At 45.1% G+C, this 281,907-nt stretch overlaps 1 protein-coding gene across 6 annotated transcripts; it reads right to left on the bottom strand.

The window, feature by feature from the left end:
- Positions 1 to 51,475: 51,475 nt before the first annotated feature.
- celf2 (cugbp, Elav-like family member 2) lies at positions 51,476 to 257,667 on the bottom strand. 6 transcript variants are annotated; one of them, XM_084573498.1, is made up of 14 exons: positions 257,509 to 257,667; positions 212,903 to 212,938; positions 134,357 to 134,553; positions 120,238 to 120,320; positions 102,170 to 102,218; positions 96,919 to 97,053; positions 90,189 to 90,268; positions 79,484 to 79,720; positions 77,770 to 77,833; positions 68,801 to 68,926; positions 63,989 to 64,168; positions 61,378 to 61,521; positions 58,825 to 58,997; positions 51,476 to 56,722 (listed from the first exon to the last, which is right to left on the bottom strand). In XM_084573498.1, exons 1-13 carry the CDS (start codon positions 257,559 to 257,561, stop codon positions 58,870 to 58,872), a joined length of 1,512 nt encoding a protein of 503 aa, XP_084429624.1. In that variant the 5' UTR covers positions 257,562 to 257,667; the 3' UTR covers positions 51,476 to 56,722; positions 58,825 to 58,869. The 6 variants fall into 6 exon arrangements, with proteins under 6 accessions (XP_084429624.1, XP_084429625.1, XP_084429627.1 ...); XM_084573499.1 differs by having other exon boundaries at positions 68,813 to 68,926; XM_084573501.1 differs by having other exon boundaries at positions 79,559 to 79,720.
- Between the last annotated feature and the right edge of the window lie 24,240 nt (positions 257,668 to 281,907).

Below are 281,907 nucleotides of genomic sequence, written 5' to 3'. Positions count from 1 at the left end.
AACAAGGACTAAAAGCAAAAAGAGAAAATGACCAGCAGGCGTCAGACTTATTTAAAAGTAAGAGGAAAGTTCGGTCGTGTGGCCTCGTGACACGAAGCCATGTGTTTTCACTGCGACTGAAGTGGCAGCATCATAAGACAAATGCAAAAAAAAAAACTAAACCTCCACCCAACACAGCCAAATATAAATATGCTTGTGACAAAAGGAGGGAATACACTGGGTCATCTCATTCCTAGAAAAGTTTCCCACTTGTTTAAAAGGATAACGAGATCGGCGAAACTGATCCTTCAGACAAATTTACATTTAAGTGTTTGTACGTGACTGGAAAAGAAAACAAGCTGCATTCCAAAAACGCTTGCTTTTCAAGATGAAACTTCCTTACAGCCTGTTAGAGCTTTGACTTGGCCTTCAACTTTGAAAAACACTAGCTGCACTCACTGGTGAATACGGTTTGTGTTTTAAAAGATACAAAGAAAATACCACCTGTTTGTTTCTGGTTTAGTTTTTTTTTTTTTTTTTTTTTTTTTTTTTTATAAATGGTTTGCTCAGTTTTCAGTAAATTACCATGTTAACCATCGTAGCCAATACAGGAAGTGCAACAAACTGCAGTTTCTCATATGACTCCAAAAGTGAATCAATCCCCTTAGACTTCCATATTAAAACATCTAACTTTACAGCAGAAATAAATAACATGCTTTCAAGTAAATTTTCTGGAATAAGCTCGGAGTTAGCAATTGCCAACATGGCGGCGGCCGGAGACGCCATGTTGAGCTTCAAAACGGATGCAGGGTTCCTGTATCTTTATTTACAGTCAGTAGTGATCCACAATAAACACAAACGCAGTCGTTTAGTTTTTGCAGGACTCGTATTTTTTACTCAATTTGACATTTTCATTTTGCACTCACCAACTCTGCTGCACGTCCCATAAAAACAAATATTAATCAATATAAAAAAGTGTCTGTCAGCGTGCGAAACAGCACCCTGGAAGATAATTAGACGCAGGCGCATTGTTCAAATAGTCTAAATGTGTGTACAGATCAGAGGCGGCGAGAGCTAAATAAAGATGCGTCAACTCGTCCCTGGAGATAATTTCTTACTTCTTGTGTTCATTTTAACTTGTTTTCTGTCATTTACTCGTCGTTTCCCGCATGACAGGAGCAAATCAAAGGTTAGACGATGCGTGAAGCTCCACTCACAGAAAGTAAATAAAAGCACAGTTCCTTATTAGCTCCGTCCAACTTCCTCCTCGGTTAGAGTCGGAAGTCATTTCCTTGTTTCTCTGGCATGCCAACCACGCACACGCTTAATTCTACTGCCACTACACTACTACGAAAGTTGACTTCTTTGAGTATTATCAGCATTTCATCAACCCACGATATTTAAACCCTGTCCAAACAGACGACTGAGGCTGATTTAAAGGCTCTATCCCACCACGCGGGCTTAATTAGCTGTCATCGTCTCACAGTCGGCATGTACGGATGACAAACGGCTGCAGAGATGCTTCTGTGGTTTGAAGAATTCACACTAGCTTGAATTATGAGAGCGAACCGTGGACATCAAAGCTGCGTGGTTTCCTGATCGCTGCCAGGAGAGAGGAAGCAAAAAAAAGGCTGACCACAATTATTTATTTAAACAAGAAAAACAACAAAAAAAAAGGAATAAATGATTTTAATCTGCAGTGAGTAATGCATTTCCGCAGACGGGAGACTCATACTCAAAACATGCAGAGAACGTGATGAAGCCACAACTTTAATTCAGACCAGTTTGTCGTCAACACGTCGGGACAAGTTGGGACGGGTGAAAAACAACCGTTAGTAGATCTGAGATCAGATTCCCGTGACTGTGAAGCTCGAATGATGCCTTGTTTTGTCTGTTTTTTGTCTGTTTTTTGTTGCAGCTTAAACATCTTGAGTGACTTTTATTTTCTATATTTATCAAAGAAACCACAGTAACCACTTAGATAATCTAATGAGGATTAAACGCACAATAAAATGCACGATAAAGATCATAAAGATTCAGGCACACGTATCTGAGTACACACATTTTATTCTCAACTAAATTCACGTCAGATTTGAAGCTCAGTGTTTGATGTCTCTGGCCTGTCTGACTCGTAGCTGCATAACTTTAGGCCTTGATATATAAAAGATAAACTGTACACGAGTCGTTTTCTTCAACTGATGAAACAGGGCTAAAAAAACAAAGCAAAAAGGTCGAAACGCCGTCACACAAGCAGCGAAAACTCTACAACAAGCCAGGACGCTGAGATGAAGCCACTGCAGACTAAACTCTGCTCCGTTCTGCCATGAAAGCCGTCAGCAGCGGTATGAAGCGTACCGCAGCTTTGCCCTTTAGGGAGGATGGACAGTCAATTAGCCCGGCCGCTACAGCGTGGATGTCAGCGGGCGGCCTCAGCCCCAACACCCGCTGGGTCTGGACTGTCTGCCGGTCCCCTCCTTAACCAACCGGCATGCGGTTTTTTCTTTCAAGCTCCAGTCCGCACTTAAATATAAACACACACACACGTCTGCGAAGCCACAGAAAGGCCACAGATGGTTCACAAGTTGGTTTGTAAAACACTGAGAAGTTGTTTGAAGCTCTTGACGCAGCGTTTGATTTTTTTTTCTACTGCTAAGATGTCACAGAGGAGAGAGAGAGCGAGAACGAGAAGAAGAGATGAAGAGAGAGAGCATCAGGGTTGCTGAATAATGCAGTGAGATTCTGAGCAGCTGGTGGTGATGATGAGGAGAAGGCTGCAGTTCAGCCTCAGAGTCCTGCTTTAGATCTGTTATAAACCCAAACTGCTCTGGTTTGTCCTGCAGCTGATAAATGTTGCTGCAGAAGAAAACTCAAGTGTTACCTGCAGTGTTTTAGAAAAAGTGTAGTGTTTATATAGACACGTTTATATAGACAATACGTTGCCAACCCTGATCAATGGCTGTGATCAGAGAGTCCACCTTTACTGTTTCCATGGAAGCCAGATCAAATGAAATCAATCACTACAGAACTTTACTGAAGTGGTCCTGATGATGAGGAGCATCAAATCTGCTGGAAATAGAATAAATAGAGGAGGAGGAGGAGAAGAAGAAGAAGGAGGAGAGGAAGAAGAGAGGGTGGAAGATAAGGGACCAGAAGAAGAAGGAGACGACAAGTTTCTTCACAAAGTGGTTGTGATGCTGTGGAGTGTCAAATAGGAGAAGAAGAAGAAGAAGAAGAAGAAGAAGTGTTTTCCTCCAACATTTAGTCCTGAATGTCTAGAGCAGAAGACGACGACGACCAAGACGTCTCCACGTCTCCAACGCTGCTGTCCTATTGGACTCCAGCTTGGTTCATCATTTCAAACACTTGTTGTTTTTCTACCTCCTGATGTTTTTACCCCACGTGGAGCAGACAAGCTCAGAGAGATTTATTCCAACCAGAGAGAAACCAGCACATCAAGAGTTCACATGGCTGTTAGGAGATCAGACTATTAAAGGCTTATTATTTGAGAAGAAGACTGTTTTTTGCAGCTTTTCATACATGATTCATTTCCTGCAAGTTATTACATCATTAGTTCTTACTTATGAGTTATATATGTTCTCATTTCATTGTGTGGGGTACACTCTGCACTGCACTTTAACATCATACTAACGGATGGGGATTAGATGAGTCAGGCAACCCTGAAAAACCTTTACTGGCATAAGCATCTCAGTGGTTTGATGTTCTCAGTCGCTCCGTGCCATTTACCGTTTCTTCAGGGTTGAGACTCATAGAAGCTGCAGCTGCAGTCATTACTCAGTGCTTCGACTGTATTCGGGGCTCAGATTTGTCAAGCTGCCCAGCTCGAGCCTCGGAACGTTTCGCCCGTATCTGGAGATAATCCCTAAATCGCACACTGAAAAAAGGGCAAGAGTTTGTTTGTTCCGTGTGAATGTGCCTCACAAAACGTGGACACGCCGGGAACGTTCCTACATCGTTAACAAGGTCCCCAAGTAATTCTGCTCTGGTGTGAACCGGGCAAACGGCTTTAAATGAGGGTCGAGGTCGAGGCCGCTGGGCTCCTGTTGGGCTGGTGTAGCTGAGATGTAAATGAATACGCTGGACAGACAAGAGAAACAACTGTAATACGTTCTCTAACGATTTCCGGCCTTGTAACGTTATTCCCTTACCTCCAGAATATACCAACGTTTTCAGTGCACGACACAAAAAGCAGATATTCTCCTAAAGGGTCTAAGAAATTGAACACGCAACCTTCTGCTAACACGCCATAAAGGTTCAAATATGTATGAAAAATCAACTAAAAATACCAAAACCATTTAAGAATATAAATAATCATAGATGAAGACATGTTATACAAAATATATATTATATTAGCTTATACGGGCTTCCCAATAAATCCTAATAAATTTTGCTTCTAAAAGCCGAAACAATGATGGGTTTCACTGCTTATTGAATACAAAGGTTTTCCAACATAGAAGTTACTGACTGCGTTTACATGGTCTTTAGTATCCCGGCTTTGAGGCTTATCTCGGCTTTGAGCATATCCGGGATATGGTGTTTACATGGAACACAGAGAAACCCGGTTATTCATATCCCCGTATACCCGTTTTCTGATCACTGCATCCTATCTGCGCATGCGTGTTTTACGTCTTTTTCAATGTTTTCCAACGCGACCTAACTTGTTCAACGGAGCGAGGTGGAAAACCAGCGACACGTAGCTTTTCCGCAACAGATTTGAATACATCAGCATTTCGGTGTTTTCTGCATCTAAACACGTCGTTATGTTTAGTTCTTTCATTACTTTAAGGGAAAATTCAGTCTCTTCGTCGCTCCAAAAGTGAGAAGTTCTCGTTGCCGCCATGTTGTTTGTATATCTAGTGCGTCACTTGGCGTCACTCGCGCCTGCGCAGACAGTGGGCAGCCGTCAGAGATCGGGATAAGGTGTATACATGCTCCAGTATCCCGGCTTCTATCGGAGTACTCCAGGTAGCAAAACCGGGTTTCTTGAAATCAGGAAATGGGCATATCCCGATTTCTGAATTCGGGATATGGTGTTTACATGGACAAACACGAAAACGGGATACTTCAAAAACCCGATCAAAACCGGGATACTAAAGACCATGTAAATATGGTCATTGATATGGTCTTAAAGCAAAAAGAATCTCAGCTTTAATCTGATGGCGTCCACATCCAAGGAAAGAGGTAGGAATTATACAAAGTCCAGTCCCATATTTGTGGTTGGACTCTGGACTTAAAAGCCGTTTCATGGGATATTACTTCAACAACTCTTCAAGCATGAAGCAGGTAAAAGGCCTGGAGTTAATTCCAGTTAAGTGTGCTTTCGGAAAATAGCTCTCAACTTAGGCTGCAAGTACAAGTAGGAGCAATAGGAGAGACAAAATCAGTGTAGAGAAAGCCTGGATGATCTCAGAATCCTATCCAGTGGACTGAAGTGGACAGTAATGCTGGAGACGTGGAGACATCTCGGTCATTTTTTTCCTAATGAATAGGTTTGTCAATAAGGTTGACGTTCCTCAGTGCCACTTTGTCAAAAAGTAAGTGGTTTGACACCCTGTGAGTACAAACTGCAATAATCATGTTGGGTGTAATGAAGGAATACGTCACTCAGTGTGTTTTAGTGAGTTTACATTACGTGCTAATGAGACAAACACCTTTCTCTCATTCTCTTACAGACATTACGTACTCAGCCTCAACATCCGCTAGCACCTTGCTGCTCCCAGTCATAACACCATCGCGTCACCGCAGCGGATGTGCATGTGTGTGTCCTGTATCTGCTGGGAGGCCATCATCTCTAAATCTGCCCGCATTGATCCAGGCTGAGAGAAGAGCCGAGGCGAATTCCTCTGCAGGGCTGATGGACGGAGATAAGGAGGACAGCCAAATAGAAAAGTGTGAATTTGTTCCAGGGCAGTCGGGAAAAATCTACACGTTCAAAAGTCCCAGATCACTCAAGATAAAGTAGCTCTAATTAGATAAATGAAGGAGACGGGAGGTGATGATGCTATTTAAGAGGGTTCAATAAAATGAATGCTACAACATTTATCAATAGCAGGACCTCTGGACCGAATCATTAAAGCGATCACAGAGTAGCCCAGAGTTCAGGTTAAGAGGTTAAGATGTTATTTTGCTGTGGCGTTGAACTATGTGGATTATTGGTCCCTTGTGAAACCAAGAGACAAATCTAACACCTCCATCTATGATTTACCCGGCAGTCATTCAGGAGAAAAAACTATTTCTACCCAAAATATTGACTTCCCAATGGACGCCAAGCTGCAGCGGTTTAATTGGCCCTCCATGAGTGCACTACAGGGGTTAGTTGGTGAATTAACCCTTTAACACCTAAGCCTCGGTCTTTTTTTGCTTATTTTGACTATAAAAATGTCAGAAAATGTCCTGTGAGACAGTGCTTTTCCCCCATTTATACAGAATACCTGGATAACTTTCGATATCTGACAGCTATGTACAAGTAACCATCTGGGACGGGCGCACGTGAGATTACCGTAATGATACCATATTGGCCGTAGGGTGCGACATCTCAGCTTTCAGAAATCGTTGTAATTTTTAAGATAGAGCAAACTGTGACGTGATAACTGTAATCCAAAGTGCGATCTAAGTTTTACACTACTTTTATACGACTTTGGCTAAATATGCTGGGATCTGGCGCCACGTCTAACGGACTGCTTCACAACACAAAGGGAACTGCTTTATGGTACAAATTAGGAGTTTGTGTTGCTTGTTGACTTGACCTTGTTGTTAAAACACGGGAAGTCGTTGGAAATTGTTGATTGTTGTCTAAAAGCCACCAACACTTTAGCGAGCTAACGACCAGGTAATTTAATAAAGCCATGATAAAAGGATGGAGACACTGGGAAACATTATCTTCAGTCATAGACACTCATGAAGAAGACTAAATCACAACGTATTAAATTACCATCCACTACCATTTTTGAATATGTTAGCAACTACGTCTCAATTTATTGAAATTTTCTACTGACCAGAAGAGGGCGCTGTTCATATAGACTTTTCTAATGAACCCCATCTGGAGGCAGCATATGTATGAGCTGAGAATATAAAGAAGCACGGCCACAGGAACACACAGGCCTAAGAAATATGACTGAAAATTACCATAAATTATCATCAGCATCCTGATTAATGTGCATTTTAGGAGAAACCTGCAAGACGCACCAACTTACCTGCCCTTCAACCCGTCGCTTCATGTAAATTGCCCTCCTCCTATGGCAGAGACAATAAAATTTGGTACTAGTGTAGATCACACATCGCACAGTGACTGATCAAAAAAAAAAACAAAGAAGACGGGACAAGGGATCAAGGGTCACAGAGTGTTCCATTACCCCAAGCGACACGCTTCATTATTCATTGCTCACCAGACAAACGCAGCCGTGGGACACCCTCGCATCCACATACGTCCCACAGCAACAGGGCTATTACAGAGGCAGCTCCGGGGGGAACGTCCCGCCACTTCAGACTAACGACACATGGCACAGCAAAAATAAAATAAATAAATAAATAAAAGTTTGACCTCATCCACAAGGACAGTCGGTGCGTAACAATTAAGAACGAACTAACAATTTCCTCATCAAAGAATCAAATGAGAATCAAAATGAGGGGCACATGTACACAACACATCATCCCTCTGGGTTCTCCTAAAGAGGTTTGGACCACCCAGACTATTCTTCGACAGGTGTTTTGACAGGTGACGTTGGATCCAAGCCACAGCAACCACTAAGGGTGATAAAGCATGCTCCTGTTCCCATAACGCCTCAAGTTTCTTTCGTAAAGGGTTATTGTCTCGAGAAGAAAATGGACGAGACTTTGTACCTGTGAAACCTTTTAAGGACACAACTGCTGATCTGACTGATAAATATTTATGAGCCTAGTGAGGAAAACGCTCAAGATGGAGACACCAACATGAAACGACAAATAAAAACCTGCCTGCCTACTAATGAAGCTGTCTCAGGTGGTTTAATAGCTTCTGACAGGACGTCGAGGCAGCGTTCAGGCAGACAATCACAAATAATGAAACGGCTTCATCACATCAGAGACAACTAGAGGTGTCCTGATCAAGTTTTTATGAACCCCAATCAGATAACGATCTTTTAACATCCAGTATCAGACGATTCTAGTCTAGAGCCGATCTTAAATGTCCTAAAGTTCTTCCCCTGTAGCTTCCTAAAGTCTTTCCTTGTCTTCCTTGTCTTCTCCTACAGTCGACTGGATTCAGTCCAATAAATCTTTCAGTCAAAGTTAATGTAGTGTGGAGAGGGTAGCTGGTACCTTGTGTTCTCTACTCCAGAAATGTTCTGGTCATCCAACGCTGCCATAAACTCCCTAACCCTCTCTGGAAGATGTTTCTCCTTGACGCTGTCTCCAGGAAACTTTTCTTTTCTTTTAAACGCAGCGTTCAGTGTTTGTTGTTTCGGTGAAGTCTCTTTACTTTTTCTTACATTTTTTGTAACAACCGCCGTTGAAACAGAAGAGGACGAAGCGGTTTTGAAGCTACAATGACGTGGTTTTGGTTTATGGCACACCTAAGATAAATAACCACAAAAGATCAGGCTAGGCTGATACCAAAACAGATTCATTCCGATCATTTTAAAAATGCCTGGCTGGACTGCGATACCGATCAGGACATCCGCAGATAAAACATAACTAGCCAATAATCAGTTTGAATAACACTCTGTCCTGTATATTTGTCTAACGCTAGCGACTTCATGTGTCGTTACATGAGCAAAACAAAAACAATTCACTGTGCACACACACACACACACACACACACACACACCTCCGAATCTGGCCGCTGCCCTGCGTCTGGACGGCGACACCAGCTCCTTGACAATCTGTAGGACCTGCATGCTCACGGGGAGGTGGAGGTGGAGGCGGCGGCGGCGGAGGTGGAGGTGGAGGCAGTCGGAGGTGCCACAGGGCAGTGGCAGCCCATTCTTGCCCTCTCACCCACCAGAACCTCATCCCTCCTCATCTCCGTATCCACATCATGACTCCCAGCTCCTTGGGATCTTTCAGAACCCCTCAGGGATGCAAAAAAATAATAAAAAATAAAAAATACGTTCCTGTCCCAGGATCTGGTGCTCGGAAAAAACAGCCTTGTTCTTTCTCCAGATTTCAAGGCATGCTTAGAAAACTCTTGAGTACTCAAATGTCCTCAGATACTCTTTCGCAGTATTCTGATGTACAGCAGCAGAAAACACACACACACTATCTGAAGCTCAAACCTGCTTTGAATACCGTCTCAGGTCCACATGAAACCGCCTATAAATCCCAACTCTACTCCTGCCAGCTCCTGAAAGTAGCGGTGGATGTTTGCCGGCGGCACAGACTCTGCAAACTGAATTTGGTTTTCATCTGGCGTGTGATGAGTGCGTTGTGTCGCTCAGCTGGAGTGCTCTCACACACACTCTCATTTCACAGGTTGGCATCAAGAAAAGCAGAACAGAGCGATCCTCTTCTTTCAGATCCCCCCCCCCACCCCCCCAACACCCCCTCGTGTCTCCTCCCGGGCTCCGGCAGACGACCACCTGGCTGCCGTGGATCAGTAGCTGCACAGCTGACCGGCGGTGACGCCTCTCGACTGCCCAACTCTCTCATCTCATTTTCAAACTCGGTCTCTTTTCTTCACGTCCGTCGTCTCCCTTTTATTCTCACCCTCTCCTCCCCTCAGGTCCCACCAACGCCGGCCGGCCGACTCTTCACATCCTTTAAATTCAAATTAAACGAGCGCTTCCACTCGCTCGACCCACAGCATCTCCCTTCCCTCCCGTTCTCTCTCTCTCTCTCTCTCTCCTCCTGCTGCTTCCCTGCACTCCTCCCTCCTCTCCATCGTTCCCCATTCTCATTGTGTCGCTCTCTGTTTCTGTCCCCCCCCCCCTCCCCCCTTTTTTCCTCATGTACATCTACAGTGAAGCTGTGAAACATGAGCAGAATGTAAAGGACAGAGATGTACAGTATTTCTACGTGCTGTGTATGTGGAGTGATGATTTGTACCCAGCAGCAACACTTTCATCCGGAGGTTACACCCTCTCATTATTTTCAAACTGTCATTGTCCCCCCCGCCCCGTCTTTGTCTTTGTCTTCCCTCCCCCAGCTTGTCTGTCATCGTAATGAGGATATTTTTAAAAAGCTTTTTAGCAGATTACCAGTGAATTTCAAGGGATGATATACTGTAAGAAGAGAATATTTTATGAGCTATTCGTGCAGACAAAATTACAACCTCATCAAGGGACATTTGGACACCACCGTCCTTCTTTTTCTATGTATTTGGCGTTAAAGATTTAGCTCCTAGCTCTGCCTTTATGACAGGAAGTAGTTCATATGTTGCGTCTATGTCCGTTAGGGATGTCCTGATCGGTACCGGGAGATTGGTGCAGACGGCGATCCCGGCGTTTTTTTGTTTAAAAGAAAAGTTTCCTGGAGACAGCGTCAAGGAGAAACATCTTCCAGAGAGGGTTAGGGAGTTTATGGCAGCAGTTGGATGACCGGAACATTTCTGGAGTAGAGAACACAAGGTACCAGCTACCCTCTCCACACTACATTAACTTTGACAGAAAGATTTCACCTGACAGAGACAGAAATCGTCAGTTTGTCATTTTCCTCACACAGCGTTCCACAGGGATCATTTGTCGGGCCTTTTATCTTTTCCTAAAACGTTGCGTCTTTTTGACCCGTATGAGGTTCGTAATTACCTGATTGTGGTTTATAAACAGACCTGAGATGTGTCAGGTCACACGTGTTTATTTCACTGTAACATAACAAAACTCCAGTGGTGATCAATCAGCATCGGATTCATCCCTAAAAATCCATCTGTAAGGCACCAACACTGATAACATTACTTATAAATGACACATAATTCGATATCCTTCCCTTACTGACAAATCCTTTTACAGAAATCCATACTTTCAGGGCTCAAGCATAGAAAGATGGCTGATAAGAGATGTTTTTTTTATTTCCTCTGAGAGCCCTTCTTCTTTAATGAGATTATGTCCAGTGTTTCTAGTGCAGATAATAATATTTGGTAACGCTCCAGCTCTCTCGTTAGCTGCGAGTACATCATTCCTTCTCTTCCTCGCTCTACTCGTCTGTCCATTATTCTGTCTCTAATCTGTCCACATACTGCACATCCTCCCTGGTTCTCGCTCTAACTGTATCATCTCGCCGTAATAAATCCATTTAAGCTTCCCGTTTGGGTGAAGCATCCCTCGTGATCTCATTTATTTCGTTTAGGTTATGTTTATGCCAGTTCCAGTTTTCCACGCGTGTTACACTTATGTTGACCTTTCATTTAACGTGATATCCAGACAGTGTTACTGAATTCTGACAAGATTATAGCTTTGTAATACAATATATGTACTGAGTATAGAAAGGAAGCTGGGGAGCAGGGTTAGGATCAAGGGTGAAATGACAAATCGGAAATGAATCTAATGAAATATGCTATAAATAAAATTTAAGCTCAATGGATTAAAATAATAAAAACAATTATCGAAAATGTGTGCAGAAATTAAAAAAATAAAAACAAAAAAATAAAAACAAATAAAAATAATTTAAAAATAAGTGGAGAAATAAATAATTAAGTCAATAAATTTAATAATAACAAATAAATGCAGAAATTAAGGAAAAAGTAGAAAAAAAAGAATGTATAAAATAAAAAAAAATTATAAAACAATTATATATTAAAATATTGTATATAAAAAGGAAGTGCAAATAAATTATCATATTAAGAAACAAGGAAATAAAGAATAAAAATAAAATATTAAAGCAAATTTATAAAAATATATGCAAAACAAAATACTGAACAAAGTATATATATATATATTTTAATTTTTAGGTTATTCTGATTTATAAAAAAAAATAAAAGAAATTCAACGGTGAAAATGGAATTTGATATCCACAGGGAAACGATAACATTTCCCATCAGCCCGGTTGATGAGTAATGTTCTTCCACGTCTATATGAGAAGATGAGTGGCCCAGATGTGACCTTGAGCAGCGACACTTCACACACCTTCAAGGTACATGACCATACCACGGCGTTGGTGCTCAGAGCCACGTTGAATGGGCCGATACGAGGTCTCATGCATATTGCACCGACCCAAGGACAGAGCGGCATGCAGACATGAGAGGCAGAATAACCGCAACACCAGCAACCAGGTCCATTTGTTACACTAATGGAGTCGCTATAAAACACTCTGTTCAAATGAATGGCACACTTTCTCCCCCTCACAAACACACACACAATCCCTTTCCTCTAATGGCAACACATGCGCTCGCTCATGCACGCCGTCGCACACAAAGCAGTGCGCCGCGTGTCCTTGTGATGAAGTGTGCCGGTATTTGTTAGTGTGCCGATCCTCCAGAAAGTCCAATTACCGCATAGCTGGACTGACTCTGCGGCTGCTGTTGCTATGCCTCAGACCCGCCGTTGCTAGGCTGTGACCCCGCCACGTGAAGCCATAAGTGTGTCCTTTTTTTTTGCAAACACAATCGTGACCTCCTTTCATCTGCAAACACCTGCTTCTGACAGATCAGTCTCACTAAACATTACACATCACACCAATTCAACCACGTGTTTTAGGTTTCCTGCCGGAGGTTGCGCTTTAAGATCAGGCACAACATTACGACCACCTTCCTAATATTGTGTAGGTCGCTCTGGTGCAACACAAAAAACATGAACTTTCGGTTGCCAGACACCACAGGACACCCTCAGAAGGCCCGTGTCCATTCTCTGATGAGTCACATCATGTTTTGGAGACCTACACAATATTAGGAGGGTGGTCATAATGTTACGGCCTGATCTGTGTATATATATGTCATCGTGTGGGCTGTTTTAATTTCAAGTGAGCACTTTAATAAATCCCCACAATGATGATGATCAGGTTGAGGCTTTTTCGGTCATTTTCAGCATCGAGCCTTTCATCAGAAGCTTTCCTCCCTAATTGGAGACATGATGACGCATTTCACGCAAAACAATTACAATATTTCTGGCTTTTTTTTTAATTAATGCCCTCTATTTGATGGTTATTGGTGGAAACTGACAGGAAGTAATGGGCTGAGAGAGAAGGGATGCGATCGTCGCAGGCTACTGCCTCCAAACATCTCTATCACTTCCCAGCAGTTCGTTTATTCATTTTGTAGAATCCACAGCTTCCGTTCGTTCATTTATCGTCGGCTCTGATGTGAAAGAATTAAGTCGATCCAACTGACTGAGCAACAGCAGCTCTGGTAATTACAAGAACACGTGTTTCCTTTTATTTTGTTCTGTTCAGGCATCACGGGGGGATAAAGAACAAACTTATATGTGAGCCATGATCGTGTGTGTGTGTGCGCGCTTCTACAAATCTCAGCTATACGTGGATAGATTAAAATAAAAAGAAACACCTTGTTAGAAGTAAGCTCCGCAATCCAATTCAGCAGCTCCAGTTCACGTACACCGTTTGTTTACTGTGCGCTACTGGATTTTGGAATTACCTTCGACTTTATCCTCACCTTTCAAGAATCAATATGCAATCTTTGAAAAGTTGCTTCACATTCTGCTTTTCTAGACGGATTATCAAAGGAGTAACGTATGTGAAATAAAGATTAACTCAGGTGAGCGCCCGGAGGGATGGAGCACCTGCAGAGATATGGATTCTAGCAGGAAGGTATTGACGGAGGACTTCAAACAGCACCCATAGGTGCAGTCATACGGGGGGCACAGAATCAATAGGCCTTCCTCTAGTCTGGCTTAACACCTACAGATACTGTAAGTCTGGACCAGTGGCTGAAACATCCCCTCTTTAATCTACAGGTCTGATAAGAGCTCGGCCTGGTGGCAGCCGTCTTCACTCAAACTGGCGACCGACACCCTGTCGATGCCAGGATTGGCTCGTCGATCTTGGACGTCGGAAACAAAGAGACGCTGCACGGAGGTTGAAAAAAAAAAACGAAGCAGCGACAACTATGGAGATCAGGGATGATTTGAAACAGGCTGGTGGTAAGATCGATACGGAAACCAATAGAGGAATCTTTGTGGGGCTATCAAGTCTTTAAACATTTTCTTGTCCTTGACGAGGAAAAGACTAATTGGCCAATTAGAAATGTTGAATGACAGGGATAGAATCACTTTTCTTTCTTACGACAAAAATCTTTTTTTTTCTGATTTGTAAAAATTGCAGGACATTATCTTGTTATTTTTGTTAATCAGTGGTTTAAACTTCATCTGTATCCCAAAATAAAATGACACATACCAAGATAGAGCCTTTATCACCTACAGAGTTACTACTATGGTTAAAGACCTCTGGATGAAACGTCTTCAAGAAACCCTTCAAGTCCTGTGGCTATTGTTTCAGCTTCTGGATATACCATGACCCGGATGACTGAGAAGCTTCACAGACATCTTGGCCCACCACTCAGACCAGAGAGGAAGAGAAACAGACATCAGATGGCTACCGGCAACAAAGCACAAGGACTGTGGGGGTGTGAGACTACAGCCAACATCCAACTGGTACATGCAATCTGCACCTGAGTGAGAGGAAATAACTCTTCCTACCAGCAGGTGGCACTGAGTTGTATTCGTAATTCAAAAGGGGAAACAGGAAGAGCTGATATTAGCAGAGAGGCTATGAAGCTAGGAAGAGCTATGGTTAGCTGGGAGGCTAGGAAGCTAGGAAGAGCTATGGTTAGCTGGGAGGCTAGGAAGCTAGGAAGAACTAGCATATGCTGGGAGGCTAGGAAGCTAGGAAGAGCTATGGTTAGCTGGGAGGCTAGGAAGCTAGGAAGAGCTATTGTTAGCTGGGAGGCTAGGAAGCTAGGAAGAACTAGCATATGCTGGAAGGCTAAGAAGCTAGGAAGAGCAACTATTAGCTCTGAGGCTAAGAAGCTAGGAAGAGCTACCATTAGCTGGGAGGCTAGGAAGCTAGTAAGAGCTAGTATAAGCTAGGAAAGGCTAGGAAGAGGTACCATTAGCTGAGAGGCTAAGAAGCCAGGAAGAACTAGCATATGCTGGAAGGCTAAGAAGCTAGGAAGAGCAACTATTAGCTCTGAGGCTAAGAAGCTAGGAAGAGCTACCATTAGCTGGGAGGCTAGGAAGCTAGTAAGAGCTAGTATAAGCTAGGAAAGGCTAGGAAGAGGTACCATTAGCTGAGAGGCTAAGAAGCCAGGAAGAACTAGCATATGCTGGAAGGCTAAGAAGCTAGGAAGAGCAACTATTAGCTCTGAGGCTAAGAAGCCAGGAAGAGCTACCATTAGCTGGGAGGCTAGGAAGAGCTACTATTAGCTGGGAGGCTAAGAAGCTAGGTAGAGGTACTATTAGCTGGGAGGCTAGGAAGAGCTACTATTAGCTGGAAGGCTAAGAAGCTAGGAGGAAGTAGCATATGCTGGAAGGCTAAGAAGCTAGGAAGAGCAACTATTAGCTCTGAGGCTAAGAAGCTAGGAAGAGCTACCATTAGCTGGGAGGCTAGGAAGAGCTACCATTAGCTGGGAGGCTAAGAAGCTAGGTAGAGGTACTATTAGCTGGTTGGCTAAGAAGCTAGGAAGAGCAACTATTAGCTCTGAGGCTAAGAAGCTAGGAAGAGCTACCATTAGCTGGGAGGCTAAGAAGCTAGGATAAGCAACTATTAGCTCTGAGGCTACGAAGCTAGGAAGAGCAACTGTTAGCTCTGAGGCTAAGAAGCTAGGAAGAGCTACCATTAGCTGGGAGGTTAAGAAGCTAGGAAGAGCAACTATTAGCTCTGAGGCTAAGAAGCTAGGAAGAGCTACCATTAGCTGGGAGGCTAGGAAGAGCTACCATTAGCTGGGAGGCTAAGAAGCTAGGTAGAGGTACTATTAGCTGGTTGGCTAAGAAGCTAGGAAGAGCAACTATTAGCTCTGAGGCTAAGAAGCTAGGAAGAGCTACCATTAGCTGGGAGGCTAAGAAGCTAGGATAAGCAACTATTAGCTCTGAGGCTACGAAGCTAGGAAGAGCAACTGTTAGCTCTGAGGCTAAGAAGCTAGGTAGAGCTACTATTAGCTGGTAGGCTAGGGAGCTAGGAAGAGCCAGATTTCATATTTCTTTCTGTTCTCTCTCTCGTCCAATCAGAATGAGGTCTCTGACAGACTTGTACAACAACAAGCAAGGTGCGTCTCTACTATAACCGCACCACTATCTGCTTCCTCTCCCCCCCCCCCCCCCCAAAGAGGTTTGTTTTGGGTCGGCTGCCACCCAAGCCAATCACGTCACGCCGGTGTGGACACACATACGCATCTGTCGTCCTAATGGCAGCATTCTGTCGGACGGAAGGATTGGATTAAGCTGGGTGCTGATTGCTGGGCACATTGATTAATGCCCCCCCCCGCTGCGCTTCACTGCGTCACAGAACTCCTGCTGCTGAATGCCAACGAGACGCAGTAATGAAGACGACCAACTAATCACGCCGCGCGTCGGCTTGTGAATGAGCTCGTACTTAAACTATAGCCAGAGAACGTCTAATATGGGGAGAAGTTCCACTCTCACTGAACTTCCGGGTTCTGAACTGTTGCAGTTCCACTCTGATTCCATATGAGGGCGCTCTCAGGACGAGTGCAGAATGAATGGCGGTCTATGGAGCAGTACCCCTCAAAATCCACTTTTCTCAGGATATAATTTTTTGTGCAGTAATTTGAATATTGAATTTGAAAGGAGATGCAAAGAAATTACACATTGCTGGGTGTTAGATTTTTTAGAGTCACTTATTTTGCTTTAAAAAGTATTTTAAAATGTCAATGACGTCATACACATCGTACGACCAGATACTGCTTTACGGCAATCCTTCAGTCACTGCTTTGGTGCTTTCGCGCTCTGCACTTTCTTTTCTCTCGAGGCATGGACAACACAGCTGACACGGGTAAATAATCGTGCTAGAAGAGTTTCTGTTTCGTTGTTTTAAAAGACCGGGCCGAAAAAAATAAAACTTGGGCGAAAAAGTCCGTCTTAACATTCTGGTCCCGCTTCGGATGCCACGATGCCGTCAAGCGGGATCTGGTCGTAATCAGTCATTCACTGACCAATCAGCGTTCATTAGCACAATGCTAGCGTGTTATGGGCAACAACAACTCAACCTGTAAGAAAACGAAAGGACATAAGTTCTCGTTCATTCAACTTTTGACCTATAACCCATGTTGAACTTGCAAAACCTACAATCAAATCTGAGATTTCTCAACGACAATCGGGTGAAAGAGACACATTTAGCCGTTTAGCTCCATAGAGTCCCATTCATGTTGCACTCATGGCGATCGCCCCCAGTGGAAATCTGGTGGAACTGCAACCAAAATTAGTTACAATGGGACTTAATAGAGAGTGGGAAGGCTCTCCGTAGACGGGCTCTGCTATAGCTAACTCGTTGTTGCGCTCGCCAGCCGGTCGCCAACTCTGGCTGCATTCGGCGCTCGGCAGGCGACTGGAAACGGCAGGAAATGAGGTTCAGCTGCGAGGATGAATCAAAACTTTAAAGATTAAGAGTGTCAGTGCACACGCAGAGCTGCAGGATCAAGCTCAAACACTTCAATGTGACACATTTTCTTCCCTCATCTGTCTTTTAATCTGAAATAATGACTCAATGAGGAAGCAGCCCGGCTCTGAATAATCATCTAGGTACGCCTCCAGCAGACATGTTTCTGCAGCAGAGAGCGTCACTTAATATTGCTAAACGTTTTCCATGTCGACAACAGTGGTGGGTTAAAAAAAAAAAAATAACCATGAACTATGTGTCAATAACAGACAGCCTCAAAAACAAATGTATCTGGACTCAAACCCAGAGGTCACGGGTCCAAACGCTCCCTGGAGACAATGGAATATATTTTGAGTCAGCTTTTTGAAAAGCTTGAGACCCGTTCACTACAGTGTAATGTTTGTGGATGAAGGGGGAGAAGGGTGACAAGAGGAGCGGGGGGGGGTGGGAATTCCCCAAAATGCCCTCCTCTCTCCCGACTTTCTCACTCCCTTTCCTCCCTCCTTCCTCTCTCGGCCTGGCGTCGTGCCACGGCGAGCGAGGGAACATGAACGGACGGGAAAGAAAACACGCTGGAACAACACTACAGCTCGGCCTTGTGCTTCCTGTTTGCCCTCCCCGTGTCATTTCCTGTTTGAAGTGTGCAGATTTTTTTTTTCCTCGAACCAATCGGTGTCCTTCGTGCTGTCAGATTTTCCAGCAGCACCTGTACTGCTCTATTTACGACACTCGGTCTGAACATGATATTTTAATATAATCTGTACCGAATCACAGTCGCTGCGTCCACTCTGAGCCATGCCGCTTTTATTTTAATTTCCAGCATTTTTTTTTCCCCTATGTGGTTTGTCGGCCTTTGTGCCGCCTCATAAAATAAAAACCACAGTTTGTAAACAACAGTCACACAACTCATAAGTGGCATTCTCATGTGGGCTCACACATAAGATTGAGTTTCACTCCTGCAACCATTACAGCTTTAAATTTACACTTCACTTTGATCCAGTATCTGTTTGTCATTATTGAAACACCACTACAGCCACCACTCTGTGAATGCAACAGGAGTGCAGCTCGTTCTTTTCTTCACCAGTCTGCTCAGGAGACATTTCTGTTGCGTTTCATTCCCACGTGGAGCCGATTTCAGTCCAAAGTCAATATTTGTCTCGAAATATCCATAAAAGTTCAACTCAGAATTAAGTGTGTGAAAGGGTTTGAGGTCAAGACGATTTAATCTGAAATCCCAAAAACCACAAATCTGCCTCAGAGGCTTTTATTTTTATTATTATTATTATTATTACAATTTTGCGCCACACACCAACTTTTACCCAAAGATTGTTTACTAGAAGGAAAAGAAAGTAAGTGAACTAAATATGAGCGCCATAAACCGATCAGCCACAACATTAAAACCACTGACATGACATAACAGTTCAGTGTTCTGCTGGGAAACTTATAACTGGACCTGTCATTCATTGGTGTGGATGTTACTTAGACCTGTAGCACCCACCTAGACCAGACCAGACCAGGCACCCCCACCTCATAGATCCCAAACTGATCAAGTATCTGTGGGATGATCCACAGAGGCCCCTCCCCTCAAAGGCCCCCCCACTAACAACATCCTGTAGCCAGACACCACAGGACACCCTCAGAAGGCCCATGTCCATTCTCTGATGAGTCACAACTGTTTTGGAGGCTACACAACATCAGGAAGGTGGTCATAATGTTATGCCTGATTGGTGCATATTAAACATTGTTTAGTGTCTCTAGAGAAACCACAGCACTGAGACGTGTGTCGCCCGAGTAAACAACACGACCCACACATGAATAAACAAAGCGGCAGCGAGCGGCGGTTTGATGAAAGCAGGCAGCAGAAGATCTACGGCGGCGATACGGCGTGGGAGTCTACAGCCGTTACCCACAATGCTCCACTCCAGCTCCACTCCAGCCCCCCCCCCCTTCGCCGTGCCTCTCCTTCTCCGTCACTCACGCGCGGACACGTTCATACATCACGCAGTCGATCAGGTGTATCCCGCTTGACATTGGTCGATAGGGTGTGTGTCGTTTATCACGGGTCGACAGGCGGCGAGGCGTTTGTCACCGGGTGGAGGGGTTCAGTGAGTGTGTGTGTGTGTGTGTGTGTGTGTGTGGCTTCTTTACTGTAAGACGGCTGCTCATTGTGGGAGGGTTGTAACTGTGGCTTCTTGAGGCCTGATAAGACATTCTGAGAGTCGTGCATCATGAGCAGCTTTGTCCCATTCTGAACTGATTTGTAATTATTGCGACTGTTTCGTAGCGTTTCCGTCCTTCGGACGTTCAGTGGTGCAAAGATTCACCCTGAACTGTTTGGACACACTCGCGTCAGCTTGGCACGCCCTTTCAACCAAATAGTTTGTGTAATTACAGTCTGTGTGTGTGTGTCATCGCTGCAAGTGAAACATTAGTAAGACAACGAGCTTCTGCTTTTGCAATGAGGAACACATTCGTAGTATCGTTTAGAAACTCGCTGGAGAACAGGAAAAGCAGAATGGTTCTTAGCGTGGGAGATGCCCTACTTGACCTCAGATACAGTGGCCTTCAGTCTGTACAGCTAGCTCACCCACAATACAAAATTATAGCTCTTAAGCTTCTATTTATAGTTAATGCATTTTCTAACCTAAATGTTTTCTTTCTGGTTTGTTGAAAATACATCAAGAAATGGCTTTGGCAGGTCTTCGCCTGCTAACTGTTAGCTAAAACATGCTAATCTGGTAAATTCAACTAAGCTTTTGGGAGGACGACACACTGCTACGACTGCTAATGCTAATGTAGCCGCTAACGCTGACATCTACAGCATGGTTTTCACTTTTTTAACTTTACGACCGATGAGACACGTGAATAAGGAAAGGAATTTTGATCCAGTCGTAGCCATTGACGTTTATTTATATTTGTAAATAAGGCGTAGAAGTGAAGCACGACTTAAAACCGAGATCAACAGCTCTAGATAACAAGTTCAAACTCGGTGTTAAGATGCGTCTCGGGTGACCCCAATGTGAACACATCTGAGGTGGTCTGAGCAGCTTGTGGCCTTTCAAACTAAAGTGTGTCCTGACCATCAATCCAATCCAACTGGACGGCAGGAATGAGGACAACAACAAAGTGGACAGAGTGGCATACGAGTGAAATCTGGGTGATTTCACATCCTGTCCCCAAAGAGCAGACACATATTTTTAACACACAGCAAAGCTTTCTTCGTCGCAAACAAGATCCCATCTGTCTGACGTCTAGACATTAACTATTGACGGGGCTAAACTTTCTGAGCGGGAGGGCCGCCGATGAAAAACAGAAGCGCTGCTCGGCTCACCATGGCAACTAAAGGCAGGGAGGCCACGGAGAGCTTGTGGCGAGGCAACATCATATCTGTGTGCGTGTCTGTGAAGGATAAAGCCAAAGAGAGTGTGTGTTGGTATCAACAGTTTCTGGTGCCATCATCTTGTTGGAAAAAAAGGTTCCTCTGCCTTCTCCAAATGTTTGACAACTGGAGTCAGCACAGAGAAGCATCTGTCATAAATCTTTGCTTTATCATCTTCTGGAAAAAGTTAGTACTCATTATGGCTTAGCAATATGTATTTATTTATAAAGCAGTCCAACAGGTTGAATATTTAAAATACAGCTGCAGCAACTGTCACAGCTCTTTGTATCTTAAGATCCGTACCTATGAGTCAAATCGTTTGTAAAGAACATCAGGAATAAAGGACAAATGAAGGCCACACCAACTATTCACAAATCCAGAGGTCTGATTTGAGCTGTATAAAAAATCCCCTCAGCAGCAGTGAGATAACCAGATGGAAGTGTTAACTGGGCCAAAGTTGACAAGGCCTCACTCTGAAGAGGGTCCCTCTCCTTTTCAGCTGCCAGTGGCGGCATTAGCAGCCTAAAAGGTACCAGAACTGTTCTTCCACGTCTTACTAATCCTCCACTGAAGCCCTGCTACTACCAAAGGGTTGAGCAACTAGAGAAGCCATTGCCCAAACAACCATTGACCATTTTACTACCGCATCAACCAGGACTGCCAACACCACCAAAAGATCTGAGATGCTCATCGACAACTGCATGCAAAAGCTTTACAGATTACAGCTTCTTGTGTTTTTATGATAATAAATTCAGTATTTTTGAGTTTTTGGACGAACAAAATGAAGCAGTCGAGGCAAATCTCTTCCTTCTAAGCAAAGTGAATCGTTTATCAGCAAGATTTTCCGAGAAGGAGCTTGTGGTATGAAAAAGAGGTGGTTTGCGACGGTATTTGACTGTTTCGCGAACATCCAACCGGATTATACCATCTGAACTTAACACATGTCTATGTATACAAAGCTCAGGTTGTGATCGACCAGAGTATGCGTCTCAGTTAACATCATATTACTCATTTAATCTTTCTCTCTGGTGGCTTCAGCATGTGCAGCCAATGCCCCGAGGACCGGGTCTGTGGATCCATTTCCTCCCGCTGCCCTGTTTACTGAGAGATGTAATCATATTCCAACAACTCTTCCTTCCTGTAACCCTGCACCCTCCTCCTCCTCCAACACACATTTCTGTCGCCACAGTCATGACATCCGAGCATCATTCACCGCCGCAGGAAGGGACAGGAAAACGCAGGGAATGGAGGGATGGAGGGTGAAAGAGAACCGCATTCCAGCACACAACTGGCATCACGACACGCATTGCACAACAGTTACAGACCTTCAATCGTCAGGGAACGCGGACTGGAAAGACTTGAAATGAAACGAGCGAGGAGTTGAAAAAGAGTTGAAAAAGAGTTGGAGGAAATGACCTTCGCTCACTCAGAGTTCAGTTTTACCTCCAGTCTGAAAGAGTTTCCTTTTAAATGTGGCAAGGTTGTGATTTAGGTGCAGAACTGTTTCATTAAAGATGAAAACTAAAATAAAACTCACTTGAACAAAACAATTTACACTGTATTTGACGTGTACTTTAGTGTTTTAGTGTTTTAGGCCCTAGTTCCATCAACATAAAGAGGGCGGAGCTTATGACTTACACTGCAACCACATGCTTTGGCTTCACTTTTGGGAGTTGTCATGGCGTCCACTTTTTCTACAGTCCATGGTGTATTTGTGTGCTTCCACGTTCTGTAATTTCATGCTGCTGTGCTGACGTCAAACTTCAAGGCTTTAATGAATCGATACTGGATGATCTTTCGTATCCAGATAATCAAAAATGACTTTTGAAAAGGCTCCGAAAATTGGCCATCTAAACCCAATCTGCCAGGAAGCTCAGATAATACACCTGAATGCATGAACACAGCTGCTAACTGGACTTCAAAGCGAGATTTTCCTGAGCATATTCCCCCGCTATCAAAGCAACCTTTCATTCTTTTCCAAATATCAAGGAAATAACAGAAGCGGTCACAGTTTTGTAGTAAACATCCGAAAACAAACGAAGAGCAGGAAGCCTTGGAAGTAAAGCTTTGTTTAGAAATTTCTGCCATTGGCGGCCGCTAACGCACGAAGCGGGGGTCATGCAGTTTTAAAGAAGAATGGGAAGCGAACACTCCGAGGAGAGCTAATCAATTCTTATTTGACGGATCGCGCTCTGCAGTGAACGCCTTACATTTTGCCGGCCTCTGCTTTGGTGGAGGCCTCTGTGTCAATAAAGCGCCCGACAAAACAAAATTGAATTGTGGGTTGAAAAGAAGGCAGCGTAGCAGCCACAACATGAAGTGTTCTGGGAGTAAATATCACAGACTTGATGAGGATTTCGCCACTTTAGAGAGAACGCTTTCATAAAGCCGTGTTGCAGTGTTAATGGCACACTGGAGACGCCCTCACTTCCTTTCTGTGGGAGACCTTAGAAGTGGCTCTGACAGTTTCATTAATGCAAACAGCATGTCGCCTCTTATGAAATCCGGACTAATCTTAATCCCTAATCTCGGTTCAAATTCAAAATCACAGCGTGCTCGGGGCGGAAAAGCCCTTGAAGTGGAAGGAAGCGCAGCAGGCCAATAAACCTGCCCGACCTGTGCGACGACAATAAAACGCAGCAGTCGTCTCTCTCCTCAGGTGCTTTCTGCACAAACAAGGACCAGTCTTTCTAGTAATTAGCCTTGAGTCATTCAGTGGGCAGAGTTTGCTCCAGCTATCTGGAGCCGGCGCGAAGTACGAGGGAGCATGTCACGCCAGGAGACGTGTCATCATCGCTTCGGGGCTTAAAGGGTTTGACAGAACAAAACGCAGGAACAAACGCTGCCTTCAAGTGTCGTCAGGAATGTGGTGTTATCAGCTAAACACCCACAAACAAGAGCGGTAGTAAACGAGACTGAGCTCATCTGAAATGGTATGAAAGTGTGCCACATTGGTTCTACTAAACCAAAAGCAAATTATTACTGAACTAGCTGTAATATTATCTGAAGGTAACTGGAACAAGGCCAATAAATAACAGTTAGATGCAACGTGGAACAACACGGAGCTCTTACTCACGTCACGTTTGTTACATTAACATTCAGTCTTATCATCATAATAGAGATTAGAGAGAGAGAGAGAGAGAGCTGACTGTGCCTAATCTGCCAGCAGTAACTATGAGGTTTAAAAATTAACAAGTTACAGCACATTTATTGAGCTACTATTAGCTGTGAGGGTAGGAATCTAGAAATGGCTACTATTAGCGACAAGACTAGGAGGCTAGGAAGAGCCAGTATTACCTGCGAAGCTAGGAAGTGCTACCATTAGCTGGGAGGCTAGGAAGCAAAGTAGAACTACTATTAGCTGAGTGGCTAGGAAGCTAGGAACAGCTGCTCTTAGCTAGGAGGCTGCGAAGCTAGGAAGAGCTACTATTGACTAAGAGACTGGGAAGCTACAACTGCTACCATTAGCTGAGAGGGTAGGAAAAGCTACTATTGGTTAAGAGGCTAGGAAGCGAAGTAGAACTACTATTAGCTGAGTGGCTAGGAAGCTAGGAAGAGCTGCTATTAGCTGAGGGGCTAGGAAGCTAGGAAGAGCTGCTATTAGCTGGGAGGCTGCAAAGCTAGGAAGAGCTACTATTGACCAAGAGACTGGGAAGCTATAACTGCTACCATTAGCTGAGGGGGTAGGAAAAGCTACCATTGGTTAAGGGGCTGGGAAGCTACAAAGAGCTAATTAGCTGGGAGGCTAGAAAACTAGGACAAGCTACTATTAGTTGGATGGCTAGGAAGCTCAAAATGGCTACTATTAGCTACAAGACTGGGAGGCTAGGAAGGGCCACCATTAGCGTAGAGGCTAGGAAGCAAAGACGAGCTACTATTAGCTGGGAGGCTAGGAAACATGGAAGAGCTACTATTAGCTAAGGGGCTAGGAAGCTAGGAGGAACTCGAAAATGTGGTACAGAGCTCAACTCTCCTCAATTAAGCGTTTAGAGATAATGAATGAATGAATGAATGAATGAACCTGGTACATGTGACTACCGTTGGTATTACAGATTAGTCACAATGGATATTAACTAAGCATTTCTAGAGTTTTGGTTAATAAATCTTGTCTGTAGCATAAAGTATAATTATTCCTCTGTTGAAACTGCAGCGAACTGAGAATATCTTCACGTCCTCCTCATCATCATCCACCGGGTGCTACCAACAAGCCTCCATCAGAGCGGAGCTTTGACACCGTCCTATTTCCACTTGGAACGCCCGCCAAGAGCTATTTGGATGTGCAATGTCTTGAGTGGAGAGTGACAAGCACCGCAGGGGGGCATTAGCGCCGTTAACTGCGCGTCTAACTGACGTGACTAGCATCACCGAGGAGCGGCAGCTCGCAGGCCATGTTCACAGAGATCTGTGTGATGGAGTTAATAACACTCTCCCTTCCCACCAGAACTAGAGCCGTGGAGTCCTGGGTGTCCAAACTTTTTCCAGTAGAACTTCTCTGTGGCCAGCTATAAAAAGTCCGTGCAGCTGCTGAGCTTTCATAGGTTAAGATAGAGTAACAACTGCATGCTAAGCCGCCCTCTAATAAATGCTGCAGTTTGTGCAGGATAATAAAGACCTCCTTCTTCTTTCTGTTTGCTCTGTGGTTAAAGTTAAACATGTCTGAGTCCAGCAGATGGAGACCAGATGAGGCTTTGAGAAGAAGATAATTATCCTGCACCACACCCAGATGCACCGTGTGCCCTGCACGCCGCCCAGTGACATCAGTCTTCCTCTGACAGACGAAGGGAAGTGGGTGTGTGTGGGTGTGTGTGTGCAGGTGAAGGACAGGTGAACAGATTGAAGGCAACTGCCTCCTTAAAAACCTCCTACTGGTGAGTTTAGAGGTCAGAACGCTTCAGAACTCAACATGAACTCCAAAGAAAATACATTAAATATTTACGACTCATCAGAATCAGGGGTGACGTCCAGGCTGATGAGGAGTTTGTTTGTTCTAGACGACTGTGTCTTTGAATGTTCAGATGAAATGAAGATTAAAATACGAGTGCAGGCAAACAGCCGACCGTTGGCTTGGTGCATCACAAGCTTTTACACTTGGATGCCCTTTTAATAATGACGATGTAATTTAAAAGTTTAACATGGTTCATTAATGTTGTTAATCTTTTACTCCTGGAATGTTTTTTCACGCATGATGTTTTTGCACTGAAGGTGGAACTCTTGCAAATTATGTTAAAGAATAAAGAAAAACTGAATTATTAGACTAATTAGAGCCAGCTTTCTGATTCTTTCCATCCCTGCCTGCCAGAGTCTTTCTCCAGCCATTATCCTCCTTTAACTAACTGTGCTGTTTATACAACGCCAATAAAATGTTGTATAGCTTCGTGTTTCTCTTCCTCACTTGTCATCAATCTCCTTTTCCTTCCGCCGCTATCGCTATGCTCCGAATCCATTTCCTCCATCGGCGCTGCGAGGTGTTTTGCTGCAGACAGGGCTGCAGCGTGTTATTACCAGAAATAATGACTCTGTGCTGTTTGCCGTTCGGGCAAACGGCTTCTTCTGTTCTCAGATAACATCAGCGACAGGCTGAAGGGACCGGCGCGGGTTCTGATTGGCCAGAGCAGACGGGCGCAGGTGTCTAATAAAGTTGTGCCGTGAGAATGAAATGAATTGTACGACAATGTACGTATGGAGGTAATGGAAGCGCGCCCCACGATGGCAGTGCTTCATTTTTACAAAGCAGACACTGTTATTTGTTTTTTCCATCTTCGTTCCTTCCAAATTTGTCGTCTCTTACTTTGGTTCTGTCGGGTTCTGGTCTTTCCTGAGAAGCGTACGTCACATAATTTGCTGCTCTGATTGGTTGTAGGACTATCTGATTGCGTAGCGGTTGAAACACGTGACTAGACACTAAAAATCTTCCGTGGTTGCGCCAGGCTATAAGTTTGTTAGTACTTGCTAAAATCCTGAGCCTTGTCATCGTTCTCCATTCTCCCATTAAGACTCAGACCATCCAGGGTGAGTCATCCATCCTCGTTAAGAGACTTGTTACAGGAAGCTAGCCCCGCCCCGCCCTGCCCCGAGCCGAGCCAGCGTCTGTGTGTGTGTGTCGTAGGGGCTGGAGGGGGGGTAATTAAAGTAATTAGCTCGGGATATCAACATCGTCAACCATCTCCAGGCGAGAGAGAGTGAGTCTATCAAAGGTTGAGATAAATAATGAAACACATAAAAGCCTTTCCCCCAGAGCGCTGGCTGCTTAGTAAGCTCTTTCAGGTCGCATAAAGACGACAATAACCACAACAAGTGTCTTCATCTGTTGTATTTTGGCCCTAATTGAATTTCTTTATGAAAAACGGGACCGGCGGAAACTTCTCTTTGATGTTTTAACTTCCTCCAACGATTCTATTTGACGTGCACGTTTCACAAGCCGCTTTACTTTTTGTTTAACGTTTTCAACATGAAAATTAAATTATCTGCAGTGTCAAAGCTTCACCGCGGCTGATCAGATAAAACCCCCCCTCCCAAAGGTGCCGGCGGGCTTCTCCTTCTGTTACACGACTCGTCAATCACGCTTTCCTCTGTTTTCATCACTCGCACAATCAATCAGATCAACCACCTAACCTCCCCTGACACACACACACACACACACACACACACACACACACACACACACACACACACACACACACACACAGACGAGTGTGCAAAGGAAAAGGCAGTAATCGGGTTAAAGCTCTCAGCGCTACCCTTCAGCAGCATATGCTTAATCCAATCGCCTCACATGTGCCGGGTTGCCCTGGTAACCCACTCCCAACCACCACCCCCACCCCCCCGCCCACCTCTCGCTGTACAGATATACAGCGTTGCAGCTCTTCTTCACTGAGACTGCACAGAGTTAGCGCTGCTGGCAGGAGGACGGCCTGGCTCCCGTTCAAACCCTTATCTGTGAAGAGAGCTAAACGGCGAAGAACAAGAGTCTGAGAGCGCCGGAGAAAACGCAAATAAATCTGTGGAGGGTAAAGAAACAAACCTCTCTCTCTCTCTGTTTCAGGATTACCACTTGTTGGAGTTAAGTTAAACTGATTGTCTGTGAATTCATGTCACAACATATTTAACTTGATTCCATAGAAGACGAATCAGCTCCACCAGGGCAGACACGTCAACTGCAACACATGTGCAGTAAATCCCCTACTGAGTATAGACTATAAACACTAGGGCTGTCAATAGATTCAAATAATTAATGACACCCATAGATAACGTGCATTAATTCAAATTAATAGCGCTTTCAATGTACCAGGAAGGAATGTTTTGTTTTATTTTAATCTTGGTTTCTCAGAAAGCTTCCTGCTCAGATCATAACTCAGTTCACATCGACAGCCAGTGCAGGTAACTTTGTTCTTGTCTAGAGAAGCGTCTGGCAGGAGCTTTGAAGCTGAACTTGCAGAAATATTTCCACATCCATCCAATTCAGTGAATCAATTTCTGCCCATTTGTTTCTGCTTTCTTTTTTCTAGCAGTTTTGACGTTACAATGCACAGTACTGTCCTCTGCAGGGTTCGACTGTGATTCAGCATCAAATTATTAAGAGATACGATGGTTTCGAAACAATTTTACTTTGTTATTAAAGATGTTTTACTAAATTTCCCTCAGGATAAATAAAGTTTCTACTTATGGGTCTATCTATCTATTTTCACAAGCGTTGCCACTGGTTCCAGAGATCTGTGGTATTTACCCAGTAGTTTACTTTGCTTTTGTCCATCTGTTCCCTGTCATCATACTTTTACTTAGAGCCTAACTATGACTGCACTTCAGGTCCTGCTTGCTTTCCACAACATCACTGCTGCTCTGATCCCTCCCTGATTTCCCAAACTACAGTTTTACTGAACTCATAATAACAGAATCTGCATATATAAAACAATTTGCATTAACTGTGACAGCCCCAATAAGTTAAATTAAAATGTTTCCACAATCACACATCCTCATTCAGTCGCTATGCAGCCACCGACTCCAATGAGATTTACACAAACGGCAGCACAAAGAAAAACATTCACCGCAAGGTCATCGCTGTGTTTCTGCAAAGAAAACAAAACCTGACTTAAGTAGCGCCAGATGCGACGACATCACAGCCGCTCCAACCCTTAAGAAAGTCGGTGAATGTTACACACCTGTAAAGTTTTATGGCTGTTTGTAAAAGTCCGACCGCAGACATGGTATATAAACACCTCAGGAGGTGAATGCATTACCCGACACGCTATCACGGCTGCTAATAAACCACAAAACACCCAGAATGAGCCAAACTGAGCTGTTTTCTTAAGATCACTCGGCTCCTTGTGATACAAAGCAGGTATCTGATGCGGAACAGATGCTGAGAGATGAAAACACTCGTCATCCTCCTTGTCATTACTCTTTTCTCCTCCAATGCACCTGCTCCCAAACATCATTTGCCGCGAGGAACATTTAGGTTAAACTCACAAACCTGTGAATTTGCTCTCGACATTCACTAACACTCGTGCTTTAGATTTCAAACCCTGCGTGATGGAAACAGCTCCTCTGGTGCAGAGTGTGTGAGCGTCACGTCACACACACACACATGTATGAAGATATGAGACGTTAACAGAATATACTGCCGGATGAGTCACACTGAGCCGACATGTGAGGCCACGCCGTTACACTCACGCTGATGTACGGCAGGCAGCGCACACGGATACACTATGGATGGAGCTGATGGAGTGCACCTCCCGTTACAGTCGCCCTCCCAGCATGCTTTGCGGGGTGATTGATGAGGGATGAGGTGGCGAGGGTTGCAGCACTTGCTCCTCTGTGCCATATGGTTCTACCAGCGGGGGGGTAGGAGGAGGAGGAGGAGGAGGAGGAGGAGGAGGAGGAGGTCGACAGTGTACGGGAAGAATACTCATATACATCTTCAATATTTAACAGATAAGAGTGAAAACTGTGCAGCAACACACTTCCATGTTATTGGCTGAACAGCAAACCTGCAGCTTCACCTATTCCAAATCCACTCATAAGAAGTGATAAAATAAATTTATGTTTTTCCTATGGTAGACTGATCAAGTCAAGGTGAGCTGCTGCAAAACCTCAAGCCACCACTGCAGCAACAGAAAAGATATTTCACCCAAACAACATCCAGCACAGTGTAACGAGGAGTCTTTACACTGAGACTAACTGACCTGAAACTCTCTCTTGAAATAGTTTCTTAATCGTTGACATTAATCGAGCATCAACAGGATGAAATACACCAAACTTTGCATAAATATCCATCTCCTGAAATAATTCAGATGTAATTTCTAGGGCTGTCAAAGTCGACGCCACTAATGTTCTTTTACAATGACCTCTTCCCGGCCCACAGGTTGGAGAAATCAGGACGTGACAGCAGCAGCAGCGATGCTGTGGAAAGCAAGCAGAAGCTAAAGTGCGGTCGTACCCTGCGGAGGACAGTAACACAGCCTGCAGCGTCAAGATTTCCCAAAATAGTCCAAACCAGAGCTGTTTTCTAGGAAGATACATGAAGACGTCACATCAAAACAGCGTTTGCGCCAAAGTTTAACAAAACTTGTGAGACACATCAAAAATATTCTCAAACCCAGCAGCCAAAGTTAGCACGCAGCGGTGCACACAAACATTTAGCAGCAAATAAATCAGGCGCTTACTCATGATGGGAGTCCAGCGGTGGAGGGCAGGACGAGGCCCGAGGGCGGGGCTTCGGACAGGTGAGGTTCTTCTCCGCTGGGTCTCTCCTAGAGGCACTCATGACCTGAAGAGGAAGTCAAAGAAAGAACGTGAAGTAACCTGAATAACTTTTTGGGTTCTTCCAGACTGTCCAGTCAAGACACTCCCTGTTCTTAAACGCCGTCCTCACTCAGCGCCCTCCCCGAATGTTTCTGAGTGACAGAAGCAGAACATGTCGACCTCTATAATAAAACACAACACTGTCAGTGATGCGGGCACCCCCGTCTGGGTTCACCCAACTCTCCCAGCCCACGATCAGGTTGACGAATTTGGTGGAAGGAACTAAAGTCATTGACAGTGTTAGTTCAGCTTGGTGCCTGTCCGCTCTGCGTTGCCAAGGTTACAACCTTTTCTTGCTGAATTTTATTAAAACTCCACGGTCTCACATCACAGCTGGCCTCCTCTCTCGTATCTTTGTGCTAAGCTAAGCTAACTTAGCACATTCATCCAGCCACCGCGACACGATGCTCGTCTGCGTGTACGCCCCGTTTAGGCGCTCAATATCAGAATTAAAAGTCTGTCATCTTTGAGCTTGACCTTTTATAGACAAAACAATAACTTACGGACGGGACTCTAATCAATACGTGTATTCCTGCAGCAACCGGATGCTCTCAGGCGTCAGTGAAACTAATACACTGCCCCACAAGCCGACGTGCATACACACATTTGAAGAAAAAAAAAAAAAGGATGTGGGTCTGGTCATTAACGTTTTCACTGGGATACAAATGGCAGGGCGCTGTGTGTGTGTGTGTGTGTGTGTGTGTGTGTGTGTGTGTGCGTGAGGCAGTCCCTGGACTAAATAACAGTAATCTGATGACAGTATGTGGTAATAATGGGTAATTTGATCACTCTGCAGATGCTTGCAGGAGCAGGAGGAAGGGAGGGAGGGTGGGCCTGGCAGGAAGGCGGAGAGGCGGGGGGGGGGGGAATGATGCAGGTGATGTAGAAATTAAGCCCCCCTCCCCATGTTGCCATGAGCACGAGGACTGCAGATGTGGAGAATCCAATATCCTCCAGGGCTCTGAGCAAAAGCAGCACAGGTCAGCAGAAAGCTTCAGCAGCAGAGGGAACGACAAACAAGAGGCAGAGCCGCAAACTGTGCAGAGATTTATTCACACCGACGGAGGAACGGGAGCTGATCCCGCCGTAATGGCATCGTTACCGCCGTCATTATCACAGACGCTGGATTTTCTATTGATGATTTCTGAACTGTTTAGCAAAGTGAAGGTGCAGCTAAGGTGGTTCCACTAAGGAAACAGTCTGAAAACAATTACACGATCCTGTCACAAACTGTTTTTTTTGGAGGAGTTGATTAATCTTTTGGTTAACCACGACTACACGACTGATCTTTTCCAAGTAAATCTGCCCGACAGCAGGTTACAACCCAGAGCCTTCGCGCTGTGACGTAGTTTTAAAGCTCTAAATATGCAGAAACTAAACTACCAACAACACGCTGGAGAGCAATGCTGACGTGTTAGCGATTAGCACAGCAAATAGCATGTGCTCTTGAGTCTCTGACCACCAACCAACCGTCAGACAATGAACGTTTGGTGGAACAACAAAAAAAAAGAAGCTAAAAAACACAAAAGTTGACAACGTTGGGAGTTTTTATTAAAGACAGAAACATCAGTAAAGGCAAAACAAAGATTGTGTTTAGCCCGGGCACAGGTGCTGCCGTATGTGTGTCAGACTTTACAGAAAACAACACATCCAGCGTCTGATAAATGAGCCTCTTGGAAAATGAATGGGAGGGAATGTCTCTGCTGCTGCTGCTGCTGGGTCACAACCGTGTCATTAAAATTACGACAAGCAAAAACGGTTCCCATTACAAACGTGAGTTCAGGCGTTGTCCCGTCACACACGGAGATACGGTATCTGTTACACTAGGAAAAGCAGTTTAAAGGATTACAGCTTAATATTTAACTCTCCGACTCTTCCACCGTTACAGAGATGATGAAAGTCAAATAAAGGGTGACATACAGGAAGAGAGGCAGTCTTAGCCTTGATGCGGCTGACCTGAGATTAGATCCACCATATGTTCACCTCTGCCCTGAGCCGAGACACCGGCCAGTCACCGAGGAGCTGGGGTCTGTTCAGAGAGGCTGAATCCACTTCTGAGGACACAAGGTCAGGTTTGATCGAGGGGAGTGCATGCTCTCCCCAAAATTAATTAAACCTACAAGTGTTTCTTTGTGCCAGTTTGAGGTAAGCAAAATGTAAACACATCACTTTTATTGAGAACTTATAATGCTGGCACGGCGCTGGCTGAGCAGGTTGTGTACAAGGTTGATCAGAGCTTTAATAGCAAGTTGTGCTGTTCAGGTGTCGTGCGTTTGACAATTTACCACAAATTCCACAACGCTGCACTGATAATACTCCAAGTTAAAGGCCACAGTGCTCTGCCTGGTAAACAGAGGGCTGTGCTGCTTAGGGGCACTGAACCGGACAGTTGTGGTGAAGAGGGAGCTGAGCCATAAGGCTAAGCTTTCCATTTACAAATCCATTCGACGTTCCAACCCTCACCTAAGGTCATGAACTTTGGGTAGTGACTGAAAAACGGCATAGCGGATACAAGAGGCTGAAATGAAGAGCGCGGAAAGGGACCAGTTGAGGTGGTTCAGGCATCTGGTGAGGATGCCTCCTGGTTAAATAGCGTAGCGGTGTTCATCATCAGATATTAGTTTTAGCTCATCATCGTCTCGTCTTAGTCACAGGAAAAAAAATGGCTGTTTTTGGACAAAAACTGATGGATTAAAGAACGAATATTCAACGCGATACAATTAAAAACAATCTAAAATGTGCTACCAACTAGAGATGCACCGATTTATCGGCTGGTGACCGGAATCGGCCGATTTTCACGTGATCGGCCATGACCGGAGACCGGCCGGTCAGTCTGACATATGCCGATTTTTTGCCGGTCAAATGCACTCGGGCGCCGCATGATTTACATCGCGCAACATCAGCACCACACGCAGGTCAGCTGACAGTCTTGCCTGGGCCCCGGACGAGATAATCTTAGACGATCTTCTCTCTCTTCTCTCAGCGGTAGCCTGACTCTGTCCCTCCGTTCCGAGACAGCGGGCCCCTCCCGCATCACTCTCTCTGTCACCTGACTGCAGCCGGATCTCTCTCCTCTCTGACGGAGCTACCAAACTCAACTGTTTCTGTCAAAGATAACGTGTTGTGTCGGGCTTTTATACAAGCTAATGGACGTTAACATTAGAGCTAGCCTGTTAGCTTACGTTACAAGGCTGGTAAACGTTGACTGCGCTGTTTCTAACCTACGTTCACTTTACTAGTCCCAGCTTCACCGTCACCACCTTTTTTTAAATATTTGTTAAGAAAATCTTTAAGGCCTCTATTTTCTTCTCTTCTTCTCTTTTCTTTCCTTTTCTGAGCACAGGACTTCTGCTGACCGGACATTTTGAGCGTAAACTTCAAATCAAACGGCAACATCAAATTTTGATCAGTGTCCAAACCGTTTTTGTGTTGGGGGTGGGGGGGTTCTTGACCACTATTTCAAGGACAATTAGGAAGAAAACAAATAAAAAGCTTTTATGTAACTCAAATATTAAATTTTTTCCCCCCACAAATTGGCCTATTTTATTTATTTTTTTTCTCCACACCAGGAGTAATTTATATAGTTCTATTTTTATAGTGATAGCGATTATCTGTTCAAAAAATGTTCTATTAAAGAAAAGATAATATTGATATTCTATTAAAGAAGAGAAAATAAATCTCTGTGTGTGTTGTAAAGTGTTTAGAAAAAATGAAATCGGAATCGGCTAAAATCGGTATCGGCAGGTCAAACTCAATGAAAAATCGGAAATCGGAATCGGCCGGGAAAATTGTAATCGGTGCATCTCTACTACCAACTGTATTAAAAAAACTTGCATCTGTTCAACCACTGCACTGCTCAACAAACACATCTATTGTTTAGTCCTGCAAACAGGTTCATTTAACCATGTAGCCTCACAGTGATGTGAAAATCAGACCAAACAGACATCTGCGTATCACAACAGAAAACCGGCAGCTGGCGGCAGACTTAGTCCTGTATCGGCCTTTCATAAGCCCATGTTGTCCCAACACTGACCATCAGGTTAGACAGGGTCAGGAGCCAGTAAAGGCCCTCACACACACACACACACACAAACAGGCCAGAGGGAAGCTCAGCATCTGGTGGTGTGTTGCTGCTCTGTAGCCCGGGCATTAAAACAGAGAGCCGTGGACTGAGCCAGCGGGGATCAGCAAGCCAGTAACGACGGGCAGCAGCCAAGGCCTGGACAGCACTGAGGGAATGTAGACTATGTGTGGACTACATCTGGTATGAGATTGTCGGGCCAGGTTAAATCTGCTCTACAGAAATTCAGCTGACCTGCATTATACAAGGAGACTGCACACTTCATAAAAACACACATGGGACTCTGCAGGCTTTTTAAATGAATAGTTTGATGCAAATTATCTGTCTTATCAAGAGGTGAATGAGAGGATACAGTAAAAAGCTGCAGCCACCATCCTATTAGCCTAGCTTAGCAACAAGACTAGAAACATAGAGGGAAAAAGTTAGCCTAGTTTTGCCCAAAGGTGACAAAAATCACACTTCAGCAGCTCAGAAACTACATGTTTTTCATTTTGGGTTTCTATGGATAAAAGAAGAAAGGCTTAAAGGTGTTACTTAACTTAAAAGTCATTGTTTAGAGGATTTCAAATACAGCAAAAGTGTATGGATGGAGTTAGCTCTTCTTGCTGTTATTGAAATGACTAGCAAGAAGTAGCTCCTCCCACACACCCCTTTACGTCCTACGTCACGACTACGTCTCGGCGGTTAGCTGTAAGCTACCGTTAACAAAACGTCATCCCGCTACACAGTTAATAGCCCCAAACTAAATATTTTAATCACGTACCAGCTGCAGCTCAGAGTCAAAAAGATAGGAGAAACCTGTGGTTAAACGCGATAAAAAAAAAAAATTAAATAAAAATAAAATAAAAAGCACTGGACCGAGGTTGCGTTCACGAAATAGCATTTGCTAGCTAACACTAGAAAGTTAGCTAACGTTAGAAATAATACGCTGCGGCCGTTGATAACAATTTACTTCATATTTTGCTAAACACGACACAGATAACAACATTTTGCTTTACATTAGCCTCTTAGCCATTTTGACCCGAGTAATAGGCTACATTAGCATATTCATTAGCCTATATAACTCCATGGTTACTTACCCCGTCATGCTAGCGCGGCTAGCTGTCAAGGCGTAGCCGTTGGTTCGGTTCACAGTAACCCAAGCCTGGTGCTGCTATAGCTAGAACTTCGGCTTGACCAACACACAGCTCCATGGCCATTCAGGACATAGTTTTAGGCATTTAAAGACGTATAAGGCCCTCATTTTATCTTTAGCGTCCACGTTTGGTTTCTCTGTCCAATACGTGTAAATGTACCGACCATTGGCCAGTAGCTTATCCTGTCAAATCCTCCATACATTGTGTGATTGAGTACGAGTCGGCCGATCTGATCGCGTGGATTAATGTCAACTTCTTTAAGTATCACGGTCCTGGAGAGTGAGTGGCCAGACATATTCAGATTAAAAAAAAAAAAAAAACTCGAGTATTCTTCCTGCATTGTCAAAAACAAGTCAGAGTTAGCTAACGTATTCCTGCGGATTGTTTTGCCTCCAACTAAGCCCCGGCGACTTAACGTTTGGTCGTTCCATAGACTGTACATAAATATGGACAACACGGCCCCACTTCCTTGTATCGGTCAAACTGACCCTATTTTCCCGGGTATTCCAATCAGCACGAGTCTGCGCAGTACGGTCCGAGAGTGGAGCCACGTCGATGCCCCGCCCACACTTCCACCACACTCATGCCTGTTTTAATTTAATTAATACTACCCTCTGCTCTACCTCCACCTGTCACAAAGAAATGTTGGATTATACTGTACTTATTATTATAATTACTATTATTATTATTATTTTTCCTACGCTCATGGTCTTACAGGACCACTTTATGGAGTGGTTGGCATGGCAACTGGTAGTCATCAACTAAAACTTTTTGACACTTGAGTGTGCATGAGCATTACAATAACCACCTAATATGAGAGAAACTATCCTTGAAAAAAACAAAAAACAGTTTTAACGTTTATTTTAGTGTTTTAGTTCGGCCCAAGTCCCACCCACTAACACGTAGGGGGCGGGGCTTATGACCTATACTGCAGCCAGCCACCACTTGGAGCTCTACTTGCTTTGGCTTCACTTTAGTCCTGTGGAAAAATATCAGTCTCCAGATGGATTTTTCAATTAATTATAACTTAATTATCAATTAAAAACATTTTTCAGGGGATATTATGACTAAATCAATAAAATTTCTATACTCAGCAGCTTCATCACAGCTGGCTAACCAGGATTTCTGTTGCTTCTGTCCATACACTTTTGCTGTTCTTGTTTTTTGTTGGACGTATTGCTCTATTATTATTTCTTTTTCCCCACCACAGATTTTTTTTTTTGTGGCGGAAAGTTGGTCCAGTCACTTCAAGGCGACATGTTTAAATAAAAAGGTTGTGAAACTGAGCCAGGAAGAGACGGAAATCTAATTAAATAACTTTAAACTTAGTTAGCTCTTTTGTCTCTTTTGCCGTCTCCTCCGGGGGACTGCGGCTATCCCTGATTGTTACGATCACACAGAGAGGGAGAACCGCGGTTAGGGTCAGGTATAAAATTGCAACGGAGACAGAGACACACTGATCTAGTAAAGCCCCCGTTGCTATGTTACAGGCATTTTGGAAGCCACCTGACGCCGGCGCAGCCTGGCAAATAAACTGCCCTTTCAACAGGATAACACACACTCTCTCTTTCACACACACACATACTCTGACTTATTCAATTGTTTCTGCGAAGCCTCTGCAGACGGTAACCGAGACAGAAAGGCAACAGGAGGAGGAGATGAACTAATCTGTGGCTGTTGACCCTGACGACTGTGGGGCTTTTCCATTTCCTCCCCTGTCACTGAGCCACAGATCCTCAGACAGTTTTATGTTCTTTTACCCAAGATGTTTAGATTAAGGAGGGAAAAAAAATAACTTTATTTAATCCAGATACAAGAGAGTGACGTCCGTAGGGTAAGAGGAGGATGTGTCTAGTGTGGAACAGAAAGTAGGGACAAATCTGACTACTTAGTTAACAAATTAGCCAATAAAAGCAAAACTAATTTGGTAAAAGTGAATTTTTTCTTCATTTCGAGACTTTAAACTCCCTCTCAAGGTGCACAGGAACTTTTACACCATCACCACCTGGATGGGAAACAGTAATAATGAGTAATTATTACTGTTTTTACTGTATTTTTTTGTTACTACTGGCTGCAGACACAAAAATACATGTCACACTGCATTGTACTATGTATAACTGTGCATGTTAATCTCTCTATTTTATATCTCTTGGCTGTAGTTGGCTGGTTGAGCGGAATCTGACATTTACAGCAGCTTCTGCAGGTTGTTGACTATAAAAAAGAAACAATAAGGAGGAAAATACAGATAACTATTATTAGCAGTCGCCCTGTTGATGACGTCGAGAAGTCAGCGGGAGGTTTTGTGTAAAAAGGTCATGCGCTGGCAGTGAAGACTAATCAGACCTTTACCTCGAAACGCTGCAGCAGTGAACCGAAAACAAAACCCACGAGTCTGGAAGCAAGACACAGAAACCTGTTGTCCATCTTCTGTTCTCTCTCTGAAAGTTTTACGAGTTAAAAGAATTTATTTTCATCTCTCTCTGTCCAAGTTGTCAAATCAAGTCCAAATGGCTTTTTTTTATTATTGTCCATAAGGCAAAAGCACAACGGCTAAGAGAAGAATGAGCTGCAGGAATTTAAGGTTCATTTACGTGTCTTTTTTACAGTTGGGTTCATTTTTGTTTCTACTTCCTGCTTCACTTTCAGCAATGGCGACTGAAACTTTTGCCTAAGACGAGTCGTACCAACGCTTGTACCTCTAAACCTCCTCAGTTAACCTTTCCTCGATGTGTTCCATCTTTACCAAAACAATCAATTCGAAAATGGGGAAGCAGTCGGAAATAGTAAAGAGGAAACGCGCTACGACCAAGCGGACCAATCACAGCTCTTGTGGTCTGCGTCTCCGTGACGCACTGTTATATTTCTGGGGAGGTGCACGTCAGGCTACGGCGCTAGGGTCTGGGCTGTCGCCATGGCCTAAACCTGTAAGTCTCATTGTTAGCTAAACTGATCTCAAGCGTCGCTGAGTCACGATGTTAAATCCGGTGGATTTCGTTAAAATCTTCTGAAGGCCTAAACTCACCACCGGATGGGATGCTGTGGAGAAACTGGCAGGCAAAACGCTCTAAGTCTGAGGAGCTCTGAAAACAAAAGCAAGCAGCGGAAGAAGGAAATGTTCACCTACAAAACCCATCCCTAGAAGTAGCAGAAGTAGAGAGTTTCACCTCGAAGCACGATGAAACCTCTCGTGATCTTGCAAGAACTCAGCAGCTTTGTGGTTCAGCTCAAATAAATGCACGGATGCTACACAAGTCATTCAGCAGAACTGAGAAGAGGTTAAAGGACAAAAACAAGAAGAGGCCGTGCAGTGATGACGAAATTCATCGAGCTGTAGAGACGACAGGAGAAAAAAAAAACACCTTCAGTGACATGATGTGGGTGGATACCAAGTCCAACTAATCTCAACTTTGAGGCGTCAACCAAAGTAAACACCGTCCACGACTTTGGTTCCCAGAACTGAACTCTGAAGCTGCAGAGCGATGACACATTGAACTAATCTCCACGTAGAATCAGCGACCAACGAGAGAGGCCGACACAGCCGACTGCAGGGAAACACCATCTACGAGCAAATCTTTTATTCAGCATTGCGTCTGCTCCTTGCATTTCAGCAGGTGTTGTAGAATGAGTTGTAGCCTGGCAGAAGCAGAAGCAGCAGCACTGGCAGCGGTGCTGGTGGTGGTGTGACTTCCTGTTCCCAGGAATGCCGGGTCTAATTTCCTTCTATCTCTGTTTTACATCAGAGCTTAGAAAGGGCTGATCAGCAGCAGCATGGTAAGCTGATAAAGCAAATAGTCTGGCCCCCCTGACACATCCTGACATGCTGCTCAAACACCGACAAGAGTATCTCTCTGTGGAGGGAACCCGGTCTGAACTCAAGGCCTCTCTTAAAGATGTCAGCACTTTCAGGATGTTTTTTTTCCCCCAGTTTGTGGTTCTTTTATTGGTTCATTTACGCCTTATTTACCACGTGTGTCCCGAGGAGGTAATTCGTCCTACAGAGCGTTTAAGTCTTATATTTCAGTCGCAGCCTTCTTATTCTACTACAAACGCCTTGTGTTTTTAAACTGCAAAGCCCCTGACTGCACTAAGCCGCATTATCCTGAAGCGGGATAGGAAGGATTGAAAGGCACAGCGCACCGTCAAGCCGGCAGCATTTTTAATCTCGCACTTCCTACTGATGTTTTTCAAAATAAAACTTTAAAGAATTGTTTTGGACTGCATAAATCCAAAGTGAATCAAGTGTACTTCACATGCTGTTCTGAAACTCTTTTGCACTTTTGCATTTAACTCATTTTCAAGCCTCGATGGCATTTTTATCAAACCGCTCACAGCTTCGCCTTTCTGTTTTTATCTACGCCATTACTTGAGCGTGCATTTAATGTAATAAATAACAGATTCCACTAATAAAAATATTCATATCTGTGATTTGAATCCCTGAAATTGACACGTTTTGGGCTTTATTTTTGAAAGAAACTTCGCTTAATATCCGTTTACAGACTCATTCTGACTACCTTGATGGACCTTGCTGCAAAGGTAACTCTGTTCCTTCTCACGTGAAGCAGGAAATAACACAAACTTTATAAACGTAAATATATATAATCACAGCAAATAAGTCTTTTTCGGTTTTATAATGTAAACAATTGGGCTTCTTTATTGTCGTATTATTAATTCTTTACGCTGTAAACGCAGCAGAAGCTCGGAGCTCATCAAAATGAGTGGCAGGGCGTATCAGCCAATCAGGAGCCAGGATGCTCACGAAAACAGCCAATGAGAGGCCACAATCGCCCTCCCCCCCCCGTCCGCATTCATTCCGCTGCGGGAGGTTGCCTGGGGGTTTCGTCCGCGTCAACGTCGCAACAATGAGCCGGAAGTACGACCGGAATTAAAGCGTTTTGGTTTTCAGAATAAAACACTGGCTCGTCACGTTAATGCACTGGAAATAATTTAAAATAAAGCACAGTAGATATGAAGCGTTCTGAATTAGTCTTTTAACTTTAAAAAAATAACTTTTAAAAGCTACATTTTTATATTTTCTTACTATTAAATTATGATTTTTAACTTTAACTTGGTTTTTAACTTGTTTGTAGGATTTTTTTTAAATGACGACGCAATAAACGCCTTTAAAAACACTAATAACATCATAACCATTAATAATATTAAATATTAATATTAATAACTAAACTTTTAGACGTAAAAATAATATTAACAATACTAATAACGAGCCACGAACGGAGTATGTTTTCAGGGATGCCTCCGTCGTCATTTTAAAATAATTATGTACACTTATAAACTTTAATTTAATGTCGTAAACTTGTTTTACAGAACGTTTTGCACGTAATCAAACGTTTTATTTTGTAGAGCGATACCGGAAGTGGAGTTCTTCTTCTCTGCTAGCTCAACAGTAGTGGTGTTAGTGGTGGTGTTGTGGTGGTGGGGGGTGGCTAGGTAGGCCTCGGTGAATACAAATAAGCACAAAGTTTAAAATAATAAAACACAACATACCGTCTCTGGCAAACACGAAACAACCGGAATAATTTGACACGGGCGCCCGGTGGAGTCCCAGAAACAACGAAAAGCCGCGGCGCCATGTTCCGGCTCACTTTGAAAAGAGCTACCGTTAATGGGCTACCGTCATTCAGCCCCGCAGTTAACGCAGCCACCGTCAACACGGAGCCGATGCACTGCAGGAGTTCCTTCCCCCCACCCCCGCGACAACAACCGACAAAACTCACCGAGCGAGGCTGAGAAGGGAGGGAGGGACGGGAGGAGGGGTAGCTCACCTTAATCTCAACTCGACGGGTCCCCTCTCCTCGATCACATCGCTGCGGGAATATCCCCGGACAGACTGGAGCAGAGAGTGTCCATGGTCCCGTACCAGGAAGTCCAGGGCACTTCTCAAACTCCGTGCAGGATCCCAGACAGGTAGCAATGCGCCGCCCGCCGGGCTGATGGGACCTCACCGGCTGGAGGCTGGAGCTCAGCCCTGCCCGCCACAGATACACCAGCTACTACTACTATTAGTATTAATAATAATAATAATAACAATAATAATATTACTAAACTGATATATTAACTAACTATAAATAATAAATTAATGCAATAATAAAATTAATAAATAAATCTAACTTTGGGGGTTTTCCAGCTAAAGATAATTCTGTTTATTTCCCTTTATTCTTTTTTTTAATTGATCAGATTTTAGTAAATAAATTAGGAAATAGAGACAATTATTAGCAATTAAATGTGTTGTGTTATTCATTTAAAAAAAACAAACAACCTGCACTCATAAAAATCTTTATTTAATCAGACAATTAACAAATAAATTAGGAAATAAACAATTAATGGCAATCGCATATGTTGTGTTAGTCATAAAATAAAAATAATAATGTGTTCATAATATTTGATAAATAAATAAATAAATAAATATGAAAAATGTTAGGTCAAACCGCTCAAAACAAAGAAATACATATGAATTCAATGAAAAATTAAATAAATTAGGAAATATACACAAATATTAGCAATCAAATATGTGTTTTTAAATAATAAAAAAATCTTTATTTAAAATTAAAAAATAAAAATAAAGAAATATCAGCAGTCAAATATGCTGTTATTTTTTTTTTTTTAAATAAAAAAAAATAAAAATGTCCATGTATTTATAAAAATGGTGGATGTGTTCTCTAATTTTTAACATAAATAAGTAAATATAACTATTTAAATAGGATTAGGAATAGAGTAAAAAAAGATTTTAAAAACTGCATAATTGACTTTTTCTTTGAATATTAAATATGTTATGTGGCTTCTTAGTATAAGTCAAACATCTAAAAACAAATATATCTTTGTGAATTATCATTCATTCACTTTTGAGGTTCCACAGACCTGCGTTTCATCTACAAGGAACCTTTTTCAGTCTACATTTGCAGCTTCCAGTTTCATTTGTCTTCTTATCTCGACATGTTGGACTCGCGTGGACAGTGTCATGTGTCCACAATCTCTATGCTGAAAACATTTCTCTCAAGTTGCTGTTTGCATAACACAACGATATCTGCTCTCAGAGGAGCAGATGGCCCGGTGTCCCGACATGTTTCCATCTACAGGTTTCCTCTAACATGTCCAACGTGTCCATCTGCCAGCGATTCTGATCCCTAAGTTCTTATCAATGTTAATAGACGGACTTGAAATAAAGGGATAGTGCTCATTTACAGGTTTCTCAATTAAAGGATGTTCACAGTTTTTGATATTTTGTGTAGGAATAACAACAGCCTGCAGACTTTTCTTCTTGGACAATAAAGCAAATCAACATTATTGCTGGTTTCATCTCAAATCGATGACTACTGGCTTGTTTTTATGCAAATGAGACTTCAATCTGCTGCTATTTGCAGATTTTCTCTTTACAATGTCACTAAAAGTCTTAAATATGCACTTTAGACGTGTTGATTGTATATATTTTATAAAATAATTGCTTCAGAAAGTGTCCTGGCCCTGTTTTTTTGCATTCAGACACCCATAGCATGATGCTGCCACCACCATGCTTCACTGCAGGGAGGGTAAGCGGTTAACAGTAATTGCTTATTGCTAGTTTGCAGATTTTCTCAATATGTCTTTAATGTGACTTTGTGTACAGTTCATGTAACTTGGACATGCAGGGAAAGACTGGAAATAAGAAGTGAGGTACAAGTGATTGCTGGCAGATTTATGTCTCCTACAGCTTGTTATTGATGCAACTAGGACATAACAGGAAAGGAAAAGGTCACAAGAGAGGAGACACCTGAAGATTTCTGTTCAAAAACTTCTTTAAAAGCCTTTTTACAACATGGTGTTTTAACTTGGACCGGACTCCGACATTGGTGCTGTGACGAGCTGATTTCTGTTTAAAACCCTCTATAAAAAGTCTTAAATCCGTCTGTGGCGTGCATGCGGCAGATTCCCCCGGCTTTCCCCTCCGTCGCAAAGCCTCGGCGCTGCGCGTTGAATGCGCTCAGCGAGCAGCAGCTTAGTTCAGCCCGACTCAGTCTGCTGTTTTTGTGTTTCGCTTCTGTTGCAGCCGGCACTGAGGCCCAGGAGGAGCCTTAAGCACACACACATCCGGAGTGTATAATGAGGCCTGGGTATAGCGGCGGCACTATTTACTTTGGAGAACATACTGTTTATAGAGAGAAGCCCCCCCCACCTCCCCCCAGCAGACCATATTATTGACTGCAGACTGCTGACTGGTGGCCTGGGACTACACCTGATGCTTTCAAATGCAACACACACAACAGGGGACGGGGTCAACTGTGCAATCTATGCTGTCAATTTAAGGCAAGTTGGTGTTAGTGTAGCTAGCCAATATCCACAGATCAATAAAGCTTTGGCTGGCACAATGTCATAGATGAGTCATGGGTCACTTTTAAAACTACGTTAAGTTATTTTTTTTGCACTTGAAATCATTATTTTGTTCTGTTTTATAGACTTTTAGACATGTTCTTTGTGTATATTTAATAAAACAACTGCAAAGTGTCTTGGTCCCTTTCATTCGGACAACGATAGCAGGATGCTGCCGCCACCGTGCTTTACTGTAAGGATCATAGACACTTCCTCCCACTGGTCAAACTTAGGCTAGAATTCGGAGGATGCGGGACAGCTTTGCAGAACAGTTGTCAGTGGCAACTGTCAATTATGACGTCACATCCTGTTTTAAAAGCTCAAATAACTAACTAAAACAAAACTTCTCCAAAAAATAAAGAGGAACTACTGGTTTTTTTTTTTACAACCTGGACCTTATTTCTGGCATAAAATACGACCGTTTACTCACCCATATAACTTTCTTGTTATTTGGAGTCGTTTGGACGATATGTAGATCCACTTATATCCATATAGTGGGAGTGACTGGGGTCCAGGTCAGAGGTTAGGAGGTCAATCTACAGACCCCGAAGTCTTCTGAAGGTCTAAAAGTGACACCAAAGTTATATGGGTGCGTAAACGGTCGTATTTTGTGCCAGAAATAAGGTCCAGGTTGTAAAAAAAACTGTAGTTCCCCTTAATGTTTTGAAGAAGTTTTGTTTTAGTTAGTTATTTGACACTTTTAAAACAGGATGTGACGTCATGATTGACAGTTCCCACTGACAACTGTTCTGCAAAGCTGTCCCGCATCCTACGAACTCTAGCCTAAGTTTGACCAGCGGGAGGAAGTGTCTATGATCCTTACAGTAAAGCACGGTGGCGGCAGCATCCTGCTATCGGTGTCCGAATGAAAGGGATCAAGACACTTCGCAGTTGTTTTATTAAATATACGCAAAGAACAAGTATAAAAGTATAAAAAAAACAGAACAAAATAATCTATTCAAGTGCAAAAAATTAACTTAATACAGTTTCAAAAGTGACCCATGACTCATTCAGACACCCATAGCATGATGCTGCCACCACCATGCTTCACTGAAGGGAGGGTAAGCGGTTTACAGTTCACTTTAGTTTTGTCAGGACAACAAAGGAGAGCTTGCAGATTTTCTCAATATGTCTTTACAGTTCATGTAACTTGGACATGCAGGGAAAGACTGGAAATAAGGAAATAAGGTTCAGGTTGTAAAAAAAACAGTAGTTCCCCTTTAAGACTTGAACAAACATCAGCGTTATATTAACTACAGAAACCTTGACGTGTTTTGTAGTGAGTCACTTCGGTTTGGCCAGCAAAAGCTCACAGAGGGGGCGTGGTTTATGACCTATACTGCAGTCAGCCACCAGGGGGAGCTCCACATGCTTTGTTGGCCTCACTTTTGAGGAGTTGTCATGGCGTCCACTTTTTTTACAGTCTATCATAAGGAATTAACAGTTCAGATTGAGTTTCATCAGATCAGAAAACCTTTTTCCTCGTGCTCTGGCCACGTCCTCCGTCTCCTCCCTTCCTGCTCGGCCACGATATATATCCAAATCTCACCAGTCCCCCAGAATTGAAGAAGCTACTCGGATGAGTGGTGAAAAGTCTTCTCAAAAAAACTCTACAAGTCCAGTTGCCTTTTTTAAACCTTTTTTGGATATACCACGACCTGGATGACTGAGAACCTTCACAGACACATATCCAAATGAACAAACACTTCCAACACTTAGGTATTCTCAGGCTTGAGTATTGACTTTTCTCGACAACGTCAGATTCAGTCCAAGTCAGCCATCGATTTATTCATTTGCTGCTTGTTGTGCTCACTTATTGGAAACGTCCATCAGTTGTCGGGGACACATGTTCAGGTGAATCAGAAGTTGAATCTAGAGAAGAGTGGGACGCTCAGACAATCAATAAGTCTGTTGTGGGTGACAGCCAGCGGCTAATCAGACCACAGCCAATGTTGTGTGTTTTATAGGCCAATCTGACGGCGCTGCAGACCTGTGCCACTTACCTTGTTAGTGCGTGGCGTCGCTCGCCTATTTGTCACCCTAATGTGTCACGTGACCACGTTAAGGGTACGACGAGAGGGGCTCGATTCCAGCTCTGCCCCGCTGCGAGTGTTGATTTCACGGCCTATTAAGCCGGTGATTGTGGCTGTCTGCGACAAATTCTACATCAGTTCCACCTACGAGTGCTAGACAAACACACAAACAAACATGCCGTTCCCTCTGTTCATCATCAGAGGTGCACTTAAAATGAGTAACCGGGCATTTTTACAGACGAGGAAGTGGATGAATTTCACAAAGGTCTCTAAGGTGTTGAAAAAAAAAATAAAAAAATAGGGTATTATGTGGAGACAGTTGCTATAATAACACCAAGAGTTTTACACGCTTTTCCTGCAGAATTGATATTGTAGGGAGTAAAAACATAAAGCAGAGGTAAAACCTGCGAAAAGTAGAGGATGTTATGAGACCCAGATGTCGTTATGGTGGCTTAAATGAGTTTTCCTTTTTATTTTATGGCACTTTACTTCATGCTGTGTATTTATAGGACATAAGAGGATTTGTAGAGTAGACAGACTGCAGTTCTTGGAAGTCAATCCTTCACAAAGTAAGAAAAAAGGAGTTGACTGAGGCAATTTACAGTACTCCTCCTGCTTCTACCAGGGCTATACCTATTCTATACTGTGTGGGGAAAAAGTTTAAAAAGGCACAAACTGGAATCTGTCAGCCTCAGTTACTGGCCAGCATGGCGTAGTATCTGTATATGATATAGGTTTATGTGAAGTCTGCTGTCTGATGTTTGACATTTCTATTCTGATTTTGTGATAGTCAACACTAGGCGGCATGCTGAGAAGGTTCTGGTATCTCGAGGAGCGTCGGCTTCCTCCTGCAGTAAATAAAGTCACCCACATGAGGATAAATGGTGATTTTAAACTGGCCGTTGGTATGCATGTCTTTCTGTTTTAGTCCACTCTTTTATTGAGATTAATCACAAAAGCGTTTACCGGAACCTTAAAGCCCAGAAGTTTTGAAAGTTCTAACAAATAAGGAGTCTGAGAAGCATTTCCTGACAAAGGCCGAAGACAACTGGACTTGTTTTTCTTGAAGAAGTGGAGACTTTAGATTTTTTAATTTGGAACTTCTGCGGTTGGTGCTCACTGGAAATTCACATAACTGGGGTCTGTTAACCACCCAAACCTCACCATCTGCTTGAGAGGCCATAGTCATGTGAGTTATAGGTGAGCACCTCCTACAGATGTTCCAAAAAAGTAAAAAAACAAACACTGAACTTGCATAACTGGCAGCTTGGACAAGTTCGATTCTGAAGTTTGGAATCCGGATGACAGGTGAGCGCAGTACAGTCATTCATTGTATTGGAACAGCAATGAACTAGACGACGCCTATGAAATGCACACACAAGTTACCTCCAGATTAATCTGTGCAAGACCACATCCGGGTATTTGAACTGTCCTTGGTTAGACGTGTACTCGGGCACAAATCCACAAGAGCTAAGCTGCAGACAAGAATGCACGTCGATAAACTCCTCACCTCTTCACGAAAACTCAAACAAATCCAGATGCTTTTGGTTTAGACCTGCTTTGGAAATAAGGTTTGAATTCCAACTAAGCGACATTCACCATCAAACATTAGGAACGTTGACGACTCGGTCCCGGTTTATTCGTTCACAACCCTGATATGAAGCGAAGGTCTTTAATTCTTGCTGTTATTCTCCACATTTAAAACATTCTGGTGCATATTTTATTTTGGTGCAGGTTAATGACTGAGCTGTCTCAAACGCTGTTGTGACAAATAAAAAAATATGCAGAAGCACTCACGGTGTGTGGCAGAGATCAGACGCAGATTTGAGATCCGGCACGCCCCCAAAACATCAATGAGGGAATAACAGGCTTAATGAAGGGCACGGTGCGTCGTGCTAATCTCATCAAAGAGCAAAAGACACATCCTCTTTAATATCAGCAGCACAGTGTCTCCTGATAAAGTCAGACATGTGGCTTCTGAAGTCACAGCTTCCTGGTTTCTCTCCCTGTCGACACAAGATGGCAGCATCGTATCACCCGACTCCTGATACGTGCATTAACTCCTCCAGTAACAGTTTTATTTCTTATATATATCCCTCTGCTTCCTCCCCGTGCCCCGCCGACAAGCTTAAGCATTGCATAAGCTTAACAATCCAGTGAATATTTTGTCTAACAATGGCGGGAATGAGTCAGTTTAGTTCTTCAAAGGAACGCACAAGAACTAAGAAAGGGCTTTTTCTTTGATGAACACTATAATTTAATTACCTGCATAATTAAAAGAGACTTTATTTGGAATTATTTCACTCTTATTGTTTGAGCGCGGCGCAGTAGAATCAAAGACAAGGGGAAAAAGCACTCTCCTCTTTCTCTTTGAGAGGTGAAGTAGATGTAAATAATAAAATGATTAAAGTAGAAAGGGGAGTAATAGTAAATATACTGCTAAAAACTAAAATGCTGGACAATTTCTTTAGTTGATGGCGTAAAATGAAAAAATTAATAAGATTGATTTTTCAATTGCATGTGCGTTGCATACAATTGGTAGATAAATAATCAGCATAACGACTGAGCACAGATTTTTCCTCACATTTTTGAGCAAATACTCTGTGAAGGTTTGCACCGAGAGCTAAATAATTCTTCCCTCATGAGACTAAGGGTTTGTGCGGCGTGCTTCTATATCAGGTAGAAAATGTGAGAGCACGCCGAAATCCATTTTCAACCCCGGTGAATGAAGAGCGTCCTTGTGTGAAAAGTGGAATCAGAAATGAAGAGAATACACATCCCGGGCATGACCTTGGGAGTCCTCGGTTGCCATTATGGGCCTGATGTTGTTGTGACCGGGAGGAAAATTGCTTCTTCCCCGAACGGTATTATCCTGCAAATATACTGTTTTGAAACTCTTAATGTGTGCGGCCAAAAACCTCCGCCGACCTTTGACCCCCCCCCTTCGCGGCGGTAACTCCATCAGAAATAATCTGGTCTTCCTGCCACGGCGCCGGCCTCCGCTGGCGGTTAATCTCCATTAGCTCGAATCAAACAGCTCCCTTCCCTTCGTCTCTGATCGGACCAATTTCCTCTTCGGTGCATCCGTCTGGTTTCTCGCGGGAAGGATGCCTCCGTGTTCCCGGCTTCTGCGACTTGTCTGGTTTCTCCTCCCCGGCGAAGGCTTGAATAATCTTGTTGGTGCTCTTTACCTGCATTTAAATCGCCTCTCGGTAACTCCGGCATGTCTCGGCGAGTGCGACTCCTCTATTTTCATTTGCAAACTGTGCCTTTGTGTTATTGATTCACTATCACTGCTGTCTACCCACTATAAATAGTCTGGTATCGATTGCGGGATTTATTCGTGTGTTATTCATTCAACGCGGCTGAGAGGCTTTATGATGGGTGTTTCTAAGGTTTTCTCAGCCTGATGAAAATCTCTGCGGCATCTGTTAGGGTTAGCTGGAGGCATTTATCTCACAATTATACCATTTATTATAGTGTTTTAATATGACTTTCTTTTCCATTTTCTACTACACCGACTAGTCTCTGATGACGTCACTAGTACAAAAACACAGTAGAAAGTAATGAAATCTATATTCTTGACCTGGATACACATGCTGAGATATGTACTGTATAGCCTGTATGAAAACAGGCAGCAAGTCAGCACCATCGGTAGCATTTAACTCCACACGGTGTCGTTATATGGGTAGTAATAGTGTAGCGGATGTATTTTTAGATGCATTGCAGTCGTACTTTTGTTGTATTTCAGGACTGACATGTCACGGTAGCATGAGCTTCATCTTGATGAACCGCTGCTAGTTTGCTGCAACGACCCACTGGACTCCTCACCTGTCTTCCAGGAGGCGTCCATGTTGTTATTGTCACAGTGATCAGCGACCACGATGCTTAAAGCGTCACGGCACAGCGGTGAAGTCGACGAACCGACTAGTCGACTAGTCTGTACGACCCCTACGTTGAAGAAACAGGGCAAATCCCAAAATCTGCGTCCGACCGCGTCGTTCTTACCTCAAATCTCGTCCGTCTTCGCGCACCTCCCCCGCAGAAGAAAAGCGTCCACAACACCTTTTTTACATTTTTATCCAAGCATGTTGTGACCTGAGAACATTCCCATCCTGGCTGCGTTCTCGTTTTAACAGCGGATAAAACCCAGACACCCGCTGACAATAATAAAGGTGTAACGTTATCCATCCATAGGTCTGATCCACAGAGTGAAGGTGGTTTATTGTGCGCCTTGCCTGAACCTCACAATCAATATTTAATAACAGACGTGGTGAACTGGTGCAGTAGTGAAAGGATAAGGTGAAAGGATAAGGTAAAACTTTAAAGCTTTGCAGGTTGCAGCTTTGAAGTGAGGCTTTTCTGCGCATTGTCCGATTTCTTAGACCAATATTGAAAGTTTTGAGAAGCAGCCAGTGTCGTCCTGATCTCCCCATGTTTCGAGGACCTCGGTTTTTGTCCCCTCAAATCTGACTTTTTATTTATTCAAACGTGTCAAAACCCTCCACGGATTCTGTGAATGAAAGGTGAAAACTTTGACCTTTGACTTCTCTTTCCTCTCTCTCTCTCTACTGGGGATGCAGTTGTGACGGTGAGACAGTACGGGAGTGGATTGGACACAGAGTAGGACATACAGCGGACAAGTCTCGCCCAGGACAGCGGACAGCACGGGAAGGAGGACAGCATGGGCCAGAACCCCAATAAGGGAACCCTTAATTTAGCCTTTACCTGGTAACCAGAAACCAATTTGAGCAGCTGGGAGAGCAAATTTGAAGTGAAACGTCACAAGAAATATAAAATTTTACGGTCCTCAGATGGATTAAATTAAATAAAAATATTCTATAAATGAACTTGAAGGTAGGATTCAGCAGTTCGGGAAATATGCTCGCTTATTTTCTTGCCAAGACTATCAAACCATTAGCTTAGCTTAGCATTTAGACTGGAAACAGGAGGCAACTATAAACAAGCTTTTTCAATAGCACTGCTAGAAGCTAGCTAGAGAGATGCTTGCACACCTGCTGTGACTGACTGGTACTAAGACAACTAGCTAGCAAGTCAACCGGCTAACAACTTAAGTGTGCACACAGGAAGAGGCTAGCAGCAGCAACAACAAGATACCATGTAGAGTTAATGAAATTTAGCAAGATTTAGTGATTGTAGGAGAAAAACCTTTAGCGAAGCCGACCCAATCATAGCGGGCTTGCCCAGCTATTGTGACTAACAGGTTCTAACCAAGCTAGCTAGCAAGTCAGCTGGCTAATAAGTTAGCAGGCTAACGATAAAAAGCGTACACACGCACAGGAAGAGAGTAGCCGCTGCGTTTTCTTTGCAAATAGAGACCGGCAAGAAGGGCTAGCTAGCTCCGTCTATGCAAGAGGGTTACCTAGGCAACTGTTCCAGCTGCTCCCAACAGACATAAACCATATGATAAAGATAATTCCCGTCCTCCTTACCCCGCTAGGTATCTAGTAAACTTTACTTTTCCTCTCAACAAGAATGTGAATAAGCATATTTCCCAAAATGTTGAACGAGTCTTTCTAGCACCCAGCTAATGTTCTTCTTAGCATTTATTTTTTTTGGGGGGGTGGGGGGTGATTTAAATTGGGATTAGCAGGATCCCCGTGTTTTGCGTCTTTTCATCTTGTCGACTGTCGCGCAGCAACTTGGGCTACACAGTAATATACATACAAACACCTCGATGTATATTCACTATGTTTCGGTGAGAACAGCATAGTGAGTTGCCACTGGCGATGGAGTCAACTTTACTATGTGGTCAAAACAGAAAACACGAACATGAGGGAGAAGGAGAGAACGAGAGAGAGAACGAGAGAGAGAGAGACGATGAAGGGCGAAAGAGAGAAGACGAGCGAATGGTCGGGGGGAGAGAAAACAGTACGACATCAGACAGCCACTGGAACATAACAACACAGAGAGAGACAAGTATTAGGAAAAATGGTTTAATATAGGAGACAGAAGCAAAAAACTGCATCACACAAGAACATACGTTTACAAAAATAATTCTGACTGCTTCAGCTACACAGTTAGTTCACAGAGAAGGACAGAGAAACCGGAAAAATCTAAACAGCTAAAAGCAAAAAATCTTCTAATTAGTTGATCTCTTTATTAAACTAATACATTAAACCACTGAAGGTGACTAAATATTTCTATTCCTTCTTTTTCTATAATTGTCTTATCGTGTAGACGGCACAATACAGAAAGTCAAAAATGAAACTTACCGCTGTTGTATAGACAAACTCGCTAGATCTATTTATAAAGCCAAAAAAAATAAAATAAATGAAAGGTCTTGACGCTCACCTAGCCTCTGTTTTTCGGGAAATAAACTAAAAAGAAATAAAAGAAAGGTCGAAAGAAAGGAAGAACACTGAAGAAGTGAGGAAAAAGAAGTGAAAGAAATAAAGCCAAAGATCTCCTAGAAAATCTTATATCAAAAGCCAACTTCCTTGATGCCAGCTAGAAATCATACTCGGGGACCAGTCAGGGGTCAGGCCACACCACCAGGCCAGACAGCTTTTTTTTTTTTTTTTTCTAAGTTTTTTTTTTTTTTTTTGATGTATCCTTTAATCTCCAGTATAAAAAATTCCACTGGTACAAAATGCATAATTACAATCAGTTGTAGAAATAGGAAAGCCTGCATTTTTTTTTTTTTTTTTTTTTTTTTTTGTACTTTTCAAATCCCATCCAGTGACAGATTTCGAAGTGTTGTCAAACAAACATACATCACGCTTTACAGGATCCACTGAAATGCATTTGACTTTGGCTTCTCTCGAGACAATAACTTTGAAACTACCGGAAAAGAATCTGAGAACCGGAAACAAAATCCAACAACAAGAATAATAATTAAGAAAAAACAACAAAAACAAAAAAATTATAATAATAATTAACTTGGGATCATTTCTACAGACAACAAGCTTAGTTTTTTTGATTTTTTTTGTTTTCACGCCACGGAAAGAGAGAAACACACAAAACATTTTTTTTTTTCCTCAAAAAACTTGACATAATGCAAAGAAACGACGATTTTTTTTTTTGTTTTCCTTTCAGATTTCATTGTTCGATAAATAGCACTTAAGATAATTAAGTAAAGAAGGAGAACAGAGAAGTGAACAGTGACGAGATAGAAAGGTTACAACGAGCATCGAGCGATGACAGCCCCTGAGGCGAGCCGCTCGGCAGGAACTCGGCGGCAACTTCATTGTGCTTCCGACACCGAAGACAAAGACACCGCGCGACGCCGGGGAATCTGTCGGTGAGATTTGGCAAATTTCGCAATTTTCGCGGACAGTTGTGTAGCCTCCATGTGGGACGATTTAAAAAAAAAAAAAAAAAGTGCAACGAGAAACCTGCTGGTCAGAAAAGCGATCCGTCAGCGGTTGATTCGGACTCCCCGTTGTCCCAGCTTTCCGTACAGGTAGTTATGGCTGTTTTGTGGCTCATGCACCTACTGCATTTTAGATTTAGGAAGAAAAAAATAAAAAATTAAAGTCTGCTCGCCTCCCTCCTTGAGATCGATATAAAGTTTGGTATCGGGTTTGGTCTTTGAGGGGATAATGAAAGCTGCTGCTGCTGCCTTCATCTCGGCGTGACCCCTCCTCCGCTTTATTTCCCCTGTCGACGTTCCAATAAGACGTCTCCCATCCGCACAGACCCTGTTTTTTTCTTTAATAAACCCCTTGCTTTGGCATGGGAGACAACAACCAGACGGGGGAGGGGAGGGGAGGGCGTCCTCCGAAACAGACGCGATTTCAAGCCTTTCCGCTCCTCTGGCCGATTGCGCGAAACCGGTTGCGGGAACTCCCGACAAGTGGTAGGTCAACGACTGACAACATCTTCTACTCTTATAATACTGGTACAACACTCCCTGGTTAAGGCGACTGGTGAGCTTCTGTAGAAAATAATGCTGCCTTTTTTAGTTTTTTTTTTGATTTTTGATTTTTTTTTTTTGCAGACCGTAAACTAGGCTTTCAGGGAGTGGGGGTGGGGGAGGGGTAACGGGGGGCAGTTGAGTAGACCGACAACACTGTGCCATGTAAACGGCTCGACTATGAGAATGTCAGTAACACACTTTGGCATCTAAAACATGATTTTGGCCCGTTACACCACGAGATGTACGTACGTAAAAAGAAACAAAAAACGGTTCGAGACCCGGTTCGGGACCATCCGGCCTCTCGATGACTCCCGGCTATCCGGCAACGACGTGTGCTTTTTTATTTTCCCTCTTCCTTTAAAAGATTTGGTGAATTCTTGCCCTGTGCTTACATCATACGAAAAAGCAAAGCGTCTGAGGTGTAACGATCCTCGCCGTCAGGAGGCGAACGGCGGCCGGGGTGTCTTGAAGTCAACAAAACAAAAAAGACGGGGGAGGGGCGGAGACTTAAGGCTTTCGACTGGCGCCTCAGTTTTATTGTGAAGGACAATCAGAAAAGGACGCACACACGGAGCGAGACAGAGCAGGAGTGCAAAGGTTTTCGTGGTAAGGCTTCGATGAGCAATGGCTAGACGTATCTGGAGACGAGCGTGGTCGGCCGGTAGCGGTCGCTGCAGAGGCTTTTCACACTCAGGGGCTCTCATGCACAACAACAAAGTAAAACCGTGAGGTCTGCACGAAAGAGTGTGTGTGCATGTGTGTGTGCACGTGTCCCTATATATACACATATATATATATATATATATATATGTGTATATATATAGGGACACATGGGCACGTTTTTTTTCCTTTTCTTAAACATCTTTACAAAGAAAAAAAAAAGCAAACATGACATTTTCAGGCAACAAGACCACAGAATAGCAAGTTAACAAACTTTTTTTTTTAAATCTATATATTTTTTTTTTTTAAATATGAGGGATCCATACAAAACACTTAATAATAAAATACCCATGTTATCAAATAATTTTTCACAAGAAATACACTGACGCGCTAGGCAGGAAGTACCCTCAGAATTTGGCACTGAACTCCACACGGATCGTTTTTTTTCTTTATAAGACATTTTGCCGAACAACAAAAACACACCTAAATATTGTTTCCCACGAGAGAAATAAAATAATAATGACATTGATGCTTCACAAGCTGACATTTATATATATATATATATATATATATAGATATAGATATATTTATATTTATATATATTTTTAGGAATTTTTATATAGCTAATTAACCAACAAGAAATTTAGCAAATAGGGACTCCTTTAAAAAAAGAAAAGAAAAAGAAGAATTAAAAAAGAAAACTATTATAGTAATATGAAAGGCTTTGTCTATTGTTCAAGTAAACTGATTTTTTAGTCTTCTCTTGAAAAAACATGAGACATTTAAGACCGTTAGACTTGTGATGAAACCACAACTAAACTCACGAGAAGCACCGACGTTAACGCGGGTTTACAGGTATCTTAGTAATTACTTTTTTTTTCCTCTATACATTTAAACAGTAGAAAATATAGGTCATTTCATCATGTGCATTTAAACCACGGATTGTCTATCTGTGAGTCAGTTCAGCAAAAGGTGACACAAGTAGGTAGCATTTCTCCCCCCCAAACAGGGCAAATGTCTTTTTTGTATTTTTTTTACCTTTAAACTACTCTAGAAAAAAGTGGTTCTATATATAGACTTTGAATGAGAAACAGAGCCACTTAAAATGGCCTTATCAAAAAACTTTACACTGCCTGAAAAATGTAAAAACCATTAGAGAGCTCTGAGAGAGTCTAATATTGATCAGACAGTTTTTATTCAAAACTGTTTGGAAGTAGTCTTATTTCTCAGAGAAACTGGCGCGGACTGCTTCTGGCCCGCGCTCTGGTTTTTATTATTTTTTCAAATCTTTTTTTTTTTTTTATATCTGTTCCGTCGGCGCCAGAAGCAAGATGGCGCGCCAATTCCTGTAGTGAACTTTCAAGTTTACTTTAAAAGAAGAAACAAAAATAAAGAAACAGACATAAAGCAAAAAAAAGAAAAACAAGAAAAACATACTGAATGGAAATCACTTTGCCACAGGTTGTTGTTTTTTCTCCAAACAAAAAAAAAAACACAAAAAAATTTTGCTTTTCCATAAAAAATTTTTCATATGAATGCAGCTTTATATATCTTTTTCACATTGATTCATTTCTCTAACCTCCCTGAAACCCTCCCAGAAAGAAAAAACAGATCCAAATGAGGTCACATGCAAAAAAACAAAAAAACAACCAAAACAAAAAAAAACATAAAAATTCCAAAAAGTTCAAAAGGTCAGTAGGCGGCGAAGAAGGAGGAGGAGGAGAACCAGGTTATGATCAGGTGAGCTCGGAAAAAAGACATCAGAAAAAACAATGACGGGGAAGGAGGAGGACGATGACACTTTTTTTTTTTTGGTGGACATTTTTGTTTTGTTTAAAGTTTTTTTTGTTTGTTTGTTTTTTTTTGTTTGGGACGCCACGGAGACATGCTAGGCAAACGATGAGCTAACAGGCATGGAGATGGGTTGTTCTAAAAGGGGGAAAGAAAAAACAGGGGAGAGGAGAGAGTTACACACAGAGAGCCAAAGCACCACACCACTACAGCATTTTTACTTTTTTTTTTTTTTTAAATCAGGAGAAACAACAACAAACAAACAACAACAACAACAACAACAACAAGGCAGAACAGCAACGCCACTCACTGGTTTCATTGGCAAATTTTTTTTAAGCTTAATACTTAAATATTATATATTTTTTTGGCAATATAAAATGATATAAATGTTATATACTAACAGGCACATTCACTCAGTCACACGTACACAAAAAAACTACAAAAAAAAAACAAAAACAGAAAGCACCCAAAGCTTTTATCCATCAGATCCCGGATGGATGTTGTCGTTTTGGGAGAAAAATTTTGTAATTTTTGTTTGGGAGGGCGGGGCAAATGGGGGGGAGGGGGCGTTTTTTTCTCTTTTTGTATCCTTCTGTTTGGGAAAGGGGGGTGGGGTCGGAAATTGGGCGTGGTCAGAAATTGGGCGGGGTCACGAACAAACAAAAAACACTCAAACTGAAAAATAACTGAAAATAAAAAAGAAATAAACGCAAAAAAAAGGTATTATTCGACAAGTGAAGAAGAAGAAGAAGAAGAAGTAGTCCCACTACGGATGAAGAGAGGGAGAGAAAAGAGAGGTGGATGGATGAATGGATGGATGAACAGCACAGAGAAGTGTGTGTGTGTGTTGGGGGGGTTGTAATGGCGGCGTTTGTGATTTTTTTTTTTTCGTTCCTGCACTGAAAATAAACAAAAACATAAAAAAAAACACCGGAGAACCCAATTCCACGAGACTTCTCCACGAGGGTCTACTTTAATGATGCTGTATACTTTATAGGAGTCCAATAACTTAACGATAGGCAATAAATAAAATCCTTCTGAGGCAGTAAAAATGTTGTATAAAAATAGAACTGCTTTTTTTACAAATAAAATTTACAGGCCTGTGGCTTTCTGTACTTTGAATTATTATTAGTATTTTTTAAATCTTTCAACAAACATCAAGTATTTTCAGTTACCCCCTTTACCCATAAACTTTTTTTTTTTTTAAGTAGTAGTAGTTGTTGTTATATAGCTTTCCTCAAATTCTGGATGTTATTTTGAAAATGTTCTACATGCTGTAAGATCCCTTTCGCAAACAAAGACCAATGTGATCTGACCCAGAAAAAGTAGTTACCGATTTTTAACTTCAGAGAAATAAAAAAAAATGTGAATAAATAAGACGTAGCTGGAGTGTGTGTGTGTTTTTTTTGTTTGTTTGTTTGTTTCGTGTGTTCTTGTGGTTGGAGTGTAGCTGTGCGGCAAGGCTGACGTCGCCGACTGACTATACTGTAAAGAGGCCACTTAACGTTTTGCTTGCCTTTGCTCCCGGGTTGCCGGCAGGCATAGAGGGGTTTTTGGAGAAGCAGCGGCGGCCTGCAACCAACACCGCGGAGGTCAAAGGTCGAATGTGCATATCGGCGTGCGCGTCAAGAAAAACTAAATTAAAAAATAAAAACTGAACCTTCCGCCAGGTCTCAGGTTCACAAGAGAGAGAGAGAGGAGGATTAAAAACAAAAAATAATTAAAAAATAATCTAAAAATCATCATGGCTCCTTTGTCTTTACCTCGGCTCTGACTGTAACTAGTCCTCAAGAATGTATAAATATTCACTGAGAAAGAAAAAAATTAAATAAGCAAAGTTTTTATTCTTTTTAAAAAAAAGAAGAAAAACAAAAAGCTACCCAAGATAGCTACTTCCTTCCATTAGTAAAAAAAAAAATTTAAATTGCACAAAGTAATGGTGGTAATGGAAGCGTTCATGTGTGTCAAAAAAAAAAAAAGTATAATAAATAATAATACTGGAAAGCTAACATAAAAAAATCTTCAAGAAAAAAGCAAGAAAAATAAAAAAAATTAAAAAAAACAAGGCGTGCGTCTCACTCAGGGTGGTTGTAGGTCGTCTCCCCCTCCCTCCCACATCCCCTCCCTTCAACACCCCCCACCCCTTCCCCGAGTCCCTGTGTAGAGAGGTCGTGGCTCGGTTTGCTGTTGTTGTTTTTTTTTTTTCTATTTAGTTTTTGTTTTTCTGTGGGGGGACTTACCCTAGCAGTGCTAACATGGGGAGCAGATAGACCCTAGTGCTAAGATCAGTATGGTTTGCTGTCGTTCTTGGAGCGCTTCAGCTGCACCTTCAGCCGCTTCATGCCGATCTGGAAGCCGTTCATGGCCTGGATGGCTGCCTGTGCCGACACTGGATTGTCGTAGCTGACGAAGCCTGCGGAGAGGGGTGGGGGAGGGGCGGCAAAGTTAGTCCACTGAGAGAGAATGTGATGTATTTCAAAACTGGAGTCAAATCAAGCTAGTATGCTTAAGAAGTTGGGACAGCTAACGTTTGCATGCTAGCTAGCAACATTAGCTACAGTAGGTACCGCTGGAATGTTTTCACGTCATATGCTGCCTTCAAATGTTGTCGTGTTTTACTATCTTTACAAGAAAAGTTGATATGAACGGCTTCCTCTTGTCATATGTCAAAAATCTTTCATTGAAGTCCGAGTTCATGAGATGCAACGTGTTAGCCAACATATTGGCGAGAATGCCGATGTTCCCGATGGCTTCTTCCTCTCCGTTTGTGCCTTTGCATATTACCCTGGCATTAGCTTGCTAACGGCTAACATAACCGCTTGAACGTCAAGCAAGCATCTTCATATTCACAACTTCCTGTTCCATGACAATCTCAAGAACATGAGAAGTGGACTTAGAGACAGTGTTCAAGCCTCGAACGTCTGGCATTTTGGACGTCGCCGCCTCGGTTTTCTGATCTGACCAAGGTGTGGAGGACAGCTAGCTTGATGTAGTCACATCCAATTCTTTTCAGAATATGAGTCTGGTAACACTCTATTTGGATTGCATTGCGGGTAGTGTTTAGACAGATACAGAGAAATAAAACAGCAACCTCGGCATGCAATTGGATAGTCCTAAAACCAATTTAGAGCCATTTTGTTGTAAACAAAATCTACTCCAGGGCAGATGGTGTGTATGTCTACGCTGGTACCATTTGATTGGCCCAGCAGATCTTTGTCGGTGGGAAAGTTTGTCTGGTTGAAGATGACTTATAACTATCAGTTAAAACCATTAACTAATCAGGAAAGTGAGAAGTAGGGTCGTTTTCTCAAGTTCAACGCCAATATTTTTGCCAAAACGACTTGCCCGTGTCGTGACAATGAGCACTGAATTTGAAGGCAGCATGAATCATGGAATAATGCCACAAATCTACAACCTGTATTTTGTATTTCTTTAAAATATCCAGACAAACTGAAACAAGGGCAACTTCAAGAAGCTTGGATGAGTGGTGAAATGTCTTCAAGAAACCATACGAGTCCAGATGCCCTTGGATATACCATGACGTGGATGACTTAAAACCTTCACAGACTTAAGTTTCTAGAGTTTTCTTCAAGATCTAGCAAGCTAGCAGGCAAACGTTAGCCATCTTCACCTGTGTTTGCTAATAAAGCATCGTAAATTAAGCTTTCTCAGGAAAGACTAAGGTCATACACATGTTTAATTTGTATTTTACTAGATCTGGAAATATGCTAGCCAACTGGACCTGCAAGGACTGGTGGTATATTGAGAACGGGCTGTAGTACGGCTCTTGCAACAAGCTTCAAATGTTCCTGTTTATTTACAGCAGTGAAAATATCACCAAATGAAGCTGTAACAATAAAATACCACCGCATCTTGTTTCTGTGACTCAATATCTGATTTATCAGTGAATTCTAAGCTGACAATTGCTTGGTTTAAAATGTCAAAATAAAGCTTTTTGGAGAAGACGCCGTGGTTATATTTGGAGTTTTATTTTTCTGCTGCCTCCCAAAAAGTCATCTCCGGGCACACTCCACTTCCCCTCTGTAATATCCGCGACCCCTAAACCTGACAGCAAACTCCTCGTCTCGCTTGTCTCCCAGTCTGACAAGTTTGCCTGGATACACGCTTGATTTATTTTCCGTTGTAGCTCCGGATCGGATATGCATAATACGTGGGTTTCGCATGTTGCGTGCGGGTAAAAATTATATGCAAATGTAAATCTGTGCTTGCATTTCAGCCTGGCATTGTTATTTTTTTTTTCTTTTTCGTCTTTAACACGGCAGCAGAGAGGAGAAATGTTAAAATTAGATGTAAAGGAGTCAGGGGGCTGTCTATTTTACAAGTTTCCTGGAGAGAATTGAGTATTTTTTGTCAGTTATTGAGTTGAATTAGTTCATAAGTAGGAGACATTGATATCCAAAGTAATTTAGCAGCTAAAATGGCCATTGCTTCCTTTTACAAAACTATGAACATCAAATAAAGCATTGCCATAAACCACACAGAGCCAGACGTGAAGCTGGATATGTTTAGCCTAAAACTGGGCGTCTGAGGACAACTTCACACAAGGCAATTTGATCATTTTTGACTTTATGACTAGCTGAGGAGAGCTTGAGCTCATCCCCGCTGCATTAACGTCACATGGGATGGATGCTGGAGAAGACGCTGCAGGTGCTTATGCACTATTTTGCTCAGTGGAATGATCTTTCTTCAAGGGATTCGGCCCGAGAACAGCTAGTCAAGAAAAAGGGCAAAAACAAGTGCATGCATTCACATCCCTTTCCCCCCCGCCGTACCGAAGCACTTGCTAAGGTTTGTCTGTTTGTCGATGAAGACTTTGGCAGAGACCACATTTCCAAAAGGCATGAACATCTGCAGTATGTCCTGGTCTCCAAACTCCTGGGGCAGGTGGTAGATGAACAGGTTGGCACCTTCGGGACCTGTTGGGATGTTAAGCAGAGCGGATATGTAAGGTCAGGGTGGCTTTTATTTTTATTTTTTATTTATTTTTCCGTGGAAGCAGAACCGCGGGGAGTAGGAGGAGGAGGATGGAGCGCTGCATTGTGGCGACCGGCGCTGCTATGCTGTCGTCATAGGAACGGGAGCTCAAGCGCACCGCTTAGCACAATATCGCATGACCTTGGGTTTGTTATTGCTTTTAAACGACATTCTGCAATTGTACTGAACATTCAACAAAGATGAAAGCTTTCGGTTCCCATTTAATAATTATATTTTGGCTCAGCGCGAACAAAAGCTTCTCCCTCGCTTTTGATTTAGTCATTCTTTCTGCCGCATGTTGTCTCTCTTGAGAGGGGTCACAGGTCGCACCCCCCTTCACCACCACCCTCCATTCATCGCACATCCTAATAATCCTAATAGGTCAGATCTCTCAGATCATTTAATGCTCTCTCTGCTGATAAACAAAGCAGCGTCTGCCGCGTTTCTTTTGTCTCCCTGGAAGGTTCTGAACTCCCGGCCGGACCATCGGAGGCAAAAACATTCTTCTTTACAAATTTATCTTCGCCGCGAGCAGAGGCGACGAGGAGGCGCACAAACAAACAGTAATACGACCCTGTTTGTTTTACTAGACGTTTCATCATCTGGTTTGTATTCAGCGCCGTCGTCTGAAGCTTTTGGGGGGGGCGGCGGGGTTCATTTAACTTCGGGTTCTGCGTGTAGGCGTGTGTAGATTTTTTCACATGACCTCTAGATTTTAAATGCCCCCACCGTCTAGCTCCGTCTAGCTCGTATAACTAGACTTTAATATCATTTACACATTTTTATTTAAGGGTGCTTTGACACCTAGGTCGCGGTTATGCAAGCGAGAGCTTTTCTTTCGTTTGGGAGTTAGGTGCTTGCTCAAGGAACCTCAGTCAGGGACACTGGGGATGCAAACCTGTGACCCTTAAGTCCCAAAGGGCTACGCCTCAGCTCAGGTTGGTCCATTTGGGACCTGAACATGTGAAGTCAGGTGGCCCCAGCTCAATTGCAATCACTTCCCGGTTACCCACGGGCCAATATAACTACCTTATAGTTGCTGTGAGCTGTGAACACGAACCTAAGAACCCAACCAAGGTTAAAGGGGAACTACTGTTTTTTACAACCTGGACCTTATTTCTGGCATAAAATACAGTCGTTTACTCACCCATATAACTTCTGTGTAATTTGTATTCCTGCGTATATTCATGTAGTGGGAGTGACTGGGGCACCGAAACGCTAGTGCTATTATCACCTCTTATCATCATTGTTTACCTGTAATTTGCTACTGCTATTTTTTTGCAACATGGCTGAATATTTTTCTCTGAGGTTGTGGACGAACCATAGCAATAGCAAACTACAGGTAAACAAGTCGACCGTCGCGGGTGTGCACAACATCAGAGATGACATCATCCAGGTCAGAAGTTAGTAGGTCAATCTACAGACCCTGGATGATGATAACAGGTAACTCCGGACTCAACGGGGAATAGCACTAGCGTATCATAACAAAATATTGGTGAAATGAACAACTTTTGCGGCAGAAAATACGTTATTTAGAGGCTGCGTTTCGGTGCCCCATTCACTCCCATTATATGGATATACTCAGATCTAAATATCTCCCGAAGGAATACAAATTACACAAAAGTTATATGGGTGAGTAAACAGCTGTATTTTATGCCAGAAATAAGGTCCAGGTTGTAAAAAACAGTAGTTCCCCTTTAAATGCAACATACTGCATCAATAACTACCTGAATTTGAAGGAAATTCCAGGTGTGAAAGCATCCTAAAGGCTCCACCCTCTTCTATAAAACTACCTGACACTTTGAAACAGGTTCAGCAATTTAAACAACCGTTAAGTCCTGGTTAAAGTCTACCCAGAACTACAACCGCAAAATGAATCAGCTGCTTTACTTTATATTCCCACACGTGTCCCTGATGCGTGAGCTACTGAAGCAAATAAAGTAAATGATTCCGTAACTGATCGACCAAGATTTTTCAGTTCTCTTCCTTCAAAAAAAAATAAATAAATAAAAAGACTTAAAACAACAGTGAATTCCTCTAGTTTTTGGTTGATTTTAAAAATAAATTACTGGCTTTGGTCCTGGTCAACGAGTCTTGTTGGCCTTTGGTAAATACTGAGGCTTTTAAAAAAGAACCAAAGCAGCAAAACAAAACACTCTACTTAGTACGTCAGCTTTTAAATCTCTTTGCACTTTGAACTGTAGACAGTCTTTTCTGTGATTTATCATTTTCTGTTTCCAAATCTGCAAAACATTCATTAATACACAGGATGAATGTTTTGCAGATTTGGAAACGAACTGAAGATGTCCCGGAGGAAGCACTGGAGAATGCATGTTTAGGACAAAGCTCTGCTGTAAAACTTTAGCGTCCACCGGCGTGCAGATATGCACCCCACGGGGGGCTACTGACCCTCTTTCTGGCTGCCGGCGGCCCCTTGCTGCTGCAGCAGGGACTGGCTGTAGAGGGTGGGCAGCGCGGCGGCGGCGTACTGCTGGATCCCTGAGTAAGCCTGCGTCAGCGCGTCCATGGTGCCCGCCGTCCCGTTGGTGAGCCCTGCGCCGCCCAGGCCTCCGTTTAGAGCCGCCATACCTGAGAGCATTTGAGCAACTTTACATAAAACCCAACAATAAAGAAAGAAGAGTGCACTTACTCATTAGCGCTCCCACTGAAGGTTGTGTTTAACCAAACACACACAGAAACACACATACACACATACTGGACGCCACACACACACACGTCACACAACACACACACACACACACACACACACACACACACACACACACACACACACACACACACGAGGACACATCAATACGACGTCGACACACACTAAACACAGGACACACACACAGTTTAAACACAGTTAGGTATCATATGAGTGTAGCTGATGACAGCCAGAGCTGCACGGGTATCTCAGAGTAAAAAGCGTTGCATGCACACAAACAGTAACACACACCCAGACATGACAATGAGACACAATGAGTTACACAAATAACGAATATATTTGTGAATTCGTCATGGTTACATGGTGACGCAGACTTTGTAAATATAAAAGCCTCTGCTGACTTAATTTGAACAACATTTTGTGTGTTTTTAAGCGTCTATGCTCCAAAAATCAAGTTGTTTTGCTTTGATTGTGGTGATTTATCCACTGATGATGAATTTAACTACGGATGCAGCTGCACCTGAACACACAGGTGGGGTTTAATTTTAGAGATCCAGTCCAGGAAATGACAAAGAAAAGACACAGTGGCTACATTTACATGGACAATCAATCTTCAACCTGAATAATTCTGATTCAAACTGTTTACATGATACTAAATCAAATGATCTGATCAGATATGTATGTGTCAACACGACCCAAAAACATCAATCAGCATATTTATTGACAGTGAAGTTACTGCTGCTGTGGAGTGTTAAAACTGTTGAAAATATAACTTTAATGACGACTAGGGATGTCCTCATGCACCTCGATCCGATCCAGATCTTTTAATATCCAGTATCGGACAATCCAATCTTAATCGTTCCTCCATTGTCAAATCCTAAAGTCTTTCCTTGTCTTCTCATGGAGTCAGTGTGGAGAGGGTAGCTCGTACCTTGAGTTCTCTACTCCAGAAATGTTCTGGTCATCCAACGCTGCCATAAACTCCCTAACCCTCAAAAAGAAGTACTAGGAAGAAGGAAGAAGACGTTCTGACGCTACAGGGGCATGGCTTTGGTTTAGACCTACAATAAATATCTCTAACCCTCTTTAATCGGATTTAAAACTTCCTTCTGATCAGGTCCAGTTTATTCTGACTCAGGATTATAAGCAGAATATTAAAGTCCATGCAAACGTAGCAACTGTTCACACTAACGTAGACACCAAACTACCTGCATGGGTTAAAACCATAGACTGTATAAAAAGTGGACGCCATGACAGCTCCCCAAAAGTGAAGCCAAGGGAAGTAGAGCTCCCCCTGGTGGCTGGCTGCAGTACAGGTCATAAGCTCCGCCTCCTCCATGTTAGTGGGCGGGACTTGAGCCAAAATAAAACACTAAAATATACGTCTAATCATTTTTAATCAAGGATAGTTTCTGTCATTTCAGGAAGTGGAGATGCCTCCTCCATTTTTTTTACAGTCTATGCTTGAAACAGTACAGTATACCTTCATGACGGTATCTTTGCGGTATAGAGTATTATCTGGCCACACGTTCAAACAAACAGTGAGCCATGATTATTCAGTAGCGTGACGTCTCTCTTTAGGGGCGAAGACAGGCCCGTGGAGGGCGGGGGGGGCCGGGGTGGCGGTGAGTTAGAAAGTGAAGGAACGCGGCAGTAACACTCATTAGCGGCTTGTAACGGCTTAATATCACGACGGAGGGCAACTTGTCTGAGGGGGTCTGACATTGGCTCGGGCGTCCTGTCGCCTCGCCGTCAGACACAGTGAAATAAATTATCGCCGCGGCGCTCCAGATTATAGGTCACTCATTTATTCAGGAATAATTGCACCGGTGACCTTTGCAATTCAATTAAGGCCTAGATGTGTTTAAATGAGGGCGGCTGGTGGTGGTGGTGGTGGGTGGAAGGACGAGGAGGGGGCACCGAGAGGAGGGAAAGGGTTAGCGGGGGACAAAATGGGATGCAAAACGAAGGCGACCTGTTCGGTCTGAGAGGATGAACATGTGTGTGTGTGTGTGTGTGTGTGTGTGTGTGTGTGTCCCGTGTTAGACGTATATGATTTACACGGCGGATACAGCTACTCCAAGCGAGGAGCGGTAAAGGTCAGAGGAGAATAATGTGGTGGAAGAGGCCGGTAGTACAGGATCTCTGCTGTCATAACAGCTCTGATTAAGATCCCAGCCCCGTCTCCCCAGAGGTCAAAGGCAGGACACACACCGCACAGATCGGTGGATGCCGACCGGCGGACCACACAGGCAGGAAATTTACACATGTGGCCGGAATCATGGAAACATGTACATCTGCTCCGGATTGGACCAAATTTTGTAAAAATTGTAAATGTCTGATCATAAATTAACAGTTTTATCTTTTTTTCTGCCTAGATATCTTAATTTTTGTATTAATTTGTCATATATACATTTTATATTATAGCGTTGGGCATGAAATGTTTACTTTTCTGTAAAATTCCCTAATTTTGGTACAAAATAAGCAAATGTTTTGCAAAATTTTATGTCCGTCGTAAAAAAATCACATAAAATTTGCCATATTTTGTATCTTTACCATCAAATTTTTTTATGTATTTAATATTCCCATGGCGAGAAATATTTACTCTTCGCACAAACAAAGGCATGTTTGGTGCTTTATTTACACTTTTGTGCAAAATCCCTTAATATAGGCAAAAAATCAGCATAATATATTCTATGACATGAAAAATCCAACTAAAACTTGTCCCATTTTCATTTTTTTTTGGCATCAGATTGACATGTGTTGCATGTATTGGCCGGAGATAGCTAAAGTATAATATTATAATATTATGCCATCCGTGGAACTTCTGTTATCTAGCAAGAAACCAAGTTTTTAAAATATTTTTGGCAGGGAAACAATAACTTTTTTTGACATTTGTCATTACTTTTCTATTTTTAATATTCCCTTGGCAAGACATATTTACTCCTGCATGAAAATGGGCCTAATCTAGCAAAAACACAACCATGATTGGTGCTTCTTATGCACAAAAATAAGCATATATTTCATATTTTGACGAAAAAAATCCAACTTAAACTTGTCAAATACAAAGGTATGTATATATTGGCAAAATAAAAGTATATATTTGTTTCATATTTGTAAAATTTTTTAATTACACAAAAGTAAATGTGAATAAAATTAGAAAGAAAGAAATTCAGCCTTTGCCACCCACGGAACTTCCGTTATCCACCAAGAAACTAAGTTTTTAAAATATTTTTGGCAGGGAAACCATAACATTTTTGCGATTACTTTTCTATTTTTCATATTCCCTTGGTAAGAAATGTTTACTCCTGCGTGAAAATCGGACTAATTTGGCACAAACACAGCCATGTTTGGTGCTTCTCATGCGCAAAAATCACCAAGTGTTGTATTTTCTGACATAAAAATCCAATTAAAACGTGTCACATTTTGTGTATTTGCTATCAGATTGACATGTTATTTATATATCGGCCAAGGAGACTGACATATGTGAATTATAATAGTAAAACTGTCCCATTTATAAAACAGTAGATGTCTATGAAAGCTTTTCGAACATTTTTGGTGGGAAATGACAACTTATAGTCATTTGTTACTACTTTTTATTTTCGATATATCACCTTATCGTTAAATATTACTCCTGCATGAAGTTTGGCACAGACACAGCAATGTTTGGTGCTTTTTATGCACAAAAATGTCCAAATCTTTTCTGATGTAAACATTCTAATAAAACGTGTCAAATTTTGTATTTTTGGCATCAAACTGTCATGTTTTATATGTACTATCCAAGAAACCTTACTTACTTGTATTATAATGGCAAAACTGTCCATGAAATTGGAAAGAAATTCACGTTGTCCTCACCCTTAATACTTATTTTTGGCATGAAATATTTACTCATGCACAAAATGTATTTTCTGACGTAAGAATTCACACAGTTGTTCCCGTTTAGTATTTTTGGCGTCAAATTCACATATTTGAGACTGAGAGAGGAAGTAAAATTTTGCATTTTACTTCTGGTGGAACTAATCTGCTGTCAGAAAAAGACAGAACAACAACACAACAACAAGAACACGATGCGAACGCCAACTCTCACCCAAGCAAGCATCACCCAGGACACAACCAGGAAGCGGATGGAGGGATGAGGGAGGAATAGATGGATGGATGAATAGGTGAAATATCCTCCAGTGAGTGAATGAGTGAATGAACGAGGCAGCCATCGTCGATTTATTTTCAAGTCAAACTGAGACGCAGAGAGACGCCAGCAGGAAGCAAACTTGACTGATGAGTTTTTAGTTTCCTGATCGATCCCTCCGTTCAGGATATTAAATATAGATTTTTTTGCGTGTTTTATTTATATTTTTAACTTTTAATTCCTCCTAAGTGATAGAAAAACACAAGGAAGGTCTTTAAAAACCCACGAGTCAAAGAGTCAAACCCTAATGCTCGTCTTGTCAGGTAGCTGCACAGCTGCGTCTCTCTGCAGCCGCTGGGTGTGGGTGGGTGGGTGGTCATGGGTGGAGGTGGAGGTGGAGGTGGCTGATGGCAGGATGAATACTCACTGTTGACGCTACCTGCTAGTGCATTAATGTTGTTCAGGCCCACGGTGGCGCCTGCCAGGCCCTGCAGGGTGCCCAGAGAGGTCAGAGAGTTCATGGCGCCGGCGTTGGAGCTGGCCGTGGTGCCCGCTGCTGGGTGGGAAGCAAGAGAGAGACAGAGAGAGAGAGAGAGAGACAAGGGGGGAGGAATAAAGAAAAGGAGGGATGTGGACGGAGGTGAGGAGGGAGAGCAGGAGACAGAGAAGCGGACTTGTTATACATTTAGCAACGTGACGAGGTTCAAACAGATCGAGGGCAGGTGCTACCTGTTGATATTTAGCATCGAATCGAGGGCGCCGTTGAACGCTGCCTGCCTCCATGCAGCTTATTTTAAGGATTTTATTTTTGTTTGTCTTCATTATAGACATTACGGTAATGACAGGAAGTTAGAAAGTCTTTTTTTTTTTTTTTGGAAGGAAGTCTCAAATTCTACTCGATTGGTTTTACCCAAACGTGGTGGACGCCTCATTAGCAATTATCTCTAAATCTGGAACATAATAAAATACCTGATTTTAACCTCTGGTAGTCAGGACTCAGATGCTTTGTCTACATGGACACTAGTAGGACAAGATGAACCAAGCTGGAATCCATGTGGACAGCAGCGTTGGAGACGTGGAGACATCTTGGTTCGTCTTCTTCTACTCTATCAATTCAGGACTGGACCAAAACCTCTTCTTCTTCTGTTATATTTCCGTCATCAATAAAGTTCTACAGTGACTGATGTTTTTGGGGCGCGTGAACACCAGCCTGTGCATTTTTTTTTTTTTTTGGTATTTTAAGTTTAGTTTAAGGATATAAATAAAAACATTAATAAACAAGGAAAAACACGTAGAGACTTAAACAAGAAAGCAGTCATTATTTGTTATTTAAACCAGAAGTTGATGATTTTCTATGAAGAACTCTTCCGTTGGTCCAAACCGGACGCGTCAAACATATGGCCCGAGGGCCAAAACCGGACCACCGGAGGGTCCGATCTGGCCCGCGGGACGATTCGCAAAAATTACACAGAAGACTGCGATTTCTCAATAAAAAAATAACTGCTATTCCTAATTTGTCCACTGTTTTAGTCAAAGTAGTGGACAGAGCACAAACCAAGAACTGAACAGCAGACAGAGACGTGCCGGAATAGCACTTACTTTTCTTAAGAGATTAAATTGTTTTTTAAAGGATTTTCTTCTTTGCACTAAATGGAAAAGCCTGGTCATTATTTAAAGGTTATTATGCTGTTATCTAACAGGGGTGCCGAACTAAAATGCGCGGATGTGACTTTGGAACAATGTCCAGATGTAATTTTAGACTTTTTAATGACACAAGGCGTCTGTCATCTGAGTTCATCTGTTGAGTTTACATCCAAACAGAATAGATTTTTTCAGTATCGTCCATGTAAACCCAGCAATCTGACCACAAAACGTCACAGAAATACATCATATACATATATATAAACTACGTTCTTTGACTGCGTTTCGTTTGGTTGCAGCAGCAGATCAAACTGAGCTAAACATCTCAGAGTGTCTGGTTAAGATAAATGTCGGCAGGGTCATTGAAGCTGCTCATGTGTTTATCCTTTAGGTCGAGACAGCGTTAACGGAGCTGCAGCCCGACAGGAAGCAGCAGGGTTCAAGGGAAACGTCGGGCCGACGATGCTTTAAAAATATTACAAGTAGCACCTTTAATTCACCTTTAAAGAACCAGCTCGCTAATAACTACTCGTGATAACCCCGTGTGCAGAGATCCCATGTAAATGTTAAGCAGTTTTTCGAGGTTTTACGCTGTAAAAAAAGAAAAAAAGAAAAAGCAAATAGGAAAGCAGACACGTGCACAGAAAAGGCAAAGAGGAGGCGTTCAATGGCCACAGATAACCGGTAAACGGCGATGTTTGCAGTCGTTCTGGTTCTCGTTTAGCTCGTTTTTTTAAAAAAATATGAAAACAGCAAACACGACGGATGAACTCGTGGACACGGTGGACACACGGTGGACACACGGTGGACACGGACTCACGCACACATACACCTGAAAACACACACACACACACTGATGTGAGATGTGCGTCGCACACGGGCCGCTGCGTGAGGCGAGGTGAGGAGGGATGGCGGGAGATGTGGTGCACAAAGCTTGCAAAGAAAAATTAAATAAAAAATCCCCTCGGTCTTTTCCAAACGATGCCAACAAAGCAGGACGGCCGCTGAATGTGTTTAAGGAATGGTGCGGTAAAGAGGGAGCATTGTATCAGCAATCAGCACATGGTGCACAACAACAACAACAACAACAGAACACAACTAACAAAACCTGTCTCCATGCAGAAAAGTCTATATTTATCAGACTGCCGTGACGTTTCAGTCTCATTGACACATGCAGCACAGAGGCGCCCATTCACACCGAGCAGCTCAACCTGAGAGTGTGTGCCATTCAAGGTTGGACTGACATTCAGAGTCAGAGAGAGAGAGAAAGGGAGGGAGAATGAATGTGGGGGGGGAGACAAGACAGGGACGGACCAGCTCGGCGGAGGCAGGAAGTGGGATTTTTTTCCATATTCATGCTCTGCCGGCCGCTGGAGCGAGGCCGGGCCGACATGAAAGGGGGAGAATGATGGAGCAGAAACAGGGGGAGCTTGTCAAAAAGGACGAGGGGGGAGGAGGAGGAGGAGGAGGAGGAGGAGGAGGAGGGGGAAGACGAAGGAGGTGGAGGTGGAGGAGAGGGGAATCTGAAGGTGTGGCGTTATTTAACCTGATCCAGACGTTTTTCTTTGTACCCAACAAACACAACAGCGAACACACACACACACACACACACAGAGAGCACAGAGAGCACACCCCTTCCCTGTCCCGTCCCGTCCCGTCCTGTCTCATCCCTCCGCTGGAGGAAACAACAACTCTGCCTAAAGTTTTTCTACTCAGTGTCTCTGGAGCTGGACAGACAAAGAAAATAAGAAGAAGGACAAGGAGGCACAGATCTGAACCGGACACGGAAACATTTAGGCCAGGGGTGTCAAACTCATTTTAGGTCGGGGGGTCGGGGGGGTCATATCTTAAATATCTTTGATATTTTATATATCTTGTCATACTCACATACTGTCTTTAAACTGATCATTGTACACAATATTATATTTTCTATTAACACATCTTCACATCCATATTTATCTAGTATATTGTATATATATTGGTATATTTTTATATATACTCCGAATATATATTTTTATATTTTTTTGTATATTTTTGTATATTTTTATCTATATAATTTTTATATATTTCTTGTATATTTTTGTATATTTTTTTATCTATATATTTGTTATATATTTTATATATACTCTGAATATATATTTTTATATGTTTGTATATTTTTTATCTATATATTTTTTATATATTTTATATATACTCTGAATATATATTTTTATATATTGTTTATATTTTTTGTATTTTTTTTAATCTTTTTTGTATTTTTTTTGTAATTTGTCTATTTTTTTGTATATTTTACGTATATATTTTTTGTATATTTTATGTATATATTTTTTGTATATTTTATGTATATATTTTTTATATATTTTTGTATATATTTTATATATACCTAATACATACCTCACTTTACTTTTATTTATTTATTGTTTTCACTGTAATTCCTCCTGACTCACTAGACAATGAATTTCCCAAGGGGCCACACATTGGACCCTGTGGCGGCCTGGTTTTGGCCCACGGGCCGTACGTTTGACACCCCTGATTTAGGCACAAACATGCACACGCGCACACGTGACGGGATGGTTGTCGGGCCACATGGTGAAGGGAGGGGAGGTGAGGCGTTCAAAGACATGGGGGTGGGGGCGGGTAGGCGGCGCATCGACATGGACACAGCGTGAAGATGGAGGTATGAAGAAGGTGGAGACGGTTGGAGACACACACCATGGGAATGAGCCGTAGAGAAGATCTGGACAACGGAGATGGCTGGTCGGATGGTTTCGGTGATGGCGGTGATGTGCCGGGATCATGGGAGGAGGGGGGACGGGGCGACAACACTGGCAATGGCAAATGGTGGAGAGCGCAGGCAGGCAGGCCCCCCTCCCCGGGCGTCGGACAAACCTCCCAAACCTGAGTGGCTTTATCGGCATTACCTGGGCTGGCCAACGCTCCCAGGGAGGCGGCGTTGGAGGACAGGGGGTTTGCGGTGGAGGGGCTGGCTGAGTTTTGGGCCGCCGCCGCTGCCGCCGCTAAAGTGGCCAGGTTCTGCAACTGCAGAGCACTCATACCTGGAGAGAGGAGCCAGAGAGGTGGTGTCAAACCTGGGGAGCGAGGCTGAGGCCGAGGCCGTGGCGTGGACCGGGGACAGTGCGCCGGAGGGCAAAGCTGAACTCCCCAACAGTCGGACCCGCAGGTGGACAATAAATATATAAAACCTGGAAATAATCCTCACAACGTTTCCTGCCCTGTCTTGGAAATCTCTGCAAGAGTCTGTCGGCGAACACGGCAGCAGCTGATTTCCTCTAATAAGTCCCAAACGAGTGTGAATCAGTAAAAGCAGCTGTTTAGGTTTGGTTCTCCGAGGCGGAAATAATCTGAAAGTGATTTCTGTTTAAACAGCACTCGAGTAAAGCTCAGAGGACAAGGCTCTAAAAAGTTATAAAGGCTTTTCAGACAGTTATGAGATTTAAAATTCAACCACAGCTCCCTCTTTGCTAAGCTAACATGCACTTGTATAGGAGTTCCTTCTTTTCCCTCGCTATCGTTTTTCCTTTCTCGATTTCTTGTCTTTTTGCTTTTCGTCCTCCTTCCATAACCTTTCCCTTCCTATCTTCCTTTTATTCCAACTTCTTCTTCCATTCCTTCCTTCCTATTCCATTTCTCCTTATTTACTCCTTTAAAAAGAGCTACGTATCTACATTAGCGGGTCAAGATTGGAGCCTGACGGCATCGATATTCAGATCGGACAGTTGGCATCCATTAGCATTAGCAATAGGGCTAGCACTGTTCAATCAAAGTCCTTTTTGTTTGTCAAAACAATTTGTGTTTTTCTTTAGAGACCGTATCGATTTGAATGCGTCAGACTCTAGCCGTGAAGTCAAATGCCTCAAAGTTTAAACCAAATATTTTTATGTCCCCCAAAGCTTAGCTGTTAAAGCCCAAAAGCTTGGGAAACAGTGAAAGCAGATGTTGCAATGTAGGCAGTTTCGAGCTATGAGCAACTTTTTAATGTCTGACTGGGGATGAGTGATGTTGGTGACCATTAGCATTAGCAATAGGGCTAGCACTGTACAATCAAATCAAAGGCAATAGCATTTTTGCAGTCAAATAGGGTTATCCTTGTCAAAAACATCCGTTCTATTTGTGCTTTCTTTATAAAATAATATCGATTTTAAGGTAGATTAAATCTTTGAATGAACTGCTAATGAAACTCGAAACCACATATTCCACAAGTTCCAAATGTGTGAATCAGCAAATAATAGAAATAATCTCGCGACTTTTTACCATGTGACTGGAGAAGCGTGATGTTGGCGTCCATTAGCATTAGCAATAGGGCTAGTCATTTGTTTGTCAAAAACGTGTGATGATATTTGTCTTTTTCTTTAGAGATAATATCAATTTGAATGCGTCAGGCTCTAGTCATGATGTCCAATGACGTTACACCAAATATTTTCCAAACGTGTGACTCGGTAAAAGCCCTGGCGGCTATTGCAGCATTTAGGTTTGGTTCTTTGAAGCTAGAAATAATCTCAGTGATTTGGCTAAACGGACATTTTGGAGCCACAAATGACTTTTTACTGTGTGACTGGAGACAAGCGACGTTGGCGACCATTAGCATTAGCAATAGGGCTACCGTTTTTCAATCAAAGAAACATGCGATTCTATTTGTCTCTTTCTTTAGAAAATACTTTACTTCACGTGTGAATCCGTCAGGCTCCAGTCATGATGTTAAATGCCTCAAACTTTAAATCAAATATTTTTTAACGTCCCCTAAAACTGAGCTGTTAAGTCCCAAAGGCATGGGAAACAGTAAAAGCAGACGTTGTGACTTTTTACCATCTGACTGGACACGAGCGACGTTGGCGTCCATTAGCATTAGCAATAGGGTTAGCGTTTTTCAATCAAAGAGGGTTATCGTCGTAGAAAACATCCCAATCTATTTGTCTTTTTCTTTTTTCTGAATCCGTCAGGCTCCAGTCATGATGCAACATGCCTCAAACGTTATATCAAATATTTTTTAACATCCCATAAAAGCTGAGCCGTACCAGCACCTAACACCTGAACCGATGATGAAGCCCGAAGGCCATAAAACACCAGCCTCCGAGCACAACTCTCGCTTGTGTATTTGTGAGCAGGCGTCGGTGCGAAAACCTTCGCGAAGCAAAAACACAATCAGCGTCACACCAGCGCAGTAACCTGAGACGCCTCCTCTGACCCATGAGCTGGTTGTTAGAAAAACAGGGCGGTCGATGTTGAGGTGTATGTGTCGTATATACAGTTTTGGGTGTATATACAGTACCATGGGAGTACACACTCACACTCACACACATAGAAAGAAGACACACAACAAACAAGACACCATGGGGCGAGGGCGGGGGAGGAGGAGGAGGAGGAGGAGGAGGAGGAGGGGGGAGCGATCCATCTTGTTTGGCACCGTGGTAAATAAATGGTCTGAGGTTCCAGACGACTCTCCTGGCTCTGATCGGTAAACGAAGCACACGTGAGCAGGAAGCGTTTTTTAATGGAGCTGAGACAGATTTGTGTTTCCACGTTCTCGGGTCGGACGACGCTCCACGCGAAGCGGCGTACGTCGAGCTCGTTATTAGGAGCTGGAGGTAGTTTTATGATCCAGATCGGATGTCTGAGCACAGGTTGTCTGCTCAGGATGTCTGCTCCTCTTTTTCCTCCCCTTCCCATCTTCTACTACGTCTGGCCTCAGTTCCTCATACCTTTCTTTCGTATTCTTTTCCATTTTGCTTCTCTTCCTATTCCACTTCACTTCTTTTCTTTCCTCTCCCTCCAGCTTTTCATTCATTCCAGTTCTCGGTTTACTGTTTACTCTTCTTTCCTTGTATTTTTCTTGCCTTTCAGCCTCTTCCTCTTTCCCTTCCTTTGTCCTTTCTTTGTTGTTTCATGGTTTCAGATTTATTCCAAATGTCTTTCGGCTCCTCCATTTCCCCTTGTTCCCTTTCTTCTTTTCCACTCACTTCCTGTTCCCTGCCTTTGCAATCTTCATTCTTCCTTTCCTACATTCCCCTTCTTCCCTTTTCATTCCTTTCTTTCTTTGGACTCTTTTCCTTTCATTTCCTGGTCTGTTGTTTCTTTATTCATGGTCTTCTTGCATCTATTCCCAACTTTTTTCCTCCATTCCCCCCTTTTCCCTTTCATTTTATAATTTAATTTCCTTACTTCCTGTTCCCTACACCATTTTCTCCTTTGTCCATTTGTTAATGTCCTCTTCCTTTCAATCTCCCCATCTCTTTGCCCTCTCTTCATTCCATTTCCTCTTTTCTAATTTCTCTCCGACCTCTTTCCTTTTCCTCTTTCTAGAGCTGGCGATGCTGCAGCAGCCCTCTTTCTGTCTCCATCTTTCTCCAACCCCCCCACCACCACCTTTTTTCCTCAAAGCAGCTCTACACCGATTCTTCCCTGCATTTGTCAAAGGCTATCTCCCTCATTGAACATGCATTTTTCGAGACAGTTATGAGGAGAAAAGGAGCAGGCGGGAGATAAAAATAACCGGGTTAGAGAGGAATAAAGAAGAGACTGAGCCCAACAGAGAGGAAGCGAGAGAGAGGGAGTAAGAGAGAGACGAATACGGTCTTTTTTTTCCTTCCGAGTTGGAGTATCCGGGCTGTGCAGATGGCGCGCCAGTGTGCGAGCGAGTGTGAGTTCTTCGCGGGCGTTGCGAGGGCCGCTGCGTGCCAGGGCCGGCGTTGGCCACGACGTCTAATCGAAGCGCTCATTGGTGGTAATTGAAGCCTCTCAGCTCGGCGGCTCCTCGTGCTAAAGACTGGGACCAGATGTCATTCAGCTGTCTCACATCTCATGCCAATCACTAACGCTCCCCCTTCTCTCCCCCCCTCCCCATCTCTCTCTTCCTCGCCACCGCAGATGGACGACCAACAGATCTCCAGATTCAGACGCCGTCGCTCGCCGTCGCTTCCAAGTCCCACGGCTTGGGTTTTGTCGGGTTTAAAGCAGAAAAGTTTACAAATCTCTTTGTCCCGTTTCCGGCTGACTGCTATTAAAAGCTGAGAAACGCCTCGATAAGAAACTCAAGAAGAAGAAGAACAGTGTGAAGGTGAGATGAAGAAACTGTGAAGAGTATCTGCAAAAAAAATAAATAAATAAAAAAGAGGCTTAAAAATAAAGTAGAGGAGAGTTTAATGCAAAGAGAGAAGACGCCTGAGAGTCTTAAGGAACCTACATTCAAAGCATCCAGAAGAAGGATATTTCTTAAAGACGGAGATTTTTATCTTGTTCAACATTTAATGGGAGAGCTTCTCGCTCAGGGCTCAGATTAATGCAGAACTGGGTTAATACAATATGCATTTTTTATTATTGCAGCGAGCTTCAACTTAAGAGAGAATTACTGTCCCATTCCGCTTCACTTCCTGTTTCCTCGCGTCCTCCTTATCTGCTCCATTTAGTTTGGAAGAACTTGCAAAACACAACTTCTCAAGATTCAAGGCTTTGAAGCCGAAGTGACGGACGTAAGGGGAGGACGGGCCCTAGGTGGCGCCAGAGACGTCTGCCGTCCAAAGCCTCGGCGCTACCGCTACACGCCAGCTCTTTGTCGGGCCTCGTTAAAAGACAAACCTTAGCAGGTGTTAATAAATCTTCAGGGCGAAAGGTTTTCTCTTTGCCTCGCCAAGCCGCGTTCGTCTGCCACGCGTCTTAGAAGTCGGAAACAAAACAAAGGCGCGGCGATCTCGCGGGTTTCAAGGGAGTCTTATCGACGGGTTTTGTTTTTTTTTGACTCACCGGCCATCTGCTGGATCCCGCTGAAGGCTCCGAGGTTACCAGAGGAGGTCGCCTGCTGAAGCAACTGAGGAGGGAAAGAAAAAAGGGAAAGGAAGGAGGAGAGAGGAGGCAGAGAGAAAAGAAAGAGGAGAAACAAAGTGAGGCATGTGGACACCGAAAGCTTGACACATGTCTACACTGCTACGCCGAGAAGCTAAACTGGTAATGAGCGGTTTGGCCGTGTGGTTTTTCTCCTTTATTTATCTTTTTTTTTTTGCATCAGTGCTCGATGAGTAAATGAGCTGCTAATACAGTCTGATCTCTCCTCTCTCCGCGAACGCTGTTTGTATTCCGCCACGATTCTCCCAGACAAGTTGAGCATGAAAGCTCTAATCTGGCTGACTAATTAGACACCCAAAACAAAAGTGGAATACTGATGCCGTCAAAAACTCGGTCCCTCAAAGACTCGAATTAACGGCAAATTAACATCTTGTTCGCGCTATTGTGTGATATTTGTTTTTCCTCCAGAATGGAGCCTAATCTTTGTGAAAGAGGATTGAAAGTAAAAGAAATCTGGGAGCCAAATTCACAATTTTTTATCTGCCATGAAACAAACTAAATCAATATCCAGTAGAGGAGGGGATCGTTTTGTCTCCCTCGCTGGAAAAGACATTGCACCTACGATCAAACAAATTGGAGAAAGCCCCAGACTTCGTGGAGAGAGAGAGAGGTTTGGGTCGTTAATTTGGAAAACCGGAGAGCGATGAGTCGAGGTTTTAGCAACAAAACTTTATGAGGCAGAAGTCCCCGGGTCTGAGAATACAAAAGACCTCGGTAAGTTCCCAATCAAACAAATCAGTCTGGAAACGCTGCACAGCACAGCCGAGCTCTTCTCCGGCTCTTAAACTGGGTATCGGTGGATTCCCAGGAGCTCCGAGCCGTCCTCCGACAATTTTTTTTTGTTTAATTCCACGGGAAGCCTTAGGAACGTATCGCAATTATAAAAATAAATGTCCGGAGAGGACGACTCGTCTTTAGAGATTAAGAATTACAGCGCTGCGCCCCTAAACCGGTCGCGGCACCGAACAACCCCTCGGGTCTCATTGCACTGATTGGAAACACTTCCAGAACAGATGGACTCTGATGTTCGGCTTTGAAACGAACTCCTGCAGGTGCACTTACTTCGAGCACCTCGCAGATATGTAATATTGGCTCGTTTCGCGCAATAAACAAACACGAAAGCGTAATATTTCTGTTTCATTTGTTTGATCGGGTCGTCTCTGCCTGCCTGCCGTCTGCAGGAATGAGTCACTTTTCTGCAGCGATGCATAAAAAGCGCCGCTGCAGATTGTTTAAGAGGAGCTTCTTTTATCTCCTAAGGTGTTTTTGGGCTGCACCACACAGCTGAAGAGACTGAATGCAGCGACTACTTTGCAGAAACATTACTTTTGCTTCTTTTAAAAACTTTCCTCTGGCCCGTTTTCGTACATACAAACAAGAAGAGTCATTATTTTGCAATCACACAGAATTTCTAAACTTTTTCGTTCGTCCTAGACAAGATCTGGAGTTTAATATTGCATTAACCTCCTAAATTTCATTAGGAATATTTTCTCAGTAAACTGTGACGGAGGGGGAGGAACAACGGGAGAGCGGAGAATGAACAAGAGGAAGAAGAGACGACAGGTTTATGGCGTTTTTTTGTTTTTTGAGCTGGGTGTTTCGTGGGGCAACTGACTGCTGCGGCGTTGGCCATGGGGCTGCAGTATAGGGTGGAGGTGGTGGTGGTGGGCGACGCGGCGGCTCCCCTTACAGCCAGATACTGTGGAGTGAGGCCGCCCAGGCCCGTCAGGCTCCCCCAGGTGGTCGCACTGTTGAGCTGCTGCATCTGCTGCGCCAGCTGCTGCTGCAGACGCCGCTGCTCCTTGTCCTTCTGCGTGTCGGCGAACTTCACCACGATGGGGGACGAGCAGCCCTGCAGGGGGGAGGAGAGGAAGAGGAGGAGAGAGGGGGGAGGCAAGGGAGCGGAAAGGGTGGTGGTGGGGGGGGGGGTGAAGAGATGGAGAAGATAGGAGAGGAGAGAAAAGAGAAAAATTAGCAAAGACAAAACAAGATGAAAAAGAAGAGAGGATAGAGAGAGGGGATAAGAGGAGGGAGAAAGATGAGAGGATAGAGAGAAAGTAGAAAAAGTGGAGGAGAGAAGAAGTAAAGGAAACAAAGAAAAGGGAAAATATGACAAGAGAAGGCAAAACAGGACAATAAAGAAGAGGAAATAGGAGAGAAAAGGAAAGGAAAGGAAAGAAGAAGGGATAAAACGAGAGGACGGTTCAATCGAGAAGACAAGAGACAGAAAGAGGAGGAAAAAATGAGATGGGGAGAAAATGTAAAAAGAAAGGAAATTGGGATAGAGAGAATAAGAAAGAAAGGAAACAGGTAAAATGTTTAAGAAAGAAAAGAAAGAGAAAGGAAGGAATAAAGCATCGGTGAAAGATGCAGAAGAAGAAAAAAGTAAAAGAAACCAAAGACAGAAACAGAGAGAGGTGATAAGAGAAGGGAGGAGGGAGGAGGTGAAGAAAATAAAAGATAGAAGAAGAAGAAAAGAAAGCAAAGAAAAGGAAAAGAACAACGAGAAAAGACAAAACAAGAAACAAGACAGAAGAGGAAATAGGAGAGAAAAGAAAGGGAAAGGCAAGAAGAAAGGATAAAACGAGAGGACGGGTCAAGACAAGAGAAAAGAGACAAGAAGAAATAGATTAGACAGGACAGGAAAGAAGGAGATGGAGAGACAAAATGTAAAGGAAAAGAAAATTAGGATAGAGAGGAAAAGAAAGGAAGAAAGCAACGGTGAAAGATGCAGAAGAAGGAGAAAAACAGGAAGGGAGGAAAACAGGACAAGAAAAAGAAGAGAAAATGGGAAAGAAGAAAAGAAGGGACAGATCGGAGGAAGATGCAGAAGGAGAAGTAACAAAGTAAAAGGATGGAGAGAGCGGAAATAGGATGAGACAAAGATGAAGAGATGATAAAGAAGAAAAAGAAGAAGAATAGAAAGAGGGAGGGAGGATGGAGAGATTGTTAGGGAATCAAACCTAAACACAGAGAAGGACACAAATCAACATCAACGCAACTTTAACTAAAAATGTACCGTCCATCATAACACACACACACACACACACACACACACCCCACACACACACACACACTCAGCGACACAGGACACGCACACTCTGAGAGTCACACAGGAAAGAGTCGACTCTAAAGCCGCCGGGGCTTTGTTCTTCCCCCCACAAGGGCTCGGTTATCTCCGAGTCCAGAATGGTTTCACCAGAAACAGATTTCCCGAGTTCTCCAACTATTTCATCATCTCATACGAAGAAAGAAAGAGAGAGAGAGAGAGAGAGAGAGAGAGAGAGAGAGAGAGAGAGAGAGACTTGATATGTGTGTGTGTGTGTGTGTTAGAGAGTGTGTGTTAATGTATGTGAGTTAGAGGAGGTAAAAAAAAGATAAAGAAAGAGAGAGACTGTGACCAGGAGGAGAGGTGGAAGAGGTCAAGACCTAAAGACGTAGAGATGCGGACAATCTCAAGAACGTGTCGCTCAGTGGACATAAAAGACGTAAAAGAGACCACGCCGGTCCCGATGAAACGGTAAAACCCGCAGCCCCGTCGCGCCACGCCGCTGAATGAATCAAAGCGTAACTGGGGGCGAATCCTGCTGGAAAACAAAGACAATCTGCCACGAGAGGATGAAAAGCCTTTTGATTGAAACATTTAGTTTGAGGCGCGAGCCGCTCTCGGCAGGAGGGGGTTGGAAAAGAGGAAAGAGAGAGGAAAGAGATTGAAGGGAGGTGGTGGTGGTGGTGGGGGGGGGCTGGGCTACTTTTAGCAGAGAGCGACGTTTAGAGCGGAGACGAACGGCAGGTGTGTGGATCTGGAGGTGTGACATGAGTGACGAGTGAAATAAGAGTCTCTGTCACCGGGAGACGTCAATCAGGCCTTTTCAGATCTCCCAGCACCTGCAGGAAACTTTGCAAGCTATTTAGCATACTACCCAGCATGCAATGCTTTGGAAATGACTCTCAGGCATAACATTATGACCACCTTCCTAATATTGTGTAGGTGGTGTCTAATCAGAGAATGGACATGGGCCTTCTGAGGGTGTCCTGTGGTGTCTGGCAACAGGATGTTGTTAGTGGGGGGTCCTTGAGGGGAGGGGTCTCTGTGGATCATCCCAAAGATACTTGATCAGTTTGGGATCTAGTGAATTTGGAGGCCAGGTCAACACCTTGTGCTGTTCTTCGTGATTTCTTTAAGTTGTATCTTGTGTCATTGCTATGGGGTGGGGGTGCCTGGTCTGGTCTAGGTGGGTTCTACATGTCTAAGTAACATCCACACCGATGAATGAATGCCAGGTCCAAAAGTTTCCCAACAGAACATTGAATTGTCACAAGATGGTCAATGCTATTTACTTCTCCTGTCAGTGGTCATAATGTTATGGCTGAGAGGTGCATGCATGCTGCGTTAGCATCAACTTCAGCTGAATTAAGACCTAAATTTGTCTTCAATTAGCTGTCGTAGCTAACACACATAAACTGCACTTGCTTATTTATTTGTCTTTCTACTCGCAGGGTCGTCGATGGCAACCGTCAATCATCGTGATGTCACATCCTGTTTTTTTTTTTTGTTTTTTTATAACGTCAAATAAATAACTAAAACAAAACGTCTCCGAAAAATGGACTCATGAACGTACAATATTATATATTAACTACCTAAAATGAAAAATGTTTTAGTTTGGCCCAAGTCCCACTTACACGGAGGGGGCGGGGCTTATTATGACCTACACTGCACTGCACCCCGGTCACCAATAGGGGGAGCTCCACATGCTTTGGCTTTACTTTTACAGGAGCTGTCATGGCATCCACTTCCTTTTACAGTCTATGGATTTAACTAGCATCTTTATCCCAGTGTGTGACCTGACAACCCTTCCTCTGTGGGACACGTCCCGACTTTATCAGCTGAATGAGCATGTCTCCCATCCGTCTGACGGCCATATTTACCCAGCCTCTCCACCACCAGTCATTTTCTCTCTTTATCCCGACTGCCGACAGATAAAGCAGAGGAGGCGGCGGTAGAATTGCATTCAGAGAGAGAGAGAGGGTTAGCCGATTCCCCTCGAGACCGGAGCTCCATATCCCTCCCTGCTATATATCTCATCACTCCGGTCGACACCCGGTGTATAAGTGGGGGTGGATGGGGGATGCATCCCAAAATGAGAGTCCTGCTCTGGGAGAAGGGCCGAGGGTATCTCTGCCTGATGTAAAAACTGGACTCGAACAACTTTGCCCTGAGAGTATGAGCGTCAGAAACTGGCAGCTCTGTTGGTTTTCCTGAAAGAAACAAATCATCGCTGGTTTTTTACCTTCAGGGGATTTTTAAATAATTCATTATAGATTAGCAACAGCTTGAACTTTCATACATCAAACAGGGTGTGACTCTAGTGCTAATCAGCCCAGAGTGAGATGAAGAAACATCAACGTCCAGAGAAAAAAAAAACATGTACATCCAAGTTTTCACTTTACGATTAAATGCCTCGTAAAGTATTTATGTTTTGCTTCCATATCCATTCATTCTGTTTACATTCTCTAATTGCCTTCATGAGCGCGGTTTTTAATTTCATATCACTGCTATCGCTCCTGTTTTGTATCTTGTGTGAATACAGCTGTGGCTAATCTTTCTGTTTTCATTAGAAATTCATCAGTTTAACACGTTTTGATTAACTGATTAATTCACTTCATTATGAATTAGTCAAAAACTGTGAAAACTGACACCATGAAAATTTCTAGTAAGAAACATTCAAGTAATCTAGTAACAGTCTGGAGCTCTTCCTAGCCTCCCAGCTAGTAGTATACTCTTCCTAGCTTCCTAGCCTCCCAGCTAATGGTAGCTCTTCTTAGCGTCCTAGCTTCCCAGATAATAGTAGCTTAGTAGCTCTTCCTAGCATCGTAGCCTCCCAGCTAATAGTAGCTCTCCCTAGCTTCCCAGCTAATGGTAGCTCTTCCTAGCGTCCTAGCTTCCCAGATAATAGTAGCTCTTTCTAGCATCGTAGCCTCCCAACTAACAATAGCACTTCCTAGCCTCCCAGCTAATAGTAGCTCTTCCACGCTTCCCAGCCTCCCTGCTAATAGTAGCTCTTCCTAGCCTCCCAGTTAATGACAGCTCTTCATAGCTTCCTAGCCTCCTAGCTAATAGTAGCTCTTCCTGTTTCTCCTTTTGAATAACAAATACAGACTACTGCCACCTACTGGCAAGGACAGTTATTTCATTTCATACAGCAGCATAACGCATGTGCCAGACGACTACGAAGTTCTGACGCATCAAGCTAATACATACAACAGTATGTAGTTCTTCTTAGCCCTATTTAGATTTAGAAAAACACTCAGGGTCGCCCACTTCCTGTTAACAGGGAAGACGACTTCCACATTAAAACAAAACCTGTTCAGATACAGCTGCGTTTTGTTCAAGAAGGAATATAATATCAAACTGCATCATCAAAGACCAAACAATTAACAACAAAGCCCTAAACAATGGCCATACTGAGGTGTAGTCACTAATATCTACCAAGACTCACTCAAGACTTACCATCATCCTCTTCAAAGTCCATTTCAGAGTATTTTACAAGCCTGCTAATGTTATTTGTTGCCCATGGGGGTCTGAAAAACTATGCTGCTGGGTGTAATTACACCTCTTGTTGAGTAAAACTGAATTTATAAACCTTCTGATATGTTTTAAAGTGGCCACTTTTGAACACAGACAGCAGGGGGCAGCATAATGGCTCCGTCTCTCTACGGGCAGTAAAAAATATTTAGAGAGTAGTCCCCCGTAGGCTGTTAACGCATACAAATACGCCGAGTTTATTGATAGCGGGCGACTGGTGGTGCTATCAAACAAAAGAATGCTAATTTGTGATTGTAAAAAAAAAAGAAAAGAAAGAAGAAGTGGTCTCTGGGTTCATATATTTTAACAATAAACTTCCTTTGAATGAATGCTGGTGGTGAAGCATTAGTTCATTTTTGGAAGCTATTTCAGGAGGCAGATATTTAGCTGCAGACAGTTAGTCATCCCACGTCGGACAACTTTCACCTCATTGAGAAAATAAAGAGCTGCAGGTCTCGAAAGGAATCTTTCTCTGCAGGAGATGTTTCTACGGGGAAAACATTTCTTTCTAAAAATGTTATTTTTGTCTACTTCTTCTGTATGAAATAAAGATGTAAGTGTTTAACAGATTCTTTTAAAACTTCCGCAAATGCAGAAATGTTCATGTCAGATGTCCTGATATCTCGCCACACCTGTGACTGACAGGTGGGTCTGTGTAGGCTGACGGCATGACAACCTATGGTCTCAAAATGATACTGCAGGCGTAGCAATAGGCACCTGACATAATTATGGCATCCTGATTTATAATTGTGTAATTACAGCATATGGATCCGATGTCATGCTGTGAAAATACAGCACATCAGCACCTGCTCCGGTTTGGCCGTGGTTTGACGTCGCCCCTCTCTCCCGGAACTCAAAAAAAAAAGAAACTTCCAACTTTTGTCTGTGACAGAAGTTACCGAATCGTGATCGACTTAACCGGGAGTTCGCTCTGCTATTAAGCGAGACAACCGTGAAGAGAGCATTACACATCGCTTCCCGTCTCTTTCCCAAAATGCTTAGACGCTCGCACGCAAGCTGAACTTATAAGCCGTGGTCCGTTTACCTTGAAAATCAATCTCTCGTTCAGCTTTCAGGAGGGTTTGTGTTCTCTGAACCTTCTCCGTCTCATTTATTTACCGCTCACATAGCCTTTAAATGTCAAACCACATTATCCGTCTCTGCTAATAGGAGCGCAGGACGCTCTGATAGCTGCAGGAGTTTGCACGGCATGTCATGCTTGAGCTCTGAGCGTTGTTTGCACAAAAACTGATCGAGTGCACACATGGAAACATCTCACAGATGAATGAAGAAACAGATAAAGTACCGTACAGCAACTGCGAGTGTTATGAATGTAACCTGGGTTCTATGGATTCACTGTTGGATGAAATGAAGTCCAAGAAAGGTTTCTGATGCCCCAGATATAAGAAAAACTCAACGTTCAAAGGAAGGATTACAGTCTTAGAAAGACGGCGATTACTGAAAGAAGAAAAGGGACTGTAGGCCGATGGCGTAAAGGTACAGACACACCAAACTGACATCAAAGTAGTACAGGCAACAAAGGCTGACTGTGACATCGCCTCATATTTCCTGTGTCTGGAGCAAAAAGTTACACTTGAAGACACCACAACGACTGCAGCGAAGGAAAGAACTCTTTATACCAGTGTTCATCATTCAAAAATGGAAACAGGAGGCACTACTGTTAGCTAAGAGGCTAGGAAGCTAGGAAGCTAGGAAGGGATACTATTAGCTGGGAGGCTAGGAAGCTAAGAAAAGCCAGTATCGGTTGGGAGGCTAGGAAGCTAGGAAGCACTACTATTAGCTTGGAGGCTAGGAAGCAAAGACGAGCTAGTATCAGCTGGGAGGCTAGGAAGCTAGGAAGAGCTACTAATAACTGGGAGGCTAAGCTGGGAATATAGGAAGAGCTACTGTTAGCCAGGTGGCTAGGGAGCTAGGAAGCAATACTATTAGCTGGCAGGCTAGGAAGCTAGGAGGAGTTACTGTTAGCTGGGGAGCTTGGAAGCTAGGAAGACCTACTGTTAGCTTGGAAGCTAAAGGGAGCTAGTATCAGCTGGGAGGCTAGGAAGCTAGGCAGAGCTACTATTAGCTGGTAGGCAAGTAAGAACTCCTACTAACTGGGAGGCTAAACTAGGAATATAGGAAGAGCTACTGTGAGCTACTGGCTGGCTAGGAAGCTAGGAAATGATACTATTAGCTGGCAGGCTAGGAAGCTAGGAGGAGTTACTCTTAGCTGGGAGGCTAGGAAGCTAGGAAGAGCTCCTATTAGCTATGAGGTTAGGAAGAGCTACTATTAGCTGGGAGGGGAGAGGCTAGGAAGAGCTACTATTAGCTAGGAGGCTAGGAAGAGCTACTATTAGTATTCAAGTGTTCAAATTCTAAAGCTGCATGTAATGAAATGCGAAACCAATAAATGTTCCTATCTTGATGCCCTGATGCTTTTAAACACATTAGAAAGAAACGGAAACAAGACCAGATGATCAGAGCTCAAACGGAAATTCAAAGATCACCCGATTTAATTTAAGATTAATTAACATTCATTAATGTTATTAAAACCGCTAAAGAGAGATGCTCATTCGTGTTTACACTCGTTTTGGAGGTTGCAGCTCGAGTTGCTGCTGAATTATATCATGTCAGGGTAGACGCACATAGCAAAAACATCATTCATCAGCAACCGCAGACAGAATCCTCCAAACTCATCACCCAGTTTCAGTTAGCTTTTAGTTAAACTGCATGTATAACACTAATGTAATGAGTAAATAGGGACAATTTACAGACAATTCAAATAAGAGACATGCTGTTCCGGCTATAACATATGGGACCATTAAGCCTTATATGTTGTCAGCATCAGCCTCTAATGAATGTTATATTATATTTCTATACGTCCTCCTCTCTTCATTACAGTTGACAGATGTGTTTGTATTTCTATTTAAACAGACGCTGCCAGGTTTTCTCTCCACTCCTTAAGCTCTCGTCTGAATGCGCTCAAATGCATTTGTGCATGCAGCAAGGGCACGATCATGTGCAAGTGCCCTCGTAGTGTCATGGAGAAAAGAAAGGAAAGGCGTAAACAGAAATCAGTGTTGATGGGCCGCTGCATCGGGGTGGGAGGGAGTGGTAGGCAGGTAGGGGGTTGGAAGCCGAGCGCTAAACGAGTCTTTATAAAGGAAGCAAGTAATGCAAGGCACAAATCAACACAGGCAGAACCACGGCGGCGACCGACCCACTTCCACTCTCCCCGTGTCTTTAGAGGTTCGACGGTGAATCACCTGTCTCGCTCGTATCCACTTTCATTACGGCCTGACATTCAGCGAGCGCGTGCGTGCCGGTGTGTACCTGAATGTCACGCCGTAATGAGAATGGATACGACGGTGACAGGGCCATCAACGAACACGAGCAGCCGGGGCCGCCTCCCTCCTTCCTCGTGACATGTGTGTATACGTGACGGCGAATACACACACATACGCACGTGCAACAAATCACACACACACACACATGTGCAATCTTGCTCTATCTAAGACAGTGGGGTGCAATAGAGCCAAGACAATAACCAAACTCTATTTACCAGACCTCATTCCCTCATTCGGACCCGAAGTAATTACTTTTAAATTGCAAAACTGAGGCACATTAACAAACGGATGCGGCAATTTAGGTCCGCCCGGGGCTAGACAGCTTGTTTTCAAATGGAAATGAAGGTATTTTGCCATTGTCCACCGCAATATCGTTGTGTTATGGTTTAAGGCTTTTTTTTTGTGTTTTTTTTCTGCGCGCACGATAAAAGCGAGGGGCGCTGGCTAGTGTTTACCGGGCCCATTGTGGCAGACGACTGCTCAGAGCGAGGATAATTCTAGCTTAATACTAACGCTGTCGGAGGAGAGAGTCCTCCTCCTTGTGCTCGGGAAAGACGGACGCGTTCGCCGCCGGAGATATTGTGACAACATAAACAGGAAAAAGCTCAAGCACACGGAGAGGGAGGAGCACACGTTTCCCCCCCTCCATGTCAGGGTCACCGCACATCAATAGCAGCCGTGATTATCATGATCAGCTCTAATGAGGGGGCTACCGGGGTGAACGCCACTCGTTCTTTTTCCTTTAACACAGCCTGTTATTATCACTTTTTTTTTTTGTCGTCTCTACCCCATGACTCACACTCTGTGCTCGTCTTACACCATGTAATTCTCTCCCAATCGCCAGTCCTGCCTGTCACTGGCCTGACAGCGCTGACAAGGGCTCACCAAAAACCAAGAGAACATTCACTTGGTTCCCCCGTTAACAGTGCCACCAGGGTCGCCGTGCAGTTGATGAGGTCTGCAACACCCCAGCTGCCAATTGCGGCTGTTGTGTCAAAGGTGCTGCTATTTTTGCCACAGCTTTGAGAGTTTGCCAAAATTTGCCCTCCTTTGAAAAGAGGGGACTGGCTCTGCCCGCACCACATTTGGAATCTGGTACAAAGACAGCAAAGGCCGCGACGTGACCGCTGGCCAGTGTCCGGCATTTGGAGAGCACTCGGAGATCCCAGTTTGTTTTTTTTTGCCGTGTGTCCCGCACTGTTGTTGGCGGCTTTTTAGCTGAATAAGCGCGCTGAATTGGTGGAGGGCCACGTCATTGAGAAAGATCACTGCAGTTTGCTCAGGAAACCAGTGCACAAGATGGAAGTGAACCAACTACAAAGTCAAGAGGACACTAGTTTGGAGGTCTCTCTTGCTCCCTAGCTTAGGGGCATGATCGGTCAACGGTTGGTTGCTAGCTGAAGTCTTTGTGTTGTGATCAAGTGCAGATCTTTGGTCGAGGTGTGATTTGTAACGCCTACCTTTGTTGCCTCTAGTTCTGGGCCTTTTAGACTTCTCTAAAGGCTTAAGACTGATAAAGGCCTAATGCAACTTGTTCCACCAAATTTGACACTGACCCTGGCCTGACATCTGTTGGATTGGTGTGCCTGGGCGTTTTAGTGTTCTTACAGTAGCGATCTTAACCCAACCAACCAATCGAATGCAACATGCATCACCAAAGCTGAAATCGTACCATGGCCTGTGACTTGTTGATTGGTTTGTTGGTGTGTCTGGACCTTTAGGGTTCTTAGAGATCTTAACCCAACCAACCAATCTAATCCAACATGCACCACCAAAGCTGAAAACGTTCAATGGGCTTGATTGGTTTTTTGGTGTGTCTGGACCTAATTTAGAGTTCTGCACACGCTTAAGACCTGAACCCAAATCTGAACGTGGCCTGAAATCTGACATGCATTAACAAATCACATGTGAAAAACCTAAACATAGTCTGAGCCTGGAGCTTAACGTAACCCCGTCCTCGACTCAAAGTTAGCGCGCTGAGTAAAAACACAACAACATTTTGCTTGATATTAAAATCCGTCCAGAGCTTCAACTCTTTTATCCTGCACTGTCTACAAGCACATTTTTAGAATCCGGCCTACAAAGATGGTTCTCATTCACAGAATATATTTTAATAACCTTTATGCATGGGAAATGATAATTCTGTGACAAATGTAATCACTGATGTGGGTGGAACAAGAGATGTTGAGGCTTTACGTTGGTGTTGGAGGCGTTGGAAGGGTTACTCGAAGGTGCAACCTGTTAAAGCAGTAAGTCATGGCTTTTACGGAAAGAGAGCTCAAAGACGAGACAGATGTGTAATTTACAGAGTGAAGAGGTGCATGTGTAAAAGGAGCTAAAGAGACAGAGAGAGAGAGAGAGTTGAAGAAAGGGCAAGAGTACCGTACCTCCATAGTCTGAGACTGGTGCATGGCTTTGATTGCATTCTGTGCCATAGCTCTGGTGGAAAACGTGACAAACGCACATCCTGTAGGGAAGGGAGTAGGGAGGGATGGAGGGACAGTGGAAGGGAGGTAGGGGGAGGGCGGGAGGAGGAGGAGGAGGAGGAGGAGGGAAGACAAGAAAGAACAAAAACAAGACAAAAGGGTTGGACACGTCGTTTTTATAAAAAAACCCAAAACAGAGATTGATACAGAGAACAGCTCACAGGCGGACAACAGTGTTCTCAGTCGCTGTGGAAACAACAGCCGAAAGAAAAACAAGCACAGTGTCATGACAACCACAACCCCCTTCCCTGATCCCCGTCCCGCCACCTCACCCCCCCCCCCCCCCCCCCCCCCGTCCACATCCACCACAGGACAGACGAGCACAGTAACCAATAAGAGCTGCCTCCTTCCTCCTCTTCGTCTCTCCCTCTCTCTCTATTTCTTCCTCTCTCTCTTTTTTCTGCACACCAGGCGAATTAGTCATACCTGGATTCATGAATTGCTCTCGCCTCTCAACAATGTAAATCAGACCCAAATTTGCATGAAAGCGACTGGAATTCATTCGGGCCATTCATTTTGCATTGTGCGTCTGATTGGGCGCCCTCTTTCTGTCTTTGTCGAACAGGAAAGAGATGTAGCGGCAGTGGCAGGGGTGGCGGGCGGGGCGGGGAGGGGATGATACCTCTGCAGGAGGACGGGAATCGGACGGCAAGCCATATCAATTCATCCCACAGAGAGAGGAAGGAGACACGGAAGGGAGGTGCGTCCGACCTCCTCCGTGACTGACAGTGATTTTAGCCAATCAAGACTGGACGCAGCCAGAGGCAGTTTTTTTTGGGGGGAGGGGGGGTTATTTGTTGTTTGCGGAGTAAGAGGGAGTAGAGGCGAGGTTGTGTTTGTCTGGCTGGTTAGGGAGTGATTAGAGGAGATAATGTGAGAAGTGCTTCAGCAACACCCCAGGCTAATAATATGCTAACAAACTCACCAAGCCACGTTAGCGCAGCCAGGCCCGAACTGAGTACACACAAACACACAAACACACAAACACACACATCTTCGGGTTCAGGCTGGCTGACCCGTGGCTTGGCTAGAGAGGGAAACAAAATAAAAAATAAAAGAGCCTGGGTCATCAGATCGACTCTCCCGGGCCGTGTGGATGGGATGACAGGGCAGGGGGGTGGAATAATGGAGGAAATTGTGGGGATTGGTTAATGCAAGAGACAAGAAGAGAGAGAGAGAAGACGGACAGATTTGCGGAGGAACAGACGCGTCCATTGTCCTCATCCACCTCTAGCTGCGACAGAAGGAGGTTGAAAGTGACGGATGGACTTCCCACAGAGGCCTTTACCTGAGAAAACACACGAGGCTCTGCTGACAGATGCCATTCGTCGTTACAGTAATAGTTATTTTAAAACTTATTTTCTGTGACTTAACTTTGAATTTTCTGGATGCTCGGCAGATTGGCTTCCTCAGATAAGCATTCCCTGCGAGAGCTTTGCCTCTTTCACCTAGAAAGACCTATGCTAAGGTATTCCTGACAAATGAAGAAGATTATTTAAGAACCTCTTGTGGAGAACACTCCCCTCTTGTGGTATCCACGACCTTGAAACTGGAAATTTTGTCAGCAAATCCCAAAGGCCTCATCCTTTCATTGTGCCTATGCATCTCCTACTTTAAACTATGAGGTTGTTAGCTCGCTAAGCTGTTAGCGTCAGTGGCTTCTAGATGCCGTCAGTTGCCTAGCAGCAGGTTTAAAACATTCAAATAATGTCCGCCTGGCTAAGATTTAAAAAAAAAAAGAATCTTCTATGACATCCTTTAATTATGTCTTTGCATCTCCTAGTTTAAATTATGACGCTGTTAGCATGCTAAACTGTTAGCAAGAGTGGTTTCTAGACGGCAACAGTAACCTAGCAGCAGCATCAAGGTGTAAAACATTCAAATAACGTCCGCCTAGCTAAGATTTCTAAAACTGAAGCTTCTCCGACATCCTTTCATCAAGTCTTTGCACCTCCTATATTAAGTTATGACATTGCTAGCTTGCTAATCTGTTAGCCTCCATGGAAGCATGGTGTAGAGCACTTGAATAATGCCCGCCTAGTTAAGATTTTAAAACTAAAACTTAAACTTAAAACTTCTCTGACATCCCTTCATTGTGTCTTTGCATCTTCTACATTACGTTAAGAGGACGTTAGCTTAGTTTAGCTTAGCCTACTTAGGACTTTAAAACTCCGGAGCACACGTCTGGAACATAATGAACAATATAAATGACAGTGGCTTCACTAGAAGGATCCACAATTGGATTAATTTGACTGATTAAGTCAAGTTTAAAAGCTAATCTGTTAGCTTGTATCTCTTTTAGCTGCCGACGGTTGCCTAACGGCGGCGTTTTCACGACTTAAATGATGGAAATGAGGAAAACTAACTGTAACTGAGCAATCATTGCCTCTTTAACACCTTTACCAAGTAGTATTAACTTTTAATAGTTGTAGTACGTGTACTTGCTCACCAAAACCCAGTACTGAGTCTTTGTTTTTGGTCTGTAAGCTGACTCGGCTCAAGCATAAAAGTTTTTTTTGACAAGACTATGAAACTCATTAAAACTGAGGCTGCAGTTTTTATTTTGAGTTCACAACACCATTGCCACCATGTCCCTGCTGTCAGAGTGACATACTTCAGGACTTTTTCTTGCCGCTAGGAAGTGGCCCTTGGTCTTTGTCGAGAATCTAGTTTGTATGAAACACATTCGTCCTCCTTTTTCCATTTTTGATGTCCTTGCCAAGTGGAAGTTAGCGTTTACTCGCCCTTTATGTTAAACTGCCTTGGTGACTTCACGTTGGAGCAGTGCACAGATAATAAAAAGAGACACCGAAGGTTATCAGATTCTGCAGCACTGACCTGGCGAGCACACTGGCATGTCCTTTACATTTCCATCCTGCTGCGCTAACCGATAACACTGTAGATAGGACATTCATAAAAAAAAAGGGGGTCATTTTTTCAACTGATTCAGGGGACTGTCTATTTTAGACGGGCCGCAATCTGTCATTTAACCGCTTATTTACCAGGAAGTGGCGCCATCCTCTGCAGAGAAGAGCTGCCCCAGAACTAGATCAGATCTGGAGGGTGCATCCATTTGGGTTAGCACCTCCGCACTGGTCCTGATAGGTCCTGACTCTATTTATAAAAGCTGTCAGCTACATCACCATCAGCTGTCATCGAACAGAGACTCGTGGGTTCGTCTCCCGGCTGGCAGACGGAATAAATCCTATCTTTAGCTTGTTTTTTTTTTTTTGCAGCTTGACGCCTCTAAATAACAAATTCCTCCGCGCCTGAACATTGATTCATTAATGTCGGAGCTGTTAATGAGAAAGCAAACACGTACTTTTTGCATTTCTTTATTTTATTTTTTTTTCACGCTACAGGGACGGGACGTGGCTTGAGCGGCTAAAAATACCTCACGGGCCGCATTCTGTCGTCAGTGGAGAACCAAACAGTCCTTTAATGAAAGTAGGGTAGCTCCCCAGGCCCAGCCATCCACTGGTGGTGTGATCCATATTTTATTAATAGCGGGATGGCGGAGCTCTCTTCTGATTGATACCGTGGTTTAATAGGAGCTCAGTAGTGAAGCTAGGTGGGACTCTGGCTCCTCTGGGAGTTGCGGGAAACATAAAAATCCATAAAGACCTATTTACGTCTAACCTGGTTAGGGGTGGTTGCATGGTAGCCAGGACCCAACTTGGACTAGCGGCATTTCCTCTTTGACTTGCATCAACAGCTAAGTGGTTTATATTAGATCTAACAGAAATGAGAATTTGGCCATAGCGTCTGAAATATTCATGAGGACAAAAGAGAGGATCTGAAATGGGATGGAAGGAGGGAACGGGGAAGAAGAGGCAGATGCGGGATGTCGGAAGATAAAAAAAAAAAAAGAGGACAAATTGATGCAGGAGAGGATTCTAGGACAGCCAGGGTGAATATATAGCGACAGGGAGGGCGGGGCTGTTTGAAGGAGCAAAGGAACATGGGAGTTTGAGTAGTTTAATTCGAGGCAGAGATTGGTTTTAGATAGAGACAACCTTGAGGAGAAAGAGAGAGAGAGAGATAGAAATAAAGGCACAAAATAAAGACTCGAGTCAACGATTAGACATCCATAACATCCGACGAGCACAGAAAAAAATTAAAATAAATAAATGCATGGCCGACAGATCTACATGGAACCTGCGTGACGATGACAGTGACAGCTCATGTGACAGGAGGAGGAGGAGGAGGAGGAGGAAGAGGAGGACAGAGATTTGCAAAAGCCCCTCCATCTCCTCAGCACATAGAAACCACACAGGGGAGAGGGACGAGGGGCGGGGGGAGGAGGTAGGGGAGGGTTGGGAGGATGGCAGAAATCCGATGGGAGGGTGGTGGGCAGATGTGGTGGAAGGGATGAAAAGGGGTCTGTACGCTACTATGTCGGCTATTTATAGAGGGACAACAGCTGAGATGGGACGGATAGATGAGATGAGGTTGGTGTGTGGACGCTGGGATGGATGCCGTCCGGCCTGGTCAACCACACGGAGGCGCCTTCGAGCGTTTAATTTAAATCCCAAACCCTCGTTGTTTGAGGAACGCGCCGGTCAAGATGACGACAAATCGTTAAAAGCTGATTTGACAGCTTGTTAACGGGCCTCTTTGTGGTTTTTAAACCAGTCCCTGGGGCGTTTTCTTTGGAGTACCTTATGCGCGCCAATTAGCAGAAGCAAACTCGCCAGGAATTAAATCGTTGGGTTTGTTTGCTTGTTGTGGACACAACTCCAAATCAAGACAGGCACTTTACAGTTTGACATATGGAGCCGATTTTATTTTTATTTTGTGGTCAGATTATTGGCCCGTTACCGGTCCGCGACTTTGGAGCAACCTCCCGCCGGGTCTCAGAGAAGCCAAATTGGCGCTCACTTTCCTCGCCAGCTGAGAGAAGGAAAGGAGAGCGGCAGTTTTCTGGTGGAGGATTCGGTAATCGTGACGAGGGCTGAGCTTTGAACCCGGAAGACACAGGCCCAGTCCAAGTCCAACATTGCCAATTGTGGACTTATCAAGTTTTCTCTCAATGGTGGATTTTGCATTTGAGCTTGGGTTATTGTAGACACTAAAACCAAGGCATTGTATTCGGCTGCAGTTCCAGAAAAAGCAGCATCTCTTGACTCGGATAGCAGCAATAGAAGTATTTTTTTATAAAATGCCCTCAGCCTCACGATGGAAGTAAAGAGCTTAGGACTGGCTTACGCCGAGGCTAAACTGCAGGGGAGGCGAAGGATGCGGATGGAGGTTTGGAGGTCAGAGGAAGAGGAGGTGGGGTGGGTGGGGGGAGGAGGAGGAGGCCGAGGCTGAGAGAGCAAGAAGGGGAAGAAAAAAAGAGAGGAGTGGAAAAGAGATATATAGAGCGAAAAAGGAGAAGCATGTATTCACAGTGGCCACGGCGGCCTCAAAGACGTCGCTCCAGTTCATTTATACTTTAACCTCTCAGCTCTATCAAGACCTTGGAGGGAAATATCTTTCCTCCCAAGAAGCGGCTGGTTGAAAACAGCATCTGATTCAATCTCTACAAATCCAGTTGCCTTTTTTAAACCTTTTTTGGACAATGCAAACGGAGTCAGCACATTACTCATCCTCCAGTTTTTTGGTGCTGCCATGCTACTCTGCTGCACAACCGTCTTTAACCTGCAGAGGTTTTGAGCTGCATATATATATATATGTGTGGAATCGAGGGAAAAGAGATTCACCGGTTATGTCCTACTTTAGCTTTACTTTGCTTTCTTGTATTTCTTTGTGCTGCTGTTTAGTTTCTTGCACCTTTTTTTTTTTTTTTTTTTTTTTAAATCGATTTCTGTTTTTTCTTTGGCTCAATCCGAGAGTTAGAAGTGCTAAACGATGCGCTTAGGCTCTGGGAAGTAGACGATTAAACCCACATCTTCACAGAAACCATGGACGGTTTGAAGTTTTAAGCATTTTTAACACGAATGTAGCCTGATGACAACATTAAAGTACGCTGGGAAATCAAAATAAATGTTTTTGTCAGTGTCCCGCTCCATATCTGGCTGAACGCTAAGATAAAAGTCATCTCGTAGGTGGTCTCGTTGGTATTTTAAGAGTTTCTGATTTCCTGGAAAACAACTGAAAAACACTGATGACTCATCCGGCACTAGGGGGCGTCTATGAACTTGACGTCCAATGAAAAATCCTTGAGTTGACCACTTAGATTTTTCATCCCACTTTCTGCAGTGGTCTGTGCTCTGCAGGAAGTGGGAGGAAAAATCTAAATATGCACAAGTAAATAGCACTCTGAAAGATGTTTTATGGAGACTTTAAAAAACTATTTCACTTTAAAAAAGTGAAATCTCATTTTGTATTCTACCGATTTCTACGAAAAAACATATTGCTTCCTGGAGGCAACTTCCTCATGACCTAAAAGTTCGTTTTAATCACTACATCTACTACTAAGATCCTATTTATGTGAGAGGCAGCCATTGGCTCAGAGGCCATCTTCAACCAGCCAGCTCTTGGAGGCGAATGCCTGTGAGGATCTGGAGTCATCCGACAGGGGTTGGTTTCGATGAACTGCAGCCGACCGGTTGAGGCCGTCCGGGCGTCAGTATTCACATGAGGAGCGTTGAGCTCAGGATGGAAAGTGAGTCAGAGCGACAGGTACCTCTGCTGAGCCCATCGGGCCCTCGGAGGATCCGGCACTCCTCGATCTGTCCGAACGCGGAGAACATGACCCGGATGTCGTTCTCGTTGCACTTCTTCGACACCATGCCGATGAACAGCTTCCTGTCTTCCACCGCTGGGAAGAAGCACAGAGAAAAAAACAGTGTGAATGAGGGGAGGACGGTTCTGTATGGCTTTAATACATAACATTGGACCTGGCATTCATTGGTGTGGATGTTACTTAGACATGTAGCACCCACCTAGACCAGACCAGGCACCCCCACCCCAAAGCAATGACACTCCTTGATGGCAGCAGCCATCCCCAGCAGGATGACGCTTTAGGAACAACTCAAAAAAACATGAAGAACAGCACAAGGTGCTGACCTGGCCTCCAAATTCACTAGATCACAAACTGTCTGTGAAGGTTCTCAAGTCACCCAGGTCACGGTATATCCAAAAAAGCGTCCTTCTCTTACCAAAAAAAAAAAAAAAAAAAAAAAAAAAAAAGGAGGTGGCCATCAATTTACAACACAGTCCAGACTTCTGTCCCTAAGAAGTTTCAACCCATCCATTTGCTGACACAGTAGTGTGTACAGTTGGAGCAATTTGGGGGTTAGATGTTTGACTCAGGGCTCCTCAGCCATGGACGAGGCAGGAGGTGAACCTGGGACCCTTCTGCCCCAAGCTGTACCTCTAACCCCTTCTAGTTTGGTTCTAATTGTTGCCTTTTGCCCAACGACAGGTAGGTATTGAGCCGTTACTGGACACTAGTTTCTGGTCATTAACAGAAATGAGTCATGCAAGCTTTCTGATGTGTTTCAAACACTTTTTAAGATGGATCCCAAACTGATCAAGTATCTGTGGGATGATCCACAGAGGCCCCTCCCCTCAAAGGCCCCCCACTAACAACATCCTGTTGATGTGAAGGTGAAGGTGAAGAACATTGACCATCTTGTGACAGTTCAGTGTTCTGCTGGGAAACTTTTGGAACTGGCATTCATTGGTGTGGATGTTACTTAGACATGTAGCACCCACCTCGACCAGACCAGGCACCCCCACCCTGTAGCAATGACACTCCTTGATGGCAGAGGCCCCTCCCCTCAAATCCCCCCACACTAACAACATTCTGTTGATCAGACACCACAGGACACCCTCAGAAGGCCCATGTCCATTCTCTGATGAGTCACGACTGTTTTGGAGACCTGCACAATCTTAGGAAGGTGGTCATAATGTTATGGCCTGATCGGTGTATGTCTCTTTAACTACTGAATGCATTTTACGGAGGTGGTAAACTTCCATTTTTTTTCTCACTTTAATCTGTCCGATACACGAAGCTGAAGACCAGCGACGAGATCGGTCAGAACAAAGAGACAAAATAAAAAATAAAACAAAAACTAAATGTGGAAAAAATGGAATGAGACAGAACAAAAGATGGCAGTCAGAAAGAAAGAATCAAAGACGGAGGGAAAGGAAAGAAAAGAAGACGACGGTGGTGGTGGTGTGGTGGTGGTGGTGGGGGGGTGAAGACAGACAGACAGACAGAGTTCACGTATTTCATCATGCCATCTGCGCCGCTCTGATCAATGTCTCATTATCACTTCAACGCCGACTGCTCGCCAAGACGCCGCGGCTCGTCCTCTCCCTCCGTCCTCCCCCCTTTCCTCCCTGGTGGATCCACCCCGCCCTCCCTTTCCCTGACACAATCCCTCCTTCTCCGGTGCAATCTCGAGGAACCGGCTGCAGGTAGCACCGAGAAACCCCGTGTTGCGGACGGCGGGGCGAGGTTAAGTTTGAATTAGAGCGAATGCGTGTTCGTGTGCTCCCACCACTTTCAATGTAATGCTAATCCAATTCATTTTTAATGAGGAAACTGTCAGCTCTTACCGCGAGGCGAAAGAGATAAGCGGTCTGTTGCACTCTGGGAAATCAATAGCGCACTTGTTTATTTTGCTGTTTGAATTGTTTGTGTGTTTAAAAGACAAACCGTCGGGATGCGCTGCCAAGATAAGTGTTGCTTCAAAAAGCCTTAACTCCTTTGTACACTCTCTGTGTGTGTGTGTGTGTGTGTGTGTGTGTGTGTGTGTTCGTGTGTGCGAGCATCACTCCAGAGAAAGATTACCACAAGTCTAACAGCAATGTAATTAATTTACTCTGCGTCGATAGAAAAGAAAGCGAGGAGATATCGTTACAATTGACTGTTTCTGTTCTTTCGGACGAGGCGGGCGGGATGATAAGGCGCCGGGAGCCGGGGCTCCGGGACGATCGGGCTCCGCGTTCGGGGATAAATCGGGGGCAGAATTGGCGTCATGCTGATTGTCAGCAACATTAAGAGATGCAAAAGAAAGGTTTAAGGAAAAATGTTTACCAGAAACATTTCTTTTACACCTCTCCGTCTTCCATCCCTTCACCAGACCGAGCTACTCAAGCCTCAGAGCAGTCATACTCTTACACAATGGGTTTATTAAAGGTCATTATCATTAAGTGGATGGATATGCAGCATACGCTCCAGCCCATATTTCACCATTCGGGCCGTGAGCGGCTCCTTTATTAAGTTCCGTCCCATCCCTGATGGTCATAAAGTCATATTTCGCCTTATTTCCGCGGCGCAAACGATGACTTTTATGAGGATTTCCTCCGCCGCCACTTCATTTCTCTACCCCTCCCGTCCCCCTGCAGTGGACGGCGTATGTCCATATGTGTGTGATTCAGCCAGAAGTATAAAAAACAAACAAAAAACACACCTTTTAAAACTTCCCACAATCACGGTTTTGTAGTGTTTTCATACTCGGCTCGATTACGAAGCTTTCAGGGTCACTTCGTCCAAATTGCAAAAAAAAATAAACAATTTTCTCCCTAAGCCATGCAAATAATTTGCCAAATTTTAACAAATATGCTGCTGAGGTTTCCTGAGCTCGGTCACACAAGGTTACTGGGAAATATTTTGCACCTAACGTTTAAAAAACAAAACAAAACAAAAAACACAGATCTGTTAGCATTTTTTAGATTTTCGCTGTCATGAAAATGAAACGACACTTCTCTTTCCTGTTGTATTTAGTGTATTTCATTGTGTTTTTTACGGGACAATGACCAAAAAACTTCTTATTCTTATATCTAAGCAGCTGGAAAACCGAACCACAAACCTAAACTCTGCACGGACAAACAGGAAACTGTGTTTTGGGGCAATTTAGCATGAGTTTGCATGTTTTCCCTGTGTCTGCGTGGGTTCTCTCTGGATACTTCCTCCCATCAACCAAAGACATGCTGGTTAGGTTCATTGGTGATTCTACACTGGCCGAGTACAGTTGCGTCTCATCAAGACGACCTCTCCTGCACCAACTCTACTTCTCGCAGCGTATGATATATGTCAAAATCTGATTTTCCGGTCAAATATGAAGCCTCAGGGGGCATCTGGGTAGCAGAATGTAGTAGCTGCCCCCTCAAGAAAAATGACAGTAGTAAAACAACTGAAGTGACCAAGGGTTACGTGCCCATGCAACGTTCTAAAAAAATCTCCTGGCCCGGGATGGACTCGTCACTTGTGGTGGCCCAGAAAAAGTCAGAGAAGCCCTGAACCTATTTAACCTGAAATCAAGCTTTATTCTACCTTACCTGACCACTGTTAAATGCAGCGTATACCTGCAACGTCTCTGCCTCTCTCCCCATGTTTCCTGTCTTCACCGTTCATTGTCCAATAAAGGCAGAAATAAATACGCATTAAACTATAGCTGACTCATTTAGCTAGCAGCGGACAGCTTTAATGTGTGTCTTGTAACGTCCGTCGGAGAGAACGTTGTTCATCTCTCCCTCTTGCAAACTCATTTAACCCATCGAATCGAGCACACTTGGTCCAGTGGGCAGCCATGCAAGACGCCTAGGGATTGGTCCAATCCACTGGATGGCTAAGCCGCCTTGAGCAAGCACCTACTGCACCAAGTATGCATGGCACCTTGCAACCATGCAAGACAAAACCACAAAGACGACGAAGAAGATGAATGAAGGAGAAGAGAAGTTAAGGAAACGGAATGAAAAGAGCAACATGAAGAGAAAGAAACAAGAGAAGCAACAGGAACGAGCAGATAAAGAACACAAAATAAGAGCTGTAGAAGAAGAAGACCAAACTGGAGGAAGACCTGCAAGATGCCATGCATACTTGGTGCAGTGGTCAGCCATGCAAGGCGCCCAGGGATTTGCATCGAACCAGTAACCTCAAGATCCCAAAGTTGCTTCTCTAATCCCAAAATCGAACAGATTAGAAACCGCTGAGTAACTTTTACAACACAACCACACATTTAGGATCTAGATCTTGATCTTGTGACAGTTTTAACAGCTGGAAAACATTGTTTAGATTCGCAAAACCATTAATTTCTCCCTCTTGCAATTTCAAACAAGGGAAGTGATAGTTGATGTTGGTGTTATTCCAGCTCTAGGCCCATGGATTTTTCCGCATGGTTGACAGTTCAAGACCAAAAAAGGGCAACCAGGACCAGGGATTGGGTCAACCACTGTATGTCCATGTCCGAGGTGCCTTCAGCAGGAAACTACCTCAAATCCCTGCATGCAACCTTGTGCAAGACCACGCACAAGGCACCCAGGGATTGGGTTAGGAACAAATTAACACGGGCTGACTCAGTGTGTTAATGGGCTAACACACCATCGCTGTCTTTTAATTGGATTTGCTGGCAGTAAGGTGGAATAATATCCTTGACAGAAACTTCCTCTGGTAGATACTGTCCAGCGGCTTCCTCATTAGAGTGAGAAGGAGCGCGGGGAGGAGGCTCGGTATAGGAAATCAATTCAGCACTGGATCTGCAATATGTAGTTTGGCAGCGGGGTGATCTGAGGACGGGTTGTGCGACAGTGTGCGAGTAAAATAGATGCATTAAGGTGACTAGTGTGTGAGCAACCGAGTGCATACGGCGTGTTTGTATGGGGGGGCGGCCACGGGGGACGGAGGCGGGTTCACCACGAGGCCGAAACGATTCAACTCTCGCCGACCTCCTTCCGAAGCACCTCAATAATTCATCGCACAAAGAAGAATATATTTATATATATCGGCATCCCCCCCTCCCCTCATCTCCCCCTCTCTATGTCTCTCGCTCTCTCAATCCCCCCCCCCAGTATCTCCTCCTGTCCGCCAGTCAAGCAGCGAGCAAACACACGGCTGATATAGCTATTACCCAGCGAATTCAGAGAGGCTACAGATGCATGTGAGCGATACCGCCGTTCCCTGGTTATGTGTGGGAGCCACTCACCGTTAGATTTCTCGCTGTCTGCAGGTTTCATCTGAATCGGGTGGTGCATCTGTGGAGACAAAAGAAGACAAAACAGTCCGTCAGTCACAAATAGGACTTATGAACGTTTATCGTCGCATGTTTTACTTTCGAGGAAGGCAGCTGCACCTGAACCCTTCAGTCCAGGAGGTGGCGTTAGAGAACAATGATCGTCAAAATACTACGACTAGGAGAAGATGACAAAGACTAAGATGGAAAAAAAAGGAAGTAGAAGAGAACAGAGATGATGAGGAAGATGACAAATAAAAAGATGATGACAATGAACAAGAAGACGATGAAGAAGAAGAAACCGAAGAAACAGAAAATGAAGATAAACAAGACAAAAAAGACCAACACAAAGATGAATGAGAAGTTAAAAATAAATGAAGAAGAAGATAAAGGAGAAAATGAAGAAGACGTAGAGGAAGACAAAGAAGGAAAAAGGGACAAACTTCAATGAAGACGAAGATGAAGATGAAGAAGAAGATGATGAAAAAGAAGAGGAAGAAGACAAAGGAAAACACGAATAAGACAATGAAGATGATGAAGGAGATGAGGAAGACGAAGAAGACAACTAAAAAGAATACAAAGACGATGAGGATGAAGAAGATAGTGAAGAGGAAGAAACAGAAAATGAAGATGAAGACGACAAACAAGACTGAGAACAAGATGAATGAGAAGTTCAAAAAATGAAGAAGATGAAGGAGAAAATGAAGAAGACGTAGAGGAAGACAAACTTCAACGAAGACCGAGACGAAGATGAAGACGAAGAAGATGTGCCAATGAGCAAGAAGATGACGAAAAATAAGAGGAAGAAGATGAGGAAGAAGACAAAGGAAAACATGAAGAAGACAACAAAGGTGATGAAGAAGATGAAGAAGATGAGGAAGAAGACGAAGACGTTGAGGATGAACAAGAAGATGATGGAGAAGAAGAAACAGAAGAAACAGAAAATGAAGATGAAGAAGACCAAGACAAAGATGAAGACCAAGATGGAGATGGAGATGGAGGAGAAGAAGAAGAAAACAACGATGATGAAGAAGAGGACTAAGAAGAAGATGAGGAAGACGACAAAAGAGAAAGAAAGACGAAAGAAGTAAGAAGATTAAGAAGGTGAAACAGATGAAGAAGAAGATGAAGAAGAAAAACACGAGAAGCAACAGGAACAAAAGCTTCTTTGAGACCAAGAGAACGATGAAAGAGAAGATAAAGAACAAAAGAACAAAAAGCAAAACCTCGTCACCTCTTTTAATTCACTCTCTCTTTAAGTTTTAAGATCTTAAATCTGAATTATTTTTATTTTTGTTGCCTTCTTCAGACACAGGAATGCATTACACTTTTTTTTTGTGGCTTGAATGCGTTTGAAATCACAGCCGGTGGCCTCGGCTCCGACCGCACGGCTTCACATTTGGCCCCGGCAGCAACAGGCCCTCCCATTAGCTCCGTGTTCCACCGCGGCCCCGCGAACACGGTTCATCCCAGGTCGAACGGCGAGGAAGTGTGTGTGTCTGCGGACTTTTAGCCCCGGCTCCAAATAGAATAAAGAGTCAGGGACCTTTTCCAGGCTCAAACTGCGCAGATGTCATTTCTGCTTGATTTGATCTCGGCGTGATCCGGAGCAGCCGGAGACGGGGGCCGCGTCCAGATTCTGATGCATCGCTCACGCGTTTGCATCCATTTTTATTTATTTTTTCTCCCTTAGACGTAACCAGATGCAGATATGCAGCAGGTGTAAATGGGCTCTAATGCTTCACGGTTAGACCTGTCTTTGTAGACGCCGGCCGTCTCCGTGACGAGAAGCTGTTTAATGGAGCTGAATGATGGATGTGTTTTTAAGGTGGTGGGTCTTCTTTTAAAGGAAAAAAAAAAAACAAGAAAACACTTCACAGATGAAGAGGGGGTTTGTCACATCTCCGCCCTCCCTCTCTCCCCCACCTCCTCCCCGTCTCTCCCTCTGTCCCTTTTTTTTATTCCCTCCATCTCTCTTTCCTTTATGGGAGATTATGTGGCTGTTTGATCTGCGGAGAGACGAATGACAGTGATTCTCCAAATCTAGCCCGGTATCAATCACACTCAGAGTCAAATACCAGCCGTGAGAGAGAGTGTGTCTGTGCCTGTCCATGAGTGTGTGTGCGTCCAGACGGAAGGAGAGGGGGGGTGGTAAGGGGCGGTGGTAGTGGTGGTGGTGGGGGTTTGCGGTGTATGTGCCCCGTCTTACCCATAATGCCCCTGGGCTCAGTCACGCTGTGACAGAAGGCTTTGATCTTCCAATTCTATCACACACCTTTATCCCAACTCTCTCCCTCTTGCTCTCTTCCTTATCATCCTAACTCGACTTTATTTCCCCCCCTCCTCTCTCTGTCTCCCTCCCTCCTTCTCTCTCTCTCTCTCTCTCTCTCTCTCTCTCTCTTATAAATCCATTGATTAGTTCCAAAACCTGCCTGATGGGGGCAGTCAACGGTGGAGGAGGAAGAAATGAAGACGGACAGAGTGGAAGCAAAGAAAGGACGCGATTTAATTCAACGGTGACTGAACGTGTTGATCTACGACTTATATGAAGAAAAGAAGGAACGAAGGAAGGAAGGATGGGAGGAAGCAAGAGTGAAAGTAAGGAGGCTGAAAGAATGGAAGACTGGGAGACAATGGAGTAAGCAAAATAAGAGAAATAATGGAGGGAAGATTACAGGACGAGAAAGAAGGGAAGAGTAGGAGAGAAGGAAAAGAGAAAAAGGCAGCGAGAGAAAGAGAAAGAAATGGCTGAAAGAATGAAGGGAAGGAATGAAGCAAGAAAGTGAGAAAGAAAGAAAAAGGGAAGGGAGGAAATGGTAGCAAAAGAAAGAGTAGAAAAAGGGAAAGAATCGGTGAAAGAGAGGAAGCTAACAAGACAGAGTAGGAGACAAGAGTGAAGGATGGAAGGAAGTAAGGAAGTGGATGAGAAAAGAAAGACGAGTTGGAGATGAGGAAGCGAGGCATGAAAGAAAAAGAGAGAAAGCAGGATGGAAAGAAAGAAGATTAGGCAAAAAAGAAAAGGAAAAGGTGTTTGAGGAAAGAAAGATGGAGTGAGAGAAAAACAAGAAGAAGGAGACAAGGAGGAAAAAAGAGAAGACAACTAGAGAAAGAGAGCAGGTATGAAGGAAGGAAGGAAGGAAAGAAGGCAGGAAGGAAGGAAGGAGAGAAGGAGGAGGATGAGAAATAAAGAAGAGAAGAGTCAGAGATTAGGAAGCAAGAAAAGAAAGAAAAAAATATGGAAAAAAGGAAGGATGGAAGGAAGGAAGGAAGGAGGGAGGGAAGGAGGAGGATGAAAAAGAAGAAAAGAGTCAGAGATGAAAGAAGGAAGGAAGGAAGGAAGGAAGAAAGGAAAGAAGAGGATGAGAAAGGAAGAAGAGAAGAGTCGTAGATGAGGAAGCAAGAGAGGAAAGAAAAAAGAAAAGGAAAAAAATAGAGAAAGGAAGCAGGGAAGGAAGGAAGGAAGGAAGGAAGTGCATGAGAAAAGAAAGACAGAGAAAGACTAGGAGGCAAAGAAGCCAGACAGAAAAAAAAATAATAAAATGAAAGACACAAATAAAGAAAACCAAGAACAAAGAAACAGTGACAGAGGAATGATGAGAGAAAAATGGAGCGAGACATGACATGGAGAAGACAAAGGAGGAGAAGGAGAGAACTGTGGAGTCTGGACGGACGGATGGACGGGCCTCCAGGCTCAGAGTCTCAGTACAGTATCACTAACACAAGGACAGACACAGAGACATGGAGGATGGAGGATGTGTGTGTGTGTGTGTGTGTGTGTGTGTGTGTGTGTGTGTGTGTGTGTGTGTGTTGTGGGCTGAAGCCACATCAAACGGAGGAAAGTCATGTCAAAGCAAACCTGGAAGTCACATCAAGTCAGTTTCCCGTTAATCCATTTCAAAGTCTGTCCTCTAAAGGCAGAAAACAAAAACAAAAACAATACACAAAAGGCACGACAGCAGCCGCCGTCATTCACTCCCACCCACACATTTATGTACAAACACACACAGGTACAAAAACTCTGAGTCTGGCTCCCCAGGTCTGTCTACCCAGAATGCCCGGTGGTTGTGGCGGCGGCGGCGGTGGAGCTGTCGACGTGTTTGATCTCAGCGAGCTCCCCGCCGAGATCCACAAAGCCAGACTCTCCTCCGCTGTCCCACAATCCCACGGTGCTGTTTCTTCTCGCCTGGCAGCCCCTCGGCCGCGGTCTGTCATTCATTACATGCTCAGCGGGGGGAACGACACCGTAAAGATGACGCGTCTGCAGCCGACGCGACGCTGCGCTGGCATTTAGCTTCACGGACGCATGTGTTGAGTCAGCGGCCGCATTAGTCATCCACTTCCTGTTTACCTGCTGCTTACCTCCATACGTGAGAGGAGCGAGCCCTTCCTGTTTTTTTTTTTTGTTCTGTTTGTGTGAAATCTTTTAATTGAAGTGGTTTTGACGAGCCACTCTCAGCCACTGCAGAATAATTAATCGCAACATGATTTACTAAACAGGAAGGAGAAAAAAAAGAAAAATGGAGCTAGACAGTCGCCAGGAGCGGCCGTACGGTTAGGATGAATCAAATGATTCAGTCAGACGGAGGAAAGGTTTGGGCACACGGAAGAAAGAAAGAAAGAAAGAGTAGAAGAGAAAGTATGACTTAAAAAGAAAAGAAAGAGAAAGTAAGAGGGGAAGAAAGGAAGGAGTACAGGAAAACAATGGTTGAGTAGGAGACAAAGAAGCAAGACAGAAAGAAAGAAAGAGTAGGATAATAAAGAGAAAGGATGAAGAAAGAAAGAAAAGAAAGAATGACCAAAATAAAGAAGCAGTAGAGAAAGAAAGGAAAGAGGGAAAAAATGGAAGAGAAGGAGACAAGGAAGCAAGAAACAAAAGAAAAATGAAAGAAGGAAAGGATAGAAGACGAGGAAGAAATAAAGCAAGCAAGAAGGAGACAAGGAAGTAAGAGAAATAAGAAAATATGTGAGTAAAAAAGAAATAAATAGAGTAGTAGAAGAGAAAGAATAACTTAAAAGGAAAAGAAAAAAAGAGAAAGCAAGAGAGGAAGCAAGGAAGGAGTACAGGAAAACAATGGATGAGTAGGCGACAAAGAACCAAGAAAGAAAGAAAGAGTAGAAGAAAAGAAAGAATTGCTGAAAGAAAGCAGGAGCGAAAGAAAGGAAGGAAGGAGTACAGGGAAAGGATGGAAGAGAAGGAGTACAGGACGCAAGAAACAAAAGAAAAAAGAAAAGCAGGCCGGGAAAACAAGATGGATGGAAGGAAGGAAGGAAGGAAGGTCACGAGAAAAGAAAGAAGAAGGAAGCAAGAAGGAGATAGGGAAGTAAGCAAAAGAAATAAAAAAGAAAATATGGGAGGCAGAAAAAAGAAAGAGTAGTAGAAGAGAAAGAATGACTAAAATAAAGCAAGCACAGAGAGGAAGAAAGAAAGGAGAACAGGAAAAAAAAAGACAAGTAGACAAGGAGGCAAGAAACATGGATGAAAGGAAGGAAGGAAGTGGGACAGAAAAGAAATAAAGTAAGAATAGGTGGAGGAAGTGGGACAGAAAAGAAAACAGTAGGAAGAAAGAAAAAGGTAAGAGACAAGGATGTAATCAAAAAGGAGAGATAAGGAAAATGATGAAAGAAAGAAGGAAGAGTAGGAGGCAACGAAGCAAAAGAAAGAAAAACTGGAGAAAGAAAGCAGTCAAGGAACGAAGGAGGGAAGAAAGGAAGAGTGAGGTGAACACTGTCCAGCGTAAAAGTTTATCTGAGCTCAGAGAGGTTTATTATCAGCCTTCAACACGTCCACGACACACTTGAACTAAAGAGTCTCCGTTTGTTTTTTAATCATTTTCAGAGCTCTTGAACGTCCTCACTGCAGAACCTCACAGTTCATCTCAGACCGACTGAGTCACGCTGCGTGCGCCGCGGTGAAATACGTGATAAACGCGCACCTTTGAAAACTGATTAACATTTCATTTACATATTAATGCGCCGGCTGAAAGGCGCCACTCACGCCAGTAACAGTGAGGCGCTGGGACGCCGTATAGTTTTTTTACTCTCCAGATTAGCTTTCGCCGTCTGCAACTAATGAGCTAACATGAGCTAATTTAACTTTTAACACTTAATACTTTCCCCCTGCTTCTACCCCCAATCATAAACCAAAAATAATATATAAATATAAAGTTAGCCAATGGCTAATTTGATAGCAAACTGTTGCTAACTTGTTGCAGACATTAGCATTCATTTAGCATCTGTTTGTGTCCATCTTATAAATTTAGAAACCTGACATAACTTCCTACAAGCTTACTGCATAGCTAATGTTTTAGCAAACAGTTGCTAACTCATTGTATTAGCACTGCTCTAGCATCAGTTTGTGCCTTCCTGATAAATGCTGAAACCTGATAAAATAATCTCATATAAACTTGATTTATGGCTAACGTGTTAGCACGCTGCTGCTAACTGGTTGTATAGAAACATTAGCATTCATTTTGCATCTGTTTTGTATGCACCTTGTAAACATATTGCATGAAAATGTTAGCATTCATTTAGCATCTGTTTGTGTCCACATTATAAATGTAGAAATTTCACATAACTTCCTATAAACTCGCTGCATGGCTAATGTCGTAGGAACTTCTTATAAAAAGCATTCATTAAGCATCTGTCTGTGCCCATCTGACGAGTGTAAGTTGAATATTCTGTCTTGCCCGGAACCCTGTAAAAACAATCACATATAAAGTTGCCATATGGCTAAGGTGTTAGCTAATACTTGCTCAAGCATTTAACAGAAGCCTTAGTATTAATTTTGCATCTGCTTTTGTCAACCTGGCTCAGAGACCTGAATAAAAATACCCTCTAAAGTTGCTGCCTGGCTAATGTGTTAGCCATCAGTTACTAACTTACTCTATGGAAGAATTAGCATTCATTTAGAATCTGTTTCCATCTACCTGACAAGTATAAGTCCTATATCCTCTGTCCTTTTAGCTCTGTTTTGTCTAACAATACTTGAAAATTGAGATTTAAGTGTGTCAAGTCAACATTGGAGTTACGCAAGATTAACTTATCCAGTCACTTGGAGATGTTTGTGCCCGTAAAAACCGGTTGAGTGAAACCATAAGGCCGACATCACACCAGAGGGATCAGAGTGCAGCGGGCAGCCAGGATGGATTTTACGACCTTCCAGTTATAGGACAGTCTCTTTAATCACTCCCTGCTTCCTGGCCGAGGCGAGGTGTCTATCTGTCGGACTAGCTGATGAAATGTCACCCACCAGTCCGCCCCCCCCGTTCTTTCCTTTCAGCTTTCTTATCCTTATATCCTCATCGTGTATTGAGAGTCCAAGCAACCTGGCCTGCATTCAGGCAGCCTAAGGCCCCTACCACACCCTGAGGCAGCCCCTCTCAGAGCATCCAGGAAACCGAAATGTTAACTGCCGCTCTTGGGTTAACATTATCCCCCTGTCGCCTCCTCTTGCTCGTCTTCCAGGAATGCCCTGACGCTTAAAAGGTCAGAGGTCGACTTGTCCCGAAGCCAGAGGACTAACTTGGGGCTTGTGTGTAGTGTTTGCACCGGCAGTTGGCACCTTCAAAGCAACGGCCAAGTTTGCATGACCACAGTGCCAAAAACTAAGGGAGTGCACATACTGAACCAGACACTCTTTTCATTTTATCTCCTGCGCACACACACACTTTCCCCTCCCTTCCCCTCTGAAGGTGTGACGGTGAGCTGCTGGGTCAAAGTCAGACAGATGGCCCTCACAGTTGGGATTCAATAACGGTGACCGAGACCATACGACTCGCCACACAGCCACACCTGAGAGAGTGTCTCATGCAAAAACACCCGAGAAGGCGTAGCGTATGACCTCCAGACAGCGATCGTCAACACAAAAGACGCCTCAACTGCATTTTCAGATGATACTTCCTCTACGTATCACTGACTTACACCTATATAACCAGATCTAGGTAAATAAGTACATGTGGTCTCTGCTACTTGATTTGCAGCTGTGATTTTGTTGCATGTTTCACTTGCATGCATTCCTTAACTCGTGAGCCACGTCAAGGATTCAAACGATGGGATGATGCTGAAGAATTTTAATTAAAAAGTGCACGCTGACACCTGAGGCGATCAAAGCACCAAAGGGATTCAGACGCTGATGTCAAACCAGATCTGGTGGTGCCTTGATTTAGTCCAAGATGCCGTTTCCTGGACCCAAGGCTTCCTTTAGTCAGACTTTACCCGGCCTAAAGCACAAAGTGATCATTCTGAATTTTACCTACGTAGTATAATCGGATCAGAAGTAATCAAGTGCACATGGTATTTGCTCTTCGGGACTTGACTTGCAGCCACTTGTCATTAGCATTTAAGGTTATGTGAAGCGCATGTTTAACTTGCGTGCATTCCTTTCCTCGCGAACCAATGTCAAGGATGCTCTTCCCTTCAGCAATGATGCAAAATCAAGGTTTTCTGATTCAGGTGAACTTGAAGTAAAGAGTGCACGCTGACACCTGAACAGATCAAAGCTCCAAAGAGTTTCAGACGCTGACGTCAAACCAGATCAGTTTAGTGGTGCCCCGATTTAGTCGGATGTGCCGTTTCCTGGACCCAAGGCTTCCTTTAGTCAGACTTTACCTGGCCTAAAACACAAAGTGCAATCACTCTGACTTTTACCTATACAGTATAATCGGTTCAGAAGTAAACAAGTACACACGGTCTTCGGTCTTTGCTGCTTGATTTGCAGCCCCTTGTCTATCACCAATGTATTTTCATGTGCGTACATTCCTCTACTCGTAAACCATGTCATGGACGCTCTTCCTTTCCTTAACGATGGGATGATTCTGATGAATTTGAATTAAAAAGTGTACGCTGACACCTGAGGTGATCAAAGCTCCAAAGAGATCCAGACGCCGACGTTGAACCAGATCTGTTTGGCGGTGCCTTGATTTAGTCGGAGGTGCCGTTCCCCGGCTTCCACAACTCCTTTTAGTTTAAATTTACTCGGCGTAAAACACAACACTTTAAATTAAGAGTAGAAGTCTGACAGGCCTGATTCGGTGGTGCACAGCCTCGAATAAAAAGTCAACTTTAGGTAAGGGTTAGGGTTGCAGGCAAAGAGTGCTCAGTCTCCTTCCTGCAAACAAACGACTATTAATCAAATTGTCCTTTACATTATCCCTCGTCTTAGCGGCGCTTAGCGCACAGTTAGCCTACATTATCCCCACTTCATTTAGCTCGGTAAACAATTAACCCGGCCTGCATGTGTGTGAGCAGAATGATAGAGGGATTTGGCATTAGCTATGCTGCGTCGCGTCTCCGCACTAACTACACTGAGTGTTTAACATAGTTAGCCTGCATTTACCGACACCCCTCCTTTTTTCTTTACCACCCCCCACAAATCAATATGCTTAAACGATGCCACCAACTTGGAGAGAAAAGAGGGGTGAGGGAAGTTAATTTGAAACAAGCGATTAATATTTCTTTCGTTAAATAAGAGCACACACACACACACACACACACACACACACTCGCGTAGTGAACACACACTCAGAGCGTTGCTGCATCGATGAGGTTTGCCTTCCTTCAGCTCTGTTTGCGATAGCATTTGGGTTTCACTACAGCAATTACAGCCTTTAATTGAATTGATTTCGATAATGAGCCTCTGTAATGACACTGCTGTGGGAATGGCTGCGTGTGTGTGTGGGGGTGGTGTTTGCGATGAATGAGCCACTGTTGTTTTTCTGGACTTAAATGATCTGCGAGGATTTAAAGACGAGGACGCACACGCTCAGGAGTGCATATTTAAAAGCGAGCCGCGTGCCGCTCTTAATCGCCGGTCAGCTGTCTCCACTGAGCCTTTTTATGAACCACTTGTCCGAGGTCTAACCTTTCAGCTTGTTGCATAATATCCTCCAGGCTATAACGCATGAATGTTTGATGACACACGGCTTACTACATGATAAATTTAATATCCGACACTGCTGCATTTTAGGTGTTTTGGGCTTAGCACCGTCTACAACTACTTCCCAGGTCCTTGGGCAGCTACAGCGGTCAGGTTTCACGGGAGCTTGTCCGTGGCACCGCGGGTTGCTGGAATCGGCTCCCGTATCAGCCGGCGGGAGCTACCTCATCTCTTTCTCCTGCCGCCGGCTCGTCGGCTTCTTAAGCGCCCGAGCAGGAGAGCCATTGTGATAGAGCAGCGATATGTGTAATAGGCTCGCACCTGAACAAACATCGACTGACAGGCCGTGGACATGAAGCATTTCTCCTCTCACCGCACCGCTATCAATGAAACGCTATTAATGACAACACACACACACTTCAAACACGCCGGCAACGGATGATAAATGCCGGCCTTTTATACATATGATGGATGGGTTTTGATTAGATTCAGGAGTCATTACTGAGTTGATCAATGCCGTTTGGAGCAGCTTCCACTCTGTCGCAGGTTATCGGCCGAGAGCATCAGATTGTATCTGGTGGTGTGAATCCTGTTTGAGATCAAACAAGGACAGATAAGTTTTAAGCTAAGAACTATAAATTGGAAGTAAATCTCATGATCCCCCCCAAAAAATGTTAAACTAAGCACAGTTCACCGCCGACTTAAAGCCATACACAGCGAGCTAGGAAAGATTTGTCCGTCTCTTGAGTAATGTTAAAGGTTATAAGGGGTGACACAAACATCAGTGTTTCCCACAAAATTTCATGAGACCCTGGCCCCTAATTATAATGCTATTCCAACTACTACAAACGATTTATGCAGTATATAGCACATAGAATAAGAGCATGCGTCTTTAAATTACCATAATAATGCGAGATGCAAGCACATCTTACCCCCTACCCATAATATAGTTTAGTTTATAAAAGGCAAACCAGGAAGCATGAGGCCAATCGTGTTGTTGGACTGATGCAACGCAACGTTGAGATTCACTACAGACTCAATTGCGTGGTGGCCTGAGCTGATGCAAATGGACTTTAAACATGAAAAGCAGTTGTCGTTTTTCTTGGTTTACTGTGTCCACAATGTGAAATAGTCAGAGACGTTCGGTCCCATCACTTTGGACAGAGGCGTCAAACCCTTTCCCGTCAGATTTGACCGGTACATTGCAGTTCTGACTCCCTCTCCTATTCGTTCAGGCCAAACGTATGCTTCTGTACTGGAAAAAACTGAAACTACATGTTGAGGCAACGCAGCCCGTCAACAACCGTGATTGGTCTGAAAATGCATTTCCTCACCTACGTCTGTCAGCGCTCGGACAAGCCGAGAAAACATTCCCCTTCCTCCTCCAGGCTCCAACAAACTCAGACGTCTACTGTCTTTTCTGCGTTTGCCAATGTCTGAAGCACACGGAGAAACTCAAGCATAGGAGTTCATGTGCTTACAATGGCGTCGACCTCTCGCATAGGCCTTTCCAGAAGCATAGCCCAAGCTTTAGAAAGGAGTCTGGTCTTATTCACTTGAAGTAACTGTCCGGGGATGTTGGTAACAACGGCTGCAGAGGGGTCGGTTGCCATGTTTCACTTAAAAACACAGTCAAATTAACTTAATAATCTAAAATATAAATAACCCATTATCTTTTAGTCTTGTTCATTGCACCTGTGGCTTCTGTTAAGACTACAATATCAAACAACATGGACAATTAAGTGTAAAAAAAGTCTCTAAAATTGCCAAATAATTAAACAAGTTTAATAAAACTGCAGCCTTGTTTGTAACCCGTCTAAAAGGGGTTATTGTAATTGAAAAGAATGGCTTTTTATAGCTCCAGAAAATAATAATTTATTCATGTTTTAGAGATGTGTTAAAAGACGTTCATAAATCCAAAGGAGCCGCTGGGATGTGGAAAAATCCCATTAGCTGGTGTGCGTGCTCCTCTAGCATCATATTTTACCTTTACAGTATTAATGAGTAGTTTATAAATAATTAACATTAATGAAGCCATAAGATTAACCAGTTAGAGACACAAAACTGTTAAAAATGAAAGGGATAAGATTAGATTAGTAAAAGGTTAATTCATCTTTAACACACGTAGGTCTGTGAAGCATTAATACATGAGCTTTAACAGCTTGTAAAGTTAAACATAAGTGTGACTATTTGAATTTGGATCCTTAATATTTTAATTATCAAACAATATTTCAAATATAAATCCCAATAAACACGAGGCCTGCTGCCTGCCGTCATTTCAGAGCAAAGAGTTCCCTTCAAAGGGAGAGTCGGGCGTCTTCAGACCACGGGGGCCTCTGCTTGAAAGAATATGATTTCTCACATCACTGAAAACGATAATGCACATTATCACTTACAGTCGGGGGCTCCGTCCGCCGACTTGAAATAATAAATGACCGATTAAACGGCTTGTGTCTTTGGACTCTAAATTGCCTTTGCTTTTAAACCCTAACCTAGCCTGAGATCACGCTTCCTTTCATGAGGCCCTTTGATGTGCCTTCGCTTGCGCGAGTGCTCACACACAGCCCGGCGCCTGTGCTCCGGCGGCGGAGCGTCACTAATTATCTCACCGGCAGAAAAAGGGTGAGGGAAGTGGGGACCCGTGTGTGCGTGTGGTCTCGGTGCGACGGCGGCTTTTAATGAGCCCCACGCTTCTTCTTCATCAAGCCCGACGCTCGACAAGCGCTCTGATCCGCCCACGTGGAGGACGGGGGAGGGGGAGGAGGGGGTGGGGGGAGGGTTTCGACTGATCGCGTATGAAGCCCCCCCTCCCCAGCTCTCCCGCTCCCTCGCTCCCCGACCACCATCCACGCCCTCCACCCCAACCAACCAACCAACACAACTTCGTCTCACCGCCGGAGCGGAATATCCTTGAGAGAAACTGCGAATCAAAGCGCTTTTCATCCTTGCTCCTTCACAAAATAAAAAGAGGGATGGAGGAGGATGGAGGGAGAGATGCAGCAGGACAGAAGTGAACGGAGAGAGAGAGAGGAGTGGTGGTGGTGGTGGTGGAAGAGGACGAGAGGAGAGAGTGGATGAAAGAGTGAACTTCTCCAAGCTGGAGGGCACTCCAGAGGACACGTCCTAGATTAGCTTTCACTCCTCCCTTCATCCCTCCATCCCCTCCCTTCGTCCTCCTCCTCCTCCTCCTACACCCAGCTTCAGATGGGGGAACAAGCGGCCTTGGGGCTCGATCGGTGGGCGTCGTGGGGGGAGACACCGGGCGTTTAGACATCTGTCAGCCGCTAATGAAAGAGTTCAATTTAGTGGAAAATCTAAAACAACCTTGTCTGACGGGCGGGCTGACAGGCTTTAACTCGCCGGCCGTGCGCCACGTCTCAGCGTGTGTTGTGTTCTCGGGGGGGGGGGCGGGGGAATGGGGGAAATTAAAAAAAAAAAGAAGAAAAAAGGTGAAAGAATGTAATGCAATAAAGTGTGTCGGGGGGGCATATGCTGGCGTGCACATAAAAGTCGTGCAGGGGCGTTGATCAGCCCGTGCAGCGGGGGACCAGTCTTATGGCTTTACATCGCTCCAGGGGTACGACGGGGCATGTTTTTCCACGATAGACGGGCTACGGTGGCGGCTCTGTGAGCATATTTAGACCTCACTGTAGCGCTATTAAGAGCTGGAGAGATGAACACATGGCTCTGCGGGGCAACACATGCACAAACTCTGTCTCCACCCCCCCGGAGCTTCATTAGCGCGTCATTAGGAGGAAGCAGCTCCAGTGAAAAAGCTGTTGTTCTTTGAGAAGCGCTCGTCTCTATCCGTCGTTTGTGCCACGCGGACACAACTCATTATTTTTGTTTTCCATTTTGCCGACATTTTTTGCAGACGAACCCCCACCTGCAGATTTATGCGCCCTGCGACGTTTGCAATCGGCGAGGTAGAATGGTGACACCGTGAATCTGCAATGTTTAGACGGACTAGTTTCTAGAGACGGTTTCTTTTAATGCTGAATTTATTGCAGAAGCAGCTGATAATTAAAACAGCTAGTCTGTATTTATTTATTTATTTGAAGATTTGCACGTGAAAAATCTCACAGGTGTCTTTTGAAACTATGAGCCTCTCCGTTGGGAACGGATTATGCTCCTGCAAAGATCTGCCGGACCAATCATATCTTTTTGGGGCGGGGTTTAACATATAAAGCGATGGACAGAAAAGTAAAGGCTCATTTAAGGTACTGCGGGACATAGACGCCGTAACCTACGTACGGTGAGAGCCATTTATACTTGTGCACTCGTCAGTCTGGCTCGCTCTGTAAAAACACCACCCAAACTCTAGATGGCGCTGTGTCTTTTTTGCCAATCGGGTTCATTTTTGTTTCTACTTTCTACAATGGCGACTGAGACTTTCGCCGAAGACGAGTCGTACAAATGTTCGTATCTCCAAACCTCCTCAGTTAACCTTTACTCCATGTGTTCCATCTTTATTGATCCAAAACAATCAATTTGAAGATTGCGGAGATGGAGAAGCAGCCGGAAATACTAAAGCAGAAACATGCTACTACCTAGTGGACCAATCACAGATCCCCCTGGGGAGGAGCGTGTCGGGCTATGGCGCTAGTGTCTACGTAGGGTCGGGGCTATCACCGTAGCTACGACGCCGAATTGACGCAGAAGCCTAAACTGACTATACCAGCAGTCATACACGACATCTGAGCAACGCTGGGTTGAATTTGTTTCCAACAAAACTGAGTGGTTGGAGGACTATCCAATTGCATTCAGAGTTATCAGTTAAAACACCGTGTTACCAGACTCCTCTTCTATTCAAAATGACCTTGTTTGCAGGAAATCCAGTGATCAGTGTCTCCTTACAGCAAGAGATTTAAAAATAAACTAAAAGTGGAAACAAGAAGTAACACAGCGTTTAGTTCCTGTTCTGAGCTCTGTGTTGTGTGGTAACACTACTGTGTTGTGTGGTAACACTACTGCATCACTGACACTTGACAGACAGGACCGGAGCCGACATAAATACACACCTTCTGCATGCGTAAAATCGCATATGCATTCGTTTGGCGTGCGCTCGGCTGTCAGGCCGCTGACGGATCTTCAGCAGAGACGGCTGAGGAGGGATGGAGATGTATGACGGAGAGCTGGCAGAGGAGCAGCTGTCGTTTGTTGATTCTCTTTCACCTGGCAAAGACGCCTAAGCCCCGACGCTTCCCTCTCATCCTGAGAGCCGTACGGGGACAGATTCATCACGTAAACCGGAAAAAAAAAAAACTGTCACTTATTGCCCTCAAAATAAAAAGAGGCAGCCGTTCGACTGGCTCCGTCCTGAACCAACATGGCTGCCGGTCGGCGCCGCCAGCTCCGGTGCCCTTTTTTTTCCAATTTGGCCCCCGTCCAGCTCTCCACTCCGATTGCATCTCTCCCCCCGTCAGGGCCTTGGGTTTGGACGGAGAGAAAGAGCGAGGGAGGGGAAGAGCGCCAACACAAACATTGTTCCGCTGGCTTTTTACAAGCCAGGAGAGTGGGGGAAGTTAATAAGCAGGTATTGGTTTTTAACTGCGGCCCGTTTATTGCTTTGCCCTCGAGCGTGCTGGAGTGCTCCACTCCACCTCTTTCCTGTCCATCTGCCCATCACCTCTGCTAACCTCCTGCTCAATCTCTCCCTCTCTCTGCCTCCTCTGCTTTTGTCTTGACGTGCCTCACTCAGCAATTAATTCACCAATCCTCGTCATCATTTATTATTTTTTATTTTTTTCCCCCGTGCATCTAGCTGCCTCCTTCCTCCTTTTATATTCCGAACTGAGGCCGAACCATCGTTAAAACATTATAAAAAACACTTAATGATCTGTCATTATGCCACTATCGATTCAGTGTGCTTGAGAGTAAACTACGGTCAATGCTCCACGTCCGTCCGTCAGTACCGGACATCAGCCGGTCGGTGCAGTCCAGCTGTGAAAAGATGGATGTGATGCAGCTTTAATTACGTACGTGTGAAGCTATCGATCATCTGGTTTTCACTCCGGCAACCTCCGGCAAATGCTCGGATCTGCATCAGTGCAGTTTCTTTCTTTAAGGTTGCATCTTCAACTGTCATTTAAAAAAAATCGTATTTGAAAGACGCCTGAAAGACGACATTCAGGGGTGAAAGACTAGTCTAATATCTTCTGCAAGTTTATTGGTTGATGCTTTTGAAACGGGCTCAGATAGATCAGTCAGACAGCTCGGTCATAGAAGCAGTTTGGAGGTGACGCTTTTAATTCATCAAAAAAATGTTTTTAGATATGAAATGCATTAAATTGATTTCCTAAGCTGTAAAACTGACTAACCACCTGTTTCACAGTATCTCCTGTCAGGTTAATACACATTTCCTACAGTTATTTTATGTTCAAGGTTGAGGAGCTTCTTCTTCCAGTCCTGAAACCAAACCTCCACTCTCCATGAACCTGACATCAAACATAACAAGCAGAGAGATGCAGCAGGCAAGAGAATCCAGCGAGGAGGAGGGGATGACCAGACAGACTACAGAGAGCTGAGGGTGTTATGGTGTAGAAGAAGGCGATTTCATGTTCCTATAATCCTGAAAGTGCTGCAGTATGTGTCCTCCCCCGGGCTGGTTCACACCTCCAACAAGGGATAAGTGACAAACTCTCACTGTGCAGGAGAACACTCCAAATTTAACACGCTTGTTCCACCAGCAATTAACACGGCGACTCTGTGCAAAAAGCTCGAATCGGGGACCGGGCGGAAATCCGGCGGACGGCTCTCGTGGGATTCGTGGCATCCAATCCCGTCCTGCCCAGGAGGCCTATCTGCCGGTCCAACTGACAGAAGTGCAGTAGGAGAGCGCAGGCGCTCGACGGATGAGATTCCAGTTAGCCGGAGAAGCCGAGGAGAGAGGCGGGGGAAGCAGCCAATAACCTGAGCAGAAGGGATCTGGGGGCCTCTAAATATCCACACAGGGCTGGAAGTGTGAGAGTGCGAGCGAGCTGCAGCTCACTTCCTCTATTGCTCTCCTGGGCCACGGGAAGGAACAATATTGGAGAACGGAGCATCAACACTGCTGCTTATTGTCGGACGGCTGCACGAGGAGCCGGAAAAGCAGGAACTGATGCAATGAAGCGATTAAATCTGATGTTTTGATGAAGAAACTAATCGCGTGTGCACGAGGAAAGACGTGCATGCTGCAAACGCAGAGGGCAGTAATGCAAATGTAGATTAGAGCAAATAATCTGAACAATTTTCCAACCAGGCACATCTATTAACTTGATGTGTTGCATGTACGTCTGTATCAGTTCTCAACTTGATCCCTCCCCATCCCTCTATTTTCTTTACTTCCTCCTCCATCATTCATTAAAGGAACCAGTCTATATTCTTGATCTGGATACATATGCTGAGAACAGACAGCTCATGTGCTACACACTGTGAGCTGCAGATATGTACAGCCTGTATAAAGACAGGTAGCACCCCAGCACCATCGACAGCATTTAATAGTACTCCACAGCGTGTTGTTAGATGGGATATTGTAGCAGCTAAAGGTCTAATAACTTTATCAAATAGTCAATGTGCTGCCTCCTTCTCTCTGTTTCCACAGGACGTTTGGTGAAGTTGTTAACTGACTGCTGTCCAGAGGATTTGGACCGTTCCTCTGCTAGCGTTAGCATTAGCCTTTTCAGATGCATTTCAGTAGTACTTTAATTGTATTTCAGGACTGACATGTCACAGTAGTATGGATTTCAGGAGCCAAAGTTGCCCCAGTCTGGTCCTGTCTACCAATGAACTCATTTGCATCAATTAAGGCGTGGTCTTTGTCTGTATTTCTTGTTAGGTACGAAACATTCTCAGAGTGGTCTCGAGTTTTGAAGACGCACCAAAAATAAATCTCATCTCTTCTCAAGGATGTTTTGCACGGGGCACTTTTAACGTGCGCTCATCACTTCCAGAGTTCACACTTTCTTTCACAGGCCAACTCTGGCAGCCGCGGCGTTCGCGCTATCGGCCACTCGCACGCTTTGCAAATGCACCGTGGCGGTGGCGGCTCACACCGGCGCATTCACACCGACACACACTCTCCTCTCAGGTCGAGGTGGGGCCGCCTCGGGCCGCTGCTGTAAGTGTGTGATTAGAGGAGGAAGCGGGCAGAGCAAAAAAAAAATAAATGAGGACTCGCACTCACCCCTGTTAAGGTCTTTATGTTGTGCAGTGCATTCTGGGCTTCAAGGGCAGCTTTCCTTGTGTAAAACGTGACAAAACAGCAGCCTGGGGAGAGAGAGAGAGAAGGGGTGAGAGAGGGGGGATGAGCATAAGGAGCAACAAAGAGCATTTCCTCTATTCATCTGCTTGGCATCACCTGTCGACACTGGCAGGCGACGCTGAGCGAATGTTAAGGACAAAACATCCTAGCGGAGGGGAAGAGAGGAGCGTTTGGATGCGTTTCAGTGCTGATGAGTTACGCCTGAAGGAAGTGTCGGGCGCGCACACACCCACACACACACACACACACACACACACACACAAAACAATAAAGACACAAAAGGAAGACGGTGGAGAAGGAGTTGTCTCTTCATTAATCCTTCAGTAATCTGTGAGCAGTCGCTTTATCCCTCGTTCGCCGGAGAAAGTATTTATTTGTTTCTCGCTCTCTCGTGAATTATTTCCAGGGATTTGCGGCTCAAACTACTCCCGCTACGTTCAAATCTGAGATATTACGTCTGAGAAGGGAGACAAATGAACAGTTTAACAGTTCAAACGACTACGAATCAACGTGTCATTAAAAAAGTAGAAATCTCTGACGATTCAGCGGCAGATTCTGAGCTATTTTCAAGAATGAAACATTCACTCTCACGATCGATTCAGATTTAGGCCACGTTCAACCTTGACACTCAGACGTCTTTAAACCTGCAAATCAAAGCTTAATTAGCTTCCTATGCACTCAGCAGACGCCGGCACTGTATCTGAACTGAAGGAAGGAGAACGAAATGAGGGAGAGAGAGATTTTGCTTCTTCGTTAATCTGTGTGTAATCCCCCCTGCAGAGTGGGACGGGGCCGGGACGCTGCAGTCCCAGCAGCAGGACATGTAGGCCAGACACAGAGGTGTGACTCCTCTATTTTCTCTCTAATGCTCCTTTTTTTTTTTTTAGAGATTCATGTCAAACACGGGGTTCGGACAACGGTAAGGACTCCAAGCTGTCCTCACGACATGATTATGTAGCAGCTGCACGGAAATTAAGAACAAGACTGACATTTATCGAGACTACACGATGCTGAAGGTGCATCCTAAGGTGAGCTAATACAATAAAATTCAGCGGAACAACCGTAAATGATCTTGCATGGACCCCTACTTGGTAAACAAGACGGATTTACATACATTAGCATATGCCTGTGAAGGTTCTCAGTCATCCACGTCATGGTACAGCCAAAAAAAATGCTAAACAATGAGGGCAACTTAGCTTGGAGGGCAGGTTTTGATCTCAGCCAGGCCGGACCAGTTACATAACACTATAGGAAAATATAAATAACGAAAAAATTCCAATTGTTTTCCTTTGTTTTAGTGTTAAGAATTATGAAAATGTCTACATTTACTGTTTGGACAGCAGAACTGCTCCTCAAAAGTGAAGCCAAAGCAAGTAGAGCTCCCCCTGGTGGCTGGCTGCAGTATAGGTCATAAGCTCCACCCCCTCCATGTTAGTGGGTGGGACTTGGGCCAAACTAAAACACTAAAATACATGTCAAATAATTTTTTTTAAGGATGGTTTCTGTCATTTTAGGCAGTTAATATAACGTTGGTGAACGTTCAAATGTCATTTTAGCTAGTTATTTGACGCTATAGAAACAGGAAGTGGCATAATGGCGACTACCGGTTACGAAAAAAGCGCGACACCCCTGTTCTTTGAAGATCTTGTTCCGCTTGAGTGAGCTCCCTGTCCTTGACCCACTTCTCCTGGATGGCCAGTTGTACGGTTTCTTTGATTTTGTGTGAATTTCCGTTGAGTCAGTGTTGTTCCGATTTTTGCGCCTTTTTGTAAACTTCCTCCAGAATATCGTCGGGCAGCTGTGATGTCAGTTTGTTGAGCATCTGTTCGCCTTGACCCCTGACTCCCCACCAGTCTTCAGCAACTGAAGAAGCTACTTAGATAAAAAGTCAGCGTTTTTATTTTGGATACTATTAGCATAAGCCATCCACAGGTGAGCCACTGCTGCAGCTTCAGCATCTTCCTTCCAGGTTTGAACCCGCAGCCTCCAGCTCTGCTCATCTGTTCATTTCAGTGTGTATTTATTTGTCCCGAGATGAGCTGAGAGCACCGTTGTTTACATCTGCTTCGTCGCCCTCCCCATTGTGTTTGTGGCACACATCAACTCGGCGGGAATGAGGCGGACCGGTTGCCGGCTCCGTTGCCCTCGCGACACCCGCCCATGCGGAGCATCTTAGTGAAATCCAACGGTGAGCATCTGGAGCGGGTTTAGCATCCGAATCCCTGAGTCCCTTTGATGAGGCTGGGAGCGTAATGGATCTGAATTCCTGCGGCGTCCTCTGGGTGCCGGGGCTGTTGAATAGTTGGCCCCCGGCCTAGCGTCGGCAACGTGATTGGTGTTGTGATTCAGAGGGTTCAGTGGCTGTGTGTTAGCGGGGATAACGCTCAGCTTAGTGTTTTTTTTTTTTTTTTTTCTTCCTCCATGGCCCGCAGCGTGAAAGACAGCTCGGGGTGTCACTTCACTAAACCCTGAGCCCTCTGCTTCAACTATCAGCCTCAATTTACCACCAAGAGTTTCACACCGGCTTCCACCAGTTAAACGAGCGGAGATAAGAGGGGAAATTAGTCATGACTGACAGACTAAGAATTTACTAAATTTACTCCATGTAGGTCACCAGACTGATTACCTTCCACATGCTGTAGATGTCTGGCAGTTGTGTATCATCTTTGCTCTCTGGTATCGTGATAAGAATTTGGTGAGGGCTAGGGTGAAGAGGAAGCACTGATATCACTACACTAAGTACTGACACCAAATGTATGAGTGTATTGAAGACATTACATCAAAGTCTTTAGCTCTCAAAGACTGGTGGGGAGTTGGGGTTTAAATAGGAACATCTACAAGTCCAATTAGACTTGTTTCAGTGTTTTTATTGGATAGATATTAGTCTACTTATGGATTAAAAAGCACTTGTGGTAAAAAATGGTCCCAATCCTCAAATCTACAAAATTCAAAATCCTTATTTTTATATAGTGGTCCCAAAGTTGTCATGTGTCCAGTGTTGTTTTTGGTCAGTCAGTGGAAGGTTTGCATGCACCTCCAACCGTCACCGTTCACATGCACAAGCCATTCGCTCATCGTTGATCTCTTTGTAGCCGATGGCCGATCATTGCCAACGTAAATTACTTCCAAGTGAAACGAGCAGAAAATAAAATAATGCCAGTGAATGGATCTAGCTCTTCTTGCCATTTGCTGCTCTCTACCTGAAACTAAAACACCGTCATCACTGCCGCTACTCCATGATGGGAACCAAAGTCGTGGTTGGTGTTTCCCAGTGGTTGCTGCCTCAAAGCTGAGAGCAATTCAACTTGGTAGCCAACCCCCTTTGCACCGCCAATGGTTCTTTCGTCTATCATCTATCATCGCAACAAACTGCATGAATGTCATTTACATCCCACGGTCTCCGGTTGCCATGTTGCTGATAGTCTCTTCTTGTTTGTACGCCACGCAACAGGTGAAAGAAAACTTAAGAAAGTGAGGAACATAAGTGAATCAAGCACAGTTTGTACATGCGCACATGCTGCTTTCCAATGGCGTCGTGTTTATCCACATGAACGGCGCCCTCTTGGTGGAGATTTCTGTTGAAAATGTTAATATTTCCAAAGTTTTTCATTACACACTTGCATTTCCTTTTTTGCATCTGGACGGCAACAGTTGCCTTCCAGTGGCTTTTCTCACAACTTGCGGCTGATGTTACCACTTGAACACCAAACATTTCGCGTGTACGAAATTGAAAAAGAAATATTGATTCTATGTCTACAACTCTTTAAATATGCACAGCACACTTGGTGCAGCGCTCTGAGCGTTCGAGGGGGAGCTTTTTTTTTTTTTATTGCCTCAGAATTGTGCATTATAATGCCATTATAATTCCTTTTGCACCTGTGTTCAAGCTTTGGCCCCATGTGCGTGATTAGCAATTCCAATAAGGGTGTATGAGGGCTGGCTTCGAGCCGCACACTGTACATTAGGATTCTGCCGGAGTTTTCTGCGTGCCTGTATATGAGAGGGGGCTAGCTTTTTGGTGTTAGCAGTAGCGATTCTGAAGGCACATAATGCGGGGGAGGGTGGCCGGGCTGCTGGCGCCGCGTCAGCCGCTGTGTGTTGTGATTCCCACGGCGTAGCCGGGGCCCCGGAGCCAGTGCGGCATGTGGCAGATCGTCCCAGGTGGTGGGCTGTCAAGACGGGGATCAAAGAGCACAGGAGTGGACCTCACACTCACACACACATTTACACCCGGAGACGTTCTCGCAGTGTTCCCCTTCCACCTGTTTAAGAGTCAGCGCACTCGCGCCTCGCACATACAAAATAACCCTGCAGAAAACCAATGAGAGCGCACATATTCTAAGAGTGTGTCTGCCTTTTATTTAAACATATATAAGTGGGGGGAAGAAGTGCTGGAATAAGCTCCTTCCATCAATTTGTGTCTCTTGTCTCGCAACGCAAACATTTACCTGAAGGCCACGAGGGCTCAGAGCGAGGAGACACACTCTGCTTGTGTTGTTGAAGAGGGACACTCAAACGAGATGTGAACACACACATTTGGAGAGAAGGGAACAAATCTATTAGAGGCTGGTGGGGGTGTTAACGGTACACGGACGTGGAGGACATGCGGAAAGAGGGGCAGAGGGTTTGCGAGGCACAAAAAAAGAAGAAGAAGAAGAAGGAGGAGAGGGGAGATAAACAGCAGCTGTGAGTGGAATAGAGAGCAGAGGAGGGAGATGCCGGTTCATAAATGCTTCATGGCTGCTGAAGGGGGCCTTTGACTCCCCCCGCCTCCCCGCGACGCCCCGCCTCTGTCAACACATCTGCCCCGTCCAACAACAGGGCGACCCCGGCTTCTCGGCTCAAGACAACAGAGCATCAGAGAAGCTGAAGGGGGGGCTGATTTGAGGACGTTGAGGAGGTTGGTGTTATGGGCTGGCGTTGGCACATAGTCTTCATGTCTAAAAATTAGGCCAACCTCAGAGGTCACAACCTGCAATTTGACTTTCGTTGTGCCCTTTTTTTTTTCTTTGCAAATTCTTAATTTAAAAAGAGAGCCTCCCATCTCCCATGCCGCACAGTAGGTAGGGTGGGTGGGTGGGGTCATCTTAGCTTCAGCACCAGCTAATCTACTTAAATGACTTCCATTAGTCTGGGCTCCAGCGTCCCAGCTGAAACAGAGAATTCTTAAAATAACAATGGTTTAATTAAAGCCGATGGAAACGGCTGCACTGGCGCTGACGTGCTGACGAATTGACGCTACGAATAAGAAGTCCTGCTGCATCTGCAGTGCCGATCCAGATCTACATCATGAAACACATTCTGCTGAAACTAAAAAATAATAGGTATGAAATGTTGGGCTGTCTGTGTGGGAACCGAAAAGTGGCGAGAAACTACATTTCTTTTGGAAATCTTTCAAAGACGTTGCAGCAGACTCTAAACCTTGAGGCCATCCTGGTTGTTCGTGGTCACATCTGCTAGGCTTGTGTGAGCAAATATGCAATAAAAACATTGCTTTGCTAAATGGTCTTTAGTTATATAGCCCTTTACTACATATTGCAAAGCGTTTTCCAGTCACAGTGACACATCTACATCTATACTAGGCGCTGGGAGCAAAGCAGGGTTCAGTGTGTTGCTCAAGGACGCTTGGACATGTGGTCCACAATGTGGATTGAAACCTGCTCTACCTCCTGAGCCACCCCAGATATACAGTATGTGTTTAAATACCCCAAAACATCAATCACAATGGAGCTTTTCTGACAAAATTGCAGTGCGTCCTGCTGTGGAGCGTTGAATCTACCAGAAATATAACAGAAGAAGTGGACCTTTTTTCTCCAACACTGAGCTGCTAGAGTAGAACCAAGATGTCTCCACGTCTCCAACGTTGCTTCAACATGGATTCCAGCTTGACTCATCTTGTTTTAATACCTCCATGTTTCTGTCCCTCCTGGAAACTCGTCACCTGATGTTTACCCCACAAGGATAAAACATGCTCAGAGAGAATGGATTTTCTCCAACCAGAGAGACCCTAACCCTAATGATCTCCTGAATGGATTATCAAAGGCTTACACCACCTGTCTCCATCTGATCGAAACAGGTAAATGGTTGCTTAGGTGTAGACTCAGGTTAGGCAACGCTTATTTAACTGAATAACATCTGGCGCTCTTACCCAGAATTGTTATTTTATTGCTGTTACTTAAGTGTTAGCATCTGAAATTTATCTAGTTGCTCCAACTGCTGCTCTGCTCCGTACACAAAGGTGTGGGGTTGACTCAGACGTAAGTGAAGGAAGGCAGGGGTATGGTTTATTAAAAGGGGAAAAGGTGGTGGAGGGCGGAGAGTATCCCAGAGCTTCACCTCCATCGCTCCGGTTCCTTTTCTCCCCCCCTCCCCCCCCCCCCCCCCCTCCACATTGACCCGTGGGGTTCCTCTCAACCGTTGACATGCATTAACAACACTCTACTGCAAATTACCGCCAGCACGGGGGTCTGCGTGGGTCTCCAACCCCCCCGCCGCCGCCGCCTCCGCTCTAAAAGAAGCTCCATAATGTGTATAATTTACGTGCGTCAAAGAGCCGCTGAATGACAGCAAAAAAAAAAACAAACACATTTTGAGTTTGACAGCGCAATAAAGAACAGATTGTCAGATGGAAGCGGATGAGTGGATGGCTTCAAACAATGCTGCGTCTCTGACGGGCATTTGGCTGATGTTCTAATCCTGTTAACGCGGGAAGCGGTCCAGGCTCGCAGCACTTCACAAATCTACACAATCCACTGGTTACTTCGGTTGGAAACGCACCAATGTCACCCCCACCTTCACAAATCCCATCCCCCTCCCCTCGCTGCATAAAAAACAACAAAAAAAAAAACAACAAGGCCGCTTTCATATCAAAGCCTCGTTCTGGCCGACCCAAGAGTGCACAGAGAGGAGGGGTGGGGTGGGGGGCTCCAGCTCTGCAACTTTGCTCATAACCAAGCAACTCTCTGTGTCGCTGAGGCATGCAAAAGTATAAACAGAGAGAGGGAAGAGGATCCACACACACACACACAGACACACACACACACAATCTCCCATTAAAATCCACCTGCAGCTGCTCTCTAATTGGGCCTGGGTAGCCGGCTACGAGAGCTAACGCCTAGTTAAGGCGATATAATTGGCCGCTCTGCTTTGGGAAAGAATGAAACAAATAAATCCTCCGTCTCGGGTCGGGCCCGTCTCGACTGGATCCATTAGAGCAGATAATTGTCTTGGACGGCGGAGTGTTCGCCCCGGCGTTGCCATAGCTGAGCGAGAGGATACAGTTGGCCCGGCGGAGCGGATGTCTGCCGTCGGACGGGGGGGCGGGGGCGTTGGTGGTCCCTGGATGCGGCATCAAAGTAGCCCGGGAGGGCGGGGGGGTTGGATCTGAGCAGTGACCGAAAATCAGACGCTGTAATCTGCCTGCATGTGTTTTATCTCCAGGCCTGAAACTAGATCCAACAACTGGATATGTGAGCTGTTTATTCATTTTAGAAATCAAGATGATATTTCAGGTTTGAGGAGATAAAACTGAGGCTGACCAGGTCCCAGGTCAAACATTTATTAAGAGGAATAATAGCCTCTCAAGGCCTCGGTATTGATTCCAGCTTTTTGTGTTCAAGGCGTTGAAAACTACTGCGGTGCACGGCAGCATTTATTGTTGCACTTGAAGAGGAAAGCTTCGTGTCTATCTTTGGCGTTAAAACGGTCGGCGGTGGCGTCTTGCGGTTCCCGCTCTCCCCCAGAGATCGGCTGTCAATCAATCCGCCTGATTGACAGCGCGTCGCTTCTCGTATCAGATTTGAAGGTTTGATATTTCTACGGGTGGCCCTTCTCGTCTCCGTCTTTTCAGCTGTAATGTTTTGGCCGTAGGTCGAATCACTAATGCGCCGCAACTGACAATATCAAACCGCGATATATATATTTTTATTGTTATTGATGTTATTCCACTTTAAATGAAGACACAGGCCTTTAAATGCAACTGTTTGCCAAGAATAATCCAGTCCAAACACATCTTATTTAGGAACTGCTTGGTTCAAATTCCAACAAAGTCTGACCAACTTAAGCTCAAACACAGATATTCAAACGTACATACACCGATCTGGCATCTGTGGATCATCCCACAGATACTTGATCAGTTTGGGATTTGGAGGCCAGGTCAACACCTTGAGCTGTTCTTTCATCTTTTTAGGCGTTTTTGTGGCTGCATCCTGCTGGGGATGGCTGCTGCCATCAAGGAGTGTCATTGCTATGGGGTGGGGGTGCCTGGTCTGGTCTAGGTGGGTGCTACATGTCTAAGTAACATCCACATCAATGAATGAGTAGCAGGTCCAAAAGTTTCCCAGCAGAATGTTGCATTGACACAAAATGGTTGATGTTATTCACGTCTCCTGGCAGTGGTTTTAATACTGTGGCCGATATTTATTCCTAATGGCTTCCTAATTGACTCATTATGGAAATAATGACAATTGCCTTATAACCCCACCTGTAATAAGCTCAGCTCTGATCAGTCTTTAATTGTTTTACAGGCTTAATGATGTAATTATTGGGAAGAACTGATATTAGCCTCAAGCTTTAGCCAACAGCAAATCCAAATTAAAGTCCAACAAATACCCATCAAATCTAGAAAGACACACTTCCGATCAGTCAGATTTGGAAGATATTGACCATTCATAGTTATAATAACAAACAAAGGTCTAGTAGGCGTTTCTGGCCCATCCATCCACCCCAACATCCACCCTTCGCTAACTTCCTCCAATGCAGATGATTAAAGACAAGCTTCATTTCCCTTTCTTGATGGGTGCAAGTAGTCGTAGCATGTCACCAATCAGGTTGGCGTCTACCTCCTTTTTCCAGTCTTGGAGCCAAGCTGAGCTAATTAGCTGCTAGCTGTAGCTGCATTGGCGTACACACATCGAGCTTCTCGCTTTAGAAAACAAAGTTTCCCAGAATGCTGAGGCGCGCCTTTAACGGCTCAACGGCTAGCTACATACCTGAGAGTATAAATAGTGCAGAAAACTAAATGCGCAGAGAACATTGACTTGGCTTGAACAGGTGTCCTAATTACGGCTGCATTCCACTCTGGAGAAGGTCCTTTCTTTCTTTCTTTCTTTCTTTCTTTCTTTTTGTGCGTGCCGGTTCACGGTCACTTAATGGAACTGAGCCATCATTACTACACCTGCGCCTTTCCCCCCGGAGTGACAAGTCAAAATGTCGGCCGAGAGAAAAAGAAAAGAGGCTAATTAATGCTAATGAGCGAATCTGCCAGGACGAGCGGAAAAAAAACTTTCAATCACTCTGTGACAAAATTAGAGCGAGCCGGAGCAGAAGCCAACTCGCTCCTATTATTTGAAAAACGGACCATGAATCATGACGATAATAAATTGTTTTCTGCGCTGCATCCACATCCCCTTTGGCCTTTTGTGATACTTCTTTAGATTTTTGACTTATTTCCAGGTCAAATTGCGCACGGAGGCTTTTCGGTTGGATTCGGCCTCTTAATGAAGACATCGGCGGCTCGTGTGGCCGATGTCGTATCATTAAGATAAATGACACACACACACACACTCTGCAACAAACCCGTCACGGCGCTTAAGGTTGTGTTTCAGCAAAAGGACCGTTTTTCTGTTTACCCCTCTGGCTCTCTCTGTCTCATTCCCTCTTTATCTCTCCCTCCATCTCCATCTCTATCTCTCTCTCTCAGCACAAAATGCCAAATTGCTCCATTTCTCACTCGTTCCCCCTCCTCCTCCTCCTCCTCCTCCTTCTCCTCCTCCTGCTTCATCCACTCATCTGGTTATTAACTCCAAACACATTAAACCAACAGTAGCGCCGAGATATTCCCCAGACTGCCCTAGTCAGCATGAACACGAAAGCTAAGTGCACACACCTGGGTCAAACTGCAAAATGGATTCTGCACGATGGAAAAAATACTTGCAAAGAGGAACCGAGCTCAGATCCTGTGCTGATCTGTGATTGATTACTGTTTGGCGTCTAACTACCCTAAACAGACTTTAAGAGATCATTTAAAGTATTTGCGGAATGTATTTTTCCAAGCTAATACGAGATTTGGAAACGACGAGCTTCTGTTGACGCCAAAAAAAGATTCAGAAAATGACATGTGCTCGCTCGGGGAGTTTTATTTTTGTCAGGCGTCTGAAGAAGCCTCTCGCGAGCGTCATGTGACGACAATAATAAGACGAGGGGGATTACACTGATCCACAGATATCCACTCGCCGATCCGACGTGAGAAACCGTGTTCCGGGCGCGGAGCTCCAGGCAGCGAATTAAGTCGCGGGGGCTTTATCTCGGATGTCCTGTAATTAATCATTAATTTATTCATAGCCGTCCCGGTCTAACGCCTGCCCGAGTCTGACTGCCATTTTAAATGTAACAACAACAACAACAAGCCGGAAACGTTGATAAGATGAAATGAAAGAGAGCAGATAGTACACGACAAGACGAGAGACGCGGACGTGAAACCAGTCAAGTTTCAAGAGACACAAAGAGAAGACAAAACAAACCTCTATCCAGATATAAACATGCGAAGGTACAGATTTAGTTTGTTGAAACAGATTATTTTTAGCAGTAGCATCAGATAGCCTGGAAAAGTTTAATCTCAGATTATGAAGCTAGTTCCTGGTCCCTGGGATTGTTCATGCTGACCCACTGTCTTGGTTTCCTAGGATACATAAAGGGGAACTACGTTTTTTTACAACCTGGACCTTATTTCTGGCATAAAATACGAGACAGAAAAACAGTCTCTTGTACTGAGACGTGTAATCCTCCACAAATTTCTGAGTCGAGTTTTTAATTTAAAGTTTTTCCTTGTACTTTCCAAATTTCCACTCTGTAATTCAGTGTTTACCACCACGTCCTGCTGTTTTCATCTCTTCACTTCTTGATGTTTCCTTTTCGGGCTAGGAGTTCGCCGAAGTGTCGGCTAATGAGGATCCAAATGGATCCGAGAGAAAAGTTGGCGGCGGCTCGCTGCTGCAGCCGCGAAACTTCTTTCCCCGCGTCTCGGAGGGACTAACAAACTCATTTAAATCCAAACTGCGACTCCTACAAAGGAAGGAGAGAGCGCCGCTTGGGTCACCGCCGGGGCGCCGGAGTGGCTTCATTTGCCCCAAATGGCCGCGATCCTTTTCAAACAACACCGTCGCTAATTTAAAATAAACACGGCGAGGGAGGAGAGGGGCCACGGTTTCCCTGACACCGGCGAAATTACAGCAGTGCAGCCGGCGAGGGTGCCGTCGCAGCTCCCCCTGGCCGAGCGAGTGCAGGCGAGGCCAGGAGGCTTACTTCGCTGTGAGAAAACAACAACAGCAGCGCTCGGAGCCTTCGCATAACAAGGCCAGTAAGAGCCCAATCAGATGCTACATTTCCTCTTAATACACTTCACCTCACGGCACAGAAAAAGAAAGTAAGAGAAATGAAAGGTACGGTATAATAGGTGGCTGTGGTTTATTTATTTATTTATTTTTTTGTTCCAGTGATGAGTGATACTCTTGAGTCATCAGCCGCAAAAACAACTCATTTCGAGGGAGACGGAGCAGGAGATGTGAAGGAGCTGAAGGACAGGAGGAGGAACTGTGGCCCCGTCACCCCCTCAGATGGAGCGGAGAGAAAGAAGAAGTGGGAGAAGAAAAAGAGGCTGGTGGGAAGAGAAGGAGTCGTCTCAAGGCCAAGAACGCACACAAACAAAGACACATGACGAGTGGGTCGGTGTGTAGCAACGAGTTGATCTGGGTCTTGGCAGAACGCTGTCTCCGGGCTTTCATAATCTCGTATGACTCAGTCGGCATGAGACGACGCCAGGGAGAAAGAAAGAAAGAAGGAAAGACAGAAAGAAGAAGAAGAAGAAGAAGAGGGAGGAAAAGGAAACACTAAAAGCAGACTGACGTGGAGAGCGTAGTTGCAGGAAGGTGAAGGACTTCTTCTGACGTGAAAATTTAATTCAGCTTTTCAATTTTTCTATTACTTCACCTGCAGACTGATTTTCCAGACTGTTTCTTAAAAACCTGAAAGTAATAATGAAAAAGCAAGCCCCCCTGTAAATAAACATCAAGAGTAGGGCTGGCCCAAATGAATGTGAAACAGCAGAAAAAGTAATATTAAGCTCATTACATTCACGAGAAACGAGCAATTCTCACCAGAAAAACGACAACAACAGTCGGGCTTTTACTTATTTACGCCACTGTGCGCCCCTTGTGGCCATATGAATTACTGCATGTAAAATTGCATCAAATCACTAACTAAAAAGTGTTTATGCTGCCTAACATGACAGAAACCGTCCTTGAAAAGTTAAGTGTTTTAGTTTAAGACCCAAATCCCATCCACTAGCATGGAGGGGGGTGGAGCTTATATGCACTATACTGCAGCCAGCCACCAGGGGGAGCTATACTTGCCTTGGTTTCACTTTTAGAAGAGCTGTCATGGCGTCCACTTTTTATACAGTCTGTGACATGTTGGGAATAGTTGGCTGAGAGCAATTTTTTTTATTTTTTTGTAGTAAATTCCATTTGGATTATAAATTTATTAACAATCACACAATAAATGGCTCCCATTGGCATGCTAGCACCTTGCACAGAAGCTCTGCTACCAGTGGGTGCATGAATGAGTGAATGAGAAAGATTGTAAAGTGCCTTGAATAGCATTAAGATAGAAAAACACTATATATCATGTAAGATTTAGCTTGTTGGAAGCCTGAGCATGGGTCCTAGTGCATTTGGGGGACCCATGGGGGTGCAGGTTCCTATCCAGTCTGTTTTTTTATTTTTTTTTTATTTTTGTTTGCCTGAACCTTTCCCTTTTCTTTCTACCATATCCACATCTGGACCTCGACTCCGTTCCATTCATCTTGGAACGCTCGGTGATGGGAAGGGAAACGAAGGGATCTTTGGTGGTTTTTAAAAAGTCAACTCCGATTTGAATCTTTACAAGGAATGACTTTTTCCCCTCAACATTTATTTTTGTGTTTTTTCCTTTTACCAAACCCACAATGTTTCCTCCAACCATGCTCCAAGTGTCCTAGTAACCTAAACCAAATCACACATGTGACTCTGGACGTGAACCCAGTTCTGCGCTGTCAAAAGTGATGAGCGTCACACACCACGCCAAACTCTCTACCTCCTGACTCCTCTACGGAAAACAATAAAAAATAAAAATACTGCCACGCTTCCTGGATTTGGAAGTAATTTGTTTTTTTTTTCACAACCTATCCGACAACTCAAGATATTACATTTGTATGAAATTTGGGCTTCGCTCTGTAGATTTATGAGGATTTGGTGCAACGTTAAATAAAGCATCGGCGGGTATTTCGCGACGTTGAAGATCAACTCGTCCAAAACTGATAACTCCTTGTTTCATTTCAATTTTTCCATCAGAGCATTTATTCGCTCCATCACTCTGATTCACACTTAGCTTCGAGTGACACTTTTAAACTTCTCTCCAAATTCGCTCTGCAGCAGCCGGATGGAAGCGGCGCGTCTCCCTTTCTCCTCTCTCTCTCTTCACTTTCCTCCCACTCCTCCATGTCTCATCAGGAGTGTCATCAGCACCCACTCCGGTTGATGCCCGTTAATATGGCAACGCTATTGTCTGCCCGTCCGCTGCCGCTGTCTGTATTGTTTGCTCTCGCACTTGACGAATTCATCAAAGGAAAAGAGGAAAAAAAATGGAGAACGGGAGAAAATAGCTGCAAATCATGCGGTTTCGCACAATTGACTGTGTAAGTCTGGCGGGGCGAGTCTTTGTCTTCAAATGGTGCACGAAATGTGTTTGCTCGTGTAATTTTGCACATATATCATTTGCTCTGCCATTAAATAGGTGGGACGGCCCTCGAAAGACTGACTGACTGTGAGGAGAGGAAGCGAGTGTGCAGAGTCTGCTTTCTGAATTTGTGTCTGGTGTACGTTGGTACGGCTGGATGTGTCTTCTGCAAGAAACTCGTCACGGAAAGGAGGAAAGAAAACAAAGCAAGCAAGGAGAGAAGATGCAAAGGAGGAACATGAACAACTGAACACAGAGTGAGCGTTAGTACCTTTGCTCTGTGGAGGGTTCTGGCTGCGATCTCGGAGGATGTTGATCTGGTAGACGGCGCCGTACGGCTCGAACAGCTCCTTCAGCTCCTTCTCCGACCAGGAGCGCGGGATCTGGCCCACGAACATCTTGATGGCGTCCGGGTCCGGCTGGTCCGAGTGCTCCAGCGCCCCGTTCATCTTCCCGGCCGTGCCGTTACTGTAGAAGAGAGGGAGGGAGGAGCGTTAAGATCGAAAAGAAGGACGCCATGTCGACGCTTCGCACGGGAAGCCTTAGCCTCGGTGATATTTACTTTAAGCTGTAGGTAGACTGGACTAAATCAGAGTCGCATATAACCATTCAGACCCGGTCCGTGCACTTTTTGGTGTTTCAAGTTTGGTTTTAGGCTTAAAGTAGATTTGATTTTCACTTTCAAAAAGCAGCAAATTTGTCTTTTATTCCCTTATATGAGAAAAAAGATAAGAGAACTTAATGAGAAAACATATGTTTTGTGTTTGGATTTAAGAATTCAATTCAGTTGTTCTTCCAGTTTTTGCTTCTGCTTTTAAAAACAAATTCGACATTCCAAAAAAATACGGACCAGACACAAACAAAGCGTCATCTGAAACTCTTGGAGAACAGTGTTGCCCTGCAGCTTTGTACCATACGCTGCATGATCATTTTAAGCTGCAAGTCCCCAAACTGTGCTCTGGATTGTTCACACTCATATTTACCTGTGTTTAACATCTAAACCTCATGTTGTACGCTTATATATCTTTAAACTTTAACCAAAGTGAAAAGACAAACAGAGGACACAGCAGAGGATTTAGCTTTTCGCAGCTTTGGTTTTCAGCTCTGCAGCTCATCTGTCAGTCTTTTCAGTCACTACCGATGACATAATTGCAAAAATTCATATTTAAATAGTCCGAGTCATGCCTGAAAAAACTATTCCAGTTGCTTGCTTGTACCCTGTAAACAGTACGAACAAAAACCGGCGCAGGGGGTCACGGGGTTGGAGAAATTCCATTATTTTTTTAAATCGGGTACACGTGATTTTCAGTGAACAGAGCTGATATAATTATAGGAAAAGGAAAAACATGCCAAATGTTAAAAAAATAAATAGTAGGACACCCAAACCCAATATCTGATACTCGGAAAATCAGACCATCGCCGGCGGGACACTGAAACTCCGTCAGAGCTAATAGAATTCTCTTTGGTGCCTCTGCAGCTCCTTGCAGGCTTTGATTCAGGTTGTACAGACCGATACCCCCTGAGGCAGGCAAAGTTTTTTTTTTTTGATTTTTAATGTATATTCTGACCCGACACATCAGTAAACTGACATTTAACTTTGATAAAAGTGGATGTTTGATAGAAGACATGAAGCCATGGATCAGGATGTCGGTTAAAGTCACACTGAAGGACTTTATTTTACCCCACGACAACGAGAGCAGCGCACGAATCGTATGCACTTGTCGCTTTGAGATCTGTGTGAACTATAGCGAACAGAGCTGAGATACTTCCTGAATGCATGCTGACCTGCCATGCATGCCACTGCATGCATCTCTGTGCGCATTTGTGAATGGCTGGCGGATAAAGCGGCATGTTAATGTGAGGGTTTTGAGCTGGGGGTGGGATTAGGCTGCTGCAGAACCGGTACAGTAAACCTCCAGGCCCTGCTAACAGGACACAGATGCTTACACGCCGATCGCTCCGGTTATACTCCCGCATCTGGAACGCACATGCGACGGAGGTGAGGCGCTTTCACCCTTTCACACCGCGGCGACGACACTTATCTGCACGGAATACTAACACGAGCTGTGGTGTCTACGGCGCCACGAATAAAAGCGAATAAAGGCTTTCGATGGCAAGGCCCGAGACCGGAGAGCATGCACGAGGCAAAGCGTGACCACGTTTTGGAGGACAGTCGCATGCACACGGCTGCAAACACACACACACACACACACACACACACACACACATCACCGCCATCAAGGCCTGTGGTCTATTTAAGATGGCTGAAAACCAATTTAACCAAACCAAAGTCAATGGCTGTGCTGTTTTATTGCTCCACTTTCTCTTTTGTTATTCTCGGCAGGAGAGAGAAACGGCATTATCTTAAGAGGCAAAAACAAAACAAAGCCAAATCCCGAAGCTTGGTTAGCTGACAACACTAATACCACCCCATAAAGCTCGGCAAGAGAGAAAGACCCGGAAGGGAAGGAGGGAGGGGGAAAAGAGAGATATATAGAGAGAGAGAGACTCGGAGGGAGGGAGAAAAAAACAAAAAACATCCAGACCTTTGAACGCGGGCCATCCATCTTTTGCAGAAAGAGCCAAGGCGCTCGGCAGAAACGCCCAATTCTTTAAAGGACTTAAAGGACATGTCAAATAAAACGCCAGAACCCGGAGAAGGAGTCAACGAGCCGAACCGGTGCTAACAGTCCTCGAGGCGATAACTGCTGCTCGCTAAGCTGGCCGATAAATCGCGCGGGGGGGGCCCGGGCCGCCGAGGGAGCCCCGAGGGTGATGGGAAAGAAGGGATAGGTTAGGGAGTAGGGAAAGGGCTGAGGAGGATCGCCGCTGCTGCTGCCCCTATCACCGCCTGATGTTTGGGCACATGAACGGCGAAGGCGATCGGACGAGCCGCGGCGGTCGGTCGCTGGGTTCAGACTGCAGCACATCACCCTCTGACAACACACGCACCCGGCCAACAGAGATGGATGTGTGGAAGCTAAATAGCAGAAAGAGGGGGAACGGCCGGAGACAATCCCTCATTGTTGGCTGTTTGCGCGAGGCCTGCCCGGGACTGAGCGAGTCCACGGGGGGAGGCGATACAATAGCCGGTGTCAGAGGAGCGCCTCCCTCGCCCGGGACACTGTCCGCCCTGTGCTCCCTCCGCCTGCCTCGCTAAAAGACAATGAATAGCTTCACACCAGCGGCCGTAAGGGCGTACGAATGCTCACAGAGCTGTCTTGTGCAGATTGCATGCTCAGTTTTTTTTTTTCCCCGAAGGTGTTTTGGAAGTAGGTGACTCTCCTTACTATAAAGGAATGAACGCCTCTTCCATCCCCCCCCCTCGACCCCCCCCGGCCAAGACTGACAAGGTGCTATTGGAGGCAGACAGAGCTTTAGTATGTGTGTGTAGATGTTGTGTGCAAACGTGTGAAAGCTCAGCAGGAGAGTGTCCTGGGGCTCAGATTAAGTCGTTGAGTGGATCCACTCCTGCCATAGCCTCTCCGTCGCCCTCCCTCCCTCCCTCTTCCCCTCTTCTTTTTCCTCTTCTTTTCTCTCTCGCCCTCTCAATTTGAGCCAATTGTTTGCCTTAATGGTTTAACTATTGCTTCCATCACTCTGGACTCCCTGCAGCACAGGGCCGTGACTGAGGGCTGATCTGCACTCAGAGTGTGGACGTGTGCACTCAGCCGGGCTGCAGAAATAAAAAAAAAAATAAATAAAAAAAATAAAACCAAAAATGTGTCCGTCTTTGAAGCAGCTGCTAGCCGAGCTACAGCTGCACGATATTGACCATAAAACCTTACGAGGGTTATTTATATATTCGTTTTACGGCGATTAAAGGAAGTGTTCCACGTCTTGTGAAATATAATACTTGGCTTTAAGGTGAGGGTTAGACAGTGAAGTGAACAGATCAATACCAATCCATACATGTGCGGCATGGTAGCTTAGCAGCTTAGCATAACGACCGAAGGGATGGACTGAAACTTCAAAATCCTTGAAAGCTGTATCCAAAAACGCCAAACGAAAGGCAACGAGACTCGTACAGTTCCTCAAAGCTCAGTTTCTTTGGATAAATCATGACCTGGACGACTCAGAACCTTCACAGACACCTTGAAAGCTGTATTATTTACTTGGCGTATGTACAATTTATCGAGATTTATGCGCCGGGACGGTTCCATCCACCTGCTAACCTCACTGTAATCAGATTTCTACCCTTCCAATGCTCTCCACGTTTTTAACTGAAAGCACTGGAAAAGAAAGGCAGTAACAGAGAACATGGTTTCTTCACCCCTTCCTCAAATTGCTCTGCACTTAATATGTGGAAACTGACATGTTTAGGCTTCGTTTTTGCACATGTGCAAGCTGACAGTGATCAACGAGGGCTTGAGCAATATTTAATGGTGATTTACAAGGGCGCACCTTGGCCGTTTTCTAATTTGTGCGTTAATGCTGCATCAGGAAACCGATTAGGCTCATTTTCCAGGAATGGGGAAGAAGCTTTTACCGACATTGTCTGCTAATTCAGTCCAGAGGTCACTTGGATTCATTATGGTCTGGTAAACAATACTGGTCCACTATGTTTAGATGCTATTTTTTAGTTGTTGTTGCAGCAAAGAGAGATGAAACTGAACCCAAACTAAAATCTGCACACACAGAAACCAGTAAGTCAAAGAGAGGGAAAAGGGAGTAAATTAGTACATGCCCCCTAGTGCAGGATGACTCATCAACATTTCTCTTAATTGTTTTGTAGGAAATTAAAAACTCTAAAATACAACTGTTAATACCAACTGTAATGACCGTAGTTGCCTTGAATTGACAGGATACAGATTATATTGAATCCAAACCAAAAATTTGTGGGCAATAAAAAACCAAAACACTGATTTGAAAGAGGCAGGAGGGAAAGGCAGAAAATTAGTACACACCTACGGGTGCAGGATGACTCATCAACGTTTCTCTAGAAAATCGTTCTCTAGAAAATTACAAACTCTAAAATACAATTGGTAATACCAACGTAACGACTGTCGTTGCTGGGCCAGAAACTAGCGTATAAGTGATGTATAGAACAAGACATAAAAAACATGAATTAGAATTCATGGGACCTTTAGAGGCCGAAGGAAGGATTTTTGTTGTTGTTGTTGTTTTTTGCTCTTTATAGTTGCCTTAACTTGAAGAGAAGGATGAAAAGGAACCCACAGTTGAAAGATGTGAAAAAGACAGTTGGTAAAGGAGAGACAGGTGGGAGGGAAAGACATCTTGTTGGGTGCAAAAATTAGTACACGCCCACGTGTGCAGGATGACTCATCAACATTTCTTTAAATCGTTTTTCAGGAAATTACAAAAAACAAGGCCAACATAACGAGTGTCGTTGCTGGGCCAGAAGACACAACAAGACAACAAAACACACACCACATAAAAAATCATGAATTAGAATTCATGGGACCTTTAAAGGCCGAAGGAAAAGGAAAAACAGTCCCTCCACCTCTGCAGAGGAAGAGTAAACGGAGGCGGCGTCGAGCTACCTGGACTACATTAACCGCCCGCTGTCCCCCTCCGTCGGCCTTGTTCGCAGCTGGAGTCCGGCGTCCAGCCAGATAAGAACGCGCAGCAAAACAGGCAAGAAGGACGGAGGAGACGGGAGGGACGAGCGAGCGAAGGTGGGCAAAAGCGCGAGCAGAAGAGAGGGAGAGCGGAGACGGATGCAGACGAGCCAGGTCCAGGAGTAAGCACAGCTCAGGGCTCAGCATGTGCTCCATGGAAATCAGGCGTCCACACACACACACACACACACACACACACACATGCATGCACACGTATCACACATGCATACGCACACAGGCTGCAGTTCAGGCTGGCTGCGTTGATCCCCCTGCTGTTATTCCCTTCTGTTTCTGCTCTAAAACACACATCCTCTCCGACTCCCTTAACCCCTCACTCGCAGCGCACACACACTCCGGTGGGTTCGTGGAAGGGCCGAGCTGTCACACACTTCTTCTCATTGGCAGCATGTTTGCAGGGTGTGTAACGGTCCCACAGGGGAACTAATCTTGTTGACAAGCAGAGTGAGAAACATCAGCCCCCCCCCCAATCCCCCTCCCGGCCCTCAAGGGAGCTCAGCGACCAAGGTCAGCTAAGCGTACGTAGACATTTACCAAGATGTCCGCAAACACAAACACACACATTCACACCTGGACAGTTGAGGACACAAAATGTGGGAGATTCTGAAAGTAGAGTTGCACAAACACCAGATTTTCACCTTCAAAGACTTTGCAAGAATCTGCCGAGCGCAGCAATCTTCCAACGTTTTAGTCGGAAATAAAAGCGTCTGTTTTCTCTGACGTAACGAGGGAATACAATCATGAATATGAAAGGTTTCCAACCTCGGAGGTGGCGACCCACATGGAGCGTGAGATGAATCTAATTAGCCGCCGAGGTAAGACATAAAAGTTTGTTGTTTCAGAGTTTCGTCTCAAATCTTCTGAGCTCTGAAAATGTTGAAAAGGATGCGGTCTAAGTTTGGAACATCCCTCCTCGAGACGCCAAATCGCGCATTGTTTTGCACCCGGGGAATGTCATGAAAGGTTAGGAATCGGTAAAGGGTGTACATTAGCATCATGTCCTGCCGCCATCTGAATACTGATGATCTGTTCAAAAGTTCCTTATATGTGTAAAGAATTAAGGACAACTTGGTTCTGCAGAGTGCATTCTCCCGACTGGACAAACATATCAGGCAGAAATGAGCAAATCTTAAATCTTAAATCTTGTTGCACTGAAGAGGATGCACCTGAATAATCTGCACAAACATGAAATTTACAAACCAAACTGCAGCACTTTGAATGACTATGGATAAGACAAATGTCAAATTATGCATTGCTTTGCATTCAGGGTGAGATATAAAAGGTTAGAAATCAGTAAAGGGCGTCCTACTACCGTTTAAATATTGATGATCTGTTCAAAGTTCCCTATATCTATAAAAATTAAGCAGAACACGCCTCTGCAGAGTGCATTCTCCCCATTGGACAAACATACCGGACTGAAATGAGCAAATCTTAAATTTTGCTGCATTAAAATATAGTGAAGAGGGTGCAAGAGAAATCTGCAAAGCACATTGCAGCACTTTAAAAGATTACAGCTGATATACGCTTCAAATTATGTATTGTTTTGTATCCAGGGTGCGATATAAAAGGTTAAAAATCAGTAAAGGAGGTCCTACCACCGTTTAAATATTGATAATCTGTTCAAAGTTCCCTATATCTTTAAAAATGAAAAAGAACACGTCTCTGCAGAGTGCATTCTCCCCATTGGACCTTCAGGGAGTCAAAGAAATCTTGAACCTTGCTGCATTGAGTTATAGCGAAGAGGATCACGGAATTTGCAAACTGCAGCTCTTTGAAAGAGTCTGACACCTGTGTGCGCAAACATCCAGGAATCAGAAACACACGGTTCATTTCATAGGCCTGAATGATTCCTGCTGCCGTATCCAGCCGTAAACAAGATTAGCAACTTCACCACGACGCACAATGCAAGAATCCGGGACTGTAACCGATTTTGTCACCGACGGAGCGAGGCGGATTAGTGACTCAAACTAAATGAATGGCATTCAAGCAGCGACTGATTTATCTGGAACGCTTTTAGTTTTTTTTTTCTGTAACTAACTTACAGCGAGGTAAAACTGGCTCCCAGGAGCCCCGCGCGAGCCAAACGAGGGAGTGTGATATTGCCTGTGATTCACTTGAACTTTACAATAAGCAATATTCCACCCACCCTGGGTGCAGCTCTGGGATAACAGCCACCAGTATGTACTGTATATGCATTCATTATGAGCAGGGTGGAGGAGGTGGTGGTGGTGGTGGTGGTGGTGGTGATAGTGGAGGTAGAGAGGGGGACGCTTTGAAGGAGCTAGCATCTCTGAATAAGTGTGACTGGGTATATGCGAGACTGTATGATTGCCTTCATCCGTGTGCATGCGTTCCCGGTTGCCACGGAGACGGGGCACTACATGCGACGCGGGGAAACGATCAGATAAATGTCACGGCGGCTAATGAAGCTGCACCGGTGCCCTGGCGCTCAGCTAGCTCTGCGCTAACGAGCTACCGCACGCCGCCGCCCGCTAATGAGACCAGACACACACACACACACACACACACACACACACATATGCATATATATATACTGTATGCACACACAGTGTGAAGAAAGCACACTGGTGCATGACGCACACACACACACACAAAATCCGAGTGAGATGGGTCTCATTTAGCTCGTTTCTCATGTCTCATCTTTTTTTTTTTTTCTTTCCCCGCTCGCATAGAACAGCGGAGGAGGCCACGCTGTTGCCTCAGAATTAAAGGTGCCTTGTTAGAAGCGGCAGGTGGGAATCTGTGCAGAGTGATCCGCGGTAAATAAAGCCGTCTTCACGTGGATGTTTGAATTACGCCGAAAATGAACGACAGTGTGAACTCTTTGCCGAGAAGGAAAAGTGTTTCCTGAGATGGAAACGCTTCAGTTCTTATTTAAATCCAGTCACGGCAGCTTTTATTAGCGTTGGGTAGTCATTTGAGTCATTATCAGGTTAAGTCCGTAGAACCAGTTCAGGGTCATCTTAAAGTAGGACAAGGAAAACGGTCCGTGCTTTTATTTTATTTGATTTAATTTTTTTTGGTACTTCTACTTTTAAAACCAGAAATGAAAAAAGATAAAGTTAATACAAGACTTCATTTCCTTTCTACGAACTAAATAAAAATGAAAAACGGCAGCATTTTCCTTCAGTGAAACTGGAAGTAGGCTACATCTGGAACACAGTTACGGATCATTACGACAACCCGGGGCATGTTCAGCACAACATTTGTCTCGAGGAAAAAACCTGGTGCTTCCCCAGAGTCAGAAGACGAAGGCTCAGATATAAATTCAGATGCAATTACATCTGAAAATGTACCTGCACAAACATCCGGTTTCATATGAATCAAATAATCTCTGTCTCTTTTCTATAGGAATGCTAATTTACTCGTTTTTTTAAACTGAAAATAAAATAAAATAAAATCAGCATGCACAGAGGAACAGACTAGCAGCGGCATGGCGACAAAAGACCACAGAAGTCAGAGTTGCAGGAATCGCAGGTGAAAACAAACCTTCAGGCAAACTAACCTAAGTGTGCAGTGTGACCCACTAATCTCTCCTGGACGCCGTGATACGACGTACACGGTCGTCAAAGCGACTGGTTGACGTCCGTCGTCGTTCGAATCCCGTATCTCCCACAATTCTTAGCGTGTGCGACATACGCTGCGGTGCGAGGGCCCTATGAGGACTTCCCCGGAGTTTGGCACTAGTTTCTTGTGATAAACCAAAATTAACTTTGTTCTTGGGCCTTGGAGAACAAATTTCTTGCTTCTCGCAGAGTTCCTTTATATGCAGATGACACTTTAGTTTCCAAAAGCTACTTCTGTGTTTGGACATATAAAATAAAAGCATGTGTTTAACTAAATGATGATGTTCAATATTTTCTCTCTCCTCACTTGACAATGCACTAGCATGTAATGCAACATATTCAGGTCGACTACCTAATAAAAGAGCTAAACCAAAGCCAGAACAACAAGACGTCTCACTGCTCGTGCAAATATCTTCTCCAGTTAAGAACTGAAGATAAACTGTGGCCTGGATGACTGAGAAGACATTCACCAGGTGTTCAGGTAGACGTGTCGTTCCCTGCGCTGAAGTGAAAGCCATTCTGGAACAGGTGGGAAACATCCGCCGTTGCTAATCGACATCAATTCCAGAAGTAATTTCCCCGAAGGTCAAAAATGAAAATTGGCCGCAAAAGTTACTTATGAATGTCGAGCGCTCGATCCCAAAACATTCTGATTCAATGAGCAGATTTAATAATGGATTTATATTTGATGGAATAATAACCAATCCCAGGCCCATCTTTAGTTTAATCATCTTTTTGTTTGATTGATTCCGTTGAGAGATAATCAGCGGCTCAGTTTTGTTTTCCCTCATTTTCTCTTCATTGGCTTTCACGTCGAATATAATCCGAGGCGGTCCCCATCACCAGGAGCGCAGTGTTCGGGATAAAATACAGGTCAGAACTGCTCCTTTGACGGAAAACAATAAACTACCTCATATTAGAGTAACTGTAAATGCATCACAGCCAAGAACCTGAAAGAGAAACTGAAAAATTGAACATTTCTATTGAAGGTGAAGGTTTTTCTTAACTCCTTATAAAAAATAAAAAAAATAAAATAAAAAGCCTCACGGTTCAGAGAGAAACAGCGTGTTATTGATGAATGAGCTCCTTTCAAAGCGAGTACAAATCTTATTCCAGCGTTCCCCCGGCCTGTCTGCATGTGTTATTTAAGTTGAAAAAAAAAAAGAAAAAAGAAGCTTGAGCTCTGTATTAGTCATCACGCCACCTCCCCTCACGTACAGTACATGCAGACGGCTCGCATTTCATGTACTCCCTGGGAGCACGGAGGAGCAGCGAGGTGAAGAACAGTCACATGCGGAGGAGGAAGAGGAGGAGGAGGAGATCCAGTTAGAGCTGAGTCGCACTTACGCAGTGGTCGTGGCCTTGTCTGCACGTCTGTCACCTACAGGATCCTCTGACCTAAAGAACTGCGGCGGCAGACACTGAACTTCCGTAAAATATACAAAATACTTCACGTTCAAGGAAAAGAAAGGTGAAGTCTAGAGAGTTTCTGGCCGTTAATAGGTCACAAGTACCACTAGTCATAAACAACCCCTACTCCAGGTGAGTTTTTCAGGTGGGCACCACCCACAGACAAAATAACCCAAACCCGAAGAAGCCACTTCGATTCAGTTTGACGAAACATCTTTTTTTTGGTCCTGGTTTAGATTTATACCGTGACCTGGATGACTGAGAAGCTTCACGGACACTTAGAAAGTCTTTGACCCAAAAACACCACAGCACAGAGACAACGCCAGTCTTCCGTAAATATACGTAATACTTCAGGTTTAAGCAAAATGAAAGTGAACTTAGACGCCACTTGCAATAGAGTTAACATCTGTCGCCAAGAAGTTTAACCCAGATTCATCTTGAGTCTGGAGAGTTTAAGAACTGCAGGTTGAGAAGCTACCACCCAGGTTGAACCGTTTAGAACCGAAGAAGAAAACTTTTTTAGTCTTGGTTTCGATATACCATGACCTGGACAACTGAGATCCTCCGCAGACATTTGGAAAGGCTTTGATTTCTGGATATTGTTTCCAAGCTACGATTAGTCTCCACTCTAGGGCGTGAAAAACAACAAATAAATGTGATCGATTACAAGGATTAAGCACGTTTCAGAAGTATGTTTGTGGAGCCAAAACATTTATTTGTGTTGGATTTCGAGCAAAAGGAAAGCGAGCTCAGTTAAGCCTCTCCCACATGACAAGTGTTGGCTCTGTTGTCTCGACAGGACAGAGATCTAGAAACTGTTTCATTTTTAAAGATTTCAGAGATATTCAAGTACATGGGATTTGCACAAGAAAAGGAAACGTGTGCGGTTATTGGTCTTGTCTTTGTATACAGTGGTGATAACCTGTCCTATCATCATCATCGTCAGCGTTTGACTTCATGAACTAAATGCAGTAAATGTGAACGAGCAAAGTGAATTTCATGCACATCTGGTCACCGACTTTTCCAGCTTGCAGCCGGACCAGGCGGAGGCGATCACACAACCTCTGCAGAAGATAAAAATACTCCTGCGTGGGGAAAAAGCTCAGCTCAAACATCGGCCTTAATGTCTTTCTATTTTGGGGACAGTTTTGGTGGAGAACCCGTCTTCCCGTTTCTGCTTTGACAGTGCAGTTCCTGGAATTATCTCCCTTCGAAATTCTGCTTTCTAGCTCACATCAGCTTGACCTGGCCTTTCTCTCTCTCTCTCTCTCTGTGTGTGTGTTTGCACTCGATAGAGGGAAGGAAGGCGAAAGGAATTAGAGCATCTTAAAGCCTCAACACCAGATTGGTCAAATCCAGGCAGCGGCAGCAGCAAAATTCCACCCTAATCTTTTGCACACTTCCCTCCTCCTTCAACCGCCGCCTCCCACCCTTATCTTGTTGCTATGGGAACAGCGTTTTTTTTTTTTTTTTGGAGGGTCACGTTGGGGGAGGGTGGCTGCGGGAACCGGGTGTTGGACAGGTAGGATGACAGCCCTACTGACGTACGCCCTTTGTTCTTTGTTAGACTTGTGGTGTGAGTTCTTATCCGGGCTCCCCGTCCCGTCTCTCCTCCTTGTTGCTACGGGAACAGCGTTTTTTTTTTTGGGAGGGCCACGTCAGGGGACGGTGGCTGCAGGAACCGGGTGTTGGGACAGGTGGGTGCCTCTTTGGATGACAGCCCTACCGATGTACGCCCTTTCTCTTTGTTAGACTCGTGGTGTGAGTTCGTACCCAGGCTCCCCTTCCCGTCTCTCCTCCTTGTTGCTACGGGAACAGCGTTTTTTAAAAAAAAATTTTTGGGTGGGGGGGTTATGTCTGGCGAGAGTGGCTGCAGGAACCGGGTGTTGAACATGTGAGTACCTCTTTGGATGACGGCCCTACCGACGTACGCCCTTCGCTCTTTGTTAGAATTGGGGTGTGAGTTCTTATCCGGGCTCCCTGTCCCATCTCTCTTCCTTGTTGCCATGGGAACAGCTTTTTTTATTTTTATTTTTATTTTTTTGGGAGGGCCACGTCAGACGAGGGTGGCTGCGGGAACCGGGTGTTGGGACAGGTGGGTGCCTCTTCGGATGACGGCCCTACCGACGTACGCCCTTTGCTCTTTGTTAGATTCACGGTGTGTCTTCTCACCCAGGGCTCCCCCGTCCCGTCTCTCCTCCTTCGCCGCCTTCGCCTCCAGTTCCTCACACTCCTCACGCATCTCTCGCGTTTTTCCGGGCTTTAATGGGAAACAGCTTGTTCGTGGTGTGTGGATTGCCTGTGCGTCCACGTGCGACCACTCGACGATATGGCTCTGATTGTCTGGCGTCGCGCCCCGGGCCGCGTTGTGCCAAAAGTCATCATCCGACTCGCCGACGGGGGGGATGATGGCCCATTTGACTAATGCCCCTCCACGAAAACGGGCCAACAATGCCGATCCGACGATACAGAAGAAAGAGCGGCTATCAGATTGGTACGGTTTCAGTTCAACGGATCCAGATTTGGGACAAAAGTTCTTGGCTAGTGACGGTAAATCCTCAATATTGTGTACAACATGTACAACAGCGAGTGCTCAGCTTGAACCGATGTGTGTCCACGCACATCGGTCGTGACGCCTCAAAAGGGGAGCAAAAAATAAATAAATGCCGTAATAGGGCCGACGGAGAGACAAACAGAAACAGACGGAAGAGGAAAAACGGGGCCAGTTGCCAGCGACAATACGCCGCTGATTTAACAACACAAGTGCATTTGTTGAACTCGCTCCATCACAATTGAGCCCCAGTGTGAGCGAACCTCTCTATGCAGTTTGTGGCACAGAGGTTACAAAAAAGGCTGCCTCTATTAACATTCGGGCGAAGGCTGCTGTTTTCATACATGACGCCAATAAAGAGAAAGAAAACGCCAAAGTAGTTATGCGCACAGCGTGTTCCTGGCGGCGCAGACAGGTAGAAAGCACTTTAATCAACCGCCATTACCGCTCTTCACTCGCACATATGCACCGCACGACCTCCGAGGGGAAAGGAGTAGTTGTTGTGGCGGCTGTAGTGGAGAGGCTGCTGGGGGCTAGAGCAAATGGTCGAACACGGTGCAGACAGACAGCCGGAGGAAACCTATTTATTGGCTGGCATGGGGAGGGCAATGCTTTCACTCTGTGTGTGTGTGTGTTTGTGTGGCCAGTTTCTCTTTTTCCCCCCGCGAGGACACATCTGTAAGCTCTCGTTTGCGCTGTAATTTCCCTCGTAGATCATTTCGCAGCGGTCGTGGCTGAGCGTGTGTGTTTGACCTCGGGCTCAGTTTAAACACAAAACACAACGAGGGGCGCCCGCGTCCACGTGTGCAACACATTCTCCGGCACGAGCGCGGTGCCGGCTGCTCCACAGCTTCACCGCTTGAATTCGGTCTTGGGACGTCGAGCCAAGACCAAATGAAAACCTTCAGTCATTCAAAACAAATTAAAGTCAAGACATAAAGAGCTCAGAGCCAGGTTTTGACTCAGTAAAGGCAAGTCCAGGTTTCTCAAATCCAAGTCAGTTAAAACAAATAAGGGAAACTACTTTTGCCATTTACAGAGGACATTTCAGGACACCTTGCAGGTTGCATCAGCTGCACTCCAACAGCGTTGACTTCTTCATTGCACGATAATTAATAATGTTTCTGCATTCAACTCTGTTGGATTTCCAATTCCAAAGAGTTCCCTCAGTCATGTCCTCTACGCCTTTTTCTATCTTTTTTTTTCTCCCTGCTCGCCTGATTCCTTCCAGCGCGCCGTCAGCATTACCGAGGAAATCACTTGCACATTGCACCCCTGCGTTTCCAAGAGCTTTTCCCAATAAAACTGTAGCAATTCACACTCCGAAGCCGAGTTTGCAGCCGGGGTGGGGGGTGTCTGGTGGGGGCCCCGGATCTCAAACGGCTGACAGATTTCCACCGAGAAGCAGCGGGGCATCTGCAATCTTTGGACCTGCCTCCCGGACAGAAAACGCCTCGAGCGGAGGGCCGCTAATGCCCGCTACGGTGTAATTACGGCTGTAATGTTGCTGCGAGGGGAGGGGGGCAGGGCTGGAGGGTGTGGGGGGGTGTGGGGAGGAAGAAGACGAGAGCGGGGCGATGGCATTAAGGGATATTAGGGTGGGTGGGGTGTTCATTTTCATTAGGTTTTATGGGTTGGAAAAACATTGTCATGTATACCAATTAGCGGCGGAACAGATGGCTCGGTGCGGTTGCATGTTTCGTCACATGCACAAGAGCGCCTACTGTAAGGAGGCGGCGGCGGCGGCATCAGGCCGGTCAACGGGAGGAGAGAGTTCATGCTGACAGCTGTTCGGAGAGAACGCTGTCCTCCCCTTCCCTTTCCCTTCCCCTATTGTCTCTCCTTTCCTATTTCCTCTCCCGTCTGCCCTCCGTCCCGGGTCAGGACCTCCAGGGCCAAATTAAACCTTGATCAGCCTGTTCAACAGTCTCTCGGAGGAGGGAGCCATATGCTGACATATGCCGACGGAGCGCAGAAAGGGGGAGGGGTCGCCTAATTATTCATGTGTGTGTGCAGCTCGCGCGGCGGCGGCGAGATCCCAGATGCAAACACTGCCAGATCAACACAAAGGTCTCGCACATGCAGGCCAAGAGTGAGGATTTATTTATTTATTTCTCTTTAGACAAGCTGACATTTTGCACAGATATCTTTTTAAATCCTTTTTTCTTTTGGTTTAAAGTCACTGTATTCAGAGTTGAACAGCCCCTGAAATAGAAGTCGGACACTTGCGGAATAACAATACTAATAATACCATTTCGACGTAATAATGACACTAATCACGGTGACAGAAGACTTTCGATGCAGATTTGTGGATAATTTAATGAAAGAAAAGCCCCGTTCAATTAATTCAGCGGCGCGCCCTTACACAACCGTATTGATCGGAGCCACAATAGCCGCAAAGAAAACTTGTACAACACCCATCAGATCAGATGGATGACTCAGTGGCAACTCAATATCCAGCCTGTAAAGTGGTGCTAGACTCTAGTTCTGGGCGACCGGAGGGATGAAACACATGACAGCAAGCCAACACAATAACCGACGCTTCGCCTGCACAGACAACATCCAGTCTACTCCTTAGCTCGAGGAAAATTACGTCTCTTGACCTCCTAGCTAGCTCCAGTGGCGACGGGTCGAGGCGCCGCAAAACCAAAACACCGATTTCTACACCATGAGCGACCACAGACTCAAAAGTATTGACTGATGCAGGTTGAAAGTGTTGCTTCAAACCAAATATATACGTATATATTGTCCCACTTCTGTACCTGTGTCAAGCCACAAAAATAACTTTTATTTTTTATAAACTCTCATTGAAAATTCTTTCCACTGAAGAAAAACCATTCACAGTGGTGTCTGTGGATTATCAGGGACACACTGCTTCTGCAAAGATGCAATTACATATTTTTTTTTGTGAGTGCAACTTGTCAATGCTTTGAGGACAGCAAATGAAATTCCTTTTTAGCTCCTTTGTGTCGTCGCGGCGGTGACAAAAGCCGACAAATAAAACCATCTGCACGGTTAGATATCACGAGCAGTAAGTGGGAAAGTGTGTAAATTGGGCGATTCGGTCCTTTAAACAAGCACCCACCCACCCAGCCGACCCACCGGACCCACCCAGCCCCCCCCCCCCCCCTCCCCTTTTGTGCGACTTCTCACTCTTTATCCACGCTTGTCCCCTCACTTCTCACGAGCTCGGCTTTACATCTGCGGGTAGCAGGGGGCGGGTACAGGTGCTCCTAACCCACTTCGCGGCGCTTTATACCGGCAAACGGTTTTCGCCACGGCTCAGTGGGTATGAATGGAAGGGAGGGGGGGCGTGCTAACGGGCTAGCGCTTCAGTCCCGGAGCCTATTGATCTGCGCTGCTCGCTAATAACAGACAGCGGCGGCTCCCCGGCTCTCTGGGGCCATTAGGATGCATGAGTGGGAACCGTGCTAAATGGGACAATACACAGAGGTGTGTACAAGGGTAAATACACTCCAGTTCATACGGAGGGGCGGATGCACCACGGGTGGAGGGGCCAACGAACGCGCCGGTTCCTCTGGCTAACCTTGGAAATGCATTACCCCGGGTGTTTGTCTTAGCATGTGCACGTATCGTGATACAGGGATTAAGCGCAGCGCCGCGCCGCGACCGAGGCCGCCTCGTTTCGGGGTCGCGCCGCTACATTTCCGAGCCATTATCTAGACCTGTGGGGACAAGCAGGGATTTCGGCGTGATGGAAAACACACGCACGCGCAAAACATGAAGAGACAAAGCACGAACGCCGGCGTGTTCTGGTGCACGGGCAGGCCTACATTCAATCTCCTGAACTGTGAGAGGAGAGAAATGGAGAGGCCTGTCTGCTCTCCATCCCTCTAAATGTTTAATGAACCATCTCTCTCCCTCTCTCTCTCTGTCTCCCTCCCTCCCTCCCCCTGCTGCTCAGCCCTCACCCGCCATCCACTTTCACTCACTTCATCCTTGTTTGTCCGCCTTCTCCCTTTCTGCAGGCTAACGCAGAGTTGCACCGGTTCGAAATGAGGTTTGAATGCTGACGACGACGAGGAGGAAGGCTCGTCTGCATCCTGTTTCCACTCATAACTCAACCTCCCTCTGGCTCGGATCCAGGCGACCCAAATACATCATTTGTTCTCACTTAACTTCTCGCTTGATGTTTTTTAAAATAGTAACGGTTGGCGGGGCCCGGAGGGGGTCCTCTGCATCCCGTAGCCCACGTGGGATGCACCGCCACCGCGTTTTCCACACGAGGAAAGCACGTGCTGGTGCCGATCCAGCCTCTAAGTGCCCGTAATGTAACAGGCAATTTCTCTTGGCACGAGGGAGGGATGTGAAAACGCCGTCGCTCTTCACCGGCGCAGCTGTTGTTGTTTAGACGGCGTGATTTGTCTGTGCGGGATAAACGCTGTTCCGTTTTTATTAGTCCTAATCTACACGTCGTTATCTCTCTTAATTCCAAAGCTGACTTTTTTTTTTTTTTACCTGTAAGCAGCTTTTACCTGTTAAACAAGTCGGACGGGGCTATTTTCAGCTCTTAATCCTGACTAAATTTTGTGAAGCTGTACATTATTTACAGGTTAAACTTTTAATCCCCAGCGGCTGAAGGCTAAATCTGAAAATATCTGCCACACTCTCTGGTCAGATCTGCGTAGAGCTGAACTTCTTTACTTCTCTGAGTCGTAGCTTAGCATTTTATGAAGTTATCGGTTTAAAACTCAAATGGTTTTCTTCAGGAACAGTCTGATGATTTTGCTGATGAAGACCTGAAGCTGGACTTGAATGTGTCTTAATTGGACTCGAGATTTAATCTGAATCTGTTAAACGTGAAACATTCAGATCCGATTCAGACTTTTTGACAATTGACCTTGGACTTCAGACTGTTCTGAAGGTTTGACGAGACTTGATGACTTGATTTGGACTTTTTACAACCGACTTCAGACATCGAGGCTGGTTTTGACAAGTCTATAGACTCAGTTCTCAGAAACCAATGAATTCTTTGATTTCTTTCTAAAGGATCTGAGATTTGTCTTGGGCTCATTTAATTGGGATTAGCCCTGCACATGCTTGATCAACGTCTCGAGTCATACTTTAGACTCGCAGCTTGTTTTGCTAAGTTTTGTCCTCAAGTCCTTACTTGAAGACACTCAAGTCTTTAGACGTACTTAAGACCTGTTTTGAGGTTTGAGGATTTGTTCAGAGAGGATCTGAGATCTTTCTTGGACTCATTTCAATGAAACTTGCTCTGCACATTGAGACTCTTTTCCCCCAGCCCCTGAGACTTGTCTTCCAGTATTTATAGCTTGGATTTGTTTTAAGAGGATTTGACATGGACATATTTTAACGAAATCTGTTTCAACAATAACTTGATTTGGACTTGTCTCCACCAGAGTCTCCTCCAGAGTCTTGTTCCCGTTAAGAGGACTGGCCTCAGACTAATCTCACTCTACATGCTACTTGATTTAAATGGGTCTTGATTGAGTTGGCCCTCCACTAAAAGGCAGACGCCGTTTGAATAACCAACATTTGTTCACTACGAGTCAAAACACAACCGGTTGCTTTCTTTCTGCATAAAACCCTATTTGTGCAAGAGTTATTTTTCCCTCTGATTTCTCCCATTTTTTGTTTTGCTCGCCTCCTCTGAAGAACATTTAAAAAGCGTGAAAGCCTCTCACTCTGCCGTGGAGACGCGCACATAACACACGGGGACAAACGAGACGGCGGAGACGACGGTGTGTATTTCCGTGCTCGGGTGTCTACGAGCGCCTGAGCGCGGGATTTAGGCAAGCAAGCCACCGCACTTCCACTACCGGGCCCCAGGACTTCAAATTATCCCGAGGCTCCTCCAAGAAAAAAAAAACAAAAACAAAAAAAAAAAAAACACACACTTCAGAATTTTTGTCTGCTTTCCAAACTCATTACTTTAGTAGGGCAAATCAAACAGGGCGTATTAAATGGAACTCAAACGTGAAGAGAGTGGAGTGCAGGGGGGAAAGTGGAGTGTGCACGAAAGTGTGTGTGTGTTAATTAGTAGCATCCTGCTCTAATTAATGGCCTATGAATAGCCATGCTGGGTGAGGAGTCAAGGTTAGACACCTGTGCAGCCATATTGATGCAGGAGCAAACTTCTTCCCAGGGTCTATCAAATTACCCACTTTTTAATGTAAATACAATATTGGCAGCCGAGCCTGCAGCCGAGCCAAGAGAGGAAGTGTGTGTGTGTGTGTGTGTGTAAAGAGATACGGTGTGTTTCCAACATGGATGATGTCAGAGCAATTAGAGAACACATGAATCATCACTGGGGAGGTAATGACCTCGGAGCACCACGGAGGAGAGTCAATTACTCCATCATAACGGAACCTGGCAGTACTACACATTATTTATTACTCATTCCACAAGTGATATTATGACTTTGCCGTGCTCCGTGCTAACATTAATTTGTTATAATCCTCGAATTACTTTCTTGTTGCACCCTTTTAAATTTGCAAATTGAATTCTCGCTGATGCCAGGAGCCCGCCGAAGAGACTCCTTAAACCGACTGTGTAAAAGACTCGCGGATTTAATAAGCAATTTTTTATTTCCTGCAGGTTGAAGTCAAATTTCTGTTGTTCGAACCGCAAACCAGAAAAAAAAAACGTGTTGGAAAAGCAGTGATGGTTTCAGCCTGGACGTGGACTGATGCAGAATCAGGTGAGGAGACTTTAAGGTTGCAGAACTCCCGTCATTTACCTTGACATCACTCAGCTTTTATGTCCAATATTCTTTCTTTTGCACAAAATTCTGTAGAGCTGTTCTGAATCAAAGCTCCGGGCCACTTCAAGGGCAATTTTTTATTATAGGCTTTATGAAGTATGTGATGGTCAGGGTATTTTTTATTTTATTTTTATGGGACAACCTGTAAAAACACTTGAAAACTACTTCATCTGTACGAATTATGTGACTTTTTAAGGGGAAAACATCCTGACGGTGGCTAAGGTTAGCATAGCTCATAGACAAAACAAGAAGCACCTTGTGGTTCTAAAGGATTTTGAGGAAATGGGAAGTTGCGATGGTGGAAAGTTGGAAAATCTTTTGCCGTAGATGTTTTAGGCCACCGAAACATTTATGCATGCAAAGCACCTGCAACTATCGCTTCCTGGATGCTGCACAAGCAAAATTCCTTCAACGTGTTTAACAAAACTCTTGAAAAACACGCAGATTACAGGGACTTTGTGTAAGGACGTGATACCCAGAAGAAATGTGGGGAAATCCTGCTGAGAATATGTCACTCTGGGGTTCAGATCCTCTCCTAACATGACTCAGAAGTCACTGGATAGCTTTGTTAAACATGTATATAAGATTTGAAGGGATTTTGCTTGTGCAGCATCGGTTCAACTTTTTCCAGGAAGCGAAAGTTGTGCACGCATGAATTTTTCGTGGCTTAAAACAGCTACAGCAAGATCTTTTTCAATTTTCAGCGATCGCAAGTTCCAGTTTCCTCAAAGTCTTTGACAGAGACAAGCTGGGTGAGTTATGGGCTTTTTAAAATGCAAGGAAACCATCCTGATGTGGCTAGGGTTTGGGTTAGGGTTAGATTTGGGGACAAAGAAGTAACCTTACTCCTAAAGAGAAAGTTACTTATGCACAGGCACAGGTTATATCTTCTATAAGTTAAAGCAGGGTTAGGGTTAGGGTTAGATTCGGCAAGGAAAAAGAAAGAAGCATTGCTTGGAGACAAAACAAGAAACACCTTGTGGTTGTAAAAGATTTTGAGGAAATTGGAACTTGTGATTGCTGAAAACTGGGAAAGATTTTGCTGTAGGTGTTTTAAGCCATGAAACATTCATGCATGCACAACTATCGCTTCCTGGAAAGAGCTGACCGGATGCTGCAAAAGCAAAGTTTTCTTTCAAACCTTATGTATGTGTTTAACAAAACACCTGAAAAACACTTCATCAGAGACAAGCTGTGCGAATTAGGTGGTTTTTAAAATGCAAGGAAAACATCCTGACCATGGCTAGGGTTAGGGTTAGGGTTAGACTCGGCAAGGAAGAAGAAAGAAGCGGATCTTGGAGACTAAACAAGAAACACCTTGTGGTTGTCAAAGACTTTGAGGAAACTGAAACTTGCCATCACTGAAAATTGGAAAAGATCTTGCTGTAGCTGTTTTAAGCCTCGAAAAATTCATGCATGCACAACTATTGCTTCCTGGAAAAAGTTGAACAGATGCTGCACAAGCAAAATTCCTTCAAGTCTTATATACATGTTTAACAAAGCTGTCCAGTTACGTCTGAGTCATGTTAGAGAGGATCTGAACCCCAGAGTGACATATTCTCAGCAGAATTTCCCCACATATCTACCAGGTATCACGTCCTTACACAAAGTTCCTGAAATCTGCATTGTGCATTAAGTCTTTAGTCGAAGCAACACTGTAGACAAACATATGCCGTAGCGCGTCTGTGCAGTATGTCCAATTTTTTCCGCTTTCCCGCACAAGAATTTTTTTTTTTCCTCTTTCAGTGTGTGCGCTCGAACAAAGAGAGCATTCCCTCACCAACAGATCGATGCGCCGGATCCATTCTGGTTTGTTAAGAGTAATAGGCATGGATCGGGAGAGAGGGGAGGGAGCCTAACGGGCGCTGATTTGAGCCAGGCTGCACCGGACCCATTTACTTCTCGGCTTCGGCTAACAGGGTTTTCTCCTGCCTCCAAAACACTTTGTGCTGCCATCACAGCGCCGTATACGGCAGAAGAAAAATTACCCCCATTATGTAATCTCTATAATGATTCCTATTGAGAAAGCAGAGGCTACAACGGCGGTACAGTAAATTACACTAAACACCATTACTCTTGACAGCTCCTTTAGAGTGTGTGCATGCCCGTTTGCTCGAGAGTGTGTGTGAACGCGTTAGGCGAGTGAATGATTGAGTGTGTGTGCACGAGGGCGTGAGCGCCGCTCTCACGCCGAAATTAAACTGGGGCTCAGGTGAGAAACAGAGCGACGCTTCAGCGCAGAGCGAGGAGGAAGAAGAGGAAGTGGCGGCGAGGAGTTAAACACCCCGAGGACTTCGAAGGGAAGCGGGGTGAAAAAAATGAAATAAAAAATAAAAAAAAAAGGAGGTAGATAGACGAAGAGAAAGGGAACAGAGCGAGCTGACAGGGAGATTGAGAGATGGGGAGATTGATGGCACGTAATGATGAAACGGATGGAGGACGAGACAAGAGAGACGTGCACGTCGGAGGCCATTACTCATCTGCGGCGCACACAAAAGCAGCAAACGCCACCCAAGGGTGCCGGAGGAGCCGTCTACCACCCACCTCTCTATTTCTCTCACCTCCTTTTCTTTTTTTTTTTTCTCTCCTCTCCGTCGCCCTCCTGTTCATCCCACCCTCCATCTGCGCCTCTTGCTTCTCCCAGACTTTCAGCCTGTTCCTCTGGAGGTTTTGCATCAAATCACAGCATTCGTCACCGGGAAACTTGTTTTTTTTTTTTTTGCTATTTGCATTTCAAACGGAGCAGCAATGGACAAGATATCACAGCCTGATACGTGCATCGATCTTACGTGAAACTTCCCTCCCTAAAACGCCTCCTCATAGCGACTTACGCCCTTTGCGACCACTTCCACTTCTACTCCACGATTATCGGCTCTTTGTGGGTCATTACACGACTTAACACGATAAGTCATGTTAAACGCAGGCACTCCATTACACTTAGCGGGTAATTTTTCTGCATGCGGTTCCTGAAGTAAAGGATCCAAGTATCGCATTTCACCGCTGCCAGTGACTCAAACCATCCGTTCGAGGTGCCCCTGATCCAAAACACATGTTGCCAGTTGGCGCGTCAGACTTCAATTTTCTGCGTCACTGTACAAAGAAGTTGACAGGTTAACAGTGGGCCAGGCAACAGATGATTATTATTATTATTATTTTTACAAATCTGGTCTTGTCTCAAAAAATTAAGGCAATTGTTACGCCTTGGAAAACACGATGTGAGATGAAGATGTGGGCGGCTGCTTGGCAAGGTATGCTTCATTTTAGGGAAATTAGGTGAACTTAAAACACTACACAAGACAAAAGTTGGACAAGTTTTTGATGGGCAACACCTGCACCTGCACCTTCCTTTAGCGTTTTTGGATTACCAAGACCTGAATGACTTAGACATTACACCAGAATAGAGCTCAATCTACAACCCTAACCCTAACCCTAAGGCCATAAAATCAGACATACAGTATGTTTGGCTCAACCTCGGACCCCATATGCTGAGACGCGGATGCTTCCCTGCAACGTGACCGCCCTCGATGAATCACCGCTGCCGACAATTATGTCGCCGAGACCACGTGAAACAGAGAAAACTCCCGTCTACATCTGTTTTGTATACGTGTGTGTGTCGAGTGTTGGCCCGTTCCGTGGAGTAGTTTCCTATAATGAGCACCCAGGGGACTTGTTGCACCGCGCTCTCTCTCTCTTTGCAAAAACGAAAAGAAAAAAAAAAACAACAGACTTCTGCGATACCTCCGATGCTCCCGGGAGGCCGGAGACAGACTAAACAGGCATTTCCATAACAGAATGCTCACAGCCGAGCGCCATCAGCTCCGTCCCCACGGGTGTTTTCATTTCCCGTGCTCTGCGCTAAACAGAACACTCTCAGATTAATGCGAAAGGCGATTGATTTCTGTATGTCAAGGATGTCCAATTAGATAAAAAAATCAGGTCATTATGACCAAAATAATACTCCAGGGGGGATAACAAGGAGATTCTGTTGTTGTTGTTGTTGTCTTTCAAGAATCATTAAGGAACGCTTACCTGACCTAACATCCCTAACTCGATGTGAGAGGTTCCGTCCATAAAGGGCTGCATTTGCGCAAAACTGATGCGGGACAATGTTTGGATTCACCCCAAGTTCGGCTCGTGGTTCCAGGAATGACGAAAATTGTTGGGATTCCTTAAACAGAGAGCCGGTACAATGCCAGCTTTGTGAAAACGAAACGGCCCACCGCTGTAGCAGGCGCTGTGCACGAGCTTCTCAAGAGAGGCAGCCAGAACTTCTAGAAACACCACTCCTACTGGCCCGTAACGTCATTTGGTCACAAGAAGCAACTTCATAAATTCGGTTTTGGCAAGCCTGGTTTGGAGGACAGAGGCTTGACCTCATCAAGGAGCTTTGTGCTTAAACCGGAACATCAGAGGACGACATGAGAACAAAAATGGGAAAAGCTGATGTAGCAGCAGGTTGAAGCCCAGAAATGTTGGAAAGAGATACTCAGGTCAAGTGTCCATATACTTTTGGCATTCTAGCACCAGAGGAGAAACAGTTCTCATCGCTGCAGACGGCTTTCCTATAAAACAAGCTGTATTCATTTGAAAACCAACCAAGTGCTGTAATGTAATTCAGGTACGTCTCTTTAAGTTAAACCTCGACTACACAAAAGCAAAAAAAAAAAAAAAAGGGGACACTGTGCTGCTGTGTGAATGCCTCCTCTTATTTTTTTTTCCCCTGCTGCCGTGGACTAGGCTGTTTAAAATGATGAGCCCACTCTCCACTAAGCTGCATTCACTAAACATCTGCTTAACATCCCGCACACACACTGCTTAACACAATGAGCCGATGTGCCGAGCGCCGGAGTGTGTGCACGCCGTCCCCTCTCACTCTCTCTCTCTCTCTCTCTCTCTCTTTTTCTCTTTCTCCCCGCGGAGGCTTCAAATGCATCACGCCTAATCAGAGAGGGAGACTCAGCTCACAGTGCCGGCTAGTGCTGCATGCTAATCCTCTGCAGATGAAGACGCTAAGCTAAGCGAGGGCTGACAGCCATGCGCCGGGAAACGGGCGAATAAAAAAATAAAATAAATAAAAAGGAGGCTAACGCTAACTGCGGCGTCACCGCTCCCTGCCACCTTCGCTCGACACCGACACGCACTCCTCAAAGCTCTGTGCATTTGGGTAAATGTTGTGAAAGAGAACTGGCGGCTGAAGTGTGCACGCGTCCCGCTGACAGCTGCATTAAAAGCCTTCAACATCAGCGTGGCCAGCCGAGACTGGATTTGGCTGTGAGCATCTGTGTGTGTGTGTGTGCGCCTGAGGCCGTGTTCGCGTGTATTCATGAAGGAATTTGACAATAATACTAACAAGCTCCCCGAGCCTGGCAAACGTGGGATGTGAGGCAACCTCTCGGCGTCGGCTAGTCAGGCTCACACAAGCTATAGGATGAGTTGGGTTGTTGTCGTTTACCGGCGGAGGTGAGACGGGGTCGTGGCCTTCTCATTAAAACCTCTGGATCTTTTCTTGTTAGCGAGTGTCGTTGGCGTACGCCTACGGTGTTCACATCCTTTAAATGGCCAAGGTTTTGAGACCTCAGAGGGATTGTGGCGGTGGCGCAGGCAGTCGCGGACACACACTAACTGGCTGGAGTTGTGCAAGAGCACCCGGGAGAACCACAAAATGCCATTACGTCCGCCAGTCAGAGGAGCACTTACTCAGAGTCGGCTGCCAATCTCAGCCAACGGTCGCCACAAATGCCCACCGCGGTACCCACTCACCGTCAATCACATTTCACCACCGCACCCACCCGCCTGACAACCTGCAAAAACGTCTCGCAGCGCTCAGCCAACACTCCTAATTACAACCAACGCATGCCAGCTACCCCTACGCTGACAAAAACCACAACTCGACATAATCCCCCAAAAAATAATACCCCGCAGCCGTGTCCGGGACAAGAAATTCCCGCTACCCCTCTCTTCTGACACATTACTACTTCCCATTAACGGAAGAGGGGGGAGGAAGGGGCGGTGTCGCCGCTAATGTTTAGGGCGTTAATTTGAGTCGCTCCCGAATCCGCTTTGATCCAAACCGAGTGTGACAAGTTTAACGGCGAAACAAAAATCGGAGGACAAACAAACCTAAAGACCCGCCGCTGAATCGCGGCGGGGGCAGTCTGCGCGCCGGAGGCAGCTCGTTGGAGCGAAACAACCGAAGGGAGCTTTTCATCTGGCCCGGGCCATCGCTGCGCCAGGCGAGGTGAGGCAAGGGGGCAAATTGGGGACGGGGGGCTGATTGAAATGCAGAAGGGACGGGTCCACTAAAAAGGTTTGAGTTTAGGGTAAAGTCAAATCTAGAAATCTTAGCATTACCGTTAGCATTAGCTTAGATAGACGTCCACAGATAGAAGACAAGATGGCGAATCAGGGGGTTAAAGCAGACAACTGAGATTTTCTTGTATTTATGCAAGAAAAGAAAGTCATTCCGTTCTTTTTTTAAATGCCAAACACCTGTGGTGTATCGCCTCTCTCAAAGGGGGAAAAAAACCCAGCCCCTCTTCCTCTCTGCCTCCCTTCCATTTCCTAAAGGTTGGTTATTTTTTTTTTTTTGGGAGCCGGGGCCTCCTGTCAGCTCCCACCAGCTCTCGCCTCTAAATGACAGCGGTAACCCTCTTATGTGAGCAGCCGCCGCTAAAAGCATGTCATTTTCTCCTGCTAATGTCAAGTGGGTACAGATCGGAACAGGCGGAGTGGTGGGGTGGTGGTGGGTGGGGGGCGGGGGGCGGGGGAGGGAGTTAATAACGCCGCATTCTCTCCTGGCACGGATCCCCTGGGTGCTCCCGCTTGCGTGACCCCAAACTTCCTTCGTGACCTTTGTTGTTTGTGAATGCTGAGTAATCGCCCGGGGTCACCTTTTCTCCGGCTTCGTCTGCATCTCACAACGTCCTAAAGAGCCCTGAGTCACGGTGACCCGAGTGGGATCTTTTCCCCCCTGAAACTACATAATTAATCTTGTCTGTCTTTGTATTTTTCCACATTTAACTGCAATCCATAAATCCAACGCTTTGTTTTATTATTTCTCTAACATTTTACAGGTAGAATGAGACATAACATAAAGGTGCTAACAGCTAAGATACATGCTTTTGCAGAGTTTTGAGCGCAACACCTGCAGCTAGCATGAGTACAGTATGCTAACTGCAGGAATTAAACTTTATTTCTGCAGGATTTGTTGTCATTTTCTTGTGCTCCGTTAAGTTTGGATGTCAAGCACCAGTCGGCACGATGCTAGGCTAAAATGCTAAGCTACATTCGGATCAATTAAAGGTGAAATTGCACAGTTTAACGTGCAGAGTTTGAGGTGAAATATCTTCTAATTCTGGAGGTTATCCCGAGCTTTCTATTAAAATTCTTCTGACATTATACAGGAAGATAATGACGCCAACATAATAATGCTAACAGCTCAAAAGACTTGTCTACTCGTTTTTGGAGAATCTTTAGCATCACACCTGTTGCTAGCATGTGCTACAATATGCTAATAACGGAAATTGAACTTTGTTTCTGCACAGCGTGTGGTCATTTTATTTGCATTCCCTTGTGCTCCATTAAGTTTTGGTGTCAAGCACTACTTGGCATGATGCTATACTAAAATGCTAAGTTACCTTCAGATCAATTAATTAGAGGTGAAACTGCACAGTTTAAAGTGCAAACTACTGATCAGAGCAAACTGTACGAGTCTGGATGCAAAGCTTTTCAGTTCCTGCAGAGTTTGAGGTGAAATATCTTCTAATTCTGGAGATTATCCTCAGCTTTGTATTAATATTCTTGTGGCATTTTACAAGAAGAACGATATCGACGGCAACATAATGATGCAAACAGCTCAAAAGGACCGACTCGTCTGCTCGTTTTTGCAGAGTCTTGAGCATCACACCAGCAGCTAGCATGTGTATACTTGTGCTAATTGGAGGGCAATAAGAAAAAATAATTGGAAATATTAAGTCAGTTGCAGGTTGATTTATTTGTATTTACTTGTGCACAACCATGGAAGATCAACGGCATGATGCTATGCTAAAATGCTAAGCTACGTTCAGTTGGAGAGAAATGAAAAAAGATGCAAAGCTTTTAGTTTCTGCAGAGTTTCTAATGCTAATTCTGGAGATTATCTAGAGCACAACTGTGGATCTTTAAAATGCAAAGTCTTTTTGGTTTTTCAATGATAAACAAAGACAGAAAATCCTCCTTTTACCTCCTACGGGTGAAGAAACCTGTGATTTGCGGCGATACACATCCAATCAAGGCCACGTCCCTTTATGCTGATGAGAGAAATAAACCCAGCTTCCCACAGTGAGCTGCTGGGACGCCTCCGAAAGAGGCTGGGGGCCATTTCATCCATAACCAAGAGAGCCATCAACGGGCAGAAGCGGCATCTCTCAGTATTCCACTCATGCGCCCCTCCTCTCCACTGCAGAGGCTAGAGGTCCGCACACACTGTGGCTCCACTCATTACCTTGCCGCTTGGATGCCAGACCCCCATTCACCCAGCTCACACACACATGCTGTGACACCCACACACTGCGAGCCCCTGATTAATCATCTCTTCTTTAAGCCCTCCCTCTCCAGCCCTCTTCGCCGGATGCAACACGCTGAGTGAATGAAACGTGATCCTGATTTTGATTGGTACCTTCCGGGGCCCTTCCGAGATGCCGAGGCAGGGCGGCACGCTCCGTTTGACCCCACCTGGCTGGCTCACAGTGCACGTCCTCCCGACTCTCGCTGACATTTCTGAGCCGAAAATTCTGTTGGCGTGTCAAAATAATCAAAATGTCACCGAAGTCAATTCCCAGTACGTCCAAAAAAAGAAAATCAGAGCCAGAACAATGCGCAGTGACACCTAACCGTGATTTACGCTTCCCTCGTTTCTCGCCGTTTCATCCCATTTGAGAAAAGGCGGGAGGTTGAAGGCATTCATTGCCTCACAGAACAAACTAACATTCGTCACCGGCAGAAAAAAAAAAACGTCAAGCTGTGTGTCTCTGATTCCCTGCATGCAAACGTAGTCACAGGTCAAATAAGGCACACTGAAAATTCACTTCACAAAAACCTGATGCATCGACACCGCTGGTGATTTTTGAACAGTAAATTCAATATCTACAGTCACAGTCCATTGCCTCCCTGAGCTGCCAATCTGAGCATCAAAATTTGAACTAATGCGACGTGAACCTTTTTTTTTTGCGTCGGCCGCTACTCCGACATTAAATTAGCGACTCTATACCTGAGCTCAAAGAATTCTGACTGCAGGTATCCCGTCCAAATGAGTTTCATTTGAATGTAAGACTTCCAGCTGTGGCAGAGAAAATGTCCTCATATCCAGGTAAAAATCGCCCCGGCCGCTGCCACGCTGTCCTGGGAGTTGTTCCATTATTCGCCGACTACAGAGAAGCTCCAGGAGATAAAATCATCTCTGCACTCCCTCCGTCTGCAGTGGTTTGTTTTCTGGATAAACTTGTTCAAGTACTCAGAGTTACAACTGAAAGGCAAATATTCTTTCTTTTAGGTCGGTATTTTTTTTACCCATTCCACAGATAAATAAAAAACAAAGTTTGATGATCAGTTATTGTTTTTAGAGATTCTAAGCGTGAATATTAAAAAGGAAAATGGTCTCCAAATTGAATATCCTGCAGCGCATGTTTACTCTGACAGCTACCCACTACCCTGAGTGGTCTGGAGTCTCTCCGTCGGGAACTGATTGTGCCTCAGCAATGATCTGCCGAGCCATCTGAGCGCCGTGGAGTTGGAGCAACCGATTTCTCCGTAAAGTTTGCACAGACATTAGCAAATCTTAAATTGGTCGAAACATGCCCCCCTAACAAAGGAGGCTACTATGTGTTATCAACAATGCAAGGTCAAGAGACTGGTTTAAAGCTGAAGTGCCGAAAACCGCAGTTCCTCAAATGGCCACTCGAGGCTCCTACCAAAAACAGTTTTGGTCTCTAAAGCTGATTTCTCCAATTATTACAACACTCTACCGTTCTGAACTTTTATTAAATTGCATCAAGGATTAAGTTATGCATAATTAAGGGAGTGGCTAACCGGTTGCCTCAGCTCCACTCGTGCTCCACCTCTTTTATGGATTAGAAGGGAGTAAGGCGGATTGCCAAGATGGCGTCAGTCAGATGGCGTCTCCACCGACTCCTAAGAAACACATCTGACTCTTAAAATGTTTCATGTGTATTATGGGGTTAACAGAGCTTTACGCTAGCCCGATATTTACTCTATTTTACCTCTGTTTTGGTCTCCTCCACTCGCTAAATCCGTCTGTTTGCTGCATTTTGCAGGAGGAATAGTTTATTAGAGGTTTATTAGAGCTTTTTTTTTCTTCCACTAACTGCCTCCTAACAAGAAGCTATTACAACAGAAAAGTTGCAAAATCAAAACAATAAGACGCTTAAAATGTTTGCGGATCTCATTTACCCGAACTATCGTATGTACTAAAACAACTTTAACAAAATCATACAACAGGACAGGGCACTTAAACTCAAAGCTATTCTATGTGCATGGAACTGCAATAAGCTTGAATTAAACCACTGCTTTATTCATTGTCAGTCAAATCGTATATTTGCCCTTTCACATCGTACAGGCCCCGAAACTACGGTATTATACAATACGGTAATTATCGTACATCTAGCAACGCTGCCTCCACCGACCATTTGGAAAGAGGTCAGAGGTGGAGCATTTTAAAACCCTCATCTACTTGGAGGAGATTTTAAACTGAAAAGAGAAGATTCAACGTTAATCAGAATTTGGGAGCATGAAAATTTTAGTCGGGCTAAAAAGGAACAAATGAAAAGCTGAGTAAATAGCTACGATGACTGTTTCTGCACATTTTAACTCAGGATTGAAGCTTTTTAGGGGTTAATTTAACAGATTTCTCTTGCACCTTGTTTTCTTTGAGTGTTGTTAGTAAGGGAAACTTGAAAAGTGAGTATTTCGGTCTAAATTGCTTGAATCTCGACGCTAAATCCGACTGCATCTTCACTCCATCCTCTCCTGTCTCGCTCCATCTCACTAAGACCATTACGCTCAGCGAGGCCAGCTAGCCCGGGTTAAATACACATAACCCTCACGCTGCCCCCCCCCCCCTCCACCCGCCCCCATCGAGAAGGGCTAAGATGCATCCCAGAAACACCCGTGCACACTCGACCGCGGAGAGAGCTCCTCGCCGCGGCTTTAAGAGCAGTGATTGCTGTAATAGCCCTCACAGAGGAGGGAGAGGGAGGAGAAAAGAGTTGATAGATGGGTCTGCTTTCCAGGTCACTTAGGGGGCTCCTCCCCACCCGTGTCCCGCTCCCTCCCCGGGGTCACTATTACCGAGCGCACACATAAACGCACGAAACACACAGCGGCGTGTTTTCTGAGTACAAGGCGAGGCAAGTCGTGCCACAATGGGCAACATCGATTTTACAATATAAACTAATGAAGCCGACCGAACTCAATACATACAACACACACACACACACACCTCGTCAAAACACACACTATCGCTGTCCGATCGTTCCTTCTCGATACTGTAATTGCTGATGTGGAGATAAGTGTGCACGTTACTGAAACACAAACCAATTATACTCGTACACCCGCCCGTTCTCTGGCTTCGCAAACAAACACTAATATGTCCGAATTCCCACACATTCACAAACACACACACACACACACACAACTGCGAGGCGTTGTCTGAGAAAGGGAAAGAGATAGAGGAGTGTGTTCCCTTGAGGCAGTGTCTCTCCTCTCTCCTCCTACTCTCTCTATTTCCTTGGTGACAGCTGTCATCCTGTCAGGCCGATGGCAGCTATGGCAGATCTGGCAGCCTATTCTGCTCACTGACACACCACACACACACACACATATATATATATATATATATATATATATATTTACACATACATACATACACCAACCCTCAAACTTAACAGCCCCTGCAGATCCAGACCCCATCCCCGAGTGAACTCGACCCCCGACGGCTAGCTAACTAGCAAAACTCGCTCATCTGTCGCCGCCCTCCAAAGAAACAGGAAAAAAATACACGCGTCTGACAGAAACAAAAACTGACAATTCGTGAAATTCTTGTTGTTTCGCCGTCTCACACACACAAACACAGTTGGACGAGAGAAGACAAAAAAAAAAATCAATATCACACTTCCATCTGTGTGTGTCAAGGAACAGGGATCCTGGATGTGATTATCTGAGCTTAGCAAGAAGAGTCGCAGCTGCTTCAACGACACTAAAGCAGAAAACACTTCAACTGATCAGCTCGGAAAAATCTCAGTATCCAAATAACTGTTTTTTTTTTTTGTTTGTTTTTTTAATTAATTTAAAATTCGGACAGATTGTTGGCCGTTGACTGATTTTTTTGGGGAGGTATAAGGTATGGATTTTTATTCGACTATAAGCGCACTAGTCTCGCTCTTTTACCTCTGTTTTGGTCTCCACCAACTCCTGAGGGAAAACCCATGCTCTGTAGCAGCTAAATGCTTCACTGGGTTCACAGGGTAGTTGCTAAATGTTTCTGTCTGCTGCTTGGTGCAGAACAAATGCTGTATTTGGGGTTTCTAAGAGCTTTTTGCTAGTCCAATATTCTCTCTCTTTTACCTCCGTTTTGGTCTCCACCAGTCCCACATGTCTGCAGCTTTGTGCATGACAAACAGTGTATTATGGGTTTGTCAGAGCTTTATGCTAACAACTTCTGAACAAGGAGTTTTATGATCAACTTATGAACTTAAAATGGCTGATTTACCCAACAGCTTCAAATTTACACATCCAGCTCAAACTTTAATGTTTATTTTTATTTATATTTTACCTCCATTTTGGTCTCCACCAACTCCTAAAAAAACATATCTGACTCTTAAAATGCTTCTTAAGTATTATGGGTTTAATAGAGCTTTACACAGGCCCAATATTCACTCTATTTTACCTCTGTTTTGGTCTCCTCCACTCCACTGTGTTCACCAGCTAGTTGCTAAATCCGTCCAAAATAGTTTATTAGAGCTTTTTTCCACTAACTGCCTCCTAACAAGGAGCCATTACAACGGAAAAGCTGTAAAATCAAAACAATGAGGCGCTAAACATGTTTGCAGATCTCATTTACATACCATTGAAACATTAATACCATTTAATGCAGCTTTAATGAGTCCAACAATCGTATCAGCTGAAAGAAAGAAACATGACCTAAAACTGCATAGAGTCATAAACTGCTCTGAACTCCTTTGCATCTTCAAGAATGAGACATTGATTTTTAATCAGAAGCCTGAAAATTGAATCACTTCTTACGCAACAGCTCAATCATGAATTCCTTGCGAGCTCAGGCACAAGTGAAATCTGCTGTCATATAACCATCCCGTGAGTTTTACCACCGCTCGACCTTCACGCTGCAACCCGACGAGGCCGGCCTTCCATCTCAGGCCGCGGTTTACTCGCTATTTTCTCCAACGTTTTTTTCGCAGAGGGCGTAAAACTTGAAAAAAACACCGGCGGCTGGCAGCTCCGGTCCAAAATTATCCGCGCCGGCGCAATCCTGGCCTGTAATTCTGCACCAGGCCGACACGAACCTGCTGCTCAGACACATTCCGGTCATGTACGCATCCACTGCAGCATGCCAAACATCACTCCGGCTGCCCCACACAGCACACTGACCCAGCGCTGTATTGCTGCATTTAAAATCTGACTTCAGGGCTGAATTTACTCTGTTTGAAATCCGCGCCCGTCTCCTCACGCTTCTTGTACCAAATAAACAACTTGTTGCAAGAGAAAATAACTCTCTTGTGAGCATATTAACTGTTAGTCGTTCCATCTTCTTAAATATGAGCATTAAGGGCTTTTTTCTAAGACATAAAAAATGTAATTTCGACATCTTCCAGATTAAGTTAATCAGAAAAATCTCAACAGATTTACCTATAATGAAATAATCATGAGTTGCAGCCGTTTGTTAATTTTACTGCTCACTTCACACATTAACAATCTGCACCAGACGAGCTGCGTCTTCCAACCCAACACGAGGCGTGAGCTTGCAGACTGTAGATCGAACCTGTTCTTTGCAAATCTGCTGCATTTGCATATTAATTTAATTCACCGCCGAGCGAGGAAAACGAGATGAGTCACACCTCCGGCAGCTCCGTTTCCTGTCCCCCTCCATCCGTCCCCCCGAATCTTTACGTTCGAGGTACGGTATGCGAAACAAGAAACGCGCACATAACGCAATAAACAAACACAGATGCCCATATGAGCAAACATACCCGAGACTGTTTGGCAAATGGCAACCGGTCGGGAAAATGTAATTGCTTGAACTTTAGAGAAGCGACTGCAGCTTCTGAAATACCCCACGGGAGCCATCAGACCAGTGTTTTACAGCGCACGCATTTACAGTACACACATACACAACCATAACCACACACCTCCCTGTCAGTAAGTGCAGTACTTTAAGTAGTAATAACTACTCTGGCTGTTAGGTTGAAGAGAGGGAAAGGAAAGATGGAGAGTGTGGAGAGAAAACAAATGCAGGAGGAAGAAAAAAAATCCGAGCTTTAATCTCCGTCAGTCTGATTTTTATTCCTCCCCGGCTGGGCAGCACAGCTTTGAGAAAATGGGTTGAGAATGTCGATAATTCTTCGGTTAAAGGAATACTTCACCCCCCCTCCCCAAAAAAGTCGATCTTTTGAGCATCGTATAATCACTAGCTTCAAGTAAGTGCCACTCCGCCAATTCTACACACAAGGCGGTGGCTCATCCTGACAATTGTCTCCTGCGTTTTCTGAAGGAGCCTTTTCTCGAGTCGGAGAAATAAACCCCGATAGCGTCAACGGCGCTACGACGGACAGGAGGGAGTCATATTGCTAAGAAAACTAAGGCTGAGTTACAAAGATGCTGGTGTTAGACGGGTTTTTAAGGTGATTTTGCACTGCATTATGGGAAATCTAATATCAAACATCAACGCTGACCAAAAAAAATAAAAATAAAAATGCAGTTCCTCAAATGGCCACTTGGAGGCTGACTCCAAAAGTGAGTCAATCCACATTGTACTTCATGTTTAGTTTTAGCGAATTTCTGCAAGGAGGTGTATTTTTAGCACAACTCACTCATTTAAATCAAACCAAGGTTTAAACTCATGCAAAATTAACGCTGTGGTTGTTTTGCGCAACGGGTTGCTAGCTGTTCAGCTAGCAGTTTGACGTGAAACTCTTCAGGAAATCATTCACCGTTTATATACAGCCTTTAACCTACAGTAAGAGTTAAAATTTAAGACTAAATAATGTTAGTATACATTAATTCTGGTGCAAGACTATAGTCTGTTACTGTAGGCTGATGCTTTTGGGGTAAATCTTGTTCTATTTGTGTCAAAACTGTGGTTATTTGCATTAAACAGACACGTTTTGCGCAGCCTGAGTTGCTTCGTTGCCTACTCTCCTGGAAAAAAAGGCATTATTAGTGATTTATTTGAAGAGCGCTGATTGTTTTTGAACATATGGCCCCGGCAGTGGAGAGGTGTGAGATGTCTCTCGGCAGGTTTCGATCCGTGACTCCGGGCCGCGCCGCTTGAATCCGCAAACATCTGCACCTGGCGCCTTCCGCGAAGCAGCGAGCTACACCTGTCCGACGCCTGCGGGCTGCCACTAATTTGAACGTGCAAAACCTTTTCAGGCGATTAATTATGACATGAAACAAACCTAATAATAACACTGATGCCTTTTCACACATCTGGATTAAGCACACTAATCTGAATATCCTGTCCAAACATGCAGCAGCAGCTCTCAACCTCCCGGACGGATTAATCCCTAGCCTGCTCCGGTGGTGTTTCTAGGAACATGCCTGACCCACGGGGGAGAATGTTGTGATTTCTACGCTTGTAAGTGTTTAAGTGCAAGCATCTGTGTGTGTGTGTGTGTGATTGCGCGAGCGTTTGTGTGTACGCCTCGGGCTGTCCCCTCAGCACTGCGTCTGTATCGACCTGCAGTGGAAAACGGGCCTGTTCTCGGCCATGTAGGCCAGGAAGTCGATGGGGACAACAGAATGAGGGCAGCCGTCCAAAACGGCATCACAACGTGCCCAGAGGCCGAGCACACAAACACACACACGCTGTATACATACAAGGGCTTGGCCATTTTTCAAATAGCCTTGGATTTATGGTTTATAAATCCCCCAGATGGTGATTCATGTGTAATCAGTCTGTAATGGTGACTTGATAAACGGCAGCCTTCTCGAGCAGTTTTTCTACTGTATTAGGAGACAATAAAGTCCCTTGATCGTCATGATTTAAACACGTACTGCGCGTGTAACCAGTTGCATTGGACCACTGAGATATTTCCATATAAAACACACCAGGACCGGGTTACTGTCTTTTTGCTGCCACAGAGCACGTAAGAGGGCCAGCGCCAGTGGAAGTCAATCAAGATGCAAGTAAAAAGGATCAAGGAGGCTTTCCCCGCTGAATGAAAAGCAGGTGGCGCAGATGATTAAATGGATAGAAGAAGAAGAAGAAGAAGTTTTATGAAGATTAAAACAACATGTGTTTTACGCAAGATGGGCTAACGGGCCAAGATCCCAACACTGAACTGTTTCAAGAGAGGAGTACGGCCAATGTGGAGTCATGTATTCAGCGTTGGCGTGCACATGGATTCTGGATTTGATTGTGATTTTTACCCCATGTGCACATTCACCACCCCTCTCTATCTGATTGGTCCAGCCTGGTCTGATTGACGTGGTTATGTACATGAGGCCTTTTTCACACAGAATATGAGTGTCCATGACAACGCAGCAGTAGACGTCAAGGCCCAAACAGGGAACACCAGCCTTGGGGGTAACACTGGACCTAATCTTGCAAATTGCATGTGACTATTACCTCCGCCGTTGTAGCAGAAGCTTTCGAGAACAGCAGGTTCAGATATTAGCAGCCAAGGTGGCCCGGGAGCAGAGTCAGACCTCCGCCAGCTCCGGCGTTTAGCGCCTTGCTCGATCGCTCAGCCGAAGGACCACAGCGCCGCTGCCTCCGTATCAGCAATTCCGCTGACAGATTACTCCATCAAGCCGCAGCAATAAGATGTGAAAACAAAAATGATGTTTAGTTGAAAAATAGGTTTGGCTCTCTTATCAGGCAGCAGCTTTGATAACTGGGAGCAAGTCGGCGGATAAGTCGGGTTTAAATCATCGTGCCAGGGACAGAGGAAAAAAAGAAAAGACTTTTGTTCAGAAATGAGATATTTGAGATGTTTTATTCTGTGCTCGAGTCAAAACTGCACTCACAGAATATAGTGTCAAAGGACACATAAAGAGTCCTGTTTTTTGGTGACTATGCATTTTTCATTTTAAGTTCGTTTGTAAAAGGCCTCGACAGTTACGCAACTTTCTAAGTGAGACATATTCAAAACCCAAAGACGTGAAACTAATCTGACAGCCATTAGCCATCAGTTTCAGCCAAACACAAACATTTTGAGCTTGTAATCTTCTATAGTTAAACATCTAAATGATACATTTGAAGATGCGGTGCTTTGTAGCGTCGCCGCCTTGGCTCTAAACTAGCGAAGGTGTTAATTCATGTATCGCTGGGTGACATCTTAGTGCCGCCGCTGCCTGCTCTACCTTTGAACCACACATCAGATGGCTGTTTTCAATTATACAAATTAGGCTTACTTAAGGGGGGCCTTGATCACACGCGCATCCGAACGAGCGGCGAGATCACACGGGCTATGCATCCCGAGCGGGAAATGGCCTGGGACACTGTAAAATAGATCTGTGCTGAGGGAAATGAGCCAGAGAGTCGAGATTGCCACTACGCTCCTTTAAGGCTCTTTCCCCGCTCGTGTTAATGTCTTTCCAGCGGTGCCTTTCGGTTTCTCCCTCTGCCAAAGCCATCTAGCCTGTTTGATCAGCGGCAGCTCGGAGGAATGAAGCCGCGTTAGCCCCGGCATCGCGCTCCCGCCCTCCGTCGCTTCCTATAGGGATTGAGAGGCCTTGCGGTGGGTTATTACCGAACATACTGAGGCACTGTTGGACGTGCATGCACGGATGAACAGCTACGCTCATGGGCGCGCTTAGCGCACACTTCCGTGCACACACAAGTAGCACAACATCTATCAGAGGAAAGCTAAAGTGCACCAGATGTTTGCGTTTCATCTGCAAGAATAGCTTCTCCCTGTTTTTTTTTATTTTATTTCTTTTTCATCCCCCTCGCTGCTGAAAAGGCTTAGGCCAACGGGAATCAATGGCTCAAAAGAGGCGCCATGTTTCGGCTTCTCTGTAGCAAATTACCCTGCCCTCGCCTAAGCGGCGGTGTTTGAAGGATGAGAATCACTCTGTTTTCTCACTTCTTTGAAAGGGGGTGTTCAGGGGAGCGAGAAGCAGATGTTGGTTTCGGCAGGCCATTATCGCCTCGCGATGCCCCGGCCTCTGTCAAACGGCGCCGTTGTTGTGCGTAAAAGCGGCTGATGTGGCCACTGATGCCAATCCACGAGGGGGGTGGAGGTGGGGGGGGGGGGGGGGGATGGGGCCGGCACACACCGACGCTCGATAAAGCGCCGGGGCCCCCACAAAGATTTTCACAAATTGCCGAACTCGATCCCCCGGCTCAGTTTAGGCATGCTCGTTCTGAATGCATGAGAGTCAGAAAGAAAGAAAGAAAAAATAGAAAAAGGTAAATAGAGGAGACAGTATTGGTTCCTGCATGCTTCACTGATCTATTATGGCTGCCTGTTTATTCAAAGCTTCATCTAAACACGGGAAATGCACGACATTATCCCCGAGGTGAATGCAAAGAAGGTGAGTGGGTTATGTTTAAAAAAAATAAAAAATTCTTTCGCTTGCTCTCTGCACAACATTACGTTCCAATTTCACCAGGCAGCAGAGGCCGGCTCATTACATATCTCCCTCGAACACTTTACCGCCCCACTCCCCCCCCCCACCCGTCATGTGATATGCACCATACTGTAAATACGTCCATACCAACTCAGCAGCTTATATTCTAGTGAACACACGAGGCACGTCAATGATGTAAACCGGGTTCTTGGCGGTGGAAGGCTGCAGAGAATGAATGCATCAGCCCACCAATAAGAAGATTGGTGTAATGTCCCTAAAATTGCACATTGCATTTGTTTTTATCCTTTGACAAAGGTCAGAGCTTTTCATTTCCAATTGTCTGCGACCTTTGGGACAAAAGTCTACTTCCACGGACAATCCTGCCGCGGTTTTAGGATGTTACAAGACCTTGAATTTGTCATAGAATGCAGGCTGATTTATTCCACACCTGGGAGAGAAAACAATTCCAATATGGCCTCCAAAGGTGTTTAAGAATCTCTTGAGAATTCGTTTCTTTTGCATTCGTGCCAAATTATATCACAGTTAAGATGTGAAGTGACCACGTGTCAATGCTATTCCCGTCAGCTCAGAGGGTGGAGAGTGTTACCAGCATGCCACGGCTGGAGAAGTGCTCACGAATGCCAAGTGTCTGCATCTTTGACCAAGCCCTCACCCCACCCCGAGGTCAAAGAAGGAAGGTGTTCACACACCGCTAAGTTGATCTTTCAAGTATCGGATTTAAAAAAAAAATAACTTTCCCCTCCTCGCTGTCGGCACTGGACGCCCAACCTCAAACCCTGAACCTGGACTATCACCTGTCGAGCTCTGCGCAGTCTTTTTAAATATTATAAATATTTTTTTAACCATGAAATTGGCCAATTTGAAAGATACTGAATATCAGCACAAAGTATCAGCAGTCAGCAGCTTCCGTCTGAAACGCTCGGCATCGGTATCTGCCTTTTAAAGTCCACTGAGCCCTAAGGCAGCAGAAGGTAAATGGGCAGGGGGGAAGGGGGGGGGAGAGATGAGGCCAATTGGATTGCAGTGTGGGATGTGGAAGTGGAAGCACGGACTGAGTGATGGAAGGAATTCCAGCGGTATAAAGGGGAGGATAAATTAAAAAGTGGAAATGTGGGCTGAATGGATGGATCGGATGAAGGGCAGATAGATGACGGTTTAAATGGATGATTGGTGGCACGGGCACGGATGGCGGGAGAGTGTGTGTGTGTGTGTGTGTGTGTTGCAGAGGTGCAGATTAGATCACTGTTATGACTGCACAAGCCCTCAGGACACAGCAGATAAACATCAACTGATAACCTACACATTTATTCCCACCTCTGCGCCATCCTCACTTCCTGCCTCCGCCTCATCCGTCTCTGCTCTCCTCCCATGCACACTTCCTCCACTTTCCATCCAATTCGACTCTCCTCTCCTCTGCCGCTCTTCTCTAAACTCCATCCCTCCTTCTCTTTCTGCCCTCACTAACTACATCTAAGAGTCCCGGGGCGGTGCACTAGATCACGATTCTCAATAAACCCGTCAAGCCCTCCCCTCCGCCGCCACCGCGCCGTCTCCCCTTAGCTTTCCGAAACACAATAACAGCAACTCTGAACGCCCCTCCCTACAATACGCCCATCGATCACTTGGCTATCTGGAACACACACATCTATCACTACGCTGGAGTTTACTGCAGGCTCGGCGCCCACTGAAGGCCCTGCTGCTCTGCTCCGTACAGCTCTGCAAATGCTTTCATGCCACAGAGCTCAACTTTACAAACCTAAGACATCCTAATTTTAGGGGATTTTGTCGAATCATGAGTGGAGGCTGTGTTGTGTTCACCTGTACACTGCAGCAGAAGAAACCCTATTAGAGAAATGTCTAAGGGATCTGGGCTTTCTAACATTTTTTCTTGCAGATTGACCATATCCAACTTTCCTAAGGAGCCAAAATAGCCTAAATTTCCCATGAGCAGTCCAAATGTGGTGCACATGGTTGCTAAACATTTGATGAATCACACTCTTAACGTTAGGGTTAGATTTTATCCACCAACACAGGCTCAAAGCTGCTAACCGGCCCAGGTCCACACCTGCAGAACCCTTTGCACATCTAGAAGTCGTTTAGCTGGTGCATATTTAGGTTCCACGTTGTATGAATAGGTAAAACAACGTCAGAGAACCATAAACCGTGCAAAGCGGATAGCACCCAGGATAATACGAATGACATCCTCTAATTCAGGTGGGTATCTGGTCAAAACTCACACTAGTCATGTGAGTTTTAGGTATGCGCCACCCACAGATGTTCTCATTAAAAACCTAAACTCTCCACCAGTCATTTAGAACCGACGAAGCCACTTGGATGGGAGGTGAAACCTCAAGAAGCCTCACAATGAATCCAGTTGTCTTCTGTGACCTGGATGGCTGAGAATCTTCACAAACCTTGTATGAAACACTTTGAGCACTCGCCAGTGATGGAAACCTTAACTTTTGGTGAGTTTATAAAGGTTTACAAGAAGGTTCTGGGGCCTTTCTGTGTGGAGTTTGCATGTTCTCCCTGTGTCTGCGTGGGTTCTCTCCAGGTTCTCCAGCTTCCTCCCACCGTCCAAAGACATGTTGGTTAGGTTCATTGGTGATTCTAAATTGGCCGTAGGTGTGAGTGTGAATGGTTGTCTGGGTTAGGGTTAGGGTTAGCCCTGTGATGGACTGAAGACCTGTCCAGACCTGTCCAGGGTGTACCCCGCCTCTCACCCAATGACAGCTGGGATAGACTCTACCCTAGGTTAACGAAATTGAATGATCATAGTTTGCCATAGTGTATAAAATAAACAGACTTTTTAACTGCATAGCATTTAAGACCTCGCTAGCATTAGCATGCAACACCAGAGCCACCGGGGACACATGCAGGTTTCCAGTGGCCACGCTAAAATTACTTGGCCAAAGTGGGTAATCTCGCATTTTGCTTTAAAACTCCGGAGAGAGGTAAGTATTGTGGTCTGGCAAGAGGACGGGGGGAGAAAAAATAGCTGTTACAGAGAGATTGTGCAGAGTTGGACTCCACAGGGAAGAAAGAGGCAGGTCGGGCAGAGACGAGCAGCAGCTCTCTGACATCCTGTTTGTGCCCCCCACTCCAGCCCCTCCGCCCTCCGCCCTCCGCCCTCCTCTTTGCATTCCAATTCATTCTCTGCGCGAGTCAAGGTTAGACCTGACAGCTCTGCAACAGTGTATGGATATGTTTGTGTGTGTGTGTGCGTACGTGTGCTCATGTGTATGCTCTGCGGCGCCCATATGAAACAGATGGGGGAGATGGAAATGAAGGGAGTCTGAGAAGAAGAGACAAGACAGATAGATTTATAAGAGGAAGTACGGCAGTGTCGCCAAGGCTGGGCCGCACCCCGAGGTCTGGGCTGAGAACTCCGGTTAATCCCTCATGCATGGCTGGAGGTTTGATTCCTAGTTAGACTCAATTATAAGGTCAGGCCGGAAGGTTTTCCGAGGCTAATGGACCGTCCTAATAGTCATTTTTCTTGAATATTTAATCACAACAAAAAAATAAAGACAAGCAAACTGATATTTCTAACAAAATGTGGTTTTGACACAATTGAAAAGCTGCTCAAACAGAATCCAGACCCTTTGCCCGTGACTCTGCGCCAAATCCAAGCCAAACAAACACCGCTCGAATGGTCGAGAGGCTCATTTTACGACAGACTGAGTCCACTTCCACCGCCGTCTGAATTTAAAATAAGAGCCTGATACGAGCACTGCTTATGGGACAAACCTTTCGGCAACTATTATAGCTCGTCCACTTACTCTTCAAATTAATCATCGCATTTTAAAGGTTAGAAATGGCGTATTAATGGACAATTTGACCCCATAGAATATATATATTTCCTTTCAAACACACTATCATAGAGATAACCAGGTCCCACTGAGGCCAACAAAATGGCAAGTTATTATATTCGACTCCCTGCTCCTCCTGACATCGTTTGAGTTTTCTATTTGATACGTTGCCTGATGCCGCAACCAGCAATGATTCAACCTGCCACCCAGCCAGTCATGAAAACCATTTCATTTGCCGTTTTTCAAACTTCTAAAGCGTCTTGTTTGTGCACAAGAAGTGATACGATTCCCCAATTATGATTTGTTTTGAACAGACAGAAGCCGAACTGGATTGCTACCATGCGCATGAGCAAACATATTAATGAGTGCCACCTAGCTGAAGTTAATCAACCATAACACCAAGAAAAGAAAAAAAAAAAGGCTGCATGGCACCGGTCACGCTGTTTGTTTGACAAGTGAAAGATGCCACAGGAAATAACCAATTAGTGCCGAAGAGCGTAACCAAACCAAACAACGAGGACACGGAGGATTATCGCTTTAAAAAGGCGACGAGTGTGCGGAATGAAAACCGGGACGGATGGATGTTCGGCACGCAGATAGCAGGTGGTGCCGACCTTTCCCGCGACCTTTGAATGCCACATGATCAGACCCTTGAAGTTTTTCGGTGCCGTCTAATGTCACCGGGGCTGCAGCTCACGTGGTCCCCGGCCGGTTGCACTCATGCAAGCTAACCAGGCCAGCAAACGTGTGCACGAGACCAACGTGTGCTTTCTGCAGAACGGAGACGTTTGAGAGCCAGAGGTGATGAGGAGGGGTTGAATGTGAGGAGTTGAGACGGCTTTCTAGGAAATACAAGTTCATGGATGTTTTCCTTGAAAGTGTATTACACTGTGAAAGTAAAATATGCAAACACTATTCTCAAGCCTGCTTAATTAGACATGCATGCCTCCATTACCTAATGAGATGAGGCATCGTCCTGGCTGCGTAACCCTAGGCAGCTGACAAATCCTGATTTTGTAGACTTGATGCAATTGCTTGCACCGATCAGGCATAACATTATGACCACCTTCCTTCCTGATATTGTGCAGGCCTCCAAAACAGTTGTGATTAATCAGAGAATGGACATGGGCTTTCTGAGGGTGTCCTGTTGTTAGTGGGGGGGCCTTTGAGGGGAGGGGCCTCTGTGGATCATCCCACAGATACTTGATCAGTTTGGGATCTAGTGAATTTGGAGGCCAGGTCAACACCTTGTGCTGTTCTTCATGTGTCTGTGTCAGGCTGCATCAACCAAGGAGTGTCATTGCTATGGGGTGGGGGTGCCTGGTCTGGTCTAGGTGGGTGCTACATGACTAAGTAACATCCACACCAATGAATGCCAGGTCCAGAAGTTTCCCAGCAGAACACTGAATTGTCACAAGATGGTCAATTTACTCCTCCTGTCAGTGGTCATAATGTTATGGCTGATTGGTGTATGCATGTTCAAGGCTAAGAAAGGACACATTCTTAGTGTTAGACTAGGTAGTACACGAGAGGTAGTTATGGGAATATATACCCCGCCAACCTTTCAGTCTCTGTAAACCTGGCAAATTGCTACAAAGGGCACATGCAACTGTTGCACTGTTGATTGCATATATTTAAAATTTGAACAATGCAACCAACCCCCAATTGTGGGGTTTGAAGCCAACATGTACTTCAGTAAATGTATACTGACTCCTAACTAACAATTCATTAAAGGTCTAAGAATAAAGCACCAAAATGTCTCCATGTGCTGGTTTTTGCCTCCCTGGTTGTTACTATGACGATGATTACTCCCATTAAACCGCTTGGGTCAGGTGTATTCAGGGCATGAAACCAAAAATGGAAAATAGTGCACCCTAAAAACAGCGTCTTACTTCACGTTAACTGGGGTGCCCATTGTTCTGTTTAAAGTCAAACTTTCCTGCAGGAAAAGTGAAGCAATAATTCCAGAAACCCTGATAAAACCCTCAGCCCCCTGTGATTAGCCAACGACGGCGCGAGCTAACGCAGGTGAATTTATCCCTCTCTGTAACTCTGACGACTCTTTCAGCCGAACAAGAGCCTCAGTCCGCGGATGCCGCTCCTAATCCCAGACTCCTCTCCTTCTCTTCTCCACAATAATGAGCTCCTCTCAGACTCAAGAGTTGACAGAGGTAAAGCATTTAGCACGCTTGGATGGAGAGAGGGAGAGAGGGGGAGAAGGAGAGAGTGGGAAAGAAAGAGAGGAGAAGATACAGGCCAAAGAGGGATAAGGCGAGGGATGGGGCGGAAATTCTACCGAGACATGCATGAGGTAAGCTCTCCCCCTGGCAAGGCAGGGTTAGGCCGGCGCACACTACAAATGCAACGGCTGGCTATTGAGGATGAGGGGAGGGAAGGAAGCAGGGAAAAAAGGCGAAGAGAGAAGAAGAAGGAGCTCATCATTGTGCTTTCTTGGTCCCCTCGGTTATTTTTCTGCCCGGTCCCTGCAGCCCAGGGACATGGCGTGTGCAGCGTGGGGAGTTTGTGTGTCACACGGTGAGTGTTCTGCGTATTTACGTGGGCGGAAATGCGCGTATGCGGCACTGAGAACATGTGAACACTTCATTTGTTTCAAGGCCAAAGCGATAAAGAAGAAGAAAACACTCCGTGCCGACAGAACACGACCTTACTCATGCAGACAATCGCGCACACAACTCCTTTGCGCGGCTTAATTCACCAGGTGAAGCGAGCGCGCGGCGTAAACGCGCACGTGAGCCGACCGGAATAAAACGCTCGCGTGGCGTAGAAACAACAATCGAGGCAGATCAATACACACAAAAAAAAAAAAAGCTAAGCAGCTTCTCGAGGTGTCAAGCTCTGCAGGCAACGCGGCTGACGGAGGGAAAAGAGTGATGAGACAATCATGAGCGAATCATCGGCTAGCAAACAAGCGCACATTAAGCGAGATGCGTGCTTCTTTGTCAGTGTGACGCGCTTTTACAACGAGCTTCATTTGACAGGTTTCAAATAAAAACGACCCTCTGCTGCTGCGGTGCACCTAAAGCAGGAAGCAACCCATCAGAATTCCTCTGATTATTATTATCATCTCTCTCTCCGTGCCACCTTCTGTTCCAGTAGCATCTCTACCACGGTTTTAATTCAGGCTTTCTGGGGTTGTTCATATTCTAAGTTAAACGTGGATCCAGCTCGGTACTGAAAAGCAGGAAAATCAACACTTGTTTTGTCGGCATCGACCAGCTGGAGCTCCCTCAAGGTTTTTTTTTTTTTTTTTAAAGTGCGCCACTGACTGAAACTAATGGGACGTTTTGTTGAAACCTAGGATTTCTTGTTCACGTTCTCAGCTAAATGCATACCCACTACTGCATATACTATCAAAGGTACAAACCACCTTGTCATTTCAACTCAAGAAAAAACAGCCCAACAACAAGTTTAATGAGAGGAATCATGTGAGAAGTTGCTGATGCCAGAGAAGGAAGAGAAGAAATGCAGCATGTCTCATTTCCAAGACTTCCATTAGTGCACTTGTGTAGTACACAGTGGTTTCACACAAGCACTCATCGGAAACGTCACGTCAGCATTTGATTGTCTGGTCCGCTGATCCATCGCTGGCTGTGATATTGTGCAGAACGGCTTAAAACCAATAAATGGTGCCTGCAAATGGGGCAAATGTTTACCATATCCATATGAACAAAGCGCCCTATTGTGGTATTTACAACCTTGTCAGTGAAAATGTTAAGTTAGCCAGTCATTAGCTTGCTATAGCGTCTAGATGGCATCCCGCTGAGGTTACCATTTGAACGGCAAGCATTTTGTGTGTACAGCTTCCCGTGTCGAAGGCACCGGTAACAGCATAGTGATACCTGCAGACAAACAAACTCTTTGTGCTGATGTGTACGACTGGTGCAATCTCTACCTTTCCATCTGCAACAGCTGCAACTTCCTCTGAAGACGTTTTTTTCCGATTCAGTTTTTGGTTCCGTCCCATTAGCTCACGTAGCCAAGATGGCGACCACTGAGGGCCTGCTTGTTGCCAAACTTGTCAGTTTAAACCAGTGGCGGACAAACTTTTGATGTTTGACAGGTGGCCCGGGCCAGTCGGCAGATTGGGGGTGCACTAAGAAGCAATATTTGTCAGTATAATAACAATAGACTAAGCTTTGGCAAAGGTCCATCTGGTGGAAACAACTGAAATGCATGTATTTTTGCAGGATAAAGGTGAAATAAATGCAGCTGTTAGGGCAATTTTATGAATGCTTGGCCCTCCACTGGTGTAAATGCACTTGTTTAATCAGAATAACGTCATTTTAAGACAGTGCGGGCTCCTAAGTTAGCTAGCTTGCATAGTGAATCTCTATTACCGTGCTACCGGCTTAGCTAACACGCTAACTCAAATCTATTTACGTCATTATGTCAGAATTTAAAAGTTTAATGCTTGGGAAGATGATTTGGTGGAGAATTTTAAATGCAAACACATCTAGTACCCATTGATGCCTATTTACAGAGTATGTGCACACCTTCCAGAGCAGTTCTAACATATAAGTCCCCTCGCTGACCTCCCCCCCCCCCCCCCCCCGCCACGCACACAAACATGGTCCACACGGAGAACCTCAGACGCACGGCCGCGATACATCACCAACCTACACCCAGCGGTGTCAGGCACAGACAACTGCTCCTGAGCCCCGGCAGAGAAAAGTCATTCATCATCATGACACCGCACGCACACAAACGCACACGCGGAGGGAGAGCAACACAAAACGACGCTGCAGCCGGTGGCGCGTGAAGACGACTCCATCACACCATACATCACGCGTACTGTACGGCGTTTCCCGCCTAAACAACAATATTACGAACGAGAACAGCCGTGATAGAGATGACGGAGGGCGTCTTCTTCTGCAGCTGATGCGTTTTTTTCTTTCCTCTGTAGGGTCTGAAAATAAAAAGGCCTCTCCGGCGTCACCTCCACCGCCCATTCTCGTTATTCTCTCATAATCTCCACATCAGATAATGCAAATCTAAACAGACGTCCATGCAGGGAGTTGTGCGCCGTCAAACCATCATTCTTCCTCCTCCTCCCGCATTCTCACCTTTTCTCCCAGAACGCCCATGTCAATTTTCACTCCTTCCCCTGATCTCCCGTCATGTCTTTCTCACGTCTGAGATTATTCTAACGTGCCGGCTCGATCGTCTGCACGGGCCGAGACATATACGATTGCTCGAGACGCAATTTTTGTTTAACTGCGCATTTAATCTGATCGATTGACAGTCTGTGCAGACGCCAATCAGACCCTGCAGGATGTTTCTGATTTGAAAACGAGCAGCTTATTGTGGGGGGGGGGGGGGGGGGGGGGTTATATTTACACAAGCTGCGATAGTTTGCGCGCAATTTGCCGAAAGTCAAAATCTGGGGAAGTAAAAATCTGCAAGCTATACGGTGATACTGATTCAAAGAAAAAGAAAAAAAAAATCATCTGCAAATTCTCCTTGCAGCGTGGTCACTGAAACGTTGCAGGGAACGTGCGATTTCTTGTGATCGCCGGCTTGGAACAGGATGTGCACAACAGGGGTTTTGAGTTTCAGCAGAATCAATTAAAATAAGTGGCGGTAACAGGCCAAGACAAGCTGTCTCCCTCCTCTCGCTCCTAAAACGCGGTGCATCCCACCCACTCATCTAAACACACACACACATTCTCATGAGAACCTTATGTTGTGTGTCACAGGACCCTCTCAGCTGTTAGCCTCATGATTTGTGGGCTGAGGGAGGAGGAGGGCCGCGAAGGGGATGCGGGGGGACGAGCGGTCGCGAGCATACATTCGGTTCTCGACGAGGACGTGCCGTTTTCAAGCGTCACCGCGACTCTGCCTCCTTGTTCACACGGTGTACTTGTTGCAGTCAGAAGCCCTGTGTCCCTGCTCGGATGACGTCAGCTCCGTGCTTGATCATCGCCGTGTAAAGAAAACCTTTGCTAAACGCTCTACCTCCTGCAGCCCAGAAGTGTTACAGATCCCGGGGAGAGCGGTACAGTTTCAGACCAGATGAGGGATTCAACACACAGTTGAGGGAGGTTAGGGGGTCACATATTTCCCAGAGACAGACCCCAGCCTAGGCTTCAAAGCCGGAGTAAGAGTGGAAAGGAAAGGGCAGAGGTCCTGCTCCATTTTTTTCCTGCTTCTCTCGCTTTACCTCTTTTTTTTTTTTTTTTTTATGCGTTTCCAGGCCTGATGGGACTGGAAGGAGAGAGATTACACTGTTAGTTCCACTTAGTTCTCAAATGATCTCGGTTAATATTTGTGAAGTCTGATGCTGTCGGGGCCCGTCAGCGTCAAAAACGAGGGAGTCACCGCGCGTGGCGGTGGAGCCGGGAGAGGGAACGGACCTGAACGGAGGGAGGAATCGTAAGGAATCACAGTCACAAGGGAAGAATGTTAAAAGCGTGTCATGCGGGAGGGGAGGGGAGGGGAAGTCAAAGGAGCTGGCACGAATGCAAATTTTCACCTCGCTCCTGCAAAACGGGGGCCCCCACCCGTTAAACACGACGGCACATAACAGCGGAATGAAAAGATCACAGCGAGCACCTCTCGGCGGCTAAATAGCCCCGGCTTAAGAGGCGTGTTCGCGTAAATACAAAGTGTCATCTGCATAAGCGCCGTCTGCTTCAACCTGTCCGCCTCCTCGCCGGCTCGGTAAGAGGCCACGGACGGGCCTGTCGAACGCCGGCGACACGCATTATTCATAAAATCCTTCACTCCGGGGCAGATACGCCCGCAGAAACCGGCGATGCAGAGCACATCAGAGGGGGAAAGAGAAGGGCTTCTGGAAGGGAACGCGTGACGGCTTCCTCGTCCACCCCCGCCGGTCGCAGACGGGTCCCACGCCGTCAGAGCCGATGACACTGATTAATGAGAGAGCCGCCTCGCCGCTGCAGCGTCTGGGTAATAGACTACATGGAGAGTCAATGGAGGGAGACTCCTCGGGGCAAAGAGCACGCCCCGGCCTTAATATCCCTGCGGCGGAAACATTCAGGCACGTTTATGAAACAATTGTCTGTGTTTCTGATCTCTAGTTTTCTAGTCAGTTTAGTTGTTGCAAGTTTAATGTTTGCAGGTTTGACCAAAGTGATTTTCCAGAAGGCCAGAAACCCTAACCCTAGGTCTCGCTCATCCCTAGCTCTAGCCAGGTTTGTGACCTCTCTACTGGTTCCTACTCCAGGACATGAACCACCGACATACTGTATCTATCTAATATGTGGTACACGGTGACTTGTGTGATGCAATATTTCATTTTTATAACACAAACACATCTATAGTCTCATCCCAATGAAGGTTTTTGCATCTGCACGACTCCAGAGAACACATACAGTGACTTTTTGGCGCCGTGTATGTGATAATAGTTTAATATTTCTCTTTAACAGTCAGAGTGAAGCATTACATTGTGAGTTTACAGCTCTTAAATATAAAACCATCCTTGCAGGTGCACGGAATAATAGAAATTACACATTTTTGCAGTTGTTTGGCAGCTACAATTGTTCAACAGTGCACCCATGTGTATCATTTAAGGTCTTTTAGCCGTGCAGTGGTACTGAATGTCCCAGTGATGTAGTAAAAACAGTATTTCTAAGGCATTTTAGTATCGTCTATGTCCGATCAGTGATTTTCTTGCAGGATAACAGCCACACAAACGCAGTCTCCACTTCATCATTCTGTTCTTTTTCATCTATAGCCACCAGCAGAAGTTAAGCGCAGCGCCGGACAGGCAGGCGCTGACTGACTGACTGACTGACTGACTGACTGAACATTAAAATAAGGTGAAAATGTAGAACTACAGCTACAGAAAAAAGAAAAAAAGAACATGATCCATCAACAAATAGGCGCCCTGAGCTGAGGGGACATAAGTGGGACATGGTTGCATGTGGAGGGAGAGGCACATGACCGTGATGTGGGGATGAAACCCTCCCATTGTCTGTTTCTGTCGAATTTCTGGAGTTTAACTGAATTACAGCAAATCCAATTAAAACACACGGGACAGCAGTCATCCGTGCATTCCTGTATGTTCTCAAAAAAAGCCTCTGTGCTGCTGCTGCTTCTCCTCCTCCTCCTCCTCCTCCTCTCCTCTTGTTTTTTTCTGTTTCTGCAAACGCTCTCCATTTCCTCCAAGTGTGCAAAGTGAGCAGAATAACACGCGATGTGAGGGCATAAGAAAATGAAAAGAAAAACGCGTGTGGAGGAGTTGAATCCGCCTCATGTGACTCAGATCACTCCCTTTTTTGTGTTTTTATTTAGGAGCACAGAGAGATCGCCTCTGTGCTCTTCATTGTGTCTCAGCGTGGTGCGCTCCCGTAGCCGGGGCTGCACAGTCCCGAGCGAAACGCGCCGCTTCCAGCGCCAGCGCCGAGACCCCGGAGAGCTTCTTATGGGCGGCTGCCGCAAATCAGAGCAACTTGTTCTGTTCCGCGGAGCCGAGTCTCCGGGTGGTGTCCTCAGAGTCCGGACCTGACAACAATCTGACGGAGCGAGGCGAAAAGAATAAAATAAAAAATAAAATAAAACACGGACGGGGTTTAAATCGCGGCGGCAGCGGTGTTAATTCCCCCCGTAATGGCGTTCATTCATCACCATCCTGTCTGTGGCTCTGATAGCAGCCCCCGGGGCGCTCCTGCCATCCCCGCAACAATTTTATCGACGGGTATTAATAAACAACAAGCCCCAACTAACACGGCAACACGCAGAGAAACAGTCTCGCCGGCCACGGTGTTCATTTTGACTCGCATTCTGGTCACATATCAAAGCGGAGGAGCAACGTTTCCACATCGGACAGCTGCTTTTCAGGACATCGGAGAGACAGAAAATCACACAAAAGCATAAAGAGGTTGGAGGGATAACTCACATTCTGTCTCCGGGAACAAGCAGGCGGCTCTCCACCATCATATCGGGCAGAAAATCCAGATTGTAGGATGAAGTCATGTTGCCTGCCTGCCTGCCTGCCTGCCTGCCCTGTGTATGAGTGCGCGTACGGTGCCGTGTGTCAGTGTGTGCGCCTCCGCCGCTGTGCGCCCTGCCTGATAAATAAAGGCGCGTCGCTCTCGCCCAAAACTGCGCCTGGCCGCGGAGACGGAGGGGGACAGGTGCAAGAGCCGAGGCCTCCCCCCACACCCCCCAAAAAAAGGCAGTGTATCCAGGCGCACACACTCTGTCCGCATCCAGCAGTTGTCACATTCTCCGCGTTTTTTTTCTTCTTTCTCTGTTTCTCTCTCTCTCTCTCTCTCTCTTTCTACCCTCTCCGGTTTTCTTCCGCCGGTCCTGTCTGGAAAACCCGCTCTGCAACAGCGCAACTGACGGACTGTTGGAGAGCCAGGTGTCGAGCCGGGGAGGCGTGGCGCATAGCGCTGCAGCTGATCTTTAACTATTAGGTCTCCTCAGCCGGAGATGTCTCTTAAGCATTAACCCGCATATCATCTTTACAGCCTTGTGATTTAAAGACTCTTTCTCTAACAGCTGGACATAAATAATAATAAATATATCACTGTAAAATGAACATAGTCTGCCATCTTCAAGGGATCTTAAATTACCAGTCCTATCTTAAAGTTGCTATCTGTGTTACGAACGCTATAAAGGACAAGTTGTTCCTCACAAAGAGAATGAGCAATGGGAAATTCAGAATTACTATTATTTAGTGCCAGGTTCCTTTCTTGTAGCCTACATGTTAAATTTTGTCAGTTTTGCCTTCACTGCAGAGAGGATGCGCTTGAAAAATAAGTCGCCCAAAAACGAGAAGAAGAAGAAGACCACCTTGGCTTCTTTGGTTTCGGAAACTGGGACGAGTGGTGAAACATCTCAACCTAAAGCGACCTGGACGACTCTCAGAGATCCGCATGTGAGAGAGTTTGCACCACAAGTGAACATAAAATAGACTCCTTGTGTCTGGTGCTCCGGCTTCTTCCCACATTCCAAAGACAAGCTTGTTAGCTTAACTTGCCGCTGTGTCGGCCCTGTGACGGACCAGCGACCTAACCAGGGTGCACCCTCGCCTCTCACCTCTCCACAACCCCCTACAGGATAACGGGTTGTCAACACGCCATTGGGATTTCATCATGAGGTGTTGGATAGTCCTACAACCAACCGGTACCACTTTGCTGTGAATATATTCAACTGCACGGCAGATCTTTGCAGAGGTATAATCAGCTCCCAATGGAAAGACTCCATACTTTTCCCATAAAAACTTTTGTTCGCAGGGTAAAGTTCGGGCTGGCTCCCATTCTAGTAGACTTGGTAGTCTGTAGCCTCAGAGATTCCCTTGAGCAAGGCACATACGCCCTAAAACTGCTCCCTCTGATCACTACTCATTGTCTGTATGAATGCATGGATAAAGTTCTCAGATAAAGTTCCTTGCACGGTGGCATACTCTGCAGAAATAAAGCCGATTCAGATTCAGATGTGGACGTACAAACTGATTTTGGGTATTTCTGCATTATCCAAACAGCGATGGTTAATGTGCTGATGCGGCAGAGGCACAATGTGAAATCACCTCCTCCTACTCAGGTCGATCAAATATGTGGAAGCATTCATTAGCTGACGTGACTGTAACTCCGGTGTGTTCCCATAGAAAGCGAGCGTCACAGGATTTATTGTCCAGAGCTGTGATGTTCCGTGTCATATATTTAAAGTCTTAAAAAGTCATGCATCATTACTCAAACTGGCCTTCCTGGATCATATTTCATTATCACGCAAATGTAAAATAGCACTCCCACGCTGGTGCAGCCTTTCCTGTATCGTTTTAATTTCGGCCTAATGTCCTGGTCGCTAGATCGAATTACGAGGGCACATCATCACGGAGCCACTTAATAACGATGTACAGTACAACAACCAACAACTCTGACACTAAAATGCCATAAATCCATTGCCCAGTCACTAGATGTAAACTGTGAAGAGGACGTCCCGCTTGCTTAATAGAAGCGTGGCCGGTTAGGTGATTTACAATCAAATGAGCCAAATTTGGAGAGGTGCAATTAAGCGTGGGGGGGAGGAGGGGGTAGCCGTGTAATAACGAACCTGCCCATAATTTGCTGCAAATTTGCTGACTCTGTTTTACGCTGCGTTAATTGCGTGGATCCACATGTCTCCCAGTGGAACCCGGAGTGGGCTTGAATGCACCCCTGTGCGGCACGACTACCGGGTTTGCCCCACTTCCTTCCACCTCTGTAGGAGAAAAGAAGGGGAGGCTCTCCAGTAAAATAATGAGCCTCTCTTTGACTGAGAAAGAGAGAGAGAGAGAGAGAGAGAGGCGGCTCTCTGGGGGAAGAATATGAGTATCTGGGTCAATAGGAAAAGAAAAAAAAAACTCAGTATGCACACGTACGTACAGCAGGGTAAGTGTATGGCGTGGGTGGGACTTGGCCCGAGGCTCTGCTGGGGAGTGGGGGTGGTGGTCGTGGTGGTGGGTGGGGATGGGGGGGTCAGTTTGCATGTTTGCTTGCAACGACTGAGGTCAGAGTATGGATGGGAAAGGCTGATCTACATCAGCGCCTCGGGGCTCGCAGTGTCCCGGGAGTGGGGGGACGACGCTGCATGTTTCACCGCACTTGACCCTTCTCAGAACAGGGGGCTGTACGGGACATTATATAACCAACTGCTGCGCCGTAATGGGACGCGTTGTCATCGGGTTCAGGCTTGAAATTATGCTCGTGTCACGTGACGGTTGTTTCCCCGATAACCAAAATTTATTATCATAAATAGCCCCTAAAATATTAGATTAAATCAAACTTTACACCTTCACCTTACTGATAACCCATGTAACAAGCATTTAAAAGCTATCAGGGATTCGCCTTTAAAGAATCAGTTACTGTGTTTACATGGATGCTAGTGTATCTACTAATAATCTCCTCAATCTGAGCAGATCAGAGGGGATTTTCAATCAGATTAAGACGGGGTGGTGTAAACCTTTCTTAATCCGTACAATAGGAACATTTTAGAGGCTAACAACCATGTAAATGCTTGATCCTGCATAGACTGTATATAAATATGGACAAAGCAAACCCACTTCCTTGCACTGGCCAAACTGACGCTATTTTCCTGGAGATAGGGGCAGCGCGAGACTGCCAGACTCCGCCAGACTCACTCGCATATTTGTTTATTTGTTGGCATGGCAACTGGTGGCCGCCATTATGTCACATCCTGTACCTATAGCGTCAAATAACTAGCTAAAACGAAACTTGACACTTGAACATTCATCAACATTTTATTAATTACCTAAAACTACAGAAACTATCCTTGAAAAAATTTATTTGATTTGTTTCAGTTCGGCCCAAGTCCCACCCACTAACATGGAGGGGGTGGAGCTTATGACGTATACTGCAGCTAGCCACCAGGGGGAGCTCTACATGCTTTGGCTTCACTTTAGAGGTAAAGACAGGGCTAGGGTCAGGGGAAGGGTCTCACTGGTGGGATTAAATCTGTTTTTTCTACTCACGTTTACCCTGCTTGGGGTAAACAGCATGGCAACTGGTGGTTGGGTCGCCATTATGTCACATCCTGTACCTATAGCGTCAAATAACTAGCTAAAACGAAACTTATCCAAAAAATTGACACTTGAACATTCATCAACATTATATTATCTACCTAAAATGACGGAAACCATTCTTGAAAAAAAATGTATTTGACATGCTTTAGTTTGGCCCAAGTCCCGCCCACTAACATGGAGGGGGTGGAGCTTATGACATATACTGCAGCCAGCCACCAGGGGGAGCGCTACATGCTTTGGCTTCACTTTAGAGGTAAAGACATCTTTAAACTGTGTATGCTTGATCCAGTTGTTAGGGTTAGGGGTAGGGTCAGGGGTAGGGTTTCACTGGTGGGAATAAATCAGTTTTTTTCTGCGCACGTTTATCCTACATGGGGTAAACACTCAAACTGTCACCTGACTGTTACTTCAGTCAGGTGACAGTTTGAGCATTTGAACACAAATGTTAATCTAAACCCAGAGAATGAAAGCCTCCTCTATGACATGAGATATAGTAAGAAAACCCACATGCTCCTTGTTTGTTAAGAGCTCACGGTCGCCTGTCTCGCTCTCGTGTGCAGGTGCATCAGCTGCAGCGGAGTTAAAAAAACCTGCACCGGGGTTTGAAGCGAGCAGACTGGATGTCGTTCGCCGTGTACGTCTGGTAAACAATCATGCAATCAAATCTCCTCATTTGCTTTGAATACCTCGAACAAATCCTTCCCCCTCCTGTTCGCCAAACATAAAGCATCCATCCATTAATAAAACATGAACATTCGCAGCGTTCAACGTGCTCATGTGAAACCGACAGGAGAGAGAAGGAATGCAATTTGTGTTGCGGCTGTTTAATATTGCATTTAATATGATGCATAATCGTGTTAGCATGTACGTAGCATTGTTTGCACAGCTCAGCTCTAATCTGTACTTCCAAGAGAAATAGTTCAAAATACAGTGTTTTATACATGAAGTGACAACTGAACCGAATATATAACATAATGCATTATGTATAGATTCACCTTCTACATACGGGCCAGATAAAACTTGCTGTATACCTCCTGACTACAACGGGATGACCCTGAACAACTGGATGTATGCTTTGCTAAGTGTGAGTCTAAGCTTGACCCTGTGTCCTCAGTGTGATTATTGGAGGCATGTATAGGTTGATAATGAATTGCGTTTTGTTCCCAGACCTTGGAATGGTCTCACTAAATGTGCATGAGGCAAGTGACAAAGGTAGCACAGTGAAAGAGGCCTACTGGAGCAGTCCAAGGATTTGTGCTCATGTTATATTACTTCAACTGATGGGCTGCCGCTCCATCCGGGTTAACCCTGGAGCTCTAAGCCTGCTGTCAGCACGGTGAATTTGGTGGCAGGTACCAAAGTCGACGTTTCCTTGAGGTAAACATTTGGGGAACGCGTCATAGCATGAATCGGTGTCGGTACACCCACTGGCCATCATAAGTTCATCATCTCGTCTCTTTAAATTGCCTATAAGGTTGTCCAACCAACCCAAAATACATCTTTTATACCCCTACTTGTATTCTACTCTTAGAAGGTATACACCGATCAGGCATGACATTATGACCACCTTCCTAATATTGTGTAGGTCTCCCTTGTGTTCACTCATCTGAGAATATACATGGGCCTTCTGAGGGTGTCCTGTGGTGGATCATCCCACAGATACTTGATCAATTTGGGATTTAGTGAATTTGGAGGCCAGGTCAACACCTTGTGATGTTCTTCATGTTTTTTTGAGTTGATCCTAAAACGTTTTTGTGTGTGCATCAAGGAGTGTCATTGCTATGGGGTGGGGATGCCTGGTCTGGTCTAGGTGGGTGCTACATGTCTAGGTAACATCCAGGTCCAAAAGATTCCCAGCAGGACATTGTATGGCCACAAGATGGTCAATGTTGTTTACTTCACCTGTCAGTGGTCATACTTTTATGCCTGATGTGCATCTAGTTTAACATCAGTATTAAGTCTCCAGTTCCTGAATCACTTTTTCAAAGCTGGCCTAGAGAAGCGTGTACGGCATCCGCAGTGATTAGGCATGAAACATGAGAATGAGTTTTTGATTAACAGTATAAATAACGGAGTCTCTCGTTCACGATCCGGTAGAGCTTTGACAGGTGGCGGGAACAGAACCGGTGCATCTGCTCAGTCACCTCAAGACCGTCAAAATCTTCCAATCTGCCGAGGTTTTCCCGAGGAGACAAACTTCCATCACCGTCACAACTTGCCAAAACTCCTGCCTTTTCGCGTTGGCTGTCGGTCTTAAGTGATCACTGCTCCAGAAGCGCCGACGCTGAGATGAAACAAACCGGCAAAACAGGCCACGATACTCTGAGGACAGTAACCCCAAAGAAGTAGAAAACAGTGCTACGTGCCTCGTGGATTTTCATGATTCCTTCACTTCCAAAGGAGTTCTGACACCTTAAAAGCATCCTTGAGCCTGTATTTTCCTCGGGGCCAGCGGTCAGACCCAGTGAACACTTCGTACTCCGTTGTGCCTTATTTTCTACCTGCCGTTGCTGTTGTTCTTCTCTTCTCCCACCGTCACCCATCACCTCTCCTATCACTCCTCCATTTCTTCGGCCCTCGGGCTCCGTGTTCTCCGAGACCCGGCTCACGGCAAGGTCCGCCTCTGCCCTCGCTCGCTCTCCGACTTTCGTCCGTCTCACCTCTTCCCTCTGTCTAGTTATTTCTATCTTCTCTCCGCCTTCATCTCCCTCACCTCGGGCTGGGGAGGGAGAGGGGTTGGGGGGGGCTCAGCTGCCCGAACAATACAAATCGATCACTTAGAAAGGAGGAGAGACGAGGGCAGAAGGGGGAGGAGACGGGGTGGGGTGAGATAAAAGCAAAAAACAAAGAGACGGCGCCAAAAATAGCTTCTCTCAGAGAGCAAATTAAAAATAAATAAATAAATAATAGCAGCGAAGGAGCAGCCACCGTGATGTCGAGCATAAACTATCATCCGGGCCTGTCTTCGCCTCCTGCCTCTATCTCACCCAGAGGAGAGGATTGTGGGTAGGTGATGGCGCCGGCTTTTCACACGTGAATATTTAACGAAGGCTTCATGAATAATTCAGAGAAGCAAGCAGCTGCGTTTGAGCCTAAGTGGACATGTGAGGAGCCCGAACCAGACAGACCCTGACTGCTACCGTTCATCCTCGCCGCTCAAAAAAAAATGCTGCACGCATGTTTCGAAACACACTGCACATGTGTGTGTGCTTGTGCAGATGAACCGCTTCCTAAATGAAGGGGTGATAGAGGCGTCCCGGTCTAGTCTGGTCTAGTCTCTGCTACTTTCCCATTCTGTTAAGCGCAGATCCACAGTCTGACTGAAAACCAAATAAAATTGGTGCTGGAGTGGATGGATACTCCCCGACATCTCTTTCTAACACTCTCTCCATCACTCTCGCTGTCACTCACGGTTCAATCTTCAGATCTCATTCCCATATTTTTCTCCAGCCGCCTCCTCTCCTCCATTTTCATGCCGTCTCGCTCCCTCTCATCCGTCTCCCTCTCATCCGTCTCCCTCTCTCTCTCAGTTTGTTATTGGCCCCTCGCTGGACTCCGGTTAGGACACGGTGTTCCAGTTAACATGGATCCCAGCTCTACCTGTGGGGCTGCAGACTCTAAATGCTCGCTGACCCGTTTTGCACATGAACTGACACAACACACACAAACACGCCGCGGCCGGACTGATGCATCCGCTCACTTCTTATCGTATTAAACGTCTAGTCCCATTGGATCAGGAGCGGAATTCAGATTAAACGTCCGAGCGGTGCCGTAAATTGCTTTTCTTCCTCTTTATTTGCAGGCCTATGCCCCTGCCACTACACGTCTTAGTCAGGCCTGTCATATATTGTTATTCTCACGATTGTTCAGAAATGCTGTCTCATTGATGTCTCATCTGGGCTCAGACTACTACTCAACTTCACAGATCTTCTCTCTAATCTGAAACTTGCACACACTACAAGATTTGGACACATTACAGGATATTATTTAGATTATTCTGATAGATCTGGGAACCCTGAATGCACCACTGTCATTTGATTTTAGGAAGAAATGGACATAACTGCAGTCAAACAACTTTCTATAAATCCTCCAGTCCAGCAGGGGGCGGTAATGCACATGTCACCTTGTTTGCTAAGTGGAAATGAATCAAATAAAGAATAAGGAAGATGAAAAGTAGAAAAAACAAAGTGTTGATGGGGGGAAAAAGCATTAGTCGACATTGGGAGGCTGGAGGTGAGATTTTAACTGTCAGTTTGAATATCTGTCAGAGGTAGTATGCTAGCTCATGTTAGCCTAGAGGGCTAAAATGTTAACCGTTGCTTGGCACGGACGCACATATCCAGACAAATCAAAACACGTTCGATGTTTAGAACCAGATCGACATGGACAAAACTCAGAGCAAGGTGCGGCTCGGATTTCTCCGCAGGCTGTCAGCTCTGGGAACGAATCCAGCAGCGCGTCCAGTAGTGGAAGACAATTAGAAGCGGCATACGAGGAGATGTTTTGTGTATCCAGAAACAATAAAAGAAAGGCAACCGGACTTGGAGAGTTTCTTGAAGACATTTCATCCATTTTAGCTTCTTTGGTTCTAAGAGACTGGTGGAGAGTTGGGGTTTAAATCTGTGGGTGCTACCCGTCAGAAACGTGACTTTTTGTGTAAATAAAGAAAAGACTTGATGCAGTTTAAAAGTCCAAACTTTTGGAATACACGGCAAAGATCGGTCTATGAAACCCTAACCCAAACTTTTAGCTTTGAATGCCGCAAACAAGAGGCATCATGCATCTTGTACTGTAACCATGTATGCTTAGTCATCAAACTGGATTCATTTACTCCAAGATAGGCAACGCAGCTAAATAACCGGTCTCAATTCTGTGTTTGACGTCTGCGTGAGGCTGCAGACATGGTCACACTCTGCATTACAGGACACTGTGATCTGGTCCAACACTGTCGAGCAAATACCTCCTGACCCTGTTCACTGACCCTCAGACACTAATGCCTGCACCGGTGGTCTCGACATGACATACATGTTGGTCTCTCTCTCTCTCTCTCTTCATCTGTCCACACACAAACACACTTGATGTCCTCTGCCCCTGAAGAGCCCCCCCGGCTACACTGCGCTGCTGTCTGCTAGTTTTAATAGTCTCTGCTAGACTGGACTGGACTGGACAACGCTCAGCCGCTGCACACCGAGGTAGAAACATGTCGCCGGGGCGCCGAGGTAGGACTCCCATCTCTTTGGGTTAATCCTGTGGCATTATATCAGTTGTTTACAACCAAACAGGAGACAATGGAAAGCTTTGAAGGATGGTTAAAGTTGCAGCTTTGACCCAAAGCTCCACAAGATAAAATTTTCATAATACAGTACACTTTAAAGCCTTTAAGCTTAATTTAAGAGCCCGAAGATGCTGCCCTGCTGTTGGGGGATTTTTTAATGTCCTACAAAAGGTGGTGCTTACCTTTTATTATCAGCAGATATAGGAAAAAACGAGCCTCTTAATGCATTAACAGAGCTATAAAATAAAAAGCATAAACGCATGAACTAGGGAACGTCAAAAGCCATAAATAGTGCATTAAAGGGTGAACCGCCTCCAGCTCGTAAAAGCCTCTGAACTATTTATACACATATATATATACACTGCGTACGGGCCAAGATGAAGAGAAAAGGTCTTAAATGGGCTCCAAACTGGAGTTAGACGCCCTCTTCTGGTTTGGGGAAACACTGCAACAAAGCTGGCTCCGCCCCCTCAGTGACATCACGATGTTCTGCAATGGACCGACGAGGCCAATGGAAGGGTTCCTGATCAACTTTCCCTTTTTTGAGAAGTTAAGTAGGACTCTAGGGATGTAGGATAGGTGATTTCAGTCAGGTTGAAGAAATACCATCTGTTTTGGCGAGCCAGCTGGAGGCACTGCTGCTAGCTTAGCACAGAGAGAGACACGCCCCTTGAACCTCCCCCGTTCAGCTGACTTTGGAGGATTTCTAAATGCGTGTAGGAGCCTCGCCCCCCTCAGTGACATCACAATGAAGATTTTGAATTCATCGAGCCTACGCGAGAAAAACGTCACTTGGCGCGTTGGAACCGTGTTTACATTTGTCTAATAATGCAGCAACAAGCGTTTCTACAGAATGAATTCAGTGCTGGCAATTAAGTTAAAACTGCTTCTTCTTCTTTTTTTTATTTCAGGCGATGTTCTGCAACAGACCGACAAGTTAAGTAGGACTCTAGGAATGTAGGATAGGTGATTTCAGTCAGGTTGAAGAAATACCATCCGTTTTGGCGAGCCAGCTGGAGGCGGCCTGACTTTGGTGTATTTCTAAATGCGTGTAGGAGGCAAGGTTGGCCTACAAAATCATTGCATTAGATGAAGAAAAAAAAAATCCTAAATGGAGCATATAACCATTGGAGACACGGCCGAACAAGGTACGAGGGAAAAAAATAAAAATACACTCCTGACTCCGCTAAGGTGTCTGACATTAAACGTCCTACTGAATCACACGGTAAAGCCCCCTAAGCGGCTCTAAGTTGGACACCGCACACTGCTTTCTCCTCTCAATGCAAATGGAGGATGGAGGGATATTCTCCGGCCACTCAAAACAGTGTCCGCTCCACCTGCAGTGCACCGGAGCGTGCTCCAACTGTAATTGGCCATCGCTCCGGCGACACAGAAAGAGAGAGAGAGGGGGAGAGAGAGAGGTCCTCCATTCATCACCATACCCTCCTCCCCAACACCCCATTCTCCATTCGTCCCTCTCTGCCCCGTCGTTGCCAAACTTGGACCAATCTCTCCTTTCGCTTTCCAGTTTCTCCTCCCTCTTTCCCCGTCCTCTTCCTCCCTCCTCCACCTCTGTCCTCCACCTCCTCCCCCTCCTCCCCTCCCCTCCCTCCCTCTCTGCTCCTTTTCCTCATTAAAGTGGGACCCAGGCAGTAGCGGTCACTGCCTCTCATTTATTTTCATTTGAAACTGGTGCAGCTCCACTGATCCTCTGGGGCTGCTGGAGAGAGAGTAGGATGGTGTCATTCTGATAACAACCGACACACACCCACACGTACTGTATGTGCCCCCCCCCCCCAGAAAAAAAACCTTCCACACACTCAGAAAAATGAAGGAATAGAACACATCTGCTGCACATGCACACAGTGGAAATACAAAGGGTAGGTGTGTGTATATATGCATCCGCCTGCAAATAGATGCACTTTCACACCCATTTCAATTCATTTCACGCACATATTCACACATTTCATGTACCTGCGAGCTCCCATGATCTGGCCCCTCTCTCCTCTTTCACATATGCGCCCGCCTCCCTCAAACCTCAGCCCCCTCTTCTTTTGATTGTGTGATTTGGAGAAGGTGATGATAGCAGGGCGTGAATCAGCGGGGGGAGGGGGGGTGCGCGATAAACCCCGTGCCCATTGTCACCTGTATGATTGCGAGTATTGATCTAGGGTGTGTGTGTGTGTGTGTGTGTGTGTGTGTGTGTGTGCTCGTACGGGAGGATTTGCCCTCGCTCACCCTCACTTCCTGTACGTGTGTGTCCATGCATTGTATTAGAGTCGTGTCGAGAGCGGCCCTGCCTGACACTCTTTGATTGAAAAGGTGCTCGGCAGATTAAATCGTTGTAGCGGAGACGGGGTGCGCTCCCTTTCGCCGAATCTTCGACGGCTGGTTTAGCAGAATCGAGAAGGCTCAGGGGAGGGAAAGGGGGTAGGAGGAGGAGGAAAGCGGGGGGGAGATGAGGCCGCTTTTTAACGCCCATTGCCCTGACCCGTCTGGGGAAATGGGAGCGAGAGGCAGTGACTCTAAACCAACGGTCATATCGCTTAATAGGAGGCTAATATCCTCCACACCATTAGATAGGCACACTGTGTGGGGTGAGTGGGAGGGAACGCTTGGTTTAACTGCCAGCACACCCAGAGGAGAGGAAGGAGACCGAATGGGAGGGGTGGAGCGAAATAAGACTAATGCCATCTCACAAACTTACAGAAGAAGAAAAAATATGCTGAGGACTTCAGCTTTCACTAAAAGTCCTCGTCCTTCCCTGCCTCCTCGCCCACAGCAGTCACTCAGTAAGCGGCAAATAGTATCACTCTAACTTTGCACTGTGGATTTAAAGCGAAACGATGACTCCGAAGTTCCAACTCAGAAAGAATGCTCCAAGTATTGCACCGTCATAAAGTTCTCACAAGAGGCTGGCTTAAGACGAACGGCTAAAATCAATACTGCGGAGGCCAGACTCCGGGTCCGCACCGAGAGTCTGCAGCTGCAGTGGGACGCGTCTCTTTCAGGGCTCAGCGGCATCTTCTCCTTAAAATCCACCCTCCTGTTTGTTAAACAGCCGCATGTTTAACAAACCGCCAGCTCGGGCTCGTAACGCGAGCCCAGAAAGTTGCCGAGCCGAAGCCGAGCTACTGGAATGAAGCCCCATGAGACTTTATGTTAAGACTTGAGATAAAAGAAAAAAAAAGGAAATCTCTCTTCAGAGCAAACAGCTGTTTTCACTTTCCGTGCTGCGGCAAGTAACTGATCACGATCATGCACTCACCTCAATCACAACAGACTGGAACAATCAAGACGGAAACTCCAATCAGATAGAGAGAGGTGGTGTTAGCCTTTAATAAAACAGGTCAATTGGGAAACAGTAGCTCCTACTAACCATGTAAACACTAGAGCTGATTGTTAGGGTTAGGGTCTCCTGTCTTTCTGCACACCTGGACGTTAAACACTATTGGATGTAAGTTTGCAAAGCAACCAATTGCTCGAACGAGTCCGGGATCCATGTGGACAGCAACGTTGAAAACGTGGCTCCACCTTGGACAATGAATTCGGTGCTGGGGATAAACTTCTTCACAGCAGCAGAACCACTCTGTTCGCTCTGGCGGGCATGTAAACACATATCTCTTACCTGATTCAGTTTGGATTTCAGTCAGGTTGGTGTGCAAAGGCTTTGGAGCTCAGATGAGAGCAGATGAAACACCGTTGGTAGGACAGATCTGTTGGCTCTCTTGGGAACTAAAGAATTCAACAGTTTGGCCTCCAAAGACTTCCCTGTCTTTGGAGGCCAAAGACAGGGAAGTCTGTCCCAGGATGGGTATTTACACTCTTGCAGCAACTGTAGCATGTCATATCGACTGTGCAGGAGGACAGGCCAGAATCATTTGGAGTTTTCCGACTGCGCTCTACATTCTGGATGCTCTTGAACGACTAATGCATTAGTCATCTGAGGTAAACACGACCTCTACCTGATGTCCTGCACGTCCTCCAAACCTCTGGAAAATTTCCCCCTTGTTTCTCGCTCGGAGAGGCCGCCTGACGCAGGAAACCGCTCAAAGTCAGTTTATTTTTTTTATTTTTTTCAACAGGAAATTGCAAATGAAGCGCACGCCTCAAAAAGCAGTTTCATTTGTCACCCAATGAAGCATTCACCGATTCAGTCGGCAAATTACGGTGCAATAAATTACTACCTGCAAACATCAATGAAATATGTCGACTCGCCGCAAAAAACAAGTCGACCCCAGCATGACTGTTTTTCATGATCAGGCGGAAGCACGGCGGAAGCTCGTCTCAATCTTTTATGCGACGGGAGGCGAGTTCAGACGCGGCGCGGCTTGGTGGGACGTCGCCGCGGAAATCTACCGGCAATGGGAAGCTTAAAAACGAAAACCTGTAATTTTCGAGAAAAAAAGGTGAAGCTGAGTATGGATGGAATAGTTGGGTATCTCTATTGTTTGGCGCTACCATCTTCCTCCTCCTCCTCTCTTCCATTTCACCCAGTAGTCATTTCTCCATCATCTCTCCACTGGTGCGTGAAGCAGACTTGAATAAGGAAAATGAAATAAATAAATAAAAAAAGACAAACTCGGGCTTCATTAGTTGGAAAATGTCAAATCCTGCTTCGATTGAGCGGAGGCCTTTGGTCTTAATACAGAGATGCTCTGACCTCTCTGCACTCTGCTTCTGATCCTATTAAACAGCAAATGCCACAAAAAAAAAAAAAGAATCTCGCAAATCCACCCACGTTGATAAATACAGGCAATGGAAAATTGAAATCAGATCTTTTAGTTGGGGATGCACCGAACATTTTCGGTTGTTTCGGCGCTAAAAGTCCGAAAATTTTCGGCCGAAAATGGCCCAAACGTGCATTTTCGGTTTTCAGCCGAAAATTTTCGGTGCATCCCTACTTTTAGTCAGACTATTTTGATGCTAAGCAAGATTTGAAGCAAAGTGTTATATGTTTTCTTTACGTTTGTCCATTAATAAGGAACTTTTAAAGCTAAAATCCTACAAATGGACTCCCCCTTCACATGGGCCTGACAGGTAAAGTCTTGGCCAAACGAATCCGTATTTTTCCCAATTACAGCAGATAACGGTGCGTTCGTTAAGCGCATCCAATTAAGTTTTTCCGCGGCTGAAAACTGTGCCACTTTGCAACTTCGGGACATCAGAACTTTATTAGCAGGAGCCCGAGAAATCGACGGCGGCAACCGTGAAAACGCTGCGACTCCTTGACACCGAGGAAAGGAGCTAAAGAAAATAAATCATCCATATTCATGCGCGCGTGGGCGGAATAATACGGGAAATGTAAATTAGCCGAAAGGCAAACACAGCGACTCGCATGATAAATGCTGTGTACAAATAAAAAAATAAATAAAAAAATTGCTGCAATGCGCGCGGGAGTCAAAGGTGAAGCGGCCCGATATTTCGTTTAAAAAAAAAAAAAAAAAAAGACAAGGGAAAGCTGTGAGCTGGCGTCGGCCCGTCTCTGTTTCCTAATGTTTCAGCTTTAACCGCTTGTCCTGGACACACAATGCTGCGAACACAGCATGAGGAGGAGGAGGAGGAGGAGGGATGAGTGGAGGGGAAGGCAGGGAACGAAAGAAGAGAAGTACCAGCACTGGAGGCTACGCTTCGCTGGGCAAACAGTTGCAGGGAAGCATTGAGGAAGCTCCTGCTCCTTTAACAACGCCGTGTTAGGGCGTCCAGGTAGGAGGCGTTCTAGTAAAACCTGTCAAATCTGAAAGGAAGGAACGAGCCAGCACCTGTACAACTGTTTAGCTCCTCCTGCAAAGCTTGGAAAGCTGGGAAAGTGTGCACGGAGGCAGCATCTAGGTCAGAAAAATGAATGAATGAATGAATGTGTGTGTGTACCTCAGCAGCAGCAGCTCGTCGGTCCTCATGGATCCTGCGCCGGCGGCTGCAGGAGGGGGGAAGCACGCGGCGTCGGCGCACACCCTCCCCACAAAGCCCAGCTCGGACGAGTGCTCCAACATTACAAAAAAAAACCCAAACCACACCAAACAGATGCACCGTATCAGGCCACGAGCTCTAACCTCTTCGTTTTCAACAAGCTGCCTCTCTTTGCTTCTCCGTCTCCCGCCTTGTTCCTCTCAGCCTCTGCTGTTGTTCCCTTTTCTCTCTCTCACGCGGAAACAAGCGCACCCCTCCCCGCCTTCTCCATCCCTATCTCCCACCCTCCTCTCCAAACCCCTCCACTCTCTCTCCCTCTCTCTCTCTCTCTCTCTCTCTCTCTGGTAGAGCAGCAGAGCAGTGGAGACCCCGCTGGCTTGCCTAGCTGAAGTAATCCCCTGTGACAGCTCAGCTCATGCTGTTATGTTGTGGGCCTATTTGAGTCTAATACCACAGCTCTGGAACAACCCAGCCCCAGCGAGTCCAGCTCTGGACCGACCGCCTGCCCGGAGGCCGCCGGGCATGGCTCCGGTCCGGCACCTCGCCGCCGCCGCGCCAACAATGCCCCGATGCTGTTCACGTTTACTGCACATCACGGCTGAGGTTCAGTTTAGTTATTTTGGCACGGCTCGGTCCCGGGCTCGTCCCAAACTCCGGTTACACAGCCCGGGTGGAAAATAAACCAAACTTAATCCGCCGTCTTTTCATGAAGCTTTACGAGATAAACAAATCATCGGAGAGTCGTATCGAGCGCCGATGGAAAGTTCAACGTCGAGTCAACATGAGCTGGATTCTTTATTGTTTATTAGAAAGTGCAAGATGCATCACAAAGAGATGGAACATCTGCAGCGTTTGGCCGCTATCTCACTGTGTTTAAACCGACTAGAAGAGCCGGTTTGACTCTTGACAACGTTAATATAAAAATGTTGTCCTCTCAAAAATCGTCTTGTGCTATGCCCTTGAGTATAAAGCCATTATTCCTGGAGTAAGGCCCAGGCAGAAGGAGAGAGGGGTTCTGGGACCCTGAGTTTCACCAAAACGTCTTTATTTCGTTGAGATTTTGACATTTCGAGTCCTAAGCGATCTACCCGTGCCTTTCTCAATGTGCTTTCCCAGAATGGTACGACAAAAGTCTGGGCTTAATCTGCTGGTTCTCTGAAGAAAATGATTCAATGGATGAAGAAATAAGTTCTTCTCGAGGCCATGGAGGAGGTTAGGGCCTCTCGGTGATGCTGTGAAGCCAGCTGTAAGGCTTCAGCGGCACTTTTTTAGCTAGGCTTTACTGGAAATGTACGACAAAAGGCTGGGCCTCAGCTCTTCTCCAGAGAGAAGGCTCTCATGGGAGGCTATAAAACATAAAAAAACAAATCTAGTCCTCCAGATGCCACTAAAATTAAAGTAAATAACATAAATATTGAAAAAGAAAATGAAAAAAATGTCAAAAAGAAATGTAAAATGAATTCACAGATAAATCCAAAAACATAAAGAAGAGGAAAATATTAAATAAAATATAATTCATGTTCATAATCATCAAGCACCACCAGTTTGGATGCTGTATGTAAACCAAGCCCCTCCCTCCTCAGGTGTCCCGCCCTGACTCCACCCCAGCCTCCTGCAGGTGCAGGCGTTTCGGCCCAGTCCCGGACGGCTCGTCCCCCAGCCAGAGGCGGTGAGTAGTCGTCCAGGAGGACGCTGCCAGCTCGGGCTCCCCTATGCCTCCCAGTCTCTGCTACCCCATAGGAGGAGGAGGCCGGGGCTGAAGACGCACGCAGGGAGCCGCTGATTAAAAATTCATCCCTGTGTTTATTATGATTTATGCATGTTTCACTGAGCCAGGAACAAAAAAGAAAGGAGAGGAGAACAGCTTCATTAGTGCACAATGTGTGTGTGTGTGTGTGTGTGTGTGTGGCTAGCTAGCTGGCAGGTGGGAGATAGTTAAAATTATGGATGGTACGTGAGCTTCATTAGAATGTTTGGCATCCGGGGCAAAATCGTCTGTCTTCACCAAACACCTGCATTTCACCGAGAAAAAAAAAAAAAAAACTAAAACAGAAACAACAAAAACAACAACAATTGAAATCCTAAATTACCCGGCGTGCGCGGGACCATCGGCATCAAAATGCAGCAGACACTTTTGGCTAACTCCTAACTTAATTACCCGTCCCCGCCTCCGTTGTTTACGGCTCAAATCGCCAAAATCAGACGATGAACGTTGACACGTGGCGAGCAAACGACGGGAGAAAAACAAAAAAAAAAACAAAGCGTGGTATGAGAGCGTTTTTAAAAGAGGCCGCGGGGGCTGCACGGCGCTCCGATACAATCATCTCCTCCACATCCAACAGACGCTGCAGCCGCCGATCGCACGCCGCACGCCGAGTGTCACAGCGAATGTAAAGAGCATAATGACACAGAGCATAAAAGGAGCCATGTATTCAAATTGCGATGTACAAGCGCAGACAATGACGACTGATTATTTGTTATTTATGCGGCTAATAGCTCTCACTTACGTAGGCATTCAGATACTGTAGCTGCACTGGTGGCGTTGACGCACAGAGGCTGCAGCGGCCGTGGAAGCTGGTTTTTCTAAACTTGAACTTGAAAAACTGACTATGGATGCATGGATTTTATGGATTTTAAGTTCATCTACAGGAGAACCACACATAATGCTGTTGAGACGTGGTATTCTATATTGTAATTTACAGTGAACAGTTGACTTATCATTTTAACTGTGCTAGCTAGCTCTTATAAAGTGAAGCTAGTTCATGTTACGTCTGGAGTCCAACTCTCTTAACTGAGGTCTGAGGTCTATAGTATAAATAGTATATATAAAGTGTGTCATATGACAGGATGCTGAGTGACACACCGCATGCTTTTTGCCTGCTTCACTAGTCAGATAGATTAGTAAAGGCAGACGTGGTCATGTATGAGCTCTGACTGCTGACATGTGGATCCACCATCCTGGACATCTGATCCTAAACTTGATCCAACGGTGAAAAGCTTCGCCCGGTCAGCTGACACTCGCTGCTTTGTTTTTTAACGCTCTGTGGCAGCAAGTTGTGCTTTGCTGGGATCTTTCTGTGGACGCCCCACGACTAGAGGTGAACAGGCCTCTGCTGTCTGAGCTCCTAAATTATAAATCTCAGGTTGGCTAAGCCGTAGGACTTAATCCATCCATCGATCTTTTTTAATTTACACCTCATTTCACTGCATCCTCTGGTCAGAAATCTTGCATCTGGCTTTGCAGGACAAATCGCTGCGAGAAGGTACAATGAGATTAGAAACACGAGTGAAGCTACGACAATGACAGAGAAGAGCTGCACAAAAGCAAATCCACATTCAAAATGTGACAACTAGAGGTGAAATATTGTGGAAATGCCATGAAGCTCTGGAACCGATCACATCAGTTTTAAGTAAAATTGTTCAGAAACTGAGATATACTGAATCAAATCAATCATCAGTAGCGATGCCCAGCCCTACGAAGGCTCCCATCTCTTCAAAATACTGAAAGATTTCTTTTATTATATGGCCAAATCTTAACTGGTTGGCTTTATTGAGCTGTGTTGTTATATACGTGTAGTATTGCTCCGTCTCACTCTTTACGCCCTCTTTCATCCATGTCTCTCTCTAAACCTTCTCCCCGAGACGAGTGGCTTCGAGCTGGAGGGCAAGCGCTGGAGAGCAGAGGACGTACGGCGGCGTCCGGTAGAGACGGAAGCTTTGGGGTCGCGGTACCTTTACGTCAAATTTAACCCCACCTTAAGACTTGTTTTCACGTCTTATCATGGGAGCCCCACCTTTGCCGAGCGGCGACGTCATGCCTCTCTCCTTAAGACGAACATGTTGTTTCCGTCATCCGGGGAGCGGGATGGCGCTGACATGGCAGTGACTGGAGGCCACGGCTCAAACCGAGGCGGCCTCCGTCTCTCTTAAATTGTGTTTACAATTTAATGACCTATTTGTGTTTGTTGTTTCTGCAGAGTGCCTGCTCCCCCTTCCCTCACCTCCTCACTCGTCTCCCTCTCCCTCTCTCTCCCTCTCTTTGCATCTCCCGCTCCCTAACACGCTCTGACAGCGAAAGGTCAATGCCCATTGGCTACATGGGGGGCACTGAGTGATGTAAGGAGGGGAAGGGGAGGGGGGGTTGTCATGGTAACGTGCAGGGCATGGTAACGGTGAGGACGCATTTGTGCCAAAGATCCAAGGCCAGGACCGGATCAAAAGACTTTTAAGAGCTGCACTCGTTTGGGGGCGGAAGTGCAGCGGACTGGACCGGCCGAGCGCGGCCCCGCTTTAATTGTCCGTCCATTTACTCGCCTGGCAAATGGGGTGGGGTCGGGAGCCGGGGCGGGGGACTCGGGACGGTCATGCCAGTGAAGCAGATCTGCATGTAAGAGGACAGACGGACGGACAGACAGACAGACAGACAGTGGGGCCTAAAGACAGTCAGTAGTGAGCAGAGCTGTTATGTCTGTGAGCCTGCATTCTGCTGAGCTTGGCTTCACATTAATAAAAGAGGGATTACCAAAGTCTGCAGGCTCCTCTTAGGCCCCTCTCCAGCCGACAGCAGAGCAGAGCGAGGGTTGGCCCCCCCTCCACCCCTCCACCTCCTTCCTTCCTGCCATCCTCCGCTCTCTTTTCTTACCCTCCTCAGCATGCCGCTCACGTTCATCCCATTCAGAAAAAAAAACTCTCATCTGCTTTTCCTCCTGTCTGTCTCTATTCCATCTCTCTCTCTTTCCCTCTAAGTACAGGGGGAGGGGGGCGGGTGAGGGGGGGGAGAAAATGCACCAAAACACAGATAAATTATTTAGATTTTTCTTTTCCCCCCTGAAGAGAGAGAAAAGCTTGACTCTGCAGTTTGAAAGAAAAAGGGGAAAAGGAGAAAGAAGAGGGGTGAGAAATAAAAATTGCATTAGATACAAGATTCTGCAATCAGCCGGGGCGATGCGAGGAAAAATTAATCTTATCTTACGCCGGCACGCGCGGCCCAAGCAGGAGAGCGCCTCCGAAAGGCTCGGCGATGACAACGGGACAAATTCGTCCTTTCCATTACGCCGCCATTCATCCATTGTGACGGCGGACACCTCGCGATAAGCGGACGCATTGTCGACGGCGACAATGTCATTATGGGACGGTAAACAAGCGGAGCGGCGGAGGGTCGGGATGAACTGGGGCGGGGCCAGGAGGTCGCCAAGACAATCTGGAATGAAAGGAATGCGAGACCCCGTGGGAGAGATAAGACTTCTTCTTCTTCTTCTTCTATCTCGTTTCTCTTTCTCTCTCTCTCCAAAGCCAAGGACGGGCGTACGCTTAGAACAAAGCCCCGGCGCTGCCGCGTAATCAACTCCTCTGTACTCCGGCGGCAGCAACACAATCTTCCCTGGAGGTCATCCACGGGAAGAGGCTTAGGAGGCAGAGCGGCAGCAGGATCATGGGCTATTAAGATGGGAAAATAGGATGACATTCAACCCGGCCTCCCACCCACGTTTTCCTCCGCAAAACACCGCGTATATGTACGAACATGAAACGAGGCTGGGGCCTGACGGGAGCCGCTCAGGGGTTTGGGTAAAAGCAGCATTTGTTTTTTTATTTTTTAGTCTCTGCTGCTGCTAATGAGTTAATAGCGTCCACATCTTCTGTCGCAAAACAAAACACGTAGATGTGTCTTCAATGCCAAGTCCAAGTCAAAGGTCTCAGGTTGAGAGTCAAAGAGCTTATGTTTAAGTCTCAGGACTCACATTCAAGTCTCAGGTCTTGTGTGCACATGTAAGGACTGGAGTCATACGTTCAAGTCTAAAGTCTCAGGTCATAGGTCTCACGTCCAAGTCTCAAGCCTGATTTCCAAGACTAAGGTTGCAGGTCCAAGTTTCAGGTCTAAGGTCTTAGGTCCTATGTCCAAGTCTAAGGTCTCAAATCTTATGTCCAAGTCTAAAGTCTCAGGTCTTATGTCCAAGTTTAAAGTCTCAGGTCTTATGTCCAAGTGTAAGGTCTTTGGTCTTGGGTCTTAGGTCCAAGTCCGAGGCCTCAGGTCTTAGGTCCAAGTCTGAGGTCTCAGGTCTTATGTCCAACTCTCAGGTCTCAGGTTTTAAGTCCAACTCTGAGGTCTCAGATCTTATGTCCAAGTCTGAGGTCTCAGGTTTTGGGTCCAAGTCTAAAGTCTCAGGTCTTATGTCCAAGTCTTAGGTCTTAGGTCCAAGTCTAAGTCTAAGGTCTCAGGTCTTAGGTCCAAGTCTGAGGTCTCAGGTCTTGGGTCCAAGTCTCAGGTCTCAGGTCGTAGGTTCAAGTCTGAGGTCCTGGGTTTTATCCCCAAGTCTAAGATCTCAGGTTCTACATCAAAGTCAAAGATCTAGGGCCCAACTCATAGGTCTTGCATTAAAGTCTCATGACCAAGTCTCAGGTTTTATGTCCAAGTCTCAGGTCTCAGGTTACTCGTCAAAGAGCTCCGGTTCAAGTCTCGGGTCTTAGGTCCAGGTCACTCAACTCAGGTGGTGGATAAAGATAATCAGAGTCTATTTTTCACTGCAGTCTGTGTCTGATTACCTCTCATGTGGAACATTTTGAAGCCACAGCACACCTCACAGTCCTCTAAGAGGGACCAACACTTTAAAAAAACTGTAATGACCACACTAAATGTACTTAATGATACTTAAAAGGATGAACCACGCACCTTGAGGACTCAACAGAAGCTTTCATATCTAACCTTGAAAACGTCAACGTCACCGGCTGCTTAAAAAAAACATTCATCTAGAGATCCAGAGGAACCGGAACTAGAGAACATATTTGGGTGTCCTACTGATTTCTAAAACCAAACAAGCCGCTTCACATCCATCAGCCGAGCTGCCAGAGCTTTGCATCCTCCTCAACCTGACACTCAGACGCACTCCCTCCCAGGCAGGTTGGGCGAGCATGGAGGTGGCAGGAGTGGTCCTGTTCCATTTGCAGACATTAGCACGGGGAGATTAATTTGTCCCCTTTCCATTAGGCGGGAAAGCAGCCGCCATTGCCGCTCAATTATCGCTTAACAAATAGAAAAATACACGAAACGCGCGGGCGCCGTCGAAATAATACGCTCTGCATGAGTATGTGTTGCATCATATGGATTGCATATTGTTCGCCTCTAGAAGCCGGGAGAGGAGGAGGGCCCCGGGGTCAGCTGTGGCTGTTTACCACAGCGGCTGACGGCTAATTAACGGCAGAATCTGCATTTCCCACGTCTAATATCCAGCTATTCTGCAGCGAGATGACACGAGAGGAGAAAAGAGGGAGAGAAAAGAGGGGGATGAAGAGGGGAAAGGGAGATAAAGGTTGCTGCTGCTGCTGCTGTTGTGTTTGGACTCGCTGCCTTCCTGCCGCAGCTCTCTCGTCTTTTGTGAGGATTTCGACTTCATTAGAATTATAATGAACATCAGCGCGGCGTGCTGAAATATTTTTTATTTTTTTTGGGGGGGGGGGGCTCCTTGAAAACAAATGAACACACAAGCAAATCAATTCAAATCTGCCCATTATGCCTCTGTTTTGTTACTCGGTCGTCTAAAACGTGCATAATAAAGCTGAAATTAGTGGATCATTTGTCACCGTCCGCCCGACGTCGTCGTGAAAATCAATTTGGCGTCCGCGGCGACTTCGGCGAGCTCGAAGGCTGGCCCCCGCGCGTCGACGGCGCCGGGAGACCCATCAGGACATCATGGCGGTAATGTTAACACCGCGGCAGAGTCATGTGGAGTGTTGGTATGTTTGGTGTGTGTGTGTGTGTTTTTTTTGTGTGTGTGTGTGTTTGGCTGTCGTGCTCCGCCGGTGTGGTGATGTTGCCGTGTAGCGAGACTCGCTAATTGGCTCACCTGTCTCTCAGCCATCTGGAGGCTCTCAAAAAAAAAAAAGAAAGAAATAAAAAAAGAAACGTCACACCGAGTTCCCCCAACACACACACACACACACACACACACACACACACACACACACACACACACACACACACAGAAACGTGCATATGTGCCAGAGCAAAGGGAAAAGACAAACGTGGAAATGTGGAAACATTGCAGGAGCAAATCCAACGATACGATCCACATCACAGGAGAAAAGACTCGGTGTTTATGATTAATTACTCCAACCGCGACGCTTCTGCCGGGCCTAGGAGTCGGCAGTGAGAGCGCGCATGTAATCAGCCACAATGGCAGCAAATACCGAGCGTGCATTGCATTGTTTTTGTGTGTGAGAATAGCTGGAATGCAAAGAAGACACACCCATCACTTGAGCTTCTCTCCACCACGGAGAGCATCAGCTGGGGAAAAAAAAAATAAAAAAAAAAATAAATAAATAAAAACGCTCCAGTATCCCAGAAAACCCTGGGGCATGCTTCTCTTTCTCTCTCTCTCTCTCTCTCTCTCTCTGCTCGTCCACATGTGTGCGTTTGCGGTTTGATGTCAACGGAACAAAAAGGGGGTCAGAATGCGAGGGCCGATCGCCATGGTAACGGCTGCAAAAAAACGAGCCCTATAAAATAATCTTAAAAGAAACGATTGAGTAGCAAAAAAATAAATAAATAAAAAAATTCAAATTATTCATTTATTATAAAATTTAACTTTATAGAAAAATATTTAATAAAAATAAAATAAATGATAAAATAAATTATAAATAAAATACTGTAATTATATTTAATAATGTAAAGACTAATTAGACGAATAAATACTGTAAATATTTATGCATTTAATATTTTATAATATATATAAATGTGTAAGTACTTAAAATTGATTTAAAAAATTGAGGAAGTAAAAAAATTAAATGGCTTAGACTAATAAATGTGAAATCATCATTGTTATTATCGCCTTTATGGGAAGTAATAAAGTGTGTGTGTGTGTGTGTGTGTGTGTGTGTGTGTGTGTGTAGTTTTTATTCTCCCAGTACCCAATGTGTTCCAGGTCAGTGGTCTGCATCGACACACACAGGCGCCAGCGCCTCCTGGGCCACTGTATGTTCACCTGCCACCCTGTGTGTGTGTGTGTGTGTGTGTGTGTTTTCCACAAATTGAGCCCCTGTGTCACTCAAAGATGGAGAGAGAGAGAAAAAACACACTCCAGAGAGAGAGAGAACAGTGAGGAAGTGGAGGAAGGGAAGACGTCCGTCCAGCTCCCGTCACCCGTCCCTTCCTCCGCCCCTCCCCGTCATTAGCAGCTCTTCATAATTCATGTGTTTAGATGAAAAAGGGATGAACGGCGAGGATGACACCAGCACGGACTCCCAGACTCGACGAGGACCTGAAGCCCGCTGTCCTGCTGTGACAGTTTGAGTGCAACAGAAAGAGCACGGGGCGAGATAAAGTAGTACGAAGGATTTGAAGCTGGTTAACAGCATCTGCTGGAGGTTTTTAAATTCCTTCAGAGGTTTTTGTGCAAAAATCAGTGTCAGTAGCCTGATGGGACAAATGCACGGAGACTTTACTTCTCCAAATAAACCTTCCACACCGCAGCAGCTCAGGTCGGACTTTTTCTCGCTGGGGGATTGATTAACGCTCAGGAAGGAGCCTTTAGCCCTGATAACTGTCTGTCTTAAGAGAGAATACTCACTGCACTGAGCCGGCTCCTATAAATATTCAGATGTGAGGATGTTGGGGGGGGAGGGGGGTGAGGGGAGGCGGGGCCAGAAGCGGCGGCGCATCAGGCAGCCACCGTAGCAAGGGGACTGGCGTTGTCATGTGGCAACCGGGGAGGCAATAACGGGCGCAGCGTACCGGGACGCCGCATTGTGCGAATCCCTGTAATTACAGTCTGGGCTGTGTTGTGCGGGTCTGGCTCTGTAAACAGGAAGTGGTGCGTCTGCACACACACACACACACACACACACACACACACACCTGCAGCAGCAGCAGCAGCAGCCCCCACCTCCCCTGCCCGACGCCAAAGAGGAACTCGAGGCCTTTGGAGAGCCGTCATATCGGTTCCACTCGTGAGCTCCTCCCGTTCGTGCGCCGATCCACGTTCTCGTGCTGCGATTTCGCGTGAGCCCGGCGTGAGCCCGGCGTGAGCTCGGCGTGTGCGCGGCCCGTTCTGGGAGGTCATGTCAGAGCCGATAGCAGGTTTGCGGCTCATAATGACCGACGCTGAGAGGCGACCGCGGAGCCTCGCTTTGCTAATTATCAGCTGTGTGCCTTCAAAGAACATTATCAGGACAAAGACCTGCAATTATACACACTCGCACGCACAGTCCCTCCAAACCCTTTATCACCCCTTGTTTCCGGCATCAACTCTTCCTCCTCCCCAACTGTCTTCCTCTCTCTTGATTGCAACTCCCCCTGGCCCTCTTCTGCCTCCATCCCTACTCCGTCTCTCCAGCCCTGTTCATTTCCTGTCCTCCCTCCATCTATCCCCAGTCCTCCTGATTCCTATCCGCTCTTTCAGCTCCCCAGTTTCCACTTTTTCTATCTCTTTCTTTCCCCCCCTCCCTCCTCCTTCCTCCTCCCCCTCGAGCTCCTCTTCTTCCTCCTGGCCCAAAACAGACACTTAAATAACGAGCCGGGTGTCAGTCAAACCGCCAGAGAGCTTCATTAGAGGAGGAGAGCGCACAGGATCAAATTATACGCCCAGTTCTCTTTTGTGCGATTGTGTGAGTGTGTTTGCAGGGGATTGTGGGGGGTCGGCGGCGGCGGCGGCTGCAGCGGCGATGGTGGTGAAGGCAGAGAGGAAGTAAACACACGATCCAGGATGACGCAGCTGTGTGGCGGATTAGCGTGTAGCACACAGCGTTGGTTTGTGTTCTGTGTGTGTGTGTGTGTGTGTGTGTGTGTGTGTGTGAGAGAGAGAGCTCATGCGACAGCCACAGCCTCGCCTATTTTCTCCAATCAGGGAGCAAAAAAAAAAATACAAAAGCAAACTACTTTGCCTAATTATTCACGCAGCCACAGTCTCCGCTGCCGGCGTCTCGTTCTGTTTTGGATCTGAGCTCATTTACCTGCCGCGATTATCGTCATCAGGCGTGGCTTTAATTTCGTTACATACTCTGTGAGAAGCAAGAAATTTGTTCTTGTTCTTGAGGTGAGCAAGAACAAGAACAAGGTTCGTCCTGGCCAGGTCGTTTATACTTCACGAGAAGCTCAAGTGACAAGTCCTCATTGGCCCCTCCCACTGAAGCATACGTCACACGCGCTAAGCATTGTGGGAGAGTATTATTTTTGGTTGTTGTCCACACACGGTATGCCGATCTCTACCCAGGAGAGATCAGCGGGTCACACTGCGAATATTAGCATAGCCACTAGCATTTTCGCTTTTCCGCATTAACCACACCCACTTCCAGTTTCTGACCAATCACAGAATAGTTGCCGGAAACCAAACAAGAAAAAAGTTCTGCCCGGTTGATTTGTCGAGAATAAGCTGTGAGAACTCCAAACGAGACCCTAAAATACTAAAAATTATTCATTTCCGTCGTGAGAAAAAGATGCAGATTTGCAACGTACTCAACCCTATTTAAACCGATGGAAAAACACCTTGATATTAACTTTATAGAGCGACTGAGTTACTTAAAGAACTACCTGGACGTGATCCAGCCCATTAAAGTGGCATATTCTTTACATTACTGCCAAGTATTTTTTTCCCCCCCAAATACACCGCTGAGCTTTTTAAATGGATTTCTTACCAACTTTCCGGGGAGCCATTAGATCCAGTTCATTTCACTACAGAAATAATAATAATAAAAAAAATCCCACAGAGACTTAAAACTTGCTCAAGATGGGTAATCCATCACAGTGAACGTTTCATCACCTTCCGTCTTTTTTTTTTTGTTTTGTTCTCCATTGCGGCGGAGAAAGAAGTAACTGCTTTTAAACGTACGGTTTAATCCACACAACATTTCTCCGTCTTTATTGTTTGTCTGCTAAATTGCTCAGATAGTGGGTGAGGTACTTCCTCGGCAGTAGTCCTCCAGTGGAGCTATGATCATACCTGGGGTAACATCTGCTGATGCATTAAGATCCCATAAATGTTAAAGAAATGTTCTATTATTAGAGCCTTGTTAGATAACCAGCCATACTATATCTATTAATACTGCAACAGTAGGCATCGCGTGTCATTATTATTCACATTACATTACAGCCGAATTACAAATGGATCACACACATCAAACACATGAAAGTTCCGTTGTTCACGCTCGAAAATGTGAGGCAGTGATGGTTTTCAGGTCAGGATATTCATCCTTTTCCTGTTAACTATGCCTCAGATGAGGAATAGGTACTGCTATTTTAAGATTGGCCCTTATTTAAACCCCCTCCCCCCTTCTCCTCTCCCCATGCTTGATCCGTCGCTCTGTCGCCGAAGGGTTTAGTTTAATGACCCTCCTTGGCCATAGATCTGAAGAGCGTCACATCTCTTCTTTCCAATTTCCCCCACCTTTCCTCCCCTCGCTCCCTTTATTTCTCCATCTCCCTACCCCGCGACCTCTTCTCGTCTTCCTTCTTGCCCTTCGTTGTACTTCCCCAACGCCACCGCGCCGTTGATGTGTTTGGGCCCAAAAAGCCTGTATGCTTTGTTGCAGATGAGGCCAAAGGGGAAAAAGGAGCGAGGGAAAAGGGAAAGTAGAAGAATAAAAGATGAATTACGGTACCTTTGTATCGGTCCAGAGAGGTCACTGGCGTCCTGCCTGTAAGACAAGAGAAAGAAAGAAAAACATATTATAAAATATCTGAAAACACATTCTGACGATTATTCTATCACTTTACGCAGATGACACGGCACTGTCAGTATGATAGAAAATAGAATGTAGGAAAAACCGGACAGTATGACTCAAAAGTGAAGCATGTGAAACACCAAAGTACACGTCAAATATATTTTTAAGGATAGTTTCTGCTATTTCAGGCACTTAAGTTATTTAGCCCCAACTGATGCAATGAGTAGCTTCTCATTTCTTCAACAACCATGTCTAAAGACACATCCTGTGGTCGTGGAAAAGATGTTAGTCTGTTTGAGAAGGGTCAAATCATTGGCATGCATCAAGCAGAGAAAACATCTAAGGAGATTGTAGAAACTACTAAAACTGGGTTAAGAACTGTCCAACGCATTATTAAAAACTGGAAGGATAGTGGAGAAGCATCAGGGTAAGAAGAGAGGCAGATGAAGTGATGCACCCATCATGCCTAGTGTCTACTGTACAAGCCTGTGGGGGCAGTGCTATGATCTGGGGTTGCTGCAGTTGCTCAGGTCTAGGTTCAGCAACATTATGTGTCCAAAGAATGAGGTCAGCTGACTACCTGAATATACTGAATGACCAGGTTATTCCATCAATGGATCATATTCCAAGATGACAATGCCAGGATTCATGGGGCTCAGATTGTGGAAGAGTGGTTCAGGGAGCATGAGACATCATTTTCACACATGGATTGGCCACCACAGAGTCCAGACCTTAACCCCCTTGAGAATCTTTGGGATGTGCTGGAGAAGGCTTTGTACAGTGGTCAGACTCTGGCTCCAAACTTGCAAGATGGCGCTGCCCGTATACCTGGGATTCTAGCGTCGCTTTGACCAATGGAAGCGGAGACGCATCGGTCATGTTTTCTACAGTCTATGGCTAAGACACGGACACAAGCGATTTCCATTCTACATGGGTTTTCTGTAAATGTGTTGGATGACGCTTCCCGCTGATTGCTGCCTGTTTCCAAACTGAAATATACGGCACCGTTGAAGAAGTTTCGCCACTTTGAACACTGGAACTAAAACAGTTGGGCACCGATGAAGGTGGCATAAGACACCGGTAAACACGTACACACTGAGCCCGTCTCAATGGCAAACTGTATGTCCTTGGGAAGAAATAGAAGAAACTTGGTTCGTTCCACTGGGTTTTCTCCATAATTCCCCGCCGTTTCCTCTTTCTCTCTCCTTCACCCCCTTTTTTTTTGTTTTATCCCTTCCTCTGTGTTCCACTTCCACTCGCTGCATGTAAATAAATTGGTCCCCAGGCCCCAACAGTAGACACTTTGGTGTGAGTGTGCACGCGAGAAAGAGACCGAGACGCACACATAAACGGAGAGACGCAACCCTCCAGAGCTCAGAGCGGCGCCGAATTAGCCAGAGTTTTATGTCACAGAGGTAAATAAAATAATAATGAACTAACAATGCTATCGTTAATAACCAGTGTGTGTGTGTGTGTGTGTGTGTGTGTGAAGGGGTGTGGAGGGCCGGAGCAAGTGTGTATTATGATGAAACGCTGGGAAAAAACTCCTAGCTCCTCCTCAACACAGTGGCCAATCATTGCTATCAGCGCTCTTTGCATTTCAAAGACGTACTCTTGTCTGTTTCATCTCCGCGGAACGCTCGTCTTGTTATCCCGCAACGCACGCGTGCACGCACACACATGCACGATAGCCACCTCCGCTTCAGTCCATTTTCCCCGACGCCATGAATTATGAAAGAGGGTAAATGGAACATCAGACACACACTTCTTGCACTCACAGGTTTACACGCCAAATCCACGCACACTCAGACACATCCCTCATATTTTCAAAAAAGCGCTTACACGCCGCGCTTCCTATTACTTATTAACTCGCACATTTGCACGTGCACGTTAAAGCACTGTAGCTTTAATGTTACATGAGACTTTGTAAAGACTCTAATGAAACTTAATCACAATGGCTCGCGTTAAGAGTATGATGACACTTAAAGGCACAGCAAAGCAACTAAGAGCTTCTCCGATTCAGCGGACATAAAGCAGGATAACATCTCATGCATCCAGAGCACATAGGTGTTGCATTTCTTAAATTTAGCAGAGTTTGTGTCTACGAATCCTCTAAAACGCTGCAGACTCTCGTTTTCGGATCATTCAGATCAGATGTTATGATGGAGCAACCTGAATTATTTCACTTCATACCGTTTCGCTTGATGAAATTAAAGTACACTTGCATTGGAAAAAGCTTTTTAATTTGTACTTTAATAATAAAGATTTGTTTTTTGTGTGTATCCTGTGTTTGCTCATGGTTTATTTTCACACTGCTGTTTCCAGTGTTGGGTTCCGGGTTCGAATGAAGTCCGACTGGTCCTTTCTGTGTGGAGTTTGCATGTTATCCCTGTGTCTGTGTGGGTTCTCTCCAGGTTCTCCAGCTTCCTCCCACCGTCCAAAGACATGCTGGTTAGGTTCATTGGTGCTTCTAAATTGACCTGTCCAGGGTGTACCCCACCTCTCGCCCAATGACAGCTGGGATAGGCTCCAGCCCCCCCATGACCCTTTACAGGACAAGCGGTTACAAAATATGAATGCAGGTTCCCAGCGTTGAACTGTCAGTCAAACAGTCTGGCGTCTGCTTTGGGAAGACACTTCAAATGACAAAGAGCATGGGAGGAGTATGGGCTGGATGGATGGGTCAACAAAACTTCAAAACTGTTAAAGTTGTTCTTTTTGGGGATTTGAGACATCAAACAACTTCTTGAAATCTTTCCTTAGGTGATAGTTGTTGGTGCTGTTCACAGAACTGAACATTTGTTATAATACAAGTCATATTACCAGCGTAATGTGGCCGTTTTAGTCCTGGGTGGTATTTTATCCTTTCAACACTTTCCATTACACTAATCCAAGGTTCAATGTCATAAGTGTTCATACTGTAATAAAAAATCTTCTTAAAAAAATAAGCACGTCTCCTTACAGGGCTGGTGGAGATTTTGTGTTGCTTTGGTGTGATTTCTGGAGTATCAGTTGCCCCTTGTTGGTCCGCCTAAGTCATGCCGACAAGATTTGGGTCAGACTTGATCACTGAGATGGAAACAGATGGGGGAGAACAGTGTCCAGGTGGAAACGGGCCAGACTCGCGCTTAATGACAGACAGCTTTTTGGCTGTTCGCGCGCGGACCCAACGCGCAAACTCCTGCCGGCCTCGGGTCGCCGCGGGCCTGGCAGAGACGCAAAACGAAGCTGAAAACGTGAGGGGCTCCTCGAGCGGCGGTGCCAGAGCCGACGCAAAGGCAGAGCAGGTGGCCGGACCCGGCGAGCGCCGCGGGTAGATTTGGGGACATTGTGACGAACAAAAGATCTGACACAAAACACACACACACATATATATATATATATATATATATATATATATACACACACACACACACACACACACACACACACACACACACACACACACTGCACTGGTAGGATGCGAAGGAAGACACTGTGAGCCAGCTGTCATGAATGAACACCATGGAGGCTTCCAACGTTGCAGCATTTAAAGTGATCGTCTTTCTTTTTTTATTTTACAACTTTCCGTCTTAAATAAAAACCATTTCAAATGCGTTGACCCGCTGTCCCGGCACCATGTGACTGGGGTGAGCGGGTACAGTCTCCTAGGAAATTGATGTACAGTCCACCAGCTATACCATACACGGTGCATTTTTAAACAGTGTACTCCAAGTAGTATAAGTAGCGTGTGCGTGCGAGAAAAATGTATAACCTCCTCTCAGCTTCTGCACATAAATAATAAAAAAAAAATTGCTCAACCCACCGGCAACAGCTACGAGAGCGGAGCGCGGCTGATTATCGCTACCGAGGACGCAGGGCCCTGCAGCAGGGGACAGGCGTAACAAGCTTCAACAGCACGGTGCGACAAGAAGAAGCCGGCTAAACAGGCTGGGTTGCTAATTAAGCTAAATGCTAGCACTAGCAGGTTTTATTCCTTTACTTTTTCGGCCCCTAAATTGATCATCAGACTTTAAATCTGACTTCTAGACTCACGGTCAACCTGTTGGACTGTTCATTTGATGGGAAGGTTGGGGTAAGACGGTGGATGTGGACTCAACAAGGTTGCACGAACTGCTCTCTGGTTAATTCAGCTGATATTCAATATCTGAAATTCAATTTATTGTCAAATTTCTGGTCCCAATGTCTTGTGTTATCATTTGCACAAGAAATCAGGTTGCACGACGAAACCAAATACCTGGTGTACAGAAAGCTACGATTCCTCACTTTCAGTTTTAGTTGAACTTAAAACGTTGCCTCGACTCAAATTTTCTGAAATCTGTCAGTCACGTTTCCGGCTTTTTCCGGAGACTGTAATTGAGTTTGTAGTTCTTCCACAAGTGAAAATGTGCTTCTGTAAATAAAAACAAGCTTGCAGAAATCAGCAACCTTCAAAAAAGTCAAGAAAATTTGGCTTCCTCCTTCCTCCTGCAGCACCGAGGCTTCAGAACAGATTATTTAAATGACGTTTAATAAATCAGGTTATCCCATAAATGACTCACGTGCATGTAAAGGCACGAGATGTTCTTGGTTTTAATAAACACATCAAAGCCGAGAATCAAACAGATGATTCGGCTCAATTTAGGGATGCGACAATATATATATATTTTTTTTAGATATCTTCATATGGCTCTGTTTGACAGCCCGTCCAAAACTAAATTCAGATATTTAAAATGATTAAGCTATTGTCTCGACTTGATTAATACTTTCAGGACTAAATCACTTTTCTATTTGATTGTTCTAAAATCCCTGCGAGCATGTCTAGATCTTTTTAGATTTTCTTCCATGCGTCCTCCTCCTCCTCTCGGCAGCCCATCTGTGTCGTTCTCACACTTCCCGTTTTTTAACGCTTCCCTCCTTCTCACCTGCCATCCCGCGTTTCACATGTACACAACCCGCTTCGCAAAAAAAAAACTGCGCCCACAATCCCCCGGCCAATCAACACGCCCCGACGCACATCTTTAAACACTGATAAATACATTCACACACACTCCACTTTCACACCTCTGCCGATGCCTTCCCACTTTCCCTTCTCCGTCTTAATCTCGTCTCGGTCGCAGGTGTACCGCGCACAAGTGTGTTTGCACGCATGAGCGAGTGCGTGCGCGCAGACAGCCAGTGTCATTCTGACAAAAACGGTGCCAGGTCTTAAGATGATGTCAGATGTGAGCTGCTGGCCCGCCTCCAGATGGATCTAAACTCTCCCATTGGAGGATGAGTCTTGAGGATGGCGTTGCCAATGTGCCGAAGGAGGGGAGGGAGGGGATTGGACGACACCGGGACCCAAGCGACGCCAGCGAGCTGCCATTTCATTAATCATCCTCTGACTGATGCCGCGTTCATTGTGTACGCTGGTGCATCAGGAAAGACTCATCTCAACTCAGAGTGACTCGACGATTAATAAAAGCACCAACTATTCATGAATGCTAAAACGATCAAATGGATTTTCCACCAAAATATGTAGCCATGAAAAACGCCCACTGCTTCCTAAATGACGAGACTTGGATTTAGGTAATTAAAATGGATTTTTACACTTTGCAAACGGACAAAAAAAGGGACTTAAATGTCCGTAGAAACACTGGAAACTACTCCTGCTGCCTAATCCACTTCTCCGCTGTCCATCTGTACCCTCAGTATGTTCCAAGGAAATCATAGTTTTGGCTAAAGCGCTGCTTCTCAGTCATGCTATCGCACTCTTGAAATCTCTTAAACACACTGCAAGATGGAGTTCATTCAGCCACATTTTGGCACACTTGAGCTAATTAAGCTGCAGGGGTGGCTCAAGAAGTACGTACGGTTATTTCATAGCTGAGGAACAGCAACAATCGTTTTATAGGTAACAAGTCTTAGTTTAGTCTTAACAAGTCTGACTGCTGCTACAAAAACACTGCTAAATGCAACAGAGTTCATTGAAAGTCTAGCGATATTATATCAAGAAACATCAGATCAACGTCCCAACTACAGCTTTTAATACTCAGTGGTCTCGGTATACTCACAAGGTTTCGAGGCTCAGTACTCAAGACAGAGACAGACTTTTGCTGGCATATCACATTAATGCAGCCTGGCTCAATCAGAATGAATTATAAAGTCTGTGGGGACACTAACTCACAATTTGGATTTCATATCCGACAGAGATTTAAAAATGCCTTTGCACGCAAAACGCCACAACCAATCAGAGGCGTTTTGTTGCAAACAAACAACTCCAATGCTCTCGTCAGTCTGGCTCGCTCTGTAAAAACGCCATCCAAACACTAGTCGGCGCTGTGTCAATTTTACCAGTCAGGTTAATTTTTGTTTCTACTTCCTGCTTCACTTTCAACTACGGTGACTGAAAGTTTCGCCAAAAAGTTCGTATCTCCGAACCTCCTCAGTTAACCTCTCCTCCATGTGCTTCACCTTTATTGATCCAAAACAATCAACTCCAAAATTGCAGAGACGGAGAAGCAGCCGGAAAACCTAAAGAGGAAACATGCTACTACCAAGTGAACCAAGTCTTGGCTGTCACCGTAGCTACGGCGTCAAATTGACACAGAAGCATAAATCGCCTATTACTCTTCTCTCTATCACCGCATAAAGCCCGCCCACATGATTTGATTTGCAGCACATATTGGTCGGAGGATAAGCGGTTCCCAGGGGAGCAGTTCTAGATCAATTTCCCTCCACAAAAAAAACGTGTGGGCAGAGAAGTTTATCTGGCTGTCGCCAACCTCCATGTTGTCCTCCTTGAAATCTGATTTACACGACCAGATAGTGCGTATAAATCTGGACACGAGCCCGATACAGGAGATTAAATTGCTAATCTAATGTCGGATAACACTAAGCTAACGCAGCGCTGACGCATGATAATAACATTATACTACCGGGATTGTTGATTTCAGTGTTGAAACTGTACAAGATTACTGCAGTAGCAAACATTATTTTATGGCCTGGCGTATCAGCAGCTCAAATGGAACAACTCTACGGTGCGTTGCCGGAATTGCTGCGAGACGGCCATTACGGCGTAGCACACGGCAGTAAAAGCGTGCATGTGTGAGTCATTAAAAGGTTCTGAAACAAGTGCTACAGCACGCACTTCATTTACAAGTGTGTGTTTGCGCGTTTGTTGGCGGGAGGGGGTTGCACGCAATCACGCATGCATGTGTGACATATCGAGGACATTTAAATGCAGCAGGAGAAACGACCTGAGCGGTAAAGGGTGAACAAAGGCAGAAGTGGCAGCGGCGCGTTAGGCCTCATTTACCTCGTGATATTCAAAGGGTATGCAGGTTGGTTGTAACACACACACACACACACACACACACACACACACACACACACACACACACATGCAAAATTGCACATGTCCTGTAGGTGTTTCTGTGAGTACAACACAAATTGTACAACGACCTAAAGTCAGTGAAGGCGAGACTCCTGAATCATCCATCATGCTTCAGGGGGAAGAGAGTAGTCCTCACCCTTGTTTTTGTCTCTCCCTCCTCCTCTTTAATAATAACCCCCTTCCTTTCCCCCCACCCTCCCCTCCCCTCCCCTTCTCTTTCCCCATTTAATAACAGCACAAGAGATCAGCTCCATTAGCCCAGACCTCCTCACACATGCAAATGAAGCCGGCGTTATGGAGGCACGCGTCACGCATTACTGATGCCACCCTCCCCGACCCGGCACTGCTCAAAGCAGAATACACTCTGCGAGAAAAGAGAGAGCGAGGAGAGACAGAGAGAAAGGGGGTGCATGCGTGTTACAACAGTGGTTAAATTGAGATGCATTAAGGTTGTGATTGGAGCGACGGATGCGGCGCCGGTGTGCGCGGAGCCGAGAGCGAGGCCATTACCGAGGTGGCCGGGGTGATAAGATGGTGCAAAGTGAACACGGGAAGGAGGACGAAGGTTCCAGGGAGATGGGATGGAGGGAGAAATTAGGTGTGAGGAGTGGCGCTACATGAAGAATACTCAACGTTAACGGGCTGAACAGCTGTCATTTAATCTGTCTGTTTTCTCCCTCGCCGTTTTTTTCATTAGTGCAAAACGTTTTCGGTTCCGTCGGCGACCCTGTGTGGCAGGATAGTTAGACACTCTTGAGGTTGACGGAGCCGGTGACGGTGTATCACCACAGATGTACGTGCATCAACACTTTTATATCCCTAGCTGACGTTCACTGGCAAATTGTTAAGCGAGGTACTTGCAGAGGTCCCTCAACCAAGCAACTATTCTACTTTTACTCAATCCCAGACCAGTCAAGATATGTCACATCTCCAGCAAATTCTGGGTCTACCCTACGGTCTCCTACCCAGTAAACCTCCTCCCAAGGGGAAGCGCCCAGGAGGCCTCCTCACCAGATGCCTGCACCACCCTCAACGGGGTAGATCTACTCCGAGCTCCCATTGGACGTCCAAGCTCGTCACCCTATCTCTAAGGCTGAGCCTAGCCACCAACCATAGAGTTACCAACCGGTAAATCACGTCTGCTACCACCTCACCTAACAGCCTGATCATTCTTCATTGTGCCATCTTGTGAACGACACCCCATGGGCACATCACCTGTGGGAATAGCAGTCGGCTCTTGGGTGCAGTAAAGGAGGGCCCATCGCAAACTGGTTCTAGGCACCAACATCTCACATACTGTTTACCTAAAAGCGTTGTGAGCTAGAAAGTCTCAGGCCAAGTCACAAAATGTTCCACAGTTTTTAATAAGCTATAAATCACGTATTGATCCGGTTGGATTAGACAACAGTACCTGTCCTGTCCTATCACCTGGATTCCATGACAACAACCTTTCCTTCACCTTAAATAAGTACTTTTTGTTGTCTATACATATTGTGTTTGGCCATTTCTTGGGGGGATTACTGTTATTATGCTGCAGTCGTACAGTGCGCAATAAAAATCCTCCAAGGCAGCTTGGGTCTGCATATCGGATGAGGCCGATGTGAGCCTCCCTTGTCCATCATATTGCGAAACAAGACACGTGATAAGGTCTATTATGGTGATTACACCACTTCGAGCCACAAAGCAGGTTTTAAAAATAATTACCCATTATTTAAGTGTCTGCTCATGATCACTTTAACTCTCGGTTTGTCGGTTAATTAAAACACATAATTAGAACCCTGGTTTTCATTGCTGGTGGTTACGCTGGCGGTTCAGCCAGATGTGGGATTTTTAAGACACCTGGCGGCCAATCGGAAAGCAGCAACACGCTCAGATTCCGCAGCTGTCAATTGTAATTGTATCACGGGGAAAAAGTCCGACTGCTGAGATGGTTCTTGAAATTACCTGCAGAGACGCTTGCTGTGGCATGCAGCTGATTAGAGTCCTGAGTGAATGCGTCAGCGCAGGGTGCAGAGACGGGGTGATTTAAGTGAAAGGAAATGGATGCGGAAATGTCTGAATGGAAAAACATTTAAGAATCTGCGTGCCACAAATGTTCTCCTTTTGATCCGAGGCCCGCGGCGCTCCCGTCGCAGAAAAGGTGTTGACAGAGAGACTAATAGGGAACCTCGATCACGTCCGGCTACCTTGTTAGCCTTGACCAGAGTGAAAGCATAATTGAGCTGAAATGATGGTTTGTCATAATTGGAAATAATTAACGCTCTTTTGTGGCTCCATCTGAAGCTTTCATTAGCGGGTTCACTACCGAAGCTTTTGCTTTTGTGCGCCTGAGAATCTGCCCTCGCCTTGCTGCTCTTTCAAAACTTAAAGATTTGTTGAATAAACTTCACTCCTCCGTGCACGATCGTCGCCGGCGGTTCAGTCAGCAGCTACTTAACGCCAAGGCCCCCGGTGACAAGGCGCCTCATAAAAGGCCACCATATCAGATCTGTCGCCGTCCGTGTGAACGCGGACCAATAAAAGAGGCCGGGGAATAAATCAATATCATGAATGCCAGTTCATCAGATTGGTGGGGTAGCTCAGACGGTGAAATGTCAAACACTAATCTCTTTAATAGTCTGATATTACATTTTAATCCCAGTCTGATTCCTTCACTCTTCGGTTCAGGCTGTCTGCCGACGCCTGTCGAGGAGCGAGGGGAGGAAGACGGTAAATAGAGGAGGAGAGGTATCAAAATATGGAGTGGAAATAGGGTGGATTGAAGAGAGGGAAAGAGCAGATGCCAGACAGAAGAAAGGAGGCAGAGAGGAGGAAGGAAGGAAAAGAGAAATGGTTGGTTTATGGAGCGTCGTGGCACGCTGCCATTTCAGGTCTGAATTTACAGTGCGGGGTGATGGACTGTGAGAGACGGAGAGGCAATAAAGTGATGTCGATGAGTGCCGAGAACAAATTGATATGATCATAACATGTCACATTAAAGACAGGCCTGCCATCCATCAACATGATAAAAGGCCTCCTTCATTCTAACACCAACACCACCACCATTGATCTCAATGCTTCACTTAGACGACTGCTAACCATTCCTGATAACTATCATTACGCCGTTATGAGGACGGCGGCGATCTATCGGGGCTACCACACGGTCCACGACGAAATGATAACCCTCCCTAATTAGTTGCACTGATAAGAAGAGAAATTGTGAATATACGTCAGCGACGGGATGACAAAGTGGTTGCAGAGGGTTGTTAAGAATGATTCAAGGAGGGAACTTTTTCCTTCACACTTTTTTTTTTTTTTCATCAGAAGGACGGAAGCGCTAATGCCTTCGGAGAGACGCCGAGACAGAGGAGAGGAAAAGCAGCGCTGACGATAACAGCAAACATGCTTTTAAATCACCCCTGAGCAAATCAGTAAATCAATATCAATTAGGCTGTGAAAGAGCCCAAATGGACAACTGGCTTTGTTTTAACTAATGAAGTCTGTGGAGAATCCAATCAGTCCTGCTCTCAGCCTTCCTCACTCTTCGCTGACAACCCCACTTCTCATTACCAACCATGACAATATGGATGAAGAGCCCTACACAGACTGATACACAAACTCGGAGGCGCTGATGGATGCAAAGCGATAATTTGTCAATATTAATGTTTTCTTAAAAATCTCACACGGGCCCAGAAACTATCATTGATCTTTTATGCATTATGAAGTTTGATTGAATATCGATCGGCGGAACAAAACATTTCGCCGTCTCGCAAACAGGTTTTTAGTTTTTAATAGCGCAGAAAAGTAATGCAGTGTCTACAATTAGCGGATGTTTACTGGGGATGATGATGTATTGACTTCAGGAGGACGATCCCAGACTTTGGGAGCTTGAGAGCTTTTTTTTTATTTTCAGATTAGCTGAGCTAAGCTAACGGACTGGTAGCCGTGGTTAAATGTTTACTGGAGAGACAGAAGATCAGGAGATCACCTCCTCTATGTCTGTGAAGGTTCTCAGTCATCCAGGTCATGGTATATCCAACAAAGGTAAGTACCCAGTCAGTCGTTAATGGAAATTAGCTGCACCAGTTTCTGTTTATTAGCATAACAAGCAAGTTTTTTCAGGAGGACTTCCTATTTAAACCTCAGACTTCCCACCAGTCCCCTAGAACTGAAGAAGCTACTCGGATGAGTTGTGAAACGTCTTCTCAAAAAACTTTACAAGTCCAGTTGCCTTTTTTTGAACCTTTGTTGGATATCACCTCCTCTAAATGTAGGCATACAAGACAATAGATCACAAAATCACAAAACAATCCCAGCAAATATGGCCTATTCAGAAGTTTTTTGTCTTCTGGTTGGACTAACTTAACCAAAACGACCATTCCATGGACTAAATGATCAACTGGTTCAAATAAAATGAGAAGAACCAGAAATGAAAGTAGTTTGCAGACTATTTCTGGTCTTCACTGTAACTTGGGCGTTGGTTTTTGTCAATTGCTCAGATCTCAGAACAAGGCAACGCCTCTGCAAAGAGCTGAGAAAATTCTCAGACAAGTTACAGTCTGGACAGATCGCCCAGCAAAGTTTATCAAAGCTGAACGGGGAAATTAAGCGGGAATCTGCACAGTATGTCAAAGGACTGAGTCAGTCCAGTGTCATTGACTTATAAAACAATAAAGAGACTAGGACAGGGTTGCCCAATACGTGCGGGTAGATCTCGTGCCATTGAAAAAAAGGTTTTAGAGGTTAGTCTGTCATTTATCTTTTTTCTTGCAATATGCTCTCAGTTCAGCGGCACAACAACTCAAGGCTACCGTCTTTCTTAAAGGGACGGCGCCATTTTTCTAAAGGTGCTGTGCAACAATTTTTCTTCTTAGAATAGCTTTGGCTTGGTAACTGCAAAAGTAGCTCACAAGCCAAAAAAGTGTGGCCACCCCTGGACTAGGTTAAGTCCACTTATGCAGGTGGAGGTCTGGATGGTCTGGATGGTGGCATTAACTCAACACCAGACTTTACAAAGAGGAGACCGTGGTTTGTATATTGGTTTGGACCAATACTTTTGCACATAGTTGACTGATCACTGCTCCTCAAAAGTGAAGCCAAAGCAAGTAGAGATCCACCTGGTGGCTGGCTGCAGTATAGGTCATATAAGCTCCACCCCCTCCATGTTAGTGGGCGGGGCTTGGGCCAAACTAAAACACTAAAATAGCATCAAATATATACATTTTTTTTCTCCCCAAGGATGGTTTCAGGCATTTTAGGTAGTTAATATAATTTTTGGATAGGTTTTGTTTTAGTATAAAATAGCGTCAGTTTGACCAACGCAAGGGAGTCGGTGACGCTTGGTCCATAGTTATATACAGTCTATGAGCCCACCTTTCGCCTAATGCTACCCTCCACAACCTCCACTACAGGATAACCAGTCATAGATAATGGACAGATTGTACCTTGTCATCACCTTTTACGAGTATTACTTCTTGTCTTTCTCTACTTTCCGTTGGGCAGCTAAACCTCTCGGGTTAGAAAAAGCTGGCAGTTTGGATTAAACCCGTCTGATCAGGGTGACGAGTTCCTCCCTAGCAGCGCCACTCATTTCAATCAACTTAAAAACCCACCACTGCCGATGCATTTCTTGTGAGGACAGTTCAAATGATGACTTCTCACTCAACCCTTCTTCCTGAGTAAAGGTAACGCTGAGTGAAGCTGCTGATTTGTGAGATATTTCTCCGGAGGCTGCCCCCCTTTTACGCTCCGTCTTCACATTTGATCTATCGCTGATGTGAAATATTGGTTCTAACCACTTAAATGTGCAGCTAAATGAATGGAAGCTGTCGCAAGTTTGAGAGCGTGCATCATCATTGCCGCCGTAGATGTGGATATAGTTTTTTCTTCTGCTGAGTGACACACACAAACCACCGCCGCTTCCCAAATACACACCATCCCTGGCAGGCAGCGTGCGGCGAAGGCTGCTCAGGGTTGCCGTATCATTTTAAACATCCATCAGCTCAGCAGAGATATCATATTAGCTCCTCATCTGCATACGGCGCAGACAGAATGACAAACGAGAGAGAGAGAGAGAGGGCTCCTTTCCTTCATTGCATCTCTTACATGGCTGCCTTCCACCCCTCTTTGCTCCCTCTATCTCCTTATCCCTCCCTTCCAACCCTCTAAATTGGATCACCACTGCCGGCAGAGTGTGCGCAAAAGTGTGTGCGCGCTTTGTTGCGGTGTAATCACATCTTTTAAATGGAAAAAAAAAATGGGGGGAATGAATCTCAAGAGGAACGATGACCACTGGACCCATATCTGACTCCCAAGCCCCCCCGCTGTCCCCCCGTCCATTGGCGGCCTTTGTATCTCTGTATACTCAATCACACTGGCTTTCACTGGGCAATCTAAGAGTCCTGCAAACTTTTCTACCTTTCTCTTCCAACGTTTTTATTTTTCTGTCCACAACTCCAAACTTTTTAATTAAAGTATTAACCCAGTCATCCTGGTTTGGCGTTAAAGTACGGACACGCCAAACCAATATCAAACGGCTACCGGCAAAGAAGGCCGACAGTGTCTAGACCTACAGCCAAAGGCCACATGCACCGATCAGGCACTTCCTCATATGGTGCAGGTCTCCCTTGTGGTGACTCATCAATGGAGAATGGACATGGGCCTTCTGAGGGTGTCCTGCCTGGCAACAGGATGTTGTTAGTGGAGGGGCCTTTGAGGAGAGTGGCCTCTGTGGATCATCCCACAGATACTTGATCAGTTTGGGATCTAGTGAATTTGGAGGCCAGGTCAACACCTTGTGCTGTTCTTCATGTTTTTTTTTTAGTAGTTCCAAGTGTTTTTGTGGCTGCATCCTGCTGGGGATGTCTGCTGCCATCAAGGAGTGTCATTGCTATGGGGTGGGGGTGCCTGGTCTGGTCTAGGTGGGTGCTACATGTCTAAGTAACATCCACACCAATTAGTGAATACCAGGTCCAGAAGTTTCCCAGCAGAACATTGTATTACCACAAGATGGACAATGTTATTCACTTCTCCTGTCAGTGGTCATAATGTTGTGGTTGATTGGTGTATGCAAGGAAAGAAAATGTCTGTTCGTCCCAGCTGGTAGCAGTAGTCTGAAACCAGAAGAGCTAGGTGGGTAGGATCCTAGGAAGAACCATCCTGATCATTGCCGTCTACGTTTTAGTCCTTCAAGATGATCATGGTGTTGTGAACATAGTTGTGTATTTAAATGTTCAGATTGGATGAAGGTGGAAAATGAGAAGAGCTATCTACTATCTACTATCGTCACTTCCCACTTTTGTCTTCTAATGCTGTAGTTCTCCAAGTTGATCAGCCAATCAGAGGGTCTCTCTCTTCACAAATGGTCCAACACCGGCAGATAAATGGGTAACAGCTTCAAAAACACAAAACTATTCCTGACAGAATATTTTTCAATAACTTACTATGCAGGTTTCACATTTCTGTGTTTAATCTGTTCATCTGTAATGTAATTTTCTTCCAAACAAATGAACACTGTAACCTCCTGGAAAAACAGTTCATTTTAAATGTTGCTGTCAACGTGGCGTAAACATAATTTCTAACCAATAAACCCATCACAAATTAAGTCCACACAGCCAGCGCTGATCCTATAATATGGAGAATCCTTTCCCCCTCCTTTAACTCCCGCTTTATTGGTTTACACTTTAGCATCGTTGCTCACTGTGTCGTGTCCTGGTCCCAAATCCAGTTTTCACAGAAATTACTGCAGCGAGAGAGCGAACGGGCCTTTTCCTCTTGTCTTTAGTGGCTTTTTTTTGCGACTTGCTGAGTTTCAGTTGTGCCGGATATAAATGACCCGTGAATCTCGCTGCGAGATTACGACCTAAAAATAACCACAAACATTGATATTAAAGGCCTCGTTACGAGCTTTCAGAAGACTTGGAAGAGGCCAAACCGCTGCTTATGGTGGGGTTTTATCCAAAAATGAAGCATTTCAGACACAGGGCGTTATGGCTAATGCTTCTTTTTTTAATGATTTCTAACAAATGCAGTCAAGACTCTTCAGAAAGCAACAATTTGTCGCAGTGAAATAAAGTAAAACAAAGTATTAATGTTTAGTTTAATGTCTTCTATTTATCTACTGATGCTTTATTTTTCATTTATTTCTTGTGTGAACTCAACAAGAAGCGCTATAAAATCCACCTCGACCATCCTGTCCTCAACTTTCCGTCTCCCCCCCCTCTCTCACCCACCCTTCCCACCTTCCCCCACGTCTCGATCCGAGAGGAGGGGTGAGGACTTGTGTCGTTTGTCGCTCGTCACCCCCTTTCCCTCCAAGTCGCAGACATGAAACCACTTGCGAGTGGAAAGGCGATATCACAGAAAGCTAGAACAATACTCAGAAACACGCGGGTACACAACACCGTGACAAAGGCTCCGAATGCTGCAACACAACAGGGACAGAGAGGGGGGAGAGAGGGGGGAGAGAGAGAGAGGGGGATGAATGCAGTAGTATCCTCAGATCTGAAGGCAAATCCCCCTTGGTGTTAGTTCTGCTCGAGCGGCTGGCACTGACACATGAATATTTCATACTGTTGATGTTTAAATCCCATCATTTGTGATGTGCCGTGTGAGCGTGCGTGGAGATTCATTGAAATAAGGAAGAAGGGGAACGTTGTGTGCGTACGTGTGTGTGTGTGTGCGCGCAAAGAGAGCGAGGGTGTGTGTTGATCTATAATGCATAGTTTCAGTAAGTTCACTTGTGATATGGTCTATTGCATCTGTATTTCAGCGTCGGGGAGGAAAGTAGTGGACGTGCTCGCGAGCGTTGGAGTGCATGCGTGTGCCTTGAAGCTCAGATTACCCCCGTGTTAGCTCATCCATATGCAACTAAGGCCGTGACACACGACAGCACGGCGGTGACATGCGGCGCACGCTTGTGCAACATGCCGGCCTTGTGTTGTCCGCACACTGAAGCGCAGACGAGCCCCGACGCAGCTGCACGTCTCCTCCGCTCAGGTCACGTTAAACGATGTAAGGCAATTAGTCGACCGGTTTTAGAAACTAGTTCACGGTTTCTGGAGCGAAAAACTAGAACACAAAGGCCTCGTTTTCACCACGAGTCACCGCCTGTGGTTTATCCAGAGACTCCAGCTCAAGTATGTCCAGTTAGCCCTTATCAGCAGCTGTTTGGCTGAGTCAGCATGTTGAATCCGCTGCAGAGAGGGAGCTGTTTGAGTTGGCTGTCGGGTCCAAATATGTCAAAGTGTCTGACTTTTCCATGCAAATAAACCTCCACTGCAAAAAAGTCAAGCCAGTCATTGCAACATAAATCTTTATATTCTCGCAGAATACCTGAGTTTTAAATTTGTCGCATTGGTATCAGTGGGTTTTACATCAACCAGCAGTGATTGCTGCGGTGGTTTCACTTGATTGGCTTTGCCAGGGAGTAGAAGTGGTCGAGTAGCCTTACTGAAGCTCGTATTCAGCACAGCTTTTAAGTCAGAAGAGATGAGCTAGTGTATGAGCAGAAATGGATTAGCCTTCAGAAACTGCAGCAGAGAAACCAGAGTTACAACTGTAACCAAAGTCCTACAAATTAAGGTTCTCTTGTGATCAAGAATGACTTTAAATAATTAAATTATTAATTTAAAAATGTGTTTTTATTTTATTCACTTCTTTTTTTATTTTATTTTATTTTATTTTATTTTATTATTATTATTTTTTTATCTGTTTCAAACCTATTTTTCTTTTGACTTCAAGAGTTTTTTTTTTTTATTATATATATGTGCAACTAAGCTACTGTGACCAAGTTTTATATGCTCTGGATTAAATTTAAACTTGCCGTTCTGCTGCACTGTAACTTTAAAACTGGACCAAATTTGTGCAGCATCTTAATCCATCTAACTTCAAACTTTCACATCCTAGTGGTCTACGTTTGTTCTTTTTACCTTTGAAGACCTTTGAGACATCCCCAGTGGAGCAGTCGTGTTGTCGCATGTTTCAGAAAAGAACTCATAGTTTCTTAATTCTGACAAAGGAACAGCGTTTCACGGCAAACTGCATGAAAAATTGTCTTGTTTTAGCCGAATCACTCATGACGTACCCACTAATTAGTGAATCAGTTTGATTCTATTAGTAGATTACGGCTTTATTAATGGATCAATCCGTCTTAGCGCTGCGTCTCTGAGCTTCAGTCGTATCATTAGAGCCACTCGCTGCGGACCACAGCATCGTTGCTCCATCCCTCTTCATCACCTGGTGTCTTTGTCTTTCTTCCCCCCAGGTAAGCAACATGATCAAACCCATTCTCCCCCCCTCTCTCCCCCCACCCGCCCCAACTCTTGACTTCCAATGCACAATTTCCTGGCTAATAGAGTGTACTCAGAAATGACTAATCGAATCGGAGCTACCTGGAAAATTAATTTACCATTATGTTCTTCCAAAATTGTAACAGGGAAGGCCGGCAACCTTGTGTAGTACCGCCGCAGGGGAAAGTAAACAATTAGAGACTCGGTGACTAATGAATTCCGTGATTAACGAGTGTGTCGGAGGTAAATCTCTACAAGACCGACGCGCACGTTCTGAGCACGTGCGGCGACACACTCGGAGCGAGGCGCCCTTATCTATATACGCAGCATTCATGGTTGAAGTGAAATATTCCCACCACCACCACCACTACCATCCCCGCCCCCAACCGCTAGCATTCTTACCCTGCATGGTTAAGTGAAATAGCTGGCATATCCACTCACAGATCGAGGCTGATAGGTTGTGTAAGCCCAAGCAGTGTGTGTGTGTGTGTGTGTGTGTGTGCGTGTTTACATGTAGAAGCAAGGAGAATAAGGCCTGGCTGGAGTGTGTGTGTGTGGTGAGAGAACCGAGATAAGGCCAATCTGGTTTGTATTACAGTCTCAGATAAAGAAAGAGAGTGGTGAGGGAAAGATAGCGGAGCGCTGTGGAGCAGGGACGGCACCTAGGTGGCAACACACACCCACACACACACCACCACCGTGGCAACCACATCCAGAAAACCCGACAACCAAAAAGCATCCAGAACGTTTCCATAAACAACCAGATTCAGGGGATAACAGTTCTATACGCTCTGCCTCTACCAGCGAGGCTTTATTATATATAAAACCCAATGGACCGAGTCCCATCTGGGGAGCGGCTAATGACAAATATAGAGGGAACATTAGGATTAGATGTGTGTGTGTGTGTGTGTGCATCAAATGCCCAAAGCCAAAGCCACAGGCTTAATTGAAGGATGTAGTGGCATAGTGATAGATAGAAAGAGACAGAGGAGACACGGTGTGTGAGAGAGTCCCACAGTGGTGTAATGACTCCCCAAGGGAGCAGGAGACTCCCCACTGGCTGACCCCCCCTCGTCAACGGAGAGGAGGGATGAAGAAGGACGAGGAGGAAAGAGTGATGGGGGGGGTAGAAAAAGATGACGGTGGCGACAGCTGTCGGCTCCTCAGGACAATAATTGGTTGGCTGAGAGAAGGAGCGTACACGCCAACATACACCGACACACACCAACGCACACACGCGGTCACATGCATGCACCCAGGGCTGCACATACGCTAAACCCCGCCACCCGAAAATCGACAGTGGCACCCCGAGATGGTCATTAGCCACATCCCACCTGGCACAAGCCACCCAAGTCGTACCCATGGGGGGCGGTTCCTGCTGGCACAGAGAGAAGCCTTTAGGATGAGGGGGAGGAGGGTGAGGTGGGCTTATTCAGCGTGACACCTCCAGTCTCAAATCAGTAAACAAGCCATCGGACCCCCCCCCCCCCCCCCCCCACCCATCCCCCACCACCACCACCACCAAACCACCCGAAAACCAAGAGCATGAGTGACAGCTCTAAATCACACTTGACAGCTTGACTGACAGGCCGGTATGGGCAAAGAGAGGGATGGAAATATGAAAAATAATAAGCTGTTATATTATCCAGACAGGAGAGGAGGGGAGGGGAGGAACGGGAGGAGGAGGAGGAGGAGGAGGAGGAGGAGGGTGGCTGCAGAAAATACAACCAAACCTTGAAGCCACGACAGAGTTTTATTCACATGTTTGTTCCTACTTTGCGAGATCAAATTAAGGTGAAGCATTAACACGGCAGGTCGTTCTCTCGCACCGTTTTCTTTTGCCGTGTTAAACTACGCACATGTCTGATTGTGAGGGTTTCAAATGATTCATCGGCACAGTTTCGGCACAAAATACTTTGGTAGTTGAGTGGATTTTTGTGCATTCAGATGCAGAAGACGTTTGTATTTGTGGGAACAAGCGTCCAATCTTTTGGTCCATTAAGAAACAGATTCATCTCTGAGAGCTGGCTTTCATAATATGATCCCTTAGCCATGCAGGTGTACTACTCTATGCACTGTAGCACTAGCATAATGACTTTCTGCATGTCTTGCACAATTCCTACTTTAATGGATCTCTAACATGAAGAAATATTGGCTAGCATGTCATTAATAAACTACTTAATTGGCGAGGCCAATGTTTGTGAACTGATATGAGTCAAGTCTGATTTAATAAAGTGGCTGGAAAAAGGGAATTAGTCCTTTGCGAGGGTGCAGGTAATGGCGAAGGCCTGAGGAAGAAGAGGAGGCAAGAGGTGGAGCGTGAGGGGTTAAGAACGTGAGGAGAGCAGGGGGAAAAAAAATTCAATATATTTTTAATCTAGCGGATGTAATCAGATTATGCGTCTGCCAGGAGCGACGTATTTCATAAGGAATAACCGGTTTCGGGGAGGGAATGGGGGGGTGGAGCGGAGTGGCGAGGAGGCGCAGCGGCGGAGACGGGCACTTTGGCTGGCCGATCTACATCGACACTGACAGATTCTAATAAATGCGCTGGGAGGCGCCCGGAGAAACACAATGCCGTGTAATCATTTTATCATGACAAACCGGAATTCCAATGGTGTCCCATGTGAGCCCAGCCGAGGGAAAATTGAATTAACTGTGAATTGCTCATGCTTGGGGAATGGGGAAGAGGAAAACGGGGGACATTGGTGGGGAAGGGGGGGAGGTGGGGGTAAGTGGAAGGAAGGGAAAGACGAGAGGAGGATTTGGCCCTCTTTGGTTTCTGGCAGGGTTTCTGGTCTCCGTGGGCTCCAGAGTGTTTCATGGAGGATCTCTGGTTTCGGCATCTGCTAGCTAACGACGCTGACGCTAACCCAGAGATCCAGTGCCGATGCGCCGGGGTCCCCGCGTGACTTAGCTTCACAGAAAACACATTACGCACTTGTTAAATGAGACGCAGACGCCCTCGAGTATCCGAGCAGCAGGGCTATAAAAACAGTCCCACACATCTGCTCGCACATGTTCAACCACACTTGTGGTTCACCTCCTGAAGATGTGGTGCAGCTCGTCAGGAATCAACCAGTTTGGGGGAGAAAGTGATCTTTGAGGCTAAGGACTATTACTGCATTAAGCTCGCTCATGCCGATAATGTAGTATTATTTATTTTTTTTGCTAGAAGCTGGCACTATGAATACCTCTTAAGAAAGAAAGATGGTTTGAATTGTAGCTGTAAGTGCGTGGTGGCCAAATTTCTAAAAGAAGCATAAGCAGTTTGACCAATGCGCATCAACTATTGACCCCGACGAGTGGTGGAAGATTCAAAGATCTGCAAAAAAGACTCTTTCTGAGTTTAGACGTACTATTTCTTTCTCTTTATAAGATAAGATTCAAATTTGTTTCACATTTGAGCCAGATCATGAATGCAACAGCATCCCTCTTGGTTTTTCTTGGTCATTTGAGGGTCGACACCACTCCGGCCCAGAAACAAAGCAGTAAAACACCCGAAGCTGGCTGCTAAAGGCTAAAAAATAAAGCTAGCTAGGTAACGGCTAACCCTAAACTAGCTGAAACACGTGCATGACCTGCTGACATGGACTTGAATCAGCTTGTTTGCATTTACGCAATGTTTTTGATGCTAAACGAATATGGAAAATTGGTTATGCAAAGTTGCTACCATTGTGTTTCAGTAAAAGACAAAGGGGCTTTAAGCTAGCTTAATCCTCCTTTTAGCTTATTTTGCTGTGCAGAAAATATTTGGCCACCAAATTAAGTGCTAATAATTCCCTCACTTTAAAGAGAATGACAGAAGGTTCCCATAATTAAAAGTCTAAATTTATTTTTGGCCTGCACCTCATTTAAATCCATACATTTGTTCTTAAATCCAAGTTCCAGCTGGATGTTCCGTAAATGTCTCTCCGTCGGACTGAATGTGCTCTCCTCCGTTCTATCTCTGTGGAGGTATTTGTTCCTCTCGAGGGCGGCAGTAAAAAGATCACGCAGAAAGAGAACAGAATCGGCCCCGATGCGGCCTGCGACTTCAGATTAGGGCCTGTCAGGGTTCCGGGGTCGCTACGGATACAACCCAGATGCTGCAGCTATGCAGCAGCGTGTCGCTGTGGAAACGGGAAGTGTTGACTGCTGAGAGATAAAGGGCTCGATTCTTCCTCCTGCTGAACACATCCCAGAAAGGAAAGAGCACGGAAAGGCTGAAGAGCAAAAAGGGAACACACACGCACATACCCGTGAATGCATGAGACCAGACTTTTTTCTTCTCCAAATCCCTCACACTTCCACCTCGTCCTCCTTCTGCTGTCACTCAATTGCTCCTTAATCATTAATATCACAGCTTTGACCCAGGCCAATGGGGATGAGGGAGGGATTTGCATAATTAGCCCCACTTGGTGGACAAGTCCCACTCCAGGCCGCATGAGAGCGTCTCTAGTGGGCTTGCTCAATTTCACATGTAGGAGACTGTGTACAGTTAGATAACCAGAGCCGAGAGGAGGGAAAGTGCCAGACAAATAGATAAATGAGTGCATGTTGTCTGGGGGTTGTGAGAAATCAGCGTTGCCCCGGGATAAAAAAAGAAAAGACGGTGTAATAGTGTTTCTGACACGCAGCTTTGTTTCAGTCAGGACGTGAATGAGATAACTTTTGAAACTTTGAGATATGAGAATTACATGAGCTGAATCCCCCAGTGCAATGAATACTTGTTGTTGTTGTTGTAGTGATGGTGCATGTCTTATCACGTCATGCTTTCTAAACCAGGAAAAAAATACTGCAGAATAGTGAAGAATTTTACTTACAAAGCAGCTCATTTACAGCAGCTGCAAAATTTTACTTCACAGTGAATTGTTATCATATGGAAGCAAAATTTTACATGCATGAGCAACAACTGAGTAATTTAAGCTGCAAAAATGCATTGCATTTTAAAAGCAGTTGCAGATGTTTTAGGAGTCATCGGAAGCCATGAAAACCCTTTAACACCTAACCCTCAAAAGTCTGCCTGGACTGTTTTTTTTTTTTTTTTGACTTATTCTGACAATAAAAAGGTCAGAAAATGTCCTGTGTGTATAAGTGCTTTTGCCCATTTGTCCAGAATACCTGGAACTTTAATATCCAACAGTCATTTACGATTTACAATGGTGAAATTACCGTAATGACACCGTACTGGCTGTAAAGTGCAACATCTCAGCTTTAAGAAATGGAATTTTTCAGATTGCGCAAACCGTGACGAAATTACGGTAATCCAAATCGCGCCGCGGGTTTTACATTTGGGTTTTAAAAGGCTAAAGCAACTACAGTAACTACAGTTCTTGGATAAATTAAGTGGAGCGAGTAGAAATGTTCTACAGTTCTGCACGAGCAGCATACTTAAATAAAGCTCAGGTCACTACAGGAGTAATGTACTTAGTTGCTTTTCAAACTGGTAAATTGTGAAGTAAATATGCAAGTTTTTTTTTTTTTTTGCATGACCTATATGCATGAACTACTGCAGAGTAAGAAAGTTTATTTTAATAAATCTAATGGCTAAATCCAGACCTCTCGTCCTGTCGCTGTAAGACACACCACAGCATTTCTGGGAGGTTGCAGCGGACTGTCATTTCACCGAGAGCCCCTTGGCTCAAAACGTTATTGCATCATTTATTTGACAAATGTAGTTCCCTTGACCTTCATTACATTTAAAAAAAAACATTTCCTGGAGTTGTTTTGAGCAAGTTTTCTAAAAAAAAGAAACAAAACACTAACCAAAATAATTCATGCATGCGTAACTCCTTAGAGGAGTGTTTTGGAAAAAAGAAAGCCAGCTATTGTCACTGCAGGTAAAGAGGCCGAGCCAGCCAGGACTCCTGGATTGATTACGGCTGCCAACCCAACAAAGTCGGTGTACTTAAAGCAGGCAGAGCAGCGAGGATGAAGAAGGGGACAAATGTAGGGATGAAAGGATGGATGGATGTGACAGGGAGTGGATGTGCGGAGGAATACCATTAAAGAAGGCAGCGCTGCAAGAGCACGTCCAGACAGAGTGGTCTGAAGCCCAGGGGATGGCAGCCTTTATCACACCCACACACAGAAACACACACTCAAAGTGAAGCACCTCTCGTCCGCTTGACAATCCCCCACAGCATTAGCTCTTGTAAAGATTTCTTTATTGGTATATGTCATGCTCAGAGATTTCCTAGAAAACAGCAGAGCCTAGTTATGAAGTAACAGCCTTAATCAGCGTCTGGCTCCCCGCCTGAACCTGGCCTTGTGGCTTAATCATCACTGTTTGGTTTTCTCTATGGATACAGCGAAGGCGGTGGGCCCAGCGCACTCCCACTTTATGACAACATGCCCCAAAAGCAGGAAAAATGAGCCCCGGTGTTGTTCGAGAGGAATTAAGCCGTTATGTAAGGTGAAAGCAGCCAAGGCAAGAGAGTCTGCAGCTACACAAGAATCACATTAGGCCGGTCACATCTTGTTTCACTTCATCCCGATACGTTGTGGTGTGCTGCGACAAAGAAGGACAGGCTTAGAAAGTAGAGCCGAGTGTGACAGAAGGAGGGAAGCGAAAAAAATAAATAAAACGGGGAAAGCAAAAGACTGGCAAGCCAAGGTTATTTCCACTGTCAAGAGCAGTTCCAAACAAAGTCGTTTCGAAGAGCATCTCCAATAAAGTCCCAGCAAATGGTACAAAGCTGAAAGGAGAGCCTTCTGGAAAGTTCAGAGAGGGAAGGTAATCTGTGGCGAGGCATAAAGGGAATTTTTATGTGGGTGCTTGGTCCAGCTGTGCAGTCTGTCTCTTTGTGTCTGTTACAGATTTTAACAGCAGGAAGCCCAGCTCATACAGGCCTGTGCAGCCCTCTCCGTATGCATGCATTAAGCTAGCACTGAACCAACATGAAACGAGGATTAAACAGAGCACCGTCCCTGCTCTGCTCTAATAGGGTTCAAGAGAAAGAGGCTCAGAGAGCTCCAATTGACCCGTGATAACCCAAGCACTTCATGGTCTTTCTCCTCGTCTCAAGAATACACTTGATTAACCTCAGAGGACCAAAATATTGTATAGTTATTTATATATAAAGTGTAACTGTAATAAAAACTGTGAGAGCATGCGAGAGTCTTTTACTAGAATCGGGGAGGGTAAGGTTGCAAACGCCCGAGCATTGATTTATACTTGCTCTTAGGGCAAGGGTGGTATGTTTAACAGTAAAACCGTAGATTTATGACGCTGGCAAACACGACTGGCAGGATGTGAACATTTGAGACTCAACACCTGCCATCGCCGAATCGCTTTAGGACGGGGGAGGCCGCGTACAGAGTTGGCTAATTCAGTGCTTTAGTCATAATACTGTATGCAAAGAAATGGCAGCCGGCCAGATACTGGAAATCTCACAGATGGCCAGAAATGCAGCAGTCTAGGATCGCTGGGAATGTGATATATGGGGGGAAAAAATTATGTGGCGCAAGATATACAATGCCCATGTAGGGGTAGGAGGGGATAGGATGACCTATCAACATGGGACATACTGTAAGGCTGTGGAGATCAAATGGAGACTTTTTGGACAATGGTTTACCCTAAACCTTGACCAAAGCTTCGCCATAGACTGACAATATGGTGTTTGTCATTGTGGATAGATACGTTTTCAGTCCTTTGAATGTTGTTAACATGGATTATTCTGAGACCTTTTGCAGGATTGTTCAGTTTGGCAGTAGGGTTGTCCATCAGTCACAACATTAAAGCCACTGACAGGAGAAGTAGATACCACTGACCATCTTGTGACAGTTCAGTGTTCTGCTGGGAAACTTTTGGACCTGACATTCATTGGTGTGGATGTTACTTCGACATGTAGCACCCACCTAGACCAGACCAGGCACCCCCACCCTATAGCAATGACACTCCTTGATGGCAACAGCCATCCCCAGGAGGATGCACAAAACGCTTTAAGAACAACTAAAAAAAACATGAAGAACAGCACAAGGTGTTGACCTGGCCTCCAAATTCACTAGATTCCAAACTGATCAAGTATCTGTGGGATGATCCACAGAGGCCCCTCCCCTCAAAGGCCCCCCCACTAACAACACTCTGTTGATCAGACGCTACAGGACACCCTCAGAAGGCCCATGCCCATCCTCTGATGAGTCACCACAAGGGAGGCCTGCACAATATTAGGAAGGTGGTCATAATGTTATGCCTGATCTGTGTATATGGGCAGTATTAAAGTGTTACACTAGTTGTTGAATTCATCCAAAATGAAACCAGAATCCAAACGACCTTTTGCTTCTGCACACGACACAAAATAACTTTTCATTTGGTTTCTTATGTTGTGGTTGCCCTCTAACGCACAAGGCTTTTTTATTTGACTTTTTTTTTTTAGATGTAGCACAAGTTTTGTTATTCATGGTTCAGTCACAGGTGTTTCACGTCCGCCCAAGGCCTTAGAAGTGATCCACCCAGCAGCTACCTCATAGCAACGTCTATACTAATTAACTTGCCTCTATATTTCCAAGACATTCAGGGTTACTTCTGTAACCCCGGGATGCTTGAAATATCTCAACCCATTCATACTCGGTCTGTAAAACATCTGTGACTCTCTCAGCTACACATCCATCACAGCAGCAGCTACAGTCTCGGGCTGAGAGACTGCCGAGGATCAAACGTGGAAGCGGAGCGTGAATGGCGGAGAGCTTGAGGGTAAAGTCCTTACTGCCTCTGCCTCTCCTCTCCGTCTCATTGTCTTTCCGCTGGAGTCATTTTGAGACGATCAACCTGCGAGAGGGTGTGAAATAGCGGCCCTGGGATCTCATCCATCAAATCCACACAGAAGACCCTGCAGGGGCCTTGTCTGGAGAAAAGTAACCACATCCCAAACAATAGAACGACAATGAAAGATCCAGGCTTCCACCTTTGCGGAGATACGATCAAATTAAACATGTCGCTCATGGATCACTTCACTGGCTACCAATACGCTTTGACAGATCAGTGTGGAGTGCTGCCATCAGCATGAATCCATTTGGGAGATTAATGACAATGAGCTCGACAACAAGGCCTAAAATTCGTCCAAGGCTGGTTTGTCTGTTTAATACTGCCGCATTGAGCTCGTAGTGCTCGTCTCCTCCACAGCCCTCTCCATCCCAAAGAGCTTTAATCTCCCAGTGGGCCTCTGGGCGACCCATCCAACACACATTTGCATACATCTGCATATTTCCCATTAGGCTCCACTTGTTGCCTTTTCATGGAAAACTCAGATATGGTGATGATCACTCTCAACGGTAATGGTCCTATCTTTCTCTGCCTCTTTCTTTCTTCCTTTTCTCCCTAATATTTTTTTTCCACACTCCCCTCTTGATGCCTTGTTTCCCCTCTTCCTCTGTCTGTCTCTGTCACAGCCGTGATCAGAGTGCAGCATGGAGGCCTGATCCAGAGACAAAGGGAGAAGCTCCCAGTTAAATCAGCAGCGCTAGCTGTGGTAAACCATCTGGGGCCAACGACAGCCTGTGGCCTGAGAGAACACAATAACAAGACAGAAGAAATGAATTCAGCACACAATGACCACGACTGAACCACACTAATTAGATTAATATGTGATCAACTATTCAATTAGGCCCATTCAGCGGCAGAGCTCAAGAGGTATGGACACATGCAAATGAGATGAGTGAGTACAAATTGATGGGAGGGAAAAAAAAATCCAATCACGAGAGACGGATTGGATGGAAAAAGAGTGTTAACGTCTGCATATACACTGAGCTGTTCACTTAGCAGTGTTTGTATACACACAAAGGAGTGGCTTTTTTTTGTGTAGTATAACCATGAGCACTGAATGTCATGTTGTAAGTGCTAAACACATTGAATGAGAGTACATGAGCGTTGAGGAGCAGCCTCCAGTGGCGGATTAAAGTTAAATCAACTTCACAGAAGGTTTACCACACTTACGCCAAGAGGCAAAAGACTAACCACTCCACATACACTGCAGGTGTTTTGAATAAAACTCAAAACAGGTCATACCAGCCAAGGTTTGGACTCTACAACACCTCTCAAGGTCCTCTGTGGTACACGCTACTATGAAACTGACAGCAAATCCTTAAAGTCCTGAATGCTGCGCCCTAGAAAACATGGTTTGTCTCTCACAAGTCTTGTTGTAGGGAAGTAGCTCCAACCACGATGACAGGAATTTAAGATTTACTGGACAAAGCTGCTGAGGACTCACTCACTTCCCATGTAATGTATCACTTACCTTGCGAGGCAGCTGGATTCTCGTGAAATTTGGGAGATCACAAGATTACACAACGATACAAAGCCTCAAACAATGTGCTTGTCATGCAGACCAGTTGGCATCCTGCCGCTATCTATGGGCGTGTCTACTTAGCCACTGTAGCTACTCTGGCTCCTTGCTAGCTTTCAAAGATCCTAAGACTACATCTTGTTGCGTTTCCTCTGTTGGTTGAACTTAAGACGGTGACAGACAGATGACTCATCCAATAACCTGCCAAGAACTGGCCTCGCCGAACTGTTTCCAATCCTCACGTCCCAGATGGTTCTGCGTAACAAGCCATCTGGCTAATGTACCACTCATACAACGTGTTCCTCTCTTCATCTATGAGTGGTCACAATGTTTTGGCTGAGTCCACGTCAGTGTCAAGCCTTCAGAAACACTGTGGATGTCTCAGTGGTGTTTTTCTGCCTAGCAGATGGCAAATCTAAGCAAGACTTTGAGGGGTCATCCAAATTACATCACTGCTGGTGGCAGAATCGAGACGCCAGTTTGAGGTTTTCTTTGGTCCAGGTTTGGAGACAAGGGTCATGAATGAATAAGCCACAAGTCGTCACTGTCAGTGTTTTTCTAGGGGAACAACTATCCGGTGAAGAAAGTGTTCCCAATGAGATCTGTATAACAACCAGAGCAACCATGACATTGATTCTGAAATGGCAGATAGCATAAAATGTCATTTCAGTACTGACATGGCTTTACGAGAGGTGAATGGAAATATGTTTGTCTTATTCGTGTGAACTAATCATTTTTAAATAAATCAAGTAAATGCATAAGTGAATATTTTCTGAAAATCGTGTTTAGTACAACCTACTGGAGGACGATTAGTCACGTTTTCCAAACAAAAAATACGACGGCAAATGCTGTATTAGCTTCCTGTAACAGGATGAGTGCCATGCTATCAAAAAAGAAAAGCGCGCTAAACAAGGTGCCATTCACCAAAAAAAATAAAATACCTCCGCATCACCTTCCCCCGGCTGCTTAATTTTTTTTCTGTGGGGCGCTAATCAAGCGCCTGTCTCCTCTCATGAATTTAGAGGGAAACCTCGAGCATTTAAATGTGCATTTAATTGCGTTGGTTCTGGAAGCGTCGTTAAGTAAGAGCTGCGAAATACATTTCTTAATGCGACTTAGTGATGCCCGGCAAATCAAAGACCATCAAGCGAATTAATGAGGGTGAGCGGTGAGCGCATTAAGAGCAGAGACGGAGCGCCTCCATAAACAAATACATATCTCTCAACTAGACAGCGGGGACAGAGGGCTAATGCGGAAGACGCAATAAATAAGACTTTCCCGTCAATAGGCAGCGTGCGCTATCCATTCCTGCACAATGTGTCTCACTTTAATGGTCTAAACACACACACACGGAGACACGTACACCTTTTCTTCTGTTGTGTTTTTAAAAGACAGACGAAAGCTTCTTCAGCGGCGTTCCTTTGCTGCTGAATAGCTTCTACAGAAGAAGAGAGGAGCTGGCGGGAGGAGGTAGTCGGGGCGGGGTGAGGAGGAGGCGGCGGAGGCGGAGGCGGGGGCGGCGGTGGGGACGAGGCTGAGATGAAAAAGAGAAGAACTAGAAATATGAAACCTTCCTAGTTATTAAAAGCTGTCTTGCGAGGGCAGCGCTCCTGTCGTTAAGTACTCTTTCAATTATTAACGGCGCCGCCGCTTTCATCCGCTGGCGTGCGAATGCCAATAGAGCGCCCGACACACACTTTCACAGCTTTTCTTTTTTACTAGGCAACAGGCAAGCACACACACACACACACATCTCAGGTATTCAGATATAATTGTTGCGGAGCTGGTGAGAGGACAGGTCAGCGGTGAGCACGATTATATAAACCTGGATGTTTTGAGACCGTCTGAGAGCTTGGCGGTATGAACAGAAGGAACGAGACAAAGGAAAATAACTCCAACCATCATCATCATCATCACAACTTAGAAATCCAGCTCGGGCCGGGCCGCCTTGAGGGGGAGCCGCGGGTATACACCAAACACGACGGCCGCCAGCGCTCAAGGGGTCAGACCCAATTTGGGGCCATTTTTTATTTTTTTTCCCCCCGTCAACCAGCCAAACGTCCGTCAAGCTTTGGGGCAATAAAGGAGAGGAGATAAGGAGAGAGATCGGAGATAGCCGGGACTGAGCCGCGGGCAATAAGAGAGGGACGGGGAGCTTTTAGGGTGTTATCCAGGCTCTCCGTTTGTCCATGGCCCTCTGCTGAGACGGGCTCATGTGACAGATTAGCAGCGTGGACGCCGCTCGAGGGAAAGCTGGCACAGGAAGAGATCCAAACACACCACCGTCAGATATCTACTTGTGTTTGTTGGACAGTCAGTGGAGTCTAAAAGTGCCCGAATCCTATTTATTGTGAGGTTGTGCCCTTGCAGCTCTGACTGACACATACGCTGACAGGGATTACGTACACTAATGTCTGATTATATCCTCATGTACGTAACATTTCCTCATCAAGTTGTTTTATTCTTTTTTTTTTTTTTTATCTGTAATTGAATCTTATTTTCTCACAAAAAAACAACATATTCTCAGAAACCTGCCGGAGCCTGAGTTATTTTACGATATGGAGGCTGATTTCTAAACATCTCAAACGAATCATCTTGTTCCAGGTTTGAAATAAGCAACAGCGTCTCAGATGGAATAACACCGGTCGCTGATAAAGAGAAAAATCTAACTTGATTCCAGAAAATTCCCTTAAATAAATTGCACTGGAACGAGGGCCGAAGTATTTCTCCTGCAGATTTACTCAACTCGTGACTTGATAAGACGTCTTTGTTGAGTCTTCTCTGAGGCCAAACGTGCAGGGTTTTCAGCGTTGGTGCTGCTCACCGGGCCTATTTTGGACTCTTAGGGGACACTTGTTTTAAAGTGAGGCCCGGTCATGCTGCCCATTGGAAGTTAGCAGAAGGTGGGTGGGGGGGATGTTGGACTGACGGGGAGCGCTGCTTATCGACCATGGCCGGGTGCGTTTCTACTCTGGAGATGCGGCGGGAGGCACTGGGGCGTGCTGACGAACACCCCCCGGGACCCCTGTCCAATTACAGCTCAAAATGAGGCAGGAGAGCGCCGAGATTGGGCTGGGCGCACCAAGGTGATGATGGAGGGAGGGGAGGTGGCCGGGAGATGGAGAATAAGGGGGCCGAGGATATGAGTAGCACTTGAAATTAATGGGGCAGGGCGAAGCGGGGGCTCCCAAGGGCAAGTGCAGGGGGCCCACTGATGACATTAACTCCACCCTCGGGCTGCCATTAGGGGGCGAGAGGTTGCAGTAATCTCAGGACGCAGAGAAGACAAGGCTCGCAAGGTTTCCCCCCAGATTGCAGCGCTTCTCCTGGGCTAAGCCGGCGCCGCCGTGAGCTGCCTCCACATCAACCCCGGTGAACGTACCGGCGAGTTAACTGTGCATGACACCATTAGAGGCTCCTGAAACCATGATCACATAACTAAGCTGAGAATTTCCGGTTGCAATCCAGATTTCATTCTGACCCCCATCAAATGAAAACTGACAAATTGAAAGACTTCTGCAAAGATTTTAATAGACGCCGGCTTTCAGAGGGCCTTCACTCGAAATGTCATATCTGGACGACTCCGCTCCGAGAGCTATTAAGCAGAAATGTGTTCCGTCTATAAAGGAGCTCTTCTGTGTGTGATTGCCATTTAATAGCCGGCCATACGTTCACGCTCCAGTCTTGCTTTAATGTTGCGGCGGCGCACCAGGGGGAGGGGGAGTCGGCGAGGGAGGGAAAGGAGAAACAACCCAAGGCCTAGAAACATCTCGTCCAAATTACCGTCATCTTCCAAAGCGCGGCGTCGAGGGAGGACCGGATGAAATGTTGTCATAATCCTGCAGCTGAGCTCATCGCCTCGTACCCCCGGTGTGTACGTCCACGAGATACGACACAGACGAGAGCGAGAGCGCAGCACTACGGCGATAAATCTGATTTGATTACCCGTCGAGTGCTGATTCAATTAATATTTTAAACAAACACCCTGAATTGATCCTTGAATTTGATCTGATGCGCAGGACCACTTGCTGCGCCACTTCCACCGCCGTCGATGGAGAGTTCTTTTCAGAAAACACAATTTAAAAAATTAAAGACGCGAGATATCAGTAGCAATCGAAAAATAACCCGCTATCAGGCAAATCCTCTCAGTGACGGAGCTGCTCATACAAGTGCTCTTGTGCTCTCTGTTTGACGCACAAAGGAGGGGGGGGGGGGGGGGGGGGCATGGGCAGGGGCAGGGGGAGGGGGAGGGGAGACACAGAAACACATTTAAAGTTTTGCCGGGAGTCAGCGGTGCTTTTAATACGTACAGTCACATCAATGGCACATTAAGACAGTGTAACCACGGCAACAGACACCGGGATTATGTCAAATAGAGGCGCACAAAAGACGCAGAAGGCGCTTTGTTTGAAACTGCGGCATAAAAAAAAACGAAAGAAGAAAAGAAAATGTAAAAAAAAATAAAATGGAATGAAATTATGAATATACTACAAGCTGCATGAGCATGATTTTCATCGCACGGTTTTGGGGAATTGGATTCATACGGGGGACAAAATGAGAGTTTAATTCATTTACATCTGGTTACGGTTACGGTTCGGGGGGTAGGGTTAGGGTTAGGGCTGGGCTTCATTATGCTTCCACAGCGCTCAGATGACATGCATGATTACATCACTGTTGCTTTTCTGTCCATCACCGCATAAAGGCACATCCAAAACGATCTGATTGGCCCCAGACAATCAGTCCCTAACGGAGAGACCTCAGACCCAAAGTTCCTGCATTTTGTTTCGCCACAAACATTTTGTGGTTGGGGGAAGTTGTTCTGGCTTCCAGGATAATAAATAATGTTTTTTTTTTTTTCTGTGCACAAAAACACAACTATGGACTATAGCTTCCATGCTAACGCTAGCTGATCAACAGAAATTGCCCGAGCCAACGGATCGACTCCACACCAACTTTCCCGCACAAATATTGTGCGAGAAGCCGTGAACTTCAAGGCGGTTTCCAAGCTTTTACTTTATTTATTTCTATTTAACAAAGAGAGAACAGGTCACGTGTTGATAGCTGAAGCTAATTCCCAGTCACATGTTGGGCATAAGAAAGACGCAATTAAAATACATCTTGCTCTTCATAATAAATGCTGTGCACTTGCCAGTTTATTAGGAAAACATTCCAATGTAACATTCCTGCATAAAATCTTTGCTTCATGAAGGTTCTGGGATCCAGCACTAGTTTAATAGTTTAATAACTGATGGAGCTGTTAACTCAGCTGTGTTTTCATTTTGGAGGTAGTGGTTTGCAGTGCTACTGAATTTCATTGTGTTCCTATTATTTTGACAACCCTATTTTAATCAGTGGGCAAGGCTAAATAGTTAACAGCACCACTATGTACATGCTCCAAAATAATCATCCAGTTGAGTTACCTTTAACTGAACGTAAGGTTAGATCAGTCGTGGGGGGGGGGTAGAATGCATTAGTTTTCACCAGTGTACCTAATGATAATGACATATAAGCATGTAAGTGTTATGGCTGCAGGACTAAAACTGTTGCAGAGAAAATCTTGAATTAAAATCTTAAATCTTCTTCAAACCGGCGGTTGAATTCCAGAGGGTTCAGGCCTTTCACCGACAACGCAGCTAGCGATAAAGTCTCCAGAGAACGAATGTAGGTCGTTCATGTTGCATCTTGTACTGTATCTACAGCACATCTGACACTAAACTCAGCGGGGGTAAAAATACTACATAAGCATCGCTCTCAAACACACGCACAGAGAGAGAGAGAGAGGGAGAGAGAGAGAGAGTATGAGATGTAATGACGGGGATGGCTCTGGGCCTCGACTGTGAGCAGAACATTAAGCAACAGTCCACCGCCGTGAAACACACACCGTTTCTGCAGCTGCAGCAACCGGCGCCTATCCTCCTCCGTCTCTTTATCCAGTGTTTCAAGTCGGATTCGTTCAGGTCAAGCAGAAGTGCTCGATGCTCCGAAAACCCGGCTCTTTTAAAACTACGCAGCTTTGAATTTAGTGACACTGAAATCCAACACTGTCATGCAGAAAATGCGAAGCTTTTCTTCAGCTCTGTGCTCATTTTAAAAGCCGTCCATCGCGGCTGTGAGGAGTTTTATTATTTCGCTCTCCGCTGTGTAAAAGTTCATTCTGGTAAAAATGTCTTTCGGTGCATTAAACAGCGCGGAGACACTCGACAGGCGTAAATAGCAAAGTCAGGTGGACATAAACCGGCCAGTCTGAGGGCGGCAGAACAGAACTGTGACACAATGCATGTTGTAATCCTTTTCACTTCCTTTTTTGGGTAAAAATGGGTTTCGCTGACTCAAAACTGTTTTGAAAGCCTGAAGTCTCCAGTGTTGAAGCACATGGATGCGTTTGTAGCAAAGGCTTTATCAGAACTGTAGATGGGTACCAGACAGTTTAGTAAATTTTATTCTCAAGCTGTCATTTTAAGATTTACAGGACTCATAATGAGTAAGGCTACCCCGGTCAGCTCGGTACCTGTGCTGCAAAAGTTCCACAAACTAAATTAGGTGTTTTTAGACCACGTTATAATCGTCATGAGTCATTACCGTTGTATTCAAACATGACCTTTTGAGAAATCTCCATCAATTCAGAGCTAGAACATCAAAAAAAGAACCAGCTCCACCGATTGCAATAAGAAGAAAACGAGTCAAACTTTAAAACTTCCAAAACTAAATTCAAGAAACGATGTGTTCATGAGAGGGAACAGGTTGTGTATCCTATTTAATTGAGGCAGTTCAGTTCAGTTCCAGGTCAGCGCGTTTATGGGTGTACATGCAGGTGACGGGCGTTCACATTGAGGAGAGGGAGATGTGTGCAAGGATGCAGGAGTGGATGAGAAGCCTGTTGTGCAACGCTGTGCAAAAGGAAAGCAGAACTGTTTTTGTTGCACCTCAAAATCCTGCAAGTTTAAACCTGAAATCTATACGAATGAGCTTGTAGAAATAATGCTCCAACTGCAAATTAACTACAAATTCCCAGAGTTGCTTCAAAGGCAAGGACGCAACTATCAGAGAGGTCATATTTGCCAGAAAACTGGTTTCTCTTTTGCAGCGTTTAGTCGGAGAAACGTCCGATAACGACTCGACTGAATGGAGGCGCCGATGCAAACGCAGGTTTCAGCGCTCGGCCCAAATTAGAGCTTCTTCTCCGGGGACCCGTTCTGAAGCAGAGTCAATGAAAAGCAAAATAAATAAACGAAACCTAAGTAACTTGGTCTGAATTGGACGCCGATCCTAACTTGTTCATTGGGAACAGGTTGTACTGATCCGTTAAGGACAGTTTGGACATGACACAACTGGGACTCCAAGTTCAGGTCTTGGAAATTAAGAATTACGAAGACTCTGTGAGACGTTTGAGACTGCTGCTATGCTCCATGTCTTAAATGTCATGTCTAAAGCCGTAATCACACAACTCCAGGGCTTCTTTACTTTCTAAAATGAGGAGTATTCTTAGACAACTGTGCTCCATGCTCTCTGGGGTTTGACAGATACAACTTACTGGTAGACTAACTGGACCTGATCTATGTGTTAGTCACAATGTTTGCTATGAATGACCATCACAACAAGCTGAAGAAGCAAATTTTAAAGTAAAGAAGTCCAGTGGCACAGATCTGATTCCAGCCTGCACCCTTTCCTGCATATTGCATCAACCTTCTGCCTCTCTCCACTAAGGAGGCATTACATCAAGGGGAACGATCAAACCTGCAAACCTTCCCGACATGTCATACCTTCTCTCTCACCATCATGACTTCCTGTTTCTCTTCACTGATACCATCAAAAAAAAAGCCATGACACTCCAAATGACATTTTAAAAAGTTTCTAATTTACTGCGGCTGACAAACTGGGGTTTTCCTTTCTTTCACGCAGATGTCACAATGACTCGCAAATCAGCCCTGGTTGTTATATCGCAATTTTACTGCTAAATGGACTTCACCCGGCAGCGCTGCGACTCGCGTGACATTGCATCAAGTTGAAGAAGCAAATTTAGAAGTAGATTCGTCTGCAGCGGTGCAGGTCTTATTCCGGCCTTCACCCTTTACCTTCTTTCTCAACCCGTTGTTTCCTCTCTCAACTTTCAAAAGAAAGGCATGAAAAAGGCCAAAAATAACTTATGCAAATATTTGCAGCAGCGTTAAGTCAACAGTGGTTTTCCTTTCTTTCACCACCCTGCAGCGCTGTTCCTTTTGTGACGCCGTGCATCAACCCTAACCCTCCGCTTTCAAAATTGGGGCCAAAAAAATCCAGAAAATAACTTGAAAAAGTTTCTAATATGAACAAATATCTGCAGCAGCGGTTGGTAAAAGGGGTTTTTCCTTTCTTTCACCACCCTGCAGCGCTTTTGTGACGTTTAAAAGTAAAGAAGTTGACCCTGACTGCTCATCTGAAGCAGCAGCCCTGACTGCAGTGGTGCCAGTTCACTTCCAGCCTGCCCCCTTGATTTCCTCTCTCTCTCTCTCTCTCTCTCTCCACTGTCAGAATAAAGCCACAGAAAGGCCTGAAAAAAGTTTAATGACCAAACATTTTCAGGAACAGCAGCTGGTAAACGGTGGGGTTTTCCTTTCTTTCCCAAAGACGTCACAATGGACTCTGGAGTCTGGAGCGAATCAGCTCTGGCTGTTACATCATGCAACCTTCCCGCTATACGGGCTCCACCCTGCAGCGCTGCTCCCATTTCAACACCATGTGCGAGCGTGTGATCTGGTTAATGGAATTCACTGCATGCGAGACTTGTGCAAGAGCCCCGGTTTCTCATTCCTCAGCACAACCGTCAACTCTGGAGCCCTGCTCAGAAAAACCGTCGGAGGAGGACGAGAGGGGCCACGTCGGACCCCGCTGGACGACCGCCGGTTATCTGAGGGCAGAGCTGGCGGCCGCCGTGATTGAAGCCGCCCGTCGACCGTCTGCAGTCAATCAGCTTCACTTCCTGTTTTCTTCTGTTTTAATTGAAAAAACACGAAACAAAACAACCCGCCGCCCGTCTCCGTCTCCGTTTAGTTCTCTCTCGAGCTTTCTCTGCTTTTAATTCCTTCCCTTTTTCCCCTCTTGCAACACTCCAGGGTCACCATCTGCATGGCAACACTCACAGCGTGACACTTCCATAACCCAGGAGGAAGAAAAGAGCGACAGAGCACTGACTTCTCTCTCTCTCTCTCGTTCTATTCACAGGCCACCCATAATTCATTAGCTCTCCTTCTCATCCTCTCTACATATTTCTCTCTCTCTCTCTCTCTCTTTTTGCAGTGTGACCGTCGCGGGTTTTCTCAAAGCGTGCTCGGTTATTTCTCGGAGCGGCGCCGCTGACGCTCGATTATTTTTTTCTTCTCTTGCACCGCCATTAAGCATGTTTTAAATTTGACCTTTTTCATGCCAAACCCCATTCAGATTTCTTTTTCTTTTTGTAAGAGCGGGGAACAATAAAATTTCCCTTTCTGAGGAGGGCTACGACTGCAGGAGAGATCGACCACATGATCCTCATTTTAATGGTTTTATCTCCATCATCGACATTTGAAGCTGCTGCTTTTTATTTATTTATTTTTAAAGTCAATCTACAAGAGGAGGAACGATTCTCTTTACAGAGCGCCTCCGGTGCCGCACAGCTTCAGCCTGACCTCTTGGTACGAAAACTAACTCCCCGCGATTGGTGAGTCTTTTATCCCCCCCCCCCCCCACCCCCACCCCGCGGTCACGCATTGTCTTCACTTTTTCTGCCTCGTTTTTTTGGCTTCACTCTCGGCGCATCCATCAGTCACACACACACAAAGAGGTCGCTTCCTTTTTCTTTTTTTTTTCTCCCACTTTAAACCAGGCAGCCTGCCAATGTTATTCTTTCCTTCGCTGACTCTCACCTTCTCTCCCCCCCTCACCCCCACCACCTCATCCTCCCTGGCTGTTCCACGACTCCGCTAAGCATTTTTTGGTTTTGGTCGCAGGGAAGAGGTGTTTATTTATTCAGACAAGATCTATTTTACCCCCCTCCCTTTATCTCCCTCTTCGTCTTCTTCTTATCCTCCCCCTCCAACTTATGTGATGATCACTGCGAGGAGGAGGAGGAATCTAAAGATCCAGGACTGTGAAGTTTTTATGTATAAATATATATATATATAAACATAAAAAAATAAAGAAACGGTGGAGTCTACTTCCTGTGTCTCTTTCTCTCTCGTGGAGACAGTTGTGTGTCGCTGGGGGGAAACACTCGGGCGCAGGTTTAAAGCTTCTTTATGGGCCCCGGCCGCGGTGCACATGGCAGCAGCACCTTTGAGAATAAGACTGTAACAGAGTACGGCACTAAAACACAGCCTGAGGGAATGATTAGAGAGAGAGAGTGGGAGCCTGCGAAGGAGAGAGGGAAGGAGTGTGTGTGGGTGGGGTGGGGGGGTTAGTGAAAGAGAAAGAGAGATGTGCTCCAGGTGGCGCATTATTAAACAGATTTGTCACTTTGGGCCAGTGTGTTGTTTTTATGAAGTTGCGGGGGCCAATTTTTTTATGGAATACCAACACAGAGGCTCCCTTTTTGACGATTAAAACTGTCAAAGGAAAATTCCTTTCAGTGTCGAAATTGCCAAATTAAGAATTAATCGCGATTAGATCAATTAATCTATTGACAGATTGTGAAAATGATCGAAGCAGCTGTGAAAAGCAAGCAGAATCCAAAGTGCGGTGGTGGTAAATAATTTTACCCTGCAGCCCGTAGAATCCCAAAAGAAGCAGAAGAAGAAGAAAACAAGTGGATAAAAAAATCAAGTCAAAGTTACGGAGACGCCTGGACAACGATATTCTGTCATTGTTTTGGTTTGTTGCAGCATTAGTGACACACATTTGCATAAAACGAGCATATTTGCCTGCTCCTGTGTTGACAAGAGTAATAAAAACTTAAAATACATCTCCTTAATTTAAAACACTATGTGATTAATTTGCATTTAATCGCATTTTAATTATGAAAATCATGCGATTAATCGCGATTAATGCGATTAATCTAGTTAAAACCTGTTAAGACTTGATTTTAAAATAAGAGGCCCTTATTGTAGATGCACTCTACGGCCTTCATAGGTTTAATTGGGTTTATGACTGTCATTGCAAAATATGACAAAAGGTAGCCATGTTGGGGCCATCTCCAAGGGGCCCCAAAAGATTTAAATGCGTGTTCGTGTGTGTGCGTGCATAAATGTAAAAGCTGCAACAGTGAAATTAATGGAAACTGGACTCTTAAAAGGAAAAAAAATAAAATAAAAAAGGTCTGTTGCACAAAAAAAAAGACAACGAAAGAAAAAATGACCCAGAAAAATAGAAAGGAAAGAAAAGACGACAGGTACTGGCTCATGCCGTCTGATTACACGTTATCTGCAAACACACACACACACACACTCACAGCTGTCCGTCCATCACTTGAGAAGATTTCCATTGATTCTCATCAGCCGTAACCCGCCACTACCATCCCTTCAACCAGCCTGAAAATTATTTAAGCGCTGGAAACCGCAACACGAAAAACAAGGCGAGCAGCACGAGGCGCGCGTCATGTGAGGTGTGTGTTACAGTCGTGCTTTAAATCCCCGCGGCTGCTGTTGACTAAGCTGATCTTTGTTGGGAGGAAACGAAAAAGAAAAAAGAAGCGAGCTCCTGCATATTCCATGACAGGCAGCGACACTTGTTTTAGTCAAAAATAACATTAAAGGTGCAGGCATTGTCCTCTGTGTGTGTGTGGGTGTGTGTGTGTGCGTGTGTGTTTTTTGTGTTTGTGTGTGTGTTTGTGTGTGATCTGCAAGCCTGCGGTAGGTAATCTTACTTTAGGAAGGAATCAAACGAGGCGTACGCCTTGCACGAATCCGGCAACAAATGCAGAGGACGGGACGGGAACAGAGAGTCAACACACACACACACACACACACACACACACACACCAACACACACACACACACACACACACTGTGCAACCTGCGAACACGCTGTTTAAAAGCCTCAGAGTGATGCAGCCTTGTAAAAGCAGAACAATACTCAGGCTTTGGCGGCGGGGAAGGACGCACGGGAGCAACTCTTACACGTTTTGATGTGTGTTTTAAATGTTTAATCCGTCCAGTTAGTGTGGAAAGCTCTGTTTTTGTGTGTGTTAAAAAAAAAAAAACGTTTAGCAACTTAAATTCGTTTTTTGTTTTAATGAAACGTACATTTATGTGACGACACACACCCAGAAGGAGTCTCAGCTATCCTTTACTTCATTTTCTCTGCGGCTTTTTCCAGTCACCTTCCCTCTAACGCGCTCTCGCCGCAACGATACGATTACGTAGAGAAAAAAATTATTATTTCACTGCAAATTTGTGGACATTTCGCATCTGGAATTGCAGGATTAATCTGTCGACACACACCTAGAGGAGTCCATCTACTCTTCTCTGCAGCTTTTTTTCCAGTCACCTTCCCTCTCTGTCATCCTTGTAACGCACTCCTGCCTCAACTGTATAATTATCTCGAGGAAAACACATTTTTTTTTGACCACAGATTCCTCCACCGCGGCCGAGATTATGAGCGTTCAGCATCTTCAATTCTCAGGATGTTGCGACACACACCTAGAGGAGCCTTATCTACTCCCTCCTTCACATTTCTAGACCTTCCTGCTCCTTCTCCAGTCACCTTCCCCTCTCTGTCCTCTTTTTTTTCCCCTCCGTCTCTTTTGTGTTTCTGGTGACGCACTCCTGCCTCCACTGTGTAATTATCTCTTGCTGATTCCAAGGGGGTTGGAGGGTTGAGAGGGGGGGCTTCTGAGGAGCTCGGCCCTCCCTCCCCTTCCTTCTCCCTTCCTTCTCCTTTCCTGCCCGCCCCGTCCGCCTCCGTCACTCAAGACGCCGAGCGCCGTATTGTTCCTCTCCGCGACAAAGCCTCGACTGACAGCTGAGCGGAGAGCGGCGGGGTGAATTCGGAGCCCGCCCCCGCAGCACGTCAAGCCCTCCTCCCCGCTTTCATTTGAACTTGACGCGCCGCTGTCTCCACTTTTTCTGGCAAAAAAAAAAAAAGTCCAGACGGAACTGAAACTCCACTTAAATACAGTAAACATGATCCAAAAAAAGTGTCTTTACTTTCCAAATAAAAACATAAAATGAGGGGGAACATAAAACAGCTGGAAAAGGAAACGCCACCGCAAAGCCGCTCGCCTCATTCCGATCATCGAGCTCCGTCATCTACCTGAACCGCGAGAGGCGCTTTCTCTGACCCGGTGCACGTCGACCCCCCCACCCCCGGAGGAAGGCCCTGGAAATAGCTCGTTAGGACGTCAGTCACGTGACCGAATCGCACGTCATCGCTCGACGTGCGTCAAGTTCGGCGGCGTCCGTGGAGCAGACCGGAGCAGGAGGCTGTCCTCGTCTCGACGGAACAGCGAGGCCGAAGCGAAGACGCTCGATTCCCCCGGTTTCTGCTCGTGTTTAAAAATATCTGCTGCCTTTTGCGAAATGTTTCCTCTGTGACGCTTTAGCTAAAACCAGTTATAATCCTGGATGCTGGAGAGGGTATAGATGGAACACACACACACACACACACACACTCTATCAGAGGGGATTTAAAGACTCAAACAGCGGTCTTGGTAATTAGGCAGATGGATTTGCGCCTCTCCTCCCGGTCCGGCGGGACATAAAGCGACGCGTAATGCAAGCGGACTCAACTCTTTAAGTGGATTAATTAAAACCAACATGCCGGGGTCAAAGGTCACGCTTTAAACTCTCTCGCTTCCCTCCTCGGCTGCGGGACGGGGCGCACCTGTGAGAGGACCTCCCTCAGACGACCGGGTGGCAGAACGGAGTGCTGCAGAGAAGACTCGTTTTCAAATTAGCGCCGAAAACAAACTTAACCTCGAAGTTTAAAAAGGATCTCTGACTTCCTGTCTGTGAGGATCCAGCAACGATTTACCCAGATGGTAATAGAATAAAAACCGAGCTCTCCCCTCCGTAATTGAATACAGAACACACCTCGTCTTTGTGTGTGTGTGTGTGTGTGTGTGTGTGTGTGTGTTTGTGGTAGCTGGATGTAATCAGATGGAATTAATATGCATGCTGTTTCTCATTATGGAATAACTGAACTGCACTTCAGATATGTGACGTGCACAGTGAGAAGCGCGGACGGATTTCTAGCATCCATGCACCGAGCGCTGTCTGTGTTGTATATGTGTGTGTGTGTGTGTGTGTGTGCATGCTGACACAGTGTATATGATGTCGAGGGAGATAGTGGATGCAGCAGAGCAGACACGCCCTGCTGATGATCAGATAACACTCGTCTTAAACGTGCGGAGCGTGCACACACACACACACACATTTGTCACTCGCCTTAACCCCGTATTGAATTTAAGCGAAATTTAATTCCGCAGAGCCGCATTAATCAGCTAATTGTGCTAATGTGCATATCGTGCTGTCTAAGTGTGTTACAGACAGCGGCGAGGTCTCTTCTTCTTCTTCCTCTTTCTATCTGCTCCAGCACTTTTGCTTCCAAAGCCGTTCGTTCAGATTTAACGGCTGCAGCGTCACAAAATTTAACGAACTAAGCGAAGGCTCGCGGCTTCTTCTCATCAGCGGCAACAACGAGAAAAGACACAGAGCCAGCGTCTGGTTGTTTACGAGTCTGAGAGTGACGGAGGTGAGTCTCATTAGGGAGAGGACGACGCCGAGATACGCCGCCGAGGTGCTTCATTATCGCAGCCGGTTGAGGAGCGCGTTTCCCGGCCGCCAGCGAGAGAAAGTGTGTGAGACCCCGAGAGAGGGCGAGCGACGGGCCGGCGGTAAGCCGCTCTTTATTAAGATGCGTCGTCTTTGGAGAGGGACAGCTGCTCCTGCCTCTAATCTGGAAGAACAAAGGTTTAATAAAGGGAAGAGTCAAGAGACAGAGGGGAGGGAAATGCTCCTATGCTTCTTCCCTTCCTTCCTTCTTTTCCTCGTTCATCTCTCCTTTCATAAGGGGGAGCACGGTGAAAATGAAATTTCCTGAGAGTTTGCATAATATTTGTCCATCTGAAACCCCCACCGACCTTCGACTCTTCACCTGTTGAGCAAACATGGCCGCCGCGAGGCCGAGGTGTCAATTAATAACGCAGATGAGCTAAAAGCGACATCCCCGGCGCTGCCCAGAGATCTGTCCCCGTTCAGCAAATAGACCGAGCCGAGAGGAGAAAGAGAGGCAGAGAGGGAGAGAGAGCGCGTCCGCAGAGAAACTCTCTGCCGCGGCTATTTCTGAGTGAGTGTCGGGTCAGCTGCATGCCCTATTTCTCCGTCTGAATGGTCATCGCTGCTGCTGCTTGTTTGGAAATGACATCATTTAGCCCCCCCCCCTCCTCTTTGTCCATCAGCGGTCCACCGAAATATGCCTGCTCTACATTACTCCAGTCATTTTCTATTTTGGATTTGGGGATAATGATGGTGGGATGGAGGGCAGCGGGGGGATAAAAATGATAAAAGAGGGGAGAGGCAGCATTAAAAGAATAATTTGAGGGTCTTGAGGGTTCTGTCTCCTCTCTCCGGCTCTAAAATAGAATTTGCGATAGCCCCCGCTGCTGCAGTCTGTCGAGGGAATAATGACTTATTTATCAAATGGCTGAAATATTCAGGGACAAGGCCTTTTAAATTCCAGCTTTTAAATTCATAGGCTTTTCTGCTGAGATGCTTAATGACAGTGAATGTATTCAGAGTGATTTGCAGGTCTGAGATAGAGCCCCGTGTCCTGCCTATGAGTCTAATAGCTGTTTGACAAAAAGGAGAGCGCGCTCAGCCGAGCCAGGGGGAGCAGGAGAAGTTTCACCTTTGACCTCACGGGAGGCTCGGTGAATCAAACGTCAAATTTGTATCAGGGAGGTAGGGGGGCCGCCTCCCGAGAAATAAACGGCTGCGTCGCTGGAGCGGCAGCGCCGGGAGGAAAACATGTTTTGCAGCTCTGGAGATAAAATTTAATGTTCTCTAAAAGCGCTGGAGCGGGCAATCAGCCATGAGTAAATGTTTCAAGATAAATTCCTGGAGGGGCGTACTTCTTCTGGCAGCGGCAGGCTCCTCAACATTTGGAGGGGCCAAATCAGCATGTGTGGGGGGGAGAGGGAGGGGGGGTTGAGAGGGGAGGGCGGGGGTGGTAGTGGAGGAGGTGGAGGGGGGGTGATATATGAGTGTTATTCTTACTTCCAGGCTGGAGCGGACGAAGTTTGGGAATGATGGCGGTGGTGATGAGGCGCCGTGAGGGGGCAACACCAGAGGTTAATGAGATGCACGCGGACACAGCAGCTTGCATGCGTCAGCCTCATGACAGCGCGGACGGAGAAGAGGAAGAGGAGCTCAAAAAGTGGAGAGAGCGCCGCACTCGCAGCCGATTACAGCCGAGAGGCGATAAAAACCGTGCGTAATTACGCACCGCGGCGCCACGAGCACGGCTCAGAAGGCGGCGACCCTCCTGCCTCATGCGCCGCGTCCCACCCTTATTTTCTTCCAAAACAACCCCCCAAAAAACAACCAAAAAAAAAAAAAAAAAAGACATCGCACTTCTGTCTCCGTCCCCTCTCTCTCTCTCTCTCTCTCTCTCACTCTCTCTCTTTCGTTCTCTCTCTCTCTCTCTCTCTGCTGTCACCCCGTTCACAATGGCGAGGCTGTGGAGAAACGGACCGGGCAAGCTTACCTTAACACGTTCCAGCTTTTCAGGGGGTCCAGGTCTGAAATTATAGAAACCATGGTCGACTGGCTGGGCAGCACCGGGAGAGGGAGGGGGTGCGGCAGAAAAAGATCGAAAGAAAAAGCGGCGCAAAGGGCTGTAAACTCCGTCTGCGAATGACAGCGATTGCTCGGATGCAACCCGTCCTGGTTGTTCAGTGGGTGATGAGCGCTGTCACAGCTCTCTCTCTCTCTCTCTCTCTCTCTTTCTCTCTCTCTCCCTTTCTCTCTCTCTCTCTCTCTCCGCCCCCTCCTGTACAAAGCCTGCGCTCTGCAGACGCGTCTCCGAGCTTCCTCCGTTCCTTCTATCAGACAGGCTGCTGCTGGAAATGCAGAGATGTACAGTAGAGGAGGGAAACTCATTCACTCATCTGGTTTTTTGTTGTTTTTATTTATTCTTTTGATAAATAAAGCAAGGGTCACAGATTAGACACCTTTTTTCTTTTTTTTTTTTTTAGGACTTTACACTGTAAAAAAAAAAACAATGTTTGGTTTCAGTTTTTAGGCTTAAGTTGGAGATACATTTGATTTTTACCCAAGTTGCAATAAAAACCATCTTTTGAGTCAAGTCCCCTGGTGGCAAATTCCGCTTCTGACAGCGTGACCTGTTGCTTTAAGAGCACATGAAATCTTCCACCTGCTGCCTCCAAAGAAAAAAGAAAAAAAGAAAGTAGTTCATGCGAGAATAAACGACCGTAGTTCCACCTTTTTTTTCTTTTACATTTGCCTACATCTGAGCCGTAAAGAAGCGACCCCAGCTTGAGCGTTTCCTCTGCAGCGGCCAGACGCCGTTTGCCAAACCAAACGCTTTGCAGCTGAGATCTAATTGACAGAGGAGTGTTGTGAAATGTGTTCGAGGCACCAGCACACCCCTGCAGAGCATCTCGATCTCTGCACAGCACCCCCCCCCCCCCCCTCAGCGCTGACTTCCTGTCTGACACCACCACATCCTGTTGATAACTGTTGTTTTCCCTCTCTCTCTCTCTCTTTCTCTCTTTCTTTCTCTCTCTTCTCCCCTCCCCTTTCGACATGGCAGCAGATGCGTCATCCCAGCCGAAGAATGACAAGGCAACGGCCAAGTCCCAGCTATCTATTTGCTCGTCGGGGAAGAAACAGATGAGGCCCCGATGGAAAAAAACGAAGAAGGAGAAGGAGAGGAAGGCAGCGTTAGGACTGTGTCTGTTACAGATAATTGTCTCGGGGGGTGGGGGGACAGAGTGGGACACAACCCGCTTTGTTATTTTCAGGGTTCTGATGACAGACAACGGTCAGTTTGACAGGAAGCTGCTGCCGTTTAATTTTAGACACTTTCGGTATGAGTCGACCTCCGCCTGGTTCCAGCCTCACCGCCGAGTTCTGAAAGAAGTTGCCGGGGTTACCGACGACGACGGCGACCTCTGAGGTCACGTCCAGAGCAGAGATGTCGCGTCACGTGGAAGCAGACGCAGACAAATGTCGAGCTCCGGGTTGAGTAACACTGTAGGTAAGACGTAACAGTAATGCAATGCTACAGCCGGGCGCTCTCAGCATCAGCAGCCATACTGCACCGGCTTTAAATAGACTCAATTGGACATCTGCTTCACAGAGGAGGAGGAGGATGGAGGAGGAGGAGGAGGAGGATGGAGAGAGAGTTGACAGCATCTCGCTCCTCTTCCTCTGCCTCTATTTCTGTCCCTCACGCTCATATAGACACACACACACACATATATATATATATATATATACCAAAGAGAGATCAAATAGTTCTCCTTTGCATAGTTCTAATTTCTGCAGCATGATCACGTTGGCAGGCCAGGCGCCTCGGAGAAGGTGTCGGTGAATCTGTAAGTTAGCAGTGCATGAAAACACCTGTCTGCACGAGACGATAGCAGAGTGAGACCACGGACTGTTTTAATTATCATCTGCTAACTTGGAAGTCTATTTTTTGAAAAAAATAAATAAATGTTGGTTTCATCACAGCAGAACGAAGCTTCATCAAAACGTGTTTCAGCTTGTTTCTAAAGGAAGAACCAAGGTGAGCATTAGCATGTCTGACCGGAATTAATAAACCTTTCTTTTCAGATATAAGTCACGTCACTGTATATACACTGCCTGGCCAAAAAGGTCCCACACTCACTAATATCTTGTTGGACCTCCTTTAGCTTTGATTACAGCACACGTTCATAATCTTCTCTGATGTCACCAGATTTATTTCCATCCAGTGTTGCATTCATTTTTCACCAAGATCTTGTATTGATGATGGGAGAGTCTGACCACTGCACAAAGCCTTCTCCAGCACATCCCAAAGATTCTCAATGGGGTTAAGGTCTGGACTCTGTGGTGGCCAATCCATGTGTGAAAATGATGTCTCATGCTCCCTGAACCACTCTTTCACAATCTGAGCCCCATGAATCCTGGCATTGTCATCTTGGAATATGATCCATTGATGGAATAACCTGGTCATTCAGTATATTCAGGTAGTCAGCTGACCTCATTCTTTGGGCAACATTATGTTGCTGAACCTAGACCTGAGCAACTGCAGCAACCCCAGATCATAGCACTGCCTCCACAGGCTTGTACAGTAGACACCAGGCATGATGGGTGCATCACTTCATCTGCCTCTCTTCTTACCCTGATGCTTCTCCACTATCCTTCCAGTTTTTAATAATGCGTTGGACAGTTCTTAACCCAGTTTTAGTAGTTTCTTCAATCTCCTTAGATGTTTTCTCTGCTTGATGAGATGATTTAACCCTTCTCAAACAGACTAACATCTTCTCCACGACCGCAGGATGTGTCTTTAGACATGGTTGTTGAAGAAATGAGAAGCTACTCATTGCATCAGTTGGGGTTAAATAACTTCAGTAATCCATGCAGTAATTATCCAATAGGAGACTCCTACCTATTTGCTTAGTTAAATCCAGGTGGAGGCCAGGCAGTGTACATCAGCATTATATTAAAAAAAATAAAATAAATCCTTGAAAAACATTTTTTTGACGTGTACTTTGAAAGAGGAGGAGCTTATATGACCTATACTGCAGTCAGCCACCAGGGGGAGCTCCACATGCTTTGGCTTTTGAGGAGCTGTCATGGCGTCCAGTTTTTATACAGTCTATGATGTTGACAAACAGGTCATTTATTTTGAAATCTTCTACCGGAATTTAAAAGTTCGGACTTCCCAGTTCAATCTGAATGCACGGTCACCAAAACTACCACCAGTAGAGGGCGCTGTGACGGTGAAACAGAGTTGTTTTACAGTGTACCGCACGCATAAACAAGCTGTCCTCTTTTCGCATAAAAAATGGTTGAATGGTGGGTTAGAAAAGACGACACAACCCAGGATTCACGCTCGTGCACAATGCAAATGATTACAGTCAGCTGTCTCTGTGTGAACTGCCAGTGCATGTTTGAACTCCGATCTCATTATTCAGCAAAGTATTAAAAGAAGAAGAAAAAAAAAAAGCCCCGACTCTTATTGGCACATAGGCAGGAGCAGGTGAACTAGAGTCAGTACGACAAAAGCGCATGTACAGAGACAGAGCCAAAACAATATCAGCATGATAAACACCTCGTCTTTCCTCCAGCTGCTTTATTTGACAAAATCAGGCAGATCTGAGGACGAGCCTTGAGGTTTTATGTCATCATGCATATGTGATGTGCATTTGGAAATCTAAACAAAGTCGGTGTATCTTAAAACCACCCACTGAATACAGATTCTCATTTTACCTCAATCCATTTTAACGGAGGGGAGGGCGGGGGGAGAGGGGGGGCTGGAGATGAGAGGAAAAAAAAAATAAGCAGAGGAGAGGATGTGGATGAAATGAGTATGGGGGGATTATTTCATGAACGACAGAATTTTCTTTTCTGTGTAAGTCATTTGATCCTGTCAAATGTGCCTAAAGCCATCCGCCCACGTGCTCATTGTCTGAAAGATGCTTCGTTTATGAGAGCCCCCATACACCACCCCCACTTTCAAACAATGAGCGGCAGCTTCGCAGCAGCAGCCGCAGCATTTGGCAAAACCGGGTGGATGGGGGGGGGCGGTAGAGAAGGCAAATGAGATCTCAAATCAGGGGGACGCAAAGTGGCTCGCACGCGCCCAGGAGAGCCGGCCCAGTGAGCTTGTTTGTTTGTTTGTTTGTCCCACGCTGCAATCAGTGTGCTAAATTGCAGAAGGCCTCGGCGCGTCGTGTTTACCTCCAGGACAGCCGACATAGACGCAGAATAAACAGGAGCGGCTCCTTCTCCCATCTGGACCCTTTATATCTGGAACACCATCTTAACTAATCTCCATTTAGACCACAAACACAGAGTTTATGCACCCTCGCCGTGCACTGTATATATCATCCATTCCTTTTTTTTTTTTTTTCGGTTTTAATTTTTTATGAACGACGTTTACCGCGTGTGTCTTTTATTTTAAAGCAGCCATTTGTAGCGTTTAAAGCCGGTTTAATCGGCTCGATTTTTACGGCGCACATCTTTACAGTTTGCTTCACTCTCACTGGTCTCCAGCAGCAGGCAGCTGTTTGCTTTACCAGCATAAGGTCTGAAATCCTAGTGTAAGCCACCTCCTCAGCACCAAACTGCAGACAAAGGTCGCATCTACTCGGTGAAGTAAGTGGAAGTCAGTGGAGGGTAAAACGGAGCTTGTAGAGGGAACAACAATAAAGTTTGTTCTGGCCAAGTCTTTAGCTCAATTGCCAAACTCCAGAGAAGTCCTCGCAGGCTCCTCCCACTGCAGCATACATCACACACACTAAGAATTGTGGGACGACCAGAGGCACCTTTCTTATTATTATTTTCAGATGTCAGCCTGTCGTTTTGACGACTATGTCCGTCGGATCACGCCATTCATCTAGCATGCACCAACGCACATTTTGCCGATCTTTTCCCAGGAGAGACTAGCGGCCACACTGCGAATATTAGCATCTGGGACCTTTAACCACTTTCACTCTCTGACCACAGAATAGTTGCCGGACGTCACGGGAGAAAAAAAAAGCTCTGCCAGGTTGATGTGTCAAGAAAAAATTTCTTGCGAAGTATGTAACAGCTGTAACGCCATAACCTGACATGCACCACCGCTGTGATTGGTCCGCATGGTAGTAGCATATTTCTGCATTAGTATTTCCAGCTGCTTCTCCGTCTCCGCAATTTTTCAAATTGATTGTTTTGGATCAATAAAGACGGGACACGTCACGGAAAGGTTAAATGAGGAGGTTCGGAGATACAAACATGTGTACGACTCGTCTTTGGGGAAGTTTGGGAGAAAGTTTCAGTCGCCATTGTTTGAATGTGAAACAGGAAGTAGAAACAAAAATTAACCCGACTGGCGAAAAAGACAGCGCCGACTGGCGTTTGAGTGGCATTGTTACAGAACGAGCCAGACTACGTACGTACGTAGGTTACGTTGTCCATGTACAGTGGTACTTTAACTGAGCCTTTACACTCGTCTGATGGACAACATTTTCAAACAGATTTTTTAAAACCTGTGACAACCTGTTAGTTTTGTTTTAAATTTGCAACCACAAAGTCACCAGAAAATCCAGTAACACAAGAACAAAGGTTTCATAGTGTTGATGCCCTGCAGTAGAAGCATTAAAGCAGTGCTGGGCCTTTGGTGAACATCTGTGCCCCTAGCTTTTCCAGTGTGTCCCGTACACTTGGCACCCGTCTCATAAAACTACTCAAATCAAATCAAACTCTCTGATTTAAACATGTTCTGATCTGTACTTGGTTACAGCCTTGTTTGTTGTAAACTGTTACCGCAGTCCCTGCCAGAGAAACAAGTATTGCTTTTGTGTCTTAATAATATCCAGTAAAATAAATAAATAAATAAATAACTAAAACCAACAACTCCAAAACAGACCAGAGGCTCTCAACATTATTTGTGTTTTTATGTAAAAAGCTGTGAAACTGACTAAGTGTTGTTTCCTGTGTGTACTCTGAATGTGTTTCCTTGTGTGTACTCTTGCACACGTGTAAGTGTGTGGGGGTTTATTCAGGTGAGTCATGCACCAAGAAAAATAAAGTGAGAATATATGTAAATACAGTCTGTGTGTTGGCAGATAGGAGAGTGTGATATTTCCCATTGACTTGCATCCAAACACTCGCGCCTATTTCCCTGGAGATTCAGAAAATGGACACAAAATTTCACCAATCATTCCCCAAATTGTCAAATTATCATATGATTTTCAGCCAAACCCGGAGCTGTCTCTGTATCTCTCTCGTTTTTTTTTTTCTTGGGGGGTGGGGTGGGCTAGGGTTGAGAAATGATGTGGAAAGGAAGCCGGAGAGAGGAAGAGAAAGCGCTTGGCAGAGAAACGTCCAGGCGAATCGGGCGCGAGAAAATGTTGGAGAATGAGCGATTGAACCGGTGTGGGAGAGCGAGTGGGTGAGGGAGCGAGTGAGAAAGAGGATAGAAAAGAAAGAAAAAAAAAAGAAGAAGAGGAGGAGGTGGTGGATATATTTAGAGCTGCTCCTAATCAACTTTTTCGTCAGTTTGTGTCTGTGGGGGTGAAAGGGAGAGAGAGAGAGAGAGAGCCACACAAGTTCACTAAAAATCAATATGCATCCCACTCACTCGCCGAAAGCGGTGGCCAGAGAGGAAGAGAGGAAGAGAGGAAGAGAAAGTGAAAGGGAGAACGGGAAAACGACACGGAGACGTCTGCAGAAGAGGAAGACAAGGGTTATAGTTTCATTATTAAACATTCATTCAAGGCAGTTTGCGACCTTTTGGGAGTTTACGGTTTCCAGATGCAACATGTACTTTGAAAGAGATCTTCAAACGTTAAGATGCCAAAATATAAAGGAATTTGGTCATTAGTGTACGCTTCAAACTCTTTGTAACCCTTTTGTACACCAATCAGCCACAACATTATGACCATTGACGGGAGATGTGAATACCATTGACCATCTTGTGACAATTCAGTGTTCTGCTGGGAAACTTTTGGACCTGGCATTTATTGGTGTGGATGTTACATAGACATGTAGCACCCACCTAGACCAGACCAGGCAGCAGCCATCCCCAGCAGAATGCAGCCACAAAAACGCTTTAGGAACAACTTAAAAAAAAACAAAACATGAAGAACAGCACAAGGTGTTGACCTGGCCTCCAAATTCACTAGATCCCAAACTGATCAAGTATCTGTGGGATGATCCACAGAGGACCCTCCCCCACTAACAACATTCTGTTCCCAGACACCACAGGACACCCTCAGGAGGCCCACGTCCATTCTCTGATGAGTAGCAACCGTTTGTGTTTACCAATTGTAAAACAAGCAAAAGATCTACTTTAAAAGAAAGTACTGTCAACACCTTCGCTCCACCTGGGTTCACCTAAAACTTCCAAGCCCAACATCATCAATTTGGTGGTAGGAACCAAAGTCGTAGAAGGTGTTTCCTTCCAGTAAACGTCTGGGGAACCCAACATCCCAATGGTTGTTGCCTCAAAGTTGAGATTAGTTCAACTTCTCGTTGGCGTTTTGTTTTTTTGGCTTTCTTTTGCCTATCATCACCCCTTTAGTCTTCATGTTTCTTCCAATCTGTACTCAAATAGACGGACTCATACTCCGGTATTTGTTGACTGCCGGGATACAACATTGACAATAAACCTACCGTCATAATACTGTGTTTTGTTTTTGCATTGGAATACCCTGCTCCTCGTTTGATTGAATTTCACCTTGTGTTGGACTTGTGTTTTTGGATTTAACCTGGTTTCCCCCGCAGCGCCTTCGTCCCATATTTTTGTCAATCATCATTAAATTCACAGTACATATGGTTCATTTTTGTTGCCTATAATCCAGATTAGAGCTTTTTTTTTTTCCCCAACAACAACAACAGGAAGTCAGAAAACTCTCAACAAGCATATCATAAGACAAAAAAAGACCGACTGAAATCAATTTTTCGTATATATGTGGTCTATAAATCCTGCCACAGTTAAATTTCTGGGTGCTTTCTGACTTGTTCCCGTCTGCCTGAACCGTCTGAGAGCTGTTGATGGGACTGGTGGTCTCTGTGAAATAACACTACACTCACACAGAAGTCCAGCGGATTCCTTGCTGAGGCCGCTAACTCATCCATCTTATAGTCGGGCGATCTCATGTTGCCCATTTCTTCTCTTCCACCAGCCTCCATGGTCTGGACCCAGGTCTTTTCAGTGTTCCTTCTTTGGCGCAATTTGCCGTTCCTGGAAGTCACATTTAACCGATATCTTCCACCATTGGGTAAATTTTGAAAACAATGATGCACAGATCTAAAAGCAGTCCATCCTTTCAGACAGATTACACCCAGATTGATGTAATATTTAGGAATCCACAATATCCCACTTTAGAATCCACCTGTAAAATATTCTGCAGCCCACCCTTCAGACGAATATCCCGTCCGGTGAGTGTGCATGTTAATGTGCCGTTCTGGTATTTTGTAAAGATTCACTTTTACATACTAAAATCCGTTTCTCATGAAATTTCTCAATAAATAACATTTTGTTGGACTTTAAATTGCAGCTCACTAGCAGGTTTCGTAAACTTTTTTACAACAAAGCATTGTTGCATTGGGCCGACTACATAAATCCTTGTGTGTGTGTGTGGATATTGATAGGCCTGACTTAAGGTCAATACCGCGTGGGCTATAATGAAGGCAAGACGCAAGAATGATAGCAAGAACATTTAATAGAGGAGGAAGAGGAGGAGGGCTAGCGCTCACATACAGTGGGCTCTTTTTTTTCCTTTTTTTTTTTAAGAGTGGGCCCCCTCCCTGCCCAACATCTCTCATTAGCTGATGATCGATCCCCCTCCCTGTGTAGCCCACACAGAGAGCCAAAAAAACGCAATTAGAGCATTGACCAAACGATTGTGTGAACCGGTGATCGATAGGTAATCATCACCTGAGAGGTGTGGGAGGCAGGTTACGGAGGGGAGAGCAGGGGCCAAAGGTTTGGGGTGAAGGAACGCCGAGGACAAACTGAAGAAGCTGAGAATGTGGGAATGGAGGGCTGGAGAAAAACAGCTAATAACGGTGTGAAGGCCGTTTTGTGAATGAGGTCACATCACTTTAAAATTATAGTCCTAAAGGTCACTGTGAGAGGTTTGGCTGAGATTCTTCTGATTTCTAGACGCCTTATTTTCCACATATGTGGGCAGAAAATTACAGAACATCCAAAACAATAAACTATACCTAGATAATTATGTCTTAATTGTGTTGTTTTTAGGTTAATTCACATTCATACGGATGCACCTGTTATACCTCGGCAACTCAGCGGCTCCATCTGGGTTCACCCGATGCGCCGAGACCACTATCAGGATGGTGCACATAGCAATTTGGTGCAAACAAAGTTGTGGATTCCTTGCAGTGATTATTTAAGGAATACTGTGTTTGTGTCTTTTGCCAATCAGTTGTATCAGTAGGGGCCGAAGGCTATGGTTCGTCCACAACCTCAAAATGGGAAAAATATTCAGTCATGTTGCAAAAAACTAGCAGTAGCAAATTACTGGTAAGCAAGCTGACCGTTGCGGGAGCGCGCGGCGTTCAGAGATGACATCATCCAGGTCAGAAGACATCATCCGGGGTCTGTAGGTCAATCTACAGACCCTGGATGATGATAACACATAACTCCGGACTCAGCGGGGAATAGCACTAGCGTACGGTAACAAAATATTGGCGAAATAAACAAGTTTCGTGGCAGATAATGTGTTATTTATAGGCTGCGTCTCGGTGCCCCAGTCACTCCCACTATATGGATATACGCGGGTCTAATTATCTCCTGAACAAGTAAAAATGACACAAAAGTTACATGGGTGAGTAAACAATCGTATTTTATGCCAGAAATAAGGTCCAGGTTGTAAAAAAACAGTAGTTCCCCTTTTAACGTTCCAAGGTCTGTGTGAACCAGTGGTTACCATTAGTGACCTTAGTCTCTCTGAGTGCACCGTGACTCCTGAAGTTGCTCTAAACTCAAGTGACATTTCTATTTTGTAATAATAAGATTAATTCAGAGAGTGGAGCAGAGGAAATGCAGCCAAATTGCACAAACTGGTACGTGACTGACGGTGCGTTCACACGCAGCGACAAAAGCTACAACATGCCTTCGACTACTTGAGGGACTGTCATCAACAGGGTTGTTTTGAACAGACATTGACTGTAAACGTAGCATAGCATGGTAAGTCATGTCACACTTAGCCTTAACCATTGCCCTCTTGTAGGTCATTTAACACTGTAAAAAGTTTAAAATGCATTTCAGGATATGCTAGATTTGCTTAAAGTTGCATGCTACTCATCATGACGGAAAAATACCTCTTGAATAAACCTTAAAATACTGCGAGCAGAACACCAGGTGACATTTAAAGCTTTTGGTCTTTTGAAGATGCTATTTATTGGGTTGGTCGGGCACCTGTTAAATATGTAAAACATCAGTTACGTGCGGCTCTGGTTCGATTTCTTGGGCTCAAAACGTCATAATTTGCACCTGCGCAAAAAGCTTTTTTGGAGCAACGATCAATTTATTAAATTACAAGAATTATCTCTGATTGAAAGCCACAACTTCGACGGGTTAACTGAAGGGAACGGACGGACAAGTGGGCGGTGATTATTTTTTTTTTTCCCACATTAGTCTGTCACTTCATAGAAAAACTTTCAAAGCAAAAAAAAAAAAGCCTGAAACTTTTGGCTTTAGGAGTGACGCTACTCTCTGCATGCTACCAAAACAGATTCAGAACTGTGTTGGAGGTGTTGCCTCATTTCAAGGACCATGTTTTCTCTGTTAAATGTTGGGTTTTGCTGCATTTGCACGGGGGTTATGAAAGTGATGGGGAAACTTTAACAGGAAGTACCCTCACTCTCACTTCCTCTTTGGCGCTCTGTCGGAAAGAGGTGGCCCCTGCTTCCTGCACACATCCAGCTTATTTATTCCTTCCTTATCTTTCTTTCTTTCTCTCTTTCTCTCTTTCATTTCCTCCTCTGTATTTCATTGTCTCTCACTCCCACTCCTTCCAACCCCTCTCTATCCCGGCGTCTCCGTTTCATGCAGTTCACCCAATTTCCTCTCCATCTCTTTTCTCTGTGTGAATAGCTTAAAAAGCATTATGCGCCACACTGATTCGCTTATATCATGAATAAAATAATGCCACCAGCCACACAGGGTCTAAACCAGGCTCTGACACGGGTTTCTACAAGGCAGACGCCAGTATTGGTATTTTTAGAAATAGGGCTGCCAATAGCAGCGCGTATCCTCAGTTTTAAATGTCACTGTTTTCGCTGCAGAATTTAGGAAAAGTACTACAAATCTATCCCTGACAGGATTGTCACTATGTCACTGATCCTGTATGTATATTGTTCTCAGTCGAAACAAAACACCCCACAGCAAAACCAGATTTATTAAGAAATACAAGACTGAAATATCCCATTTGAATAAGAGTTCGGCTTCCTCGCTTAGCACCTGGTAGACGCACCTTTGGCAGCATCATAAGCCTCGAGTCATCTTGGGAATGATCCTAGTGTAAAACCTATTTTCTTTGGAAATTTCTCCCGTTTCTCTTGGCAGAATTGTTCAAGCTCATCCAACTTCAATGAGAAGCGCTGGTGTTTTTAGGCTTCGTGTCCGGTTTCTTGCTGCGCCACTTTCAGAGAGTCTTCCTAAAACCACTCCTGTTTTTTTTTTTCTTTCTACTCAGCCCTGGGATTGTAGTTTTTTTTGGGTTGTTTTCTTGTTGAAATGTTACCAGCTTGAGATCTCCGAGCACTCTAGAAACTGTTATCACTCAGGATTGCTCTATTTTGCCTCCATCTTTTCTACTATCCCTATTCGTCTCCCAGTCACTGTCACAGAAAAACCTCCTCACAGCATGATGCTGCCACCGCCGTGTTTGACTGCAGGGAGTCTGTTAATGAGGCGAAACCTCAGCGCCCGGTTTCCTTCACACATACACCATAAATATATTAAACTTACAACATGAAGTGTTCCAAGCACCATTTAGTTTACTTTCTCTTTGTATGTTTTGCTGAATACATGACTATAGTATTCAAAATGCTGCATACATGATAAAATACGCAATCAAAAACATGTATTGGAATCAGTGTTTTGAAAGTTATGTTTGCTCTGTCAAGCACAGACCGCAACATCTGGACCAGAGTTAAATTTGGCAGCCGTTTTTGATTTAGCCTTAAGTGCGGTTTATGCCTCTGCGGGACTAGACGCCGTAACTTACGTACATAGCCTACGCCGGTGTGAGCCAATTATACTTCAGCGCTCGTCAGTTAGGCGAGCTCTGTAACAACACCACCCAAATGCTAGTCGTCACCGTGTCTTTTTTTTGCCAGTCGGGTTAATTTTTATTTCTACTTCCTGCTTCACTTTCAACCATGGCGACTGAAACTTTCGGCGAAATTTCACCGAAGACGAGTCATACAAATGTTTGCATCTCTGAACCTCCTCAGTTAACCTTTCCTCGATGTGTTCCATCTTTATTGATCCAACACAAAGGATCGAGTTTGAGAAGCAGCCGGAAATACTAAAGCGGAAACACGCTACTACCAACCGGACCAATCACAGCTTGAGGTCAGCGACACTGCGGCGCGTAGTTATATTTTGTCAAACTGCAACTAACTACGTTAATTTTGGCAGCAGCTATTTTATATGTCGCCTTTAGGCAAAATAATAATCAGATTCTTTTTCACTTTACACCAATTTAATTAACCTTATATTTGCAGAGATATGTGAACCCAGGTAACGGGCAGTATCGACACTGCACTCAATTCTACATATCACTTGACTGGATATCAGCCTGCGTTGCTGTCCTTCCTAATTTATAAGGTTGGATCATACATTACAGATAAGATCAAGGAGATAAGATGACTTTCTTCTATTTAAACTGCAAAATAAACACAGACGTTCACATATTCCTGAAATAACTCGTCTGCCAGTGCATTTGAGAGGACGTAACTACCGCTGTGGTAATTCAAAAACAAACATAATGTAGTAAAAACCCATTAAGGATGAAGCAAAATAACATTTCAAATCTTAAACACTAAACTGCAGGCTTGCAACTTGCATGGTTTACTGTATTACTTTGTAGATTCATTCCAGGAACGATGTTTATGGACAAATTTTTAGTTTGCTAAATGCTAATCCGTGATACACTCGACTGTCCACTGTAAATAAGTGTCAGTAAAAAGTCAGAAGGCAATAACATACATGTAGCGCAAAACAGCAACTTGTAAAGTGCTTAGATGAGACTAATTTAGCTTCATAGTTAGCTTACTGACTGTGATGGAGGCTGCAGAAATAGCAGGGTGATGCTGTTCACACTTAATCCATGTCAACTGCCTGTGATTAGATAGGCTAACGCCCCTCATCTAAACCGATGACTGGGAAGAGTTCTGAAAGACTTGTACGAAGAGATCACATATTTTGAATGTCTAGTCTTCTCGTCTCATCTCGTCGAGTTAACATTTGTCTTTTCATCAGATATTAGTTTTATCTCGTCAATGTTTCGTCACAGAAAAAATGGTCTCTGACAAATATTTCTCGTCTTGGTCAACAAACTTAACACTGGTCTGGACCCTTTCTGACGTTTTACCACTACAAGTACCTGGGAGTCTGGACTGGAGGGACAACAGTGATGCTGTGGACAAGAAGGGTCTGAGTAGACCCTAGGTCTTTCAATGTTGCTGGAGACTTTCTACCAATCTGTACCTCGCTGTGGTTTGTTGGGGGAGCAGCACCAGCAGAAAGGACATCAGTAGGATCGACAAGTTTATCCGAAAGGCTGGACACGTTATTGGCAGACGTTTGTCTCAGTGAGGGACAGGAGGACACTGGACAAACTGCTCTCCATCATGGACAATCCATCTCATCCACTACACCAGACTACAGAGGGGCGGTGGAGCTCATTCTCCAACAGACTGATCCAGCTCTACTCCTACAGTGAACGCTACAGGACGTCATATCAAACTAAATCCGGCTGGACAACAACTCACCTTTGTGGAACAGATACCTCCATGTTATTCATATAAATGGACACTAGTGCACCTTACTATCATTCCGTTTAATAGGATATATTCTTCCATCTCTATTTCTTGTAAAAATCCAAGTTAATAAAGGGCTAATAACAATCCTGTTTATTTTTGGTCAAATCTCACCATGGAGGCTGCACATGCACCACTTATGAAGCAAACAAAACAACAAATATCCCAGCAAACCACCAGACAAAGCTCAAAATGTCACTGCCTGAAAGGGTATACCCCCCCACCCCCCACCCCCCACCCACCTCCTACCCTAAAGCGTTCCCATTGATCCAACAACATAAAGCAGTCCGGGGAATCCTTTTTGCTAAACAGTACCTGATGGCAATTCTCTCTTTGTCTCAGGTGTTGTGGTCATTTGGGCTAAAAGGTCAGAGGTCAGATAGAGCAGCAGCCAATTAAAGCGCCGTAGATTTGACTCAAGGAGGAAACAGTCCCCAACCCCATCTGTGGACCTTTGCCTCAAGGGCTCGGTTGCCAATAACTACCCTACCTATATATATATATATATACAGTGTGAATGTGTGTGTGTGTGTGGTGTACCTTGCACCCGTCTCCCTTCCACTATATTTTTATGTTTCTCCTCCTACACTGGCTGCCACTAGACATCTGCTACAAGAAAAAAATAAATGTCTATGTGCATGTCTGTATCTTTTATTACTTTCATACAAGCTGCAGACGAACACAAACATCCACCGCCGGAGGGGTCGGTCCACCGGCGTCGTTCTCAGTTTGCCGCCTGTGCGTAGGTCACCGAGAGCCGGCACACTCCATTTCCCAAGCTGCCGCGGGGCTGGCCGAGGGCGCGGTGGCACGTTGTTCGCCGGCTTGATGAAACACGTCTACCTCTGTGTGTGTGTGTGTGTGTGTGTGTGTGTGTGTGTGTGTGTGTGCGCAACAAGCTCTTTCTAGTTCAAGATGGCACGCCGACAAGTCAAAAGCTCATGCATCATCCTGTAGCAGAGCGGCGGCGTGATATTTATGGCTGTCTGATGCTGTATATAGCATGCGTGAGCGTGTCAGAGGGAAGGATGAATGCAGAAACTAGAGAGAAGGAGCAGGGATTCCTTCTGGAGCGAAGGCCTCGCTGAGGTTTAGAAGTGGAAAAGAGGGAACTGCTGCGCGCAGGTGTAGCTTCATCAAAGAACAACCGAGTGACTTGTCAACATCCGAGTAAACCTTTAGCTTTTTGACTTCGTGAATGGTGTTTTCTGTTATAAACGGTAAATCTACCTACTTCTACTGCACCTTTACACGCTAACAGATTTGTCAGATATGCTCCGTTCATTCACTGATTCACTCTCAGCTGCCTTGTAAGCTACTGGCGGTCCGACGTCTTTCCCAAGGACACGTCTTGGGATCGACAGGAGCAGCTCTGGATCAAATCACGCACGCATTTACATACATTTACCACAAGGATTTCCGTAATGTTGTGCAGGAGTATGGTCCAGGTGTTTTGGTGGCAACACTGGAACATGAAACTGCTCATGTTCAGCTACTTTGAACGTTTTAGGGGACTAAAATTCCACCGGGTGCCTCATTCAGAACAGGTTTTTTTGCAAACTTTACACAGTTGTGGTTGGACTATAATCGGGCTGTGCAAATGTAAGAAGCTCCGGAGGACCTCTGATGATGTATCTGCAAATACATTATGACCACTGACAGGAGAAGTGAATAACCATCTTGTGATGATTCAGTGTTCTGCTGGGAAACTTCTGGTCCTGGCATTCATTGGTGTGGATGTTACTTAGACATGTAGCACTCATCTAGACCAGACCAGACACCCCCACCCCATAGCAATGACACTCCTTGATGGCAGCAGCCATCCCCAGCAGGATGCAGCCACAAAAACGCTTAAAAACATGAAGAACAGCACAAGGTGTTGACCTGGCCTCCAAATTCACTAGATCCCAAACTGATCAAGTATCTGTGGGATGATCCACAGAGGCCCCTCCTCTCAAAGGGCCCCCACTAATGAGGTTCTGTTGCCAGACACCACAGGACACCCTCAGAAGGCCCATGTCCATTCTCTGATGAGTCACCACAAGGGAGATAATGTTCTGCCTGCTTCATGTCTTTTGTTATAAATAATCAGGCTTGACAAATGAAATGTTTTGATATCTGAATTATATGATTCTGTTTTTTGTTATTTTATTTCTGCATTAACATTAACTGCAGCAGCAGGTAACACTTTGCCGAAACGAATAGAGACAATCCACTCGAGAGTCTTGAGAGTCTTTGCGCCCTAAGTCACATTTCGCACCAAATCAGAGCAACAAACAGAATTAAGCTATTTAAATTCTGATGATGTCTCTCCTTGCCCCTGCAGCTTTATTATTTCGGCTATTACACTGTGCAATCAAAATTATGTTGAAAAAATGATGAATAAGGTAAATATTCAACACGTAGTGGCTCCGTTTAGTCATTCTTGAGTCAGTGATCTAACGGAGCAAATTATCCAAACATGACAAAAACAAGCCTTCAGCGGGCTCGCGGTGCGGTGGGAGGCTGCAGACTGGAGCTAAAAACAAACTCCTAACGAAGCTAACGGCGCTAATAAGAGCCAGGGATGTCATCATCTCTGGATGTGTGGTTTATAGACTATGACTTCTCGCTTCTAAGCAGTGGGTGGGAGAGAAAACAGCCTGCCAAGATATTGTTTCATAACATTCGGCAGCGCTCTTGACAACCGCGAGCTGGTTTTCACCGGCCAGTGAGAATCGCTCCTTTCCTCGTTGGTCCCATGGCGATGCCATCCCACACACGCTCACCTCCGTGGAACCCGCTGCAGGGCCGAGCAAGGGAGGGGATGGAGGGATGAGAGGGAGGATGGAGGGGAGGGGAGGGGAGGGGAGGGGAGGGGAGGCTCTGCAAAACAAATCCAACAAAGTGGCGAGGAGGAAAACCTTTTGAGCGTCGTGCCGTCGCCGACTAAAGTGCAGCAGGCCACGGCTCGGGCCGTCCAAGATGTGCTGGCAGCGAAGTCTGGAGAGAGCGCACGCACACATCCACGCCAACCGACACTGTGGCCCAGAGAACACGGTCATCTGTTTCTCATTGTTGAGGAATCTTCTGAGCCGCTTCCAAACCTGCACCACCACTCCTCCCCCGCCCTCCCCTCCATCCTCCCCTTCCTCCGTCCACCCCTCTGCTGCAGCTTCGGACTGTAAATACGCTGAAAACGGACCCACAGTGACTTTAGACTGTTTGCCTTCGACAACTTTACAAACATTCCTCTGAAGCCCGCAACGTTAAAAAGATTCCCCGTAGCGCCAATTAAAAAAAAAAAACATCTGTATAGAATAATTTTTTTACTTTTAATCGAGTGCACTTCCTCCGTTGAAGGACTCCAGCTTCATGCAAACTCAATGAACGCTTCTTAACGGCTTTTTATTATTACAGCGGTTATAATCAAATTAGAAATGTACGTGTAAGCACAAACTACAACAGTGGCCTTGAATTATGCGCCACGTTGGAATTCACATACCTGTGTCTGCCGTTTAAAAGCAGCAAACACTTATTTTTGTGGTTACAAATAAATAAAAGCCTTCGGAGGCTTTTAGGAAGATTATTTCTTCCTTATTTATTACAGAAAATTGTGTATTTAAAAAAAAAAAAAATCCATCAGCCTTTAATTCCTGTGCACTTGATATATTTCTAATTATATTCTACTACAAGTCCAGTTATAAAAACATAAAAGGAGGAAACGCTCGTACTCTGCTAGGAGTGGGAATCACCAGAGGCCTCATGATACGAAATTATCACAACGCTCAAGTCGCGATAAGATGCTGTTGTGGTTTTAAACGTTTTCTGATGCAACGCGAAGTTTCTACAAAAAAATAGCGAGCTAAATAGTTAGCCTTTGAATCTACATTGACTAAAGAAGGGAGATAGAAATAAGTGAGAGTGCTGGACAAAGTAGGAAACCAAAAACGTACCACTTCCATGATCAGCCACAACATTATGACCACTGACAGGAGAAGTAAATAACATTGACAATCATCTTGTGACAATTCAGTGTTCAACGTCTGGACCTGGCATTCATTGGTGTGGATGCTACTTAGACATGTAGCACCCACCTAGACCAGACCAGACCAGGCACCCCCACCCCATAGCAATGACACTCCTTGATGGCAGCAGCCATCCCCAGCAGGATGCAGCCACAAAAATGCTTTAGGAACAACTCAAAAAAACATGAAGAACAGCACAAGGTGTTGACCTGGCCTCCGAATTCACTAGATCCCAAACTGATCAAGTATCTGTGGGATGATCCACAGAGGCCCCTCCCCTCAGAAGACCCATGTCCATTCTCTGATGAGTCACCACAAGGGAGACCTGCACAATATTAGGAAGGTGGTCCTAATGATATGGCCTGATCGTGTATAGGCACCACACTGTTAACAACTGAGTAAAATGGCTACTGTCTACTGCATGGATCAGTGGTCTGAGTCAATCGAAGTGGTCGACGAGAGGGAGGCGTGTTGGATCGGAGCTCCGGGCCGTGGTATGCATTAGGGAGGACGAGTGGAGGAGGTGGGGGAGGGGTAGCGAGGGAGGGTCCAAAGCTGAGCTGTCAGAAACCTCCGGGTCAGAGCTCCGCTGAGAAAAAAAAAAAAAACCAACCAACTCAGCGTTCGCGTCCAGGCGAGTGCTGCATAATTGCATCACCAAACCTTCAATCCCGCCTGAAATGACAGATTGCATAAGCAGCGTTTTTTCATTTCTTCTTTTTTACACTCGTCACACGTGTTCATGTTGCGTGTGCCAGCATCCTGACACGTATGAATGAATCAGCGTAGGCTCCTTTATTTATTCATTCATTTATTCATCTCCTCCTGTCAGGTCTTCCTGGACGCCTGCGCCGCTGCATCATCTGGAGGAAGTTTCCTTTAAGCCTCTACACGTGTCTACCGTCCGTTTAGGTCGGCGTGGATGAAAAAATTGACGTCGCGCGAAGATCGTTGGATATTCGCGGCAGCGCGCCGAGCTCCAGAGATCCGCCCGAAACCTTTTGAAGTTCATATCCTCGGAACATTTAGAGGGATCAGTCAGAGGCTTCTAAACTCGTCGTAGCCGAGGGAAGTCAGGAGGGCTGATAGGAGGAGGGAGAACGGAATAAAGAACATGTTGCTTCATGTTAAGGCCCGTCTGAGCTTTGCTGAGCGGGGTCATGAGAAGAAGGTGACGGTTTCCTCCCGTCTTCCACTCTGTATTTCCATCCCCGGCTCTGTTTTTTAAAGCCCGGCAGCATCACATGATAAAAGTGCAGCTTTTAGAAGTGAAAAAACAAAACAGCCTCATCCTCTGTTGTTCTTTCTCAGCCCTTCCCTCACACTCGCTCGAAAATCGTAGGGATGGCGTTCTTTAATGCGTGCTTTCATGCTCTGTATTGGATTTGCTGATAAAAAAAATAAAAAAATAAACGGGAAGAAATTGAAAATAATATTGCAAGGCAACAGTTTTGACACGGATGTATTCAAAGGGGAGGAGCGAGGCCTGCTGCGAGGTCAGCTCCGATACCGCGGGCCCACGTCGACATAAAAGGAGGGAAGCAGCTCCCCGGGCCCGATCCAGAGTCAGTTCATCAAATATTAATGCGGCGCGCGGTTGTTCCTGGGAGCGTCGCCCGACCCGAATACAATTACAAGCAATAAACAGCAGTTCTGCTTTAATCACAAGAGCAACGTTTACATGATTAATGCAATAAACTCCAATCTCATATCGCCGTTATTGAGCTCAAGCTGAGAACGTGGCGGCGACGTCGTGATTGTGCACATGATTATGTTGATCTTTTCATATTACCTCTTTTCATTTGCCTTTATCGTGGACGCTGGGATTTTTTTTTTCCGGCGTAGGTGACGAGGTGTGGATCTGGAGATGAAGCTCGCTGAAACGCCGCCAGATCTGGGGATGAACGCAGGATATTGTTTGAAGACGTCCCAGTTCTGCTCCTGCAGGGACAAATAAAATGAAATGATTCCCTAATTTCTGTTTTTATATACTTTCCTTAGAACAAACGAGCATTTAAACAAGTACAAATCAATAGCTTTTATCTGTCAAGCACAAAAAAATCATGAAAACATGGACAGCCAATGTAGAATAAGGGTGTAAACCAGGGGTGTCAAACATCGGCCCACCAGAGGATCCAATCTGGCCCATGGGGTGAATTTGTAATTACATAAAAGAAACTGACAATTTTTTTTTCAATAAAAGTAACTGTTACTCCCAATTTTTCCAGTAGGAGGCGTCGTTTCCATAAGAGTTGTGGACATGACACAAGTACACAGCAGGTGGCAGCAGTGAGCCGAAATTGCACTTTATTTTATTTTTTTCAGTTCGCTCCTAAAATGTTTAAAAAGGATAGTTCATTAATGTCAACTTTTTCATAAAGTGCTTGATCTTCGTTGCACTAAAACAAAGAGAAATCTTATTTTTACGTTATTGTGCTATGTGCACTTGAAATTAAGTACATAATAATGTAACCGTAACCCTAACAATACAGCCCAGTATTTGGCCACACAAACTGAAATCTGTTTGACACCCCTGGCCCCCGGGCCAAAATCGACCCACCAGAGGGTCCAATAAGGCCTTTAATTCATAAAGTGAGAAAATTACCAAAAAGACATTAACGTCAATTTTTAAACAAAAGTATCTGCAATTCTTCATCTTTCCACTAGGGGCTGCACAGTTTTCGCAAGAGTTGTGGACATAACACACTGAAAGAACTAAACAGCAGATAGCAGCAATGCGCTGAAATTGCACTTTTTTAATTTAAGGATAAAAGGATAGTTCATTCAATTTTCTTCTTTGCTCTAAAACAAATCAAACGTTGAGTTGTGTTAAGTATAGATTATTATGCCACTGGTCCGGCCCACTTGAGATCAAATTGGTCTGCATGTGGCCCCCTAAACTCCAATGAGTTTGAGACCCTTGGTGTATATAAAGCTGGTATCTTAGAGTTAACATATCGGCGGGTCTGTAAACATCTTTCACCCTGTTATGAGTCAGGCATTTATTCCATTTTTTAACAGAAACGTTTCCTCTCAGTCTTAAATTATAGGTTATTTTCTCCATAGTATAAAACTCTCTTTATAATTTAAAGCCATTGTTCTAAAGTAGGGGGTTCCTTCTCATACCATTTCCCTGTTATTGCCGTCTGGCTCGCAGTGAATAATATCTTAAATATGTGTCCTTGTCAATAACAAGTCCCATTCCTTAGGTATTGCACAGTCCAAAATATCCTTAGTTACATCGTCCCAAAATGGTTTGTTGTTCATGGCACTCTCCCCAAAAAATTCTGTGTATGATTTGCCGGTCTATTCCCACATACCTGCCGCCATGGATGTTGTGAATTGGATTGTTGGCTCTTGATTTGAGGTTTAATAAAAAAAAATTGCCTGATTTCTGTTTGCCATTCATTCACAATATCCAAGAACTGGATCAACACTATAGTCACAAAAGGTGAAAACTTAACAATTCAGTGTTTTAGGATCTGTTTTGTATTTTTTCTAAATGGAAACGAAGACATTTATCCGTGAGGAGGAAAAGAGACAGCTGGACTGAGATCATCATAAAAGGTTTCCAGCTCTGCGACAAAATGTAAATTAAGAAACCAAAAGAGAGTGGCAGCGGCATTACAATCAAAAGAGTTTGTAGAATGAGAGGAGAAAAAACACACACACGCGCACACACACACACTTCTGATTAGGCAAACACACTCCTGATTAGGCAAAATCAGTAAGCTAAGGAGGACAGCATCAGTGTGATTGGAGGCGGCGGTTTTTGAGAAGTGAGCAACGGCAAAGAGGCTCTTCACGCTGATGGCCGGCCGGACTGCTACTTGACTCGCTGTGGCAGACCTCTGTAACGAGATGCCATAAATCACACACATCCCCAAAATCCACACACACGCATAGATCACACACACAATAGTTTTGCTTTGACCGTCGTGCACCTAAGCATGCATCAAAAACAAAATGTGCCACTGTCCATGCCCCCTGCAACAACAAATACCTTGTGTCCTATGATTTAAAACCAGCGTCAAGTGTCTTTCAGACACATTGTAAGTCACTGTAGCAAGTTTGCAAATTTTGCATCTTCCGCACGTCTTTCACAAAAGATTCCTTTGAGCAAGTATAAATCTGATTTTTTGTTTTTAACGGTTCTGTGGTAATACATCAGGAGTGTAGACGACTGGTTTGAAACAAGAAACAAATTCCGTCCATGCTGTGTTAAACTCCAATGCTTTGTTGACACGTCCATCCACCCCGATCTCCTCCCCTATGTAAACTCTAATAATTTACTTTGCTCCTACAATTCTTATGTCTATAGTTCTAGAAACACAGTGGTCGTACTTCAAAAACATAGCTAACAGGTGTGAAACCGGAAACAAGTTACAGCCTTCTGTGTTAAACTGTGACGTTTTGTTGACCCATCCATCCACCCCGATCTCCTCCCCATGCCAGTTTTATATGCTGCTCAATACTGCAGATATTCCTCTTTTTTCCCCTGCCATACTTACTTTTAAACACTTTTACAGTTCTAGAAACATTGTGATAATGCATGTTACTGGTTTGAATGCAGCCTGCTGTTATGCTTTGTTGACACGTCCATCCACCCCAATCTCCTCCCCATCCGAACTTAATGTGCCTCTCTACAACCACATCACCAGATATCCTTCTTTGTTCCAGATGTACTTTTAAACACTTTTATAGTTCTAGAAAAATTGTGGTAGAAAATTACAGCCTTCTGTGGCAAACTGTGATGCTCTGTGAACACGTCCATCCACCCCAATCTCCTCTCTGTCAAGCAGTTTTTGTTTTGTCTATAACCACCTATAAGTCACCTGATGTCCATCTTTGTTCATGTAATAATTACATCTATAGCTCTGGAAACGTTGTGGTCATACTTCAAAGACACTGCCGAGAGGTTTGAAAGAGGAGACAAATTACAAATCACAGCCGTTAAACTGTGATGTTTTGTCGACACGTCCATCCACCCCAATCTCCCCCCTATGCCAAATCTATATGCCACTCTATAGCCACGTCACCGTCTTCAAATCATTGTTGAAAACACACTTCTTCTCACGGGCCTTCGGTCCAAGTTGAGGAAGATATCTTGGATTTTATTTTGCTAACACAGTTGTTTTTTTTGTTTTGTTTTGTTTTTATTGACAGTTTTACTTGTGTTTTTATTTGATGTTTTATTGCTATTTTAACTAATTAGTTTTATATTGAACAGGCATTGTTGATTCATTTATATTGTTCTGCCTGTACAGCACTTTGGTTCCACTGAGGTTGTTTTTAAATGTGCTTTAGAAATAAACTTTGACTTGACTAAAAACACAGATGACTCATTTAAAACAAGAAAATAAATTACATCCTTGTGCGTTAGACTGTGATGCTTGGTTGACCCATCCATCGACCACAATCTCCTCCCCATGCTGCTCTACAACCACGTCACCAGATATCCTTTTTTTGTAGTTCTCGAAACATTGTGGTAATGCTTAAAAGACATATGTGACTGGTTTGAAATGGGGGCAGTGGGTGGATACAGCCTGCTGTGATGCTTTTTTGACACATCCATCAACCCCAATCTCCTCCCCATGCCAACTTTATATGCCCATAACGGATATCTGTCTTCATTCCTGCCGTAATTATGACTTCTTTTACAAAGAGTGTAAAGATTCCTAGAAGCTGTAGTTCTTCTGTGGAGGACAGGGATGGTCCTCAAACGGTTTTAAAAAAAACAAAAAACGGCAGCATTTCACATTTGTTTAACAAGCTTCAAGTTATCTGTTGACATTCTCATTCAGCAAAGAGGCATTGTACTCCACCATGAAAAAAAACAACACCCCGCTTAACGCACTTGATTTTAACAACAGTCAGTGTGTACACAAAAAAAGACGGCAACGTGAGAGGCATTGTTCGCGTACTCGCCTCCTAAGTATGAATTAACCTGGACTGACACTGGAACGTCACAAACAAACACATCACTCCTGCACACGGGGACAATTGGGAGTTTTCCCAGAATGTCAAAGTCGAGATTGCAGAAAAAAAAGCGTCAGTGAAGCCGCTCTGGGTTGGTGTGTCTTTAAAATTTTCACTGTTGCTGACCCTGTTTGGTATCCCGATCCAGCCTCTGGTGTTCATGCGCTCAAATGCATATTGCAGATGTGTGGTATGGACAACAAATTATCCAGCTGAATGTGGAATAATCTGAGTAGACTTTGTGCACAAGAAACAGACTCAAACCAGACTGCCTTCGCAGAGGAAGTTGCTAAGTTTGCCGTCTTTTAAGTACCTCTAGGACTACTTGTCCACATTGGTTTAAAAGCTGAGCTTGTCATTTCTGATCTGGGAAACAGCAAATGACAGAC

The sequence above is a fragment of the Chelon labrosus genome (genome assembly GCF_963514085.1).
Source record: "Chelon labrosus genome assembly, chromosome: 23".
NCBI lineage: Eukaryota > Metazoa > Chordata > Actinopteri > Mugiliformes > Mugilidae > Chelon > Chelon labrosus.
The sequence above is the reverse complement of the archived record's forward strand: the minus strand, read 5'-3'. Positions and strand labels throughout refer to the sequence as shown.

Coding starts and splice junctions, on each gene's coding strand:
- celf2 (XM_084573498.1), bottom strand. CDS start 257,561: ATGGTTTCTATAATTTCAGACCTGGACCCCCTGAAAAGCTGGAACGTG. Junction 102,219..120,237: donor ACATAAAGACCTTAACAGGG/GTGAGTGCGAGT, acceptor TTGTCTCCACAG/ATGCACCACCCGATTCAGAT. Junction 64,169..68,800: donor ACTAGCAGGTAGCGTCAACA/GTGAGTATTCAT, acceptor AAATGCTCTCAG/GTATGGCGGCTCTAAACGGA.